This window comes from Melitaea cinxia, chromosome 24, assembly GCF_905220565.1.
Source record: "Melitaea cinxia chromosome 24, ilMelCinx1.1, whole genome shotgun sequence".
In the NCBI taxonomy this organism is placed as follows: domain Eukaryota; kingdom Metazoa; phylum Arthropoda; class Insecta; order Lepidoptera; family Nymphalidae; genus Melitaea; species Melitaea cinxia.
The window spans coordinates 5616465-5858657 of record NC_059417.1 but is presented as its reverse complement, the minus strand read 5'-3'; the positions used below and the strand labels follow the sequence as shown (position 1 = coordinate 5858657).

General features: G+C 31.6%; 5 protein-coding genes and 1 long non-coding RNA gene across 7 annotated transcripts; 2 read left to right on the top strand and 4 right to left on the bottom strand.

Moving 5' to 3' along the window:
- The first annotated feature begins 30489 nt into the window (after positions 1–30489).
- On the top strand, positions 30490–200755 carry LOC123665557. The gene is made up of 17 exons (XM_045599845.1): positions 30490–30724; positions 92108–92204; positions 134382–134921; positions 154735–154830; positions 162162–162291; positions 164844–164951; positions 188198–188333; positions 189170–189299; positions 194338–194480; positions 195507–195562; positions 197210–197336; positions 197563–197727; positions 198282–198398; positions 198669–198783; positions 199115–199230; positions 199454–200065; positions 200551–200755. The coding sequence occupies exons 2-16, from the start codon at positions 92115–92117 to the stop codon at positions 200043–200045; spliced, it is 2661 nt and encodes an 886-aa protein (XP_045455801.1). The 5' UTR covers positions 30490–30724; positions 92108–92114; the 3' UTR covers positions 200046–200065; positions 200551–200755.
- LOC123665556 lies at positions 145861–146407 on the bottom strand. The gene is made up of 2 exons (XM_045599844.1): positions 146329–146407; positions 145861–146234 (listed from the first exon to the last, which is right to left on the bottom strand). Exons 1-2 carry the CDS (start codon positions 146403–146405, stop codon positions 146006–146008), a joined length of 306 nt encoding a protein of 101 aa, XP_045455800.1. The 5' UTR covers positions 146406–146407; the 3' UTR covers positions 145861–146005.
- Positions 164629–180038, bottom strand: LOC123665558. The gene is made up of 3 exons (XR_006745068.1): positions 180029–180038; positions 179895–179898; positions 164629–164717 (listed from the first exon to the last, which is right to left on the bottom strand). It is a non-coding gene; the product is annotated as an uncharacterized LOC123665558 (long non-coding RNA).
- LOC123665554 (homologous-pairing protein 2 homolog) lies at positions 189870–191213 on the bottom strand. The gene is made up of 3 exons (XM_045599841.1): positions 190930–191213; positions 190381–190639; positions 189870–190154 (listed from the first exon to the last, which is right to left on the bottom strand). The coding sequence occupies exons 1-3, from the start codon at positions 191147–191149 to the stop codon at positions 190019–190021; spliced, it is 615 nt and encodes a 204-aa protein (XP_045455797.1). The 5' UTR covers positions 191150–191213; the 3' UTR covers positions 189870–190018.
- A 964-nt stretch (positions 200756–201719) lies between the features above and the next one.
- LOC123665555 (transmembrane protein 14C) lies at positions 201720–206456 on the bottom strand. The gene is made up of 4 exons (XM_045599843.1): positions 206239–206456; positions 205102–205149; positions 204625–204715; positions 201720–202269 (listed from the first exon to the last, which is right to left on the bottom strand). The coding sequence occupies exons 1-4, from the start codon at positions 206312–206314 to the stop codon at positions 202149–202151; spliced, it is 336 nt and encodes a 111-aa protein (XP_045455799.1). The 5' UTR covers positions 206315–206456; the 3' UTR covers positions 201720–202148.
- A 1887-nt stretch (positions 206457–208343) lies between these two features.
- LOC123665553 (glutamate--cysteine ligase regulatory subunit) lies at positions 208344–224935 on the top strand. 2 transcript variants are annotated; one of them, XM_045599840.1, is made up of 7 exons: positions 208354–208391; positions 208744–208881; positions 215272–215548; positions 219819–219965; positions 220911–221027; positions 222234–222419; positions 223140–224935. In XM_045599840.1, the coding sequence occupies exons 2-7, from the start codon at positions 208786–208788 to the stop codon at positions 223298–223300; spliced, it is 984 nt and encodes a 327-aa protein (XP_045455796.1). In that variant the 5' UTR covers positions 208354–208391; positions 208744–208785; the 3' UTR covers positions 223301–224935. The 2 variants fall into 2 exon arrangements, with proteins under 2 accessions (XP_045455795.1, XP_045455796.1); XM_045599839.1 differs by having other exon boundaries at positions 208344–208881.
- The last annotated feature ends 17258 nt before the right edge of the window (positions 224936–242193 follow it).

Below are 242193 nucleotides of genomic sequence, written 5' to 3'. Positions count from 1 at the left end.
TATGTGTTGTTGCATTTTGTTCTTGGTATTGTCAGTTATATAAAAAAAATATGTTGTGTAATGTAATAATAATATTTACAGGAAATTTTGTATTTATTAAAAATAAATCTTTGCTTGCTATAAACAATGTATATTCTGTGTTTTGTTTTCTTACACCAACACTGTCTGCGCCCTGTATCTGGATACCGTTGGCACCTCCCTAGCTACGAGACTATTAATATATAGGTACTAGGTGTGAATATTTAGTTTGAAGTCTGGAAAAGAAAATCAAACGCGAATTTTTTATTTTTACTATTTTTGTATAGTAAAACGATTCGTTTAACTCACGAACAGTCGATTCTGAATACAACTTGTTCAAATATACCAACATAATCCTAAAAAAAACTGTTGAATTAAAAATAGTTAAAGTAAAATAGCAGAAAATTTTGAGATTTAGTGCAATCACGAAAAAATAGGGTGAAATATTTCGGATTTTAGTAATAGATCGATAATACCTTGACGTCGCGTTGGCGCAACGGTGACAGCCATGTATTGTGCCTGTTGCGCAGGCGGTTGCGGGTTCGATCCCCGCACATGACAAACATTTGTATTGGCCATATAGGTTTTTGCCATGGTTTGGGTGTTTGTGCACCGGGATATTACAGGCTGAAACGAATACTTAGAAAAATAAAGTTTAATTAAGTTTTGTAGTCAACTTTAAAATGATTAATTTTTAAAATATGTTCCGTCACAGATAAAAATACTTTATATTTTTATCTCGATTGTTTTGGTTGCTCTTAGCTTTGTAAAGTGTGAAGGAAAAATAAATCTTATTATTTTTAAACGACCCACTGAACAATGAGTATGTGCGCCTACATATGTTACGCTAGCAATTGCGAAGAACGTCCACACTAACTGAGATTTAAGATTAATTTTTTTAGGTATGTATAAGTATTATTTTCGTGTTTTTACATAATTTGGACTTAAAAACGTAATATTTAATTTTATAATGTATAACAGTGACGTGCAAGGTTAACTTGTGCTATTTAGACATCTCTAACTTACTTGATGTAAGTTTTGTAGCGTTTGCTTAGTCACTGTCTTGGATAACTGATTTTATGTTTGTCTACTGTATTGTTTAATTATACGCATGTGGTGTTTACCTACATGAGTCGTGCACTGAGATTAAGCATAATGTATGTTCCGTTTTGTAATAAATGCTTTAGTGTAATAACTACTGGTAATTGGTATCATTAAATGATTAGAAAAAAGTAGAACGCTAATAAATTATCAAAATGTATTACCTTAATAAGAAAATAAATAACCTGCTTTAAAATGTTTTTTAACTGCTAAAAAAATGAATGTAATATACAATTATTTAATTAATTTATCAGTTATATCAGCGCTTCGATCTGGTAGTGGGAGAACGAATAAGTCTTTAATAGCACGTGCCTCAGTCGCGTAATAAGAAGCAATACAAAAAAACGACGCGTTGGCGCAGTGGTCATAGCAATGGCTGTTGCGCTGGGGGTCGCGGGTTCGATTCCCGCTCACGACAGACATTTGTATCGGCCATACAGAAGTTTGTCGTGATCTGGGCGTTGTACTTGTGTATTATGTGTGTTTCCGGACCCACGATACAGGAGAAAATCCTACTGGGGGCTGTTGAGTGTGAAGTGTTAATTTTATTTGTTTAAAAAGTACAAAGTTACGTTACACAAATATTAAGCTTACATAAAAACCTAGATTTACTATCGTCCAATCTAAACCGTGAGCAGGCGTTTTAGGAAGAGATTTATGCATCTTGAAAGATAAGTGGTTTACTTAAGCGGTGCGTTTTGAAAGCGACGGGTTGAGGGTATGTCGTATTAGTCCAGTCATTACGTCGGAAAAATCGGGTTAGAAATGCAAATGATCCGAGAAAGCCAAATTTTGGATATTACGTGGGGGATGGCTAGAAAAGCTTAAGTTCAAATTGTCGACCAAAATAACCTTGTGGGTTTTCCGCCATCTTGGAAAAGGGTTAAACTCAGTTTTTTTATCATAACTCGGTTCTCCGTTGAGATACGAAAATTTTTATAGAATACTTTTTTGTTGCTCTTTTTACGATCTACAATTAAGGTCCTATACATTTTTCACGTATCGATCATCGTTATCGAGATATCGTTAAAAAAAGCCACAAATTTTGGGAGAAAAAATTGTTTTTCGCTATTTCCTTTTTTCTAGTGAAAAATATCGAAAAATGTTTGAAATAAAACTTGTAGAGCCTGCTTAGACCTACAAATTTGTTTTTTAATTTTTCGTGTTCGAGAAAAATTACGACCTCTAGCGCACCGCAAAGTGAGTAAGACTGTGCCCGGTGTCGATTTAGCCGCTCGCACGGTTGTATACACAACGTAAAAATGAATGAATTATTTGCTTAAGGGAATTATTTTTAAGGGAATTATTGGTTAAGGGAATTATTGCTATACGAAATAAATGAATAAACCAGCCAAATTATAAATCAAAAACATGAAATTTGTTAATCAAAATTTTTTTATGCAGCAAAAATAATAATTACACGTAGTCATTATTGTCACACGTATTTCTCCGTTTTGATGGTCCTGGCTGGTGTTGAAGTTCCTCCTCGGAACACTCTTCGAGTCGTGTAAATTCTTCAATCGCAGAAATGATGCTGTGACGGTCCAAAATTCGTAATCTTCATCTTCGTACCTAATCGTCGTTGAATAATATCTCGACTTGGGCGACATTTTCGCATGTCTGTCCACTGCAGTGCAGGCAAATAACCGAGCAACTAATTCCTTCTTTCCTGCACCCACAAGCAGCCCCACACTTTCCTTTACATTTGCACGAAATTAGTTTTAAAAGTTCAGGTGGAGCGGGTGCGGCTGTGGTGCAAATTGGCTCAAGCCCGTAATTCGTCTGTCGCCAACCCCATTCCTGAGGACCTTTAAAAATTTCATGTTTTTGATTGATAATTTGGCTGGTTTATTCATTTATTTCGTATGGCAATAATTCCCTTAACCAATAATTCCCTTAAAAATAATTCCCTTAAGCAAATAATTCATTCATTTTTACGTTGTGTATACAACCGTGCGAGCGGCTAAATCGACACCGGGCACAGTCTTACTCACTTTGCGGTGCGCTAGAGGTCGTAATTTTTCTCGAACACGAAAAATTAAAAAACAAATTGTAGGTCTAAACAGGCTCTACAAGTTTTATTTCAAACATTTTTCGATATTTTTCACTAGAAAAAAGGAAATAGCGAAAAACAATTTTTTCTCCCAAAATTTGTGGCTTTTTTTAACGATATCTCGATAACGATGATCGATACGTGAAAAATGTATAGGACCTTAATTGTAGATCGTAAAAAGAGCAACAAAAAAGTATTCTATAAAAATTTTCGTATCTCAACGGGGAACCGAGTTATGATAAAAAAACTGAGTTTAACCCTTTTTTCAAGATGGCGGAAAACCCACAAGGTTATTTTGGTCGACAATTTGAACTTAAGCTTTTTTAGCCATCCCCCACGTAATATCCAAAATTTGGCTTTCTCGGTTCATTTGCATTTCCAAATGTATATAATGACTGGACTATATGGCCCAATTGTTAAATTGCACGTAAAATTAAACAATCACGATAGGACCTCTACAAAACGACTAAAATTGCATTAAATGTGAGTTAACAGTAAAGGGTTTGGAAAAATGCGCGGTAAAAGCGTTCCTAATTCATTTCTAATAAGTTATTCTACACAAGAGTATACCTATATAATATTTAAAATTATGACAGCATTTTGCGACGAACGAAAAAACAATGAGGATCTCAATAAGTCCCTGTCAAGTACCCTGTCAATGTGCAATACAGTTTTACTAATTTTTTGTTAATAAATGGCGTAAACAATACTATAAATAACTATAATAATACCTACTACTAAAAAATAAAAAAAAATGTTTGTAAAACGTTATGTTGTAATCTGAAAATGTCCACCTTCTGAGCAACTTCTGATAAAGATTTGCTGATTTACGTATAAAAGCAAGAGTTTTCTACTTAATCATACTCACTGTCCCGATGAGGCTTAGCAAATATTCTCATAATTCTTTATTCAATCATCATTACATGAGCTTTGAAGACAAATTTATTATTTGAAAGCGGTACTAAATGCTATTAACTTATTTCCGTTTGGCATTGATTAAAGTGCCCTATTCAAAGGCTTATCTTGGCTCGGTGTAAATAGTAAAAAAAAAAAAAACATTGACACCATAAAATTATAATAATCACGTTTAAGGTATAAAAAATAATCATATTTCAGATTGACCGATTGCAACGGATTCGGGAATGAAATTAGACCTTGAATCGCTTCGCAACAAAGACATCGTAAAAGTTTCAGTAATAATTGACTCTTTATGACATTTGCTCTGCGACGATAAATAAAAAAGCTTGCTTCTCGATTTGAATCTTTATTACCATCGAATAGAGTGTTAGTGGCTTAGATTGAATTTGTAGGACGACAAGGGTTCAAGCAAACGTTCAGTTGACCTCTCAATAGATTTCACTATTTTCGTATTTAGCAATACAAAAATAATTATATGACCTACATTTTTTCTATTAGTTTTAATACAACAAATTCCTTAGATTACAATTGAAATTGGAATCTTTTTTTTAATTAAAAAAAAGAGCAGTTCCAAGGGATAGATAATTAGACAGGTACCTATATATTATAAATACTTAGTATATTTAAATTTATACCACAGCAGCACTGCAATAGTTGCAGAAGATGTTGATGTAGAAGCTACTCAAAGTAATTTAAAAAAAAATAGAAACAAATAAACAAATATATTATCTATGTGTTCGTAGATCGCAATAAGTGGATGGTGGAGCAGCTGATATGACGGTCGCATGTGAAAGCAAATCAATTACTCAGTAACAATTTACTCATGATGTAATACGTCCAACTCTTATTTAAACTGCTGTTAAAAGCTCACATTAAAATACGTTATGTAATCCCCTTAATTATTAATTTCAACGGATAATGCAAATTACTTAGAAATGTATAGATTGCTTAGATGGCTTACTTCATTTGTTTCACAGTAATTATTTACCTAGAGTCGTTGTGTAACTTATGAGTTGTTTATCTGATACTCTCCAATAGGATTCTTTAAAATAAGTAATGTTAATAAGTAAGGTTTTGTAAATTATGTCTTAAGATTCAACGCTTGGTTAGATATCGGTATAAAAACAACTGCAGCAGGTTTCGCGTTGAATGAGTGAGTATGTGTGTCAACTAAAATATTAATTAATAACATTTTATCCGATTTATTTTTGAACATAACAATAACGCACTCACATCATGTCTTAAATTTTAATCTTTTACGGCAAATCGTGTCTGCTGTGCCATTGTATCCATTGTCCGCTCTAATTCTTGCACTTTCGTTTTTTTTTTTCTGCGACATCCATTATTATTGTATTGGGAACGAGGTTATGCAACCACTGCCTTTGAAGTTTTGATATAATTTTTGCTGCATTGTGTCGTAACAAGTTTATAATGATCGTGATAAAATGCTTTACTTTCAATGTAATCTTTATGTCAGAGGCGTAGAGTTCAAGTTTCTTTGTTTTCCTTGTATCAACAGTAAAATAATATTGGTGGAACAATTTGATCGTGACTACAGAAGCGACTGGGGGTTATGCAAGTCAAGTTATAATTATCCACGTTGAAAGTACGAAATTAGCGGGTTCACTTGATGTACGGTGGGCGAAGAATCAGAAATAGTTTTTAATGCAAAATGGTCTTTATGCTATATTACAATAAGAGTCAAAAATTTAAGGGTGGTTACAAATGAAATAACTCGATTAAAAACAGGTTTCATCAATGTAAAGTTCGTAAATATACAAATTGATACATAATTAGTTCAAGTATTTATTTGGTCGTTGTAATTGATCGGTAGCAATCCATTGTAATGAAATATTTTGTAAATGAAATTACGATTATCAATGGTATTAATTAGTAAGAGTCTAAATATTGTTTTAGATAAATATAGTTTTATTTTAGTTTTAGACTGTAGATGAGTCAATTTATATTTATGGAAAATATTATGCTGTGGTGGAAGGTATTGAGAAGTACTTGTATTTATGTTTTGATTAAACTAACATTTTTAATACACAGAGAAAACGTTATTGAGATGTGAATGTTTAATATTTTGTATTTTTTAATTAGTATAAAGAAAGGGAAAATAAATGATTTAATGTTAATAATCATTTATTTTATTATCTTTCCATTTAAGTATTTTTAATCACCTGAATATTTTTAAAGTTGTATTGTAAAGATATAAAAAGTTTGGATTGTCACGTACTAGAATTCGTAACGCCCGAGAAAAAGATAAAACATGAGTTGAGTAAACGTTGACATTAATTATTTTTGTGACTTAATATTGGTTCTTTATGTTATTATATTATTTTAATAAGTTTTTATATTTCCAATTGAATTTATAGTATTGCGAAAATTTTCATTCCTAGTTTTACTCTCAATTCCAATGGTGTATCCAAAAATACTAAAATAAATTACAATATGATTTATTTCTTATTAAAAATATAGAAAAAAAGTGCGTGTATACTTATGTACGCACGTAAGAAGTTATACTTCAATGGCTAGCTAACTTCACGTTGCTAACTTCTTCTTCGTTGACTAGCTAACTTCAGGATATCGGTTTTGTTCGTGACGGCGTGCGCGTGCACCATAAATATTTACTCTCATAATTCTTCCCTAATGCGCCAAACGAAGTACCTATAACTTCAAAAGTTATAAGACTTAAATACATTATTCAACCCCTTAGAAATAAAAATATTCAAGTTCTTATTTTGAGGAACGTAGCAGTTAAATTATGAATATCACTTTCTCAATACAATAAAGTTGTTATGGTTATAATTTTTTATAACTGTACAGCGCCAATAAGTCAAGCTTGGCGTAGACAAATCATTCAGCAAGAAATTATATTCTATATGTAATGACCTAGTGAAAACACAATTTAACCGCGTTAATTGTACTGTATAATTTATGTATTACATAAATAAAAGTAAATGATTAATGGTGTTACAAATGAATAAGTGAACAATATTCCACAGTCTTTTTAAAGCAACATAACTTTTATTTCAACTCATTGGTATGTGTTACACCAGTAACCAAGTTTGAAAAATCTTTTCATATTTTAAACGATGCTATTGTATTAAAAGTTCGCATTGAATCGGAAGAACAATACCTATAATGTATCTGTCGTCGCTTGGACACTTGTAGAATACCTACTCATCGTAAGGTTTTAAAAGTATTATCGTAAGGTGAATGTGTTTAATTTTTATGATCTATCCTTCGCTATAAGGTCCACTAGATTGTTAATCTACGTCAAGAGAAGAAGTAGGTCCTCAATTCGACTGTATGTTTATATGTTTTACATTATACCTTTTTACTAGGTGTATTTATTCTGATGGTTCTTTTTTTATTTTAAAGCTAGTGCTGGTCATGTTTTCCCATTTACATTTGAGCGAAAACTGATAAAGTAGTTTGTGACCATGGATAACTTTTTACAGAGTAGTCCGATTTTAGTATTTCTTTTTTTATTGGGTAGGGGTATACCTTCGCGGTAGGTCCCAAATTTAAAAATTAAAAAACTCCCTAAAGGTGAAAAAATAGGGATGACATTTATTTTCTCAACGATTTAAGCGTTGTCTAAATGACTTTTTTCATTCAGCATTTTTTGTAGGCCTACAAGTAATAATAATAATAATAAAAGTAGGATTATATAACAGTTAATAAGTAGTTAAAGTAGCCACAAAAATTTATAAAACTAAAACTTGTTAACAAAAAAAAAACTAAACTACCGAAAAACTGAAAAGCAAAGAAAAAAAACCTTTTTATTTAACCTTAATAACTAAACTTCTTAACGAAAATCACTAAATTACCTTAAATTTAAATAATCATCCTAAAAAGCGCTCTCCGCACAACCACTCGCATCAATATCTACCAATATCTACCCTTACGTTTGTGCCCGTTCGGGTTGCTGTCTCCTTCGCATTAACTTCGTAAACGCTCGGCATTTTCCGGCCGCCGCGCATAAAGCTACGTAGGTAATTAATTTATTTGCTTCTTTGGCGCCGACTCAAAAAAATACTTTAATTAGGTTAAGGTTAAATAAAAAGGTTTTATATTTTTTGTTGTTCAGTTTTTTCGGCGGTTAAAGTTTTTTGTTAAAACGATTTTATACACAAATAAATGTTAAGGAAGTGCAACGAGATTATTACAAACCTGTAAACCCTGTGCAAACTACAAATTAATTCTTGCATCGATGTACCTTATACCGGTTAAATGTTCGTTTGACCGGTCAAAGATTATCTGCGATTTAGATGTTTATTTCATTTATTAACACACAGTACCTGGGTGACCGAACTTACGAGTAGCTCGGTATTTTTAGTAAATCGTGTTTTTAATAAAGTGTTTTTAAGAAATCATATTTAAATACGAATTACATATTGATAAAATATGAATAATATTTTTCGATTTTACTGAAAAAATTTGAACTGGTTATTTAAATAAAAAAAATCATGAGTGCAATTAGAGAAAAAAGGAAAAACTAATCGATCTAGAGACATTTGGATTTGAACCGTGGTCTTCTCGGTCAATCCAGACCCTTATTACTATACTTTATTAATGTTCGCGAAATTTACCGATATTTTAGCCATTTTTCATTGCCTAAAAACCGGGATAAAACGACATTTTCTAAAAATGAATCCTAACTATATCGATTTATCGCCCCCGAAATCCCCTGCATACTAAATTTCATGAAAATCGCTGGAGCCGTTTCCGAGATTAAGTTTATATAATATATATATAAGAATTGCTCGTTTAATAGTATAAGATCTCTGAATATAAAATTGCTGTGCGCAGTAAGAAAGTTCTTTTATTATTTTGTACTTCATTCTGTTAAATTTTAGATAAAAATGATTTTTAAGACAAATCATTTAACATATAATTTAATAGTATCGATAGCGGCCAATATAATAGTTATAGAACGTCACCATTCAGCTTGTAACATACCACTGCTGGGCAGAGGCCTCTTTCTCCATGTAGGGAGAGAGATCGGAGCTTAATCCATTCGCTGCTACAATGCAGGTTGGCGGATATATTCCCTACTATGAGTAACGATCGCCATCAGGTGTACATTATAACAACCAGGAGCGACGGCTTAACGTGCTCTCCAAGGCAAGGTAGACCTACAAGAGCTGCACAAACACCCAGACCACGGCAAACATCTGCATGGCCAATACATGTTTGTTATGTGCGGGGATCGAAACCACAACCTCCAGCGCAATAGTCAAAAATTTACATCCACGGGCTCAAAATGCCCGTTCCTTTTGTTAAACATGCATTATAATTTATTAATACTACATGCGATTTGATATACAAATTACAGATCGACAGTCCTGTGACTGCTTAATAAAACTAGGTCGTGGTCCGACGCTGACGGTTTTTTTTCCTTACAAATACTCTTTGATCACTCATTATTCATACATTCATAATTTCTGAAAATTTTATTCATTTTCTTATTTATGTCTATATCTACACTTATTTGCTAGTCATCATATATATACACTTATTTCCTAGTTACCATATATTTACACTTATGTTCTACTTACAACACTACACACTAAGCCTATGTTACTGTTAGTGAGGGTTCTTATATATATATGTATATATAATTATTAATATTTTTTTTTTACATTATTACAGCCTATACAGTCCACTGCTGGACATAGGCCTCCACAAGTTTACGCCAAAAATAACGTGAACTCATGTGTTTTGCCCATAGTCACCACGCTGGGCAGGCGGGTTGGTGACCGCAGTACTGGCTTTGTCGCACCGAAGACGCTGCTGCCCGTCTTCGGCCTGTGTATTTCGAAGCCAGCAGGTGGATGGTTATCCCGCCATCGGTCGGTTTTTTAAGCTCCAAGGTAGTAGTGGAACTGTGTTATCCCTTAGTCGCCTCTTACGACACCCACGGGAAGAGAGGGGGTGGCTAAATTCTTTAGTGCCGTAGCCACACAGCATTAATATTTATTTATTTATTATTTATTTATTTCTGCTATTTACTTACATTCCGCTACATTAAATACACCTATATAATTATATATCTATATCTACTTTATTAATTTGTACATCAAACGCCGCACTGTGTCACTAATTCGCAGACGCGGACCCTACGCCTGCCCCCAGCATCTTAAGCAGAGCCCTTGCCAGCGACATATCACGCTTGTAGATAGTTCTTTTAGATGCTGTGACCGTTGCGCCAACGCATCGTCGTTGTATACATAAGCAAAACCAATGTTCCTTTTAACATAAACTGGGCTTCCAATAATTACTTATTGCGTCATTCACGTCTTTCGTATCGGGTATAAAAAACTATATCTGCCTGGGTGGAAATTCAAACCGTAACCGTAGGTGTTAACGGATAACTTTAAGCAACAGAAGAGTAAGTAGCTGAAAATTTATAAGATGTGATTTTTTTTTTTTTTATTTATTTATAAATTTTGATCCACGGGCTCAAAATGCCCGTGCCTTTGTTTATCATGCATGCATTATAATACTACAGGCGATTTTTCTACTTATTATACTACAGATCGACAGTCCTGTGACTGCCTAGTAAAACTAGGACGTGGTCCGACGCTGACGGTTTTTTTTTATTTTTTTTTTTATCCTTACTAAATACTGTTTATGCAGAAGTATACACATAATTGCTTTCTAATTTCTAACATTATTATTTTTCTTATCTATGTCTATATTTACACTTATTTGCCTAGTTATCGTATATGTACACTTATTTCCTAGTTACCATATATGTACACTTATGTTCTACTTACAATTTACACTTAAGCTATGTTACTGTTAGTAAGGTTCTTTTTTTTTTTTTTTTTTTTTTTCTTATATATATTTATATATATTATTTTTTATATAGTTATTATTTGTTTATCTATGTATAAGTTATCTATTTCTGTTATTTACTTAAATTTCACTACATAATTATTTATTTATCTATTTATTTATTTTATTTTATAGGTACATCCACAAAATACATATGGAACATTATATATTATTCACTATTACATTATTATCTAATATGTATCCCATGACGGGGTACACAACATTCCACAATATATAAGATGTGATTGGCATCGATAAATTATATATTAATAACTAGCTGTGCCCGCGGCTTCGCCCGCGTTGAAATCAGTGTGCCACAAAGTTTTCCCGACAAACTTCCAGTGAAACTCTCATTAAAATCGGCTTAGCCGTTCCGTAAACCTTCCTCTTGAACCGCATGAAAATCCGTTCAGTAGATTTTGAGGAAATCGATCATATACACTTTTGGGGACTTTGTTTTATAATACACTAACTGTTGCCCGCGACTACATCCGCGTGGTTATGAAGATATGCATTGCTATTAAGACGTTTAACGCATTTTTTTTATTTCAGTCACTTGAAATGCTTATCACACTGAGTAACTTTTTAAAAGGCATAATTTAGTATAATTTAATACTTGTTTTTATAAAACCACTCTATATACCACATTTTTAATTTTAATTTCAGGCTGCAGTATAAATAACCTATCGACGAACTTATAACTGCTGTATATGTTTCATACAAACTATCAACCCCTCTTGAACCCCCTTAGCGGTGGAATATCGCAAAATCTCTACTCTACTACTATTATCTACTAACTATAATCTACCTCTCTGTCAAATTTCATCTTTATCCATCCTAGATGGATGGACCTTCCAGCTGTTTTTGGGTTCTCGTGATGAGTGAGTCAGTGACCTTTCTCTTTTATATATATAGATTACGATGCATTATTTAGACACCTCCTCACCATCTATAGAGCATATATTTTAAATTTCATGTCTCTTACTTCAAAAACATAGGACTTTCATACAAATTTCCAACCCCTGTTTTATCCCCTTAGGGGTCGAGTTTCGTAAAATTTGTTCTTAGCGGATGTTTACGCCCTATAAGGAACCTACCTATCAAATGTCAAATTTGTAGCTGTTATAGTTTCGGAGATTTCGTGATGAATGAGTCAATCTACCATCCCCCGTTTTAACCCCAAAAGGGAGTTGATTTCTAAAGATACATTATTTGAACGCCTCCTCACTATCTATAGAGTATACGTTTTAAATTTCAAGTCTCTTACTTCAAAAACATAGGACTTTCGTACAAACTTCCAACCCCCGTTTTACCCCCTTAGGGATCGATGTTCGTAAAATCCGTTCTTAGCGGATGCCTACGTCTTATAAGGAGCCTACTTGCCAAATTTTAAGTCTGTAGGTCTTATAGTTTCGGAGATTTCGTGATGAGTGACCTTTCGCTTTTATATATGTATAGATTACTTTAGGTGAAATTATGTTAATAGAAAATATAGTTCATTATCGATTTTCTTATATGTCGATTTCTGAATGACGAAAGGAATAAAAGATGTAGTGTCCGATCCTACGAACCTATTCAATGCTATTGTCAGTATTGTATTGATGATATAACAATTAAAACAACTATTTAGTATCCAGAATTTCTCGTTACATGTGTCCAAATGGAGCGTGATGTTTAGGTAATAGACCGGAATGCATTAATAGCTGTCCATAACTTGCGTAAGTTATTATGTAGCTTATAGTGATTCAGCGAATCAATTTCAGACGCACCCTAATCATTTAAATACCTGGTTGATAAAACTGTAACAAGATACTCGTAAATATATTAAAAATTATACTCAATGGCCCACAGTAAAAAGAACGCGTTGGGTGTCAAACAAACAACAAAAATATAAATGTCAAGGCCACGAAAAACTTCTTTGATGCTTATATGAATATTGATACACTAAGTAGAGGGAAAAGCAATTTAGTGTGGGGTCAGCCGAGAAGGATGATTTTTATGTAGAAACTAAACACACACACACACACACACGCGAGCACTTACTCAAAATATATTTACATTGTTATTATTTTTTTAGGAAATTAATTAGTAATTCACTACATTTCAACATATTATTTTAGTAAAGAAGAAACGTGTGGCATATTGTTTTGTTCTTAAGAGCCATTTCACAATTTTACGCTCTGCAAGTTTAGGTAAATTTGGTCGCATCGCGCGAGTCGTACGAGCCGCGCGATCTTTGTGCTAGTACGTATAGTGTGACAACCAAAAGACCATCGTGATCATTTTCTGATGTATAATAAAAATTATAACTATGGTATAAAATGTTTTTTACATAATTAATTTGTTAAAAATTTCAAGTATGTTATATAACAACAGTCAATAAATTTAAAATAAAATTAAAAAAATCAATTTTATGAAACAATTTTTTTAAATTGGTTTAGTTTTTTCAGTTTACGAATGAATCTAATATTTACGATATGAATAAAAAAGCATTTAATGACATCGACACCGACAAACATATTAATTAACAAATAACAAGACAAACAGATTGAAATGCCTATTTGTATTGATAGTGTGAGAAAAGAAAATTAAATTATACATTTGTTTACAGAAATTATCATTATATTATTTTACAGTCATTTTCGTAATATGTTTATTTTATTTATATTTTATTATGAAAGTATCAAATGCGTTTTATCCGCTATAACAACAGGCGCTTGGCGCGTGTGAGCGAAAGAGACGGCTGCGCAGAATTTGGCGTGGACCTTACCTCGAGGGAGCGCTAGCGCTCGACTGATTTACCGGGCTTGATGCGTGGCAATATATACTATCTTTTTATTATTTAATATAAAATGTATTAAAAATAATTACATCTTTTAATTATTTTTTTTGTATTCCTTAATGATGTAAGTTTACTTTAATGAAGATAGTTCGTTAAAATTTCTTAGTTTTCTAAGAGAAATATCGCTTTTAAAATTGTACTTATTTGGAAAATATTCGTAACTTTAAATTTTTTTATCGTTTAATAGAGATACAAATGGAATAAAAATCTATGATAGTGGACAACAAAATTATGTTCCACATATTATGATATTTTTTTAAAATGGTTTCAACGTAGAGGTTATTGAAAAGTAAGACTTCAAAGTATACATTGCGACCGTTTACCCAGGGAGGAGGCTGATGAAAAGGTTAATAATTTTATACACATAATATAAATCAAAATTCTGATCTGACTATGGACTACAACAAAGGTTGCTCTATTATATTTCAAGACTATAAATTACATTATTGCATCCAACACTGAGATTAACGACGTCAAAATATTACAATAACGACGTCAAAATATTACAATTTCGCGGATTGTTACCGATTTTTGTGAAATGGCTCTTAAGAAACACTGAATATACATTTATATTATCATGATACTTATATATAAATTAAACCTATCCAAAGTCGGGCAAATATAAAGTTAGTTAATAGTTCCTAGCACCTTTGATTAATCTTACATTATGTATTACAGGATGACTTTAATGTGCTGTAAAGGTCAGATGTCAATCGGATTATATCGAAACTGGTAATCTATAAATTATGTGAAGTTCATTAGATTCGCGTCAAGATTGTCATAATTATATTGGTTATGGGTAACTCATATGCTTACAAATTACATTACGGTATTAACTAACAGAAGTGACCCTATATTTATAATTCCATGGTTTTCAATATTTAAATTAGTTTAGTTGTATTGGTATCTTGCAGCTGGAAGCAATATTGATGCTCGTAATTAAACGACCTTACGAAATACTCTATTCAGCATGTGATAACTATTACATGATATTGATTTTTTAAACCAAATTTTTCATCGTCTTTTCTCATGATGTTGAAAATGTTGTTTGTTTTTTATAATTTTTTATTATATTCTGTATTACAAAATTATTTTTTACTCTCACATTAAAAAAAATCACTATTATATATATATATATATATATATATATATATATATATATATATATATATATATATCAAAATCAATCATTTGAAAAATTAATTAATCTTACAAGACAATTAATCTTCTTTACTCACAATTAGCACTATCAACCCATTATACTGACTAGTGACTAACTGAGGTAGGGCACAGCAGGAATTTCCTGCTCAAAATATGGAGCAGCCCGACTGGGGTAGTACCTCGACCTTACAGAAGATCACAGCAAAATAATACTGTTGAGTAAGGTAACCAGAGCTCCTGGGGGGATTGGGGATGGGGTCGGCAACGCGCTTGCGATGCTTCTGGTGTTGCAGGTGTCTATAAGCTACGGTAATCGCTTACCATCAGGTGAGCCGTACGCTTGTTTGCCGACCTAGTGACATAAAAAAAAGTACATTGGCTGGATAATGGAGGTTCGTATATGACACTATTTAGATTATGAGACTTGAATTGTAACTCGTTTTAAGCTGCTACCAGCCACTTTGAATATGTCAAGTTATCGATAGTCTACTTTGTAAAGATTTTGGGAGGAAGAAGGATAGTTCTATTTAAAATCTAAAACTGCTTGAAGCTTGTTTCACTCTAAGCAAGTCTGACACAAAAATTATATCAGTTCTGCGGAAGATTTACCTGATGACTTATACAGGAGTTTGTTTTTTTTCGGCTATATCCGATCAGCTTTATAGTTCGGATCCTCTCAGGAAATTCCTTTTCATAGGGAGACATCCATTAATTACGTGAGCTATTTTTCGATTAGTTTAGACCCCTCCCCCCTTAGGTGAGATTTAGTGTGATTTGCCTGGACCCCCCTCGCCTTACGTGAGATTGACGCAGAATATAGTAGAGATTGACAGGAAATAATAAACTGTTCAAGTATACTATAGTTAACTTAGGTATTTAAATTAAATAAAATTCAAAGCACAAACTAAATGAGTTTAATAGCCATGAGATTTATTTTAATGGGCGAAATGAACACTCATAATATTTTTTTTTCTATAATATTTTATAGTTTTTGAGGTTTAAATGAGCTTTGGTGAGATTTTATAGGACCCCTCCTCTCCCATTCTGAGCTCACGTAATCCATGGATGTCCCCAAGTTTAGATGCAATGTTTTTAATTATTATTGTAGAAACTGTCATTTTTTATGTATGTTTTCGTTTCGTTTTGTCGCCAATGCTACGTATTGGTGTGTGCTATTTAAATTGGTAGCATTAATTACTTCATGTAGTCTATTTTTTTCCTCTTTAAAAAAAATATTAAAAAATATACATCAAGATATTTATTTACTAATATTTCTGTTTTTTTTTCCAGTCTAAATTCATCAAGGTCTCATTTCAATTTTTTGGTAACCCTATTTTTGTAATAAAAAAAGTAACACTAATGTAATGCAAAATAATAATTCTATTAAAGTCAGTTGATGGTAATAGATGCTATTTTCAATTTGAATACAATTTCATTGTCCACTAGCTTTGCCCGCATCTTCGTCCGCGTGGAATTAAAAAAAAATGTGAGGTTATAAAATAAATACATTTCTAAAATAAAAGTAGCCTAAGTTACTCCTTATTACATCAGCTACCTGCCAGTGAAAGTCCCGTCAAAATCAGTCCAGCTGTTTCAGATATTAGCCGGAACAAACAGACAGACAGATAGATAAAAATTGTAAAAAATGTTAGTTTAGTAAAAAGCGGTTATTTTAATGTTACAAACAAACACTTCAATTTTATTAATTTGTATAGATTTTATAAAGACAGGTTCTAAGAAACAATTAAATAAGTTGTATAATATTATTATGCAGTATTACAAAAACTATTATGCATTTCTTTGTGTTCTTGATACTGAAAATTAATAAATTTTAAACTGTTTTGTAATTTGTGCCTGATTTAAAATGACTGATGTAAGTCACCCCACCGTAGAACGTCTAATGAAATAGTCTTTAGTATTTGGATTTTAGGTATTTTATAATTTGTATGGTTAATTAGTGATGTTTTTTCATTATATTTTTAAGGAATTTCTTCGTGCACGTTATTGGTGATTGGACTGTATCTATTTGATTGCTTTGATTAGTCGGCTTAATTGTGACGCGTCTAAACCATTAACAATAAGTATTAATTCAAGATTCAAATTTCATATCACCAGCCAGCATTAAATTCAATTCTATTATTAATAATATTTCTAAGATATATGACCTTCTTATAATAATTAATCAATTACAATAACTTACCGATGAATCGTGTGTATAATTAACAAATTGTTAATATCAAGTGATCTTTAAAGTTGCTTCATATAAATCCGTGTAACAAAGATCCGTTAAGAGGACGCATCAATTACATCATCGGGATCGGTGGTAAACGTGATATATGTTGACATTTTTATGCCTAGTGATTCTCTTTAATCGCTATAATCTCATTCTCGGTACTGACCATTAATAATCTGTACATACTGGCTGACATTTTACACAACTTTTTTTAAATCTTATTAAACCTCTATGGTGGATGAGTTATAATTATTTAAATATTTGTTCAGAAGATTATTTCAAGGATTAAAAATGATAATTGAATACAGTAAAAATTGTTTATTGTAATAATCCCGCCACTTTTTAATAGTGATGGAATTTATTTATTATTTTTTTTTTCATATAATTAAAGTAGGTAGCATCTTGAAGTAATTTAAGTAAAGTATGCATGACGGTAAGCTTCAAATATTTAATATTTCTTTATTGATGCAATGCAATATTTTTGAAGTTGTAAATATTTTTGTTATAAACATGTATAATAGTCTATACACTATTTAACCCGTAGATTTAGTCATAGATTATATAAATAAAATTAGATAGATCAGTTAATATAATTTTTTTACTTATGCCGTAATGTTGTCTTTTGATACCTGAAACCCAAGGAGAGTCTCAAACTACTTTTCTAACCCAGAAGAGTTTCTCAAATGTAACATATTCTTTTGTTAAGCATTGTTATATATTAATTATTTAGTTATGCGTGAAAGACTAAGTAACGAAAAACTATCCAAACTTCATATAATTGCTATGAATCACAGGTGCGAAATCTTAATTTATCTTATTTGTATACAAAATTATACTACAATACAAACAGGCTAAAGAGAGTTAAGTAATTCTTTTAAGACAAGCTGAAAAACATTAAATCGATTTATAAGTAAAAAAAATTACGTAGGGAAGACTAAGAGGGGTGTATAACGTTTTTAAATCTTACCCCAACCTTCCCCAGCAGCTCTGACAACTTTACTCACAATCGGAACACAACACTGCTTAAGAGCAGTATTGAAAGTATTTGGCTTGCATCTTCTGTAGGCTTGACGTACTCCTCAGTCAGTCTGCTCTAGACTCAGAGCGAGACATTTCCTGCTGAGCCTTACCTTAATAAATTAAAAAAAATATATTACTTATACGTGCTGTGTGGCTACGGCACTAAAGAATTTAGCCACCCCCTCTCTTCCCGTGGGTGTCGTAAGAGGCGACTAAGGGATAACAAGGTTCCACAACCACCTTGGAACTTAAAAAGCCGACCGATGGCGGGATAACCATCCAACTGCTGGCTTTGAAATACACAGGCCGAAGAAGGGCAGCAGCGTCTTCGGTGCGACAAAGCCCGTACTGCGGTCACCAACTCGCCTGCCCAGCGCGGTGACTATGGGCAAAACACATAAGTTCACGTTATTTTTGGCGTAAACTTGTGGAGGCCTATGTCCAGCAGTGGACTGTATAGGCTGTAATGATAATGATGATATTACTTATAAACCAAATAACCACCTAGTTCACTTGATTTAACATTTCTTCGTTTTATATAAAAATATTATTAATAAACAAAGATATTTAGCCCTGATAACGTTTAATTGAAATACTTCTAATAATTACAATGTTAATATTCATATCGTTTATGTGTCCGAGTACCAAACGCCCTTAGCCTAGACTGCAGATACATTTGAGGTGTGTAAATTGTTATATTTATTGAAGTTTGTTTACAATACTATGGAGTACGTGCATCGAAAGGAAACATTAATAATTATGTCATTTTAAGTTTTTATACTTTGAACGTAACTTTGTACATTTTCCTATTATCTCGTCTAATAGAAAACTTGTAAACGAATTTTAGTACTATCTATGTGTGGAAATAAAAGATTAGTTTTTTTTTTTGCTATGATCGTACTTCTTAGGACGATGATTAAGGAATATGTAGTGTTAATTTTATTCTTTAATTTTTTTACTCGTGTTGCTTTCGTAAAACTATACTATTTTGAAAATCCAAAGGTATTAATTTACGTATGTATCCGTACAAAAATTATTCAAATGATATTACATAATTGTGTTTGCTGGCAAACGAAAAAAAAATCGTACTTCAATTACGTCGACAAGTAATACAATGTACGTAGATGAAAAAATAGTAAAGTAAATACGCATTATCAAAGATTATTCCAAAAGTGTAATCAGATCTCGATGAAATTAAAATATGATCACATGATAAACATCGGCTTTCGATTAAATTAAAAATCATCTAAATCGGTATACCCAGTAAAAAGTTATGCAGATTTTCGAGGGTTTCCCTCGCTCGATTTCTCTGGGATCCCATCATCAAATCCTGGTTTCCTTATCATGGTACCACACTTAGGATATCTCCTTTCCAACACAAAAGAATTGTCAAAACCGGGTCATAAACGACGGAGTTATTGCCGAACATTTATCATGTGGTCACATTTAAATTTCATCGAGATCTAATTACAAATTTTGGAGTAATTTTTGATAATGTGTATTTACTTGACTATTTTTTCATCTACCTACGTTGTATTACTTGTCGATATAATTGAAGTCGGTTTTTCTTCGTTTGCCTGCAAACACAATTATTAATATAGCTTACTGACATATTAATAAAATACTGTCGACGTCCTCGTCTCTTTAAGTCGTTTTAAAAGTTAAAAGCGTAAATTAGACTTTATTCTGAGAAAAAATAAAGTAAACCAAGTCTTCGAAAATATTTATTTCAAACCAAAGAGTGGAAGTAAATATTTATAAGTTAATATTAATCAAAACAAGGATATTGAAGATGTGTTTGTCAATTATTTTATATACACGTATTTTTGATATACCGTTATTCCTGACAATAAATTACAGTAAAATGATCCTTTAGAGACGCCATCTTTGTCGCGTATCTTAATGATGATTAAACTCTAAGGAAGTGTCATTCAACAGTCGAACAATGAAATATTAACATCGTCAAAGAATAAAAAGTGACATAAAAATGGCATTACATAGTAGTTAATATACAGTTAATATTTTGTTTTTGAGATTCTGTATATTTATAAACACAATAATTAACGGTATAAATTTTGCTCCAATTTTACGACAACGTTATTCGCTTTATTTTTACACTATGTATGTATGTATGTAATGTGCTTAATTTTAAATTTTAATCTTAATCTTGGAAACATAAACTATGAGATGACATAAAAGATTGAGAAACACCTTAAATTATTACCTTTATAAACTTAAGTCTATATTCGTCGTTTAAGCCGATGTAATTCCACAGTTATTCCTGCTCTGAGGTCACCTCAGTAACGATCAAGCTGTGCGGAAGTAGTCTTTTACAGCGAGTTTATGATGCGAATAATTTAGGCTTTTAATACACGATTATTTTTATTCCTTTTTTGTAATTTCTTTAATAAGCCATACTATAATTTTGATAATGTTTTAAGAATAGTCTGAAAAATCACAATAAAATATTTATATTAAGATATAACGAATGTAATATTATATTTTTTAGTACCTGGGTGACCGAGCCTAGCTCGGTATTTTTAGTAAATCGTGTTTTTTGGAATTCATATTTAAATTCGAATTACATATTTATAAAATATGAATAATATTTTTTTTAAAATAACGATTGCAATTAAAAAAAAGGAAAAAAATAATTGATCAGAGACATTGGGATTTGAACCATGATCTCCTCGGTTGATCCCGACCGGCCGATTTCCCACCGAGCTATTACAACTTTAATGACAGTTGCGAAATTTACCTTCGTATTCTAACGATATTGTAGCTATTTTTTCACTCCCTAAAAACAGGGATAAAACGTCATTTTCTAAAAATGAATCCTAGTTAGATGGATTTATCTCCCCCGAAACCTCCTATATACTAAATTTTATGGAAATCGTTGGAGCCGTTTCCGAGATTCAGATTATATATATATATATATATATACAAGAATTGCTCGTTTAATAGTATAAGATTCATTCCTCATATTATTATTTTTCTTCGCTAAGTGAGCAGTAAAATAAAATCCCATGTCGGTGGTTCGGACATTACAAACACAAACGATTAGATAAAGACAAAACTTGTAAAGCCTCTACAAACATTTGTCTACACAAACATCAATTTACCGCTTTGATCACCGCTCTAACTTACCGTCTTATAACCATTACCTATGTAAACAGATATACAGAGTAATGAGTAGGTATTTAAGGACACTATAAGAATATTGTAAAAGAGTTAACGTTGATGAAATATCACTTTAAGTTATATATTAATTAGTTCATAAAATTTCAATGCTATAAATCTCATAACAAATATGTTTATTCATACGTTCATGTAATCTTGGCCTAAACCACGCTCTGATAATCATTTGTGACAGAACGCACCAAGGTATACTAATATCCATCTAAATCAAATGTCAATGATATGTGAGGTAGGTTAAAGTACTAAGGTTTTGTAGTTACGATGTTCTTGAAGTAAAACTTTTTTAGTCACGATTGACTTTGGATAGTAAGCTGGTGAATGCGTGGCGAGAGCGTTATGAAAAGTGTGATCGGATGAGGCGAACGGAAGTTGAGAGGGAAATGAATAATGGAGCTAAAGAAGTTTCACTTCAGTCGTATAGACTAAAGCACACTCCTTTTTACTTTAATCGCTTCAGCCTGTAATTTCCCACTGTTGGGCATAGGTTTCTTTCCCCATGTAGGAGAAGGATCCGAGCTTAATCCACCACGCTGCTCCAATGCGGGTTGGCGGATATATTCCCCACTCTGAGTAACGATCGCTATCAGGTGTATATGATAACAACCGGGACCGACGGCTTAACGTGCTCTCCGAAGCACGGTGGGGAAACCCACAAGGACTGCACAAACACCCAGTCTACGGCAAACACCTGTACAGCCAATACAAATGTTTGTCATGTGCGGGGATCGAACCCGCAACCGCCAGCATAACGGATACAATCCATGGCTGTGACCGTTGCGCCAACGCGGCGTCGTTTTTACTTTAATATTACATGGCAATAGATTTGCGCTACGATAAAATAAATCATAGGTACTTAGATATTACAAGCTTTTTTAAGCTTTATTTTATGGGAATTGTGGGAAAGACATAGGAGAAACGAATTCAATAATAGTGTTCACTATTGGGCAAAGGCCTCTTATCTTTTTTTTTAAAACCATATCTTGATTTTTTTTACTAAACGTAATTAGTGGTCAGTGAGTGAATAGGTTAGAAGACCTTACTGAGCTAAATTGGCTCTAGTAAAGAAATATCGGATGATATTTCTTAGCTTCTTATTACCCGACTGCCAAGGAAGGGTTATGTTTTTCGCGCGTATCTTGTATGTATGTATATTTGTATGTAATATTCTTTACTACCTCATATTTCCAGAACCACTGAACGGATTTACATAATTGAGGTATCGTTAGGTTCGTCTTAGCTGCCCAAGTGTTCTTAGATAGGTGACATTAAAAAAAAATCAAACATGGCGGCTGCGCGAAGCCATTGTAGTTAATGAAAAAAAATTTTTTTTCTCGAATACTACAATATGGGTATCAAATTGAAGGGCATAATACAAGGATTTTAAAAAGGTATATCATGATTATTATTACCGTAATACTAATAAAGAAATACAATATTAAAGTTTAAAAAATGTGGACTTTGCTCTTTCCCACGTCTATGCCATGCCAAACTCGCCTCCTAGGCGACGATCAACTTCGGGGTGTAGCCTTTCTAATAAAATACAATGGTTAAAAAAACATACAATTAAAATTACAAATAAAAATTATAAATGTCACACCAATTTACAATTACATTAATAAAATCAATAACAAATACATAATACCAAATACAAACAAATAATTTTAATAATAATTTCATTATATTAAAACTAATAGTTGTTGACTTAAGCAGTCACCTATTGCTAAAGGTCAGGCTTACGTTGCTTTGAGCAGAGTGAGATCTTTCTCCGGGCTTGCTATCAGTTCTCTTGACCCTAAAAAATTACTTAATCAAGCACATGATGTAAACTGTTTTAATGAATTTAACCGATTACGTAATTTGTCTGACTAAAAAGACATAAATAAAATAATAATTTAAAAAAAAAACAAAAAACCCGCCTGCGTGAAGAACAACTAATAGAAAATCAACTGAAAAAGCTGGAACAAGATAAAAATTCAATATGCACACAAAGTCAGCGAAATAAATAGAAACAATATCAAACATTTTGTGCTGTACATTTAAAATATATTAATACGGTAGTCCTTCGAAACTTTATGCAACGTCGTAGATAATATGCAGTCGGAGGCATGAAATTGCAGGATAAGTCAAATCATTCTCTCTTTGTGCATGTCTCCGACTACACAAGCATACATGTCCAGACCACGAAAAATACAAACAATGTTATGTCATATAAATCAACTTAAATGAAGAAACACTTGAAAATATACAATTAAATTGTATATAAAAAGTTATACAATTTAAAATCTCATTGTTTCCAGTCTTGTGAAATGTATATTTTTAATTTCTATAGATAAACCGGTTGCTTGGTTATCTTATGAAATGATACTTAAACTAATTAATTAAATTGTTTTGGAATAATTACAAAATATAACAAAATTATCTGCACCATTAATTGCAAAACTAATTGCAGTCTAAGTTATGAACGCCTTCTATTGACAAATTTATGAAAAAAAAAAAACTTTCAGAAATACTAAAAATAAGTTGACCGGAACCTACGACTTGTTGCCTAAATCTCGGTACCTATATTTAAAAAAAAGCTATTTGTTTCATTTCCGAATAGTCTTTAGGACTTAGATCGGTTCCATTTCGAACACGGCCATTAAAACAAATACAATTTACATACAATAGTAGTAGTAGTAGTAGTAGTTTTTGTCTAGATTTATTGATGATGTTTTAAAGCATATCTTTACTCTCATGAACTAAGGTGGATGGATTATAACGGTGTCAATTTTTACCAACTCAACACTACAACAGTTTTTTTCCCATAATCATTCATTTCCTTTTAATGAAAATTAATCCCACAAAAAACTGTCATTTTTAAGAAACAACAAAGAAAATCATAAAATTGTTTGTAACTTTTTTGTCCATATTTCAAATGGCTTAAGATTTCAATATACAGTGTCAGTCATAAAAGATATACTGGATAATGTACAGGCAATTTAGTTCAACAACCATTAATATTAATACTCTCAAAACAATCGAGAGAAGTGGCAATCGTAAGAAATATACATTCACCTTAAGATCGCATAAGCATAGAGAAATTGTTAATTATCTGTAGGAAGTATTACTGGTTCACAAGTGAACAAAAAGTTATACAATTGCTTCCGAGATAATAAATAATAGGAGCTTGGTAAAGTTATGGTGTAGCAATTGACAATTTTGAACTGTATGTTTATGTATGTTACTTCATATTAGTTACTGGTTGTACGATTTTGATAATTTTATTTTTAATCGCAAGCTGGTAGAGGATTTCTTGAGTTATCCCTAATAATGAGTATATAATTGACTGTTGTATACCAACTACCTATGTCGTATTATTATTTTGTTGATGTAATTAAAGAGCTTTTTTCCGTTTGGAACCAAATACAATTAGTTTTATTTTTCGATTGTATTTTAATTTATGAGTATATTAATTATGTCTTTTTTTATATTCTCAGCTCCTTTGTTACGACTTTTTTATTACAAGAAAGTATACTCCTAAAAATAACTTTTGATTAAAAGACGTGTTATCCATATAACGTTGCGTTTGTTTATTTTTAATACAAATTGTTATCAGACATGCATATTACATTACAAAACTGTAACATTTTTATATCAGGCCTTTCAACACATAAGTTGCGAGTATTTTATTGAATTCAAACTTTTATGGCAATAAAAACTAAAGATATAAAAAATACTATGTTGGTACGACTTTTTAGGGTACAAATGGTGTCGCTCAGTATCAATGTTAGGTTAATTAAAGGCTAATTGAAGTAAGCTGGACGTTATATAATAAACATATCATATATGTCAGAATATTGTTAAAAACGTTAAAAGTTTATAACCTATCTTGTGAGATTATAAGCTAACAAATATAATACGGTAATACACATTGTTTTTACCTGTTTTGCGGTATTTTGAAATGTCAAGACCACTTAAGACAACAGAAAAGATTTGATATTTCGCGAGAATAAGCTGTAACAATATTTAATTTTCAGCAATAATTTTTTGTCATGTTTTGTGGTCGTAGATTTATGATATTATTTTCGTATCTTCATTGTTGTGTTGTGTTTAATATAAACCTTTGGAAAATTTATCTGGGGGCACGGTAGTGCCCCCGCCAAGACGAGCCAAAAAAAAAACGAAAAGCACTACCTATGAGATCTGATAACTTTTTGACAGTGCGAGCCATATGATCTCGTCTTGGCAACATTTTACATGAAAATGTTTTTGGTGGGATTTATTTATTCAGAAATCACCAGCTTATACAGACTATATTTATCAATATGTATATAGATTTTATAGAATTTAGAATACCCAAAAAAAAGAATGTTGTAGAGAATTTATCATTTATTTTGTTTTTCTTATAACCACGATGTATCCAATGGATAAAATCTCATAAGTCCTATGATATGTAATGTTATATTATATTATTTGTTTGTTTTTTTTTAACTGTACATCGACACACTATACTTTCTTGCACAAGGTTGGCTGGTAGAAAATGCATTAGCGTTAAGCCCGCCTTTTGTACATACTTGTATTAGTGTATTTATTGTATAATAAAAAATTTAAATAAATAAAAATAAATAAGTGTCAGAAAAACATTGACAGTTGCAGACCAAACTCATATAGATTTCATAGCCCTAACGATTTCAAAAATGGTCGGCACAGCTTTTTATGGTCAAAAATACCTTTCAATACCTAAAAATTCGGTCTGTTTAAAAGTCAATTGACGTGTGTATAAATTTCATAGTTTGGCCAATATCTAGGTTTCGCGTGTTACAAACGTATGTAGAACCTAAATTATTTCGACTGACCGATCGTGTCGACCCAGTTCTATGCGATTATGGTCACGCCCGCCGGTTCACGCGAAACACGTAATCTTTCATCTGTTGCATTGTGTGATTACGTTTTCATTGATTTATCTTCGACATATTTAATTAGTGAAACATTTAGTAAACGTAGTAGAGTACAGCAGGAAATATCCCAGCCGGACTGGGGACGTACCTCGTACCTTATAGTAGATTAAATAATACTGCTTTCAAGTAATGTCGTGTTCCTGCGGTTAGTAAGATGACCACTTTGACTGACTCCGTTGGGGGTTGCGAGTATGGTCACAACGCGCTTGTGATGCTTCTTGTGCTATAGGTGTCTATAAACTACCGTAATCGCTTACGGTAGTCGACCTAGTTGTACAAAAATTAGCTAAGTATAATTAAAAGTAAGAATCCGTTTTTATACTTGCATTTGATTCGTACATATAAGCAGCATAGAGTTCAGAAGAACTTAAGGACTTTTAGTTATCCATAATCAAAATCGAAATCAAAAATTACTTTATCGAAGAAAATTTATTATTCGAAGTACTTTTGAATCGTCATTTTACAAATTAAAATTATATTTGTTAAAAAAAATATGCTTTTATTTTAAAATTAGTAATATTTTGCACAAAATACAGTGCCGCTAAATCCACACATTTTTATATATAAATAATATAATAATTTATTTCATAATTTTAATATTTATTTTTATTATATAATATAATATTTAATTTACACAATATATCAATTTTTATAATTATAATTAAATTTTTATTTGTTTCAAGATTATACTCGTATATATAAAAATCTAATATTGAACCGAATATGCTTTAGCTATTAAATTATTTTTGATATAAACTTTACTTAATAGGTATAACAAGGCATTGCAGTTGCGTCAGTCCAGCAATATTTGCTGAAAATAAAAGTACATCCAAACTTTCACATTTATTACATTAGTACGATTAAATGTGATTGTATATAAGTTTCAATTAAAATCGATGCATTATTAATTAATAGGAATATTATTGTGAGCGCATGATGCGTTCTTCGAGTGTGTGAAACGCGCAAAACTGTGTGTTTTTTAATTTCTTTGATTTTTATTATATGATTTAAACAATAAGTACGTATATATATATGAGTATAGAATGTGTTAAAAGAACACCAACCAAAACACTAATTAAACACTTCAAATAATATGAAAAATATTCAAAGTGGTCTCAAGCATATATGTACATTAGAACCCGTTGATGTCTTTTCGATACCACGGATGTTTGTTGTTGATTTCAACCTCCTTCGTTGATTATTATCCACTCTACGTGGCATTGGCGGAATCAACCATTCTCCATTAGCACAACTGATAGCCAATAAACCTTTTAATCAATCAATTGTTCAATCAAAAAGTATTGTAATTGTTATTCCTTTTTTGTAATGTGTTGTCTTATTTATAGCCTAAATCAACATTTATTTGTGTAGGTTCACATTAACATACTCGTAAGTACATTCATTACTGGGGCTGATTATAAGCTATTTTTTTTGGCTATTTAGGTAATAGAAAAAAGGATACCTTATGTTTCAGTACGTTTTTATAGCTCAGTATAGTCTCTCTATACCAATGACACACAACTTGAAGCATACATTACTTATATCTAACTTTAACCACAAAATTAATAAAATATTTTTACGTTACCTTAGAATATTTGCATATTAGATGAAAGCTGGCATTCAAAATGTAAACATATTTATCAACAAGTTATCTCATGACGAAGATCAAAGACACTTAATAGCCTGTCCATGACGTGCGTCATAGATGTAGCTGTTAGGATGGCTCTACTTCTTGGAAAGGAGTTAGAAATTATAAATATCTTTTTGTAAACACATAAGTGTTTTAAAGGAAAAGGCCAGCTAATGGTTAATCTTGTGGTGTTAGAGCCTCAAAGGTTTTATTGGCCAAAGGGTTCAAGAAATAAGAGAGCTGAGCTCAAAATTGTAGAGTTAAGAAAGAGAAAATTTTGGTTTTCGGTTCTCTTATGTTGAAAATATAAATATTTTCGATGATAGTAATATTTTTTCTTGCATCTTAATTGTTTAAAAGAAATGGTTGTCTTTAAAGTTGGTTTACGGACGATAGCTTAACATGACGACGTGATAAAAAAACATCTCCTCGAACGCATAGGCCAATCGAGTGGAGAGAGATAGATGCAACGCAAGCTTACAATAATCGTAACGGGACAATGAGTCATCCTTTTTCGTGCATGTAGCCGGCGATCATCGATTTATTAGACGTTGTCACGTCAAAATGAAAATAGTTAATTATAAGAGGAGTTACAAATAACCCGCAAGGGAGTTTGTACTGGATGGTGTGCGGTGATACTAGACAGCCTTTTTATCAATTGAGATAAATGAATTTTATGATTTTAATGTGAATAGTATTCATAACGCATCCGTTTTGTTTATGTAAAAATATATTTTTTTTTATATCACTTGTTCGGTAAACAAGCGTATGGCTCACCAGATGGTAAGAGATTACCGTAGCTTATAGACGCCTGCAACACCAAAAGTATCACAAGCGCGTTGCCGACCCAATCCCTAATCTGAGCTCTGGTCACCTTACTCACCAACAGAAACATAATAATGCTTGAAAACACTATTATTTAGCTGAGATCTTCTGTACTGTGGTCGAGGTACTACCCCAGTCAGGCTACTCCATATTTTGAGCAGAAAATTCCTACTGTGCCCTACCTCAGTCAAAATATAAGTCCCTAGAATAAAAACAAAATATACTTAAAAAATTCGGTTTATGACGTCGGTAGTATATTCGCTACCTAACATACTCAACGAAATGCGTGGACGTGGGAAATATTCACTTACTTATTTCTTCTTGAAAATTTAATTTCTATAGAGATTTGCGTAAAATATAAATTTATTTTAGAAGTAAAAAATAAAAAACGGGAACATTAAAAAGGGATGAGTACATTACATAATAAGTCACTCTATTACTATATATGTTTGATAATAAGGAAATTCTGTTTTTTAAAAGTGCCAATAAACCCACGAAATTTTATTTGAAAATGTCTCATTCTCTGTTCCTTATTTATAAAGCAATGATAGTTTAGTAAAGTTAAATAATCAATTTGATTCGCCCATTCTAAGCAGGTTTTATAATCCAACTAATAAAATATGACAGATTATATAAAAATTCGTTACAATGTCATAAAATGTGTCATTCTGTAAAATTAACGGTGACGAACAGAGACAATGACCCGTAGATTTATACATATGTTTATTTTCTTATCTTCTCGAATCTTTAAAAAAAAATACGAATACAACACGTAACTGTATTTGAGTATTTTTAATTTTTTTATTGTGATTAAAGAGTACTAGATGTCACTCGTTAACTTGCGTTTGCGTCCTGCGAGGTGACACTTGTAGTTTATAGTTTTTTTTTTAAATATATTATTAGTAAAACCGAAATAAATATGGCTTCAGTGTGTCAGAAAACTTTTCTTGCGATAAAACTTGGTAGGTTTACAAAAAAAAATATTTTGAGTAAGTACTTTTATTGTCTGGAGGATTACCCTTATACTCTTTTTCACAGCCATTTAATTCCAGGTCTTACTTTATTCTAGGGGACAAGAGGGCACTCTGCTTTCTCTATACTCCAGAAAGTCTTTTTCAGTAGCCATTTTTTTAACGAAAAACATGACTAAAGCACTATCGCTTCAACTCGCTGAATTTAAGGGAAATATCGATTATTTTCGGGGACTTGCGGAAAGTCTTATTTCTGTTTTATACTTGAGAGAGATTAATGTATACGATATATGGTAAGTTCTGATGATCTGAATTGATTAACGTGTTAAATAGTTTTTCCTACGTCATTTTTTTGTGACCTTGGTATCAATGGGTTTCCCCGATACGCCGCCGGAATTTTTTATTAAAGATAAGATAATAATAACATAATTATTACACTTAACGTGATGAATTTTATTTAAAATATATTATTCGTAATAAAGAACTCATTGTTATATTCAAAACAGTCTCCAATATGCAAAGAATAGTGCAAAGAGAAAAAACAATGGATGATTAAATTTGAGTAAAATCGAAATAATCAATATTTTCATATACCTAAATAATCATAAACGAAACAGGAAAAACTGAATAAGTACGGTTTTCAAAAAATAAAAAAAAAATGTACATGTATACGCCCCACTCTTGAAAAGCGAATGTTTATTCCGTGGGGAAGCGTGCGCGCGCCTCAGTCGCCCATTCGCCGCCGCTTGCGCAGTCCGCGTCGCGCGGCAAGAGTTTTCCTACGGAAAAATTGTGTCGCGAGTGTGGGACACAACGCACAAACGTCCTTCACCTTACCTGTGATCGACTGTGTCCCGCTGACTGTGCTAATATGGATTGTGTGTATGGCTTTTAAGTGTAAAAGTAGTGATTTTCTTTACGGCAGCGCCCCAGGTCCACCCTTTTGCTGCTAACTTCCTTAACACGTAAGTAACAAATTAAAAATGAAAGGAACTCTATGATAGACAGCCTTTACAATTATGATATCCTTTTTTAAAATCGATCGATTTAACTTTAAATTCCAACTTTCGTCATTTTGGTAATTCGCACGTTACATAGTGGTATTATCTTCATACTCTTAATGTCATGTAATATAATTCTCATCAAAACAATGTTAGTATTGTATTGTGTAATAGTATTTTGTAAGAATGTTTTGAAACTGAAAGTATTGCGTAAAGACGAAAACGCCGAAATGTCCGACGATCGTCAGAGGCGCTAATAGGCAGTTTATTAGAATATTGGCAAACTTATATTTAAAGGATTTGTCGCCAATATAAAATATGATTATATAATACCTTATTGCTATCTCTAAATAAATAATTTTCTTCTTTTATTAATTTATAAAAAAATCAATAAAGTATTCAATTTAAACAGCTTAGTTCGTTTTTATTTTATACACATGAATGAAGAATCAATAAAAAAAACTTTATTTAAATAATTTATAAAATCTGTTACATAATTACGTATAATTTTAAAATACGATAAATTCTTTTATATGAAATCCTCTATTACAACATCAGAACGAAGAATTTATAAAAAAATAACTATATTTAAATTATTTATGAAATCTGTTATATAATTGCGTATAATTTTTAAAATATGATAAATCTCTATTTATATTAATTAAAAAGAAAAAAAAACCTAGTAAATTATTTTACCTTCATTTATCCCCTATTATTTCTCAAATTTATTTATTTAATAAATATCCTAAAGTGATTGCAGTTATCGTGCAGTTCTCATAACAATAGAAAAATATAATATTATAATTGTGACTGGTTTGGTAAAAAATCTTCTCATAATTTATTTAAGTACCTGGGTGACCGAGCTTAGTTCGCTATTTTTAGTAAATCGTGTATTTTGGAAATCATATTTAAATACGAATTACATATTGATAGAAAATATTAATAATATTTTCCGATTTTACCGACATAATAATAAAAAATATGAACTGATTATTTAAATAAAAAATTATCATTGTAATTAGACAAAAAGGAAAATGATACCGATCTTGAGACATGGGGATTTGAACCGTGGTCTTCTCGATCGATCCCGACCGGCCGATTTCTCACCTGAGCTTTAACAACTTTATTGACAAGGGCGAAATTTACCTTCCTATTCTAACGATATTGTAGTCATTTTTTATTGCTTAAAAATAAAAACAGAGATAAAACGATATTTTCTAAAAATGAATCCTAGCTATATCGATTTATCGTCTCCGAAATCCCCTGCATACTTTTTCATGAAAGTCGTTGGAGCTGTTTTTGAGATTCAGATTATATATATATATATATATATATATATATATATATATATATATATATATATATATAAACTCACACAAGAATTGCTCGTTTAATATTGTTAGATAGGTTTTTAAATATACAGAATTCTCTTTTTTCGAGATGATTTGTATATTAATGTGTATACGAGTTGTCGTCGATAGTTATAATATCGATTTGCGACTCGACAAACCAGAAAGACAACCTTTGAACTATAAAGGTCTACATAAACTCTACGGTTTGTTTTTTTATCTCTGTGAAATATAACAAGACAATTGTTATTTATGTTGAAAAGAGTTTTTATACATAAAAATATACTTATTATTATTTTTTTAATCCGTGTTTGTGTTTTTAATCTTTTTATGAAATGTTATTTTTTAATTTCGTGTTTCAACTTAAGAGTTAAATAAAACGTATTAAAATCATAGTGGTAAAAGGTTTTAGTGCAATCTATCGAACGCGGAAAACATTATGATAACTATTAAATTAAAAGTTGTCTGTTTGACAAGATCAAGTGTTAAAACGAGTTTTTTTGTTATTTCATCTCTGATATTTGCAAGTTTGCGTTGAACTAAAGTTTGGTAATTGTAATATTTTTGTGATTTTTGTTTATAATGACATTTCAACTGATATTTAACTGAGGTAGGGCACAGCATGAATTTCCTGCTCAAAATACGGAGCAGCCCGACTGGGGTAGTACCTCGACCTTACAGAAGATCACATCTAAATAATACTGTTTTCAAGCAGTATTGTATTCCTGTTGGTGAGTAAGGTGACTAGAGCTCCTGGGGGGGATTGGGGATATGGTCGGCAACGCGTATAACTGATTTTAGAACTTTGAATAAGGTTTTCTACAAAAAAAGTTGTACCGTAAATAAAAATTATTCCACAATTTTAAGATTTCACAACTTATAATGACAATTTTTAATGATTTTTTAAACTTTACTATTTTTGCATTATATTTGTAGTAACAATTTTTGGACTGTAGACTTTATGCCAATATGGTTCTTTTATCTAATTCAATGCAAATTAAAAATCTAACTTTATATTGCTACAGCGACCCTAAAACGAAAATGCTTTTTTTTCTGACGTTATATCCTTAGATAAATATTTGAGAGCGTCGCCGGGCGTCAAGCGGATTTTACTTGTTTGGTTTCTGCTGTTACATCATCCTTAATGGGGTACAAATAATATTTTTAATCACTCATCTCTCACGTAGTTAAAAAATCTGTTGCAGCGTTCAGATCTAAGCCTAATTTATGCAGCCTTTTGATGCAGTAATTTAAAAAAAAGTATACATATATAATTCGGTTTATTTTACACATAAAATAGAATAATACCCACGTAAACAATCCGACTAATATTTTTCTATTGTCCCATATTTTTTAGTACATTAGTGTAAAATTTTTGATACACAAACCATAAAAGAGGTTTGAAGCAAAAGACTTAACATTTATTTATAAGGAAATATGCAATTAATCTTTTCTTTTGTGAGTGGCCAATCTTAGCTCTCGCGTCTTTTTTGTACTCATTCATGATTTTTTTGTCTCTATAAATAAATATTATTTTTTTTACTGATTATTATATTATTATAACACCAAGCTTGAAAATTCGTAATTTAACTTTATACAATTATATGTTTTGTATATAGGTATGATGTGTATGTTATTTTTGTCACCATTTATTTTGCTTTGCGTATTTTTTACATGTATGTATTATATATTTATTTGTTAAATTAAAGTTTTTATAAAGCTTTACAACCAAAATGGATTGTCAGCAAAAAACTTTACCCTGTGACACAGTTTTCGTGTTTTTTATCTCGAACGTTACGAAAATAATATTTTAAACGTAATCATAGATTTTCAAAGGTTGAGTCTTTGTATACCTATTTCGTGTGATGATTCATATAATATAACTTATAGTTAAATGAAATAAATATGAATATGGTTTCATTAAAATAATTTGATAAAATGTTTTAAATTTTTAATAATATAAGAAAGTCACAGTGTTTGTTTGAACCGCTTCTTGGCACGAATCTAGAGAAAAAAAAATCTTAAGTAAGCATTGTAATTCGACTAATATGAGCGCTAAAATCAACAAAAAATAAAGAGAAATGAAGCAAAAAAAATACAAATCGAATGAAACCGAAATTACAACTTCATATTTTTCAATTATGGGATATTATTAACAAGATAATAAGAAAAAGGGGTTAAAAATAACAAAGACAATAAATAATATAAAATAGAAAGGCTAAAATATTTATTCAAACTGCACTTTATCTATATTAATATTATTAAGCTGACGATTACAAGTCTCCTGGCACGAATTCGAAAATTATCTTTGTGTTCATTTACCGAGAGAGGCATATAGGCCATTATAGTATTTTAGTTGGATTATTTCCTTAAATTATTGCGGGGATCCCCCGAATGACAGACACGACTAAGCATGGGACACAGCTAGTAATATTATAAACTGTTTACGATTTGTATCATTAGTATACATTAGTAGTTTATGCAACTGTCATATAATGAAGGGTAGATATTAAAACACGAGTGTGAGTTTATGAAACGAGCGCAGCGAGTTTCATAATAGTAACGAGTGTTTTAATACCCGTGTTATATGCAGTTGCATACACTACTTTATCTTCACTAATGCAATTAATCAAACAACAAGAGTAAAAGCTGACAATAGTTTATTTATAATAATTGTTCAAAGGACAATGCCCATTTTCTATGAAGCCGTGCTCCGGTACGTGCTTTGACGTGTTCAGACAATTCATATATTTAAGTATCCTTTATTAATTGAAAATATATTTTTAATAATATTCTAAAATTGATTAAATCCGTAGTTTATACTTTAATTAAAAAAGATATTTTATTTGTATTCCGGGCTTGTGCTGTCAAAACATATTAAATATAAATACCAAGTCGGAAACGCAACTATAGAAATAAACGCTTTTTTTAATTAAATTATAAACCCCAACACGACCAGAAAATTGACATATTAAAGTTTTCTTTATTAATTAAAACTAGATTTTTAATAATAGTCTAAAAGTGATCAAAGCCGTGTTTTATAGTTTCATTAAAAAAAGCATTTGTTTGTATGGTTGCTATGACGACTTGCTATTTATAATTAATCTATTTTGACATAAGAAACGCGGAATACAAATAAAATATTAAATTAAATTCACGCGTACGTGTATTGTCACAGTGATTTTGCCGCCATTAAAATATAACCAATGAGAGCGCAGCTGCGCGCATGCGCGCGATGTTATAATGAGATTTTACGATATCGATGTGGATATTATACCATCATGTGAAATTGCTTAAATTGAGTGTTTTGTTGTCTGCGCTATAACAGTAGTAATTATAAGTCAAGTATCGGAAACATAAGTAGAATGTTACAACATTAGTGTAGATAAAATCATTTACATTTATTATGTTAGAATTATTTATATTAAATATTTATTGTTTATTTCTGTACAAATAAAATACGTGAATAACTAAATAAAATAAACATATATGACATATTTTGTTCGTTTATATTATTATAAATACGACAAAAAACAACAGTTAGCAATACTAATTTTGAAAAACATGTTTTTACCTACAAAAACTAGTGTACCTTCAAAATTCCCGACATATCTTATTTGGTAAATTTATTGAATATTTAGTTATTTTTATCTAACAACTAGCCTAGCTAGCTGTACCCTGCGCGCGTTGCTACGCTTTTCTTAAAAGCGTAGCAACACGCGCTATTTTAATTTTTTTATTTAATTTTTTTGATCGTACCAATTCCGAAACCCTTGTGGGCTCATGCACAATACTTTGCTGAAGATAATGACATGATCAAATGCATAGTTTACGATTCTATAAAGGACATACAGACAAACATTCATTTATATATATACATATATGTGTATGTGTGTAGATAAAATACAAAATATTAACTCTTATAATCTGTAGACAAAATAATAAAAATCATAAAATAATGATTAAATTAATAATTAAATTAAGTACAATAAAATTTGTAGAGAATTTGTTATACACTTTTATTCTTGCTTTTTAAAAACCTTTCATACACAATTAAGTACATAAATATTAATTAATTGTAACGGAGAAAAAAGTCTTGTTTGTTAAATGATTTTACTGTTACTTCTTAATTTTGCTCTTACAGTATTTTTTATAATTTTAGCAATCATTAAGTTAATTTAGTTTTTGTTTTTGACTAAAGTGGCAATTAGCAATGTCAGTTATAATTTTAAGTTTATGTTAATGCTTGCTTATTAAGGACTAATTTTTTAGCGGAATAATGTTAACTAGATGTGTAATTCTTAAGTTTATTTGTCATTTTTAATTAGATGTGTTTATATATTTTTTAATTAAAAACAAACCGAAACTAAAAAGTTTTTATGTCGAATTTTTATTTATCTGTTTCTTTAATATCTTCTTTCCCTTTTAAATTTTAACAAATTTACGTTTAATGTACTTCAAGTAAAGTAACACCTGCTTTTAAACTTCTCACAACTGATCCATAACATTCTTTCTTAAAAACCATTAATCAATTGATTAATTAAAATACGAAAAAAAAAAACAACATGAAAATAACACTTAAACCGGTGTCATAAAATCCGAATGAGTATGCAAAATATTTTAATGTTTTACACTTCACTGTATTGAAAACAAATTAAATATATTTTTAAATTTTTTTGTCCTTTATGAGATTAACAATAAGAGCTATTTATGTATGTATCTTTTTGTTACTAAGACCGGTCATGATATACTGTGATGCAATTTGAAAGCAACTTTTAAATGTTTACTTTCGTTTTCGCGTACGAAATAATGCTGTAAGAGAAACAATATCCTTCTCATACCATTTCATACAAGAAATGTATGTTTGTTTGTATGTCTTAAAACAATTTTATTTATTTTTTAAAATAAATTAACTTTTCACAATAGAATAATCATAATAGTCTAATTTTTATATTCGACTTTAAATGCTCGTACATAATAAAATAATAAAACTATTTGGAGGAGGTAATTTCAAGATGGTTTGGTAAGACTAAAATAACAAGTTTGGGAGTTCAAAATGTATTATTGAAATGTTACAGACTATAACTACGACTCCGTGGATGAGAACTGACGTCGAACATCAATGCCTTTTGTTGTGAATCAATTTTTTAGACATTAAATTAAAATACTTGACGATTCAATAAAATTAAAATTGATTGAGGTAAAATTATAAGTTAAAATGTTTATTATATATATTTCAATAATGCAATAGTTGAACAAAAAAAAAAAAACCGTGTGGTGTCGTAGGACACCAGATAGGAACGAAGTTCCTTATTATAGAATATTAATTTCTAGTTCTATTCGAGGTACAAAAAAACATATAATTATCCGGGTATGCATTTTATTATGATCATTTTATCGATAAAAAAAAACTACTTGATAAAATTATCTTAACACCTCTATTTTATTTACAATGTTTTATAAAAATATATAATAACTATCGAATGATACAATAATAATAGCAAACTGCAATAATAATAACAGTCATCACGTAGACTGTACATTAGACACTGTATAGCCGTCATACATAGACTATATATATAATGTTACGCTTTTTTTTAACGTTATGGATGTTTTTTGCCGGGACCCCCCCCCCCCCCCCCGCAACGCCCCATAAGGAACTTAGTTCCAATAATAATACTTATAAACTAGGAATTTTCATATGTTGTCTGTTTAATATGTCATTACAATGATATCCTGAAATAAAAGATGGCGAATTTTATTCGATAATGACTCAATGATCTGTTCTTAAAAAAATGCCATATAATCGTACGTGCTATTTACTACTTAAATTATCTCGTATGATATAGTTGTGTTATCTGTGACACAGTTATCATAACACAGCCGTGATTAATCACGTAAACACGATACACGGTAATTAAGAGGGCATTTTTATTTAGAATTGTATTCCTAGATTACTACTTACTTTTCTTATTATTTATTAAGGGCCGTTTTAAATTATCTATCTCTGAATTTGCGTACTAGTCTTTAGCATTTTTGACATAATTTGTATGGAGCTTACGTCAAAATGATATATCTAGGAAGCAAATTGAGAGACAGATAACATATTGAAACTGGCTATTAGTCGATTGTGATATAGACGCCCCGGGCGGTTTCACCTGTGTTCACATTTGTGGCCAGGTTCACATGTTCCTAACAAGTATGGATTATTCTGTATTTTAATAAAATAAAAAAAAATCGATATATTCACAATAAAAAATATAACTGTACAAATTTCACTGGGTCAGATAGTTTAATTTAAAGACTGAAAAAATGTGTTTCAAGTTTTCTTAAGCACTTTTATTTTACAGTTGAGCACTTAATGAATTTTAAAGACAAATTAGTTTAATAAGTTTTGTATAAACAAGTATATATTGCCTGATAATTATTTTATTTTGCTTACAAAAATTTTACTAGATTAAATAAACTATTAATTTTTTCAACGTGTTTTTTAGGTTTTGATAATATTCTTTACGCTCTTTTAAAAAATCTAAAAATCTAACGCAAAATAAAAATACATCGAATACCCCATGATATCCTAAATTCCTAACATTACTGTAAACAACCTCAGTAGTTTTCCTATATTTTATACATATTTTTTTTATAGAACCAATACGAATCAGTTGTAAAACTTGCCAATTCAGTATTACTCGGAAAAGACTATTTAAATACGAATAATTTGAATTTTAAATAAAGGATATATAAAAGTGAGAATTTTTTAAATTTACATACACTTTATAATTATCGTTTAACTCGTATTGAACGTAGAATTGAATTTTGCAATAAAATCCGTAACTAATTAACAATGACAGGAAGCTGCGTGTTCGCAGGATACGTGAAGCCTTATTATAATTGAACACAAGGAAAAATAAGTAATTATAATGTTTGCAGGAGTGATTTATGTGTTTTGTTTATAATATAATTTCTTATTTAATAATAATAATAATTAATACTCTTTATTGTAGACCATAAAGAAATATTACAAAAAAGTGATACATAATAATAACACAGTAATACACAATAAAATATTATTACAAAGATTTCTTTAAGGCTTAAACTGAGGTGTCTTTTTTGTGTACGTGAAAACTTGTAGTTGTTTTTTCTATTTATATTTTTTAAAGTTAGTTTTAAGTTTATTGAAAAAAAAAAAAAAAATAGATATTTTGTTTCTATATTTGTTTTTTGTTATTGGCGCCGGGTTGGCGTAACGGTCACAGCCATGGATTGTGCCTATTGCGCTGGCGGTTGCGGGTTCGATCCCCGCACATGACAAACATTTGTATTGGCCATACAGATGTTTGCCGTGGTCTGGGTGTTTGTGCAGTCCTTGTGGGTCTACCGTGCCTCGGAGAGCACGTTAAGCCGTCGGTTCCCGGTTTTTATCATGTACACTTGATAGCGATCGTTACTCATAGTAGGAAATATATCCGCCAATCCGCATTGGAGTGCGTGGTGGATTAAGGTCTGATCCTTCTCCTACATGGGGAAAGAGGCCTATGCCTAGTAGTGGGATATTACAGGTAGAAGCGACACATATCTGTATTAAACTATTATTTTTTGTTAAGAAATTTGAAAAATGTACAAAATTAAAGTAATCTATATTGATATTATGATTTCATTTAATTTTACAAATCAGTCACAAATAAATATAAGTATGCTATACGTATATAATGTATATATATATATATATATTATATATATATATATATATATTATATATATATATATATACATTATTATATATATATTATATATATATATATATATACATATATATATATATACATTAGCTGACCCCGCAAACGTTCTTTTGCCATAAATGTTATTAACTCTCTTAATCCCCCCCCCTTTTAACTTAGGGGTATGATAAATAGACGTTGTTCGATTCTCAGACCTACCCAATATGCACACAAAATTTCATGAGAATCGATCAAGCCGTTTCGGAGGAGTTTAACTACAAACGCCGCGACACGAGAATTTTATATATTAGATATTTAAACAAACTGAAATTCTACTAATAATAATAAATACATACAGACCTATCATATAGACGAAGCTAGAAGCTTGTCTTACAAATTAATCTCAAAATTTATAATACAATAAACGGCGTGTCATGAAAACCGGCCGGCAAATGTCACGTTATGAAATATAATGTTTCGATGATATTAGAATGTATTAGAAGGTGCACCGATGCAACACGTCCGAGAGGTGAAGGTCGGTGGTCATCTTTATATGTTATTATAGTAACAAGTGTGCAATTATAATAAAAAAAATAGGATATTTATATTAAGACTTTCAAGATGTTTTTCTTGGTCTTTTTTTTTGTTTTTCAATTTTTTTTTATTTTTAATTTTAGCTTTAAGCTCTAAGTAATTAAGGCTTACAAAAGCTATAAAAAGTCAACATATCAAGTATGATCTAATTTATAATGTTTTAATATTTTAATTATATTAACATGCAAGTTAAACTCGCTATTTCATTACAAATTGTGATTTTTTATCTACAATGAGATCCCACTCTGACCCACACCGAGACTACCCAGTCTGAAGAGATCCCTTCTGAATTTCAGGGTATAAAAGTTATCCGATATTCTAGCTGGTAATACGGACTCAAGCTATGCTAAGATTCATTCAGATTCAGAAAAGATACAGACAGACAAACAGACAGAAAATAATAACAATTATTAAAAGATTTTTACCTCAGTATCTATTAAAGAATAAATTTGTTTTAAACATCTTCAATATATAAAATTAGTTTCCTTAAAGTTTTGCTAGAGTTTCTAGTGAGATTTACAATGAAGTACTAAAAAAATGCGATAAAAATAATATGTTTTAGTCTTTGAATGTATATTAATATATTATTTGTCATATTCACTTATTACAATGATGAGGCTCTAGAAGCCATTAAGACAAGAGTATATTGAAATCATTTTGAAACGCTCTATCAGACCTTTGAACTAAAACTTGATATCAGTATTTATTAGCATAAGCATGGCATATTGCAAGGCTTGTTAAAATTGTTTGTTAAATTTTGTTGATGTCACATTGGCATTAGTTAATGACGAAGTAAGTTTATATCAGTAGTATCAGTTCAGTTAACGTTTTGACAAGATAAAATAGTAATAATAGTGTTGCTTTAAAGTGATTATTCCTTTCACACGTAGGCATCACTCACATCACATCACTTCAGCCTATCGCCGTTAACTGCTGGACATAGGCATCCCCAAGTTCGTGCCAGACATCCCGGTTTTCCGCAATTCTCATCCAGTCTACACCGTTAATCTTACGTACACATATTGAATTATTCATGACACTTCCAAAACCAATGAGTGTTTGTTGTGTACCGTGAAACGTTGCCATTTACAAAATGAGGATTCTCTGTCGTCACAATATAGATATTATATAAAATAACCACAGATCTATGTAAGTTTAGAGCTTACATAATGTGACCTTTAAGTACCCTCGAGTTTTGTAATAGGTAGCATCTGTAATGGATGCTGCATTACTTTCGCTTTATGCATCGTGACCTCTCACTTCTATGTGTTTATTTACTCTATGTCTTATTTCGAAAATCACTTACAGTTTCAATATTATATGCTACGAGTATTTCTGTTTGATTCGCGATACAAGGTAATATTTAATGCATACAAATACAATTATAGACTAATATCATAAATCTTAAGAGTTTGTCTAACTAAATGAGCTAATTTCAGGACCCATTGGTTCGAATTAAAAACAAAAATCAACCATATTACCTCACGCTATGACCAGTAGGAACGGAGCATAAATGGAAATAGTGTTGCAATGTTGAGGCAGCGATGCGGGACGGTAGTGTTACAATTATTCAAATAATGTGTAACCTGATTTCGTGCGGAAAACGCGGGACCCTAAGAAAAACTAGTAGTTAAAGCAACAACGATATATATTAAGATATATTATTATTTGTTTCTATTTTTTGTGTATAGATGCAATGGGATAGAAAAAAAAGGAGGAATAGACATAGGTCTCTTTCTCCATGTAGGAGAAAGATTGGAGCTTAATCCACCACGTTGCTCTACTGCAAATTGGTGGATATGTTTTCTACTATGAGTAACAATCGCTATCAGGTATTTATAATAGCAACCAGGAGCAACGTCTTAACGTTTTCCAAGGTACGGTGGGGAGATCTACAAGGACAGATATCCAAACAGGAAAGAAATATTTGTACAAATACAAACTTCCATCGCGAGCGAGAATCGAACCCGCAAACCGTCGTTGTTTAAGGTGACTACTCGCACTACTACACCAGAGCGGTTGTTTACATCATACAAAAGAACCTTGTACTGAATAAAATTAAGCATCATCATCATTCCAGCCTATTGCAGTCCACTGCTGGACACAGGCCTACACAAGTTCGCGTAAAAAATACGTGAACTCATGTGTGTTGCCCATAGTCACCACGCTGGGCAGGCGGGTTGGTGACCGCAGGGCTGGCTTTGTCGCACCTAAGACGCTGCTGCCCGTCTTCGGCCTGTGTTTCAAAGCCAGCGGTTAGATGGTTATCTCGCCATCGGTCGGCTTCTTAAGTTCCAAGGTGGTAGTGGAAATTTGTTATCCCTCAGTCGCCTCTTACGACACCCACGGGAAGAGAGGGGGTGGCTATATTCTTTGGTGCCGTAGCCACACAACACATATAAAAAAATTAAACATATGTGTTGCTATATTATTTAAGACGAAAATAAAGGAAGGAAGGACATCTAAGATGAGCAGAAAGTATAGTTTCGTTTTATTGATTTTCTAGCATTAACTATTTATAGAAACTTACGTCAGCTAAGCTAGCGGCTTAAAATTGAACTGTAAAAATTTTGAAGATTTTATGTGAATAATTTATACTTACAAAATATAACACATGAACAGGGCTTATCTCTAAAAGTATTAAGAAATGTATAAATGTAATGTTGCTTCATAAAGCACATCATTTACATATAAAGGAGATGGATGTGTCTATGGAAAATGATAATCATTATATCGCAAACATAAGAGAAGAAAAAATTTAAATTGATCCATAGATCCTTATATTAAAATGTCTCAATGGTCACAATTCACCAGTGCAAAAACTACCCATGCCAGTTCTCAATACTTCAATACAACATAGAATCGAAAGTATATAATAAAAAAAAAAGAGTTGCATGAAGTATGCGCATAAAATTTGTCTAAAGTACATCAAACACTAACAAACCAAATGTGCGAATAACAAACAGACGAGCATCAACCAACGGTATGTATTCCGTTAAATATATCGAAGTTAAATACTTGGTACGTCAATGTACTTTCAAGTACTTTATGAATACTTTAAAAATAATTAATCATGGATTATGCAAGCCACCGCTCGAGTGTTAGTCGCTTACAGTATAAGAGTAATAGAAAAATACTTGAAGATGGCTTAGAGAAAACAAACAAGAGGCCGTAGACAAATACTTTTCTGTGAAGTATTTGTTGTTGCTATCATGAGATCTATTTAAGAAATATAACGCAGATTAACTGGAGTTAAAAAGTAAATCTTATACAAAAAATGAGTAAGTTAATACGGTCCAAATATTATGGACATATTTATAATGTTTAACGATAGTTTTTTATTATTTTTACCACTCTGGTGCTAAACAAGCGTAGCCTGTGGTCGCCCACTACACTAAAAGCATCACAAGTATGGGTTGAAGGTACTGAACCAATCCCAGCTGTCAATACAGCGCAGGACTCCTGGCTACCTTACTGACCACAAACAAACTTTACTACTACGAGTTATTAAGAGCTAATTATTTCGCTGCGCTGTGATATTATACTCCAACTAATACTACTTAAGCGAAACAAGTAAACATCATGTTTAGTTATTAATTCTGAGTATTACTGCGTTAATAATTTTGATACTTTAAAATCGATACGAATTTTATATTAGATATTATTTTATTATTTTATATTACATTTTATACTATTAGATATTAGATACTTACCATTCCTACATAGTATTGACGTAATAAAAAAAAATGTAATTATATTGAAATTATTACTTTCTTAAGTAATACGACTATAATTAAAATAGTTAAAAACTTGAATTTCGTTTACGTTATATCACATACCACGTGCCTTAAAATATAACAAATTTATTACCAGACTAACAAGTCCGCTAAACACCTCATCTCAAATAATTAGTCAAATCAGGGACTACATATTTGCAAAAAATCGCGTAGCAAGCTGTTAGTAATTTTAAACATATATTAAAAGAAAAAGAGGGAGAGAGAGGACGAGGAAATAACAAACAAAATACAAATATTGAAATTATCACCTACAGATTTTCAAAAAGAGTATTGTACAGTTGTACAACACGGTAGAAGTCAGTTACACACTAACATTATCAATTGAATACTGCTAAGCGCCAACATGTGTCGAACCATTTTAAATTAAAAAGTTATCTTGATATAAGTATTATTTTGACAATTTTTCGCAACTCCTAATACGAAACTTATTTATTTTCACTATTTGGTTATATTAGGTTAATAAAAATACCGAAATTAATAGTATTATCTAATAGTTACAGAGTCATTATTACATTTGGCCCGTACATTGATCTTACATACGGGTATACCTATATTGGTGTAGGTCAATGCACTTTTCCCCACAGTTATTTCGTTTGCACAGAAATCTGGGTTTTGTGTGTACATCTTATAACGGTAGCCTCATTTCGAAACATCATATTGTTGTTGTATTTATTTTTGTTGCATCAATATTTAAAGGCAAATAAATTTGCCTACGACTCCTAAACTACTTAAACGATTTTAATAAAATTTGCATACGGTATGTAGTTTGATCCAACTTGAACGATTGGCTATATTTTATTTGATAAATGTAATTATTATATGTAAGAAAAAAATAAGGCGATACGTGGTTCGCCAGATCAGCTAGTAGTAATTATAAAAATATGTATGTTGTAATTGAAATATAAGATAAAAAAAACAATTAAACGTTACCTTTATTAATATCTCACTATACATCACACGTAAAAATGACAAACATTAATTCACAAGGGAAATGAGTTTCATGAAGTTAATATTCTAAGCCGTTTCTTCCTTAATGATGTTCTGTATGTCTTTTATTACATTCCGTTTCATTAAAATGCATGCATTCCAATTTTATCTTAATTAAAAATCGTATATCACTTTAAAATTTTGGCTGTCATTGTGACATTTAATATTTTCGGTGTTTAAGAAATATGAATTTATTTGTCAAATTTAAATATAATATAACATTGTTTTAAAAAAGCTATGTATATTTACACTAATGTGATAAATTGTTCTCAATTTGAACTTGTGTGTGTAAATATAAATCGTTTGGAAATAAGTTAAAAAAAAAACACCCTGAAGGCTAAACTCAACTGAACAAAAATCTACTGTAGCAAAAATGATTTCGCGACCGCAATAATAATATGTCCAATTCGAATAAGTAATATGAATTGTTTCTGGTCTCAGCGTATGTCTTAATGAGTCTTTCCGCGGTGGCTCAAAGAGCACGTAATGAAGGTCCCGGTTTGTTATCATAGACAAGTGATAACGATCGTCATATATCAGTCATAAAAAGGAGTATATTCGCCAACCCGTAGTTAAACAGGTGGATTAAGGAAAAGACGAGCAACAGCAGTGGAATGCTTACAGGCTATTTAGTATAAAATTACGCTAAACGGAAATTGAATGTGCGGTCATTAGCATTGAAGATAAATTCGTTGCACTGAGTCATGTAGCTATCAACGTAACACGATTTTCATATCGCCATAACTAACTTAGCATCTTTAATAACAATTTAATTTGTTTCATTAAAAAAGTTTTTTTCTGTACCCTTATTAAGAATTTCTTAGTCTTTTTCCTTGATTATAACTAAAACTTTAATACCAGCCTGCTCAGTACGGAGATAATATGACTACTTCTTTGAAAGATAATTACTGATGCAAATTTACTCAGTAAGTAGTGTTTTATGCTTTTTTATATATGTATGTACAGAGCACTTCTGTTACTTCTTCATAAAAAAAAATATATTCCCTCATTAAGTATGGGCGGTTTTGTCAGATGGACGATGCCTACCTCATAGGCATTACATTAATGTGTAATCATATTAAAAATAGGTACTTTAAAAATTTACTTTTACTTTTTTTTATTTTACACCATTCTAGCCTTCTCTGATAGAAAAATAAATAATAAGCAAATATTTAGGATATTATCATCCGCCAACCCACAACGAGCAGCGTGATGGATTAAGCTCTGATATTTCTCCTACATGGAGAAGAAGCCTATGCCCAGCAGTGGGATATTACAGGCTGAAGCGTAAGCGTATTTAAGATATTTGTTTTCAAGTAACAGCTGACTAATTTTTTATAATATTGCCCTTTAAATGATTATATATATATAGAAATATTACACTAATACTCGAGGCGACAATCAAATCTACGACCCTGGTTTGGAAAGCTATGTCACCGCCACCTGTGTCAATGGGCCAATTATGATACAGTGCATGATATTTCAGACACATAGACATAGAGACAGACTAAAAATATGATCTTGCTTTCTTAATATTTTATATTATAAGGCTGTCTGTAGGTTGTATGTTAAAAGTTAGAATTATGCGTTTTGCATTAATTACTTCATCTTCATAAACTCGTTTCTGTTGACATGTTTGGAATTTCCGTTTGACTGGATCCTGTTGTGACTTGTTTGATTTTGTTACCTACAGCTGGATATAATTCTCCAATATAGAGAACTCTCTGAACTTTTCTTTTATTAATTTTTCATTTATTGACTCTTAATAACTTCTGTAATTTATAAAAAAAATTGAAGAAAAAGAGCTTTCCCATTTAAATGAGACACGTATAAGGTGTTACGGTACTGAGTAAAATAATACATTATTTGAAAATTATATTTTGTACACTATTTAAGCTGGCATAGTACTGAAGACTGATTAAAATTAATATTTAATGTAGATCCCTCAACTGAGAAAATGCAATTTTTTTCGATTAGTGAAATAATAAGATCTTAATTCTCAATGCTTCTCATTGTAAGTTCATATAATCTTTCTCATGAGGTTGATTACTCGTCTTTGATTTTACTTCTCTTCTTTTTTGATCATTCTTCTTTTTTTTAACAATAATAGTATATTTTCGTCAAGTATTTAAGTTTTGAAAGGTTATATGTATATGTCTATACTACTTCGGACTTAAATTTTTAAATATAATTACACGTGTTCATAATGTGTTCTTTCCACTGAGACATTTATATTTACATAATATTACACTTAATGTTCAAATATTAAAGTTATATTAATTTAAATAATAAAATTTTCATAATACTATGTCAACAACAAGATATTAACAAATAAGACTTCAACGCGAGTGAAGCTGTGTTCGTTTGATGAGATTTTTGTTATTATGTAATTTATTTTGACGATTCAAAAAGGTGTAAGCGCAATAGTTGGATATGATGAATACAATTCGTTGCTAAATCGATGCTTAAGAAACTTAAAATGGCACTTTTAAAACCGCTCTCAAATTCTTTGTTTCTATTATGGTAGAAACTCCCGTGACCATGTTTGCTGAAAAGTATTAGTAGTCATTAAAGAAAGTAGTCATTTAAGAAACTTAATAAACCGCGATAAAATCCGAAAAAGTTGTTCCATTATAATTATAATTACTATCTGTTAAAGTAATCTTAGTTATTTAGAATTCTTCTGTTATTAGTTATCAATCAAGCCATGTATTACTCAAATGCAGTATTTTCTAAGTTCTGGATTTTATATAATAAGCGACTCTTAATTCACATTTAAACTATCGTTAATTCTGTGTTTTTAGTTAAAAAGATCGAGTACACCACAATAATAATTTAGCGCTTAAAAGCTTTTGGTTTACACTTTAATTTGAAGGGTGGTGTATATAAAATTTTATATGAACTTTATAACTCATATGCGAGTTCTTTGGCCGAAGGGATCTTGAGATTAATCGTCAAAATGAATGTTTTATTTTGCTGTTTATTTCCGAGTAAGGTAAATGAACCGGCGTAGTTAACAACACTATTGTTGTTTAGGTTTTGTTCCCTGCATTGTAACATAGTGGTCTTTATAGTATAAGTGATAAGGTTAAACAACAATTAATAATATTCTGCTTTACCAAAGTTCCGTTGCACTACTGGGGAGATGTCTATTCTTCTCTTTTCTCTATCACGTGGTTCCTCTACTAGTAGGATATGTATATATATACTGATGTATATATGTTTCCCAGAAATTATGACAGAATTGTATAATTATACGTAACATAAATACATTGTAGGCGATTTTAAACCTAATACATTTGCGGTAAAATTCATATTTGCTTATCACGGACAATATATCTGAAAAACTGGTTATACAGCTATAATGAAACCAATCGTTTACGGAATAAGGTTGATATTCCGGTGTCATTATGAAGGTTCGTGTCTGAAAAGTGGGCCGCAGTTCAGCACACGTAATTGCATAATATTTCAAATACTTTTTTGGCATTATAACACTAATATTTGAAACCGGAACGGAACTATTTAAATCGATATTTCGAAGTAACCTTCACAAATTGGTCATACGATATGGACTTATCGGTACTGTTACAACGAAGTAAATTTGATTTTATATGTAATGTGTATTATATTCGCTCTTAGATTGTGAGGCTGTGGTTCTGGCAATTGGTTTCTGTTTTTAATAGCGGCTTTGAGGCCCGCTATAAAAATCAAAAATGTCCAGAATGTGTGTACCGAATCAGATGACGCTTTTTTTGTTCCTTGTTGTCAGGACATGATTTGTATATAAAAAAAGTCGATATATTCAACATATTTACAGAAAACATATTCACAAATAAAGGCTCTATTACATAATACTACGACGAGAGATTTTTTTAAAATATTTAACTGGGTCGGCTAATAAGCGTACGGCTCACCTGCACCACCAGAAGCATTGCTAACGCGTTGCCTAACCTACCCCCAATCCCCCCAGGAGCTCTGGTCACCTTACTCATCAACAGGAATACAATACTACTTGAAAACAGTATTATTTAGCTATGATCTTCTGTACGGGCGAGGTACAACCCCACTGTCGGGCTGCTCCATATTTTGAACAGGAAATTTCCTGCTGTGCCCTACTTCAGTTAAAACTAAATGGTTAATATGGTTAATGGTACAGTAACTATAGACATCAAACAATCTGACCTAGTATCGTAGTCCTAGGTTCACTCGTATACAACTTTACAAATGTAGAGTACATTGAACTTTGTTCTTAGACTTTTTGTTTTAACTAGTATGTACTTTTTACATGTGTTTAGTGTACGGTGTAGTATAAGCAAAAAACGGCAAAGAACATTTAAATCATATCCGTTTTTATTAGTTTTTGCTTGATTTGCAATGTTCATATGTATTTTATTTTTTCATAAATAGCCTTGCTGGTTTCCGAATATTCTTCGAATGAAGTTGCATTTCAATAAATAAAAAAGAACTGCCGATATGTACTTGTATTTTACACGCATAAATTCCTAATAACTGCGCCAAATTGTATTGTTTTTCGTATAACAGAAAATTAAAAAAAAAAAAAAAAAACGACAAAATATATGGTGGTATAAAGATCGATAAGTACGAAGTTTGATGTGTTAGCTAGCTTGAAATATTTATGCGTGTACACTGACAATCGAATATTTTAATACTCTGTTGTGGTCTTAGCACAGATATTGATTGAAACATCGAATTTTATAAAACATTTTATATTACCAGTTTGTTTTTTAATTTGATTAGTTTTAAGTAATCATTTATTACAAATACAAATTTTTTTCTTCATATTATTTAAGAATTAAGCAAAGATTTTTTTTTTGGATATTTCAATACACGTATTTTTTGTTTGAAAAACGAACAATCTATTATTATATATAGAATTATAAAATACACAAATCAATCACAAAACGGACTTCAACACCTACATACAAAGTTAACACAATAATTATAAGTATTTCCAATGTATATGTTAAAACACACGATTGTCATCTTTATTACATACACGTAATAAGAACGAAAATCCCTTGTATAATTTATTCATCGGCGTCTAAGCAACATCTACGGAAGTAGAGCTGTTACGTCACTGGCCAACTTTCGTTCGATTGCGCTTGCGTCGGCCCGTGAACATATTGAATATTGCAATATATCGAATGTAATCGGCTGTTTGTTCAATTTTTTTTTAAATATTATTAAAGAGGTTTTAGAAAAAAACTTTCCTAATGTTACGTACTTTTTTATTAAGTAATATAATATCCATTTCTTACTTGCCAGCCTTTTAAAACATAATGCAATTTATATTGCATTTATGTGCTCTTCAATTGACTATGTACTAAGTATACATAGTTGTATGTGTGTATGTGTAAAATATGTAGGTTTAGTATTACTATATTTTTGAATTCCAATTCGACAACTGGAGAATTTCTTGGATATTTTTATCTACAGAATCTACATTCCAAATAGGCGATAGATTTTTCAGTACATAATTATTTGCTCTTGAGGCCTATTTGAAATAAGATTATTTTGACTTTAATATATTATTTTTATATGTATATACTATTAGCCCATTCCTGTATTTATGTTATAAAATTTTAGTCAGTAGTTCTTGTGTAAGCATATACTTGTTAAGTATGTATTAAAACATTTATATTGTATTTTCTGTTGGTTGTCCTTAATAAATTGAATTAAATATATATATTTATATAAGTTGACAAGCATTATTAAAATTATGCTTTTTAATAGTTATATTATATAAAAGAGCTCTACTTCCTATTATTTCTAATTAGTTAAAATAAACCGTATTTTCATTTCGAACTCAAGGAATACAACTTTGAAACCGTACCTCATTTCGTATACTTAGTAATAACTTATTTATATAAATATGTTTCGAGAAAAATATTTAACATATTTATTTATTTCTTTCTTTTATAATTTGATGACTGTTAATAGAGAAGAGGTAGCACAGATGATGTTGCCTACCTCACGTATGATAGAAAATATAAGATATTGATTTTGATTATTTTTTTTGTAATTTAGAAGTAATTAATGTTTCAGTTATTATTGTTGGTGTTATGTGTGTAAATAAAGATTCATATTTTTTTTAATGAAACTTTTTTTTAAATATTTCAAACATAGAAAATATTTGTCCTATACACAATTTTTATATATGTGTAATAAATATTTTTATTTGTGTTTTATGCAAATGTTGAATAAGGTTGTATATTTTACATAATATACATTAAACGTATGTAACGAAAAAGTCGTAAAGTTTGATTACGGTAGAGCTTATAATAAAATCTTACGACTGAAATAAAATTTCTAACAACAACTTTTACGATATTATTTAATCAAGATATGTAAGTTAGTACATAATATGTATGAGAATTGTTTTGAATTGTGTTTATGTGTTTGTGATAAATTTGCTAAAATCACATACATTTTTGTCAAACAATAAACATGGTGCATAGAGCTAGATTTAAAAATTAAACTCATAAGAGTTACTCTACTTGTTCTCGACTCAAAACGATCTTAAAAATTCGTATAATTTAGTTACATTTACCAACTCAAAGTAAATTTGCAAATTTACAATTGCTAGTGTAATTTTGGTTACAAAAGCATACGAACCAGACACCGTGTTTAAGCCTTTACTATTGTCACATAACGTTGAACAAACACACCAGGTGTAGCAATTTTATTAGGTAATTCGGACAACAAGCCGAGCCTCTAAATAGGACCGATTCTATATTTCAAAGCTACAATTTAAATAATGAGGCTCTCATTACAAAATTAAAAGAAAAATCAATAACTATTCAAACTTTCAACCTCCTTCCTTTTTGAAGTTGCTTAAATAAACTAACAAAAATGTATGAAAAATCCCATTTTATTTATAAAATAAAAGATTGTACTACATTTGCGACAAAGGCAAAGATTTTAAGTGAACAGTGACACCTGTTGCATATACTTTAAATTATAAAATTATTATGACATAAGTATTCAAAATTATAACTACAATTCTGACATAGATTTAAGCCTACATTCCACGGCGGCAAAGCTCGTTAATGAAAATGTTAATTAAGTAACGTAATATTATGAAATATACGATAAAATGTGTGATACTATTTTCTTTGTTGTTGTAATAATTTTTAAGTTGTGAAATAAATATGATAATAGCTCTGATTATAAATACAATAATAATAAATATTATATAATTACAACAATAATTATTGTTTGAATTATAATAATATATTATTTATATAATATATTATTTTGGATTTAATAATTCGGAAACATATTAAAAAAATACGTTAGAAAGTTTGTTTTGCCCTTTTAGGTTATAAACTGTAAAACAACGCGCTGTTTAATTGAAGTGAAATAACAACCATATATGTAGGTATATCGACCAACCTGACCCAAATATTGAAGGCTTGCAAAGTCGCAGGAAATATTTTGTGTTAATAAAAGTATTTTATTTTAACGATTTTATTAAATAAATATTTTACGATACAAGAAATAAAGCGATTTGATCCGACACGATTAGCATAAAGTGCAAATTTTACGTTACGTTTGATGTACTTTACGATTCAAAATCCTTTTGTATTTTCTTTTGTCACGAACTAAGATTTTCCTGACTTTTGATATTTTTTTACGAATATATCCTTTGATAAAGAATACACAACTTGGATATTTAGGTTTTTATTGACGTAAACAACAGCAACAACTTTGTTAAGCATGTTTACGATTTATAAAAATTATTAAAAAAAAAATTACTTCGATGATGTCAAATAGTACAATCAGTAAGAAATCTTGTTGTTTCGTTTAGTAATAAATAATATTTTTGGGTTATAAAAATTATTAGGCCTGTATGACATAGTTATTAGACACGGTAAACTTCACACCGCCATATGTTTCTTGCAAAACATTTTCGCAACAAATATTATTTATATTATTATTTTTTTATTTATTGATTTTGTAATGCTTGGCATGACAACCACGAATATACAAAAAATATTCAATTTGGTACACAAATATGAAGATTTGCGTTATTCTCACAATCTTTGTTAGTATCGCTACCTCCAAGAAAATAAATTTTCTATAGAAATCACTTTTCAACAGACTTGTACTCATATTATCTCATTATTTAAATAAAGAAACAGCTGTCTACGTTTCAAGACTACTTCCCGTGAATGTGATTACACAAATTAATTAACTTTTTCTTTTATATACAGATAGAATGTAATCATTGGATATGCCTATTCTATAATCGATTATATATTTGCACATCATTAAACTAGTAAAATAGTTCATGCTTAATTACTGGCTGTAGTTTAAAAAAAAAAACGTAATAAAGCTGTGCAAATAGATTTTATATCAATTTAAAATGTACTAGAATTGGCAGTTGTCAAATAAAAAATAAAAAATGAAGCTTTGACAGCTTCTCTTGCACATTTTTTTCTTATATATAATCATCCTCGTGATATACTCTATAAAATTGAAATGTTGATTAATGTCTGTATTGCTTAGTTTTATTTTTTTTTAATAAATATTATGAACGCAATAGAATTAAGCAGTAAATCATTCAATAGTTGGTTTTAGTAGATTGTTTATATCAATAAGACATTTTCATTTACAGTAAAGCCAATTTTATTTTTAAAATTTAATTTTCTAATCTATCTCTTACGTATCTTTTTATTTTTAAGGGACCTTATATAAATTAACTGTGCTTTGTTAGCTTGATTCATCATCATCATCATCATCATCATCATCATCATCATCATCATCATCATTATTTCAGCCTATTGCAGTCCACTGCTGGATAGGCTTCCACAAGTTCACGCCAAAAATGACGTGACCTCATGTGTGTTACCCATAGTCACCACGCTGGGCAGGCGGGTGGGTGACCGTTAGCTTGATTGAAAACCATTAAACTAAGCAACAAATATCTTTTCATATCCTAAAAATAAGAGATTCTCATAAAATTAGGACGTTTTAAAAAAGTTTTAGGGATAAGACTGGTATATAAATAGTAGAACTAAAGAAATGTATGAAAATAATTTAAGTTCACGAATTTTGATAGTTTAATGCTTAGTCATCATGCTCGTAGATTTACAAAACACAGACCTAAGATTTATTGTATACGCAAAAATTGTACAACAATGTTGCAAATAAAATAGGACACAGCTGCTTTTATTAAACTAAGATCGGGATTTCGGATAAGATCTTTACTTAGTGAAATGTAAGCGACTTAAGACTACTCAAGCCGTCTACATTTTTAACCAACTCCGAAGAATCGAGAAAGTTCTCAATTTGACTGTAGCTTTTTACTGGATATACCGATTTTGATGATTCTTTTTTTAATCAAAAGCTGGTACCTGTAAAGTGGTTCCATTTAAATTTGATAGCAACTTGACGAGTACTTTTTGAGTTATCCCTAATGATGCGAATTTTATTGAATGTTTCCCTACGTCTTATTACTTGTCGATGTAATTAAAGTTTTTTTTTTTTTTTCGTTTGTGAGCAAACAATTATAAACATTGTATCATTATCAAGTATTCTGCGATTATTGTTTTTACTGTCACGGATTTATATCAAAACAATATCCGGAACAGAAAATATGTCATTACGATTTTGTACCAAGATAATATAGTGCTGAATTCATTCGTTTGACATGTTTTATCTTAATATTAAGCCAAGTTATTGCAAGCTTTACCTTGGCAATAGGATATCCTTTAGCGGGTTCCATTAATTGATAAATGATAACAATCGTTTATTGTCTAACAGATAATGCAATTGTAAATGTAATACAGATTATAAAGTTCGTTAATTAAAGTTATATTATTGATATCAGAACTTTTTGCTTAGTTTTAGTTTTTTTAATATTTTTTTTTTATTGAATTAGTATAATAAATTCTGATATTAATTTTTATTGATACATTATTTAAATATGTTTATTAAATAATTTTGCAATTATCATCATATTGCAGCAATTAATTTGCAAATATTAATATAAATTAATATATTTATATGTAAAGTACAGGTTATTATTTCATAATCTCTCTTATCACAAATGTTTATCCTTTCAACTCAAAATGAGATAGAATTAAAAAAATAATTTTAAATCAATAAATTAATTATATTCTGTTTCTTTTCCTTATTTTTGTGATATTTTACTGTGTGATTTACGAATGAAGAATATCAGTAACAAATAACTAATAAGATAAAATGTAACAAATATATAAAGATGAAATATAATTTATTAGAAAATAGCTTACTTTTTTTTCGCTTTAATGATACTGTTACACTATTACTAGGAAAGAAGAAGTGCGCCTCTGTGTGCTAAGTTTACGTGTAATTACATATGCACATATTATATGAGTGTGCCTCAGAGTGTGCCTTATGTGTGCGTATAATAATTATTATGAGCATACTTATATGACCACAATATTTTTGTAATGTTCGGTTGTTAAGAAAAGGGTATAAAAGGCGGTTTCTAAGGTAAGGTAAAAGCGTAGGTAAACTTTATCCAACAAATAAGTTACGAAGAGATTTTACCAGTAGGAGATAGAATACGCCATTATAACCTGTTCCTTATAAATTAATAAACTACCACTTTAGATTCGTATTGATAGAAATATCTCATAAATATAATTGAATTGCATTTTAAAGAATAAAATATATTAAAACTTTTATCTGTTGGATACCGTTATCCGTCAAATAGTCTTATCCACAACCGCTGAAACACTTGTTTGGTTGATAAGAAAACGGTATAAAAGTTCGATGTCATAATTCTAACTTGAAGATTTTCACCTTAACCGGAGAGCCATGATAAATGTAGGTACTAGATACTTCATGTTTTACATTGATACTGTACATACTAGAAGGCTACTTATATATTAATTTGATAACTATAATTATTCCATTTTATATTATTTAGCTACATAATTAGTTGTGATAAAAGAACTTTTTCAGCAAATAGATGAGTAACTAAAAATAGATACTACACATTATTAACTCTTTGTTAGTTTTATCTTAAAATATTTGTCAGTATCTGCAGAAGTTATGTAATAAAGTTACATCGAATAAAAAATATAAATAATTAATATTAGATATTTATTAAGTTCAATATTCAAATACAACATAAACAATATTGATTAATGTTATTGCTTTATCGCTTGATTAAATAATTATTATAATATATAAATAAATATTAATAAATAGATATTATTAAACACAAAGATAAAATTCATATAAAAGTTATTTAAATAAATATTTACGAAATAAATTAGCAATTTAAAATGATTAGAAAAACTAGATCAGTTCAATTTATCGTTATCTCCATGTCGATCTGGTGGTATACATCGCTTCCTGGCTTGCGCGGGCGCAGTACTCACACATACATAGACACGTGCGTTTTAAATGACACGCCTGTGTTTGTGTGCGACACGTTCACTTTCGATCATTGATATAGCGCGAAATTTTATCATTGTTATGTTATTAAATTTATTGTAACTTATTTTATATTCAATAATCAATTATTTGATTCAATTTTAGGTCTCTAGCAAAATGGTTTAAGTTTTCGTGTAAACTTATTATGTGTTATTATGAATGCTTATTTTTATATTTTAATTGAATTTCGTCTGTTTTTTATTTTGATTTTTCTTATATCTATATTAAATTGTTATATTTAAACTTATTATGTGTTATTATGAATGCTTATTTTTATATTTTGATTGAATTTCGTCTGTTTTTTATTTTGATTTGAAAATGCACATAGTACATATGAGTTTAAGTGTTGGATTAAAGTGCTGAAGAGTAAGTATAGTAAACGCGAAAGTATTTTTTTAATTGAACTGGTAGCTTCGAATATTTGGACTTAATCAGCTTAAATACGATAAAAAGTGACAGGGACATTTAAATATTTAAGTATTTTAGAATTTATGAAAACAATCTAGTTTTGAGTGAAACGTGCAAGTCTTGCGTCTTCCAAGCGTTAAGATGTTAATAGTTTTTCACCTTTAAATGTTATGACGTAATAATTGTTTATTTACTAGTTTTTATTATTCTGTTAAATAGTTAAAAATATAATCTATTTAAAGAGATAGTAAGAATTATTTACTGATTATGAGTAAGTTTAGGCAAAACAGTCAGCATGGGTGTAAAAATATTTTATGTAAAATATTATGTAACAAATTATTCAGATCTACCTAAAAGATAAATAAAATGATTATTTAAGTTACAAAGCCTTATTTATTGAGAAAGTTATTAATTTATAGAAGCGCGGAAGAAAAAAAATGAACAATTTTTTGTTTCTATCTGTGACGATATGTTTAATAGAATCTTTCTCTGTATTAACCTTACATTTAAATACAAAAATTTATTTCTTAAATATAGTTTAAATGCAAAATACAATATACAGTTTCAGGAAACAGTAAAAGGTTTGAAAACACCTATTGTTGTTACCTCAGTATATTTCAATGTTCCGCTCGAGTTGATGCATTGTTTCTATATGTTTATCTTCTGTGTGATTGAAGTTGATTCTACAAATAGTTTAAATCATTATGTGAGTTTGATTGTTTTAACTTGCCGTTTTCTGTATAAAATATAATAATTTAAAAATATATTTTTCTGATGGAGATTTACGCCAGCTACGAGTCTCTCTCAAAACAATATGATTTGAATTGTACCCATGTATTATTTAGAAATGTCTACCACCATACTAAACGGTTTCGACAGTAAATCTGGCGTAACATGTAGAGACTAGAGACGTTCCTTAATATGTTCGCTGCAAGAAGAACTAATATAAAATTAAACATACATCTGTAGCATACACACACGTTCGTCTGCTCCTAGGGTAAGCAACTTAATACTTGTGTTATGTTAGTTTACTGATATAGCTACACATTTTTTTTTTCAATAAATAAATAAAATAATACTTATATAAATACATACATATATTACACTTAGATTCGAGGCGCGAATTGAATTCACAATTCTGAAGCAGAAAACTTGACACTGTAAACTGCGCTAATGAGATAATCAATACATATACGACTACAACAATAACATATAAATATGATAGGTTTTTTTTTATATAACTAGGTCGGCAAAAAAGCGCACGGTTTACCTGATAGTAAGTGATTACCGTAGCTTATAGACGCCTACAACACCAGAAGCATCGCCATCGCGTTGCTGACCCTACCTCTAATTCCCCCCAGGAGCGCTAGTCACCTTATTCACCACAGCAACACAACAAGTTTGAAAGTAGTATTATTTAGCTGTGATCTTCTGTCGTGGTACTTCCCCAGTCCTGATATTTCCAGTTGTACCCTACCTCAGTTAGTAGTGTTGTATTGAATTTATAAGAAGGGTATTAAGTAAGCCATAAAACATGGTGATTAGACGCATAAAGCGGAAGGTGGGTAATCTTCTATAATATAAAAATGAGTCGCTGAATGTGTTGCTAAGCGCAAAACTCGAGAACGGTTGGACCGATTTCGCTAATTCTTTTTTTAAAATATTCCTTGAAGTACGAGGATGGTTCTTACGGAGAGAAAAATTCAAAAAAAAAAAAAATTTAAAATTTCCTGAAAAAGTCTAAAAACAACACTTTTCTATACTCCCATACAAAAGATTTGTGATAATACTTAAAAGTCAATTTGAACTTTAATACCATACGATAAAGTTTGTGTTAGGCGATACGAAGTTCGCCGGGTCAGCTAGTTGTTAATAAATCTGGCAAGTATCGTAATATCGCGCGAGTGAAACCGCAAGGTAAACCTTGTTACGTATGTACTTAAATGACGGGATGTAAAACATCAAGCACAACGAGTTCTCCTATAGACTTACCACTTTAGTGTTTACAAATATATGTGCTAAAATATATTATATATATATGACGTTTCGGTTTATCTCTTTGTTATAAATGGCATAATAAATAAGTACAGTTTTAAGAAGCGTACAAACTCGACGAAACGAAATCGAAATATAGGGAGTTTAATAAAATAAGTAATACTAGCTGTGTCCGCGACTTTGTCCCGTGGAATGTAACAAAGAAGTTATTGTTTAGTTCGCAGAGCTATAAAATAAATTAATTTCTGAAATAAAAGTAAGCCTTAGTTATTCCTTACTATATAAGTTATCTGCCAGTGGAAGTCCTGTCAAGCCGTTTCAGAGATTAGCCGGAACAAACAGACAACAGACAGACAGACAAAAAAAGCGGTTATTTTAATATTACAAACAGACACTCCAATACTATTTATTTGTACAGATAACAACATTGTTATAATTCTATACGAATAATATTTTTAACGCGTAAATTTTTGTTTCTTTGAAAGTTCTAATATCAGAGTACTTATTACATATCCGACCCGGCAAACATCATTCTGCCATGTTTTATTTTTGGTAAATACTTGGAGTTTTTTTTAATTTATTTTTTACAAAACTAATTTTTTAACTATTCGTTTACTTAGTCACAAAAGCATTTGTATTTTTGCAATAAAGTACTTTTTTTTAATGGAATTCCTACTATACCTTATTAAAGCTATTATACTCATTATACGACAGGTTTTGTAAAATCATTTTTACAACTGAAAATTTTTACAGAAAATAACAAACACAAAATAAAGATTAATTAAATTTAAAAGATTACAGGTGTTTTTTATTTATACTTTATACTGTTTATTTCCATGAAAATAAATAAATAAATAAATACAAATACACCATCTTCACAGTTTCCTGTTTCTATTGCAGAAGTTATACATAATAATATGTCTGTGTGTCTTGCGTTATAACAGTGGAAGTGTGATTATATCTGTCCCTCACCTACATGCGCATGTTGCGACAATAGGAAACATGTCGTAGAGGAAATTACACTCTTGGGTAAATGAGCGACAAATGTCTTGTTGACAAGATTGTATGAATCTATCGTTTGGTAATCTTTGTGTATTGTGCTTGTAGCTGTTTATAGTGATTAGTGACAGCTAGTATTGTTAGTAAGACACAAATATGAATCATGATTACTTTATGTGGCATATGTATATATATGAAAATGTTTGTCTGTTTGTCTTTTATAGAATCGTAAACTATGCATTTGATCATGTCATCAAAGTGTTGTGCATGAGCTCACAAAGGTTTCTGAGTTGGTACGACCAAAAAAATAAAATAAAAAAAAGCGTAGCAACGCGCGCAGGGTACAGCTAGTATTTTGTAAATAAAATACTAAACATGTATAAATTAAGTATATTCAAGATTATTTGTATATTTTTTTACGAAAGAACAAAAGTAAGCTTAAGAAGGGCTAATTGGATAGTTTTGATAAGGGAACTATTGCATCTAATAATTTGAGTAATATACAAATTGAAATAAAATTTAATTAAGTATTAGAACATGTTTAGGATTAATATATACTACTTAAATTGAAATAAAATATTGTCATTTAGTAACAAAAAGAACAACTCAATAACACGACATAATTAATGCAGAACATTTACCTTTTAATAATACTTAGAAATAATATTACAAAGATCGAAATTTAACGCTATCAAACCTCCACCGCGACACCTGGTTTTTAAATAATAGTTTTACAGTTAAGAAACTGTTTATCGAAGGGTTTATTTCCCTTATCCTAGACAACTTAAAGATAAAGGACCGAACTGATTTACTATCAGCGGATTGCGCAAGGAAATGCAGTTTTGAAATGTAAAATTACTCTTGAAACGTAAGGTGTAATAATAGCTCAACATTGATAACTGATAATCATGAATTTGATATATTTTGAGTAATTTAAAAATTGCCTGCGGCTTCGTTTGCGGCATTAGTAGAAAACGATTTAATCCGTACTTTTGATAAATACAGTCGTGTACTGGTCATACAGATGTTCGTAGTGCTCAGCATTTGTATTGTAAATTTCCTAGAGGCGACCGTTGAGTGTAGATCCTTCATTTATTGTACACAGCTTTAGTACCAATAGCTCTATTACTATGTCACATTCAATACAATAACACAGACTACATATATTATTTATAGACATTGTCATCAAAATTGACAAAAATTAATAATATGTCCCAATTCTCTTAAGTTTAATTTCACTAAATATTAACTATACTTTCTTAAAGTTATACTTATAAATAAGGCTCCACTCCTCCCCAGGTGTTCTTGAACACGATGACAAAGACGATGTAATGTATGCATGTACAGTCAGTCATAAAATACGAATACTTGTTAAATGCAAACAATGACAAGCATTTTCTTTGATTTTTTAAGATTAGTATATAATACATAATTACGTAATATTTGACACTCGTGAAAGTGTATGTTTATGATTTCCTAGTACCAACTGTTACCTGTTACACACTGTTACTTAGGTTATTGTCGATCTTACATATAAGATAGTTCTTTTAACAGGGTTAAAAAAGGGAGGTGTTCAATTCGGCATATTTTTTATGTATGTTACCTCATAAATTTTTATTGGGCGTACCGATTTTGATAATTCTTTTTTTATTCGAAAGCTGGCGCTTGTCATGTTCCATTTGATTGAGGTCTAACGAGTACTTTTGAGTAAACTTTAAAAATGCGTATTTAATTGATTGCTTTTTGACTACTTTTTTGACTACTTACCTTTTATAGTAATAAAATGTAATATAATGTCGATGTAAATTTTAGTAGTTTTTTTCGTATGCGAGCAAATACAATTATAATATATAAGTTCATCCATACCAGAGAAGGATAAGTTTTGAATTATTTAAATAATTTTTATTAATGACTGTAAAGTGTTAATGTAAACGAATAACAAAAACAGTAATTTTGTAGCAACTTTGTGATAGCGACTGTACTGATGAGGCTTGAACAATGATGCCCACGCTACTCAAGACGAATAACTAACTATTATAAGGCGTCTAAGGATACGTTTCAATTAGTTCTAAAATTATTACTTTATTTTGAAAACTTACAAGTTTCGGAAATTAAATTATTTTATTAATACATAGAAATTTAAAATTTACTTCCATCTTGAAACTTAGTGTTATATTTATGTATTAAATATATTTACTAAATTATACATTACGCATTTACGCTTTTTTCTTAAACACAATCATTAAGTTACATTCCTTAGGACTTGGCAACCGTGTACACGTGTATTTATATTTATAACTAGCTGCCCGGACAGATCTCGTTCTGTCAATAGTTAATAGTAAAATAAACGTAATTTTTTTCGAGTGATGACTTTAATTTTCTTATTTTTTTTTTTTTGTTTTAAATACCTTCTGTGGGCTTTCATTCTCGAGTTATGCGCTTAGCAACATTCATTTTTATTTATATAGATATAGATTAAAAGTAAAATTTTAACTAAAAACTTCGTTCCAATACTTAAATTTTAAAATCGTGACTTTTAAGTCACTTACTCATTCAATTAGAATACATTTTAAACGGCATTCTAGTTAAAATTTAAACCTAGGTCTTTATTATCGTTGCAAAAATCTAATGCAAATATTTAATGGTTGAGGGTGTTGAGTAATCGAACACGGTTGGTTCAATTCCGTTCTGAACTAACCAAGGAGGTCAAATGATAGATTATAAAACGTTTTAAGCCGAAAAGATTGCATGTTATATTAAAATAAAATAACCCAGTCATAGGGTCAATAATTTTTTAGAAGGATAAAACTTGAAGTTTACTTTGAATATCATTACAAAATATTTTACAAATGCTTAAGAATATTAGTTTTTTTGATACATTTTATGAGAAAAGTGACAAAATAATGCAACTATTATTAAGTTCATTTTTACTTAAGAAAAAAGAATGAGACTCATTACTAAAGTTTGGTGTTCTTAAAAATATTTTACAGTCATGTTACCAAATGTACTCAAATATCAACAATGTTCATATGTTGCATGGTATTTTTTTAGTACGTTCTTGTAATCTTTTTAAATTCTATTATTATCATAGAAATTATTATTTATTGGATTGAATTATTGAGCGCTAAGTGAAATGAACTCACGCCATCCTAGTCTATAGCATGCATAGCTTTCTATCAAGCACAATGGGGCAGACAATATGGAAAAAAATGTATGCAAGTATTGTACACGCTTTTACGGTTTAATTTCGATGTAATATAGCTTAAGTGTTTTCACTTTTGTAAATGTTTTATTAATGATTCATGTGCATGCTTTGTTAATTTTTAAAAGCATTTTTGTGTTGTTATTTATTTTTATATATTAAGGAAGATGAAATTCAAGGATTTCTATAAACATGTTTGAGATTTTTTTTGAAAGTGACTAGCCTTCCGCTCGCAGCTTCACCCGATTGAATTGCACAATTCTGCATTTATCGTTTACTCTATTAAAATGTATCCTGTCAGTGATAACGTAGAAATCTAGTAGGGAATAGTTTCTAAATCGGTATTTTTATTTTTTTTTTCCATTAAAATTAATTAAAATATGTGTTCTCCTCGCTCTGCTACTGTTAGCTGTTGTTTTTTGTACAAGAGTATAGTAAAAATACATCTATGTATTTAAAAAAACGAGTGTTGTGTAAAACTTACGAAACGTAACTCTCTCTCTCTCTTTCTATCTTCACTAACATACCTCCTTTTCAATTTCCGTTCGCCTCGCCCGATCACACTTTTCGTAACGCTTTCCATCACGCATTCACCAGCTTACTCCCCAAGTCAAGCGTGCGTAAAGAAGTTTTACTTCAATAAATTACCAATGAATTTATTTCAACGCCCTAACCTCAGTATGTACTGATGTTGATCTTTTGATTGATTGATTAAATATTTTATGTTGGTCTTTTGCTGACGTAAAGAAGTAACTTCAAACGTCAAGCTACGAAAAAGATGAATATTAAAATTCAACACGTGTGAAATGTGTGAACGGATAAATAATATTATACGATACGTATTCGATTATTATATATTTATTTTTTATTGACAGTTTCTATTAAAAATTAACACTTTATTTTTTTACTTTTCTGCGTGTTTCAACAATTTATTAATGTGTATCTACAGAGTTATTTAAAAATTAAAAAAATGTTTAATAATATACATAAATTCTAATATATTTTAGAATCCCAATATGTTACGAAAATTCATGATTAGGTAATTTTGACCATACTGACGGATGGACTGTGGTGGTAATTTGACACGTATACGATAAGTCACTCTTCTCCTATGGGCTTAAAATTTGAATGTCGCAAAAAACCTGGCCCAAGACAGAATTGTCGTTAGTCGCGTAGAATGCAGACTTTTAAACTTACAAAGTCACAGTGATTTTATATTAACATTTTATAACCATAGAACCTATAATTTTAAATTTAATAATAAAATGACAACATTATATGAACTCATTGAATTAATTTTCGTATATTTTAAACAACTATAAATTGTCACTGTTAAAATTGAGAAGTCATCAAGAAGTGAGGATTTACATAAATGTTTAAACATGGTGTTTTGTGTAAAAATACATTGAATCTCGTTTGTGATAAATTATTTTCGTGATATTTAAAAATTATATTCTGTCGAGTTATTTGTTTGTTTTGTAGAAAACGGAATGGGTTAGATTGTTTGTTGTTTCCATACATACACATGTATTTATACGCTTATATTTTTATTTATTGACGCTGACCGCATATTGGCTTGCGTTAAATCAAATAAAAAAAAGGCACTTTTTTACGTAAATTATGTACTAGACCGGTGTTATTTATGACGTTTTTCTCAGTAATAAATAATAAACCTCTAAGATATTAAGCTGAAACTTAGTATTAAGTGATTTTGACTATCATTTTGTGCTTACAAAAAGATTCCTAAAATTGTAATAAGAATAAAAATTGATTTAAGGGTAACCGTAAAAGAAATAAATAAATAAATAATCGAAATAATAACCGAAAACAACACAACAAACACGCCTCGACTACGACAAAACTTTGTATAACCTATACAAACTTTGTCATGTGTTTCCACAGTCCGAAAAGTAGAGTCAATTAGCTCCTGAGATGATTACGTTCGAAACTTCGAACATACATTAATTATATAGATTGAATTCTACTGGTAAGTTTATTTTATTAAAAGCACTAAATTAATAGTAGTGTACGAAAATAATATTTCACGGTAAGTGATTAACAATCTTTATTAGATATTTCGTTATGTTTTCATGTCAACTGGAGCCTTAAAATCCTACTGCGTTTATGCACATATTTATTTACATTTCTCATTTTTGGTTAAAGTTAAAAAAAATTGAAGAATAAATTATTCCCCATTTCTAAATTGGATTTGTTTTTGTAACTTGTATCAGAATAATAAGTTATAGAAAAAAAAAATCACTAAACAAGCCACTTATTTTTTTGTGTTTGCTGTTAAACTTATACGCGCAAGCAATATTGTAAATTGTTAAATAGCAAATTGAGCATTCAAGAGTCACTTCTTAATACCAGATATTGATTCATAGTTTCAAAAATATTGTACGTTAAGCCATTTATATTTATGTAATAATCTATATTATATAATATAAACTATGTATTAACTGACTCAGGTAGGGCACAGCCGGAATTATCCCGTCAAAATCTGGAAAATCTCGACTGAGGAAGTACCTCGATCTTACAGAAGATTACACCTAAATAATTCTGCTCTCAAGCAGTATTATGTTCTTATGGTAAGTAAGACGACCAGAGCTTGTGGGGGACGCTTTTTCGCCAACCTTGTAGTATAAAAAAAAACGAATGCAACCTAGTTCCAGCTTTCCTATTCATTGAATTATCACAGTCAATATTCCAAAATATATTAATTAACAAATAATTTATAAATGTATTAATGTTATATCATAAATTTTAATACCTGTTTATTTAAATAAATCTTCACAATCGCGTATAATGGAAAGTATTCTCTGTTGTCGAAGCGCTGTCTTATCGCCTGTAACCAAGATCGTGCGACCGCTTACAAAACTCATTGTTTGTCTCGTAATTACTTATTAGGCAAGAACGCATCGCCAGACCGACGTACTACACCGACCTTGCGCGGCTAAACGAATCATATATCTATTTTTTTGCACATTTACATTTATATTTTAGTAAAACTACTTAGCTGATTTTTGTTATTTTACATATATAGTGCCTAAAAGGCAGAGTTTAAAAATAGCTTTAAGACGTATTTATAGTTAAAAATTCTTGACCAGCCCGTTGGCGCAAGTTGGTAGTGGCCCTGCTTTCTTCTCGGCGAGTTGCGGATGCGTATCCCGCCTGAGTCTGAGTGTTAAATTTGTGTTTATGTATTTATTCATTTTATGTATATTTATCAAAAAAAATATAGCTATAACAGTCAGCTGTTATCTATAATACAAGCATTAAGTTAAGACTTATTATAGAAATAGACGACCGTGTGTATGTCATAAGTTATTTAGTTATATATAATATTTGCTAACACTTTTCTGCTATTTTGGGAGTCTTAAGAGCATAATTACAAAAAACCTTTCCCGTTTTAAGTATTACGTTTAAAAAAAAACACTAATTAATAAATGAGAATAATCTCTTGATTTATCATAACAATCTTTCAAAGTCATTGTTATATCATAACAATCATTCAAATTCATGTTATTGTATAAACAGTCAGTCAGTCAGTTCAGTCTATTGCAGTCCACTGCTGGACATAGTTCGCGCCCCAAGTTCGCGCCAGACATCCCGGTTTTCCGCAATTCTCATCCAGCTTACACCAGCAATCTTACGTAGATCGTCGGTCCAACGAACCGGAGATTGTTTAAACATTTGTAGAATATTAGTATCTTAAATATCTGGGTTAAAAAAGAAGTGTAAACAATATTTTTTACAATAATTTTGATTTAAGACTGTTCATAAATTTAAACTTTTGTGACAATGAGGACTATATAATTGTGGTATCTTTGACAACTAAGATTCGTTAATTTGAATACCAAAGAAACTGAATAATAACAAACACAAAAAATGTATTTATTTCTAAATTAAGTCAAAATCGGAAACGATTTTTAATTTACTACATATTATACGATATACGTCGTGTATTAGTTTGTAAAACGCGATATATCTTAATGGCTATTTCCTATTATGCCGTGTGAAATTATTTAATTTTGTGTATTTTTATTTTTGTTAGGAATTAAATTATTTAGAGGTTCTATTTGGGTACTATAAAGGCTTTAGCCTTGTATGTTATTATACGTCATTTTTGAAAGGAAATTTAATTTTTTTTTTTTTTGTTTGGTAACAATTTTTCACTGGATTTTAGAAAGTAAATTTAATATATTTATAATTTTGATTAAGAATAGTATTTATTCATATCATGACTGTGTTAAGAATAGTTTGTAAATGAGAAAAAATAGTTGCTTAAATATTACTTCGTGATCCTAACAAGAAGAAACAAATTCCGTACGAAATCAATCTGTAAGCGTCTTACTTGTAATACAAGGGCTAGCTCTCTATATGAGAATTTTTTTAACACACCACGCTCTTTCACTGCCTGTTGCCAAATAATTTCTTTACCATAAATTACAATTAGTATGAGGTGTGAATGATAAGAACCAAGCCCGAATAACGATTACTATCAAGTACCCGTAATAAGAACCAGGACCGACGCCTTTGTATATCTTCAGAGGAACCTCTATATTTTGAAAAAAAAAATCTTAGATATAAGATTTGAGAACTTTACTTGTTTGTGGGACAATCACAGTCTATTATATAATGTTGTTTTGTACGCAAATAAAAAAAATCAAAGATTAATTAAATGCAAGGGCGTGTCTTCACCCTGACGGATTGACATTGAATCTTTAAGCTTCCAAAAATAGTTCTATTGTTTGTGTAAACGCCTGTTAAGACAATAGAAGAAAATTCGACGCTCCATCGTTATTTCATTGAGAATATCATTAAACGTCACTCAAGGTTTATTTTTTATTCATAATGTTTAGATGAAAAAATCTGTGTATGGTGTAGTTTTGTAATTATATTTATGATTACATTCTTAAGATGTTTAGCTACTGATCCGTGATACTAGCCGTGATCAGTTCAACATACAGTGCTTAGAAGTAAATAATTAAAAGCTCTACCCCAAGCATGCTTCAAAGTGTGTGACTAAGGCACTGTCTTGGCCAATAATTTTTGATACTTTTAACCCTTTATAATCCTTTAAATATAATCCTTTAAATTATTGCGTTCGGTGTAATCAGAATCAATATAATACAATTTTCTATTTGAAGCAATGTAGAAACATAATAGTACGAAACTTTAAAATTTTGCAAAATGGGTAACGTTTTGTCTTTAAAGTTTATCAATATACGTAACTGCCTAACTTTCTTAACGAATATCAGCCGAGAAATTGTGCAGTACAATACAAAGTAGCTTAACTTATGCGAGGCCGTCGAGGATCTACTTGACAAAAGAATTATGTAAGTTTTGGCAGTTTTGTTGAACACGAGCTAAAACAAAACACGTTAAAACAAGTTACCAAAATAGTGCTAAATTTTCAGACATGCAAATTATTTACTCGGACTATTACTTAACAAATGTTCAGTGGTCGTGTGAGTCGTGTCCGTATGTTTGTACGTATGTACGGCTTTAAAGCCTAATTGCCAACAACTAAGTTTGTATATGTTTTTAATACATATTCTTATATTTCTATTTTTTTAGTGTTCCAAATGTTAATGAAGGTACACTTAACTTTACCCTTGAATTAGGTTTGTGGACAAAACCGCGTACACAGCGGAATAACAGCACAGAAACAAGTCATTACAAAATACGCAGTGGAACGAATTAATGAAGATTTTAAGTAGTTAAATTTTATACATAAAACTCAATCAAATGTTATGAAGAACAGAAACTAAATAACGATTATGACTTAGATTCTAAGCACTAGAATAATAGTTTAATACATTACCAAATTTATGTGAAACTGCCGAATGTCGAAAAGCGCTGTATTGCTCAAGATTTAACGTGAAACGAAATTACCTTGTAATTAGTTATTTTTCGCGCTTTCTAAACGGTGTTTCGAAAACTGTAGCGGAATAATATTTATAGAGCATTTTATACGATTAACCTAATTCTTATAATCGACTGTTGTTGCGTACAATTATAGGTCTTAGCTTTAAGGTTAGGTTCGATTGTGTCTATGTCACTGGTATTTTCTCATGTATTTAATCAATTACACTTATTGTAATATTATATATTTAAGTGTAAGTTATTTATATATTTAAATATATAGTTTTCTTGAGAAATAATTAGTAATTTTTTTATATAACTAAGTCTGCAAACAAGCGTACGGCACACTTTGGTAACCGACTACCGTAGCCTATAGACGCCTGCAACACCAGAAGCATCGCAAGCGCGTTGCCGACTTTATCCCCAATTCCCCCCAGGAGCTCTGGTTACCTTACCCACCAACAGGAACACAATACTGCTTGAAAACAGCTGTGATACGTGTTATTGTACAACATTATTTTAATAAAATAACTATCTATATTTTGGTCCAAAATATTTTTTCTTGATTACTTCTGATGATAATTAATTATGGTAACCTAAAAAAATGTAGCACACTGCCTCCAAATATTTCATTGCCTTTTCTGCTTTTATTTAATTTACGATAATGGTATATAACTATATAGTATTATGTAATACTTTTTAATATTAACATGATGATTATAATTTTTTTTACATTTTTATATGCAATTATTACACTAAGAAATATTTTTATTCGTCATTAATGTAATAGCTTAGTTTTGAAATGCAACATTGAAAAAAATACACAAATTTTATGATCACCCCTATATCTGTTTATATTATAATTCATATCATACTTTTTTCACACAGCATTCATTACCTAAGGATGTTTCTTTATTTTTAAATGTGATTTGAAAGTGTGTGATACTTACAGGTTTATTATATAAGTACTAATATAAATAAACAATTTATTTAACAATAAAACAACATATATTATATATGTATACGGTTCTCTAAATAACTAGCCAGTGGATTACACAACACATTGTCTTGTATAATACATAATACACAAGAGTATGACTATAATAATTAGTTTAGGAGAATTAGCGGGTTTGCGTCGTGAGAACTTGCTTTGCTCTATTTACTTTATACAAATATCACGTAACACAAATAATATTAATAATTTTTATGAATTTATAGTTAATAAGAATAATTATTAGCGTCTTCGGTACGATAAAACCAGCCCTGCGGTCAACCAACCCGTCTGCCCAGCGTGGTGACTATGGGAAAAAAGCTTGTGGAGGCGTATGTCCAGCAGTGAACTGGGATAGGCTTAAGTGATGCTGATGATTATATATAAATATACAATGACTTACCTATATGTATTAGTTTTTGTGTTTGATATTGTCAGGTGAATGTTTGTGTGAAAAAATCACGATTAAATCACAAAAATACGGCGGTACACATGTTCTCGGGTCAGCTCGTGTAATATAGTATGTATTCGTTTGAACTAGAACAGTTTATCTTTAAGATAATAAAAGCAATTTTCCGATAAATAATTATGAGATAATACTACATCTCTGTTTATATTATGTCTGTTTGTTTGCATGTCGATGTAGTGTATAATCATTACAAGTATAAAACAAAGTCGCATCCCGCTGTCTATATGCTTAGATCTTTAAAACTACCCAACGGATTTTGATGTGGTTTTCTTTAGTAAATAGAGTGATTCCAGAGGAAGGTTTATATGTATAATACATGCATAATTTAGTAGAGGAAGACTGATATTTTTTGCATCCGTGCGAAGTCCACTAGTTATATTTAAATTACCTTGCCATAGGTTGCTCGTTTTATGTAAATATATGTGTTTACCTCATTTATTAAGTCAAACATTGTGTTACTCAAAGGAATCGTAAAACATGTTAATTCTTAAAAAATGTGGGTAGTATACAGGATATTGTGGTGTTGATATTTCTTAGAAGATAAAGAATAAGTTGTTCGTAACGATCTGATGACGTCTCGGATGATATATTGTATATTACTTCATTTTCATAACATTTTGTAATTGCGTCATAGTTCCAAAGCTCCGAAATTCTCGGAGCTTACAAATTTCCTTGTAAAATTAGTTATAGGTGCTTGTTTATTTTAGTTAGACTTTATGTTAGTCTAGAATGAGGTCATAAATTGTCGTTAAATTATTTTATTTTCAACTAGATGTATCCGAGACATCGTCCGCGTGGAATTTAACAAAATAGTTATTGTTCTATTCGCAGTTTAAAAAAAACTATATTATAAAAAGAAATATATTATATATACAATATATACAATATATATTACAAAAAGAAACTCCAATTTTATTTATTTGTATATATTTTTAAAGTACCAGTAGACATTTATGGTTCTGCGTTACCCCAGTCGTACAATGAAGGTTTATAGCCGATAATATTACTCAATGAACTGATCGTGTAAAAATAATTGACAGGTTACACCAGTCAAGATACCCAAATTTTTGTAGTCAGCTGTGAACATATTTTTTTTTTTGTATTAATATAATTATTCTTTTTCAGGTAAGAGAATTCAATACCAAATAAACCGTCCCGCATCATCTAAGTTTTTAAGAAGGTATACAATTTATTTTAATTTACTTTTTTGTTACATATACAATTAATAAGCACTTTTTATTAAAAATGTTTACACAAAGGATGTGTAAAATATTAACTTCTTTCTTCTAAATCTTTCTTTCTCTTTACTTGTTTCTTCTTCATTGTTACATATGAGGTCATAAATCGATTATTAAAAGTATTTCAATATAAATGATTAACTGGAATTTAATATAAAGGTGTAAAGAACTCAGTACAGTAAAGGATAACAGATCACTTGCCAGACACACATATATAATTATGATAATGAACAGCGAACAAGTGAAACAGAGTGCGATCTATAGTTTTAAACTCAAAGATCACTGACCCCGAGCAATGTGCAGATCCTATCGATATTCATGTATCATGTACACAATGTTACAAATTACTGCGAAATTTCCAATTAGCAATTATCGGTTTCATTTTTAACCAAAGGCTAAAAAAAAAGGTAAAAAAAGTCGCTCTCAGTTGTTTTGATGGTAACTGATTAATGTTTCTCCGAAAACTTTTATCAAGCTCTGTTTTAAATTTTGTTGTATTTTTCTGTCAATAATTGATTGCCCCTTTAAGTTTTTAATGAGCAAGCGTAATTGCTAGTTATTTTTTTCTGCGATGCACGTCGGCAACGTTTTGCTTATGTAACTGAATAATTGAAAAAGAACTTTATATGCATGTTTCAACTTATAACAATAAAAGATTGTGCTTTAGACCACACGACAGAAGTAAAACTTCTTTAGCAATGTTTTAGATATACGAAACTGGTATGAGAGAAAGAGAGAAAGAAAATGTGTGTTCGCACCGCTCAAGCGTGTCAAAAAGCAGTCAAGCGTGTGTAAAGAAATTTTACTTCAAAAAGACGAATTCTATATCAAAATGACATAACATATTTTTATTTGTGATACTAATTTGTAGTATGTACTCATTACGCATTTTTTTTGAAAAAAAAAATATTCAAAGTGAAACTTAAAAAATCAACCTCCTTATATGATATTTCGATAATATTTTTCAACGAAAGCTACTGTAGCTTTCCTGGAACAGCACTTCGATTAATCAGCTCATTTACGTTATTTTCAAATTACCACATTTTTTACGCAAATAAAATGGACCGAATTAATTTGTAGATCCAATAATCACGGTAGCACAACACGGTTCTCTAGAATTTTACTTTCTTGAATTGAACTTAACAATAATATGGCATCGCGATCGAATATTCTGTGAGGGTTCTAAAACTTCCCAATAAGTAGTTCTATTACTTTAGGTAAATTTACCAGCTTCTGTGTAAAGCAAAGGCACGTCACCTGGATAATGATAATTTTATATATTTATACAAGGCTGATGTACTATATTCTTTTTATAAGATGTCGAAATGTGTGAGGACACCGGTATGTCTTCACCTTCTTGCTCTAAATTAATTTCATACCGACTATATTCGTTATTTTCTTCAATTTTGGAAATATTAATTGGTCACGATTTTCTAAAGGCAGTTAATCTTCTATTTGTTCTTAATTGAGAGTTAAATAAGACACCTTGTTGGTTGAAAGCAACGAAAGCGAAAAGTAGAATACCAAAAAGAATAAGCCATTAGTTGTTCATTTTCACAAGTTCGCGCCAAAAATGGCGTAAACTCGTGTGTGTTGCCGATAGTTACTACGCTGGGCAGGCGGGCTTTGTCGCACCGAAGACACTGCTGCCCTTCTTCGGCCTGGGTATTTGAGAGCCAGCAATTGGTTGGTTATCCCGCCAACGATCGGCTTTTTAAGTTCAAAGGTGGTAGTGGAACTGTGTTATCCTTTAGTCGCCTGTTACTGCCGTAACCACACAGCACTAGTCGTTACCGGGGTAAAAATACCCATTTGCGTCTAAAAGGTCTGTGATAAATACCGCAAAAACAGTGGTCAAGCATTCAAAATGGCGAACTATTGCACGTTCCACGAAAGGTACTCGGCGCAAAATTAAGCAGAAACCATAAATTTTATAAATTTATTTTATTTATTTATTTTATACTTTATTGTACACCACAAATATATTACAAACAAAGCATAAAGATAGTTACAGACAGTGAGGTACAATGGGTGGACTTATGGCTAATTAGCCATTTCTTCCAGGCAACCCAGAAAATTTAAATACTATGTGGTAGATTATACCCCGTAGCGCCTCTTGCTGGGTCAATAAAGAGGTTTCTATTAAAAAGTATTTTATCTTTATATCGGTTCCGTATCTTTTGAGATTGGTTTAAATTAAAAGCCAAATATCTTCTGTCTTGTTATATTAAAATCTAGATGACCTAGACAACTTTATTTCATTTAAAGCCTGAAGGCTTTCACTTTACTTTAGTTTTTTTTTTCCTAAATTATATTTGCATGTTCGAAATATGAATATAATTGAAAATGGGAATTCCTATTTTTATCAGTTGCTGTAAATAACGACACAGGTCAACATGTAAACTGGCCAGTAAAGGTCATGTTAACACAACCTTATGTTAAAGAGTAAAACGATTAAACTAATTTGCATTAATACACGAGCGTCTTCAAACGGATGTGAGTAATCCGCATTCTCGAAGGTTCCTAGGATTTGACATTAAGTATTGCAGTCTACACTAATATTATGAAAAGGAAAGATCAGTTTTTTATGTGTACTTGTTTATCTATGTTAAATTTATTTTATGTAGGTCTTTTACAATTTACTTTACTTTATAATTATATAAGTCTAACAGGCTAAAAATATAGTGCACTTGAATGTGATTTTTAAGTTACCGATGCAATAGTTGCTGCGTTATTCAGCCTAAAACTTTCATGTTTCATCGTTAGTTGATCAAAACGTAAGCTTTAATAATAATTGTGTTTCCTGGCAAACGAAAAAACCGACTTCAATTACATCGACAAGTGATACAACGTAGGTAGACGAAAAATAGTCAAGTAAATACGCATTATCAAAGATTACTCCAAAAATTGGTATTAGAATCTCGATGAAATTTAAATATGACCACATGATAAACATCGGCTTTCGATTAAATTAAAAATCATCAAAATCGGACCCAGTAAAAAGTTATGCGGATTTTCAAGGGTTTCCCCTCGATTTCTCTGGAATCCCATCACATCGCCTCCTCCTATTTTGAAGTCGGCTAAAAAGACCTAAGTTGGTTATGTGTTATGACATTTAAAAAAAAAATTGAACTTTAGAAATGTTGTATGTAACCTTACCGCTACAGTTATTTTTCAGCAGGTTCTAGGTCTATATACAACCTTTGTCGTTACCAAAAAAAGAAAAAACAAACGAAAGTGTTCTCTAATATATTAAAAAACGTGAAAGTGTAGGAATTGAAACATAAACCAAACACTCGATCACCGATTCAAACCACGGAATGTTTTCGCGCGGACAATATAATAGCCTTTCAAATACTGTGCTTCGAATCTAAAGCGAACTTTCTTCGCCTTATCTTACGAAAGTCGATGCTTAAATTATATTATACTTTTGTATTTTAGAGTAATACAGTTTTAGTTTTAGTCTAGACATCCTTTACGATTTATCTTGCATTGTGTTGTAGACTATCGTACGCTTACACATTTACAGTGATTATCATTTTGAAATTCCCGATATTTCGCCGACGCTGCAGACGCACTGCACGATGGCGGGTGCAATGGTGAGTTTTAAAATGACGGTACTGGTAAATCCTGTAATGTCCATGTAAAATATTGATAGTGACCGTGGAAGCTTAAAAACATATAATTTATATGTAAATCCGAATATTTACCATGTTGTAGTCGATTATTTTGAGTTCTTAATATTTCAATACTATTGCAAGCGTCATGGTCATGAATGCATTGTAGTAAACTCATATATGAATAATAATGTTAGTGATTATGATAGTTTAGGCTTTTCAGATTGTCGATGTTTGTGGTGACTCTTTCTCTATTGAGTTGTAAATTATCGCGTTATGTTTAATAACATTAACGACACGATTAATAGTTCTGCTTTAATTAAATAAATAAACGATTTAAATTTAACGAGTATTCTGCTTGAAGACGCCGCATTGGCGCAACGGTCACAGCCATGGATTGTACCTGTTGCGCTGGCGGTTGCCGGTTCGATCCCCGCACACGACAAACATTTGTATTGGCCATACAGGTGTTTGCCGTGGTCTGGGTGTTTGTGCAGTCCTTGTGGGTATCCCCACCGTGCCTCGGAGAGCACGTTAAGCCGTCGCGACGGCTTCGGTCCCGGTTGTTATCATGTACACCTGATAGCGATCGTTAATCATAGTAGGGAATATATCCGCCAACCCGCATTGGAGCAACGTGGTGGATTAAGCTCCGATCTTTTTCCTACATGGGGAAAGAGGCCTATGCCCAGTAGTGGGATATTACAGGTTGAAGCAGCAAGAGTATACTTCTACAAAAATCTGTATGTTCTACCTATCAGGAGTTTTCAAACTATTTCGGCCAAGAAGGGTATCTTGCTTTTCCAAAAGTAAACTATCATAACCAAATTACTTTGTATACCTATCTCTAGTTTTTTCCCATGGATACAAAATACTTAGGGGTTGTCTATTAATCGCGTGATAGTTTTTAGCAACTTTTTGCAAAAAAACAAGCAAAGCCACTACAAACTGCACCAACGGGCTAGTCACTTGGTTTTAAATTTGTAAAGAAAAAAACCCATTAAGCCTTGCGTCTTGTTATTTATTAACTCTTGTATATGAAACGATCTTTATAAAAAAAGCAATAAAAGTGCATTTTTTTTGTGTAGATGTACAAATTGATAACTTTAGCGGACTGCGATTGGACTGATAACGTACCGTGACCGGCATTAATTGGATCGGCTCTAAAAGTAACTATACTGGAAAGTTCGTACTAAAATATTTTCACACTGTTAGATTTGATTCATTTTTAAATACTACACCTTGGTTTTTTTAACCGATTTTAAAGTACATTTTCTTCCAAGTCTAATTACTATACTTGGAGATCATAGATAGATAGAAATTAATTTATTTTGTAACTCTGCGAACTGAACAATAACTTTTTTGTTAAATTCCACGCGGATGAAGTCGCGGGTACAGCTAGTAATTATAAAAGTCTTTGACAACAGAACCTTAATAATTTTCAAACTTATACTCGTAATTTAAATGAATTATGGTCGAATTTCGACCACAGGACGACCACTATATGAGTAAAATCCTCTATACGATTGACGCATCAATTTTTAAAACTTTCTTATTGCGACAGTGGGTGACGAACATAAATAGAATTCGTATCCTCCTTGGAGATATTGTATTGCAATACGTAATCGTGTAAACACATGGAAAACCTTTTTGCTAATTTAGCTATACATTTTTCCTCAATAGTGATAAAGACATTTCGATTTCTTAGAAAATGCTTTTACCCATTTTTATGTCACTGTCAAATATACCAGAATATCCATTTTTATGTAACTAGTGTGACAAATACTGGCCCCTTATAACAGATGACATACCTGTATGATATATGACATCCCTATGGACATCTGTAATGCCAGGAGCATCTCATCGCATTCGTAAAATTTGTGTGGATTCCTAAGTAATATTACGTGTTGCCGAGCCTTTCAGCTAGTGTAGATACAGTCTGCTGTTTCAGTTTGGAAACATATCATCATTTCAGCAGTCCACTACTGGACACAGGCCTCCACAAGTTGACGCCAAAAATAGCGCGAACTTATGTAGTTTGCGCATAGTCACCACGCTGGGCAGGCGGGTTGGTGACCGCAGGGCAGGCTTTGTCGCACCGAAGACGCTGCTGCCCGTCTTCGGCCTGTGTATTTCAAAGCCAGCAGTTGGATGGTTATCCCGCCATCGGTCGGCTTTATAAGTTCCAAGGTGGTAGTGGAACTGTGTTAACCCTTAGTCGCCTCTTATGACACCCACGGAAAGAGAGGGGGTGGCTATATTCTTTAATACCGCAGCCACACAGGGAAGAAACATATCAACACATTGTAATTCTATATTTTACCTTAATTTTCCTTTGACCTCCTCTCAGTTCTATTACATAGTTATTTCACTACGTGGAATATAACATTCTAACTTATCCGTCTCAAACCATTGACAATTACAAGTAACAATTAATTCTTTAAATATTTTCTCATTTATAATAACAATATTGAATGTCTATCTGTGCGTCATAATCATGTAACAGAGCAGTAATGTCGATCAATTTCATAATGGTCTTTAGCGGTTACGGTGCTGCCACCATTACAAAATAAACGATTTGATCATAAACAATAATGATGCATTTTAGTTGCATAAATTAATTGACCACATAATTATCTACTTTTGTCTAATATTGTGAAAATAAAAGTGGTCGGTTACCATAAAAACGTTTTCCTTATAAAATAATATGGACCATTGAACAGAACATAAAGTTGTTGTTATATAATGTGCAATATTTTATCCTTCCTAACTACATAATTGGCTTTCCGTTATCACAAAAGCGTATAGCTTATGTGGAGCCTGTTCATTTTACCCTTTTACCCTTGTTTAAGCTTTTTTACCCTTGTTTAAGCTTTTATTTCGTCTCCAAAATTTTGGTTGCTCTATAATCAAGTATTATAAGCTACGTAGTACGTAGTAGTTTTAGCATTCGACCAAATTCAATATTCACCGATTATTGCTAGGACTATAATCCACTAAAGTGTCCATCGGTATCTATGTCATCAGCTCGGGCCTAGTTTAATGAGATATTTTCAATTTTTTTTATCAAATCTTAAATAAAAAACAAAAAAGTGTGTTTGTACTTATGTACGCACGTAAGAAGTTATACTTCATTGGCTAGCTTACTTCACGATGCTAACTTATTCTGTTTACTAGCTAACTTCAGGGTGTCGGTTTTATGTGACGGTGTGCGCGTGCATCCTAAAAATTTACTCTCATCATTTTTCCCTAGCGCGCCAAAAGAAGTATAACTTCAAAAACATTTATTATAATAATAATGAATGGATACAACGGAAGAGTCACATCATTCTTAATTTAAAAATGCATGCATTATTGATTATTATGCCAGAATGCTTAAGAAAAGTACCATTTATCTATATTTGTACGAATGTTTGTACATTGTTCCTTTTTTGTGAGTTAACAAAGCTGCATGACTTATATAGGCTGTGGTAAAGTCATTATGCACGAGAATGCGCCTAATTTACGCCCTTGCGTGTTTAACTCGTGTTTACTCACATTCTCCCGAAACGCGTTTTTATGTGCGCTTAACTAGGTCAAGATTTTATCAATATGGTGATCGGATAAAGGTTAACTTTATTATAAAGAGTTAGTATAATAATATCAGTTAATTATTGGCTCTTTGTATGTTAATTGTGTTATTATAATTTATTCGAATATTTACATAAATGATATATTATGTAAGTTTGCGCTGTGTTGAGATGACCCAGTGAATAAAATACATACGTGAACATATAGATTGGCACTGTTGATATTTATAGTGTTCAATTTGTCTTAAAATTTCAACTCGCGCTTGACTTTATAATTAAATTTATTCTGAGAAAACCGCAATTGAGTCCACCCAGCAGTGTTTTTTTTTTTAATAAAAGGAAATGCATTCGTAGTAACACAATAAAGAGTAACACGAGATGTTCTAATGTGTAATTATAAAATAAAATAAATTACAAATATAAAGATGTATAATTGTATATTATAAATATATATATTTGGTAAAATTGATATTTTTTGTTACTGCTTTTATGTTTCTTAGTGTGTTATGTTACATATCTATATATGTTATTTCTATACAATTGTAACGCGTAACTGTCTGTAGTTTTCAAGTAAAAAATTACTGTTTTATGATTAGGAATATATATTTATTCAAAGGACTTAAGTATTGTTTGTGTAGGCTGTTGTGTACTGTTCTGTATCATAATACATATTATACTCTACGATTGAGTACACTTACTAACTAGATATACAAATGAGTCAACTTTATATGGAGTACCAAGTTCAATGACCTCAGGTGATATTCTCTGATAAAAATCGGCAAACGGTAAAATGTGTATTAACTTGGCGGCAATTTGTTGTTTGAAGACAAATAACGGAGTAAAGAAAGAAATGTCCTAATTGAAAGAGCTAACATTTCGTTATTTTTCAATACTATCTTAACATTTAAAGCGGATGGTGGAACTGAAGATGTGTTAGGATAATTAATTCAGAAAATGATACATCACGCCTCTTTTACTACACTCTCAGTTCTATCATCACCGCAGATTTTTATAGTTGTCGTCCAATTAGCAAAAATGTTAAATATTCCAGTCAATGGCGCATTTAAAGTTAAATCTTATGTTAATGTGAAAAGATTTAAATTAGGTTAACGAGTACATAAAATTAGCATAATATAGTCGGCGTTTCTGTTGTACTCCATATAAACCGAAGTTCGAATTTTGAAAAAAATTTGTGAATGAAATAAAAGAAATACAAATATGGAACGTGGGTCAAGGGTTTTTTTATGACGTTTATTTTATTATTATTTTCTTTACTCTCTGTGATCACCGCTTTAAATTTATTTTACATGGCTTCCGAAAAAAAAGAAAACAATTGAGTTGTTAGAACAGTTTTCTACTATCGTATATTAATGATCTCTGTGTCTTTTTTAGGAACGATATACTCATTTCGAAACATTTCCATTTGTCATTTGGCCTTTTCTATTGTGATCTCAGGTTACAAAGATACAGGCCGATACATGGACAGACTAACATTTTCAGTAATAGGGATTTTACAGGACTACGATAGGCTGAATCAGTAGTAAGTATTTTAGTGCACCCATTGATAATGAATCCTAAAACACGGTATAGTAGGTACGTAGTAGAAGTAGGTGAATATATTTGTAACACTTACGAATCTACTACTCAACCGATGACGATGAAATGTGATATATAGTTAGCTGATAACTAGATTAACATACGTTACACATTTCTTATTGAGAAATTTTCTTGGGTACTGCCCGAGCAAACCGCGTGACCGTTACTGATATGATACTATGAGTTATGAAAATGGACATTGTATACAATTTCTGGTTAAAAATTAATTCCCATCACTCCCTAGCGGGTAGAACCGAAAGGTCGTGTTATGATTTGTACAATGTGTGATTTGAAAAAAAAAAATCGACATATTCAGAAAAAAATATATAATGTTATGAAGTTTGCTGGTCAGCTAGTATATGTACAAATTTATAAACATTACACGTGAGAGATATCAATTCAAAAATATCGGAACTCGCTTGAACTCTGCAACTAATGTCAAATATTTCGTAGTCGGATACGCTTGCTTTTGCAACCGTCGCCCGCGCGGCTGGTCACTCGCAATATGTATTTTTGTAATATATGCTTTGTCTGATGCAACGGTTGAAATCCACAGCTCGATATTGTTGCTAAATTTATTTAGAGAATTTCCCAAATAAGGTTTGGTTGTTTGTTAAATGTCTATGGTGATTTATGGACAATTAAATGCTGTTAGTTTCGTTAAATTGCCTTTATTGACTAATAGGGTGTAAATTGTCCTTAATTATTTGTTGAGATTTAATTTTATGATTTAGGTATTAGTCAATATGATGGTTATCTTTTCAGCGCATATGCGTAAGTAAATCTTTTATACAATTATTCTAGTAGTGCGAAGGTGTTTCCCAAATTTGATTTAAGTAATTTGTTTACTTTCGAGGTTTGAAATTATCTATAAACTTTTTAACTGGCACAAATTTTCGAAATGGATAAAACTTCACTTATATTCTTCTCGTATGGGGATGCTTGTCGTATTAAGGGAAGAATATATTTTTAACAAGAAATTAAGAGGGACGACACAACTAATCTTATAATATATATAAATATATAATTCTCGTGTCACAATGTTAGTTACCATACTCCTTCGAAACGACTGAACCGATTTTTATAAAATTTTGTGTACATTTTTTTTATATCACTAGGTCGGCAAACAAGCGTACGGCTCACCTGATGGTAAGAGATTACCGTAGCTTATAGATGCCTGTAACACCAAGGCATCGCAAGCGCGTTGCCGACCCAATCCCCATCCAATGGGGGGGGATCCCCCTGGAGCTCTGGTCACCCTACTCACCAACAGGAACACAATACTGCTTGAAAACAGTATTATTTTACAGTGATCTTCTGTAAGGTCAAGGTACTACCCCAGTCGGGCTGCTCCATAATTTGAGCAGGAAATTCCTGCTGTAACCTTCCTCAGTTAAAGTACATATCGGGTTGGTCTGAGAGTCAGCTAACATTTATTTTTCATAAGGGATTAGGGATGTTAATAAAATATATGGCAAAACAACGTTTGCGGGGTAAACTAGTAGGTATATAATAAGTATTTTTTCTAGGTGCACTTAATATTTTAATGACATTTTTATATCCAAAATTTTTTTAACACTTTCGAATTCACTACTGATATAAAAAATATATATACAAATATTCATTCTGTGATAATAAAAAAGTCAAACTGTTCTTTTGAGCTCGCCGACAAGGTGTCTTATAAATATGGATTAAATCATTGAGATGATAATGAACTCTGGTTACGTAAAAATGTAAAAAATGAAATTAAATCATCTACTTTATGATAAAAGGTTGCAGTAATTGCATATTTCAATGTCTAGGCTTGCTTAAGTTCTGCACGCTCGTCTACAACCTCATAACTTGACCCTATGGCTGTCACTAGACAGTAGCAAATCTGGTAAGTGAGTAACACGTAAACCGGCTCTTTCAGGGCCGTTGTAATATAATTATATTTATCACTGCTTCTATAAATTATCTCAAATTTACCGGAACTATAAATGCTATACTTAATATTTAATAATATTAAAGGTTTGATACAACTGTGATCTTAATTTCGGCTAGTAATGATTATTAAAAACTAGCTGGCCCTGTGAATTTCGTACCACCACATTTTTTTATGAATACATTGATTTTTTTTTGTCTAAGCCTTATCCTGACAATAACGAATATACCCAAAAGAATTATCTAAGTTGGTGGAGTATTTCGGAAGCACATATATTTCGGAGATAAATTTGTATTTATGTAGATATCCGTGTTATTAACATTTTGCGTGGACCTTGAATCTCATACGTATAAAGTAGTAAAAGCTAAACTGAAGTATACAAAACAAATATTTGTCAAAACAAAACATTTATTTTGTGCATGACCAACACTAAACAAATGATTAATATTCATACCATATAAGCGACTACGATTATAAAAAATACATATGTAAACTTCACAAACATTACAATTTTAATTATAAACAAAATTTACATAAAATATAAGATTTATGTTTACATGTTCATACATGTATATACATTTGTATAATGCAACAAGTCAAAACAATTCCACTACTTTACAACGACGATAAATCAAAGGAACATCTCAATTCCCAAGTCAAGGTGATTCGGCTAATTAATATAAAGCTATTATTTATGTTGACGCTTCCTGTCGACCCTTCCGGGACGCGTCAGGAGATTTGCATCCGCGATCACATACAAATGTACTGGCTTTACTTGTATGTGAGTCATTCAAGGTGTTATTTTATCGATATTTTCAAGGCATACAGCGTTATCATTAGAATTTTCTCATCTTTAAACAGTTCGATTTATTTTAAAATTAATGTAATTGTGTTTTATTTATTTATTTATGTCCTATCAAGTAAAATAGACTTAAGGTACATATAGATAAAATATCACTCTAAGTCTTTTTAGTGATTTCTGTTATCAGTATGTTTATGTCAGCGCTTACCATATAAGAGTTTTTTTAATTAACTGAATAAGTTTGCGATATCTTTTCATTAGATTGCATGTAATTAGGTACATAATTCATCAGTCATCGATATTATTTGTCAATTGTTCTAAAATCAAAAGTCAATGAAAACTTATTCTGAATTTAATTATTAATAGGGTTTATAAATTTATATTGAAACAAAATATTTAAAATGAAAGCAAATTCATTTTTATTAAAATATTGGATTCAAAAAGTATTTAATTTCGATAATTAATATACATATAAAAATTCCCAAGAAAACTATAAAAAATATTTACATATTAAGTATACTATACCTACTTTATAATTATGAATATTAATTTTATAATTGTCAAATGCTATCTTACGGAAACCTTTATAGTCTAGGATTTTAATTATAACTTAAAAAGCAATCATTTATTAAATGTCAAACGATAATAATAAGTATTATGAACTTTTTTTGACCTTTATAATTTTTTCAAGGATATAAAAATCTGTTAATTAAGATTTTTTTATTTTATAGAAGTTATCAATCGCGGCTTAATAATTGATTTAGATACATAATTTATTCAATATTTGCTCAATTGTGTCGATTATTTTTTCAAATCGGTCCTTTAGATCGTCTGATAAGCGCAATCAAACTACCAATAAAACAAATAAAGTGATCTATTTCGTTATCTATTATATATGTATAAAGATAAAAATTCTTAAATGTATTGTTAAGCACTTAAATTCGAAAACGGCTTAATCAATTCGTATAATTTTTTTAAAGTCTTTGCAAACTTTGTACAATATTCTAACGTATAGAAAAATTTACAAAAAATTGGAAAACTTAAATAAAACACGATCATTTCAACTTGAAACGTTTGACTGTTTAAAATAAAGATAAACATAATCATAATGTGCCGAGAGATTAATTTACCGAGAATTAACGCAAAATTGTTTTAAGACGTTTTCATCCTTTGATCGATACTACGTTTTATTGTAATTGATGTTCTTAGAGTTAATTGAACATAAATTTTCTTCTGACCATTAAATAAGGAAATAAGTTTGATAGCGCTGGCGGAATACAAGTAAGAGGACGCGCGATAAATTGATAGAGTCTCGTAACACATATTGATTTAAGCGGATTTCGGATTGAAGATAATTTGGAAATTCGATGTGGTATAAAATTTCCCGAACATTATTTTTTACACTTATTCTTAAATTTGCTTAGTGTAAGTACGTTGTTGTTTTTTAATTAGCGCTAAATTAAGTATAAGGGATGTAAAATTTTCAATTCTGTTTGGACTAATAAGAACAAACGCTCTAGTATCAAATTACCGCGGACATTTTTATGGCAGCTGTCAATTAAAGTGATAAGTATGATAAATAAGTAGTATTTTATTAGTTTCTTGGTCTACCAAGGGTGACTAAAAGTTGGAAGTCTTGGTGATAAGGTCAATTACAGTTCACATTACAAGAATGCAATGTTTACGCATTGTTGTAATATCTGACTCAATCATTCATTCATCAGGATCATTACCCGTTATTGTTTGTAAATTTCATATTTTAAATATTCATAATTTCGTAGTCCTATTAAAATCCTTGGGGTGTGAACCCCTTCTATCTAATAATAATGCAGCTAGCTCTCTTGTCTTAATTTTATTGCCAAATTTTACGTACCTAGATGTAAATAAATATCGGTCCAGGCTCCATGATTCATAGCGTAATGTTATATAGCCCGTACCCTTTATTGACAAACAATAACAAATAAATAAACGAAAAAGTTTTATTTTGTACTAGCTGACCCCGCAAACGTTGTTTGCCATATATTGTTATTAACTCCCTTAATCCTTTATAAATTAGAGGTGTGAAAAATAGATGTTGGCCGATTCTCAGACCTACCCCATATGCACACACATTTTCATAAAAATCGGTCCGGCCGTTTCGAAGGAGTATTGTAACGAACATTGTGACACGAGAATTTTATATATAAGAAGATATACGTTTTATATTATATATATTTATATCATTATATATATTTATATCATTATATATATATGTTTTATATATATACTGTAATCGTTCGTCTGGTGCCTATATTAATGCGCAATGTAGCTTCTCAAGTCGTAAATCAAGCGCGTCCAATTATCAGGATAACAGCCGGTATAAATTATGTAACTTTTTATTTGCACAATCAATTTTATTATTATTAAGTTAATATATTTACGCGGCAATCGTGGATGTGAACGGTATTTATTATAATAAACTTTGTGTTACGTGTAAAAATGAATTATTAATTTTTATTTTTTATGATTGTCCTTTGTACAATTAGGTCGGCAAAGAGTTAGAGTTTGAGTAAGGCTCACCTGATAGTAAGCGATTATCGTAGCTTAACCCTACCCCTAATCTCCCCCTCCCCACAGGAACTCTGGTCGCATGGTGAGTTAGACAGGAACACAACACTGCGTGAAAGCATAATTATATAGATGTAATTTTCAATAAGGTCGAACTACCCCCTATTGAGCTGCTCCAAATTTTGAGCAGAATATTTCTGCTGTACTTTGCCGTATTTCTGTACTTTTGTGTAACCGTCTGTTGCTATAATAACGTAATTTGACTCAGTAGTTCAACGTATTACAGGTGTATAAATATAACATTTCTAATAAAAGAAAATAATCTAAAAACTGATAGAATTGATGTTTTTGCTTGTCAGTTCCGATATTTACGGACGCTAAAGAAAATATTGAAAATGGCTGTAAATATTTGTCCGTGAAATTTGAAAGTAGTCAAAAACTTTTAAGTTATTTTTATATGTGATCATCTTTAACTATTGAAAATAGTGTACATTATAATAATCTCTAGCGATAAAAAATACTCCAACTGTTGGTCGTATCAAAACTAAGCGAACGCAAAAAACCCATATCATTTATTTTAAAAAATTAAAAGAATCGTACCAGGAAAACTTTATCAAATAAACACTTTCGTGCTAAAATATAATTTGTATATTCGTCTTTAAAGCGTAACGAATGTTTCGCGAATGTAAATTAATTTAAGTGACACAAAACGATGTCGTTACGGTAAAATGATGTACGTCGGTCACAATCGGAATATTCCACGTACAGTTGGTGGAAAAATTGATATCAAATGATTATTTAAGATATTTTTGAAGTCGAATCAAATAAAGTATAAACACAAATTCAGACTGTTTCAAACTTACCTTTAATAGAAAAGGAACCACAAGATTTGGTAACTATATGAATAAACGCACGAGTGAGTATAGTAAAGAAATCTAAAACTCAATAAAAAAAATTTTAACAAAAAAAAAAACCGACTTCAAAAAGGAAACTAAAAAGTGAAAAATAAATTTACTTAGTACAAAGTAATTCGTATTTTGATTTAGTTAATCAGAAATGACTAAATAAATATTTTATAATTTTGAAGTCGGTGCCAAGTAAAACAATAATTACTCTAGTATCTACTGATAAGTTGTATTCAGTTTTCTTTCATAATTTGTTTCATTGACTATTAGGTTGAATACTGTTATTATTCTGTTATTGTTTTGACATATCTAATAATATTTTTTGTACTTGTTTGTTGTGTGTGTGTTGTTTGTCTTTGTTATTGTAGCTAGGCTGTTGTAGTATTTACTTGGCACCAACTTCAAAATTATAAAATATTTATTTAATCATTTCTGATTAACTAAATCAAAATACGAATTACTTTGTACTAAGTAAATTTATTTTTCACTTTTTAGTTTCCTTTTTGAAGTCGGTTTTTTTTTTGTTAAAAATTATTTTATTTTACAATTTTTAGTGATGGGTAGACCTAATAAGGATGCTTTTTCTCTTATGTCGGGGTTTCGGAAACATACACAATACACAAGCACAAACACCCAGATCATGACAAACATCTATATGGCCAATACAAATGTCTCTCTTGCGTGGGGATTGAACCCACTAACGCCAGCGCAACAGCCGGTACTGTGACCGCTGCGCTAACGCGTCGATATACTATGAGTAAAGTTCGCTATCAGGTGTACGTAATAACAACCGGGACTGAGAGCCTAGCGTGTTCTCCGAGGCTAGGTTGGGAGAACCACAAGGATTAACAACTAGACCAAAAATAAATGTTTATATAAACATAAATATCCACTCCGAGCTGGAATAGAACCCGCGACCGTCAGTGTTTAGGCGCCGCCGACACGGCACATGCACCATTATATCAAAGCGGTCGTCAAACAGCAAAAGGTATAACTGCTGTGAATTGTTGAGAAATTCCCTCGAGTGTTTATGGGCTCCATCATCAAACCTGGTCCTGCGACACAGATGATCACACAGCAGGTAATTGGTATAAATCGTTGAAAAGTTCCCTCGACTATCTTTCGTCTCCATCATCAGACTGTAATGGCACTTGTAACTCATATGGGTGCAAAGTTCTCATCAATAGAAACGAATTAAGTTCAAACAGCAGGTAATTTCTATAAGTCGTTGAAGAGTTCCCTCGACTATTTTTCGTCTCCATCATCAGACTGAAATGGCACTTATAACTCACACAAATGCAAAGTTCTCATCAATAGAAATGAATTAAGTTCAAACAGCTGGTAATTGCTATAAATCGTTAAAGATTTCCCTCGACTATCTTTTGTCTCCATCATCAGACTGTAATGGCACTTATAACTCATACAGGTGCAATGTTCTTATCAATAGAAACGAATTAAGATCAAAAAGCAGGTAATTGATATAAATTGTTGAAGAGTTCCCTCGACTATCTTTCTTCTCCATCATCAGATCGACTCCAGAACTTTATTAAATAGTAGTACTTTATCGTACTTAATGAAAACATGATTAAATTTACTAGTCACCCTTGCGATTTTTTAAAGTTTCCCTCGATTTCTCTGGGATCCCATCATCAGATCCTGGTTTCCTTATCATGGTACCAAACTATGAATATCTACTTTCCAACAAAAAAAGAATTATCAAAATCGGTTCATAAACGAAGAAGTTATCTCCGAACATACATAAAAAAAAATATATATATATACGGTCGAATTGAGTAACCTCCTTCTTTTTTTGAAGTCGGTTAATAAAATAGTCTCAATTTGTAAATAAACTTAATCCATCTGCTTATGCAAGAGTGGTAATTGTTTACTGCGCATCTCTGCAAAACATTAATGATAGCTTGCTTTTAGCATTAAGCCCGCCTTTTGTACAATTCTTTAATGTATTGTGCAATAAGGTATTAATAAATAAATAAATAAATGTAAAACGTAGAAAATTTATTTATACAATAATAAGAAAAAAACAGTTCATTAAACTATACACATATAAAAAAAAGAAAAAAATGTATACAAAAATCTATCATGTCATACAACATAATTCATGCATGTTCGGTCAATGGTGTGATGACCGAAGGCGAAATGACCTTTGTATTGATTTCCAAGCCTTTGCAGGATTCATTAAGCTGTCATTCCTACTTATCATTGCAAATCTGACGATAATATATTAGTTTATTGTACCTTAATGTTTTAGGCTTCCGTGTTCTTTGCTAAACATCATTCTGACGTTGGAACTGCTAAAAATATAGTTAAAATATTTTATTTGCATATCTTATTTGAAAATAAATAAAAAAACTTTTTTCTTTCCAGCGACTGAGAAAAGCTGCTGGCAAGCAAAAATTTCTTTATGACTGAGCTGAATATTCCTCATGAGAGTAAAAAGCACGGAACATCTAGTATTACTCGTATAAACTCATATTATTACAATTTTTTTTTATTATTTTAAACTGAGGACCATATTGAAATTATTTGAAACATTTTACTAAGTAAATGGTAATCATGTTTAAGCGTTCAGGTCTTTAATACCTGCGAATATAATATATTTAGTACAGTTAAATATTAAAGTCATCGAGTTCAGTTACCTTCCGTGATAAATAAGGTTTATAATAAAAGTAAACAGATACTTTTCCTTGATTTTACACTTCGCTCTTCGCTTTTTAAACTCTTCTAATAATAATGAGTGAAATAATAAGATGGAGGAAATATTTATTGTGCAACTCTTAGCATACACACACGGCCGCCTGCTCCTAAGACAGGCCACTTATTGCATTTAACTCTGGTTAGGAGTCAAATTCTCAACCCCATGCATGGTTATTGTAAGTTCCACTAACAGCAAAGTGAAATCTATACAAATCTATACAAATAAATAAAATTGGAGTGTCTGTTTGTAATTTTAAAATAACCGCTTTTTATTTAGTGCATATGCATGTTTACATATATCAAAATAATTTTTTTTACAGTTTTTGTCTGTCTGTCTGTTTGTCTGTTTGTTCCAGCTAATCTCTGAAACGGCTGGACTGATTTTGACGGGACTTTAACTGGCAGATAGCTGATGTAATAAGGAGTAACTTAGGCTACATTTATTTTAGAAATTTATTTATTTTGTTATTTACTTACGAACTGAAGAATATTTTTTTTAATTCCACGCGGATGAAGTCGCGGGCACAGCTAGTAAATAATATAACTTAAAGGCACGAAAAACAATTTGCAAAATCCAATGCATGTATACACATAAAATTTCATCTTGCAACACCGATGTTTACTGCAGACTTTCTGAGAATGTACGCCTTCACATAATACTGAAGTTTCGTATGATTTGTGTTCATGTGCACGTTTTGAGTAAAGAATAAACGATTTAAATCATTCGTCTTTGTTACTTTGAGAGATATTTATCGATATTTATCTCGTAATCGAAAATATGAGCAAAGATATCGAAACATCGAGATCACATTAATAATTTTAAACTGACAAATGATTTGATCTTCTTTTAAATATTGAGTGACTAAAATAAAAAGAAACAAAAAACAATTAGGTGTAGTGTGACATTGAAATGAAGAAAATCTAAGTAACGGTGTTTCACTTTCATATGAGATTTAAAAGGATTTTTGTTTGATGATTTGAACTTGGCAATCTCGAGATACGTATGTTATGAGTTTCAGTACAAAAAGTGTAAGATAAAGATACCTTTAAAAGATAGATTTAATCTACGTAGCAATGGTAGCGGTATTTGGATACGTTGCTAGAAAGACATAATACTAATAATTAGTCCGTTAAAGTTATCGCAAATATTTTTTTACGTTTTTACGTTTCTGTACGTAAACAAGTATTAACTAATTTTTTTTTTATTAATATTTGAGCCCAACTTCTGAGAAAAGACAGTGTCCTTTTGTGCAACGTTCATCGACCTCACGATGTTTTATTTGTTTTTGTCCGGATCGGACGTTATTAATCTATGCTTCTTTTTTAATTTTTTTATTTCAGGGTTACCACGATTAATTAGATAAATTAGTCAGTTTTAGTATTTCTTTAATGTGCACTTTTGTTTAATTGAATGTAATGGTGATTATTAGTAAAGATTTTTTTATTGTTAGGAAAAATATATACCGTGTTATACTATACATTTATTATATATAAAGTTATTATTGTTATATTTGGTCAACAATGTTGAAACTTTTGTTTGATATTTTTCCACTGGTTAACTTCTTGCACCACCCATAGGGGATGATAGTTTTGAAAAGACTTTCTTTCCTTTAAGTTCCAATTATTGCCTAACATTTTGATTGAAATCGATTCAAAAGTTTGGCTGTGAAATTTTTATAAGTAATAAAATATTCAACCCAATTTCAATTTGAAATTATATATCAGCCTTTCATAAGACTTTTTCTCCATACAAGAAAAGGGGAATTGGCTATTTATTCAAAATAAACTATATCGATAACCCTAAACTGACTCGTATACTGTATAGGACTCGGTTTGCGAAATATAAAATATTTTTTCAAGTCGACGGACCACCCGTTCATCGTGGCCTACGGCGAGGATCGCGTGTATGATGCCATTTTTGTTATTTGTCAATTCAATTTGATATGTCTTAACCAATAAAGCTTTGATTTGTGCTCCGATAAGGTTAAATTATATACATTTTGAGGATACTACTGATGCGTTGTCTTGCTGATGATGGATGGCAGTATATAGTCCTCGAACAAGGCAAATATTTGTGTTATTCATACAGATGTTGGTCGTGGTCTGGGCGTTTGTTATGTGTGGACCCTGACACAACAGTAAATCCTAGTAGGGGGCGTTGAGTGTGAAACGTTTGTTTATTTATAGTTGACTGGCGTTAGACAACCGTAAATTAAATACAAATATTATTGAAAATTAGTATTATGTATCCGATTATACTATTTTATGAACTGTTGCACAGTCCTAGTAAATATTTAATATGGCATCTGTACTCTGTTTTAACTTGGTGTATTTCTATAAGTTCTTTTTTTAAAATGTTCTTTATTAACGATTTCACAAAAAGTTTTCAATCAGTTTTTATGTATTTCTTTTTTTTCAGTCTCTCAAATCCTTTTGAGAAACCACTCACTCAATCCTTTCGACCTCTTTGTATATTTGTAAGATAGATAGCATCTCACCAATTCCTATTGTAGCATTTATTTATATAACTTTTTAAGTGCAACAAAAAATAATACATTTGAAAATAAGCTTATGAAGATGTATTAACTTTTTTTTGTTTTCAGTTTCATAATGGACGCGGCACGACAAGTGTCGGCTCACTGGCTGTCTGCAATAGTTCTTCTGTGTTCATTCTTCTCAACTCACTCGCTCAACACTAAGGTAAGGCGAATTATTTGTTTGTATCTAGTATATAATTAATAGAAATAATATTAGATATTATTTTAATTGGACAAATAATTTAGATTTTTATTTGATTGACTGATTAGATTAATATTTTTTTTTAAATTGTATTAATAGCTTTTACCTTTGCCAAGAAAGCACTAATAGATACGCTTACGTATATCATATTACGTAGAATTAAGAAGCATTGCGATGTCTGATCTGCTATTATTTTATTAATAAACAAAACTAAAGAAAAAAAAACCTAAATTTCGGATGACAGTTAGTCAGTCTGAAATTTTATCCTCACAACAGTTTTAGACGAAACAAAGCAGGTTTTTATATTGTGAAATTATCGTCTAAAGTACATACTATACTCTGCCTAGATTTAATCACATAATTTAGCTATTTTATTCTCACTTATAGGTATAATAACATTAAGGTTAACGTTCTTCATGAGATATAATGAATTATGTAAATCAAGTTTGAGGCTTCATTTTGATGATATGTCAGTCATTAATGATGCTTTAATTAGAGCGACGAGCACACCTGAGACCATAGACAAATATGACATTAATGATCTATTTTATAGATGAGTCAAATTATGTTGAAATGTCAAAAGATTACGTGGAAAATTGAGTTGCTAATGGCTTGTTCGTTTTAAACTAGTAATTTAGCCGAGTGGCGAGTAATTTTGAAGCAAAACGTGACTAAAGACTATAAATTTAAACTAAGTCAAATTAGAATAATTTACTAATATGAGTACATTTAAAAGTGATTTAGTTTAGAATAATTTGATTTATTATACGTCACTGGTTTGGACTTTCAAACAAATTGTAACACTTAAAAAATAAGTTTTGCAGAATTGCAGTTTAATCAATTGAAACCTTGTAGACTGTGCCAAAATACACAGCATTAGTAATTTCGTCAATTTCAAGCAAGACGTGTTTGAAATTTAACTATTCGTGAGCAAAGCGAAGCGTTTTCTGAAAATAGAAACTGGGCCTGAGACACCTCTTTCATTACATCATATTAGCTATGTAGGATGTTAGGTTAAATAATACTGGGATCTTAGGGTAATAATAGGGTAAATAATTATAGAAATATTAAGACGTTTCTTTATTGAATTTTAAATCTATACCTACGTGGAAGAGACTACCGAAAGAATAATCCAGATCTTTTGACAAAATTTGCCAATTGTCAAGTAGTTCGCCCTTGTTGTGACAAGGGTTAGTTTCTTGACTAGCCCGTATTCGCGTTCAATATTCTATTTTCAAATAATTATTTTTTGTTCAAGTATGTAATTGACAATTCTAAAAAGCCACAGATAATTCAAGAAGCTAAATATCATTTAATTGTCAATCGCCTAACGTACTAATGATTTTTGTTTGAAAATATTAATGTCATTATATTACTTGACAGTCAACTACTACCCTAGATTAAACTAGCTGTATGTCATTTTATATCTTTTGACGCTTGACTATTTCACTCAATTGTTGTATGTAATCTGTAAACTAAAGAATTTAAACAAATCAAAGTGCTACGATGCGTATAATTTCTTAAGCTCCAGATTTCTGTCTAATTTAATTAAGCGAGTTGATAAAAACGAGATGTTCTATATATTTATATTTTATTTATTAGATTATCAAAACATAATTATATAAGAAGAATGAAGATAATTTACTGAAGAGTTTAATACGACATAATTTTTCTCAAACAGATAACCTTAAATATTGAAAATATTGTTTATTTAGCTTAGAACTAAGAAGTAATCACGTGCTTTACAGAACAAATATTTGAATATATTGAAAATAAGTACATTTGCTAAACTGGAGCTTCTTACCATTGCCATTTGATAAGCAAATGAAATTCTTACACAACAACTCTTATCCTAATTGTGTGGACATAGTTTTTTGTGAGTCACACAAGTTTGTTTGATACTTTAATTAAGTTCATTGGATTAAAGTTGATATATTAGTTTATTTATAATTTTCCGGTAAGGAGCATACAAAAAAAAAAAAATTAGCCGAATTGGTCGAGTCGCTTAGCAACATTAATTTTTACTTATATAAAAGATTATTAAACAAAGCAACGCCGTATTTATTACTCGTCTTATTTTCAATGTTGATAGATTAGATATAAAGGAATGATAAAATTTTAACTCACAGTCTCACTCTGAGTAAATGATCCTATTCTAGACCATAGCATTCGCATGTTTTTTTTTATACAACCAGGTGATTACCGTAACTCATAGACGTCTGCAACACCAGAAGCACTTTAAGCGCGCTGTTGATCTGACCCTACTATTTGGGGAAATCCCCCCTAGGAGCTCTGGTCTGGAGCACCTTACTCAGCACAGGAACACAACACTGTTTGGAATCAGTATTATTTAGCTGTGACCTTCTGTAAGGTCGAGGTACTTCCTTAGTCGGACTGCTTCAGATTTTGAGCAGGATATTTCTTCCTGTGCCCTACCTCAGTTAAAAGGCAAAAGCTTATGCTATATGAGATAGTTTGTTTTTAAAAATTTCGAATTGTATTTAAAATATGAATCGAAATACGACAACATAGCCACTGTCACTGATTATATTCAGAGCAAGTAAGACCACCTGGCAACAACACGCCCGATTTCATAATAAACCAGTTGGGTTCAACTGTTCGGTGGTAATTCCATAATGTGTAACGTCATAACCTGTCTACATGACAACAGGTCACAAATTAAAATAGTCGATCGTTAGATGATTTATGTAGTTTTACTTGCGCGGACAATATTGCAATGCGAGCGAAGCCGCGGGTAAAACAGAAATTTTCTGTAGTACGAGTATACAGATTTCAATTAAATGTTTAATGTTAAACAAAAATTGCACTTTTACTATGATTGCACTACTCGTAAGGAAATTTGTCGAGTTTCTATAAATTTCCTAAAGTATTATTTTAAGTAAACTTTTTGTTGTCTGGCAATTGTTTGGCAATTCGATGATCCGAGAAGTTTGTAAAACGTCTACCTTTACATGTTTTTTTAATCTTTAAGAACGTCCTTTAACCTGGGGATTTTAAGTCGCGAGTGAATAGGTTACTTCTAGGTAAGCGTGCTCCATCTTAGACCGCATTTTCAATTATCACTAGATGAAATAGTGATCAAACGCAAGCCTATCACTGTATTTAAAAAAATAACGTCATTAGTATAGATTAGCTATATCTGATATTCGTATATGTTGCAAGGTATTACTTGAAAACTGATGAGCTTTTATATTAATTTTTTATAAATAATATCGGGGCATTCGCGTAGCGTTTTTCAATAATTTCCGTTATGAAGTTGTTGTATTTCTCATGAACCAAATCGCAAAATATAGCTCATCTCTTCTTTCCATTAAGCAAAACTTCGGCTAAGCGCAAGCCACAGAGAAACAAGGAAGCATGTACAAACGCGTAATTTAAATGTCCTTAGGAGACAACACTTAGTGTAACAACAGTGTTGTCTTGTTTCGATTCTTAGACACTCCATTTGGTTACACAACATGTATCGAGGCCATTACTGTTCACTCATTTAATGTCTTAAATGTCTAATTTCGAAGCGTTACACCATGATATGTTACAATGTTTGACACACTTTATGTAGCTGATGGTGTTTTGTTACTTTAATATATTCTTTAATGTGAAATCATAAAATGTCACAGTCGCTGTTGTAATTTTGATTTTAATTTATTAACTGAAATTTTTAGGTTTACTTGTTGCCTTTTTTCACTATCAAATTTATTCACTATCAAACCGCCTTATTTGTATAAATGCTACTTGGTGAACGTGGTAAGTGATCACGAGACACTATTTTTTTTTAATGTTAAATAATCGACATCTACGATTTCTCAATAGCCAGTGTTTTCTTTCAAAGGTCATACATTCATTATGCTTATCTTACGGGGGATTGTATTTTTAACGATAGATTGTCAGTCCTGTGACAGCCTAGTGAAGCTAGTTAAACCGACACTATCGATATTATCTGTTCCTACTTTTTTCTTGTTATGCTTACTATTTGCAATTGTATTTTGGCATAGCCTAGGCCTCTAGCATATACGGTTTTCTTTTTTTTTTTTTTTCCAGCCATTAAAACTATGTCTGTTTAACAAAAATAAAAAAATAATAATAAATATCAAATATTAGGTATTTATGACGTAAATAGCTTTCACGGTAAACATAAAATGTTACAATACACTAAAATTATTTTTAACAAATCGTGACTCAAATGTTCATTTGTAAAAAGGAATCCCAGACTATGCGATGAATATTAAATATTATGCATATGTATTGTACCCGTGAAAATAGTTCGATCACCTCTCGTCATACCATAGACCACAGACTAATATATACGATTTTTTGTATATTTTAATTTAGAATTTATACTTCATGAACATTAATATGTGGTTCGAAGATATAGGCATATTGGAGGTTATGAATTCGATTATGAATAGATAAAAATGTAAGTTAATTACGTGGTTGCCAAGCTGATTTAAATGGTAACCTCACTTGGCGACAATATAAATTAATTTATATATGTAATTTATATACATATCACAGCTAAAGAACTGGTTTGATTATATTTTTATTAATTAACATTTATATTGATTTACTAATAAATCTTATTGAATAGCAATTACTAGACTTTTGAAGTAAAACGTCTTTCCGCACGCTTGACTTGGGTAAGAAGCTGGTGAATGCGTGATGAAAAGTGTGATTGGGTGAGGCGAACGGAAGTTGAGAGGAAGATATAAGTTAGTGAAGATAGAAAGAGAGATAGATACGTTTCGTAAGTTTTACTTCAGTCGGGTGGTCTAAAGCACACTCATTTTTTTTTAATAACTTGATAATCGCAACTGAAATTATAAAGATGGTTATACCTAACTATTTTTCAAAGAATACTTTTTTTTGTAATGTATTTTAGGATTACGCAACGAATGCCGAGAAAACGTTTTTTTTTTATGATGTAAACTCTTAAATTTTGACAATACAAATACTTGACAAACTATTATACAATTGATATCTATACTAATATTAAAAAGCTGAAGAGGTTGTTTGTTTGTTTGTTTGTTTGTTTGAACGTGTTAATCTCAGGAGCTACCGGTCCGATTTGGAAAGTACAGTTTTAGATATCCCCTTTATCGAGGAAGGGTATAGGCTATATATCATTACGCTGAGACCATTAGAAAAAAAATAGAATTAAGAATGTTTCAAAATCGTTTTTTTTCCTTTTGAGAGCTTCCGCTGCGTGCGCTGTGAAACTGTTAAAGTTTCGCAAAAATTATGTATATCAGAATTGTTTTCCTTTAAAAATTCTACACAGACGAAGTCGTGCGTAGAAGCTAGTATGTGATAAAAACGAAAAAGCGTTAAATATTTTTTTTTGGTTTTAAGCTAAATTGCTATTATTATTTATTTTTGGTGTAGTTTAAGAGACGTCTTCGTCTGCGATTTTGTTTTACATTTGAGTGTTATGTTTTGCGTGTAACTGATAAGGCACTCGTAATATTCTCTTAGCCTCAGTACTCTGTGGTAATCAAAACTATTGTCCGTTGTCTATTGTTACGCAACAGAATGCCAATCAACACAGCGGTTACGTGCGAATAGTTTATTTTCCTCGTGAGTACATTGCTTCGGGTTGAAAGTTTAAATTCTTCGTAATTCTAACGGTACATCTCGCCTAACCCTATGTATTCCTCGCGATTTTACTGAGGTTGGTGCTCTCAAACAGACTGGGATTTTATCATCTGTTTTACATTACTCATTTACATCAGCCTATCTCAGTCTATTGCTTGACAAAACCCTCCTCAAGGTGGCGCAAACATCCCGGTTTTCTGCAACCCTCATCCAGCTTCTGTCGGCAATTTTACCTACGCATTATATAAAGGTTATGTACACGTTTAAAGTTTTTTCCTGTAATCATATTTCACATATTCTTTATTTCGTAGCCATAAAATTTCCAGATATATTAGAATCGGCTTTACCATTCCGAGCTGATACTTTACCCGAGTTTTCGACAACCCCTATCGTATCCTTTAGTTCCCTCAAAGCCATATATATAAATACCGGCAAAATATAACACTCTTACTTCTTCTATTGGTATTCTAGCAAAACCATAACAGAGTGCGTGGGATATCGAGTAACCAACAATCCTGTAAACATATCCCATATTCAGATTTCTAGTTTCATTCACTTAACATCAAATGCCCGCACTCCGACTGGCTATTTCCATAAAATAAATCAAAACAATCAGAGCTTCGTTTAGTAAAAAAACAGCAATTGTGTTCAATATATCAATGTCAATAGAGACAGGAAGTTGTGATCAGTAAGCCATTTTGTAAGGTTACCGAACTTTATAGTGTTTACAATGAAATTAGTTTTTGTGCGAATTTTTAAGAATGACCGTAAATTATAATACGATTTTGGTGTATTCGAATGATAACTCTATCTTGTATTTTGAGCTGACTAGGTTACATGCAAATCATCAGATCAGAATACGTAAAAGATGTGATGTCTTTGACTTTTTTCTAATGCGAAAGTCTTTAAAAAAAAAAGTAAAAAATCTTAAAATTTTTTATAATTAACTGTGTGCAAACTTTGATTTTAGACACAGAAATTATGGTAAAATAGATATATAGACGTTAAATTTATATAGTCTACGAAAAAAGTGTAAACATACTTGAGTTTTGTTTTTCACAATTATTAAGTGCTTAAATTATGTGATAAATGGTACTTGTACAGTTGTATCATTTTACGCCTATTACTTGTTTTCGATGATCTTAACGGAATTTTCCGCAAAAAAAAGTTAGACATATAACCATTGAGAGTTTTTTTTTTGTTATTTTATTTTTTTTTTTTTTTATGTCACTAGGTCAACAAACAAGCGTACGGCTCACCTGATGGTAAGCGATTACCGTAGCTTATAGACACCTGCAACACCAGAAGCATCGCAAGCGCGTTGCCGACCCAATCCCCGATCCCCCCAGGAGCTCTGGTCACCTTACTCACCAACAGGAACACAATACTGCTTGAAAACAGTATTATTTAGCTGTGATCTTCTGTAAGGTCGAGGTACTACCCCAGTCGGGCTGCTCCATATTTTGAGCAGGAAATTCCTGCTGTGCCCTACCTCAGGCACATAATTACTTGGATTTTTACCAATTCACGAAAATTTTAGGTTCAAAAGGATATAACTCTAGATAACTCAGTGTTAACGAAAAATGCATTGAAAATTAAATGTTAAATTCAATAAAATCGCACTTAAATCACAAATTACAAAAATTTGTGTTGAATAATTCCAGTGATTTCAGTGATGTGAAAAGGGGGTAAAACTTGACACACACACACACACACACACACACATATATATATATATATATATATACGCGTTGGCGCAACGGTCACAGCCATGGACTGTACCTGTTGCGCTGGCGGTTGCGGGTTCGATCCCCACACATGACAAACATTTGTATTGGCCATACAGGTGTTTGCCGTGGTCTGGGTGTTTGTGCAGTCCTTGTGGGTCTCCCCACCGTGCCTCGGAGAGCACGTTAAGCCGTCGGTCCCGGTTGTTATCATATACACCTGATAGCGATCGTTACTCATAGCAAGGAATATATCCGCCAACCCGCATTGGAGCAGCGTGGTGGATTAAGCTCTGATCCTTCTCCTACATGGGGAAAGAGGCCTATGCCCAGTAGTGGGATATTACAGGCTGAAGCGTAATATATATATATATATTCACGAATTTTTCAACAGAGTTATATCACTTTGCAAAACATTTATTTCCGTAACTATAGCAGACAGAAGAAGATGAATTAGATTAGAAATTAGTTTTTTTTTTTTCGATAATGCCTATGTTAAAATTACAAAAAGGGTATATATAACTCACGTTATATCACTCATCAAAGGAGGCACAGATTATATAGTTACATACTAATGATATACGTATAAATATTTCTGTAATTATATAAATCAATTTGTTTTAATTTAAGCTCTACATTCTGATATAAGGGTAAATAATTTTCGTTCCAATACTTTTAAGTCTTCGGAAACCTTTTTTATGAATTGTTACATGATTTTTCATATTCTTCTTTATTTATTAATTAGTTATACTATTTCCATTGGTCTAAAAGGGATGTGATGTGTTTTTCGGATGTGTGTGGCGCCCTAGAATCAGAATATATTTCATTAAAAAAAAACTTTTTTTTTCTGGTTCTAGGCCACCACACACCTTTCTATTTATAGTCAAATTTATATAAATATATATATATTTAATTATATATTTATAATGTTAAATTGTTCATCAGTAAAATATAATATAAAAGAATAAACATAATTGAAACCACATTACTATTTATTATATCAAAACGAATGAAAAGAATTTCGCTTATAATTTCCGCGCCGGTTGAAATGAAAATGAAATGATGGCAATTTCACGTAGTTATAAAGCAAAATTAGAATGAAACCGAAACAAATGTTATATTACACATTTGTATGATGTATGATGATGACAAAAATATGTGTTAAATTAATAATTATATTTTTTTTTTATTAGCGGAGACTGAGACTCGAGTCATTTATCCAAATCTTTTGATAAAAAGCCGTAGACCAATTTTATTGACGTGAACATTATAATTTTGTTGCTATATTTTTAGCATAAATTTAGTGCTTTTAAAAGTGATGAATATTCAAAAGAGGGTAGGAAAATATTTCGTTCGATCATCTCTAGTAGGTAGTGCATATAAAATGAATCATGCAGTTAAACATAACTTTTCTATTTCTCTTCCGTTCCTCTATTCACGGTTGCGTAACATTTTATTAATAATTGTGTTTGCTCGCAAACAAGTAACTCACAATGAAAGTGTTCGAAAAATTGTCAATTAAATACGCATTATTAGGCATAGTTCAAAAAGTACTCGTCAAACATGATCATGAATCAACGACAAGCACTAGCTTTTGATTTAAAAAAAAAGAATCATCAAATAAAAAGTTATGGGGTCAATAATATATATACATTCAAAATACAGTTGAATTTGGAACCTGCTTCTTTTTTTTTTTGAAGTCACATAAAAATAATAAATACATTAAATTTGAAAACCAGTAAGTATAATTATAAAGATTAGATTCATATAAACGAAAAAACATCACCTAGTTGAGTGTCTAGTAGTAATTATATCACGTGTTTTCCTAATAAAATGGGAAATTCTGAATTAAATAAAAATATTTAAATAAATAATTCAATGTGACATTTTACAAAACGTTTCTGACATTTAATGTCTATTTATAATGTCCATTTAGTAGTCTAGTGTGTGTTAGCTATAATATCCATTTGTTGTCTATAGCGGCCTATTTTTAGGGTTCCGTACCTCAAAAAGAAAAAACGGAACCCTTATTCTTGTTCCTTATTATGGATCACTTTGTTATCCGTCTTTCTGACAAGATCCTTTTTCTCTGGAACGCGTGGAGGTATCAAGCTAAACTTTGTACCAAATACTCAAATCTACTGTCCCTCAGAACTGTGAAAAAAATCGAACTTCTAAGCCAACGCATTCAAAATATACAGCCGTTTATGCTGCAAATTTTTGACACTTGCGAGGGAATCAAAACCTACTTCCCGTGAACTCAGAATCTTGAAATTTGATATGAAGCAACGTCTTATAGCACAGATAAAGGAAAATTTCGAAAAGCATAAATTTTTAGCTATATCATATAATAACAATATTTTTTAATATTTTTTTGTACGGAGTCCTCTGTGCGCGAGTCCGACTCGCACTTGGCCGGTTTCTATTTTATTTGCTCTAGTCCGTATAGGGCAGTGACTTATAATTTAGAGCAAAATTTAACGATAAATGATAAGATTAAAGTCTGAAGAAACGACGTTTAGTCTATAAAATTTTATTATTTTTTAAATACCTATAATGTTTTTTTTCAATGCTTAAAATTAAATTAACACAAAACGGAGAAATGGAATATTAACATAATCAAATTACTAATAGTAGCGGAGCATCAATAAATAATTGGTTGTTCTCAAACAGAAAAAAACGACTTCAAGTCAAACCCATTAAAGGTCTAATGATATTGTTACTGTTGAAATAAAATATTATATATATTCTAGCTGACCCCGCAAACTTTGTTTTGCCATATATGCTATTAATCCCCTTATTCCCCCCCCCCCTATAACTTAGAGGTATGAAAAATAGATGTTGTTCGATTCTCAGACCTACCCAATATGCACACAAAATTTCATGAGAATCGGTCAAGCCGTTTCGGAGGAGTTTAACTACAAACAACGCGACACGAGAATTTTATACATTAGATAAATAAATAAAATAAATAATTAAATAAAAACTAAAAAATATACATGCATCGCCTATAATAGTACAATGCATATTATTAGGGCTAACTCTAAAACTACTCGTCACATCTCAATCACATTTAAATGAGACAGTCAGAAAGAAACAGACATATTTCGAATACATAAAGAAATCACCAGAATCCGAACACTCAGTAAAAAGTAAACACAGGAATACCGTCGAATTGAGAACCTTTTCCTTTTGTTGAAGTTGGTCAATAATGTTGCTTAAACGGAGAAAATTTATACCTATTGATAGCATAACGTATGGCATAATGTAAATATTTTCTATGAATGTAGTAAGGGGCAATAGCCAGTGATATATATTTCTGCTTGATGTCACTTTTAAATTGTCTATGCTCAGTCATGGTCAGAGTATTGACCGATCAGTACCGTTATTCATAGTATCAGTAATCAAGATCCTATTGTGATATATCACTATCATGATTAATTGATGATTACCATTTTAATGACATTTAAATAAATTAAACTAAATTATACGTGTTTTTAATGGAGGCTCCTAATGAGTCTGTTATTGTGAAATTCTTGAAGTTTATGTAGCCTCTGTTTAGGGAAATAAAACTAGAATGTTTTAAACTATTTCTATTAATTAATTATAAGCCTAAGCAACAAAAAGTTTTAAATATCTCACTGACAATTTTAATCTTTTAATTTGTTGAACAGACATTGGAGGGGTTCGTTTAAACTTTAAATAAAACGTGAAATTTTTTTAGAGAACACTATATCACTTTTTTTTCTTTTGTATTATTTTTTTGATAGTCAGCATTGACAATTCAAAGTGTATAGCTATCTAATGTACATATAAGTAAAAAAAAAACGTTCTTTATCAATTGCTAAATTAATTGCTACCATTAATTTATACAAAGCTTTAAGCATTTTATTTCTTAATTATACAACACGTTTGTCATCTAGATTATAGTGTCTATAGCCATTAAGAACAGTTCAAACTATATATCAATTCTATTTATCAGTATTTCCTTTTTTTATATATGTCTTTTATCCATGTAAGGGTAGAACATCATTGGTGATTCAATTTTTTTAAACGTGTTATAGTTTTGACTAATGGAATAGCTTTCATTTGGATTAATGGTTGCAATAAAAAGGATGGATGATTTCGTGAATGTTATGTAGAATGGAAAAAACACGAATGAGATTAATTGGTGCGGTCGAGATACCAATCCAAATAAAATTTTGAAGACCATTGAAATACCTAAATATATTTTAGAGTTTACCAATAGCTTAAAGTATCGCATACAGTAAAAATACGATAACCACACACAAAGAATGTTGATAAACTATTGATGCTGTGTGGTTACGGCAGTAAAGAAAATAGCCACACCCTCTCTTCCCGTGGGTGTCGTAAGAGGCGACTAAGCGATAACACAGTTCCATTACCACCTTGGAATTTAAAAGGCCGACCGATGGTGGGTTAATCATCCAACTGCTGGCTTTGAAATATTCAGGCGAAGACGGGCAGCAACGTCTTCGGTGCGACAAAGCCAGCCTGCGGTCACCAACCCGCCTGCACAGCGTGGTGACTATGGGCAACCCACACGAGTTCACGTCATTTGGCGCGAACTTATGGAGGCCTATGTCCAACAGTGGACTGCTATAGGTTGAAGTTATGATGAGTGATGAAAATATTGATACATTTTTTATGGCTTGCATACTGCAGCATACATAAATTTATACAATAAAATAAAATTGGAGTGTCTGTTTGTAATATTAAAATAACCGCTTTTTACTAAATGCATATGGATGTATACATATTACATATACCAAAATAACATTTTTACAATTTTCGTCTGTCTGTCTATTTGTTCTGGTGAATCTCTAAAATGACTGGACCGATTTTGACGGGACTTTTACTGCCAGATATAAGATGTAAGTTATTCTAGAAATTTATTTATTTCATAACTCTGCGAACTGAATAGTAACTTTTTTGTTAAATTCCACGAGGATGAAGTCGCGGGCAAAGCTAAAACACATAAATGTTAGAACAACCACATCTGCGGTTTTTATATTTCGTCAATAACATGTAGCTAAAATGTCATTGTCATATTGACATATCCTGTATAATAAAATAAATAAAAATATTAAAGATAATTGGTTGGTTTATACCAAGGAAGGAAATAGCCAAAATAAATTCTCCGAACCCAGCTCATGATGACAATGATGAATCAACTACAGACAACATATCAGCAATAAATCATGTGTGCATGAAAAAAATGTTAAAAATTTATATATACGACGATATATTATATACGACAATAAATAAATAATTTGAAATTGGGAGAATAATTTTTTTTTTATTTGAAAATAAATTTAATTGAAATAGAAGGATTTATGGATTATATTTATATTTTTTTGCTACGATTACGTGTAGTACACAAAAACAAAAAAATTAAAACATATTTTTATTACCTTTTCGTTTGTACGAATATTGCTCCTAGTAATTTATTTTTCTCGAATCTTTCGTGCCAAATTTTGGCAAAATGTCATAGAGATACTAGTCATTTGTGTTTCGTATGTTTCCAGAATACCAACATAGGCTATATAGCTCGCAAAAGTAGTGTGAAAAATTAAAAACAGCAACTTTTTGACAATAAAATTAACTGAACAATAAACAAGTGTCATCTTTCTCGGAACATAGGTATACTCATTTTAATTAAAATGCTGTGAAGCGGTGATATCATTTTTATAATTTCCTTATATATTAATACACTAAGGTTAATGTTTGCCTCCCTTTTTAGAAAAAAAAAACCTCACAATTACTTCACATACATTATATATGATTTTATAGATTATTGCTTGTTCTACCGGCATCCATAATTGAAAAATTTATTATTGCTTTTGTTTTTGTAAATTGATTAATTATTAGAACTCCATACATGACGATTTTAATTCTGAAACAACGTCAACATGATTGACGGGCGGTAATTTTTTATTATTTAAACTTATTTAGCGCGATTTATTTGCGGGTATTGCTAGTTAATAATTATTTATTTTATTTTAATTTTTTTATTTAAATCAAATGAGCAAAATTAAAAGGACAACATTTTTTAAATTAATGTTAAATTTGTAAATGAATGAAATATATCTTTTTTGTATACCAGAAATAAATATATGATTAAAAATAAAAAGTTAATAAATATAAAAAATAAACTGCAACGGCAATAGCAAAACAGTAACGGCTGACTTATAACATGAACTCAAATTGTGCCTTGTTGAATCCGTGCAGTAGGTTTTTTACTAGTTTTAGACATACAGACATACTAATTGACAGCTAAAAATGAAAAAAAAAATGTTTCAATATTATTTGTTGGTTTTAGAGTGTCTTTTGAAAATAATTAATAATTTAAAAAATAATTGTGTTTGACATTGACAAGTAATAAAATGAGATCAGCATCAACATCCATTCGATAAAATCATTAATTAAGTATGCATTGTAAGGGATACCTCAAAAATATTTGTCAAATCTCGCTTGAATTTAAATAAAACGACAAATGTCACCTTTTGAATTAAAAAAAGAATCATCAAAACCGGTACACCCAGTAAAATGTTATTAGGTAAAACACCTAAAAAAATCCAGTTAATTCGAGAAACTACTCATTTTATTGAAGTCAGTTAAAAATGACTTCTGTCGCCTCAAATCGAACGTCAAATCTTCTGTCACACATATCGTTATTAATCTTAACGAGTAGATCACAATTATAAAGCGATTGTATTTCACAAGAAACCGAGTTATCGTAAATTAATTCTATATTTCATCTGTCGAGACCTACTTAACTATTTGTAACACAATATTCATTACCTCAGATAACTTACACAACTAGTTTCTGATTATTTTCATATATCAATTGTAGATTTAAATCTTTTAATTTGATCTTTTTAAGATAATTTCGTAGCACCCGTTGTAGAAGTGGTGATGCAAGTTACCGACATGAATTGTGCTTGTGATGATGTTTGTATGAACTCTTTGTGTTTTTTGCTCCCCACTATGCCTCGGATGCCTAAGATCTGTGGCTACGGCATTAAAGAATATAGCCACCCCCTCTCTTCCGTGGGTGTCGTAAGAGGCGACACGAGGGATAACACAGTTCCACTACCACCTTGGAACTTAAAAAGTCGATGGATGGCGGGATAACCATGTAATGATTTACTCTGTCAAGTAAAAGACCAACATGATTACAATTAAATTTGGTATGATTGTAATTAAATATTTTATGTAGAAAAATGGAGAATTTAGCGATCAAAGCAACGAGACGCTACTATTATAATATTTTGTTCTACATTTTTCAATTCTTGCAGTGTTTCTGTACGTCAGAACTTAAAAGCATAAAAATTATAACTATGGCGTAACTATAACAGAAATAATTCAATGAATTCTCGAGTATATAAATTAAAATTTGTAAGTAATCAATCTTCCGATCGAACTGAAACTGATTGTTCTAATCGAGAATCGAACCCTGACCCGAGTCCTAGTTCGGTTTCCGTCTCGCTCCGCAACCTGCCCTTGCGCTAAGGTCGTTTATAAGATTATGACAGATTTTGCGGTAACTTTTTCTTTTATTAAATTTGATATTAAGCCATTCGACTGCGGTGGGTATAATGAAACGCAAATGAATTCGTGTTTATTGTCCAGTTTTGTGGGAAATTACTTTTTTAGTAGATTACAGGTGGTTCAGATTATGTAAAACTGAGAAAGTTGTAGGCTTTAGGTTTGAATTGAGTTTTAACAAAAGAAAAATGTTATACGTATGTAAAAACGACAAATTTTTTGTATTGTTTTATTTCGTTGTTGTGGCCAGTGTTACACTCAGATTAAAAAAAAAAAGAAATTATGTGGGTAATATAAAATAAGATCATAAAATACCGGTTTGTTAATTCAGGCAATTGGGTACGCGAAATCGAAGTAGACCGTAAATTATTTCCTAAGTTTTGTGACAAGTAAACGTGTAGATTTATAATGGTAGAAAGTATTTTATTTTATTTTACAATTATCTTATTATTACATATTATTTTATTTTATATTACTATTTACTTCTTACAAATCATAATTTAGCGTCAATGTCATGAAATTTGAAGTAATATCTTGAGTAATTAACCAAAATACAACGCAGACTCTTAAATGCTATCACATAAGTAATATCTTCAATCAATATCTTTCTGTTGTAAGGTAGAACGCAGACGCGACGCGACATTTTGGCTCAAGAATCAATTCAAAAGCACATACAATTGACTTGGAAATAAACAAAAACATGTCGTAAACGACCATTATAGTAATTACTAAAAAGTTACAAACCTTCGTATTTGATCTTGGACTGGATTAGCAACGTTTGTTATTCAGAAAAGCCATCGATCTATTTAATTACAATCACATCGGGGCTTGAACGTTATCGCGTTACAATAAGAGTGATAATGACTTAGCATGTGCTGTTGTAGTCGTATAAATTGTCACTTTATTGTCTTTACACGAGTTGCGTAAATTTTAACACTTGCAACAATGGCTTTTACGTTGAATTTATATAATACCTCTGTAGTCTTATATGGTGTTAGGAATCAGACATATTAAGGTATTTTCATTGTCTTTTTTATTTATTTAAGTTATGTAATCTGGCCAAAAGGTTTTTTTTTCAACAATATTGTTGCTAAGTTATCGCACTGGATGGTTTCTAATAAGGTTATCTTTGATTTGTCTTTAATATTGTTTGTACTATAAATTTACTTCAAATAATTGTGTTTGCTCGCAAACGAAAAAAAAAAACCGACTTCAATTACATCGACGAGTAATACAACGTAGATCGACGAAAAAATAGTCAAGTAACTACGCGTTATCAAAGATTACTCAAAAAGTAGTTATCAGATCTCGATAAAATTTATGTGACTACATGATAAACATCAGCTTTCGATTAAATCAAAAATTATCAAAATCGGTATACCCAGTAAAAGGTTATTGCGGATTTTCGAGAGTTTCCCTCGATTTCTCTGGGATCCCATCATCAGATCCTGGTTTCCTTATCATGGTACCAAACTAGGGATATCCTCTTTCCAACAAAAAAAGAATTATCAAAATCGGTACATCTTGTAGAAAGTTATGCGGTATAATACAACGTAGGTCGACGAAAAATGCGTCAAGTAAAAACGCATTATTAGATATAACTCGAAAAGTAGTTGTTAGATCTCAAATAAATTTAAATGGGACCAATTGGCACACACCACCTTTCGATTAAAACAAAATTTGTCGAAATCGGTCCACCCGGTCAAAAGTTCTGATGTAACATACATTAAAAAAAAAAAAATACAGTCGAATTGAGAACCTCCTCCTTTTTTGGAAGTCGGTTAAAAATTAAAAACTAACATCCCACTACAAAAAAAAGAAACTGAAAATATTTAATAAGCCAATTTCATAAAGTCAATGTTGAGCCAGGTAAAAAACTTTTTTTGGCCGCGTCTTTGTATCGGAATTATATTCATATTCGCTAAAATAACCAGACACGTCAAACAAAAAATGCCACCTACGGTTTTACGATTGAGGTTACTTAATTTACGATAAATTTACTTTTTTAATAGTCTATAATAGATAAAATTTATATACTCAATATAACACGCATTTCATTTATATACTATATTTCATGATCATTATCGTAAAAATAAATTAAATCTAAAACGCTTTTTTCAACCGCCTTCAAAAAAGAAGGAGGTTACTCAATTCGACCGTATATATATATTTTGTTATGTATGTTCGGGCTTAACTTCGTCGTTTATGAACTGATTTTGATAATTCTTTTTTGTGGAAAAGGAGATATCGCAAGGGTGGTACCATGATAAGGAAACCAGGATGTGATGATCGAACCCCAAATAAATCAAGGGGAATCCTCAAAAATCGCAGTAACGACTAGTGCGTTTGTTAATTTTTTTCGTTAACATACGTTGTATTACTTGTCTATTTAATTGAAGTCGTTTTTTTTTTTGGCAAAACAACGTCTGCGGGTTCAGCTAGTTATTTGTTTACTTTCTTTAATAGGCTCTTTTTCATTTAGTTTAATTATTTACAATGATTTGTATTTGAATTTGTTCTAATTTTTTTTTACATAAATAAGTATAAAATATAACTAGACGTAGCTCTCAGTAATCGTAGAGATTAAAATGAAAATTTTGTACTTAACAATAATACATACGTGTGCACATACAAAGGCAGACTGCTAAGTTCATTAGAAACCCCTCTCTTTGTTGAGTTGTATTTGGGTAAAATGAAGTAAAAAATTTATGAGATAATTGATAATAAGTAATATTAGCTGTGATTGTAATAATAATTAGCAAATAGATATGACACTATTTTTATTGATTTATAAAACCACTCTGATGTAGTAGTGCGTGTGTCATATACACTTTAACAATCGGCAGTTTGCGGGTTCGATTCCCACTTGGGATGGATATTCGTTATTGTAATTTTTAGTCGAACGTCATTACTTCTAACTTTTTACTGAGATTTTGATGATTATATATCCATATATATAGATAATATAATCGAAAGCTAGTGATTGTGAAATTGTTCCATTTACATTTGGATGAGGTCTAAGTAGTACTTTTGCTATCTCAAATAATGCGTATTTACTTGACTTTTTTTTTCGTTTACCTACGTTGTATTATATAATACTGTTCGATGTATTTGAAGTTGGTTCTTTTGCTGTTGCGTGCAAACACATTTTTTTGTTAATATCAAGCCACAATACACACACATGTAAACCGTCTTGAACTAATATTTAATTGTATCTTTTTTTTTAATAAAGGAGGGGTATCGATAAGCTAAGAAAATCGGCCCCTATTTTGACAAAAACTGACTTCTGTTGTTTTCCAAAATTTTGTCTCTTTCTAAATACTAGAGGACCCATATTTAATGGTGCGTATAAATATGATTATATATAGTCCCATTTTCTAGGGAAACTTATACCGTAAAGTGAAGTCTAAACGTCGTTTTTCAAGAAAAATCGCTTTTTTGGGGCATTCTCGTGATCATTGTATACAGAGCGCATTTTTTTAGCACTTTTATTGTTGCGTCTACACGTTACCCGACAGCCAAGGCACAATATATAAAAAAACTGATTTGCTAAAAAAATGCGCTCATGGTGTAATAAAACTTTTTTGAATTATAGTACGTTAGGTCAAGTTTCCATACTCACATTATCAATGTTTATTTTATCTTAATTGCGTTCGCTGGGTAGGCGGTGTTTATAATAAAATACTTCTACAAGTACCCTCTCAACGGTTTAAGCCTGCTACACACTATTCGCAACGTTTTCGCGTTTCACGACTTTTACGTCTGTTTCGCGTTACATGGTTAAGGTGGCTACACACTATTCATTTTTTCGTAATTTTTTCGCGTTTCGTGAGTTTTCTTACTTTTTCGTGAATAGTGTGTAGGCCTTTTTCGTAATTTTTTCGCATTTCGTGATTCGCGTATCGTGTTTCGTAGTGTTTCGCCCCTTCAAGCGGCTTTTTCACGAAATCAAAGGGGACACAAAAGAACATTTAGATGCTGAGGGACTTTATACAATCTTTGTGCATCGGGAAAATGACAATATAATAAGAATTAAGATACAGTCGCGACATATCTCTTCTAAAGTATACAATCTATGGCTACAATCTATGGCTACAATATAATGCCACCACCATAGAAGCGTGGTATTGTCAGTGCAAAGTAGTTGGCTGTTGTGCTCACATAGCATCAGTTATATGGTATTTATCGTATGAAAGATACGAACGCCGAACACAACGAGTTGTGGACTTCAGCAGTTGTATACAAGATGCTGCTGCTGATACGCAGTGTGGATGGTCAGACGATTCAGAGTAGGCCTAGAATAGGATTTTTAATAAAAAATAATGTCATATAATGAATGTTGTTTCGTTCGTAGGTTATTATATCTGAAATAAAAATATTTTTATCTTATACTACTTTTATTCCACACATATATAGAGTGCTTCAATTAAAGTTAAATAACAGGACCTCCACGAAATAATCTATATATTTTTTTAATATGAGTCATACACTAACCAAAAAATATAAAAGAATTTTTTTTTAAAGGGGCCGATTTTCTTACCTTATCGATACCCCTCCTTTTTCGAACCAGGTTCATGATTTTTCGATTACATATTTTATCAAAAAAAAAAATGTTATAATGTAAGATAAATAACAAAATATTTCTTGTGTTTAGCTTTGACTAAAAATTAAAACCACAAAAACTTTATCGTTGAATAATATGACAATATTGTACAGAGTTGTATATTTAGTAACATCCTGTATGAATAAGAAAGTTGTCAGTTAGGTTCAACAGGACGCTCGGAGCTAGAAAATCAACAATTAACGTTATGATATGACACGACGTTCCTTCCAACAATGTCGGTCTGTGTGCAATTATAATATTGAATTATGTAATTAACTTGTCTGGGTTGTTTATGTTTGAAATTTGAAGCAAAAAAATATATTTTTTTAAGTTAATTTTTCTTATTTAAGACAATTATTATCAATATAATCCATTTTTTTTTTCGATTTTAGCAATTTTACTAATACTTAAAATTCAATTAGTTTCAAGTGTTACGAAGTATTATTTCGCCGTTTAGCTATTAAAATATTCATAAAATACCTCAGTAAAAATACCACTTTGTAAATTTAATTTATTAAACGAGGGGTCATTTAAAAAGTCAACAGAAAAGGGTTTTTACTTTATTTAAAGTACACGAGAAAAATAAAGCTTAAGCAAATCGCTCACCAATACCACAAGACCTCAGTCGAGTCTAAGTGGGTAAAAAAAATTGTAAGGTTAAAAGTCCTTGAAAGAGTTCGTTTTGAACTGGAATATATTACAATGAAATGTCCATACCTCTGTGAAAAATATCGAAAGGCGAATGACCTTTACTTTTTTTTGATTTGTACAATTTTATTTTTGTGTTACCCACACATTAGGATTTTTTTTGTTTTAAATGTAAACAGCGCGACGTTTTCGCGAGTAAGTGTAAATTTGTGGTCAGTAAAGGAAAACTCAAATATAGCCGAGACTTTGAAATATAATTGACAGTTCATGACATCTCGATATGAGCCTGTATCAGTGGCAAGATTGCTAACTTAATTAATACCAACTGACATATATACTAATAAATGGAGAGCCGGTTTTGTTGTTCGGTTGTTACTGCGAAAACTACTGAACCGATCGGAATAATAATTATACCATAAGATGCAGCGTGTTTCGGAGAAGGTTTTAGTATATGATATATTGATTATTATTTATTGTGTAAAAAAATAAGAACGGTCAGAGGTCGCTAGTATAAAATAAATAAACAGCTCACAATCAACGGTCCCCACTAGGATTATCTTCTGTGTCGGGGGTCCGGAAACACACAATACACAAATACTAACGCTCTAACCACACCAAACATCTGTATGGCCAATACAAATGTTTGCCATGTGCAGGGATCAAACAAACACAAACTAGTGCTGTGACCGTTGCGCCAACGCATCGTACGAGGCGCGTCCAACGCGCGTATAATATACTCGTAATGTTTTTAATTCAATTCTTGTTTTTATAACACAAAGATAAAAGAGAAAAAATGAGACTAGTTAAACCTCTTAAAAACTATTTCTAAGTTATTTGAAAAAATATGAGTCGTACTGTATAGGTATCGGCACAGATATTAAGCGCTCGGCAAGAGAGTGGGAATGGCTTGACGCATCGAGTAGGAGTCGTCGAACATCGAGGAATCAGGGGTCAAACGGAACATACGAGTATGTAGAAAATAGTTCAGTAAAAAATAAAAATAATAAAATGTGAAAATATTTAGTACTAATATCTAAATCTATATCAACAAAATGTTGTGGTAACGTCGAAGGTCAGAGCTCAATATCCGTGCCGATAACTATATCACGGCTATGATACAAACCTAACGATGTTTTAAGCCCTTACTTCTAACCTCTGTAAAGATATAGCGATTTCATATTACATTGCAATGACTGATCATATTATGACTGACCACATCACATTAGCGGTTTTAGAAAAGCAAGGGAATATGAATTGATGTGGAAACAAAATTACTCAAATAATGTTGATATTAAGGGAAGTTACTTTCAAATTTCAATCGAAATTAAATTATTTATTAGTCTTATGGTATGAACACACTGCTAAAACTGAATCGATCAAAACCTATACTTAACCAAAATGGTTTAAAAGTTTATACGATTTCATCTCGTGATCTGTCATTATGCCTGGATTTCCCAAAAAATTCAGCAAAAGAAACGTGGAGTACTAGGAGAACATATCTCAGCAGTTGTCCATTTGTACACTCTAACAGTATCATGTATTGTTAGTTCTGAGTATCATTAATACCAGGTATTGTTTTGATGTGGTATTTTGTTCTACTGTTCTTTGTCTATCGACCTCGGTTAAATCTTGCACGTCCGACCGTGTCACTGATAACAACTCCTTTGATATTATATCAGCCACCTTGACACCAATAGCACCGGAAGAACAAACAATGGACTTCCTCTTCCTTTGTTTGTAACTGTCAATAACTTTCTTCGTGTCATGTGATAACAGATCGAGATCGTACAAATCTTAGCCTTGTACATATAAAAGTGCTAGTCAACGAACGAAGTACAATTTCTTAATGATATTTAGCCGTACCAAAAGCCACTAAGCCGGTGAGTGTGTATTAAAATTCAATTCGCATATTGTCTCAACGTTTACGCCCAATGTCAAATCTAAACAGTGTTTGACGCATGCGCCGCTATCGCACAATCGAAATTGCGTTCTGTCAGCTTTGCTAATAACTCGTTTTCCTTTATCGGATTTTCCTATCGTTTTTGCACTCGCGTCTTTATTTGTGTTACTGGGTAAAGGGCAAACGTGCAAAGCTAAAACGTCTTTATGTACTGTGGTGTCGTTATGTGCCGGATTGATCGGCTAGTGTCACGGTTGGTAATCATTAGCTTTTTTTATTAATTACGTAATAAATATCTGAGGTTGTCCTGATTGAGTGATGTCTTCGTGTAGACAATGCATCTTTCCAAATTTATCTTTATCAAATTATTAAAAATGTCGCTAATCAACATTGGAATTAATTATATTGTTACTAAATATTATAAATGCAAGTTTAGGTTAATATTAATTGTTCGATCACGAATAAATGGCTCAACAGTTCTACCCTATAATATTATGAATTAATCTATTATTTTTGTCCCTGAAAACATGGTCTCCTTGGGACAGATTCCCACGCGCAAAACTTGCCAGTTATGGCAATTTAAAAAAAATATTAATGTTATTTTTAATATTACGTTTTATGTGTTACCGATTCATATCTGGGTACCGGTTTATATCCCACTGCTGGCTGGGCGTAGGTATTTTTCTCCGTGTAGGAGACGGGTCGGAGCTTAATCCACCACGCTGCTCTATTGCGGTTTGGCGGATATATTCACTGCTATGAGTAACGATCGCTATGATAACAATAGGGACCGACTGCTTAACGTGCTCTCTGAGACACGCTGAGGAGACCCACAAGGACAGACAACCAGACTGGAAATAAATATTTGTATAAATATAAATATCCTTCCCGAGCAGGAATTAAACCCACATACACCGTCGGGTGTTGGTGCACCCACCACTACACCAGAGCGATGAGCTGATTGGTAATTTTTTTTTTGAAAAGGGTTTTTAGTGTTAAGGAGTAAATTACATTGTAAGCTTATGTGAAAGTGTCAGATCTCAAAAACCGTTACGTTTATACGTTGCAAAATTACATACAAGTTTTATTTCATGTCTTCGTTTGTCAAAAATGTTTCCTTGTTGCTATTTTTTAATTTTTCAAAAGTGGTGAATTAATGAATCCATTGACCCTCAGCAGAATATATCAAAAAAGATTATGAAGATGATTAAAAGATTTATGTTTTTTATAACAATTATTTTTTTTTCTATTTATTGTACAATGAAAGAAAAAAGTGGTTAACTATTTGACAATATTATAATTTGTGTTCTGTTTCTGAAGTCGAGCGACAGACAACAAATTATTATTTGTGTTTGTAACATTCCTAAGGCATGGTACGAACTTTTCTGATTATACAAAACACCGTTGAAATCTAAATGACGTGAGATATGACATATAAAATTAAGTTGAGCGGGACTTTGGTCGTTTAAAATAAACTGGTATAAATTTTATACGAGAAGTAATGATTCCTTACTGTATTTATAGTAGCAAATTTTATAAATGGCATTAAGTTAGTAACCTACTAATGGAATTTTTACTTTTGCGTCCTTCTCAAGCATTTGTTCTTTGATTACTTCATGCAAAGGTTAAGCAAGAACTTTTTATTTTTATTATTAGCGATAACATAACATAACACACTTTATTGTACACCAATACAGAAATAATACATATCAGAATGATTTTAACAGAGTATCATAAGGTACAAAGGGCGGCCTTATCGCTGAAAAACGTTCTCTTCCAGGCAACCTAGGGGCAGAGGAGATGGTATTATGTCAGTGTAGGTGTACAAATTGAGACATAAACGTTTAAATATATTTACTTAAACACATATACATATAGGTACATACATACATACATACACACATTCATACATACATAAATACAATTCGATAACTTGTACTGAAGTACGGCACAGTAGGAAATTTCCTACTTGAAATCTTTAGCAGCTCGACTGGAGAAGTAACTCAATCTCACAGAAGATGAGATCAAAATAATAGGTACTACTCTCAAGTATTGTTGTGTTCTTGTGGTGAGTAAGGTAGCCAGAGCTTCTGGGTAGGCAACCCGTTTACGATCCCTTTGATCCACGCTACAGTATCCGCTTACTATTAGTTGAGCCGTACTTGTTTGCTTGTTACTCTTGGAGCATAACAAAAAAACTCGAACGAAAAATTCAATAACAAATTAACACGAATATATTCAGCGTATGGAATTATTGACACAATATACGGAACTCCAATAACAACAGTTTTAAAAAAAATTCTGATGTGTCAATTTGTTGTCCCTTACTTTTTGAATGTCCGCTTATCTTGTAGAATCGATGTTTCTTAATCCGGAAACCAATAAAGTCGATATTTTATATAAGTAATTTTATTTTAAAGGCTTAATGTAAAAATGCCACAATATTTATTAGGTACTAATAATACTTATGAAGAATCAATTTGCTAACCGAAAAATCGTAAAGAGATAATTGTTTGTTAACTATTATCTATAATAATTAAGAATGAATACTTAAGAATATAAACGCTTCACACTCAATGGATCCCCCAGTAGTATTTTCTCCTGTTTTGGAGGTCCAGAAACACACACAAGTAAAGAATGTTTCAAAACCGGAGTTTTTTTCTTTTCTTTTTTAGAGATTTCTCAGCTAGCCCAAAGAAATTATTAGACGCGGACGAAGTCACGGGCAGAAGCTAGTTAATAATATATAGAAGTGTACAATTTATGTGTTCAAGTTTTAAGCGACTCTACTAACAAATATTATATACTTGCAAGAATTATTACTATATATTTCTTGCGTATGCGACACTTACGTTATTCAATAATACATATTTAAAGACCGATTTTTAAATTTATCAGTAAATTGTATCATAGTCATCGTGCCATCAAAGTAATATCATAAAAAAAATTAAAAATAAGTAGTTAAATTTTTGTAATAAAAAGATATATAAAAAAAAAAAAATAACAATTTATGTCAATTAAATCAATATAACTTAAAGCATCAAAACATTTTGCCCACTATAGTGTTCCTTAAATTTAAAACTCAAGTTATAAAATGTTAATATTTCTTCTATTGTTAAGTCATTAATCAAATTTGCACTTTGTTTACTTACAATATTATTATTTTCTTGAATGTAATGTATGTAACTTGAATGTAACTTAATATGCAGAGTTAAATAAATAAATAAAATTGCTACAGAGTACATTTATTCCGACGACGTACATGTAATCTTATATCGTAGTAAAGTTGACTTGTCTGTATTCTCCCTTATCGTATCACGCAACGAGTGACATAACATTCCTTCCCGCTTCCGAGACCGCCATATTGCGTCATTTGTTGCAAAACTCGCACGGATTACAAATTTGTGCAGATAATTAATATACTTGATTCTTCCATTATAATAATATTTAATAATAATTAATATTTAACACAACAGTAACAGTTATAAATATTTATTTATTTTTTAAATTTCAAATAAATTAAAATTTTATTAGTGATAGCGTTAGTTTCTGTTTAATCTAAACTATATCCAAAAAAAAATAGACCAAGATTAGACGTAGAAATTGAAGGATAGAGCTATGTCACCAACGAGTTGGACCTACGCCTCAAGAGTAGTTTTGCTATTTTAATCAATCAAAATAACTGTGTTTACTGGCAAAAGAAAAAAACCGACTTCAATTACATCGACAAGTAATACCACGTAGGTAGACGAAAAAATAATCAAGTAAATACGCTTTACCAAAGATTACTCCAAAAGTTGTAATCAGATCTCGATGAAATTTAAATGTAACCACATGATAAACATTGGCTTTCGATTAAATTAAAAATCATCAAAATCGATACACCCAGTAAAAAGTTATACGGATTTTCTAGGGTTTCCTTCGATTTCTTTGGGATCCCATCATCAGATCCTGGTTTCCTTATGGTACCACACTTAGGATATTTCCTTTTCAACAAAAAGAGAATTATCAAAAGAATTCTTTTGAAGTCGGTTAAAAAGTATTGCATTGTTTAATCAGTTTTATTATATGCGAACTTTATATAAGTTCAAAATTTTTAGTTTCATTGCTACAACATTCCAAAGTTTTAAGATATTCGCTTCAGCCTGTAATATCCCACTGCTAGGCCTCTTTTGCCAAGTAAGAGAAGAATTCACCACGCTACTCCAATGCGTGTTCTAAATATGAGGGATTTAAAATATTATAATGACGATATTATAGTATGGCACGATACTGTTTATAGAATAAGAATACTACACTTGTCAAAAAATCACAATTTTAAGTAATTGATGAACGCTCCTTTACTATTGTGACATTGTAAAAAAAGAATTGCACCCAAAAAAGACTATAGTATAAAAAAAGATACATATTTTAAGGACGTGGTTGACTAATGCGATTAGGTAATCAGTACACTCATAACTATTCCATCATCTTTTTCCTGAAATACTCATCATATTAACTATAAATAAGTGGTTTTGACATAACACCTCAATGCATTTCTATATATGGAACATAAAAGGCGTTTAATAAACGAAAATATGAAACTTGTTCGTACGCACGTACTTGGTATCGGAAGTCCGGTAACAATACCATAGACACATCAATCAATATCGAACCCGTGACCTTTGACTTCAGACTACAATAGTGGGTTGAGTGAATTGAATTTAATTGTCTTTAACGTGTTTTGAGATGTGTCTAGATTTATGGTTGGTCTGAATATCGTCAGGCAAAGGGACAAAATTGTTCGTTTTCACGATTATCCAAATGCATCATAATCAATATACAGATAAATTTAAAATAGTCTTGTGTATAGTAGTCAAATAATTGAAACTTAGTCTATGAACAGTACGGTGCCATTGAACACCACACCTTATGTGTTTTCTATACCTTAAGGATTATTATACTTGTCTTCTTATTTGTCGATTTATTTAACAACACATTTCCAAATAAAACCTTTTTATTTCCTTAATCTAATTTATTTAAAAAAGTACGATTTAAACTAAATATTTTTTATTGTAACTCGTGCCTTAAAATATGAAAACTTTTAACGAAAATAATCTCATGAAAGTAACTCATATTTCAGTTTCTTATATTCATTATTCCCGTTCGCATATACCCTTCGTATTGTTCTATTGACAATAAAAATTATAATACAAATATTTGTGGGCAATGATTAATACCTTATTGTCAATTTTATTGATAAGACTGCCCTTTGATGAATATTTCCATAAAAATAATATTAAAAAAAAAATATTATTGTAATTTTATTTCTCCTAAGACCGGTCACTTGTTTATCGTAAATTTATTACGCACGTACAAAAATAAAACGACAATAGTAATGTTGTCATATTTTTATTGTTGTGTTAAAACACAAGTTGTGTTGTTGTCGCTTCCTACTTCGTTATTTTATTAATAAGTCGGTATTAATTTTAGTCAATAATGATGAATATATTAATGTTGTGACGAGGTTTGCAACATCTTCCTGTTTATATTTGCGACGTTGCCGTATATAAAGCTTGTGAAATTGCATTTTTTTCTTTCTTAAGGTTTTTTTATACGGCTAGGTCCGCAAACAAGCGTATGGACCATATGATGTTGAGCGGTTACCGTAGGCTACAGATACCTCTACTAACATTTCTTGCAAAAAATCTGTCAAGATTTGGATAATTTTGTTTTTTGTGCCAGCGAACTTATAAATCTTTTCAGGACAAAATTTGTGCAAAAGGAAATTTAAAAAAAATATATATATATTCACGAAAAATTACAGCGATACGAACTTCGCCGGGTCAGCTAGGTTTTTGTATAAACATATTATTACCAAACATAAAATACTAACCGTAGATTCTATTAACTTTAATAAAGGCATTTTTCTATTACACTTAAATATACTTCGGTGAACATTAGCTAAATCTAAAAATAAATTAATATATAATTCCGTAACAAATCTTACCCCAGTCACCCATCTATTCACTGACTGCGCTTTAAATTACTTAACCTATGTAACTAGACCTCAAAAAGTGTAACGCGAATTAAAATAAACTCATTAAGACGGCTCCCACAACCGGTTCTAATTGCACAATAATTTTAATACGGGTTACGTCCATGACACCGCGGCTGTGGTGAAAACGAAAGTAATTTATAGAAAACGAAAGCGTTCGTAGAGCAGCACTGTGCTGGACTGTACTACAATAAAAACTGCAATACTTTTATTAATATATGACCTAAATGCTTATTAAAAATCGACAGTTATTGAAAAGAGTGTGCTTTTTGGTATTTTAATCTATGTAAATAAAAAATAACAACGTAATACAGGCACGTAACTTCCGAACTACTACAACATGGATAATTCTTTTTTTTTCACTTTGTATGATAAAAAATTAAAAAAAAAGATACTGTTGAATAAGTAAATAATATTAACTTATAATAAAATTTCTAAATTATTCGATAAATAAAAAGTAACATAGCTTATAACATATCAGGATACGAATACATATTACTTACTAGCAAAACAGTAGCCATAAACGTCAACCCTTAGAAAAGAAAATGTTATCAAAGTCTAGGCGCTATGTAATTATATTTTTTATTGTATTAACATAGTATAGGAGATCAACAACAGGAGAATAGTTCGCCGGGTGGTAAGTGGAACATGCGCGTTGCTAACCCTTTACCACACCTACCTCCGGAGTTCTGGATACCTTACTCATTCACAGAAACATAACACTTATTGAGAGCAATGTTATTTAGATGTGGTCTTCTGTAAGATTGAGGTACTTTCCAAACCTTAACCAAGACATTTCATGTTGTGTTCCACTTCAATGAAATTGGGTACTCCTCATGTTTCGTAACCTCATACAATGCTTCAATAGCATCACACCTTTGAATTGTTCCGAATGACATTTGAACCGCAACAGACTCATCGATCTTCGGGGTATTTCAATTATTTTTACATAAGTAACTTTCTATTGTTTATTGTTTATAAATAATAATCTGCAACTTATTGAAGATTGTAAGGATTTATTCATAATGGTGATAAAAAAATATGAAACTAAAATTTTTTAAGCCGTTATTGATGTAACTAGGAAATCCACTGGGTATTGGCTGCTTTGTTGTTAATGTTACTGTTCTTCATCAAAAGATATTTTAAAGCAAAGATTTTTCAAAATTTAAAAGCAGTATTTTAATAGATTATATTTTGAATTCTTATGACAATTCTTTTTGTACACTTCCTAATCCTCTTTTAAGTGCCATTTTCTATGCCCAAAGATTGTCTGGAAGAAATTTGTTATCTACCTATATCACCGCCTCGGTATATTTTTCTTTTTTATAAGCTTATATAAACCAAAACAAAATTATTGTAAATTATTTGAATAATGTTTTCAAGTTAAGTATAAAATCACACAGCTTTTTTATTCTCCTGAGTAATTAAAAGCGTTTAATAGTTCTTTTAATGCGCGTTCACTTTTTTTTAATAAAAAGTAAATAATGACGTACAAGTTTACCTTACTTTCAGTCCTAAGTTCAAGATCTAATTAATTGAATACCTATTTCTCAATAATACAATCACCACCACAAAGATACTTAAACTTAAAACAGTTAAACTTTGTCTTAAACTAGGTTTATTTCGCTTTAGAAGTATGTAGATGATGTCATAACTTATGAAATTTATTTAAATATTCAATTTAACAACCGGACGTACGTACATAGCGTTTTCAGACCAAGAATAACTAACCTACATTAAAATAACAATGAAAATTATACATTTTTTTTGGCGTGTGCACGTGTTAGACTTATAAATATTAATGATTATTTTACTCTGTCTTATAAACAAAATATCTGATGTTTTTTTTATTAGTGTTACTGTATAAAAGTTTTTCATTTAGTTCCTTGACAGCAATTAAGAAATTCTAGAAAATTCGTCAAGCATAAAATATTACGTTCAAACACATATACACAATTTTATTTTTATACATTATAGTTAGTTTTATTTTAAGTCATTACAGAAGAAACAAATGCCAAAAAAAAACACAGATAAGAAAAATGTATTTATTATGATTGCAGCCCTACAATCTTACAGACCATGTGCTGTCAAAATGTCAGTTAGCGAACGAACATCATAATTTCGTTTTTGATTAAAATTATACTTGACATAATAATGATGCTTCGAGAAAGGCTTTATAAAGACTTTATTAAACCGTATCATCAATATGGAAAATTGCTGAACATGTTCGTCTGTTAAAAAAAATTTTCTTAGCTTGTTTAATGGGGATGGCTCTTATAACTCTTATAAGTCTTATGTTCTATGTTTATTTTTTAGTTTTTTATCTATATTTCAAGTATTTTTTTATGGATTTTCTTGAAACAGCAATGAAGCTTATTAATATTATGCAACGTTTCATAGCAGAGAAAGAAAACAAAACTTTAATAGGTAATGAATTGCCAATGAAAATGATAATTTTAACAAAACAAACAGTACCTATTTGAACCTACCTAATTAAAAAAAAATTGCTAATTCTCTTATTAGGCGCAAAACTTGTAACTTATCAGTTCGGCTACTTTTTTTACTTTAGAGTTTTCTAGTACTCCGTGAAAGGTTTTTATAGCATGATAAACTAAAGAATTTGATTAAAGAGTTAGAAAATTTCAGAAAACTTAACATATAAATTCCACGCGTTTGAAATTTTTGCAAGACAGGAAAACGTCTGTAGAGGTCAGCTACAAATAATTGTTAACATTTTTAAATAAATTTCTATTACAAATAAAATATAATAATAATTGTCGTTTACAATATTTGTGGTTTGAGAAATGTGCAAATTCAAATACCAAAGCCAACTTAACCGTTACCTGCGCGTGCGCATATAATACACATTGCAAACGTTTTAACATTCTTGAGCTAAAATGTATTGAAGTACTTAGTTTATTACTTGGTATTCGCATAATTCTGAGTAGTATCTATACTAATATATAAACATACAGTGTTTGTCTGTTTGTTTGTATGAAGGACTTTATCTCATCAAATAACCAAGCACTAGCCGAGTTGATCAAATAGACATTTTGGTTTCTGTAATCCAAATTTGACTTCAATAAAAATGTTATTTACAAATAGGTACTGTATTTCCCCATATAAACCGATAAATTGATCTCAATTTTTCTCTTACCTTTTCGATGATGTTCACGATTCAGCCTATAAATGTCACTGTTGCCCAGCCGCTGGATGTTATACGCCTCTTTTTCCATATACAAGAAGAACTTTTCCCCTCCTCCTTCTCCGAATCCTTTATGCTTTATGTATCCTTATCCTTAATTTAGTTTTTTATAAGAGACATATGTGTCCCGTCGATTTCAGTAAAATATTACACAACTGTGGTACTTTCTCATAAATTAAAATAATTTATAATTAAAATTTAAAAAAAAAAAACTAGATGTTATTTATATTTTGTGTTGATTTACGAATTTTCTAAAATTGGCTTGAAGGAAGTTGTTTTTTATGTGGTGTGGTTATGGTCTTGTACAAGAAAACCTGTGTATGTCCGGTCTTAGAAACTTTTTGTGTAAGCTGCATAGGGTTGTCTATACATAAGGTGCGCATATTAATTTTGTGCATTTTAAATCGAAAATAGTAAAAATATTGATGCGAAAGTCGAAAGCCAAAAATAAATTTTTAAAAAACTTACTTTATTACAATTTATAATTAAACCTTTTTACTTTTACACTACTCTAATAATAATGTTTTTACGCAGTGTTGTGTTCCTGTGGTGAGTAAGGTAGAGAGCTCCTGGGGAGGATTGACGTTAGGGTCGCCGAAGCGCTTGCCATGCTTCTGGTATTGCAGGCGTCTATAAGCTACGGTAGTCGCTTAGCATCAGATGAGCCGCACGCTTGTTTGTCGACCGAACCCTACATAAAAAAAATTTCTACGATTTGATGTTGAAAAATAAGAATTTATCAACCCTTAATGACATAAGGTATTTATCAGATCTATGTGTACCTACTTAAATTCATAAATTACTTGACTGTAAACAACAACCGCCAAAGAGTTTTATGGGAAAAGGATAACTTAAGACAACTTTTTTTTTCAACCCACATTTTCAGTTAAAATATTTTGTCAGGAATTACAATTAACTTTGTGTCGCATGGCATCAGCCTATCGCAGTCCACTGCTGGACATAGACCTCCACAAGTTCAAGCCAAAAATGGTGTGAACTCATGTGTTTTGCCCATAGTCACCACGCTGGGTAGGCGGGTTGGTGACCGCAGGGCCTATCTACGGCCTGTGTATTTCAAAGCCAGTAGTTGGATGGTTATCCCGCCATCGCTCGGCTTTTTAAGTTCCAAGGTTGTAGTGGAACTGTGTTATCCCTTAGTCGCCTCTTACGACACCCACGGGAAGAGAGGGGGTTGTGTAAATATGACTTAAAATCAACTTGTATTTTCTCGCGGTATCATCCGTGTTTTAAATTCTATAGATATTATTTAAATACTCTGTTGTACAACATAAAAATATTATATTATTACACTAAGCGTAATTATGTATAATATAATGTTTAGTACAAAATCTTAATAAATAGGTGACTGTGCCAAAATATTTGTATATATTTATCAATAAGGGTTTCCAACAGTTATACATAGGTACTCGTACCTACAAACTAAAACTTGGAAAAATCATGCTTAGTGTACTACAAATTTACGCTATCAGTTTCATTGCAGTAAATTCAAATTAATGGAGGTATTCGAATTTGAATTTAATCTTTTTTTTTAAATTTTTTTTTGTAATGTTTGTATGTAATGTATGTATGAATGCGTGTTTGTTCGGATAGAATCTTGCAACCGAATTTTGAAGTATGCCTATATTTCCAATCCAGGTACTATGTATTTCTTGAAAACTTAAAATATATTCATTGCTTTATAGAAAGTTCCCCCTGTCACGCTACAAAGCATGAGTGCATTTTTGTGCTTCGTGACTCAGTCGTCGAAGCCTTCACATTGTGAAAGGCTCTTTTGAATAATTCCTAAATAGCTGGTCGCATTATAATACTGTCAAAATGTGTATTTTTATTCCTTTCAATTTTTTCTTGTTGCAAATTCAAAGGTTTTGTTAAATATGCCTAAATTTTTGTCTAGCCTGGACCCAAAATTAAAATATTTACATACAAATAAAAATATACATACAAATAAAAATATCTTATTGAATTGAAATAGTTCATTAAATTTTACTTTTACGCATTTACACGTTTGTTCTACTTCGGTTGATTAATATTTCTTACAACAAGAAAAGTAAATAAATACGATAATAAATAGGACTTTCTGAAGAACTATGTTTTTATCCATACCCATTAAGTTCTGTCTATCTATATAAAAGCATTAATCCTCTCTGAGCAACAAGAAATCAAACCCGTTACTTCCAGCTTCAATAGAATTTTCGTCACCGCTCTTTTACATGCTACAATAGAACGGCTATACTTAAGCTATTTCTAAATATATATAAATATATATATATTTATATAATATATATCTTTATATAATATATATCTTTAAGATATTTCTAAATATATAAAATTTAATATATAGAACTCGGTTATAAGGTTAGCATGCTCAAATATTGTCACAAGAAAAATGGATATATAAATGGTAATCCCAAAACACATAAATCATAATAAGCCATAATGCAAAAATAATGATAACATAATAACCGATAGACGAAATTTTCTCACCGACGCGTTACGACACGAACCGGTGGGTTTCTGGAGCAAGGTCGTGTAAAAATGGCCGCCAACTTAAGATGGAAGCGCATCGAATGTCAGATGAGACGCAGTCGCGCCAATTTTGCTGTCAATATTTTTCTTTTTTTTTTAATAAATCAACTCCAATTGAAAATAATCAGCCAAGCTGAAGTTAATTTTTTTTGCAGCGGTGCTAAAGTTTTGTAATATTGCAAGGCTGTTAGTAGAATGGCGGACGTTCAAATTATTGGGTTTGTGTGAAAATATTAAATTTCATCGATATGTTTTAATAGGAAACGGCGGAATATTTGTTATTATTATTATTCATTCAGATTAATAGCGGAATATTTGGCATTCTTTATTTAAAAATAGTTTGACGTCCAGTCATCAACATGGTAGCGAACTTGACATTAAATGTGAGCTAGTTTTATGTTACATATTCATATTGAATCCTTCAAATAAGTTTACAAAAATATGCTTAAATTAATAACAAAATAACAACAAAATTGCACTTGTTTTTTTTGTAACATCATTTATAAACTTCAATCTTTTATATCAAGGACTTTTCATTGTCAAATCCTTAGTGAATACAATAATTAAATGTTGCACTATGAATTCGAAGAATGCATGCTTTTAAAGAAATTTCGAAATATAACTATGCACCATCAAGTATTATTTGACGTTAGTGCAGCGATCTTAGCACTAGCTGTTGCGCTAACTAACACATAACAAATGTTTTTATTGGCCACTAGCTGACCCGGCGAATTCTTTAATTTTATTAATTTTTTTTTTGAATTTTTCTCTCCGTAAGAACCATCCTCGTACTTCAAGGAATATTTTAAAAAAAGAATTAGCGAAATCGGTCCAACCGTTCTCGAGTTTTGCGCTTAGCAACGGATTCAGCGACTCATTTTTATATTATAGTTGGCCATATAGATATTTTTCATAGTCTGGACATTGGTTCTTGTCTATTGTGTTTTTCCGGGCCCCCGACACAGGAGAAAATCCAAATGGGTGGTGGTTGAGTGTGAAGCGTCTTTTTATCAATAAACCACATTAGTGATTTTATAAGATAACTAGCTGACCCGGCGAACTTCGTATCGCCTAACACAAACTTTATCGTATGGTATTAAAGTTCAAATTGACTTAAGTATTATCACAAATCTTTTGTATGGGAGTATAGAAAAGTGTTGTTTTTAGACTTTTTCAGGAAATTTAATTTTTTTTTTGAATTTTTCTCTCCGTAAGAACCATCCTCGTACTTCAAGGAATATTTTAAAAAAAGAATTAGCGAAATCGGTCCAACCGTTCTCGAGTTTTGCGCTTAGCAACACATTTAGCGACTCATTTTTATATTATAGATAGGAAATTATGATCTTTTAAAGTTAACGTTAAAAAAATATAATTACCTATTTCTGCAATCCTATACCTATTCGTCCTTATGTGATTTTGCACTCAAAGTACAGAGGGGTTTATTTATATATCTACTAGTAACATACCTATCTTGTTTCTTTCTTTTGTAATAAATTCTAATTGATCATTTACTTACGTGACATCTAAAAAAAATCATAGATTAAATCTGCGTAAAAATAAATTGAACTTAAAAAATGCCTAGTTTAATTATATCTAAATAACTGTAGATGCGAAGGAAAAATATCAACATTGTTGTTACCATTCCACGCGGAAATGATTTTTTCTGTAATTATCTGTAAATGTTTAAATATGTTGTACTACGATATTGTTATTTTTGATTTCTATGTAAAGAATGTATAGACCAATAAATTCTATATTTCATTTTTTTTATAATTAAAAAATTCTGACATATGAAAAAGAGAAGCAATAAAACGATTGTATTGTGCAATAATGTAACTTTTATGTTGTATGTAATCGATATGTTAACTAATAAATTACATTATTTTACTTTAACTATAAATATGCTAAAAATCTGACATATAAATCCATCGAGCCTTTTTACGAAAGTCAGTAACGCAATATTTAACAATAAAAAGGTTTTATTGCAATTTTGAAATTTTAAGCTGTATGTTAATAATGTAACAACTAATAAATAATATATTATATATAACAAGACCTTCTGACGAGAGACTGTTCAAAATATTTAAAAAATAAAACGAAACGTAACAATTCAATGTATAAAAACCGTTTATTGTTCAATAGCAACAATATCATGATTTATTTTAACTTTCGTTTCGGCAAACGGATTAATTTATTAACACCAAGGTCTTTTTTAAAGAAACTATCGACACAATGTTTCAATTACGCGTAAGTTTTGTTATAATGCAATTTTAACCGCATTTTATTATTTTACGATCGGTTATAAATTTATTTTTTATTTCCCTTCTCCTTTATTATATTAAATTTTTGTTTCGTGAATAATGACAATATAAAACGTTTAAATTTTTTATTTGTGCTGGTAATGTATAAGCAATAAGAACACTTAACCGAACTCAATCAACATCTTTGCCATCAAATAAATTAAGTGTACCAGCTTTTAAACGTCCCATATCTAGACAAAGGCATCATTTATGTATAGGAGAAGGTATAGAGCTTAATCTACGACGCTGCTCTATTGCTGGTTGACAGATAATTTCCCAATACTTAATAATTATTGCTTTACTTGCTCTCCGACACAATTACGCACACCCAAAGCAGAAATAAACATTTATACAAGTACGAATATCGGTCAAACGCATTGATTGATGAGTTAAATGGCTTTCAGTTATGCCAGTGGAGTATGGTTGATTCCGCAAATGACACGTAAAGAACGGTTGAGATTAGTCTCGATTTAATTTTGAAAACAGTAAAATAGTAAGTGTTACATTGTTACACCTTAACCTAAAACAACCCAAAAATTTTATGGTAAACTAAAACTGCAGTAACTAGTAACTAAACTATTACTAACTAACTGTACTTGTCAAATGCGTGTAGTGACTTAGGCTATAAAAGTCATGGTAATTCGTTGAAGTCCGGTGAAAATATTCGCATACCCACGCGAAAATCTCTACCCAACGCCGCCGCCGTGACAAATGTAACACATAAAAATATTACGTTAGAATTCGTTCGTTTGTACACGTTCTAAGAGTAATGTGTTGGTTGTAGAAGGTTATCTTAGCTGTTATATAAAAGAAAAAAAACTATTTTTTTCATTATTCGAAAAACGAAATGATATTATTTTAAATAATGTCACTTTGTTTTTTGAATAATATTATATTAAAATTGTAATATATTACATTTAAATTAGATAAAAAATTGAAGGAAAATGTGGTAATAAAAATAACTTTACACCAATTCAAATTACCTATAACCTTAATTCATTAAAAACCAAGTGGTCTACCTACACGACAGAAATAAAACTTCTTTAGCTCCATTTAACTTATATCTTCCTCTCAACTTCCGTTCGCATCGCCCGATCACACTTTTCGTAATGCTCTCGTCACGCATTCACCATCTTACTCCCCCAGTCAAGAATCCGTAAAGAAGTTTTACTTCCACAATATTAACCTATATAGCGACTCATTTTACGCAAATAAATATAAATGAATAAATAAATAAAACATTTAAAACCACGTACGTTAACGATATATCTTTACACTGCGTTTAATATAACATCTGTCAAGTACATACAGTTTAGTTTAGTTATTATTTACTTAAGGTCTTTACTTTGTTTCATCGCAAATCATTAGACGATAAGTTAATACTATTTACATAATATCTCTTCACTTCAAGCTATTTTATTTAATATTAAGATTGTTACACTCATATTAAAAACATTTTTCGTGGTGTTAAAATTAAAAAAAAATTACAATGAAGTAAAAATATGAAGAAATTATTAATGTCAGTACGATGTTTTCATTAATGATTGTATAGATCCGAGTAAACACACTAAAGATCATCATTATATTGTTGTAAATATTAAGAATCTTATGTCAACAACACGGACATTGTACACTTGAAACTTAAATCATTTCTCATTACCTTCCCAACTTCCTGTGGCACAAAAACTATCGACTTCTCATAATTTGTCACGATAATAATTAAGGTCATAACAATTTCCTAGATCTCTAGGCATTGTCTATTATATTCGGTTCCTTTACACGGGGTCACGTAATTATAATGAGCTTTAACGATATTCATCTTTATATTTAGGTTATAAGGTCTAAAATCTGTTTCAATGTGCTAAACCTTACCCAGATTACCTAACTGGTTTCCTATTCGAACTAGTATTACGTTACATTGATTTGTTTCAGATATTCTTGGCGTGCAAATAAGAAAGTAAGCTTACGTAAAGCATTGTCTTGTGTCATTATTAATCCGACTTATCTTAAGTTTAAACAGAATTTATAAGAGAGGACGGATGTAAAATTTAGCTGAAACACGTGTGTCTAGGAGATATTTCGTAAATTTTGTATAGATACTAAATGACTCGGCAAACGTTGTCTTGCCGCTAAACGCTATTTAAAAATAGGGGTTGGTGGCAGAAGAGTGAAAATTTTGGGTTGTATGTATTTTTCAACGCCAAATCATAATAAAATAAAAAATAAATAATTTATCTAAAAATAAAAAAATAAAGAATAGAAGCGTAGTCCACTACGCTTAACATTTAGAGGGATGAAAAATAGATGTTGTTTGATTCTCAGATCTACCCAATATGCACACAAAATTTCATGAGAATCGGTCGAGTCGTTTCGTAGGAGTTTAACTACAAACACCGCGACACGAGAATTTTATATATTAGATTAAATTAAAATGTCTTGTTGTACTCGATAGAAAACTGTAACAATAGATGCATTTGGATCCTGCGCCTTGTACGAAATAATGATTTGGTTCTGAATACATAAGTTTTATACCGTGATTTAGTTTTTAAAATATTTCGCATGTTTATTTTTCGCTTCAGCTTTCTAGACACGACCTACCCACTGGTTCCAATGTATGACTTTTCGTGACTCGTAATCAACGAAATCTTAATTTGCCTTTGCTTGTAATGTAAAGCACTTATTGTAAAAGTTAGGTAAGACATAACAAAGCATTTTAATCCCTGTTACTACTAACATATAGGTCAGAATTCCTTGCTTAGATGCTACATTTCTGACATATCTGTGAAGCAAGAATGGTTCTAAGATTCAAGTTTAAGGTAATACGACCTTGTGTTTTAGGTGATAAAGTTTAGAATTCATTGTTTTGCAAAGTTTGAATTGTACGGCATTTGTATCATAGGTCACAAATAATACATTCGCCTGATAACAAGTAAATGCAAGAATTTAATATACAAGTACACATTACAAAGTACAAGTAAGTATACATTACAAAGTAACTATAGCTTAGCTATTTTAGTTTGTAGTAAAATTTTATTACCTAGAACTTAAGTTATAGGGTGATCTTTGTGCGCTTTTGGTAACGACAACCCTACTACTTTTTCCCTACTATTCCCGTGATTACTATTAAAGTCTGTGACTTAAATTCGCGTGCTATGTGTGCGTTTAGGAATTTGACCGTGAGAACAACATAATTGAAAATAGCTAGCCAATTCTCGAATATAGCCTTTCTCAACGATCAGGCTATTTATCGCAAAACAAAAATGAATATGGACCAACTAGAACATTCCTTGTCCTACATGAAGAAAAATACCTTTGCCCAGCAGAGCGATATTGCAGGTTACAATCAACTAGAAAATTATAAATAGTTCATTCTAATTTAGGAATCAGGAAATTAATTAACATCCATATGAATATATTATTCGGAAGAGGACAAAACTTGTACTGCATATCCTTGTAATATTATTTGTCTGTCGACAACTTTCTGAGTTATGACAGTGTCACTAAATAAATAAGGAAGTCATTTAATTAAATTTTACTTGTCACCCACGAATAATCACATCATGACAATAAGTAGGCGATATTAGCTTTCTTTAGAACATTTTTAGCATGGAAAGAACTCGTTCTAATCATATTACATAACATAACTGGATCACAATCGAGGCCAGCGACTCTTAACACTATATAATTAGTTCGTCTATTGTAAAATATAAAATGCTATTATCACTTCTAAATAAATAATATAAGAGCTATAATTCTGTAACCAAAACTACTGTGTGAAAAATATTCTGTACAGACATCGTAGCAATTGTGTCTCTATTAGAAATATATTGCAAAAGATTTAGAAACTCATACCTTAGTAAATAGAAGCGATATTTGCTTGTTTATATAACATTATCTTATTTGTTTTGTGTTTACAATACTATGTTATTAAAGTCATGTTGATCTAAAAAACCTGTCATCCTTAGACGACTTCCGGTCACAAAGGCATTCCAATTATGTGTATCAATGTAACAGTCAATGAAATCAATTTTTTTTTTGCATATATTTGCACCTAACTACAAATTTAATTTAGTAAACTCCGTATAATCTCCTATATTATTATTAGATAAGTTGACGTCTATAATAAACACATCCCGACTCGGAAAAAGGTCAGGCTTAACCAGATCATGTATCTGGACCGGATCAGGATAGAATGAGGCATGCCAGATACGGCAAGCTCTATCAGAACCAGGTCTGGTCCAGACAAGGATAGCCTGATGTAAAATATAATCAAGTATAGTAAGGCATACCGGATCAGGACCCGGTTCGGTTCAGATCATGATCATCATTACAGTCTCTACAGTCCACTGCTGGACATAGGCCTTCACAAGTTTATGCCAAAAACTCATGTGTTTTGCCTATTGTCACCACGCTGGGCAGGCGGGTTGGTGACCGCAGGGCTGGCTTTGTCGCACCGAAGACGCTGCTGCCCGTCTTCGGCCTGTGTATTTCAAAGCCAGCAGTTGGATGGATATTCCGCCACCGGTCGGTTTTTTAAGTTCCAAAGTGGTAGTGGAACTGTGTTATCCCTTAGTCGCCTCTTACGACACCCACGGGAAGAGAGGGGGTGGCTATATTCTTTAGTACCGTAGCCACACAGTACGCCAGTTTTTCAAGAATATACATTCGTGTTTTTTAAAAGGGCCGGACCGAACCGGCTTCGGAGGTCCAGACAAATCATCTGCGTTACATGCCTTATCTAGTCCTGATCAGGCATGCCTGGTCCAGTCCTTATAAGGAAGACGAAAAAATTTCTACTCGGGATAATCTACGGAATTCCAGATTTTGAAAGAACAATTTCCAATTTTTTATTTTTATTACTACCTAAAAAGTTATACTTAATAAACTGAGTTATAAAATAAATTATTGGAAGAATTAATCTAGAATTACCATTTATGAATATTCAACAAAAGTAATCAAATCAAAATTAGAGTTTACAAAACGCTTTTTCGCTTAAATTAAATGTTATTTATAGTTTTATATATACAAGATTTGAGATGCATTACAATTCAACTTTTATTTTATTTTTCCTTAGGTATCCGTTTATTTATTAAGCTTTTAAAGGAACAGTGTTTATATATATATATATATATATATATATATATATATATATATATATGCATTTACGGAACTTAATCCACCACGCTGCTCCACTGTGGATATTATATTTTGTTACTATCAGGGCAAGGAAAGACATTTTTAAGCTAATTAATCTTATCACGAAATAGAAAATGGCTTTACAAAGTTTGCCATATTAATGAATTCGAAGAGATTGCGAATATAAATGAATACTACATTAATATAATCGAAATCAGTCACAAGTATACCCGCACAGCTCGATTGGTATTATTAATAAGGATCAGTAGAAACGATATTCTTATAAATATGTTAATAACGAGAAAGACTGTAAGGTACTGTTGACCGCGACCAAGGTTTTCGAGTTGGACCGGTGACATTCGAACGAAATCACACCGATACGGATGTAGCGTTAACCGATATTGTACTAAACTAGTTTTAAAACGCATAAAATATTGTAAACATCAAAAAATAGTATAAAAAACTGACAGCTATTTTTATCGTTGTGTCGTAGCCTACCGCACAAATGTGTTTTAAATTGAACGACTTTTTATAAATGACTCGAAGGTGTTGTGCTATTTGATTTAAATTTTTTAAATATATGGTTGGTTGGCATATAAATATAATTAACTACGTAGTAGTCGAGGAAACTTTTTTAAAAGTGTTCATTTATATACGTTACACAGAAATACATTAATACAGTTTGAGTTTTCAAAAATAAATAGGTGTAATTAGCCATAAGTACAGCCTTTGTACTAGACAATCTCTACCTGTTTTAGAAGTATGATAAGTAGATATAAATTATTTTATTTTATGTGTACAATTACCTAAGTATAAATAAAGTAATAAAAAAGAAATGTTTTTATTGTTACAGATTCATGAACACATGACGACAGACGAGCTCAGAAATGTCTTCCATGTGGACCACCACAGTCACGTCCCACAGTACCATTTAGTACACCTAACGCACCACCTTTCAAGGCGGAATATCCCAACTTCACACTCATCAAATTCCCACTCACCGAACACAGGCAAAGTGCCTCACGAGAAGATCTCAAAATCTACCAAATCTGATAATCCACCGTCTCTTCTTAATGACGAAATGTTCGTCAAAGCGAAGGAGTACATAAAAGACATTGATATAATTGGAGATTTGAATAAAACAGTGAGCGTGCAGTTCAATGTGTCGAATTCTAGTGAAGTTAATGATAGTGTTAGTGTTGGTGATACAGAACATCCCGTGGACGATCAGGGAGACGATGTGCATAAGATTGAGCTGGAGGCGTTTGGGAGACTTTTGAAGCTGGTGTTGAAGAAACAAGAAGGATTAGTGAAGAAGGATGGACTGAAGATGTGGCGAGTACTTACAAATGATTCGCAACCCCATGGAGTGGATTATGAGGAGATGAATGCGGTGAGTAACCAAAACAGCTCATATTTCTTGTAATTTTACCTAAGCTATTATTTTTGAATAGGTAGAATGGTGATTCATTTGAAAGCCAGATATTATAATCAGCCTGTTAAATTTATATTCCATTCTTGAAAATTCTTAAAATGACCATATTTTATGAGAATTAGTGAAGATAAATAACATATATTATTTGAACATATAAAATGAAAAACTCTCTTGAAAAGCTTTCTAACAATGAAAACACATGTCAGTAATAAAAAATCATTTTACTTTTAATTGCTTTGGAAACTTGCCTTTCCCTATGCTAATAATTCACCTATATTTTACATCAATAGAGAAAAGGGAAACCATGCATGAAAAACTAGAAACGACAACACTATTGAACATTATACAACTGATCCGGGAAAGATACAGAGAGCAAATCTTAGCAACTTACACGAACGAGTATTCAACTTTCTTGCTTAAATCTTGAGATATAAAAGTTAAATTCGCTTATATGTATTATGCTACGTTGCAATGTTCCTTTTGTTCTTGTGGAACGCAAAAAATATGTACTCATCTAACGTAAGGTGAAAGCATTTAAGCTTCCCACGAAGGCTTATCTAACGCAGTTAATGCAAAGTGATAACTTCGAGAAATTAAAACAAGTGCATTGTGTAACTACGGAGCAGTTATTACGTTCTTGATATAATAATAGATGATTTCTAGCTGACACGGTAAACGTTGTATCGCTATATGCACGGAGACACCATTATCCCATAGGTTTATATAAAATAGCCTACAACCATTCTTAAACTTATCAAATATACACACAAAAGTTCATAAAAATCGGTCAAGCCATTTCGGCGGCGTTCGGTAACAAACACTGTGGCACAAGATCTTTATATATTAGATTTATTTATGAGTTAATTTTTATTTAGTATTTAGTTTTTAATAATTATTGACACCGTGATTGCGATAGTTGATTAATCTGGAAAGATAAAGCAATAATATTTAATGGCAAAATGTAAACATGATTAGAATACACAATTTCAATACAGCAAGTACTTTAATGTTTTATTAATGAGAATTGAGATAAGAGATTACATAACGAATTTTGTGTATATCTATAGTACTTTATTATTTAAATAGGTCAGGTTTGAATGAATGTCACAGTAATTCTACGAGTTACTCCCTAAGTAGCAAATACTTCCAAAGGTTGTATTTATGATGTCTATTTCTTCACAATACATCACAACAATGCATATAATACAAACTATGTATATACATCAGTCAGTCAGTTCAGCCTATTGCAGTCCACAGCTGGACATAGGCCTCCCTAAGTTCGCGCCAGATATCTCGGTTTTCCGCCATCCTCATCCAGCCTACACCGCCAATCTTACGTAGATCGTCGGCCTCGGTCCAAAGGACCGTAGGACGTCCCACACTGCATTTGCTAAGACGCAGTCTCCACTCCAGGACACGTCTTCTCCAACGTACATTAGTATACTTACAAATACACACCGGTATTATTTGGGGGTACATAAATGAATATGTTGAAAGATTTTTATTATTATAGAAAACTAAAACTACTGAACAAAATTTGGTATATTTACGTTTGGTACTCGAAAGCTCTCATTTTGCAACCTCAATTTTATTATTATCATCATCATCATTTCAGCCTATTGCAGTCCACAGTGGATATAGGCCTCCACAAGTTCGCGCCTAAAAATGGCTTGAGCTCATGTGTGTTGCCCATAGTCACCACGCTGGGCAGGCGGGTTGGTGACCGCAGGGCTGGCTTTGTCGCACCTAAGACGTTGCTGCCCGTCTTCGGCCTGTGTATTTCAAAGCCAGCAGTTGGATGGTTATCCAAAAATCGGTCGGCTTTATAAGTTCCAAGGTGGTAGCGGAACTGTGTTATCCCTTAGTCGCCTCTTACGACACCCACGGGAAGAGATGGGGTGAATATATTATTTAATACCGTAGCCACACAGCACCTCAAATTTAAGATTTACCTAATTATTTTTTTTTTTTTTATACTTAAATTTAACTCTGTCGATTCAAAGTTTAATAAATCACAACTTGCCATTACTGCTTTCCATAGTGACTATATAAGAATATATGTATAGGTACAACAATCTCTGATGTCGTGACTTTGATACGAATATGTCATGATTATATTCGTCCAGAAACTTACTTAAAGACTGATGTGACTCTACCTAAAGGAGTTTATTTTATAGAAGTGTTTATAAAAGGCAAAACGTTTTAGAGTCTTCGAGTCGAGTCTTCCCATAGTTTTATGTGACTGACAAATACGGTAACACAACACGATGAAACACGTTACTAAAACCCTTCTTCTGAATGAAGTGTAGGCACCTAAAGTTCAAGTGTTTGTTTTAGTCCAGTTTCAGAAGTATAAGTCTCGCCATGTCGCATCTCAAACATCATCTTGGTTGTATGTGGGCTAAATAAAATCTGAGCGAAGTCAGTACATTATTAAATAAAAGTTTTAGTGTTACAGTTATCGGCAAGAGTATTGAGAACTGACCTTCAGCTTTATACTCAACTAGCTGTGTCCTACGGCTTCAGTCTCGTTAATTTGAAGGAAAAAATAGGCTATAGCCTTCTTCGGTAAATGGGCTACACAACACGAAAATAATTTTTCAATTCAAATCAGTAGTTTCTGAGATTAGCGCGCTTAAAGAAACAAACAAACTTTTATGTGTTATAATTAGTATAGATATCCACGCCTTCGTACCGATATCTGTAGAAACATAAACCTTTTAAAAGAAAATTTTATTTCTCGAAATTTAAGTTACTAAACAAATATATCCTGGGGGGATTGGGGATTGGGTCGGCAACGCGCTTGCGATGCTTCTGGTGTTGCAGGCGTCTATAAGCTACGGTAATCGCTTACCATCAGGTGAGCCGTACGCTTGTTTGCCGACCTAGTGGTGACATAAAAAAAAAATATATATATAGGACATTCGCGTACAATTTTGATTCAATGAAAAGATTCTAAGAACAACTTTAACTTATAGGTGAGTTTATAGACTATGTTTAAAACTCTCAGTTTTAATTAAAATAATTTAACGAGATACAACAATCGTAAAATTACTCTGCAATTCCTGTTGTGATTAAAACATTTTAATTATAAACATTTAATGGAATTACGACTAAAATGCCGCTTCAACACCCTTGTTGTCAATTATTGTGATGTCTATTGCTAAAATATTGACAGTTAAGCAATTACGCTTCGCTGTTTCGTTAGCTTTAAATTGCTTGTGTTGTCCTAAACGCCTGCTATTTCTACAGTCTTAAAAATTATATTAAGATTTTAATCTCGACCGTTCCAACAAACCTCCTTCGCGTATTCGCCATTCTACGTAACATTGGCGAAATCTGCAGTATTTTGTACAATTGAAAGCATTGAAACTAGTTAGATTTAAATTATTAATCAACTAATATATTTTTATGATATATGTTACATTTAATATAATTAATATTTTTGGGAGAGAGAGAGAAATTGAGTGAGTTTATTTAAATAAAGTTATCTCGGAACCTACAGATCCGACATTTGTTCTACAAGATAGACTTAGAAGAGAACTTGACATCTCCACAAGCACAAACGCTCAGACCACGGCAAATATTTGTTTGGCAAATACAAAATAAATGTACCTATGCTGTTTGCAGGGATCGATCACCAACCGCCTTATAACTTTAACAGTTGATAATTATATAAATACTTAGACACCGCAAACGTTGTTTTACCATATATGCTATAACCCCCTTAATCCCCCCCTATTACTTAGGAGTATGAAAAATAGATGTTGGCCGATTCTCAGACCTATATGCACACAAAATTTCATAAAAATCTGTCCACCCGTTTCGGAGGTGTATTTTTACTGACATTGTGACACGAGAATTTTATTATATAAATATGATTAGGACAGTGACTATTTACATCAACACAACGTACGTAAACTGTGGGTCATTTTGCTAGCTCTAAACGGCTTGTCATTTCGAATTCATCGTCTACTGACTGAATTATGTAATTTTATTTACATTGTAAATCTACGATTACTGTACGCAGATTAAAACACTGCTAGAATAGCCCATCTACAATTCTATATATATTTTTAACAGTCAATAATAGTACTTTAAAGTTAATAGTACATTTTAATGTTATAATTAACTTTTTTTAAGTAATTAGTATTTTAAAATGTGTAAGTTACCATAAATCTTAAAATCGAAGCTTGATATGGGTAAAACTGGGAGAGGTCGAAATGTATTCAAAATAAAAGATTCTACATATCTTTACAATCTTATAGTATAACCGCTTCAGAGTATGAATAAAACTATATTAAAAAAATTAGTTAATAGGTATAGATAGTCTAAAATATATATAAAAACTTGCGGCTAACAAAATCTCGTTTACTGACATTTATTTTTATTATAATGGTAAAATTTGGGTCTAAAGCTACGCGGAGCTATTGTTATAATCAATAATGTTTTAATGAAAGAGAATCACTAATGTGTACTGCTCCTTGGGTGTGAATTCGATTTTCGCCCCGGTTAATTGATAACCACTTAGCTTTTATTATTGAATCTTGATATTATGTAATTTTTTATAGGGCTTTGTAGGTTTAATTGAGGTAGGGCACAGCAGAATATATTTTTTGTGTCAGTAACGCACTTTAAATGTTCCTAGTCTTGCAGGCGTCCATAGGCTACGGTATACAGTTACCGTCAAGCGGATTTTACGCATTCTTGCCAACTTTACAGAATGAAAAATAATGTTGTGAAAAGTATTTAATTGTTATTCAAATATCGCCTTCGTTATTCGATCAGTTTGTGTCTTCATTTATTTCGCACATATTTACTGGCAACAGTTGCCTTTTACTTATCATCATATCTCCCACCTGCTTGTTTCTTGTCTATTAATAAAATCTCGTCAAACTTTTAGTGCATTGACCAGACTAGCCATTAAAAAAAAACTTCAGATTTGTGTTTCAGAATATTTATGTTCATCTGATTAATACGTCAATAAATTATAATTAACACGTTTTTGTCGATATCACGTGCTCTTTTATCGCTATTGACTTTTTTTATTATTTTTTATTTCATTAGATACATGTTCTATTAATTAACTTTATTGCGGAAAAGTTTCTATTTTATTGAAAACAAATTTTATTAATATAAATTAATATTGTTGTTTTATTATCTAGGATGTTTAATGATGATCTCTATTACCTAAATTCTTGGAAATGCCAAAGTTCTTAACCGCTTTGTTTTTGAAAGCTCATACTTGTAATTAATGTAGCATTTACGTCTATACTTTTCGAAATGTCAGGTTCTTATAGCTTTTTAATTCTACTAATGGCCGCCAAGTGGTCAAAATTCGACCATAATTAAAAGTTTGTACATTACTGAGGTTCTGTTGTCAAAGACTATCTAATACTATTAAACGAGCAATTCTTGTATATATATATATATAAACTGAATCTCGGAAACGGTTCCAATGATTTTCATGAAATTTAGTATGCAAGGGATTTCGGGGGCGATAAATCGATATAGCTAGGATTCATTTTTAGAAGATATCGTTTTATCTCTGGTTTTAGGCAATGAAAAAATGGTTGCAATATCGTCAGTAGAATACGAAGGTAAATTTCGCTAATGTCAATAGAATTAAAATAGCTCAGGTGAGAAATCGGCCGGTCGGGATCGATTGAGATTACCATAATTCAAATCCGCATGTCTTCAGATCGATTATTTTTTCCTTTTTTTTCTAATTGCACTCATGATTTTTTATTTAAATAACCAGTTCATATTTTTTATTATTCTGTCGGTAAAATCGAAAAATATTATTCATATTTTATCAATATGTAATTCGTATTTAAATATGATGTCCAAAAAACACGATTTACTAAAAAAAAAACCGAGCTAAGCTTGGTCACCCAGACTACTACTTCTATAATAATAAACAAAAGAGTATATATGCGTGTGTGTGTGTGCCAAATACATGGTAGTGTGTGTAATGTTTTTTTTTTATTGATTTAATGTATTTTTATGCATAATTGAAAAAAAATGCATTCTGCAATCCTTCTCTATATGGAGTATAAGTGTGCGAAATTTCATACTCCTCCGTCCGCGCAATTTCCGTAAAAAGGGGTGCAAAATTTTTGCTTCACCTATTAATTACAGATTATTGTGCGCTTAATTGGTAACTTATTATCAAAATAATTAATATATTTGTTAATTGTCTATTTTTATCAGTTTATTCATGTTTGGCTTGTTTTGATGCGAGTTCGTTAAACGTATTTATTTATTTATACTTCACAATGTTATACTTTCTACTTTTTTTTGTAATAAATAAAACCAATTATTACACCTAGTACGCTTTCTTTGCGTTCTGAATCAGTGTATGGTTTTTTTTACATTTAATTGGCATCCATTTGTGCATCCTCAGCTTCTCGTTATTATCTTTAGCTAAAAGGAAAAAATAAGTCTGTCGATTTGTAATATTGTGATTCTAGTTAGTGAACTAATTTGGTTGCTTAAAGACATTTGTTATTCGATTAAATAATGTTAATTTGCATTCTTGGTGACGAAATGCGTAGTTTGTCTTGCTATGCTCGGAATTATGACTCTGTTAAATATATATTTAAAGGACACTATGTTGTTATTTGGTTTACTCTTGTAACTATTTATATAATATTTATAGCAAGGTCGTTTGTAGCTAAGAATTCAATAACAAATATTAATATTAATAAAATACATACCTACAATATAACTTCTAATAACCACAATTATTTCCCTATGAATATATCAAACTGTCTGACGTAAATTATATCAGACTAGCGACCCGCTCCGGCTTCGCACGGGTAAAAATATAATTATAGCCTATGTCATTCACTGAAAAAATGATTAAAATCGATCCAGTAGTTTTGTTTTATTCATTACTGCCCGTGGCCCGTACGCGTTAACTTAGAGTAAAAGCCGGCCGGAACCGCCGCAAACGCTACGTACCGCGATTTTTAAATCTGTAATATCTTCGAAAATATTCATTTAAATAATATGCTGTAAAGGGCCATATAGATCTATATTAAATAAAAAATATATTTAATGTATTTAATTGGATAAGGATTAATGCTGTATTGGTTAAAATCGCTTCGAAAATTAGCCATTATTTGTCGTAAAAAGTAAATGACAAAAAAATGTTATTGTGGGATATCCATAAGAGATAGGTATATACCATCGCGGAGTTTTCTGTAGACCTTTTCAATGTGTACAATAATTAGTACATTATTTTGATAAATCTCGTAGGGTTCGGCCTGCGTTTGCAATTTAAGCGAAAAAAAAAAATAATTATTTACGACATAACATTAGAGAACTCAAAAATAACAGTATTTCTCCACTATTTAATGGATATTATTATACATATAAACCTTCCTCTTGAATCAATCTATCTATTAAAAAGAACCGTATCAAAATCCGTTGCGTAGTTTTAAAGATTTAAGCGTACATACATGTGCAGGGACAGAAAAAGCGACTTTGTTTTATACTATGTAGTGATAATAGATTATGGTGTATTTTTCTTTATCACGATCTAACTCTGCTTTATTTGGCAGACATTTCTATTTGCATTTGATAAGTTGTAATACTTTGTAATTATTGTAATTTATTTGTAAATTCGGCTGAACGGACTGTTTTTGCACACACGCATGCACGTACGCCCAGCATGCATGCACGCCCGCACGCACCCACACATTTATGCATACATATAAACGAACAACAAAATAAACACAATATATTGTATGTAGATATTGACACACATTTTAATATGTTCAAGTAAATACTCACAAGTAACACATATGCAACATTTCCGTGGGTCAATATGGGTTTACCTATACTTGACAATAATTAAGATTCAAAGATAAAATTAAATAATTATGCAATGACGATTTATTCTAAGTATGTTATAACACAAGGAAGTTATATTCATTTATCATTCGTTATCTAACAATACAAATGTTTAATTTTGTGGATGAATATTTTATTATCCTATTCAATTCTATAAATCTGGTTTTCTAATTACTTGACTAGATAAAAAAATGACTTTTCGGTCATGAATGATTATATATTAGGTGACACAACCTTGAACTCGTTGAATTAATAAAATATTTTTATATATATTTAAAATACATTATCAAAATATATCGTTTCCGAATCTATTTTTTTATAAAATACTAGCCTTTCCCGCGACTTCGTCTTCGTGGCATTAAAAAAATGATTGGTCAGTTCACAGAGTTACAAAATAAATAAATTTCTAAAATTAAAGTAGCCTAAGTTACTTCTTATTACATCAGCTATCTGCCAGTGAAAGTCCCGTCAAAATCGGTCTAGTCGTTTCAGAGATTTGCCTCAACAAGCAGACAGACAGACAGACAGATCTATATGCATTTAGTAAAAAGCTGTTATTTTAATATTACAAACAGACACTCCAATTTTATTTATTTGTATAGATGTAATATACGGTTGCATCGGTAACTAAAACTAAAAAATATCTTCTGTGCTTTAATATAAGTTGCTCAAAGCTTGTCACATTAGTTTAAAATTTAAATTACTCTATTTCTTTTAGATCTGTATAAAAATATATATAGAAAATAAAAATTACAGTTTTTCGGTAAGAAATATTCATATCTAGCAGAAAATAATATTTTAATCGATCCTAAAATTCGTTAAATTAATGCATTCAAACAAATTAATTACATAACTCTTTTGTCTTATTATGTTATGTTAGTGTATATTTTATAGTTACGCGAGATATAATGTCACTATCAGTTTTTTCATATTTTATTTTAAAACAAGTTATTTAAAACTTTAGGAACGCTTTGATGTCATGTTTATTTATGTAAAATAGCAACACTATTATTGTATATTTCTCTAAAGCTTAAACCGATGCCATTAATATTGTAATCACAGAGCTCCACCTCTGTAAGCGCTTAAGAAACACGTACTTTGGTTCTTCGCCTTAAGAAAGGCACAACAATACTAAGTTATTTAAAATTATTTATTGAAATGAAAATGGAACACATTTTTTGCTATCTGATGTTATAGTAACTGACTAATTGTCATCCCAACTCTACGGTATGAAACTCCTTCCTAGTATTATCCGCCATTCTATAGCTGGGATGCTAGACAGAAGAAGAATAACTGGAATATTTTAAGCAAGAATACGTCTACGTGTCTTTTACACTCTACTATCCTCAAACAACGTCCTCATTTCTGTAAAATATATCATCATGCTTTAAGTATTTGTGGCAAGGGAAAAAAACACTTTTTTGAACTATCTTGTAGCATAAAAGTGAATACATGTTTAAAATAATAATAAATGATTGCGTATTTAAGTACGTTTCATTCGTAATTTGATAGCCTCAACTTTTTAAGCGTGCAGATATTTTTACGCCATTGTAACCTTTACTATCAAGGTTATAAAAAGTTTTTTTCTTGTGAACATTTTATTGCGTACATTTTAAGTAATAGCTGAATTATATGCATAATATATATATATATATATATATATATATATATATATATATATATATATATATACGACTATACTGCATTTATTTTATTATTTAAACTCGTTTGACATAAAATAATTGTGTTTGCTCGCAAACGAAAAAAAACCGACTTCAGTTACATCGACGAGTAATAAAACGTAGATCGACGAAAAAATAGTCAAGTAACTACGCGTTATCAAAGATTACTTAAAAAGTGGTTATCAGATTTCAATAAAATTTATATGTGACCACATGACAAACATCAGCTTTCGATTAAATTAAAAATTATTAAAATCGGTACACCCAGTAAAAATTTATTGCAGATTTTCAAGAGTTTCCCTCGATTTCTCTGGGATCCCATCATCAGATCCTGGTTTCCTTATCATGTTACTAAACTAGGGATATCTTCTTTCCAACAAAAAAGAATTATCAAAATCGGTACACCCAGTAAAAAGTTATTGCGGATTTTCAAGAGTTTCCCTCGATTTCTCTGGGATCCCATCATCAGATCCTGGTTTCTTTATCATGGTACCAAACTAGGGATATCCCCTTTCCAACAAAAAAAAGAATTATCAAAGTCGGTACATCCAGTAGAAAGTTATGCGGTATAATACAACGTAGGTCGACGAAAAAAGCGGCAAGTAAAAACGCATTATTAGATATAACTCGAAAAGCAGTTGTTAGATCTCAAATAAATTTAAATGGGACCAATTGACACACACCACCTTTCGATTAAAAAAAAATGTCGAAATCGGTCCACACGGGCAAAAGTTCTGATGTAACACACATAAAAAAAAAATACAGTCGAATGGAGAACCTCCTCCTTTTTTGGAAGTCGGTTAAAAAATTACAGTAATACACCTCAAAAATCGCAGAGATTTCTCCGGAGTGTTAAGTTTGAATACAGTTCATTTAGGCAATCAAAACTAAGGTGGGTAGTTCTACAAACTAAAGTAGGTATCTTTTAATTCGGTGTAAATGCGTACGCAGGGAAGGCGATCGAGACGCAAAACCGGTTTGTTAGAAACAGTTACAGGTGTTCAGATAATACGACTTAAATTCATTTCTCATACTTATATATGTTACCGGCCAAACCCGATTTCAGGACAAACTAGTTTTGCCTAGGCTAAACTAGTTCTTCCTATACGTGTTAGGATTAACTAGTATAGCCTAGGCAAAACTAGTTTGTCCTTAACCCGATAGGATAAACCAGTATAGGCTAGTCCAAACTAATTTGTCCTAAGCCCAATAGGATAGACCAGTTTAGGCCAGGCCAAACTAGTTGATCCTGATATAAATACGCACACCTTAGGATAAACTGGTATGGCCTAGTCTAAACATTATAGTATATCAAGAAAGTCAAAATAAATGGATAAAGTGAATAAAATACTCTGTAATTGAAAAAAAATCATTTTTATTAAAACCATAATGATTCGTCGTTAAAAATTATGGATAATTGGTAATACAAACAATCATACTTTAACAAATAATAAGTGTTTTTTAATAGAAGCAATAATCATATCTCAATTATTAAAATTGTTATTTATTTTTACATGGTTTACTTTGGTGGCACTTAGAATTGCAGAGTATGAGTGCCTTCTTGCACTGGCATCTGTTTGTGGAACAGTTTTTGTAGCAGCTGCATCTCACAAAACCTTGGCCTGATCCAACTGAATGTTTCGTAGCTGCAGTCCTTAACGATATTTCAGAGCCTTGGTTTACATCTGCTACCTCTAAAAAAGTTTGATTGCAAATGCCGAATTCTGATCTGAAAAAATAAAGTAAAAACATATTAGGTACTTTAAAATATCATCAATGCTTCAGAAAGATAGATGAGTAATTAAGTAACAAAAAAATAAAACCTGCAATATTGATTCGTCATTTTTCTGAAGAATAACTCCAATAATGTTTCTGAGATCACCTTTGCCTTTGTCAACATCTGGAATCGGTATAGTTACATTATCTCCAATGTTGGCAGGTGGATGAGACTTGTCAGAAGTAGTTTTCATTTTCTTAGTGTGTTTCACAAGATTTTCTGCTGCAGTTGTTCTAGCTTTATGAATGCCATTTTCAGATGAAGAAACTTTTTCTCGATTACTAACTTCGACAACGTTACCATTTCTATCTTCTGTTAGGTTAACATTACGATCATCTTTTATTACCTTCTTTAAATCATCTTCATTCTGAATATCATTTATGATTTCTTGCGGCAAAGAGGAAGTCGAAAGTCCTACTCTGGGTTCTATTCCAAATAATGCCTTGTATGGTGATTATTTTATTCCTGAATGGTAGGCGCGGTTTTTCATGAATTGAACGTATCTCAAACCTTCTGACCATTTCGTTGAAACGTTGTCATTCATCCAAGACCCTATCATATTCTCAATATCTTGATTGGCACGTTCAACTGAGCCCTGGCTTTGACTGTGTCTGGCAAGCTCACTTATAACATTATTTACAAATTCCCTACCGTTATCAGATTGAAGAATGCACGGCGCTCCTATAGTTAGAAATATATCATTCAAATAGTAAGCCACCTCTACCGCCCTCTTACATTGTAGAGCGCGAAGCAGAACAAATTTTGTTAGATGGTCTTGATAAACCATAATAAATTTAAAATTTCCATCTGGTTGTGTCTGAAAATCGATCAGATCTACCTGGCACCTACTATTCATTTCCGAATGAAGAATGGGCTTAGAGACTAATCCTCTTTTCTTCTTTGTTTTATTTTGATGACAGACACTACACATAGATAAATACAAGCTTATCATTTCTTTTGTGATATTGGCATATTTTTTTGATGTTTCGGCTAACATCCTGTCCCGAATTTTTTTTTTAAACTGTTTAGACTAGGCCATACCAGTTTATCCTAAAGTGTGCCTATTTATATCAGGGTCAACTAGTTTGGCCTGGCCTAAACTGGTCTATCCTATCGGGCTTAGGACAAATTAGTTTGGACTAGCCTATACTGGTTTATCCTATCGGGTTAAGGACAAACTAGTTTTGCCTAGGCTATACTAGTTAATCCTAACACGTATAGGAAGAACTAGTTTAGCCTAGGCAAAACTAGTTTGTCCTGAAATCGGGTTTGGCCGGTAACATATATAAATATGTATATACATACCTATACTATTCTTATGATTTTGGTTAATGACTGTTCATTTTGGGGAAATGTGAAATCTACCGTAACATCACGCTTTGCTTCAGTCTGTAATTTTCACCCACTGGGCATAGGCCTCTTTCCCCATGTAGGAGAAGGATCAGAGCTTAATCCACTACGCTGCTCCAATTCGGGTTGAGGATGTATTCCCTAATATGAGTAACGATCGCTATCAAGTGTACATGATAAAAACCGGGACCGACAGCTTAGCGTGCTCTCCGAGGCACGGTTGAGAGCCCCACAAAGACCCACACCGGAAATAACGCACACGCATCCACGCTGTCGTACCGTAACATTTCTAGTCTGAAATATCCATAAAGACCCAATCGTAAATCACTCAGGGTGTCTTTATGAATACTTACTGGTCTTTACTCATTAATTTTAATTATTTTTCTTTTTTAACTAATTTAAAAAAAGGAGGGGATCCTCAATTCGAATGTATTTTAAGTATGTTTTCTTTTATAATACGAATTTACTTGACTATGTTTTCGTTTACCAACGTTGTATTACCAGTCGAAGTAATCTTCGCTTGCAAATACACACAATATTTTAACAATACAATTATTTCGTTTTTTGAAATTATTCCGGTTATTTAAAAATTATAACATTAAATGAAAATTATACTTTTAATTTTTGATTAAGATTGAAAGTTTTATCATCTTTAGATGTTGATTGATTGGCTTTCAGTTGTGCCAGCTGAGCACCTTAGATATTATGTCACGAAGTTATAATTGATTCATTGATAGGTTTAATGCGCCCTCAGCCATGTTAATGACACTTTAGTGACATGCACATTTGATGACATAAAACAAATGCAAATAAATTGTTGTTATATTAGTTATCATGGTAACACACATTATCGTTTTCCTGTACACGTGGATATTTAATAATATTTCTATAATATTAACATTTTATATTGCAACGTGACTCTAACTGGTTGATTTCTTTATGAATGACGGAATATACAAAACCGCAAATGATTGAATCTTATTAATTTATGCAAAATTATTGCGTTCTAACATAGAGAATACGAATTATGTTTTACAATAGCTATATTTTACCTTTTTTTCTATAAATAAGCGTGATCTTTGTTTTTTTTTTATTATAAGCGAATATTAAGAAATTAATTGAAACAATTTTAATTTTCTAAATCACACGCTATTTAAATATTTATAATTTGTAGTCATCTTGAATTAGTTATCTTAATACGTAGTCGTTTCGCGTTTTCCTCCAGGTAACATTACGCTTCACCCTATAATACCCCACAGCTGGGCGTAGGTCTCTTTCCCCATGTAGAAGAAGGATCAGAGCTTAATCCACCATGCTGCTCTAATGCGAATTGGCGGAATATTCCTTAGAATATTAGAAACTAGAAATTTAATTTTTTTTTAACTAAGTTTTAAACAAATTTTTGTAATAAAATTAAATTTTATGTCAAAATCAATGGATATGTACGTTAAGCGCAAATTATTTATTAGAGGAACCTGAAGCTGCGTACAGAATTCAAATTGTGGGTATTACAATGGTTCTTCGAAATCAATAATATTATAATAGAATTAATAACATTCAATACAGCAATAAAATATCGTGTAGACTTTGGACCTTTTGGACGTTTAGACCTTGTGAAAACTGATTTTCAACCACAGTACAATATAAATATGTATACAGTATTTTTAAATGAAAAGAAAACATCTTATATATAAAATTCTCGTGTCACAATGTTAGTTACAATACCTACTCCTCCGAAACGGCTGGACCGATTTTTATAAACTTTTGTGTGCATATCGGGTAGGTCTGATAATCGGCCAACATTTATTTTTCATACATCAAGTTATAGGGGAGAGGGATGAAGGGGGTTAATAACATATATGGCAAAACTAGAAAAACGTTTGCGGGGTCAGCTAGTTTTATATAGAAATAAAATATATATAAGTATAAAATATATGTCTCATCGTTTAAAGAGCGATTTTTTTGAGAAAGCCTTTAGAAAATGACATTACAGAGAATAAAGCTGCACAGAACAGAAAATCATTTATAGTTCGATCGAAATTCAAAAATGCTTTGCATCAATCAAATTTTTTTATTAATCTTATCGCATGCAATCGCTTCCTGTTTCAATAAGTAAGTCAAAACCACTCCATCGAGCTCATTAGTAGAACATTTGCAAAATACCACTCACTTTGTAGTATACTCTATACTTTCGTACAGTAGCAAGTTGTTACTTAACTAAATTACTAGCCTTTTGAGCATAAATATTAACAATTTAATAATACCAAGAGGTGATGAGTTTTATCTTTTTTAATATTTACGACTGTAAAAAATCTTTTTATATACACAGTCATAAATGAAACAAATCATAAATAAATAAACGCCTTACACTTAACGGCTCCCAGTAGGCTTTTTTGCTATTTCAGGACTCCGGGCACACAACACACAAGCACAAACGTACAAACTACGACAAACATCTATATGGCCGATACAAATGTTTGTCATGAGCGGGGATCAAACCCACTACAGACACGACTAGCGTAACAGCCAGAACTGTGACCGCTGCGACAACATGTCGTCAACATACAAATAATAATTGTAGAAATTTGATGATGGATGAATGTTTGTCACAGTTTCATACTACTGAACTGATGTATTAACAAATGTTAGTAGTATGTAGTCGATAAAAAGATAGCCGGAAATCCAATTAAAAATACATAGGCTATATTTTATACCAACATTCCCACGGGATCGGAACGTACGCTGGCGAAATCGCAAGACGTACACGGTACTTAAAAATCTCTAAAATAAAGTGACAACAAACATCATTATTACTTATCAAAGTAGTCGAATAGCTATTATGAAACGTTACAAGTTCCCACGACATGATTCATACCGCGACTGCGCTCGATTTCGGGAAAGGTGTCGACAGCCTTCGGAAACCGGTGTTGCAATCCTTATTTCCGTGAACGAAATAACTTTTAATTATTTTTAATTTAACTCATTGAATTATATGAGATCTTGATTTTATCTGTGTCTTATTGACGTTTTCTTTTATCATTAAAAATGAATGAATCTGTTCAGTTCCGGATTGTTTGTTAAATGAAATTATGATTGACGTTAATATGGTTGCATATTATTTATTATTGTAATACTACCTAACACTGATCCTAATAACAATTTAGTCGATTTTATAAAACTAGAAAAAGCTAGGAATTATGTATTATTTTTCTTTTAATATAAAGGCGCGAATTTTTGCAACATTGCTTAATCCGTTTTTTATTAACTAATAAGGCAACAGATAAAAGTTAGGAATGCGGCTAACGGTCAACCAAAATTCGCATATTTTAATAATAATATCTACCTCAACAAGAATAAAATTATAATAAAAAATATTTACTTTTTTCGTATAATTTTATAATGACCAGTTGCAACAGATAATGAAACATGATAATTATACCTTTAACAACATAGAGTAAAAAATCAGCAACGAATTTCTTTAAGGACATTTTGGACGACCTTTTAAAATAAAATGATTCATTGATGGATACAACGAATTTTTATAAGGTTATTTTCTTTCAATGTTAATAATATGAGAGAGGCACTTGACTTGTGAGTTAGTGCATAGATGGTTAGGTCAGTATTTATTTATTATTTTTATCTTTTGAAAAGCTATATATATCACGTGGAGTTTTGTATATTTGTAAAAGTTAGATGATAATTGTACCTTAGTCAAGTCGGACGCTAATCTAGTCTGGAGTAAAGTTATGAAATCATTAAAATATTTATTATTACGTAATTGATAGCAGCCAGACGAATAATAAGTTTATACAAAAATAAAAAAGACTAACCAAATCACATATTCACTAAAATTTATTTCGTCTTTTTATAAACATGGGTCAAACTCAACTCAGTGATGTTTTGTGAATACCAAATACGATCATTAAATGTGTATTGTCGAATAAATGTTTATTGCAATTAATTGCAACTTCACGACATGAATACTAAGCAGATATTTCACAAAAGGTGACGAAGTAACATGACAGAAGTGACCATAATAACCTTATGGAGTTTTCGCTTTTATTAGGACAATAATTAGTTGGTTACTGCTCTATAAATTTAGTCTTGGCAAACGCAGTGTGGGACGTCCTCCGACCTGCTGGAACGACGATCTACGTAAGATTGCCGGTGTAGGCTAGATGAAAATTGCGGAAAACCGGGATGTCTGAGTCTGGCGCGAACTTGGGGAGTCCTATGTCCAGCAGTGACTATATGTTGTTGTCTATATTTGTCTTCATTTAGATTTATTTTCCTAAGTTTTATATCCACTCTTGAAGTTATTATGGATAAGTGTCTGAAGCACAGCGCCCTCTACGTTTTTTGCGTAATTGTAAAACACTTATCGTATCGTTAAAACGATAAATGTTCAATTAAATATACTTGAAAAAACCTCACAGCATCAGTCCAGTCTCAACTTTTGTATAGCGACATTCCTGACTCAAGATTGGGTGACCTTCTCACAATTAATTAATCATCAGTCGTCAAGCCAATGACAAGTTGTTGACAATTGTCTTCTTGACGCGAATGGGACCTTTAATACTAAAAAAGATGCATTTTCAATCATTCAAAAACTTTTCCTCAATAATCCATGTAAGGTCTGGTGCATCGCATCGCATACAATCAAATTTAATTGCATTTCTTCATTGAAACAATGCAGCCTTCGTATGTCGCTTCCGTTCATTGTGAGTGCTGAGGTATGCGCGTATATCGTTGACCTCGCGTTCCTTTATTCAGTTCATAGGTTAAGTATGACCCGGAGTAGTAATTTCGCTCTAAATACTTACCGGACTTAATTACTGTTAAAAGAAAAGACACATCGAGGGTACATACTCAACAATAAGTTCCTTAATTCATTATGCTTAATGGCTTTCACTAGTTTCTAAATGACACTGATGTATAACACAAAATGTGATATTATTAATAAATAATTTAAATTTGGAATTGCTACTTTTTACACTACATGGCAACAAGAGGACGAGCCGCCTGATGGTAAGCGTACTACCGTGCACGCGTATACCGTAGTCTGGACGCAGCAACAACAGGAGCATTTGAATGCGCATTATTGACACTAGCCCCGACTCATTGGAGGTGTTCTGACTTCTTTACTCACACAGTATCACAGCACTAATTTAGATAAGTATTATTAAGCTGTAATTTTCTTTAAGGTTGAGGTACTAATGTGTAAGTACTGTTGTGTTCCTGTTGTGAGTAAAGGAGCCCAAACTTCTGGGGATAGGAATAGCAATGTGCTTCTAATTTATCTGCTATTCAAAAGTTTAATAGCAGGTAACTGTAACCTCTAACCGTCGGGTGGACCGTAAGTTGGTTAGCGGTCCTAATTGTGTAAAAAAGTATTTAATATTTAGTAACTTTTACACACGAACAATCGTCTGGTCAATCGAGATTCACGTCACACCCTCCTTGCGGTACAATTAGCGATGTAAGTGGAGCAAAATAACAATGGATACCCGCGAGACTTTATTACTGTAGGTTTCTCAGCCTTGACCAGGTGTTCGGTTTTATTGAGTACGGTTTTAAGTAACGGTTAAATTTAAATATTTTTAAAATTGGACTTTGTAATTCCTTAGACGTTCCATGAGGTTTTACATTCAATTGATGATATGACTATTGTTTCTCTACAATGGGTCGTAACGTGGTGTTTAATAGTATATATTTCTTTTGAATAACGTATCTGATGGTAATTGAAATGTGACGAAATAAATGTTAAAACAAACTTATAAATCTTTCCTTTTAATAATATTCGTAGTGTCTTGAGTTATTGATATACAAAAATAGCGTAACCATCGAGTCAATCCATTCTATTCCTGTAACTGAAGCTAATAAATGAATTTATTATTAAAACGAAATCAGTTTAAAATCAAATAAGTTTTGTACATCATAGCATTTAAATGGATTTTTTCTTGTAATGTAAGAGAGGTAAAAATTATAAAAAAATTATTTTACTTTTTCTGTGATTTTTTACAAAACACGTAGTTTGTTTCTGTTTACTTAATGTTAATATTTCTGTTAATTAATTCACTTCTCAGTAGAAGTAACATTCTGTAATGGAACACAATAAGATGACTGTTAATTACAGCACACCTGATACTCTTGCCAGACTACAATGCTCCATATACCGAAGGTCACTTTTCGAAGTTTTGGAACGTTATGATTTCATTATTACACACAAGTAGATGAGCAAAAGGAACACATAATCGCTGATAACACATATGCAATTTATTTATTTTATTTATTTATTTATTTACACTTTATTGTACACCAAACAAATAAAATAAACAAGCAACATTAGCAATAATTTGTTGAAAAAAAAAATGTACAAAAGGCGGCCTTATTGCTTAAGGAGATGATATATTGACGGTGTAGGTGTACAGTTTAATTTTATAAAAAATAATAGGAAACAACTCAATAAATAGACAATTGCATTATTTATTTCATGATATAAATTTAATACATAATCATTTGTGCTGAATCCCTCTCACGACAAATATTTGTATTGGCTATACAGATGTTTGGCGTGGTCTGGGCGTTTGTGATTATGAGATGTGTATGTTTCCGAACCCCGACAAAGTATTCAAATCCTGTTTGGTACTTTGAGCGTAATGCATTTACTGATTATATATTTATTTAACATTCTATTGCACATTTGAAATTAGATAAAGAAAGTAACAATTTAACTAATAGTGGTGGGACCACAGACAAACTACAAAAATTATTAAAATTATTATTTATTATTTTCTTTTATTCAACATATTTCCTTATGATTACATTTTTTAAATATGTTTATAAAAAAAGACAAATAAAAATATTTAAAAATAGTAGTCCTCCCGTGGCAGGTTGAGGCCCGGGCCGCCGGTAGTTAAGGTTCCAGGCTGAGGAACCTCCGTAATTATTATATTATCATTATTTTATTTATGATTTTATTTAATAAGTTATTTATTTATTTGAAGTATAATTTTTGTACCTGGGATCATTCTATGTGAATTTCAAGCATGACAGTAAAATATATACCTAGACACTTTTTCACTTGATTTTATTATTACAGGAAGGTGAAGAAGATATCGGAGATCTCTACCAAGACGACGAAAATGGCGCTGCTCTTTTGATCAGAAGGCATCCGAATCATGGAAAACTTGTTGTGGTGAGTAATATGAATATTTCTAATTTAAATAAGTGCATATAATTAATTACTATACAAACCAATTAATTACATATATTTACTGGTAAGCTTTATTTTAAATTATAATAGCTAAAACAAGAACAGTCAAATTGAGCTATTTTACAACTGTTAATTTGTTGTATTTAAAAAAGTATTTCAAAATTTCAGCTTTAATTATTCTATTTCGAATGTTTACAGTAAGAATTGCCATTACAAGTAATAGCGTTATTGTCAATTACGCTTATTTTTAACAATATTCAAATGACAATAAGATAAATTTTCTTGATTATTTTCTATTTAACCACCTCATATTTAGTATTCATATTACAATGTTGTACAATCTCATGTTGTATTAAAATGTTATGTAAACAAGATGTTATGTACATATATACGTATTCTTACTAAATAGTGGCAATATGTAATTAATCATAAACATAATTTGCAAGTGTTTCTTACTTCTACAGCTATAAATTATATTATTCTGACATATTAAGGGCTCGTACAGCTGAACGGTACTTTTCTTGCGACCAAATTGTCGTTAACGTGTTGACATTCAGCAAAGCTCTCATGTCACGTGCGTAATTTTTGTCCATGTTTGTTTTGTTTCATTTGTCACGATTTTTTCACAGTTAAACAGATTGTGTAAAACGGGCAATGTTTCATTACACTATTATATTTTTTATTTATACATGAAAATGTTTTTTATGTCACCATAACAAATAAGGTATCAAAAAAGTTAAAGATATTTAATAAGACACTGTATGACATATAGTAGATATGTATAAGGACTGCTTGATATTTTAGCCTATCGAAGTCTATTGCTGGACATAGGCCTCCCCAAGATTTCGCCAAACATCATAGCGCAAATTCATTTGTTTTGCTCATTGTCACCACGCTGGGCAAGCAGGTTTGTGACCGCAGGGCTGGCTTTGTCGCACTGAATTAGCTGCTGCCAGCCTTTGGTCTGTATTTGGAAACCAACAGTTGAATGTTTATCCCGCCATCGATCGGCTTTCTAAGTTCCAAGGTGGTAGTGAAACTATGTTATCCCTTAGTCGCCTCTTACGACACCCACGGGAAGAGAGGGTGAAGGCTGTATTCTTTACTATCATAACCACACAGCATTGATGTGTTAGTCGCTAGAAAAACTTGTCATATGTATGTATGTAGGAGCCCCAACTTCACAACAAAACAATTGCGACCGTAGTCTAACTAACACAAGTAACATCACGTAATATAATATTAGGTATGAGCGATATGTGTGAAATCTTACCATGACGATCATTTTTACGATACGATACGACGTTGTGAATAGATTTGTATACGATAACCTGAACTAAACCACTACAAGTGATTGACTTTATAACTGGACGTTTAAAAATAATTGAACATATGATGAAATAAAATATTGTTTTCTAAGGTTTACGCGACTTTCATTCATTATAATGAAACAACTATTTGGGATTTTATCGCGGTCAGGTTTGTAAAAAATTTAATAAATTACGATAATTATCCGAAAAAGTTGCCTCATTACAAATAAAATATTGTAAGAAATCCAGTACCTTTGTCCCGGGAGAAAATCTGAGACTCTTATATGTATAAATCTTAGTATCGTGGTGGATTCCGTTTTCATTTCTTAGTAAAATAGAAAATAATCTTTTTTTAGCAATTAGATATGTAAAAACTATTACAAATCTGTAAAGTTACAAATTAGTTTCGTACATAGCACAGGTTATTTTGCAAGACAACTAAGTTAATTAAAGCATTAAGGATTAATATGTTATTTATTGTGTATGTACACAGAGGTACTTCCTCTATACCAATACAAATGAAACTGATTAAAATTTGAAATATTATTAGTTAATAGTACATTAATTTAAGCGGGAGTTACCAGGATTATTATTATCAAATTCCCGATACTTCGGCAACGTTACAGACACCATAGCTAAAATACGATTTCGTCCCTCAAAAATCGGGGGAAGCCCCTCTAAGTAAATTTAAATAAAAGTTTATTATGACCGTGAAGGTTTAAAACTTATATTAAATATACATAAGTATAAAGTAAAAAATACATATCGTATCGAACCATATGAAGTCATTGAAAATTCACATGGATGCGCGATTTAATTGGAAATGTTCTAACGTAACTGCACGTACCTACGTAACTATTCGAAGGGAAATACCCATTTTAATGACATCTGGCCACAATTGATATTTACTTATTATTTATTTGTTTTTTTTTTTGAATTTTTTTATCAGATATGTAGTCCAGTTTGTTTGCAATTTTTTTCTAAAAACCTTAAATTGAATTTTGTTATATGTATATTAATAACTGAGGTAGGGCAAAATATGGAGCAACCCGACTGGGGTAGTACTTCAACCTAACAGAAGACCAAGCAGTATTGTGTTCCTGTTGGTGAGTGAGGTGACCAGAGCTCCTGGGGGGGGGGGGGGGGGATTGGGGGTAGGGTCGGCAACACACTTACGATGTTTCTTCTGTTGCAGGCGTCTATAAGCTTCGCTACGCTGTACGCTTGTTTGCTTATCCAGTTATATATATATATAACCTAATTGCTTTAGACTTAATTCTATAGATCATTTCGCTACGATGCATTCAAATAAACCCATCAAACTCATATAACATTACTACTACTTTAAAAAATGTATACATGTTATATATAGTATGTCTTTATATCTTTAGGGCCGAACTTTTGACGAATGACGGTCTCCAACAGATAAAGATTTTTAATGTATCATTATTTTTCACTATCGAATTCCACTGTATTTATGAGATATTTTAATTCACAAATATGAATCTAAAACTTGAAGTTCATTAATTAATGCAAAACAGGTACTATTGGCCTATTCTACCTCCTGCTGTTAAAATTTAATTGTAACTTATTTGCAGGATAAACTTTATCCACTATTGGTGAAACCGGCCCTTTTTGTTTTAAAAAGATTTGGAAGAGATTTAGGTAAAATAACCTTGGAACTTAAGAAGCCGACCGATGGCGGGATAACCATCCAACTGCTGGCTTTGAAATACACAGGCCGAAGACGGGCAGCAGCGTCTTCGGTGCGACAAAGCCAGTACTGCGGTCACCAACCCGCCTGCCCAGCGTGGTGACTATGGCAAAACACATAAGTTCACGTTATTTTTGGCGTAAACTTGTGGAGGCCTATGTCCAGCAGTGGACTGTATAGGCTGTAATGTATGTGTGTGTTAGGTAAAATACACTATTAATGTTATACTATAAAATATAATATAAAATAAATAAAGTATAAAAATCCATTTAAATAATAAATAATAAAAAGGTGAAACAGTCGGAATAACATGGACATGAAAAAGTTTGGTTTTCGAAATCAGTTTTAAAAAGGTCTATATTTATTTGTGTAACGAAAAACAAATTAAATTTACGCAAACAGCTCAACAGTTTGTCAACACGTCGTTTGGACAGGACGCTCTAATATTTATTGCTGTCATAAAGTTAACGGTTAATTTAAAGACAATTTACGATAATTCGATTTGAGACAGTTCTGTTAGTTTATTATTTTAAATAAGAAATAAACAAAAAGGGTTTTATATTTTAAAAAGAGAGAGGTTTTTCTATTTTGTGTTTTATTTTGTACATATTAAATAGATAAATATAAATCACAAAATTTCAAATATACTATAAACATTGGTAACCTCTTTTTTGCACTATAATTTTAAGAATGTACCTTTATGATTAGATTAATCATTACTAACTGAAATAGTCAGCTTATGGGTGAATTGTAACTATACAAAAATCGCCAGTTGTTATCGAAGTAGCTCTATGACTTAAATGTTTACCTATAATAAATTCAATTTATCGACACTATCGGACCCTTATTGCTTCACATACAAAACTCAAACACTAACATCTAGCTCAAAATCTTAGGCAAACCGTAATGGGGAAAGTACCCCCGGTCTTAAAGAAGATCATTGCCACATAGTTCTGTTCTTAATTAGTGTTGTGTCCCTGTTCTTAATGAGTTAGCTACAGTTCATTAGCATGCGTTTTATTGACAACGGGCGTAGGGTCGACAGCGCGTTTTGACGCTACTGGTGTTGTTGGCTACGGCAATCGCTTTCCATCAGGCAAACTGTACTTTTATTCGCCACGGTAATTGTAAAAAAAATATTGAAATAAATAAATACTGTATGATATAATACTATCTAGAATATTTGGCTCGTAGTATCATGATTAATATTTAAACAGGATAAGCTTAGTCGACATTTTGAACACGTACCAATGTCATTATCACGAACATGTTAGATTATTCGAGTCATACATTTACATACACATGTGCGGGTTATCCCTATATATCTGGACGATAATTCGTTTTTTGTATGACTTAAAATAACTAAGTCATGACGGGATTATATTAACTAATCCTGGTAGCGGATGCGTAGGGACTGAAGTTGTTATGTCACGTATGGATTTACATAATCATTTTGTCTTCTATTTTTAATTCGATATGAATAATTGTAACGAGAATAATCGCTGACGAAATATTTTATATATTTATTTATACATTTTTCTTTTGCATTCTCTGCCTACACCACAAAAATATTATGAAATAAGTTTAAAGTTGTAATTCATTTAAACAACCCGATCGGAAAAGGAAAAATTTAATATGGCGACCAGTTTTTGTTATAGTCATATGATATACTTACAAACAAATGTCTTTATTCTAATACTCACACAGAATAGGTACAGATAGAAATGAAAAGTGATTTTATTTCTACTAAACATAATTTTTTTATAAAATAAAACAATTGGAATAAAAGAGAAAATAAAATGCCCCATTGTCGATGTGTTATTTACACACAATAATAAGTTACTGATATGGTACTTTATCAGAAGGTTACACATGACACACACTTACAAACTCTACACACTCTTACACATTTACACACACTTACGATCTGTTCTATCTTAATTATAATAAAACACAAAAATATACTGATTAAAATAAGAACAACTCTTTTTTCAGTTAATAATAATAATTAATATTTATTTCGGGAGTTATCGGGACAAGCCCAGCTAAAAATATATGTTCACAATATATTATTTTGACTTACAACGTACAACAATTTTTTATTATAATATTGTTGGTCATCATAATTATATGAAGGAGATTTTTTTGAAAAGTCTTTATAATATAACTACAGTTTGTTCCCAGTAATTGATATAAATTTCATAAACATTCATCTATTTTGTCAGTAAAAGAGTTTCGAATTTTCGATAAATAAATTATTTAGATTTTTCTCTTTAAAAATAAATAAAAAATAAAATGATAAAATAAAATGTTGCAAAAAGGGGGCTTTTTCGTTGATATTTTTCGTATATATTAATTAATTGCAATTGTTTAGCGTCACTTACAGAAAACACTTATTGTTATTACGACTTCAAAGTAATAGTATTATTTCAGATAAAGATCGTTAATATAACATATTTTCAATAACTTGTTCGTCAAAACAAAAACCCCACAAATCATATTTCGAGGTTACAGAATCTTAAACAGTGTTTATTTGAAAACATCAAACCAAGAAGACAATAGAAAAGCAAGTAGTCTAAGGCCGATTGCGGCAACCGCTAACAATTGACGGGAAAATGTTACAAGCATGTTATACCTGTACTGTGTACTTGTTATAGGCGAACGTACTTTGTTTGTATGCATACAGTCGTTACTAAGCGGTTTATAGACATTTTTAAAATGATTTTAAAGAACGAGGGATTCTATTTTCCACAACTTACTGTTTTTTATTTGTTCAAAAATTCAAAAACACATAATTAACGCTTATTCATAAGTTGCCGCGAAAACTCACAAGAGTTTATCTGGACAAGCTGCCGCGTCCCATACCCCTCTAATACTGATTAGTAAATACATATAAGTTTTCTTAAAAAATATAAGTTTTCTATTGTTTAGGTTCTATGTCGTGTTTGATTTGTATTAACGAGACTGGGTTTCCACAGTGGAAGGTATATTCTAATAAATTTAAAAATATGGAGGTGCTTTTACCTTTCCATTGTAGCGTTAATAACTCGTTTATCTTTTTTTTGCCTATGAAAGAGATTTTTACCACTTATGCGAACATACACATAAAAAGAAATATACTAGAAGTGTCAAAATAACAATAGCGTTAAGCCCGAAAGTAACGTGTGTTAGTGGCCGTGATAGCTTAAAAACGTTTACGAAGAAAAACATACAAAAATCAAGGTTTTTGTCAAAGGTGAAAGATTCGTAGAGTAATTCGTCACTTTGTTTCGTTTACCATTGAAATTGTCAGCTTTTTTAAGGATATAAGAGCCTTCTTATTTCTTAAATCGTTTTCCTTCCACGTCGCTTAACGCGAGATGAGTACAGAATACAAAAATGACTACAATTTTAAAACAGATTTATCAATAATATAGAATATAGAAAAATAGTATAGAAAGATTTGATATTTTATTTTAAAGACTCAATAAAAAATATTTGTGATTACGAGTCATTTTGACTTTTTTTTTTTAATATTTAGCAACATGCTCTTTATAGCTTATAACATTAAATTATAAGTTATAAGTAAAGTTGAGAGGTATGTATAAAACTATAATATTATTTTATACAACATTGTACATTGTATTATGTATTTTAATCACAGTAAACGTCAAAAGCCACTAAAAAAACTAAACACGAAATTATATTTTAGTCATCGTCTCATCGATATTAACATAATTTTAAAATCACGAAATCATTGGTTACATCAGACACATATTAACATTTTATGTAAATGTTCTAAGACGCTTTAAAATATAGTGGTACTGCACTTTATTTAATAATTTATAATATAAATATATTGAGAAAAACATTAAATGAAAAAATGGAAGCATTAAGTAATTACCATAGAATCTATTTTATTTACACAAAAATAAAAAATTTATCCATTTTTGTATACTAAGTTAGCTGCGCTTCGCGGTTTCAAGCACGTAATTTGCAATTTCATAGGAATGTCGGAATGAAAAGTAGCTTATGTGTTCTGGATATTCAACTGTCTACGTACCAAGTTTCATTAAATCAGTTCAGTAGTTTTTTCGTGAAAATTGCTCTTTCAACCATCCGCAAAAACTTTTGTATTTATGTAGTAGGGTATTTAACTAATTAAAACAATTAAAAACCTGGTGCTTGACGCGTAGATTTAAAAAAAAAACGGTGCAGTTTTTACATATTTTGAAATAATCAATAAAAATATAAAAACTTTTTTTGTAATTTTAATTCTTGACATTGACGTTTAATTTTTTTTTCAACAGGAGGGCTCGATAGGGCACGATCTAGTGATACGTCCGATTCCAGACTCCATGATGGCTCCAGATGACGAGATGTTCATGGACCCCACCAGCATGAGAGATATGGTATCGATTGATACTGGACTTCCTATTGGTGAGTTTGATGCTTTATTTGTATCTCAATTTTAGTAGATTTTCATTATCAACATCACAGCAGCCTTTCGCAGTCCACTACTGGATATAGGCCTCCACAAGTTCACGCCAAAAATGGCGTGAACTCATGTGTTTTGCCCATAGTCACCACGCTGGGCAGGTGGGTTGGTGACCGCAGGGCTGGCTTTGTCGCACCGAAGATTAGTAGATTTTACATGTAATCACACTCAACGGCCCCACTAGGATTTACTCCTATGTCGGGGTTCAGTAATACACAAGCATAAATACCCAGATCATGGCAACATCTGAATGGTCAATACAAATGTATGCCATGTGCGAGGTTCAAACCCGCGACTGCAAGTACAACAGTCATAATAAGCCATTAGTCAGAAATGTAGGTAACCGTTGCACTAACTTGTCGTCATCGCAGACAGAAGGATATAGTTCCAACTGAACCTATATATAACAGTTACATAATTACGTTTATATCAATATAAGTACAACACTTAAAGATTCTAGAACACGGCTTTTTGTTATTTTATTTAATAAGGCCAGTTCACATTTTTGTGACTCTACAAGCCGCTCGCGATGTTATCCTTGTATAGGCTGAGTTTTTTTATTATCTTTTGCTTAAATAAACGGCTTGAAAACAAAAATGATATAATTTTTACTTTTCCTGCCAAACTACGCATAATCATTATAGAATATAAAAATCAAAAAGCTTGTTTAAATATACGCCGTTGTCCCAAATATTCTCTTTTATATTATAGAATAGAATAGGCTTATGCCTGCCGTGGGACGTTTACGAGTTAAAGTAGAATACATTCATCTAATATATGTATAGATGACCTATGGTAGTTATTCTAGTATACCTACTTTCTTTTTGACTAGCCCGTTGGTGCAATTTGCAGTGAAAAACCGTGCAGAGCTCTAGGACCTATTTCACCAGATTTGAATAACTTTATTTGACGGATGATGATATTCAACAGATAACACTTTTTGATGTATTACTCTTTTTCATCATCAAATTCCACTGTATTTATGAGGTATTTCTTTTCGTAAAAATTAATTTAGAAGCGGTAGCTTATTATTTGAGGTGAAAGGGCAAGCAATACTAATGGCTTATTCTATCTTCTGCTGTTAAAGTCTAATCGTAACTTATTTGCTGGATAAACTTTATCCACAACATTTGAAACAGTTACTGTAATAACTACTACTTTAACAGACGCATCAAATTGTCTACTTTAGGAACAGACGATCGTATGTATTTTAACAAAAATTAGATAAAATTAGAGATCAGTAGTGTATAGTAAAAATATGTTGTTTAATCATCATTACAGCCTATACAGTCCACTGCTGGACATAGGCCTCCACAAGTTTACGCCAAAAATAACGTGAACTCATGTGTTGTTTAATCTATTCTCCTAATTATAATAATAAAAAGACACTTTATTTAAACTGTCGACACGACATTAAAACAGGTAGTTTCTCATTCACAATATTGTTTTATTACAATCAGGTGTAGAACTGGTTTTTGCATATATTTTTATATTTTTAACATTTAATAATTACGAATTTGTCTTATGAATATTATCTTACTATTGGTTTTTTTCGTTTCTTCCGTGATTTAATATGACTTTAACTTGATTGGTTTCCTATTAAATGAAGCTCACTACTGGCTTAAAATACGCAATGAAATTGGTATAATGGCAATGCATTTTTTGTCATAGTGGTCATCCGTAAATAAGATAAACAGTGGATCTACGGTAGTAAAAAAAATATTAAAATACTGCTTATATTAAATTCTGAAACACTCGTATGTGAGTTTAGATATTGTAAATTCGTTAAATAAGTTTCGTATGTTTCAAGAAATGGCGCGTTGGATGTATGTGTCAAACTTATACAGATATAGGAACAGCGTATGCGTCAAGAGTTACAGTCAAAGGCATTTTTATAGATAAAAAAGTATGTTCTATATGCCGATTTCTAAATTTTTCAACTTTAAATTATTTGCATTAAAAAAAAACAAACATTATTTTACTGTGTATCTGTGCGCGATGATGTACGCGGCCTGTGTATTTATTAGTAACTAGTAGTCGGACAGGGGTCGAATTCGACCGTAATTAATTTAAATTATAAGTTTGAACATTATTAAGGTTCGTTTGTCAAAGTTTATACTTCTTCTATAAACAAAAGAATATATATGCGTGTGTGTGTCAAATACATGGTCGTGTGTGTGTCAAATACATGGTAGTGTGTGTACTGTCTTTTTTATTGATTAAATGTATTTTTATGGATAATTTAAAAAAATATTGATATTCTGCACTCCATATATAAGCTATAAGTGTGTGAAATTTCATACTCCGTTCGCGCAATTTTCCTAAAAAGTGGTACAAAGCTTTTGCTTCGCGTAATAATATATAGATACTGAGTACTGTAAAAGACAGACATACAGCACAGCTAAGAGGAGCAGAATAATTGAACTTTTTAAAAACTTATTATAATTTATTTTTGCAATGTATATATAATATCTTTTTTTTTTTTTTGTTTCAGTAAAAAGAAAAAAGGTTGAACGAGAAGAAATTAAAAGGGCGCTACAGGGTGCAGGACACGTCATCATAAAAAGGGATCCGGCACAGGGCGACCACTTGAGTGATTACGGTACGCTTATTTACTATTTCTTCTGTACTGCTAATATACACTTCGTTCATATATATACACCTATTGTTTTCTATCACTCTTCCTATGTTATATCACTTTCGTTCATATATATACACCTATTGTTTTTGTTCAAAGTGGAGATCAGTCTCCTACGTAACTATTAATAATAAGTACAATGTAAATTATGATTAACAGGCGCTCTGGTGTAGTGGTGCGTGTGCCATGTTGGCGCACACACCGGCGGTTTGCAGGTTCGATTCCCGCTCGGGGTGGATATTTGTATTTACAAATATTACTTTCCGATTTCGATGTCTCACACCATGCCTCGGAGAGCATTTTAAGCTGTTGGTGCCGGTTTTTTTATCATAAACACCATAACTATTTTTTTTTTTTTTTTTTTTGTTTAACGAAACAATAGTACAATAAATGTATAACAATAAAAGTCAAACATTTAAATCACTGATACATACACTTTATGAGGCTAGCAATCACCTATCAAAGTTTACAAAATGTTTACTATTACTCGTAACAACATAAAATACTAAATATGACAAGATAAATGCACATAATTATGTTTTACTGTGATCTATTAATAGTAGTATCACTTTTGACAAGAAGGTAGATTTAAAATTAAAAGAAAATATCAAACAGGCACTGCATAATATTAAGCGAACTTATCGACCAGTATGATTTACGCGATGCGAGCTACCTCGCCGCCCGCTCCCTCTTACTGTACAGACACTTGCGGGGATGTCGATACGGCGTTTGAGGCTCACTCAATTGGTCATGCGCGTGCTCATAGCAACTACTGCTATTGGATGGCGGAAACAATAGGTAGTGATGAGGCAAACGATACGTGCCGTATTTGTCGATATAAGGCAAATCTGATATTTTTGTTTTACATATATTTGAAATTAATGGATTCTTATGATTCTGAATTTTATTGTAAAATTTGTGAGTAATTTTGAGAATGAAGTTTAGGAGTAACGGAAAATTGATTTTCAAATGTAATTTTATTAGATTTGTTTTGTAAGGGGTATTAAATGAAATTTTTAAACATTTATTTTGAATGACTTGAAGTATTTGGTGGTTACTTATACATGTACTACTCCAAACGGGACAAGCATAGGTTAAGCAAGGCCTAATTAGGGTGCTGTAAATTCTAAGTTTGGTTAGTGGAGAAAGAATACTATTTCTATTGAAAATCGGGCTTAAGCACTTAACTGCCTGAGCTCCTTTAATACGTAAAGTTGAAATATGTTTTGACCAATTAAGTTTACTGTCCATAGTAATCCCTAGATAACGAACCGAACTACTCCATGGTATATTATGCCCTGCAATCGACAGTGTCCTGGTAGGAACCTTTCGTTGCCGAGTAAATAAAATGGCTTCGGTTTTCGCCTCGTTTAACTTTAGCCTCCATTTGGAGAAATAGCTATGAAGTCGATCAATGGATAATTGCAAACGCCCAATAATTAAATCAATATCATTTGAAGATGTGTATGAAGCTGTATCGTCGGCAAAGCACGCCAGACTGGTTTTAGGTTGAATAGGTATATCGTTTAGGTAAAGGAGAAACAGGAAAGGTCCTAGGATAGATCCTTGAGGAACTCCGGCCGGAATAATTTGAGGAGAAGAAGCGCAATTACCAATACAGACAAAGAATGAACGATCTCTTAGGTACGACTCAATAATTTTTACTAAATTTAAGGAAATATTTAAGTTTATTAATTTATGTAACAATCCCTCATGCCAAACGCTGTCGAAAGCTTTTTCAATATCGAGGAGAAACATACCCGTTGACTGCCCCAAGTTAAGATGATGGGATATGTGCTCGGAAACTCTGGCAAGTTGCTGTACAGTAGAATAAGCGGCACGGAAGCCAAATTGTTCATTTATAATTAAGTTATTGGATTCTCCTAAGAGTCTGTTGTAAATTATTTTCTCAAATAGCTTACCAAGAGATGGTAGCAAACTAATGGGACGGTAACTTGTCGGTAGTTTATGGTCTTTTCCTGATTTCTTTATAGGGATCACTTTAGCCGATTTCCACATCTTAGGGAAATAACCCAGAAAAAGGCAGCCGTTAAATATTCTAGTTAAAAACACGATCGACTTTTGAGAGAGATTTTTAAGCAATATATTATGTATACCATCACTACCTGGTGATTTACGATTTTTAAAAGTTTTTAAGATTTTCTTTATTTCCAATGGCCTAACAGGTTTGCTAATATCGTTGATACGGTGTTTACTGAGTACTGATAAAGACTTTTGGACTTCTTCATCAGTATCAGATGTATCCCAATTCAAAGTAAGGCATAGGTTGTCGAGAAATGCCCGTGCAAGTGTATCGCACTGATCAGCAGTCGTTGAAGTAATTGTACTATCCGGTCGGGTGAGAGGAGGCAGGACAACAGTGCCACTCCGCTTAAGAGAATTCGACAGACGCCAAATATCGGTACTAGGGTTGTCTACCTTTGAAAGTTTGTCGTTCCATACCTTATCTGAATGTTGTTTAATGAAGGATCGAACAATATTTTGTATGCTGTGAATACTACGGCGAACAGATTTTTTGAGGGGTCCTTGTGATAAGAGATTATCCAAACGACGAAGAGAATTTTTAAACCTTATTAACCTCTTAATACGACTTGGTAATTTGAAAACACCTTCCTGTATCTTTTTTGTTGGAACAGATAAATTTCTTGCCTTGATTATAATAGAATGTAGATTTTCAACAGCTATATCAATCTCTTCTTGAGATTTAAAAGAGAGAGCAGTAAGGTTGATATTATCGTCAAGAATAGAGTGAAAAGTAGTCCAATCAGCATTTCTATAGCGAAATGTCTGTATATGTTTCTTCCAATCCTTTGTACCCCTAACACTAAAGAATATAGGGTAGTGGTTGGAAGAAAGAGCAACCAAGGTTTCAACGTCACTAATGTTGTACACATTTTGAGCTAAAACAAGATCAGGTGTAGTTGATCTAAGACTAGAAGAGTAGTTAATTTGGGTTGGTAAATTAGGTGCATGAATTATAAAGTCTTTTTGGAACATACTGCGAAAGAGTACACGTCCACGCGTGTTAGTATAGCTACTATTCCAATGTCCATGGTTGGCATTGAAATCGCCAGCTAATACAACTCGCGAGCCAATATTCAGCAGCAAGTCCAGATCATGTTGGAGCAAAGGCAAGTTAGGCGACTGGTAAACTGATACTATGGTATGTTCCACTCCTGATAGTTTTATGTTAATAGCGATAGCTTCAATGTTAACAGTTGCGGGCATAACGACAATAGAGTGTTCTAAATTATTTCGGACTAGAATAGCGACACCTTGACCACGACCATTCGGTAATTTATCTTGTCTGTAACAAGTAAATCCCGGCGTGGCTAATGGTATCGATTGAGTGAGACGAGTCTCACATAATAATATTATATCGACAGATACGTCATGTTGAGAAAAATCAAGTAATTCAGAGATCTTACCACGCACACCATCGGCGTTCCAGGAGAGGATACGTAGTTCATTTCTTTTAGACATATTGACTAAGGTGATTGAGCACGAGCATGACCTTTTCAATAGGTGATGAGCATGCTACATATTCTGACTTTAAACTACGGATTTTTAATAAAATTTGGTACATCTCTATGATAGTGGGATCTTCAGATGACGACCATAACTATTGTTACTTATGATAGATAATATATCCGCCAATCCGCAGTAGTGACGCGTGGTGGAGTAAGCTCCAATCTTACTCCTACATGAAAAAGAAACTTATATCCAGCAGTGGGATGTTACAGACTTAATCGCGAAATTATGGTTATGAAATTAATAAATTAATAAAAATACTTATATACAATGTTCTTCGTTTTAAAGTAATCAAAAAATATATTTATAAAAAATTAAATACTCAAGTAATAAATTTAACTACAGTACACTCGTAAATCATTTCAATAATTGCCATTAATATAATAAAATACAGAATGTAACAATTGTTTTTTAATTTAAAAAAAGTTATAATTAACATATTTAAATTATCTATGTCATTAATAAACATATATGTTTTATTAATAATGACTTTGCACGCGGATAGCCAATCAACAAGTTTATTGTTAATAATATACTAGTTAGTATACATTATTATAAAATCATGTTTCTCTTCATTCACGTGTATTCGTTTAAAATACACGTTATTTATTAGATAATTGACATTAACGCCATCTAGAGATGATTCAAATTTTAAATTAATGATATTATATTTATTTTAATTTATAATATTCAACTTAATAATTTTCGTAGCAAAGTAAATATTTGTTAATGTTTCGTTCATATTTAAATGTTTTGTCGACTTTTTTCAACCATCTAACTGCGGGTCTCAAATCTCTATAAAAAATAAAATAAAAAATGAACTCTATGGTCTCAACTCGTCGGAGCTCATTTCAAATTATTTTTACTTGCGAAAATGATTTGTGATATACGACACAGTGACCAACGTCTTGTTTAAAATAAAAGCGCTTTCCCAGTAGGAATGATACAACAGTCCCACTGGGATAGTGTCCCAACCTTATAGAAGATTGCAGATAAATAATGCTGTTCTTAAGTAGCGTAGCGTTCTTCTACTAAGAATTTGCTGTATTGACAGCGCAGCGGAGATACATTTGACAAAGCCCTTATGCTTGCACACATATAAAGTGTCAGTAATAAATATAAAAACACTTTATTATTTTATTTTAAATAAGAAATTGCTTATTAATCACAAACTTCCTCCATTCCCTTCAAGTATTAATCATACAATAATAGTAGGTGCCAAGCAATAGAATATAAAACCTTATATATTTTACTGTTAAACTTAAATAACAAAGAACGAGATATTTCAAGAAAAGTAGTTTGTGTAAACGATATCTGTGATAATTCAATTAAAATTTATTTAATTTTCAATGAGTATTCATTATGTAATAGAAGTGGTTGTAAGGATATGAGGAAATTAAATCAATTTTGACGACTTTTGGAATAAATCTTCAAGATACAAGAAAGTACTCTTTTATTCCAAAATGAACGTTATCTATAAAAATTAACATGCAATTCATTTGAATTTTAATACGTTTTAAATCATAATACTGATTAATATATAATTACATTATAAAAAATTCATATTTTATACAAACTTTGAAATATTGCGACGTAATTAAATATTTTGTGATAATTTTGTTTGTTATATCATTTAATATTGAACATTTACACTTTTTTGTAATTGGTGATTCATAAGAGTTTTCTAGAAACATTAATATTGATATTATTTGTTGCGATTCAAGTTACGATCTGTTTTTGTTTTTTTCTTTTCAATTTAATTTCATAATTTTATTAATATTAGAATTTAAATATTTGGCATTATTGAGGTTACTATAGTAAAGTTGGCGAAAAGAATTATTGAAAGTTCATAAATAATTGTTACGCCGAAGGTTGATAAGAGTTTTGTATGAGTACCGTACGTACTTTTCTGAGCCTTACTAATTTATCCTACGACGCAAGGCATGCCCTATAAGTACACGATTACACTTTAGGTCTAACGATAAGTTTAAATTGCGAGCAAAGAGATTGTTCGAGCATGCAAATTTAATGTTGAACTTGACATAAGCCAAATTGATCATAAATATGAATCTGCCTCACGAATATTGGAGTATTAGACAGGAAAACTGAAAAGGACAAACAGTTTTTAACCGACTTCACAAAAAAAAAAAGAAGGAGGCCCTGATGTGATTGCATTTTTATGTGCTTTTTTTTATTCGAAAGCTTTTGCTTATCACGTAGACCTATTTCAATTTGACCGAGATCCGACAAATATTTTTAGTATCCATATTACTTTTTAGGTATCTATATTATATATATATATATATATATATATATATATATATATATATATATATATATATATATATGTAAGTAAATTAAATTGATGTCTGTTTTTATCGTTTGTGACCAAAGACAATTAAATAGGTTATGTTCATATGCTACAGATAATAATAAAACGTTAACCTTTGTACGTTTTATATTCTGTATCCTTATTTGAGAAATTCGTGACTGTTGCGTTGCGGTTTTACGACAGACCTTTATTTTTGATTCGGTTCAGATATTCACGAGACGTGATAGGCTGTAAGTTAAAATGAAGGCAAATGATAAATTACTAAACATTGTATTGTTTTGTAGAATTACATATCATTCCGTTTATAATTTGAATAGGTATTAAAAATATATATTGAGTTAGAGCACAATGTCGGGCATCTTGACGTTTTGTTTCTGTGGTAATTTAAGGTGGCCAGAGCTCCCGGGGAGGTTCGAGGCTACCGCCACTTGTGATTATTATGAGATTGCGAAGCTTGCGATGCTTCTGGTGTTGCAGGCATCCACAGGTTATGGAAACCGTTTGCCACCAGGCCTAACCATTTAAGTATAAAATAGATTAATTTTCAACAGTACATTACCGTGGAGAAAAAACCGTACGCCCAGAATTGTATATTAGATATTTTAATGAAAAATGGATTAAAATGATTATACTTTTGGAGTCATTTATGATTTTGAAACAGTATAACTTAATATGTACGATTTTTATTTTTGTGTTACCCACACATTAGGAATTTTAAACATTTTTGAATATCATATCAAAAATTGACCGCTCCAGCGGGATTCGAACCCGCGTCTCCGACTGACCGTGTCGGCGCTCTAGCCAATTAAGCTATGGAACGATGTACCCGCTCGAGCGAAATTTTCGATATAATGATTTTTATTTTCGGTTTAAGCGAACCGTGGCGTCGTCTATAGTGAGTTCGTTACAGAGACCCGTAACTATTCAAAGTTTCATATTACAATGAAAATCTTTGACAAGAGACGACACCATGCTATTTTTAATATGTACGATTTTTATTTTTGTGTTACCCACACATTAGGAATTCTAAACATTTTTGAATATCATATCAAAAATTGACCGCTCCAGCGGGATTCGAACCCGCGTCTCCGACTGACCGTGTCGGCGCTCTAGCCAATTAAGCTATGGAACGATGTACCCGCTCGAGCGAAATTTTCGATATGATGATTTTTATTTTCGGTTTAAGCGAACCGTGGCGCCGTCTATAGTGAGTTCTTTACAGAGACCCGTAACTATTCAAAGTTTCATATTACAATGAAAATCTTTGACAAGAGACGACACCATGCTATTTTTAATATGTACGATTTTTATTTTTGTGTTACCCACACATTAGGAATTCTAAACATTTTTGAATATCATATCAAAAATTGACCGCTCCAGCGGGATTCGAACCCGCGTCTCCGACTGACCGTGTCGGCGCTCTAGCCAATTAAGCTATGGAACGATGTAATAAAAATCATCATATCGAAAATTTCGCTCGAGCGGGCACAGAAAGCAGGGTCACTACAAATTGCGTCAACGGGCTTGTCAATATAAAATTTATGTTTTAATGTTCAAATATAATAAATACCTACATCTTTATTACCTCTCAAATGCAAAAGAGGTCGCAGCTCAAAAGATGAATACTTATTGTCTGTTTCAATTATTTAATTTATTTATTACTTTAATGCAGAGATATATTAAAATACATTCACCTAGTATATATAGTAGTACAAAAATCAAACAAAAGGTAGAAAGAAACACCGGCATCATGAAAAGGCGGTCTTATTGTTTTAAGCAATCTCTCCCAGACAAACCCAGGTAAAAGGACATTATTAATAATAAAATTGTTTAAAGTAGCTAAAAATAAATAAATTATATATGTAGATATAAAATAAAGACACAAAATCATGTGAATAAACACGTAAACGTTACATAAGAATAAACATTAAATACTTACGACATACACCTACATACATACGCATATACATGCATAAATACATACATACATATACAAGATAAGTACACTAAGTACTTAGTTTGGAAGTCTTAAAAATTAAAATCAATCGCTTCAGCCTGTAGTATCCCACTGCTGGGCATAGGCCTCTTTCCCCGCGTCGAAGGATCAGAGCTTAATCCACCATGCTGCTCCAATGCGGGTTGGCGGAGTAACGATCTGTTATAACCCTGATTAGTTACCCTTATTCCCTATTGAGCACTCCTATTCTGCCTATTCAGCATTTCTATCCTTTAGCAGGTGTTATTACTTATCCGCCACAGTCAGTCTCATTCCCATCTTCCATCCGCGCTAGACGTGTGCTTTAAAAATTAATTTTGTTTCCTTTTTTTTAAAAAGACTCTCGCCTTGAGGCTCCTAACATTGGTGGCAGCGGAAAAGGGATCTGAAAGGTCCCAGGAAAAACGTCTCTCCATTTTAAAGTTTAAATAAAATTCAATATTGAATTCATATCTCAAAAGTGCGCGAGTTGAACGAGTTCCAAGGACGCTAAAATTGTGTGACAACCCCGATTTTGTGAAGTTTAACCCCTGTCATAAATATAAATCATCAGTGTACACCTTATGCAAAAAAAACGCATGCAACAAGAACCTGTGACCTATCGACGCAATAACTGATAACCGGTCGACGCAACGCTCGGAAGAAATACGATACGCAAGACGACGCGTGGGACGAACGGAAATGAATCGCATCGCTATCGCTCTAGCTGCATTACTGTAAGTCGAATTCATTTTTGTAATTTGGTCATTGCGAGTCATTTTAATCATCAACTGCTTATAATAATTATTGTTAATTATAATATAAGGACATTTCTGTACATATTATAAAAATAAAAATGGCAACCAGCAGAGCTCCGAGCCCAAAATTAGAAAATCCAGATATATACTTAACAACTGAACAGGACGGTGCTACTTGTACTCCTCCTTTAGAATCACTTCCATCTGGACCTATTACTAGGTCCAAGAAAAAAATTGCTACCGGAACTAAGATAGAATTAGATCTTTCAACTTTATTAAAATTCATAAAACCATACGATGGTTCCAGGGAAACCTTAAACGCGTTTCTGGTAAACTGTAGTAACGCCTATGACCTAGCCACAGAACCCCAAAAAGATATATTATTTAAATATATACTTTGCCAATTACAAGGTAAAGCCCAAGTAGCTTGTTCGATTAAAGAATTTTTAAATTGGCCACAACTCAAAGAATTCTTAAAAACACAATTCAGCGAGCGGAAACATTACGCTCATTTATTGACAGACCTTCAAGAGTGCAAACAGCACCCAAATGAACCTGTTAGCCAGTACGCGTTGAGGGTTGAAACTTGTTTATCGCAACTCCTCACCGAAATATCAATTAGTCACGGTCACAAAAGTAGAGAAATGATAGGGAGAACAGCAGCCATGGAAGAATTGGCACTTCATCTTTTTCAAATGGGATTAACACCACGTATCTCAAACATAATCCGGTGCAAATCCCCAAAAACTCTTAATGAGGCTGTTAATATAGCAATTTCAGAGGAAAAAATTCAACAGTTTCTTTACAAGAATTCTCAGTCTAGCGCGAGATTAGAAAAACCAAGAATTATTAAGTCTAATTTTAATCAAAATTCGAATAACCAACAAAATTATAAATTCAATCGCAACTTTCCAAGCCAATCAATTTCAAAATCACCTAATAATTATTATAATAATCCTAATCAAGCCCCGATCAATGGCCCAGAAATATTCTGTAGATACTGCAAGACACCCGGTCATATCCTAGAACAATGTCGCAAACGACAATATAACAATGAACGGTCTAAATTCAATTCCAATAATTCTAGGACACAACACCGTGTCCATTTACTGACTGATAACCCCGATGAGGGTACAAGTCATCCAACAGGTCCAGCTAGTCCCACAGAGGGCTACGACACCGTAGATTTTAACTCAAAAAACGAGTAAATGTCTCGTCCCGGTATCGTGCGGGACCTAGTCGAACACAAACCGATACCCCCATTCATAATACTAACTCTAAATCGAATAATTATAATTACCAATCCCTGACTCCGATACATGGAAGTCAAATTTCTCAAATCCAACATAATTCTAAGCCCGCGTCGTTACATGACCAACAGGCTAATATCATTTCCGAGCCCAATCACAAACAGGGTAACCAGCCCCAACCTTATAGTGGCTATAATAATACTAAATCCAATATTTTTGAAATCACTAATGACCCAAGCATTATGCTCCTACCACATGTAATCGTGGAATCCTTAGTATCCGACATTCCTCTTTCCCTACTTGTCGACTCAGGATCTTCTGTAAGCTTAATTAAACATTCATGTCTGCGAAATCATCCTAAACTTATAAAAGAAACTATCCAACTTAAAGGAATCGACTCATCAGGAAATCCTATCCTGACACGAGGTCATTTTCAGTTAAAATTAAAAATAGCTAAATCAAACGTTTCTTACAAATTTCATGTTATTGATAAAATTCATTTACCCTATGATGGCATCATTGGTTCTGACATGCTCAACGCGCTTAATTGTAATATAGATTATAATAAAGATATACTCAAAATCGGGAAGGCGGCGTTAAAATTACATTTCAATGATCCTGCCTATGTCATCCCTCCTAGAACTGAGCAAATTATCGAATGCTCCGTTTCAAATCCGGAATTAAAGGAAGGATTAGTCCTTGATCAAAAAATCTCCGATTCATTATTAATAGCCAATTGCGTAGTTCGGGTTAAAGAAAATAATAGAATAAATTTATCCGTAGTTAACACCTCCGAGAAAGAAATTACCTTAAAGTCTAATTTAAATCTGAAATTGATCCCTATTGAGCCTTACGAATCCAACGGGTATCAATCCGCGACCGTTAACCATATAAATGCTTATTCTAATGCTACTAAACGTACAGAAGAAGTTCTAAAACAGCTTCGCGTCTCTCACCTTAATGAAGAAGAAAAGGGTGCCCTTATGCAACTATGTTCCGATTATTCCGACATTTTCCATTTACCGGGCGAAAACCTAACATATACAAATGCATTAAAACATGATATAAAAACAACCACAGACGTCCCAATTCATACCAAAACTTACCGGTTTCCTGAAGTGCATAAAACTGAAGTCCGTGATCAAATTAATAAAATGTTAGATCAAAATATCATTGAACCATCGAACTCACCCTGGTCTTCCCCAATATGGGTTGTACCCAAAAAGTTAGATGCGTCTAATATCCAAAAATGGAGAGTTGTTATAGACTATAGGAAATTAAACGATATAACAATTGGCGACACTTATCCAATTCCCCAAATTACAGAAATCCTTGATCAATTAGGCCAGAGTACTTACTTCTCTACATTAGACCTCGCATCCGGCTTTCATCAGATCCTATTAAATGAAGACGACAAATCCAAAACAGCATTCACTGTCCCAGAAGGCCACTTTCAATTTCTCCGTATGCCGTTTGGCTTAAAAAATGCACCCTCAACTTTTCAGAGGTTTCTGCTCTCTCCGGACTACAAGGTATACGTTGCTTTATATACCTTGATGACGTCATTTGCTATTCTCACGACATAAGAACACATATACAAAATTTGGAATTGATCTTCCAGAGAATGCGAAAATTTAACCTTAAGTTGCAACCCGACAAGTGCGAGTTCTTACGTCGAGAAGTCGCCTATCTTGGCCATGTCATTTCTGCCGACGGCGTCAGGCCGAACCCAGATAAAATCAAGGCCGTCCTCCAATTCCCCACTCCACAGAATCCTAAGGATATTAAATCGTTTCTCGGACTAGTATCTTACTATAGACGGTTCATACCCGATTTCTCGAAAACCGCTAAATCTTTAACCAGTCTCCTGAAGAAAGATCAACCTTTTGTTTGGCAAAACCAACAGCAAATGGCATTAGAAACCCTAAAAAATAAACTCATTTCAGCTCCTGTTCTTTGTTACCCTGATTTCACTAAACCTTTTACAGTCACAACGGATGCATCAAACTATGCCCTCGGAGCTGTTCTTTCCCAGGGTCCCTATGGTCAAGAACGGCCAATCGCCTACGCTTCCCGAACTCTAAATAAAAGTGAAAGCAACTACAGCACCACAGAGAAAGAATTACTGGCTATTTTATTCGGATGCAAAACTTTCAGACCGTACCTCTACGGTCAAAGATTTAAAATTGTTACCGATCATCGCCCTTTAAAATGGCTTTTTAATCATAAAGACCCCTCAAGTAAATTACAAAGATGGCGTCTCAAGCTCGAAGAGTTTGACTACGAAATAGTTTATAGGAAGGGCAAGCTTAATTCAGCAGCAGACGCTTTATCTCGCTATCCCGTTAATCCTATATATCCAGAAATCGAGAACCCATTACCATTAAATAGCGATCCAACACTTCTACCAGAACTTTCTATTGGCGATAACGAACTAAATGAATGGGCCAACGAGAATCCGTTGCCATTAATTAATGACCCTACACCTTTACCAGAACCACCCATGGGCAATAATGACCTTGCTGAATGGGCTGAAGTAACATTTAGCCCTTTAGATGAAAGAAATTTGGATTTCGTACCATTAACTCCTCCTATTGCTATTGAAAAAGCAACCACGCCCATTAAACCGAATCCAAACCCGATTATTGATCCCCAACCGTCGACCAGCTGGCAGGCACCATCTATACCTAATATTTCTAATCTTGAACCAGATTATCAAATACCGGAAATGTTGTCAATACCAACCAACGAAACAAATCTTGAATTAAATCCAGAACCTCAATCTTTAATCACGGAGGAAGTATCTCTTCCCATGGCCGAAAACCTCGGACCTTCTTTAACCCATGAAACCTTACCAATACCTTCGAATGAGGCAGGAAGTTCTGTCGCACCACAAGCATCTCTACACCTACCTGATGAAACATATAACAATTTCTTAAAATCACCGACGAAATCCTTTAACACACAAATAATAGAACACAATAATAGCCTGCTTAAGAGCACCCAAAAATTGATTATAATACCTACCTCAGTAGACATGGATGAGTCTATGCCCTACGTCCAAGAAATAATTAATAACTGTCCAGAACCTGCCCGCAGCGAATTTTTGAAATTAGAAAGAAGTCCCTTTACCTGCTTACCTTTAGAATACGAAACTAAAACTTACCTCTTCGCGTTTACGAAAGTTCACTATTTCGATGATCATTCATACCCAGATATATTTAAAACCTTGAAATATTTACGAGATGAGATAATGATAACGTATCCAACTGAAAATGACATATGTATATCTGACTTCAAAAATCCCTTTGATAGACATTCCTTCGTAAAAATTTATAACATGTTAGGCTACCTGTTTGATGGAACTAATATTAGAATTCACATATATCATGATCAAATAATATATCCAACCTTGAACGAAATTCCGAAAATCCTTAAGGAGAACCACGACATACCTATTGCCGGTCATCTTGGAACCAACAGGATGCTTAACCGCATTAAAGAGCGATATTTCTGGAAAAACATGCGAACCGACATTGAATCCTATATCAAAAAATGCCAATCTTGTCAATCTAATAAAGCCCTGCGCAAGATAAATCGAGCACCGATGGTTATAACATCCACCTCAACTTCCCCATTCGAAAGATTATCCATAGACATTGTGGGACCTCTTCCTGAATCCGGAACAGCTAAATTAAAATTCATCTTAACTATGCAGGACGACCTAACAAAATTTAGTTTAGCATACCCAATCCGCAGTATCACCGCCGAAGAGACAAGCGAGTGCCTTTTACACTTTGTGTCTCTGTGTGGCATACCTAAACACATACTTACTGATCAAGGGACAAATTTCACTGCAGAGTTATTCCAAACAACGTGTCAATTTCTGAAAATCAAACACTTATTTTCCTCACCATATCATCCACAAACCCAAGGTGCGTTAGAAAGATCGCATTCTACCCTAAAGGAGTACCTCAAATCGTATATAAATGACAACCAGGACAACTGGCCTCGGTATGTTTACACAGCCATGTTAGCATATAATACAGCCGTCCATTCAACTACTCATTACTCCCCATACGAATTATTGTTCGGACATAAACCGCATATTCCAACATCCGTCTACGAGGAATCATCTACAGCTACATACCCCGAATACGTTAGAATGCTACAACATCGCCTAAAATTCACCCGCGACAAAGCATTAGAGTTTATACACAAATCCAAAACGACATCTAAAGAATACTACGACACTCGCACTCGCCCTGTAGAATATAAAGTTGGCGATTACGTTTTACTCAAAAATCATCTAAGGCTACGTAAAGCCTTATCTCCAGTATGGAAAGGGCCATTCAAAGTAGTAAAAATACATGGTGACCACACGCTTTCACTACTCATTAACAGACGCCATGTCAAACACCATTATGATGAAGTTAAACACGCTGAAATCGAGGATACATCTCATTCTGGAAAATAAAATATTATAATTAAGACCATTTTATTCTATAACATAATATTTACAAATTTATCTTTCCTTACAGCACGACGGCTAATGCTCTTCAAGAGTATACCCGTCCAATCAAGTCTGGACCAGGCATTTACTTTGATCCAATCGGGAAACTTAAGATTAACTTCGGTCATCTAGATATCGTTACCGCTTACGATATGTCTTATATTGAACCGCATATGGAAAATATCAATTCTATCTTAGGTACGGTACGATTTTTATGTAGTCAGATCCAGATGGAAACAATAACAAACCTAGAATGTCATAACACCTTAGAACCACTAACTGTAAAATACAACGATATTGTATCAGCATATTCCTCTATTTCACATTTAATTGGTAGTAAAAGATTTAAGAGAGCCTGGATAGGTGCCGTAGGAACTTTATCAAAAACTATATTTGGCACTTTGAACGAAGATGACGCAATAAAATATGATAACGCAATACAAAATGTCCAAGATAACGAAAAAAGACTAAGTTCATTGATAAAAGAAAGTATCTTGGTCACAACTACAACCTTGTCCAAATTTAACGATACTCTCCATAAAATAAAAATCAATGAAGCTAGCCTTGATGAAGCCGTTAACAACCTCTCTTTAAAACTTAAAAATATCTCCAAAATTTCTGTTGAATTAAATTACAAATCGAATATAGATTCAATCTTGACTAGTTTAGAAGCATCCTTGCTTACATTGTCGTTTCAAATGGAGGATATAACAAACGCTATCTTGTTCAGCAGTCACAATACTTTGCATCCCGCTATATTACCTCCGAAACAACTATATAAAGAGCTTGTCGACAACTATAGATACTTACCAACTAATGTTAAACTACCAATAAGTTTAGAATTAAGGAATATCCATATACTATTAAGTGTATCTAGTATAGCTTGCTATAGTCTAAATAATAAGATAATATTTGTATTAAGATTACCATTAGTTTCCCCAAGGGAATACGAATTATTTCATAGTATAGCGTTACCCACTCCACACGATTATGTAAACCCTAATACTTTTAGTCTTATAAGACCTAGTAATAAGTTTATCGCAATGACCAAAGATAAGACAGAATACTGTAATCTGGAATCGCTTACGGATTGCCAAGCAGTTAGCGCAAATGAGTACATCTGCTATATAATGAGTGTTTATCCCACAAGTGCTCATCCGAATTGTGAAAGTGAATTATTGTCAAAAGTGATCAATGTTCTACCCGTGCAGTGCAAAACCGATTTTCTTAGTGGGATATTAGACATTTGGATGCCCATTTCAGACGATAACTGGATATACATACAATCCCAGAACAATAAAGTGTATATGGACTGTATTAATCAGAAAATTTTGGAATTAGATGTAGTCGGTACTGGTGTTTTGAAGGTACCACAAAATTGTGTCGCGTCTTGTAAAACTACAAAATTAGTTCCTAGATTTAGTGGTTTAAGATTAAATATAAGTGTTCCTCGTCCTAATTTTAATTTAATAAAAGATCCTTGTTGTATTTTAGATAAGTTCCAAAATGAGATAAGTAATGAGCCCCCTATTCAACTTCAAAATATTAATTTGGATATCTTTACTTCAGAAACTAGCTTAAGGTTAAAATCTATGTCGAAGGAAGCTGATAAAATCATTAACCAGCACCAAATTATAAAATACGGGACTCACTACTCAATAGCTTTAATGTTAATATTTTCCTTAATTTGTATTTACTGTATGTTCAAAATTTTTATATGTATTAAATCGCAACGTCTTTCCTATCGCTTCCCTAACGTCTCGCAACCAACCCAAGAACAAGACATAACCCCTAATCCCGTTAATCCTGATAGGAATCCCAAATCCTCGGTAGAAGATCCTTCCCCTATTAAACCTGTCAAACTCTCTTCGGTTGAAATTCCTTCACCAAGCATTAGAGTCAAGGTGTGACCTTGTATCTCCTAAACTTCAGGCCCCTGAAGTTTATTCTACCCCGGGGAGGTGTTATAACCCTGATTAGTTACCCTTATTCCCTATTGAGCACTCCTATTCTGCCTATTCGGCATTTCTATCCTTTAGCAGGTGTTATTACTTATCCGCCACAGTCAGTCTCATTCCCATCTTCCATCCGCGCTAGACGTGTGCTTTAAAAATTAATTTTGTTTCCTTTTTTTTAAAAAGACTCTCGCCTTGAGGCTCCTAACAGATCGCTTTTAGGAAAATATAAAATCAATCAGATTAACTTATTTAATTTCCCTGTTTTTATACCTAGGTAAATCTCGCGACAAGCTTTTAACGTTTAAAGATATAAATAATGTTTGTATGAACGATTCTTAAAAATTGTCAATGAAACAGAATGGCGAACTTTTCCAGGTAGGCTATTTCATAGTTTCACAGCCATATGTAAATGAATTGCTGTACGCTTGTGATTACAAAACAAACATCTTTAGCTGATTGTCACTACGTGATCGAAGGTTCAGGGAAATATATATATATATATTTAAATCTAACAAGAATAGCTACGGTGACTGTTATTTACTGTCGTCAAAATGTTTACTCATTATTATAACACTGTTAAGAAACTATTTTAACAGTGTTAATCTTATAATGTCGGCACTTGCGTTGCCGTAGGGCAATTAGCAAGGAGTTTATAAACAACAGATGCACTGATCACGCCACTTTGCGCATCGTTTCATAGTCACCTACCCTCACTCATTTCTATTACTCTTGTCATTCTGACGTGTATAAAACGACGGGTGCAACCGCAGCTAAGGCAGTCTTGGCTCTGGCTTGGCACGGTGCACTAGTTGTATCCTGCTAGTAGTTTAACCTAGACTCTTTCAATAATTAGTTTGTGTAAACGAACTAACTGTTACATATAATATTATGATCTATAATTTGGCTAGGCAGGGCGAACAACTCGAGCAGTGACGGTGAGCATTGATGTACATCTTAAAGGGGGCCTCCTTAAACCTACACCTAGGTCGCAAGTCCTAGGAACTGATCTGAGTTTCTCCCTCTGCCACACGATGAACCCAGCACCCACACCGTTAATCCGTCGAATGCTTAGTAGTTCGACTCCCCCCCCCCCCCCCGTTAACTAATAACTATCTCATGTTATGTTACATTGTTATCAACCAATCTGACCTCTTACTTCCTACATATATAAAATTCTCGTGTGTCGATTTTTATAAAATTTTGTGTGCATTTCGAGTAGGTCTGAGAATCGGCCAACATCTATTTTTCATACCCCGAGGGGGAGAGGGGTATTAAAGGGGTTAATAACATATATGGCAAAACTACGTTTGCGGGGACAGGTAGTAATGATTATAAATATAACTGTCGTTAGGTCTACGAAAACTGGATAATTTAATTTTGTCGAGCTACAGCGACACAAACAGCCCGAAAACAAAATAATCTCATTATAATGAAACAACTTTTTTGATTTTATCTCGGTTTATTAAGTTTATTATTATTAATAATAATAATAATTCTTTATTTCAGGCAACAATTTGACCCATAAAACAATTTGACTGTCTTCAATTCTTATAATCAAAAACAACTTTAAAAAAAATATTAGATACCCAACGCCGACGTTTCGGATACTTAACAGCCACCATGGTCATTTAAGGACCCCCATTCAAATAATAACCTATCCTATTAAATAAAATTCGAAAAAGTTATTTCATTATAATGAGTGAATTTCGCGTAAACATTAGAAAACAAAATAGTCTCACCTAAATATGGACGTATGGTTACTTCAACCATGACTAATACATATATATTTCGCAGTAATTTTATCAAAGTAGCAATAAACGCCGAAATGATTTCTTTGAAATGTTTTATTGCCCTCGATATGTAAATCAGTCTCTATCATTATCAAAGTCACTTAATGATTAATTTAATTCATCTGTGGTAGGTTATTAATGGTGGTCCATAAAATTGGCATAAATAATTGACTCGTTTATACTTAAACCGATCTATAAGTATTTAATTTAATCATTTTGGTTACTTTTTTATATATAACTAGGCTGGCAAACAAGCGTACGGCTCACCTGATGGTAAGCGATTACCGTAGCTTATAGACGCCTGCGACACCAGAAGCATTGCAAGCACGTTACCGACCCTATCTCCAATTTCCCCCAGGAGCTCTGGTCACGTTACTCAACAACAGGAACACAACACTGCTTGAAAATAGTATTATTTACCTGTAATCTACTGCAAGGTCGACGTACTATCTCAGTCAGGCTGTGCCATATTTTGAGCAGGAAAATTCCTGCTGTGCCCGTATCTCAGTTAAAATTGTAGATATGTTCTTTGTTTAATGAACTGCCAGTCGGCTTAAACATATATTTTTCACTATAAAGAATATATAGTGACTCAACCATGCCCCTTGACTAAGAAAGTCATAGTAATTTAGAAGGTCTGTTTGAAGGGCTTACTTGAACGGGTCAATTTGACCACATGGCGTTCTTATAACACGAAAAGACTACAGAAAGTATGTTTATATCATCATCATTTCAGCCTATTGCAGTTCACTTTTTATATAGACCTCCACAAGCTCGCGCCAAAAAATGGCGTGAACTCATGTGTATTGCCCATAGTCACCACGCTGGGCAGGCGGATTGGTGACCGCCGGGCTGGCTTTGTCGCACCGAAGTCTTTGACCTGTGCATTTCAAAGCCAGCAGTTGGATGGTTATCCCGCCATTGGTCGGCTTTATAAGTTCCAAGCTGATAGTGGAACTGTGTTATCCTGTAGTCGGCTCTTACGACACCCACGGAAAGAGAGGGGGTGGTTATATTCAATACTGCCGTAGCCACACAGCAATGATGTTTATATAAAAACTGTGAATAGTTGAAAAAAAAAAATATAAGTCAAACCACGATAACCGCGCGCGATAAAAATCTTATTTAAAACTTATCTCAAATAGCGTCTAAGTTCTTAGTAAGAACTCTTAAATATCGATGAATGAACAACTATTTTACAAGTTTATCTTATCTCTGCAGAATCTACATTCCGAATCGGTAGTAGCTTTACTTCTACAAATATAATAACTTATTTTTAAAGTTTTAATTTGGACAATGACGATTCGAAGGTGCTCTTGGGGCCTATTTGAATAAAGCTGTTTTTGATTTTGATTTTATTTGAATTTCAATGTAAGTATCGAATGTAGGAAGATATTGTATATATTAAAATAAATACAATTTCTTCATATATTAGGTATACACATTGATGATATGTTTATATCTAGTTATGTATTTTAAAAATTGAATATATAAATAATTATAATCTTACAATTTAAATTGTGCTCAAAATTCAACGTGAATGACGAAGCTATTATTGTCGTAGAGTTCATAAGATAATAATGATTTATAAGTTATTTTTCTTGTCACAATGGAAAACTTTTGTAGAAATTAATTTGTCTCTGACATACATTGTAGTTGACCGAAAAATCAGAATAAATATATATATGATTTTAAAATTATTAAATTACTGCTTTATTACTAGTGATCCGCCCCGGCTTCGCACGGTACGGTGCAATGCTGATACTATCAACAACAAAAGATACGTTAGAAACCTTTAAAATTATCAGTGTTTCTCTTACTATATTATGCATGTATTATACATATAAACCTTTCTCTTGAATCACTCTATCTATTTAAAAAAAAAACCGCAACAAAATTCGTTGCGTAGTTTTAAAGATCTAAGCATACATAGGGACAGACAGCGGGAAGCGACTTTGTTTTATACTATGTAGTGGTTGATTATTACATTTATACTTTAAAATTTTATCACAAATTATTTAGCAATCAATGCTGATTGTAGTTACGAGGAAATAAAAAAAAAATATTCCGAAAAAAGTTAGTGGCATTTGAAGCTTTATCAAATATTTTTGTTTCTTTTTAGTTGTTAATTAATTTACCAGTTATTAAAGACAACAAATTAATCAAAATATTAAGAATTTGATCAAGATGTGTTGCCAGTTTTTGAACCACTAGTTCAAAATTATATAACCAATAAAATATTGTGTTACAAATATTGTTTACAAGGCACCACTTCATTACATTTGTACTATGTCATCTACAGTAAAATTCGGAAAATAAATTTGACAAAACTGCCATTTTGTTTTTTAGACAAGTCGAATACTCGTTTACGTCTAAACCAAATAAGCTAATAAAAACGTAAGAAATGTTATCTTTATGACCGGTATCACGGAGAGGTCGTAAGGTCACTTACCTATATTACATCACCCTATAATATATTCGCGTTATTATAATATCATTCATTAATCTTTTATTCGACAACAGTCGTGTTCGGAAAAACCGCAAATTATTATTTTATAGGTATCAAACGCGATTTTAAAAACGCTTAAAAGTTAGACCACTTGTTACTATATGTTGCATTTTGCTTATACAAGTAATATAACAGAGGTAACTTAAAATAACTAGCAACGAACATTGTTACAGAACATAACTATACTCATAAGGGTATCGAGGTAAAATTAGATCGCATTTCGTTAGAGATATTATCATTTTTTGCTTTTATTTGGCAGTATTTTAAATTTCAATACACTTTTAATACAAGCTGAACTCACAAATTCTGAGTTAGCAATTTTGACTATTATCTCACAACTCAAGTGAAACATACTAAATTTTAGAATAAACGGTCCCAGCTTGAAACTTTTGCGTGATCCGTGGCCAAGACACATGTAGAGAAACGGACAAAAATGTAGTTTTTTTTTTTATGTCACTAGGTCGGCAAACAAGCGTACGGCTCACCTGATGGTAAGCGATTACCGTAGCTTATAGACACCTGCAACACCAGAAGCATCGCAAGCGCGTTGCCGACCAAATCCCCAATCCCCCCAGGAGCTCTGGTCACCTTACTCACCAACAGGAACACAATACTGCTTGAAAACAGTATTATTTTGCTGTGATCTTCTGTAAGTTCGAGGTACTACCCCAGTCGGCCTGCTCCATATTTAGAGCAGGAAATTCCTGCCTCAGTTAGTTGGTTTCAGTAACAATTTCAGTATACCCTGAAAAAAAATTAGGTACAGGGTTGTTTCCGTTACGTTTTTGTTATTCCTCGGGCTCGTGCTTCCTTTTTTTTGAATCTAGCTTTTTTTGTCATATTTTACTTTTTGTTATAAGTTTAGACAATAAATAAAGAGTTATATTGAATATCCATCTCTCCGTACCAACTCCGTATTCATCATTACAATAAGTTCAGTAGTTTTTATGTGAAAGAGCAACAAAAATCCATTCCGTCCATCCTCACAAGATGTCACCTTTATAATATTAGTAGGATATTAAGAAACATGTATACAATATATCAGATAGTAATTACGTAAGTTTATTTTTAAAAATGTAGGTTATAAAATAAATTACAGTAATTTATTCGTTCAAAATATTAAATTATGTTCTTCATTAATATTTTTGTTTTATTGATCTTAATTTAAGTTTATATGGAAACAAATTAAAGCCATTTTGACAAAACATTTCTTTTGCAAGATAAATGAGCTAATAATAACAAAATTTCAACAATATCGATAACTAACTAAATTAGCCTCAATTTTTTTAATTATATAAAACCTTTTTTTATAACATCGTATTTCTCACTTTTATGAATAAGGCAGTAGTAGTAAATTTCAACGTAACAGCAGTAACATAAAATGATCACGTGTTACTTTCCATATATTATAAAAATCGTGGGCAGATTGACAACATAATTATTTAAAATGCTTTCAAATAAAACGTGTTAGTATATTATATAAATGAAAATATTATTATAATCACGCGAGACTTGTAGCTTTAACTGAACTACCCGACTGTTCTATGACGACGGGAACGATTTTTTTCGCATATGCGTATGTATAAATATTAATAAATATCGTATAATATCCACACAGGGTCGTCTGAGTTATAAATAACAGCCGACTAATATAACTAGATGTTTTTTATAATTATACCTATATACAAATAATTCATATTACACTCAGACTTACAGTAAACTATAAAACCTATTCCCTAATTAACAACAAAAAAAACATTCGTTTTGTTACCGTTGCACTGTTTGTAAGCAAACCCATTTGTTGTTTGTATAAAAAAATCATGTTTAAGTTTTCTATTAATATGACAAATTTTATGATAAGAACGAAGGGACGTGTATTATATATAATCAAAGAACGAAGGTTAACCTTTATTCTAGAATAGAAGAAGTATATTTATTTAAACATAATTTGTTAAAATGTTACGATATTAAATGTTTTTCGGTAATTAATTATTAAAATTTATTAAAATGACACCTAGTTAATGTATTTGACCATAAACAAGAGATTATGCGACATTTAAGACTTAAAAAATTCGCTAATTCTCCATGGAATGCAGGCGCCATATAATGTTAATTTATTAAAAATTTATTGTCTGTAATATTCACCTTACAAACGATAAATTTACACGTTAATTTGAATTGATAAATTTTGCTTTGTATGTTAATGTCATGCATACTAATTTAATAAAATAAAATTATAATCTATTCACCAAAAATGTGATGTGTACGCGTGAAAACTGTCTGTCTAAATCTACAAAAAAAGTTATAAACTTACTAGCTTTCCGTCGTGACTTCGCCTGCTTGGGCAACACGATTTTAAGTGTTGTTCCGTTTTCTCCCGTTAAAATATAACCTTAGTGATACTTAGTTACAACGTAGAATTTTACTGGTTAAAGGATTAAAAAATCCGTGCAGTTTTTTTTATTATTTATAAATTATAAATTAAAAATAAAATAATAACAGAAAATCAAATCTTTCCTCATTATAATATTGGTATAAATTTAGTATTCATACGTTTTGTACATTATTTGCAGCTTTCATGGAACCTGACCGCCTGGCTAAACGCTTCAGAAGGAAAAGATCGACGGAATCGCTGAGCAGGCGGAAACGGGACGCACCATATGTTATATATCCAGAAATCTTAGTTATCGTTGACTATGATGGCTACAGGTATGCTAGCGTTAAATACTAATTGATACACATGACAAATGTGTGTATAGGCCATACAAACCGAGGAATTTGTGTGTGTGTGAAGCATGTGTATTTAGTAATATTTTTTTTACGATCCAGTGCCGAATACGAAGAAGTCAAGTTAAATTAGACTAAATTATTCTATACATTTAATTAAATAAGTGCTTGATTATCTAGCTTTTAACGAGAATTTTTATTTCTGATTTTAAAATTGTTTTTTTTTTTTGGCGTTGGACAACCGTTTTATTTCGTGCGTTTCATGGGAGACTAAGTAATACTAAAAATGTTCACTCACTTCAGCCTATCACAGTTCACTGCTGAACATAGGCCTCTACAAGTTCGCGCCAAAAGTGGCGTGAACTCATGTGTGTTGCCCATAGTCACTAGTCACCATGATGGGCAGGCGGGTTGGTGACCGCAGGGCTGGCTTTGTCGCACCGAAGACGCTACTGCCCGTCTTCGGCCTGTGTATTTCAAAGCCAGCAGTTGGATGGTTATCCCGCCATCGGTCGGCTTTATAAGTTCCAAGCTGGTAGTGGAACTGTGTTATCCCTTAGTCGCCTCTTACGACACCCACGAGAAGAGAGGGGGTGGCTATATTCTTCACAACCGTAGTCACACAGCTTTGCAACTAAAAATGGTAATCAATTTAAAAAGCCTCGAAACTATGTTCTTTCAAAATCAAGTTGTTTTCCATGTAAAAATACATTTACCATTATTAATAAATAAAAATACAATAAAAATTTAGAAATGTGATACGTTGAAAAAAAACAATGACTTATGGCTATTATTGATTTCATGATGTTTTTTCTCAGGTTACACGGAGGTGATAACTTGCAGATAAAAAGATACTTCGTATCCTTCTGGAATGGCGTCGATCTGAGGTACAAACTGCTCAAGGGGCCAAGAATAAGAATATCAATTGCTGGCATTATCATATCTCGGGTAAGTTTTTTATTTTTTATTTTAACCGACTCCAAAAAATAGACCGCTCTCAATTCGACTGCATTTTTTTTTACTTGTTCTAACATTTTACTGGGTGCGCGATTTTAATGTTTCTTGAAAAGTCCCAAAATTTCTACAGCATGGGAATCCTGTGAACCTACGAGATGGCGGCAAGTTATTATAATTTATTTAAATAAAATTTGTTAAATCTTATAATTTCTATATAAAATACGAAGATACTTTTTCCCCGACCTATTCAAAAGTTTTTTTTTTTTTTTTTTTTTTTAATGTAAAATGAACCTTTTTGTTATTATGTTTAAGTTTCGTTTTCTGCTGTTTAAATAATTTATTATGGCTAAACCCTGAATTAATTTGTTTTGTGCTTACAAATACATACCAATTAGCATTTTTATGTCAAGCCAACAATTATGGAGCAATATAAGAATATTTTTTTTGGATTCGTGTTAAATTATAATAATTAAAAAATTGCGGAACTTTTGTAAGCTTCTCATTAAAACACAAGAAATATTCATGCGTCATATATTTTTAATCTCTACGTAATGACGAATCTGTGTTGAAGACAAATTTATTTGTGCAAAACATAATAAAATTCACAAATCAATCTCAGATATTCGTATTTTTAATATTTGATCATAAAATTTACGATTTAATTCTTTTTTTATTCTTTTATTATAAATCAACGTTTTATTCCATTGTTTTTATTGTTTCGAAACCAGTTTGAAGTTAACAGTCTCGTCGGTTTCTATACACAGTTCGTCTAGAAATGTCTTCTTTGATTTTGGGTAACCTTCGAGAACGGCTTCAATCATTTCCGAACAGATTCTCTTTCGCTTTCTAGAAAAAAAAAGTTATCACAGAAAAAAAAATTATAACTTTATGCTAGCACAAGCTGTGCCCGCGGTTTCGCCAGCGTTAAATATTATACAGCCTATGGCCTTTTTCGGTAAATGGACTATCCAATACAAAAATAATTTTTCACTTCGAGTCGCTAGTTCCTGAGATGAACGCGTTCAAACAAACAAACAAACTCTTCAGCTTTATGTATACGTTAAGAAATTACCTGTATTCCTTATAATAATATTCATGTTCATTCAATATATGTTTTTTCTCGTCGACGCTAACGACTTGGGTGGTGTTACGTAAATCGGATAACTTGTTTTCTAATTTTACTATATTATTTTTAATTTCCTCGACCTGCGACTTGGCGCGTTCGTTTGTTGGCGCGGATAGGAGGCTTTTGAGGTTATTCTCGGAGGTTTTTAGTGATGATTTTGTCTCTTCGAGTTTTTTCGTCAGATTTGCGATTTGGGAGTCGTAGTCTGATAAATAAAATAATACTAAATTATAAAAATAAAAAATTAAGTCAACAAACTAAACATTTTTTTTCTAACAGCATAGGTACCTTAGTTTTTTTTTTTTTTTGTAAACTGAATTTCTATTCCCACTTAAAAACTTATTTTATCAAAGTAAGAATGTTTGTAATTTTACTTTTTATTAAAATCGGCTTCAAAATCCTTACATAATTTTAACTTCAGTGTTACATCATATTATAAGACATTAAATTTAAAATTTCATACTTTACAATAAATAATAACCCATAATAATTTACCTTCCGTATCACTAACTTTTTCACTGTCCGTTTGTATGGCTACATATACCTTCTGTTTTCCATATAACTTACAACGTATTTTACCTAATTCACTCAAACTATCAAGAGCTTTTTGTACTACGGTTTTCGAATAAGTACCTCGTAAATTAACTGTTATGTCTGCACAAGAATACGGTCTGTTCGTATCAGTTAAATATTTAAAAACTGCGTCGCTAGCCATTTTGTGTAATTAAATAAATAAAGCAACAATTAAAACACTTGCTTGTCAAGATGATTACAAAATTTACCGCGTAATTTTTTCTTTCTTTTTTTTTTTTAATTTACATTCAATGAGTGTTGCAATTGATAAACTTTATTCAGCCTATTAGTATTGTAATTTTATAAACCTATTAAATTTGTTTCATTTAAAACAAAAAAAAAATATGTTATAAAAATATCATTACTAATCTTTTTGAAAAAGATTTTTTATTGATATTAAAAAAAAATAAGTTCAATGCACACTGTGTACAAACATCATAACCTAATTTAATTAAAAAAAATAATTATTTCAATTAATAGTGCCAAAGCCGACTTAACCTTATATAGATGTTTGGCTTTTTAAGTAAAGAATTAAAAATAATAATAATATTAGTACCTATAGACTAAGTTTTACATGTATTATAATAAAAATATTTACCCACTTCCGAAAATTTTACTACAATTTAAATTCTAATTTTTTAGATAAAAAAAAATATATAAGATTATTGTGTACTTCACAAATACATTCATGGCATAACAGTAACTAATAGATACATGAACAATAAAAATATTTTGTTCATTTTCATGGTTTAACATGATACTTGGCTTTAGCGTCATGTACAGATGAAATGGAAAAGGATATGAACGAAAAACGATAAGGCTGTTAGCAAAAATGTTGAATTAATTTAAATTAATTAGCAACACCTGCAACATCATTCCTGAGAAATTTTTTTGTGCTATTATCGTTGGGTTAAAGCATAAAATTTTGTTAAAAGTTTTATTTTTAATCAACTTAATACTATACTTTAAGAAATATAAAAAAAAATGTGTATTTATGTTGAATAAATTATTTTAAGTAAAATATATATTATATACAAAAGTTAAACTAAAGTTAGTTAAAAAACTTACTAGTGGCAAAATTATTTTAATCAACTTTATTGAGATTTACCGGTTATTGAAATTCAATGACGACCGCTCTGGTGTAATGGTGTGTGTGCCGTGTCGGTGGCGCTTAAACACCGACGGTCGCGAGTTCGATTCCCGCTTAGAGTGGATATTTGTATTTTAAATATTTATTTTCGGTCTGGTTGTCAGTCCTTGTGGGTTTCACCATCGCTCCTCTGAGAAAACATTAAGCTGTCGGTTCCGATTGTTATCATGTACACCTAATAGCGATCGTTACTAATAGTTGGGAATATGTCCCTCATTGGATTACCGTGGTGGATTAAGCTCTGATCCTTCTCCTATATAGGGAAAGAGGCTTATGCCCAGCAGTGGGATATTAAAGGGTGAAGCGTATTGAAATTCAAAATAGCTGTAAATAAATGCTAGATTATAATTTTGTAAAAATCAAATAAAAATATTAACTTATTCATACATTTTAATGTCTTTCAATTGTGAAAAAAAAAGCACAAATAATTTCACCAATGTTACGTAGGATAAAGAAACACGAAGAAAATTGGTGTGGTCGAAATGATAATTTTTGTTAATTTTTTTGATATAAAAGTAATAATAGTTATTTAATTAATGACATTTTACATAAAGCTACGCGAAGTTTGAACTGTAAAATATATTACGTTTAACTATATTCTAATAACTATACTAAAATCATCGCTAGTTTATATTTACAATTAAAATCTATTATATGCAATTAATTTTCTTTTTTTTTTCTTAGTTTTATACTATATCTTAATATATATAAATTACGCGTCACGTTGTTTGTTCGCAATGGACTCCTAAACTACTAAACCGATTTTAATTAAATTTGCACAATGCGTGCAGTTTGATCGAACATGAAAGATACGCTATATTTTATTTCGATATATTATATATAATTATTATATTCTTGAAAAAAAAAAATAAGGCGCTACGAAGTTCGCCGGGTCGGCTAGTAGCATATAAATTAAAATACAGATATATTTTGAAATAAAAGTACAAGCCTAAAATTCATCGCGTGTTTAATTGTACTTATTATTTTTTTTATGTCCCGAAATTTCAGAACGCTTTCAATGTTTGCCACAAGTTTAGGATTAAAACAGTATTCCGCTTCTTATAAATCATTTCTATAGTTCAAGGTTATGAACCTTTTAATTTAATTCCTCGTAGAAACATCGATCGATTTCGGATACTTAAACTAAATATATCAGAACGTATATGTATTTTCATCCAATTATGTTAATTATTCTTGATTTTTATTTATCTGTTATGTATTAATATTTGATTGGTCAGAGATAATTTCGAAATGTCACCTGTTTAACGACTTTCAATCGAATTTGTTTTGATAATTTTGTATCGGAATGGATTTATGTGTTAAATAATACTAAGAACTTTCTTGATAATATGTAAAATAATGTAATTATAGATAGTAAACATTAAAATTTAGATCGAAATCAGTTATAATCAGCGGTAAATGACTTATTTATTGTGTTTACTTGTAAATAATAAGATCCGACTTATTTACTGCTTAATTTATCGTTGCCGAATGCCGACTACCCATCATTATTCTTTGTATCTTCTATACTATGTGACATTGGCTACACCGACTGAGCTACAATTGTACAACTGAAAACCTTTAAGCCCGAAAATTAATTAATAAAACTATTGGAGCTTAACTAATGAAATTAAGCTTTAAGTCTTCTTTTACAATGAACCGAATAAAAGGGAGTTTTGTAAATTAAGTAGAATGAATAAACCTAATTTCGAATGAGGTTCACTTAAAAAGTCCGTTATTTTGTATTTTAAGCATGACGTTTATTTTCGAGCTGTTCATTAGATGTAAATAAATACATTTAAAGTGAAAAATTTACTATTTAAAAATCAACAGAAGGTACCCTACCTCATTCAAAAAAGAAAGAGATATATATATATATATATATATATATATTTTATGTATGTTCGGGGAATAACTTCGTCGTTTATGAACCGATTTTAATAATTCTTGTTTGTTGGAAAGGAGATATCCCAAGTGTAGTACCATGATAAGGAAACCAGTTTCTGATGATGGATTCCCAGAGAAATCGAGGGGAACCCTCGAAAATCGTAGTGACAACTGGTGCGTTTGTTAATTTTTTTCGCCTACTTACGTTGTATTACTTGTCGATGTAATTTAAGTCAGTTTTTTTCATTTGCGAGCAAACGCAACTGTCTCTAAAAAACATTTTATGAATTCAGGGTCGGGACGCCACGCCGTATCTGGAGAGGAACCGCGTTGGACGTGATGCTATTGACTCAGCTGCTGCTCTCACGGATATGGGTAAATACCTCTTTAGAGAGAGGAGATTACCAGTCTACGACATAGCTGTGGCTATCACTAAGTAAGTGGGAAAAAGGAAATGGTAGTCGATTGAATTTTTAGATGTTTTTTTTTTTTTGAGTAAGAGAATATGTCTAGAGCATTTTAGTTTTTTTTTTATATTTTGTTATTTGTTATGAATTTTGAGCTGCATATTTCAAAATTATAAATATAACCAAAATACATTTCATACAGAATATCTACATACCTGTTGAAACATATTAATTATGTGTGTGTTAATCTATTGCGTAATTTATAGACTACAATGGCAGCACCAATGCGTCAATTTCATTATATTTAAATCATATAAGTTTGTTCGTATGACTGTACCTACTATTATTATGCCAATTGTGACGTATGAATTTATTAAGATTATCCTAAATAAAATTGTTAACTTAATATTCAGTACGTAGCATTAGATTTAAATATCTCGTATTATATAATTATGTATTATGTAAATGGCAGTATTTACTTTAGTACTTCCTTTATAAGGATGGCAACATTGGTGAGTATGAAATTTAATATAATACCTACCTATTTATTCTTAATTTGGCGCCATTATTCCAAGTTTGACATGTCAAAGATTAAAAAGCTTAATAAATCAAATAGAGTAATGAATGAAGACGCAAAAAACTGATTTTACCAACAGGTATGACATGTGCCGACGACGCAAGGGTGGTCGCTGTACAAAAGGCACCGCTGGTAATTCAATTTTAAACAAAAACCTTTAAAAGGTCGCGACTGGTGTTGACATACTCGGCATTAACAGAGGCTTACGAGTGAAATAATTCGGCTTGATAATTTTATTTTAATGTTTGCGGTAAAGGATTTGGTAATGGCGCTGAATATTGTCATAAGCAGTGTTTTTTTTTAATAGTCTATAAAACTTGGTTTTGGTAACGGGCGAACTGAACATAGCTGACGAAAGACTAGTTGGTCGCACTTTTATAGATCAGGCCGTTATTTGAAACGAAGCGTTTGTGGTCGAATAGTCGAAGAAATATGTATTTAAGCAACTTACTCAGCAATTTATTTCCGTGACTTTCAGACTAGACATGTGCAGAAGACAATATGCGAACGATGCGTGCAATAGAGGGACTGCAGGTAGGCGTGTGCCGAAAATTAACTGTTTTCCCCCCTGAGCACGCCTTTTCTCACCAGTTCCTTTACCCCCTCGTGCGCGACGTTTCACTGGAATCATATTCCTGTTACCTATCCCCCAAAATCCGTGATTTCATTAGCACTCTGTGAATAATCTTTCTAAGCATATGTCTCTTTCTACACCATGCAATTCTTCATGTATATAGTACAATAAATATTTCCTATACGTAGTGTAGCCATAGATTTACTCTATCATGTCACGTATCATAAACCCTTAAATATATTCCAAATGACCTTCTTCTGTAAATGAGTCATGTGTCGAACAATTACTGGTCCTTTCGTTACAGCATGCAATGACTTTTTATCCATCAACATAAAACAGATCGTTGTATTTAAAGTGATGCTTTAATTTATCGCTGTTCATATTTTATTGTGTACGGTAAGTCAGAGATCGCCCACATCAATTTCAACATAATGATTGGCTTCTCGCGTCAAACCTTTCAAAAGGCCTCCAGTACATCTCCTTACTTTAACAAGAAAGTTGCGTAAGGTCAGAGGGACCAGTCGGCCCTACCTTACATAAATGAGACGAGGACATCGTAAAATATACTAACCTGTCTATTACGTATTTACCAAACTGTACTCGCTATTAATGACGATATAAATATTCTGTTTATTACAATCGATTAAGCCATTAAATATGCATGTTTTATGGTTAAGCACGAAAAGAATAAATCACCTATAAAGTTCAAGAGATGCAATTAATTACTCGAGAGTATGTGTGTATGCACCTTGACATATCAAGTGAATTTTTAACACTTATTTGTATTTTGGTGTTGGTTCATATTTTTAATCCTTAAATTATGCAGTGCTGTAGCGTGGATGAGGTACTAGGGGTGACCAGCTCCAGGCGTGCAATTTTAGAGAACTTTTATTTTTGCAACAAATAATGAAAATATCAATTTTAACCTGATGAGTAGAAAGTTTATAGTGAGCAACTTAACGAGTAGATTGCTAGAACTGTATTAGATTACCAAAGCTCTTAAAATAACAATTTTATAAGATCAATGGTCTCGGTGGCAAAACATAGGTCATATAAGTTAGGCTTTTACAATCATGACTAATATAGTCATGAATAATATAGCAGATATATATTTAAACAGTATTTACCGGTATTATAATTTTGAGATTTACAATATTACTATTATTACTATATTATTATACAACATGGTCCAATCGTCCCGTAAAAGAGATACCCGTAAAATATAGATAATAAAAAAGAGGTTATACATTTATATGCTCGGGCAGCTGGACACCACGCTACACGTCATTAAACCTTGCATATGCAGTTGATAATAAATATTATACATGGACTTTCTTAACTTTCTAACATATACAAAATCGCTTTGCATGCGCTCTTCTATTGCAAATTATCTTAGTCTTCGCATCTTCTACGTCTCTTTGTAAGTACGGTTCATTATATCCTATTATCACTGATCATCGCAATATGTCTTCATCCAACACCTTATCAATGTAAGTACATAGTTCACTATCATGTAAAACCTCGACCTTATTCTACCTATCCTTTAAATTGTATTTTTTTATCTTTTTTCCACAAAAATCAGATAGTTATACGGTATTTCTGAATAGGATTCGCGTACGTTGGAGGCGCGTGCGTGGTGAATAAGCGACTTGAAAAGGTCAACTCTGTTGCTATCATCGAAGACACAGGTGGCTTCTCCGGTATCATTGTTGCCGCCCACGAAGTTGGACATTTGTAAGTTTTGGAAACTTTCTTGGTGCAAATTGAAAAATAAGAACGTACATACATTGGTATTGGTATAACAGTATATTCTACTCATGTGATACGAAAATTCTAAGACTACGAGCAGTCATGGTTTTTTCTTCTATGAACAGTCAAATCCGATAAAAATTTAATTCGCAATTTAAATCAAAAATTTTAAGCAATGTATATTGCTCATCCTGACCTTATTAATTTTCAGACTAGGAGCAGTTCACGACGGAAGTCCACCACCGTCATACTTAGGAGGCCCAGGAGCTGAGAAGTGCAGATGGGAAGATGGATTCATTATGTCTGATCTCAGGCACACGGAGAAAGGTTTCCGTTGGTCCCCTTGCAGTGTTCAGAGTTTCCATCATTTCTTAAAGTTGGTTTATTTCTATATATTTATTATACGCATAACCATCAGAGTTACAGATCGAATTAAAACTGTTGTTGTAGTTTTATTGTGTCCCACATTGGGTGCCAACATTTTAACGCGTACAAATTTTTTGTTATAATTCGTATAAGGTAATGATTGCTACAGATTTTTTTAAGTCATCTTTGCGTTTGCTATATATTTATTTGATAATTTTTCGTCTATCTTTTATAAATTAAATGGTTGCATAATATACAAATTATAAAACATAATTCAGAGCGCTTATACATTAATTTAAAATCATACAAAATTTATTAACTAAATGTAGATAAATTTGATTGAACGTACCATAAACCAACATAAAACACGTGTTATCTAAACAACGACTGCCGCGTCACTATCACACTTACAAAAATTAATTTTCACACAGGTTAAAACACGCACACATAAAACAGTGCGTTAATGGATTGGAACATTCTTTAAGTACAGTCATTTAGATTTGTATGTCCAAATATAGAAGTCCACTTTCAAACTTTATACATTAAAAAGTGAATACGTTTCAGCGGAGACACTGCGACTTGTTTGTATAATTCCCCGCATGAAGATGACTCACTGCCCAGGGTACTTCCCGGACGCTTACTTACTTTAGATGCTCAGTGTCGAAAGGACAGAGGAACTAGGTAATTATTACTTTTAATAACGATAATATTATTTCATCTATAGTGAATAAGAAAAAATAATAATTACGAAAAAAAAAAAAATACCCACTGCTTTCAAGTTTTGCTAAAACTAAAACTATTCATGTTAATTCTAAAATCTTTGCTAAAACTGTATCGGATTAAACATTAGGTTTAAAAGTGTCAATTTTTGGAATTAAATAATAATAGTCTAAATTTTATCGTTTCCAATTTTTTTTTTATTTTTTTATTTTATTTTTTTTTGTATTTCAGTGCATGTTTTAAGGATGAGCGTGTCTGTGCGCAACTTTTCTGCTTCGACGCAGCAAGCGGATACTGCGTTGCGTACAGACCCGCCGCTGAGGGTTCTCCGTGTGGTGATGGGCAGGTAAGCAGTCAATATTAAAAAAGGGAAAAAACCACTATAAAAATGGCCATAAATGTTTTTAAATACTTGCTATTTAGTTAAAAAAGGGACTTTAACTAACTCAATATTTTTCGAGACTTCATGATATAATTTCGAATTTGGTTATTGATATCTGAAAAATATCTTTTTCGATGTGGTTAGTTTTTAATACGAATTTTTAAGTTTTGAAATAATTGGCCCAATTTAAGAGATTTTAAAGTGTCAACTTTACCATAAATCCATCCTGCCTAACAGCAACTAAGATTATTTTTAACCGTATCAAGTATTAATAATAACTAATTATACATTTCAGTACTGTATAAATGGTCGGTGTATAACTGAGCACGAGAACATAATACCGGACTATTCGCAACACACGCCGAGCTACATTCGACCTGAGACTAGTCCCTTCTACGGAAATATCACGAGGTCTGTATTGTTTGTATAATAAAAATATTTATTGTTTTTATTATTTATAACTTACCTTATACACTTCAATGTTAATTATACATCAAGTAATACTGGTTTTATAATTGATGAAACATCACAATACTGTCACGAACAACGAGATAGCACATGATCTCGGGGTAGTCAGTTTGTGTAGATACCGATCAGGATATATATTAACGTATTGTTTTGAACACATATACAGTACCGAAGCGACAACACAGCCATACGTAGCTAGCACGTCAGGGCCAGAACTGTACAAGCCAAACTATTACCAATATTACCAAAAGAAAACAAGTCCCGAACAATCGTCGACAACAACAGCGACGACAATGAGGACGACAACCACAACTACGACAGTTAGAACAACAACAAATCCATTCAAATATTACTTCTTTACAACAAGACGACCGATCACAGAAAAAACAACAGAAGCACCACATCTGTCCAGTACACAAACGCCTGTAAAAATTAACTCAATATCGACAACTAAAAACCCATACGATTTTACCAACTTTACGAATAAAGCCGCAAAATCTGAAGGCGACGATCCGAAACGCGGTTTCTTCAAAAAAGAGGAGTTAGACAATTACTTCGGGAGGGGTACGACCAAAAGTCCTTTCTCAAATAAGGTTATAAAATCACTATTCAAGATAGGAACATATTACTCACAAGCAAAATCATCAGACAACTCAATAAGACCAGACGCTAATTCTCAGCAAGTTCAAATCGAGCCAGCAAGATTAGTCTACTCATATCAGAGGAATCTGACGTCCGGAGAAATTATAAGAACATAGAATTGCCAAATTAATTATTGGTAAGACACGAACATTGGACCATATCGATGTCATTCTGTCTATCGCCAAATCATGGTCTTCCGCATCTTAAATATATATCACAACTACTATTATATCATATGCATTCCTTACAGCCATATACGTCGAAACGAAAAGATTACAAACTGTCGCAATGTGGACTTCATAAATGGACAGATTGTAATCAATATTTGACTATACAACATATTTATGTGTACATACTCTTAGTCATATCCATATTTAATACATTCTTTATCCTTCATATTCTAAACATTACTAGTTTCTGTACAATCATATAATATGCCATTTAATAATACCTACTTTTAGAATTCTCTTTGAAAGTTCAAATCGACTGTAACCTATTATTTTGCTTTTTAGTCTATGTAGTTCCTTTGTAGTTTACTATCGACTATTATTCCTTATTTTTAATACATCAAAGAATTTTAACATTATACACATGGTAATTTTTATTATTTTTATGTTACAGTAGCCGCCATTAGCAAAATGAGCGGGAAAAATATTGAAGACTGCTTGCTGGACTAGAGATGGTACCTAGGTACCACTAAAGCCTGGATAGTATACCAGGCAGTTGGTCTCCAGCCTTTATATACATTTCAGATTGTGAAACGTGCGCACATACCTTATGTGAATATTACTTCCATAATAAAGACTCTTAATCTGCATACTCCAAACAAAAATTTTATTTAAATACTCGTACATAAACAGTTGTAACTATTTAATTTTTTCTATTGTATCGTTATTTAGTTCGAAATAATTTTGATTACTGTAGTAATATTTATAAACGAGGTAATATACAGCGGGTAATCATAGGGATGTGATGCACGAGATTGTGTGTATAAGAATGTGTCTGAAGACAGTTAGTGTCAGACATAGTTCTGTGAGTGATATTACAATGTGATTGTGTTACAATTAATGAACTCTTAAGTACACTAGTTATGTAACCTGTATATTGCGAACAAAGCTGATATGACAGGAGATTGACAGATATCAGGTTTTGGAATTATTGTAATTTTTTCTTAGTCTATATTTCTTTAAGTGGTTGTAAAAATAGTATCGTTTTAAGATTACGGAAAGAAACTGCCACAAAGTGCCTTTTTAATAATTAATTAAGCGAAGTATAAATAGGGCTTACGAATTGCACACAATAATGTATTTTTCATATTTTTTAATTTGATTTTTTTTAATTCACTACTTGAATTTTTTTCAAAATACTCGCTCGGGATTGTAAATTATTTCTTAACGAAAAATGCATAATAATTAAATTAAATACATTTTAAAAATCTTTTTGTATGTATTTTTTTAATACAGCGACTGGTTCGCTTATCTTCTAACTGATTAAGTTTTATAGTTTAAGTCACTCTTTTTATGTCTTGTTGTTATTGTAAGTCTTTTTTTTATTTTCTAAATTTATTTATGTGACATAGATCATTAACTTTTAAAGTTACCATAGATTAAAAAATTGTAATAAGTTTTCGGCAGTTTAGTTTTTTTATTAGGGAAGGACACTGAACTTCCCATTTTGACATCACTTGCCTTTGTATAACTATTTATTATATGCCAATTATTTATGTATGAACAAAATATTTTTTCCTAAATTGTCTATATTTTAAGAAAAAAAATATAAACAAAGAGAAATATAATTTTTATCGTTTTATTTTCCCACATTTAAATATAACATAAATAAAGCAATCTCCAACACCATAGTTACACATCATTTCCTAAATCAAAAAACAGAACACTAGGATTAAAATAAATATTTAATGATTGATAATTTGATGTTTTAAACTAAATTTTATACAAAGAAGTTAGACCTTCTTATACAAAACATACACAGAATATAAACAGACATATTAACAAAATCATGTTAACAAATTGCAATAACACAATTAATAAAGAGTATTTCTAATAACCCGTACATATATATTCCTTGAAATGCTTAAAACATGAAAATTTTTTAAAACATTAAGTTTTTAATAGGTACATTTTTTCTATTTGTATGGTAGGTGTATGAAAAAAACAGAACTGTCATCTATTAATAATAAACACTTTCACTTGAGCACTAAGTTAATTAGACTTTACTGACATAGGACTTGCACTAACATTTTTGACTATTAACTTCGCTAGCATTCCGACCGACAATGCGAATATTAGACCTGCTGGCATAAACTTTTTGCTGTTATAATATCTGAAAAAGAAGAAATATTTCCATTACATTTTTATAAATTAGAAACAAATATAAAAAATAGAGTTAAACAATACAATAGAAATAATATAATATGTACTAATGGACTATGAGTACAATCATATTAGCTTTCATGCAACATTATTGTAAGAATAATTGTTTGCCCGCAAACGAAAAAAAAAACAGCTGTCAATTACGTCGACACATGGTAATTCAACGGTCGACGAAAAAATTGTCAAGTACATAAATACGAGTGATTAGATATACCTAACTCGAAAAGTACTTGTCAGATCTCGATGAAATTTAAAAAAGACCACATGACAACCTGTCTAGATAAACAAGTAAATTAAATAATTTAATGTTATTGATTTTAACTATTAAAATTTTCAAACTAAGGAAATACAAGTACTCAAATATTGCGACAAACTTTTATATCATATAAATTATGTAATGACTTTATAACTAGACATTAAAAGTTATAAAGTAAAAAAAAAAATTTTTTTTTTTTTCGTTTTAGCGCATTCAAATAAATGCTTGTTTTTTTCTAAAGGCTTTTACTTTTTATTTATTTGTTATTTATCAAATATATAAAGAACAACCCTAAATAACATAACAAATTGAAAAATTGTTAAAAACATATACAAGTTATCCATAATCCGCATATTTAATACCAGTTTTGTGATAATAGCGAAATAACCTGTTTTTTATTGTTGCTAAACTTAGATAGCTGATATCTTTAATTTTAATTGTTTGAATAAAAAATAAAAAAATAAAACACCATTCAAATATATCTAATTGCAAGATTAGAATTGACTTAGGTGTTACAGACAGCCCCCTATGCAGAGCGTGCATGGAGGCAAAAGAAACAGCCTCACACATCTTGCTGGAATGCGGTAGTGTGGCGAATTACAGGGCGCTACACCTCGGGACACCGAGGTCGCTCCGGGAAGTTGTCGGCAACACAAGGGGTCTGCTAGGCTTCCTCAAGGAGCTAGGCTGGCATGAATGAGGCCTCCAGCCTACCACGCAAAATAGGCGCACTGAGACGTCGAGTTGCGGAGAATAGCCCGTGGAAAATCAAGATTAGAATTCGAAAACGAATTCCAGACATTTCAAATTTTTTGTCACATTACTAAACTATTTATAAACTTTGACTTGATCTCTTTTTCACAGAGATGTATCAAGTGGAATCAGTTCACACATAATCAGTAAGGTCGCCTCAGATCTGATTGCCTGATTTGGGTTGTTTACAGATTTAGATGATTCTCGAAGATGATATAATCATTATTACAAATTAGATTGAATAGTATGTTCAATGCTGATATTTTTTTCTGGTTGCATTAGCGATTTAAAATGGTAAGTTATCAGGATGTCATTATAGCACCCACTTCTGTTTTTAACCGACTTCCAAAAAAGGAGGAGGTTCTCAATTCGACTGTTTTTTTTTTAATGTATGTTACATCGGTACTTTTGCCCGTGTGGACCGATTTCGACAAATTTTCTTTTAATCGAAAGGTGGTGTGTGCCAATTGGTCCCAAAAATTTATTTGAGATCTAACAACTACTTTTCGAGCTATATCTAACGATGCGTTTTTACTTGACGCTTTTTTCGTCGACCTACGTTGTATTATACCGCATAACTTTCTACTGGATGTACCGATTTTGATAATTCTTTTTTTGTTGGAAAGGAGATATCCCAAGTTTAGTACGATGATAAGGAAACCAGGATCTGATGATGGGATCCTAGAGAAATAGAGGGAAACTCTTGAAAATCCGCAATAACCTTTTACTAGGTGTACCAATTTTGATAATTCTTTTTTTGTTGGAAAGAAGATATCCCTAGTTTAGTACCATGATAAGGAAACCAGGATCTGATGATGGGATCCCAAAGAAATCGAGGGAACTTCTTGAAAATCCGCAATAACTTTTTATTAGGTGTACCGATTTTAATGATTTTTAATTTAATCGAAAGCCGATGTTTATCATGTGGTCAAATTTAAATTTCATCGAGATCTGATAACTACTTTTTGAGTAATCTTTGATAATGCGTTGTTACTTGACTATTTTTTCGTCGATCTACGTTGTATTACTCGCCGATGTAATTGAAGTCGGTTTTTTTTTTCGTTTGCGAGCAAACACAATTATTTAAAGAGTTTTTATTATTTGCTTCTTACAGAGGTTGGAGGTCATTGGTCAAAAAACAAAAAAAAAAAACAAAATTATGAAAAACCGCATACTTGTATTTATCAAAGTTGCTTGAAAACTAAACTGTCAGAGATCAGTTTGATTATATTTAAATTTATAAATAAGTGCAAACAACAAGTTTGTCATAATAATGTAAATGAAAGGAATTCTTACCTGTAGCCCATGAGACCTCCAAGAGTTGTTGTGGTTCCAAGCATAAGGGTGTAATTTGATGGATCCTGGCTAAGTTGATATGCTCCAACACCTTGAAATACAAAAAAAAAGAATATATATTTAGTAAACAAATTTTCAAGTTTTAAGGCTACAATGGGTCATATTTTAATAGTAATTAATATAAGACTTTGGTCTTATGAATATTTTATTTTACTTTACACAATAAAATTTGAGATGAGAGATAAAATGAAGTGACTGAAACACAAAATATACATTAAAAAAAAACATTTATTAAAAAACGATAACTATCCCTTGATAATCATAATTTATCGTGATTTCATATACATACTGAACGAGTGATTAACTTTAAAGTAAAATTAAAATCAGACAAATTAACACTGAATTATTACTAGTACAATAAAAAAACAAAATAGTAGGTGATACAAGATTATAAAGTAGTGGTTTATTTTTTCTTACCTAAAATAGATCCAAAAATAATACCAGCACTAAGTGATGGTATTGAGCCTGTAAAATAATAATAAATATAATTGAAACCTTTCACATCAACATTAGTTATAACAATGATATTTACTAAATAGGCTGAATTCCTTAATGTTTGTAAACATTGCTAATAACTATTAATATTGGATTTCTTTTTATTTTTATATGTTTAACTAACCTACTTTGTGATGTCTTAGCTGACATAATTGACGTAGGCGATTAGGTGCAAACTATTATTGAATATACAACAAATAAACTATTAATTTTATTTATTTTTTTTGTTCTATATTCTTATTAAGTCAGACAATGTTCCCTTCTGTTTTTACTACATCTACCAAGCATCAGTTGATAAGTAAGATTTATTTCTATATTACTATAATTAATAAGTTGGTAATAGTGGTGAGCATAGGCACCTTAAAAATGACTGATTACCATTTTGATACAATATTGCTAGTCTCCGGGTCTTGGAGAGCATATAATGTCATTGATCCAAGTTTTCCCAGGCTATATGGAAAAAAATGTTCTGCGCTTCAAGGGAATGTTTAGACTGATTCAATATTTAAAAAAAAAAATCTGTGTTACAGTATTTCCTGCAGGTCATATAAATCATCATTCTACTAGTAACATTAACATACATACACTGTAAATAAATTGAATTTACCTATATACATGTGGTGTTTACCTACATGAGTTGTGCACTGAGATTAAGCATAATGTATGTTCCGTTTTGTAATAAATGTTTTAGTGTAATAACTACTGGTAAACCAATAAATAAATAAATCCTCTCAGTTGACATAAGTTATATGGGTTATACGTTTTTATTAAGTAAATTTAGCTAACGCGTATAATACGCGTTAAAATTCTCACTTTTTTTATTATTACGGAAAGTAAAAGAAATTTCTGGAATGCTTGACTTAAAAAAACTACTATGATATACTATCTTATCTTAAAAACATAAAAATAAAAACTATATCTAAGAAATTATGCAAGAAAACTTTGTTTTGGAATTTAAATTTTTATTATAAGAGTAACTTCGATAAATTTAGTGATACATTTTATTTATGTAAGGTTCAAATACGTACTTTTGAATTTTAATTAAAGTATACACTTTACCTGCTTTAGCATATCCCATAATACCACCCGCGGCTACAGTAGCGGCATAAGCGAAACTCAAAATGTCGACACCCATTTTTAATTTATAATATAAAAGGTATATTCAGTTTTTATTTATATAAAATAATTAATAAACAAACGACCTAACTCCACAAAAAGAATCTTAAAAATATGAATTTGTGAAATGACAATTTTGACTACAGAGTACAGATTACTTAGGATCACAGAGTACCAAAGCAGAGTACTATGATATAAACAGGAACTTAGGATCAAAGAGTACATAAAGCTTAGTGCTCCCGCACACATATAATTAAGTTGGCCGACTACCGAACAACTAAATTGCGTACGTGTGGGTACGTTTACAATTTAGTTGATCAGCTTTAAGGGGCCTACTCAAAGCACTGTCTGCAGGGCCCTGCTTGCAGTGCCACTGCCGATCGTATTGTATGTATGCATGCAGGGCCGATATTTTAATTGTTCACCCTGTCGCAGGGCCGCAGTGTCGTTCTGCCAGCCCGACACACGATCTCCCCACTCCGTAAACTGCAATCAGGGACATGTGTAGCTCGGTCGGGCCGATTTAGACCACCATTTTGTTTACGTCGGTACATTGCGACGTTTGTCTACTTAATTTGACCTGGGGTTTGTCTTGTCAGTGGTTGTCATTTAGCAATTAATCAGTTAGTTGGTGGTTAGTTGGTTTGGTTTTATTATATTATTTGTTTGGCTCTGTTTTCTTCAAGAAAAATGAGCCAGCGAGAAAAAGACGTGTGGAGGGACGTAATCTAATTGTATAGGGATTTGCCATGTCTTTGGAAAACTAACCACGATCATTATCATAACAAAGATATGCGGTCGCAGGCTATGTCGCTTTTACATGAAAAATATAAAACTTTTTTACACCAGTGCTTCCTTTTTTTCTTTTGAACGCTACAAGTACTCAATACAGTCAAACCCAATGCTATTTTTTGGTGTTTGAATAATGTAGGAGCCATTTATAAAAATTGACGAATTTAGGCAAGGACAAAGAGAACACAAGCGAACACGACAACGTATGCCGCGTAAATGATTTGCAGTGCTTTGTGGAGCAACATCCTCTGCGGCAGTAACTGCAAGCAGGCCCTGCAGGCAGTGCTTTGAGTAGGCCCCTTTATACCTACCCCACCCCAGCCTGCAAAATAATGATATTTGTAATAAAAAAAATACTAATCGATAGATTTTCAATAGCTCAATTCAACTACGTTGCCCTTTTAAATTGCTCACCTTAAATTATTTAATTAAAAATCAAAAAAGTCGTTGAAAAATATTCATTTATCAATAAATTTAAACTCCTATATCTTTTGATGTATACAATATTTGAAATTGCTCAAAGTGTTAGGAAACTGCTCAAGTTGCATTTATAATTGCTCAAGTATAATTTGGAACAGATCTACTTTCCTTAATTTTTAAATAAATATAAATAATTTGAACAAATTTAACGTTTATATCATAAGACAGGTGAGCGCTGCGGATGCTCATAGACAATGATGGGAAGCCAAAAAAAATTGCGTATATCTATAATATAAAAATGAGTCGCTGAATGTGTCAAAACTCGAGAACGGTTAGACCGATTTCGCTAATTCTTTTTTTAAAATATTCCTTGAAGTACGAGGATGGTTCTTACAGAGAGAAAAATTCTAAAAAAAAAATTTTAAAATTTCCTGAAAAAGTCTAAAAACAACACTTTTCTATACTCCCATACCAAAGATTTGTGATAATACTTAAAAGTCAATTTGAACTTTAATACCATACGATAAAGTTTGTGTTAGGCGATACGAAGTTCGCCGGGTCAGCTAGTTCGTAATAAAAAAGATACTAATTGTTAGATTTTCAATAGCTCAATTCAACTACGTTGTCCTTTTAAATTGCTCACCTTAAACTATTTAATTAAAAATCATTAAGGTCGTTGAAAAAAATTCATTTATTAATATTTTCAAACTCCTATATCTTTGGATCATATCTTTGGATGTATACAATGTTTTATTGTATTATTTATGTATACAATATTTTATTTGTGGGGTAGGTAGTGGAACGCGCAATAAATTTTTGACAAGTTGTTCATTTGACACAAGATTCTTGTGACAAGAACTCTGTCCTCAATCCTGAAGTTTGCAGTTGGTTTGCAGATAAAATTTTATGTTATCAATTTAAATTCTAAGTCAAATTGGCTGTTTGAGACTTTGAGCTATCTAAATGATAAAAATAAATAGTGACTAGTCAACCGTTCAACGTCAGTGTTAATATATGATTATGTAGGCTGCCCGTACATACTATATCATAACAAATCACAATAGTTAGTCATGCTTTTTCACGCAGCTGATATGGTATAACAACTATAAATATGAGTTTCACCACTCAAGGCTATGGAATTTAGTTTGTCGTTATTACTTAAAGCAATCATACGCTTCTCTCCGATCGCTTAAAACGGGCAGCATTTTTTTAAACTTAATAACGCAATACCTTTAGGTACCGGTAACCTTGACTTAAAATTAAAAAAAAAAAAACACGATGTTAAAGAGTGCCTCAAAAGTGACGATAAATACAGGAAATGTGCTAAACCTTATTGATATAAAGAAAAAGGCTGGACAAAATGTGACTGAGGAGGTTAGTTTTATATTATTAAGTTTTTCCTATTACCTAATTACTGTACAATTCTGATTCCATTTACGCCTCATTTTTTATAATACGATTTTATATTGACTTCCATATTATAATTACTTATTAAATATTTTAAAATGTTATCTTTTTTTTGAGTAGAAATGCTCTTTAGTAAAAAAATAAATAAATGTAATTTTATTGTCGGAGTATTATCAGTAGTACTTTAGAAATGTTTTGAATTTGAGTTGCTATGGTTAATTTTTTTTTTTCATTAATCACCTTAAAATTCAAGAAAGCTCATTTTAATTTCATTTAATTTAATTTTAAGTAAGCATGTCTGTAGTAAAAAAACAAATCCAATTTAAAATAAACAGGAGTTTTTCAATTAAATTTTTGTTTCAAAAGTAAATTATCAAAAAATTCTGTTCCAAAATAATATATTGGAATTTATGATTTCGGTTCCATGATTTTTAATGTGCTTGTGTTTTAATTTAATGTTTCATAGCCTATTTTATTGTAGGGTAGCAAATAACTTTAAATATGGTCATATGTTTAGTAAATTAGCTTTTTATCTTTTCTGTGGACAATGTATTCATATTGTAGATTGTTTTTTATACATATCAATGAAATAATTTACTTAGTAATGATTTTCAACTTATACCGTATTGTGCCGTATGCCTTATTGTTATATTTCACAATGTAGAGAAGTCATTATGATCAGTATTTATTCTGACCTTGACATCTTTTCTAAATTTTAACATTGATAAAAGTTTATAGTAAATAAGTTATTAGTAGAATCAATTTTAGAATAAAATAATTTAAAATTAAATCATATATTTTCTAGAATCTATTTTGAGAAAAAAATAATTTTAAATTAAATCATATATTTTCTAAAAATAGTGTTGATCTCAAACAAAAAAAAAAAACTTGAATTTTTATCCACAAGAATAGTACAAAACACATTAGAGATAATTAAAAACTCCTCGTCAGATCTTGCTTAAAATGGAAACTATTGAATAAAAAAGTAATCATCAAAATTGGTATATTCAGTCAGAAGTTATTAGGTAACATCCCCCTTTTTTAAGTAAGTTAGAAATAATCTTTTTTGGTATTAAATTACAACATAGAATCATTTCAGAGCTTACCCTTTAAAAAATGATACAATGCCCATGATAAAAAAAATATGGGGAGTGAAATTGTGTATAATGGAAAACAAAGGGCCTGTTTCATCGGTTGCTATTAACACTATTTGGCAGACTTTTTTTTTATATAACTTGGTCGGCAAACAAGCGTACACCTTACTTGATGGTCAGCGATTACCGTAGCTTATAGATGCCTGCAACAACAGAAGCATTTCAAACGAGTTGTTGATCCTATTCCCAATTTTCCCAGAAGCTCTGGTCACCTTAATCACCATCAGAAACACAATACTGCTTGAAAACAGTATTATTTAGCTGCTGTGATCTTCTGTAAGCTCCTGGTACTACCCCAGTCGGGCTGCTCCATATTTTGAGCAGGAAGTTTCCTGCTCTGCCCTACCTCAGATTAAGATTGTATCCAATGGACAAAAATAGATGATATTTTATTCTTCTTCGACATCCAATTCACTATATTTATGGTATTTTTCTATTCAATATTGTGAATTTAAAAGTTGTAGTTTCTTAATTATGGTGAAACTATTCTACCTCCTGCTGTTTAAGTCTATTAGTAACGCATGTGCAGGATAAACTATCCATAATTTGTGAAACAGTCTTTAAGAGTAATGTTTTACTGCTCAACATCACCTGTGGGAAAGAGATAAATATATTTTTAAATATCAAACAAACAACATATTAGTAGCTTCTATAATTCTTGGGTCTATCTATCTGTTGATTAAAATTTAAACGAGTGAGTTTAAATCATATCTCCAAGAGCATTAATTTGGTTGATACTGTAATTTTATTTATAGTAGAGTGATTCATGCTTTCAGTATTGATTGATTCAGGTTGCAACATTTCACTGCCGAGCATAGACCTCTCTATCCACAAAGAAAGGTTCACTATTGTTTTTCCTGTTATTTCTAAAAAAAAACTTATTTTACTGTAACTATTATTTACTATTTATTCTGTAATTGAAGAGGCAAAGGTTTTAAACCAAACAGCCTTTATAATTCAGTGTTGTGTTTCTGATATAAAATTTTATATTATGATATGTTATCTATTTCTTGCTTACTAGTCCTCATGGCTAAAGATTACTTATATTATTATATCTGTTAATCTTTATTACGAAGTGCATGAAAAGTGTACATTAGGTACTGTAGACAGGAAAAAATTGTCTCTTTCCTTGTCAAACATAAAACTATGAACCAATATTTACAATTCTTTTTAAACGACTTCCAAAAAAGGAGGAGGTTCTCGAGGATTCGACTGTATTTTTTATTAAATGTATATTCCTTCAGAACTTTTGACTGGGTGGACCGATTTCGACGATTTTTTTTAATCGAAAGGTGGTGTGTGTCATTTGGTCCCATTTAAATTTATTTGAGATCTAACAACTACTTTTCGAGTTATATCTAATAATGCGTTTTTACTTGACAATTTTTTCGTCGACCTACGTTGTATTATACCGCATAACTTTTTACTTTAGTTTGGTAACATGATAAGGAAACCAGGATCTGATGATGGGATCCTAGAGAAATCGAGGGAAACTCGAAAATCCGCATAACTTTTTACTGGGTGTACCGATTTTGATAATTTTTAATTTAATCGAAAGCTGATATTTATCATGTGGTCACATTGAAATTTTATCGAGATCTGATAACTACTTTTTGAGTAATCTTTGATAACGCGTAGTTACTTGACAATTTTTTCGTCGATCTACGTTGTATTACTTGTCGATGTAATTGAAGTCGGTTTTTTTTTCGTTTGCGAGCAAATACAATTATAACATTAGAAAAACTCCCGTGACTATGGTTGCTGTAAAGTATCTGAAACGTTGATAACGAAACCGCGATATAGTCCGAAAAAGTTATTTCATTGTAATGAGTGAAATTCGCGTAAACATTAGAAAACAATATTAGAAAACTGATAACATAGGCTATAAAATATCCTGCTTGCACTTATAACCCAAGTAAAAACTATATGTAAAATATATGTCAAACTTTAAAGCATTCTACATGAAACAGGAAAACGGTTGTCTATTACAAAATATTGATAAAAGGCGGGACTAAAGGTGAAAATACACGGTTCAACCAAATTGAATCACTTTGGTTGAATGGAGCAGAAATGAAAGGAATGCTGTTTACACGGTATCTGGAAAATGAACTGTTCAACACATATTCTTCGAAAGATGTCGTCGAATGAGGTCGTACGTTTAGGAGTTGCAATAATATGTGATCATTTAATAAAAGAATTATCGAAAAAGAAGCTAAGGAAACGCCGTCGTTGGTGGGTGCGATCATGGGTATTAAGAAGGCAAGCCTTAGGAGCGTCAAACCGTCTATTGAGAGAAATGGCAGAAGAGGATCCACATGCATACCTCAATCATCTTCGCATGAATGAAGCAAAATTTGATGAACTTTCTACAATGGTTCACCGTTAATTCAGAAAGAAATACTATGATGAGGGATGCTTTGCCCGCAAGAATGAAATTGCAAATCGTGTTCAATTCTTGTGTTTACACATTCATTTCTCATTCATCCGCGTTGAAGATTGAACGCTAAAAGTGAAAATATTGAGCATGTTCAATTCTTTCAACGCCGTAGAACGACAACATTCAATGACATTGAATGATTCACTTATAAGTTTACATGGATCAATTTGGTTGCTTCATCCAAATTGAAAGACAAAAGTGAACCGTGTAATTTCACCTTAAGGCATATCGATTTTATGCATAGTCATACTCAGTAATACAAATAAAAAAAAATTATGCATACTTGCTAAAGAAAATGACGAATAAAGCAATGACGATAAAAAAGGAATGACGCCATCGTTTGGTAAAATAGCTAAATAACTTTATATTGTATCTATGACTTGTTTTGTAACGCAATTTCGTATGAGTGAATAGTAGTTTATGCGACTGTCATATAATGAAGGGTATTAAAACACACGAGTGTGAGTTTATGAAACGAGCGCAGCGAGTTTCATAATAGTAACGAGTGTTTTAATACCCGTGTTATATGCAGTTGCATACACTACTTTATCTTCACTAATGCAATTAATCAAACAACAAGCGTAAAAGCTGACAATAGTTAATTTTCATATAATTTTCTAGATTTTTCTGGCAAAAGATTGTGAGTTAATTTTGTTGCCAATTCTAGAATATCCGGAGGCGTACAAATATCATCGTCGCTATCCATTTTTAACTTTTAATTTATTAAATTAAATTCACGCCTACGTGTATTGTCACAGTGATTTTGCCGCCATTAAAATCTAACCAATGAAAGCGCAGCTGCGCGCATGCGCGCGATGTTATAATGAGATTTTACGATATCGATGTGGATATTATACCATCATGTGAAATTGCTTAAATTGAGTGTTTTGTTGTCTGTGCTATAACAGTAGTAATTATAAGTCAAGTATTGGAAACATAAGTAGAATGTTACAACATTAGTGTAGATAAAATATATTATAATATCAATATTATAATAATTAGTATTTATTTATTTATCTATTATCTGTCAAACGCAAGAACTGTCATCATACGCGTGAACATCGCGTAAAGTTAAAATAATCGTTAATTTGTAATTTTCGTATTTATGAGCGATTTTCTTAAATTTTCAATTCGTCAAAACCTATTTTTTTTTAAAAGATAAAGGTAAGATATCTGATGTAATAAAGGGATATATACATATAATCTGAATCTCGGAAACTGCTCCAATGATTTTCATGAAATTTTATAACTAGGATTAATTTTTAGAAAATGCCGTTTTATCCCTGTTTTTGGCGATGAAAAAATGGCTACAATATCGTTAGAATGCGAAGGTAAATTTCGCAATTATCAATATACCTTGTTGTCATAGCTCAGATGGGAAATCCGAGAAGACCACGATTCAATTTTTTTATTTAAATAACCAGTTCATATTTTTTATTATTACGTCGGTAAAATTAGAAAATATTATTCATATGTATCAATGTGTAATTCGTATTTAAATATGATTTCCAAAAAAAAAAACGATTACTAAAAATACTGAGCTAAGCTCGGTCACTCACAGCCACAGGTACTAATATTATAGATGATATAACACTTAATGATAAATTACGCTTAAAATACTTTGTTAAATCCTTAGGATGATTATACGTTGAAGAAGTAAAATAACTGCTAACATGGGAAAAAAATGCCTTTTTTATGATTATACATATAAAGTATAAGAGCATTTGTTTCAAAATTTATGATTTTATGCAGTCTACTTGAAAAAAAATACTCGTGTATTGATTTGTGGTCTTTGATTATATAATTATTACTAGCTAACCCCGCAAACGTTGTTTTGCAATATATGTTATTCACCCCCTTAATCCCTCCCCCTTATAACTTAGGGGTATGAAAAATAATGTTGTCTGATTCTCAGACCTACCCAATATGCACACAAAATTTCATAAAATCATTCTAAAATTCAATCAATCATTTCAATCAATCATTCAATTCATAAAATCGGTCTAGCCGTTTCGAAGGAGTATTGTAACTAACATTGTGACATGAGAATTTTATATATAAGATTACTTAATAATATATAAATATAGGATGTAGTATAAATAGTAAAATATTTGTATTCATTATTATTGACTGCTTTGGCTTATCGAGGTGATTAACATCGATTCGAACGAATTCTAGAACAGCCTGAAAACAAGTTTACTTTATAGCGAAACGAACCGCCGATGTTTTCATAACATTTCAGAGGCTTAGTCGCGGGGAATGTTTATGTGAATAATATTTTATGATTTTCTACTGAATTATTTATGAGAATTGATGTACTTTATTTGAAGAGCTATATATGTATTTTCTATATGGGCTAAATGGTTTTTCAATATATATTTTTCAAGTGTCTAACCAGTACATCGACCCTATTCTAAATGCCTTTTAAATTTTGGGTTGGAGTAAATGATAAATGGAATTTAAATTCTTTAAACTAAAGTTACTTAGAAGGTGAGAACTCGAAGTGGGCTTGTGTCAATGTCCGATTCTCAATACCCTTTGTTAGAAAATAATGATAAGAAAGAAATAAAGGAAAAAAAAACTTATTTATGCTCATCCTTGTCTTTTAATTATACTTACCACAGTCAGAAAAGTTGAGCAGGAGAGATATTAAATATGAGACTGTCAGATAGCATAGCCAGTATTCTTTGAAAACATCAGTAGAAATAACGTTTTTGTCTCATCAATCATAAAACTTTAAATAAATGTATCGTTTTCAATTTTCAGTTATCAGAAAGCATTAAACTAACCTTATCAGAATGGGGTACACAAAATGGACATCACCTCCAAAATGGCACATCCCACTCGGATAACTCACAAGATTCAGACTACATGGTGGTATCCACATCCGCAACCAACAATGAGGCAGTTGTGAACATAACAAGGCCACACGATGATGTCCACAATAAAATGGCAGAAGAGGAACGGAAGAATCTTAAGATTGGTGTGAAGATATTTATAAATGAAGACAGTACGACAGCACTGACGGAATGTATGGAAAATGGTAAGTAAAATATTAGTAACGAAACTTCCAAGGAGTACCTAATACTCGAATTGAATATTTTTTATTGTCTATTTTTGAGGGAAAACTGCTTATAAATTTCGTCAATCATTCGTTGTCGTTTCAAATAATAATAATAATAATAATAAAAAACAATTAAACTAGGCTGCGAAAGCATTTTTGAATCGTTGTTATCCAATTATTATCATTTAAAAATTCGATTTATTTAAAATGAACCTGCCACCGATTCATAATGTAGATTCTGCAGAGATTAATCGGAAAGTGACTCCACAGTTACTCTTAAAAAAAAATTGTCTATAATTATTTACTTTGTCATGTCTTGCACGAAATACAACGCCACTTAACCGACACACCTTTGTCATAGCCTTGAATCGAATAATACGATTCAGCCCTTGACATCCTACTGTTGACCATAGGCCTCTTTCTCCATGTAGGTGAAGGAGGAAGGATCGAATAATATGCTTATGCTATTAATATTTCTTAATATAATAAATTAATATAGACAAAAATGGTTGACATTTGAAGATTTATTCAAACTCAAAAAAAAAAAAAATACAATAACGTTTTTATATGCTGTTAAATATCAAAAAAAAAAAAAAAAATAGAAACTATTTTTAGAGCTTTGAAACGTAATAGATTATGTCAATGCTACAACTAAACAATATTACGTTTTTTATCAGCAGAATGATAAGTACAGACAAATCAGTGCTACCAACTTAGAAACAATTATTGACTTACATATCTGAACCACGCCCTAATTTATTGCTCAAAGATTGACGGTGATACAGATTAATATGTTTATTAATCGATTCAAATTAGATAAGCTGAAATGAAGGCTATCGGAAGGTCATTTTCAAACTAGTCAAGTCCATTTTTCCGAAATCCTAACTACGATGATATTGAAAGGGGTATTTTTAAAAATAGGGAATCGTTTAAAATCATGTGAGAATGCTATTTTAACACCATTATTTATTATTCATTATTAATTATTATTATCCGTAACAGGTTCGGGTCATACTTTAATTTAAAAAAAAATGCTTAGTCATCTTACGGAAGTTAACTTATCATTTATTAGCTATGATAAGATAATTTGTAATAAACTATTATCGAGTATTTATTTCAATGTCAAGCAATGTAATAATAGACCTCAATCTTTCTTTAGTAGTACTATTTTTTTAATCAGCGAATAATACCCAGTTTTTATTTGATTCAGTATATTTTAAACGCGTAACTTTCGTCCATTTTCGTTTTCGTTTTCGTTGAATGTCGGGTAAAAAAGTATCCTCTAGTTTATATATATATCTCCAGCTATAACATACCAGGCTGTATGCATTATTGTCCGTTGCCTTTCCCAATTGGGGATAAATTTTAAAACAACGACATATAACATACCATCACATAAAATATTCGCATTTATAATATTATTGGATTTTAGCAAAAATACCAAATCATCGTGATGATCAATACATATAATACAAATGCAACGGATCGCTATCTGTACATGAGCAAAGATGTATGAGAAAATTTTTTATTGGAATTTTTATCAACGCAAGTAGCACCCAAAAGAATGATTGTTAGAATTTTTGTCTGTTTTTCTGTTTGTCTGTTTTGCTGTTGCGCGTTTGTAAACGCTAATCTCAGAAACGGCTTATCCGATTTAGATTTGATTTTCACTAATATATTGTGGTAAGCTTCACTCAATATTTAGTGTTTGTTTCATGTCAATCGGTTCATAAATAAAAAAGCTATGCCAATTTAAAGAATCACGTTGAACATGTGAATACCCAAAGGACGGTTTTTATAATCCAAAACAAACAAAAAGATATATTCAAAAAATGCTGTCCAAAGTCACCATACCACGCGGTTGAAGTCGTGACCACAGCTAGTGATAAAATATAATTGTGTAATTTTGATTCTAGACCATGTTAGTAAGTCACAAGTCACAAAAATTGCCAAGTCATGCATATATAAATAATAGTGAGCTCATACTACACGATACATAAATAAACCTGTTAAAACTTTTAACAGAAATGATACTGAACTGCTGAATATATAAACGTAAGTTACTTGCTTTCCGCCGCTGCTGCACCCACGGCTTTTAGTTTCGAGGTTTTCTTCGTTAAAATGTGGCCTGTATCGTTCAGTGCTAATTATATAATTCTCCTGATAAAATGATTTTTAAAATAATTCTAGTAGTTTTTGAGTGAGTTACAAAAAAAATGTGTGAGTTTCGATACACTACTGGAGTTTACTCTTTAAGAAGCGAGAAGAATTCTAGAGTGATGTTTTGTGTACCCTGACATAATTGAGTGCATGTAAGAATTAATTATAAATAAAACGCATTAACATGAATGAAAATACTATACACATAATGTATATATCTATATACAATAAATACTTAGATTATAATTAACTAGAAACATTTAAAACTGAACCTAACGTCATATACATACAGTTTAAATTGCCTTATTGTCAATTATTATGAGGTAATATACTGACGCGATTTTACATAGACATTCATTTTTATACCTTTGTTTATAAATTAATAATAGGATTAATTATTGAATATTATAGCTGTATAAAACTTTCGATTCTTTAATTGTTATGTAGATAAAAAATATGTAATTGATGATAATTTCGTTGATATCATAGCTGTATAAAACTTTCGATTCTTTAATTGTTATGGAGATAAAAAATATGTAATTGATGATAATTTCGTTGATACTAAGTTACTAACCATAATAAATATGTAGAAATATGTAGATTTATACATATTTATTATTTATTGTATGTTGTATAATAACTACATTGTTTGTTTTATTATTATTTTTTTCTATATATTTCCTTATACGTATAAGGAAAAATAATAATAATTAACTACGTCAACAGAACTCAGTTAACTTGCTATTATGTCATGATCCAAAAATAATTATTGTGAAGTTACAGAAATCAAATTAAACCACATTTTTTATATCATTAGGTTGTTGTACACAGGACCACAGGACTTCTGGTTACCTTACCACAGGAACACAACACTGCTTAGCAGTATTGGTCGGTGGTTGAAGGTCGAGGTACTTCCGCAGTCGGACTGCTCCAGATTTTGAGCAGATTGAACAGTTAAATAAAACTTGAAATTTTTGTCTACCTAATAATTTAATAAGAAGTTTGATAGTGAAACCGAAATAAAATGTTATCCGTTGGATACTGCAATGATTTGGGTAACAAATCATAGCGTTTATCAACAAATGGTAAAGCAGTTAATTAGTAACAGTAGTTACTATTATGACAGGCAAGGTTTATCAATCAATTTTATCTAGTCTTGTGTTTTGAAACCATTCATTTGCTTATTTATTATTGAGAATATGATATTAAAATTGATAAATGCAATGTTTTACAATTCCCCCCAGGAGCTCTGGTCACCTTACTCACCAACAGGAACACAACACTGCTTGAAAACAGTATTATTTAGTAGTAATCTTCTGTAAGGTCATGGTACTACCCCAGTCGGGCCGCTCCATATTTTAAGTGGGAAATTTCCTGCTGTACCTCAGTTAAATTTTGATTTAAAAGCCATTAATTTCTTCTCTCTATCGCCGATATTTTAATAACTGACTTCAAAGGAGGAGGAGGAGGTTCCTCAACTCATTTTTTTGTATGTTACCTCGTAACTTTTTACTGGGCGGACCGATTTCGTTGATTTTTAATCGAAAGGTGGTGCGTGTCATGTGTTCCCATTTGAATTTGATTTGATTTTTTAGCATAGCTTATCGTAGCTTTTTACTGGGTGTACTGATTTTAATGATTTTTAATTTAATCGAAAACCGATGTTTATCATGTGGTCACATTTAAAGTTAATCGAGATCTAATTACAACTTTTGGAGTAATCTTTGATAACGCGTATTTACTTGACTATTTTTTCGTCTAAATACGTTGTATTATATACCTCATAAATATTTACTGAGGTGCTTGAAACTTGATGTATACTTTGTTGGTGTTCTATAAATAAATAAATAAATTAATTGAATAATTTTTTGTATATAGATAATAATTATTTATTTGGAAAAAAATAATATTCTGAATAATGACAATTCAAAAGTGTTTTTGGCTTCCGTGAATTAAGAAAAATGTTTATTTTGAAACAATTCGTACATTATACGAATTCAATGATTTAAATTTTGATTTTGAAACAATTCGTACATTTTAAGAATTCAAAGGATTAATAGTTACAACAATTATTTATATTTCTTTTCAGTATTCACAGCCCTGCACACAGAGCGCATAGAAAACGTAATACTGGCCTACAATCCAGATATTATAACACGCGGTGAAAATAGAGATGAAAATAATGCAAAGAGTACTTTTACAAAAGCCTCTCCCATGTCTTTGGGTAGTAATGTTGGTGAGTAACTTATGCATATGACTTTTATCTATATACTTTGTGAAATCTCGAGCATTATTTTGTGGTTGTTATCCAACACATAATGATGTCTGGAATTCCAAATCAACTTCCGCTTTCCTTGCCTAATGGGTATGGGCAACTTCAAAAGCAGAATGAATCGGAATATTCTTGACGCCTGTATATAAAAATGTCGAATTCTCTCCAAGCTGTTCTATCATTTAACTCATTTTTTGGTATCGTCATGAGAAAATTGCATTTTACAAAACAAGTATACTGCATTCTTCAAGTTAGATCTTGTCTGCATTTTATCAGGCACGCCTATAATCGTCTGTTAGCTTATGTCACAAAAACCAAATTTGGAATGTCAATAATGTATCCAAATGTAACTTGGTATTCGTCAGTGTGTTGGACATTTATTATATTTGTACACTGAAATATTAGTTATTGATTTTAGAACAACGTAAACTTTGTTATCTAAGCAAAAGGTAGTTAAATTACGACTCGTCCATCCGCTCTAGATTAGGTAGAACAGGAAACAAGAGACGCAAACTCAGCGTCTGGTCGGTCCCCTCCCCCTGACGTCCGTTGGGCCGAGACTGTATCGGTAAAATAGAGACATTAAAGCCTCCAAATCGGTTACATGTCTTTCATTTTATTTTATTTAAATTAAGTTAGTTAATAGTAAATTAATATAAATTGTTTCCAAACGCTCGAAACCAAAAGTAGGTACTCTTTTAACATTTTTATAATTTACATAATGATATATTATTTATTATTGATATTTTTATCGGCATTGTCTCACAAGGCATATATCAATCATATTACAAAGTTAATTATTATTGTTTATATACATATATTCTCTTTTTCAGATTTATTATTGTAAGAAATAGTCGATTTTTTATTTTTATTTTGTAATGGAATTTTTTTTTTCTAATATTAATCCAGGACGTGTGTCCAGCACAGAAATAGAAGCGGACAACGAGGCAGATGCAAGAAAATGCGAAGCTATTCTACCCGGTATTAAAATTTTATGGGCGGTGCTTGAAGATTATGTCAAAGAAGGTACGTACATGAATAAATGAGTAAATAAATATTTATTTATTGAAGCAAAACTTCCTTTCGCACGCTTGACTTGGGAGCTGGTGAATGCGTGACGAGAGTGTTACGAAAAGTATTATCGGGTGAGGCGAACGGAAATTGAGAGAGAAATATAAGGTAATGAAGATAGAAAGAGAGAGAGTTACGACGGTTAAATTTGATTTCAGTCGTGTGGTGTAACGGTCACACGTTCTTTAATTTAACTATAACAACCAGTAGCTAATACAGTAAAACTAACTAATACTAAATATGAAATGAAGTATCTGGATAGATTATGCAAGTAAATTGTTATATATGTTTTAAATTAACCTCATTACCTACCTACATACTTGGTCATTAGTTCATAAGATCTGGGCATAAGGGATTGTATGTTTCTGGCTCTTATACACAGGATTGTGTCATATTCTACTGGAGACCGGTAACCGTGACGTGCTTATGTATTTGTTTGCTATTTATTTAATTTTGCTGTAAAAGACCATTAGGTTTATACTGCAAGCAAAGAACTTTTTACTAAAAATCTCTTTAAATCTGGTTTAGTCTAACCACCACAGTTCTACAGTCGGTAAAGGTTATTGAGGGAATTGGAGGAAATACCGTGTTCAAAATTTGGAATAGCTGCAATGGGAAAAAATTCCATAAGATTACAGCTTGAAGTAACGTTGTGTTCCTATGGTGAGTAAGTTAGTAGAGCTGGTTAGGTTCAGGGTCGACAACACGCTTGCGGTGCTTCTGGTATTTCAGGCGTCTATAGACTACGGTAATAATTATAATGATAAATACTCTTTGTTGTACACCACAAAGAAAAATTACAAAAAAAGTGATAAAAACAATGAAAGATATACAAAGGCGGTCGCTGCGTGGAAAAAATCGCTAAGAGCGATTTCTTCCAGACAACTTTTGGGCATAGGACATTGCGAAAAAACAAAAGCGGTAGGGAAAGGTACAACGGTATTCGATTACCATCAGGTGGATTGTGCAATTGTTTGCCAACTTTGTAACAAAATAGATGTCTCAGAATGTCTTCCAAAACATGCTGTTATAAATTATATTTTCTGTAAAAGAGGTAAAATTTACGCTGCCGCTTTTAAATATTAAATGAATTTAAACACAGCTAGCTGTTCTACTGGTTGTTTAATTTTTGCCATATTTAACAAAATGTGTTTATCTCAGGTCGCGTCCAACAGCTCGGTGTGGCAGATGTGGGTGGTGGTTGTCTACGGAAGCTCCACGCGTGGGCAAGAGTGAAGCCCACCATCGCGCAGATCAACCTCGCCTCCTGCTGTGTGGTTCCACCCTCCCTACACGCCTTTTGCAAGGCCAATGACGTCCAGCTCTTGACGCATGCTGACCCACCAGGTATTATTACTCTTTAAATATCTTGCATATCACTCACTTACTATATGTGTGAAAGAGACGCGGCTACGAAGATTGAACATTGTGCTGCCTTTTTCCCATCTTCAAAATATTGTACACATATTTTTCTATTTTTTTTTAAGATGTTTTGGATTTTTTTTGTAGGACTATTGTGGAAAACAAGCGTATTAGTAGCGTGTTGTAGCATTAGGTGGGCAGGAAAAAAAATTGTACAAAAGGCGATCATTATTAATAGTGCGACCTAATCCAGATTTCTTTTTTTTATGTAACTATTTCGACAAACACGATTGTAAGCGATTACCGTAGCTTATAGCCGTCTGCAACACTAGATCGCATTTATAGCATCGCAAGTGCGTTGCCGACTCCATTCCCATTTCCCTTCAGGAAATCTGGTCACCTTACTCACCAACAGGAACACAGCAGTGCTTGAAAACAGTGCTAATGAGCTGCGATTTTTTGTAAGGTCGAGGTTCTACGTTCTAAGTCGGGCTGCTCCATATTTTGACCAAGAAATTTCCTGATGTGCCCTACCTCGGTAAAAATATGTATATGTACATCCAATAAGGACATTTTATACATAGGAAAAAGTATACAAAAGATATATCTTAATGTCTTGTTCCCAATAGTGCACTATCATCCAAATAATATTTAAGGAAAAGGCAAAAGACACGAAATTAATAATTTTCTTTATATTTCTTTCAGATCTTCTATCCCTAGCAGCAGTAAAAACCCTTTCCGATGCAGGCATAGGGTGCAATAACCTGGACTGGTGTGCAAGATACCAAGTACATATAAAATGTAGGGGAGTACTCGCCCTCAAGGGCTACGTATGTAAAGCTACACTGCAAAATAAAAATAAATAATACTGTGTTAATTTAATTATTTAATATTATATAAATAAATTATTAATCGTGATTATTGTATTACTTTCTTGTATAAATTTTTAAGCTTTTAACGTAACTGCAACATTTTTACTTATACCGTGATTGAGACGTTTGCAACGTTGCAAAATACTAGAAGATTTAAAATGATAATTAAGGTAAGTCCCGTATAAGTAACAATGTTGTTTTCTTATAGGTAAGTTTGATACTTTCATGGTGTTGCCATGCAATAATATATAACGTCAAATATTCTAAATTGATGAAAATTGATTTATTTATATTTTTTAAATTTTAATGAAACTTAAAACTATGATTTATATGTAAAAATACCGTGAATATGGCACTTTTAATAGAACTATGATAAATATCCTATTTTATATACGTATAAAATTATAGTGATTTGTATAAACCTTAATGCTTGAAGATCCATGAAATTTGTTAGGTGACAAGAAAGAACAGTGAGTGATAATTATGTAAATATATTGATTATATGAAGTTTTAAAATGAAGTATTGACAACTAGTGTTAACAAAACACGGCGTTGGAAAACCTGTTAATCGGTTATTATATTATAAATTTTAATGTTGTGTAAAACTAAAAACGAAAAAAAAAGTAAAAAAAAGTTTTAAATAGTACTTAAAACATTCGCATTTAAAAATATATAAATGACTTGTGTTAAAAAATTGATGCGTCGAATTTAGAAATTTACTATATATATGGTTAATTGTATTACATTTACATTAGACTATTTTTGCTTGTGTATTGTATAAAATGTTGCCATAACACAAAATAAGTAAGAATAATTTAGCTCTTATACTACAGCTGACCGTCATTATGTTTCGATTTTATTTTATTATAAAGGAATGGTCTATGGTACGAATATCAAAAGTATTTTACTTAATGCTGTTACTTATTTTTATAGATGTAAAATAAAACATTGCTTTGCACAATTCATTATTTTTTTCTCGTAATCTCACTTTAGTGCATATTAATTAAAATTATCGCCATAGATATTGAGTCCTGAACTTTAACCTACGCTGAAACGAATTTGGTTTTTTTTTTGGTTGGAAGTATGGGAAAATGTTACGGTAATCATATTATCGTTCAATGATTGTTCAGTTGCACTTAGCGATGTTAATATGACTCGTGTGCCTTTCGTGATCCTTTTACTTACTGGGGTGCTAAACCTTTGGTTATATTTAGTGCCTCTATTAATAACTTATAGTTTTACTTATTGTTTTTACTAATGACGAAATACCTACCAATAATATTAAAATAATTCGAAATAATATATTTATATAATGAGCACTAAATACTTTTTATTTATTTTAATAAAGAACAACTATTTTCTATTTGTGTCTACTGCACGATGCGCATACTGTCCTCATTGTCACCGAAGGATCAATATCCGTGCCGATACCTATGCAATGAAATATGTAATTATGCTAACAATTTACTTTTTTTGTATAATGAACACTTAAATGTTTTGACATGGTGCTTGTTTTAAAACTATAAAATGAACTACAGTGCTAATTTAAAATTGATATGTGATAAATATTAATTCACTAGGTGTTTGAGTGTAACTAAACTTTCATAAATAAATAGTATTATATTTTTATTATTTTTTCCTTCCCTTTCAGGTACATAATTAATTTTTTCATTTTTTTGAAAATTATAATTCATAATATTAAGTTAAAAATTAAATAAGTGTATATTACATTACATTCCTTAAACTGTTATGTACACAACTAAAAACTAACAATAACTACAAACTGTGTAGTCGACCCAGTTTTTAGTTCTTGTTACAGTTTAATTAAATCTATACTAACATTATGAAGCTGAAGAGTTTGTTTGTTTGTTTGAACGCGCGAATCTCATGAACCACTGGTCCTATTTGAAAAATTCTTTCAGTGTCACAAAGCCCATTTATCGAGAAATGCTATAGGCTATATAACATCGCGCTAAGACCAATAGGAGCGGAGCACCGATGGATAATGTTTCAAAATCGGGGGTATTTTCCCTATTCCACGTGGACGAAGTCGCGGGCAGAAGCTAGTAATAACTATAACTAAACAGCGAAGCAAAATTCATCTTTTTATTTCTATGAGTGAAGTGAAATACAAGGCTATTTAATATTGCAAATTACACATAGAAAAAGTCATGTGCTAACAACGACATATAAAGAGCATTATATCATAACAACAAGTTTAATTAATATTTACCAAAGGTTAAAACCCGCAGAACAAAATGCAACCAACATGGTTGCAGATTTTGGCATGTCTAGTTTATTCTACGTAGCAGGCGAAATAAACTTCGTAATATACTGCTTCTAAAATTGGAAGCCAATTTACTGATAAACGAATTTTACAACAGTGTTCATTATGTATGAAATTATTTTTATACAAAAACGACTGATTCACGTCGACAAATAATAAAATGAGAAAATCGTTAACGTCACTACGTTCGTCGAAAAAATAGTTATTTAAATATGCATTATTAGGAGTAACTGAAAATTTTATGTTGTGAATGTCAAAATGTCGTCAGATCTCGTTCAAATTTAAATGGGACCGTATTGCAAACGGCAGCCTTGATTTAAAAAAGTACAGTCTAATTGAGATCCCCCTCCTTTTTTGAAGTCGGCTAAAAGTATTGCTTATCTGTAATATTGTGGCAATTCTAAACAAAGGGAACAGTAGTAACATTTGTTATGTTAATTATAAGCTGTAAGTTTTTTTAGTTTAGTTAAATATGCCTATAATAATTGTGTTTGCTCGCAAACGAAAAAAAAAACCGACTTCAATTACATCGACAAGTAATACAACGTAGATCGACGAAAAAATAGTTAAGCAACTACGCGTTATCAAAGATTACTCAAAAAGTAGTTATCAGATCTCGATAAAATTTATATGTGACCACATGATAAACATCAGCTTTCGATTAAATTAAAAATTACCAAAAAATTACCCGGTCAAAAGTTCTGATGTAACATACATAAAAAAAAAAAAAAAAAAATACAGTCGAATTGAAAACCTCCTCCTTTTTTGGAAGTCGGTTAAAAAGTTAAATGTAACCTTCAGGTTAAAACAAATATTGATAAAAATTATAACACAACACACAAACTGCTGCAAAATTTCTGAAAAATTATACCGTATTTAATTGTGTTGTAGGTACTGTTACTGTATTATTTTTAAGGAATGTTGTTGATTACCTTTCGAGGGCTTGTTGTTTAAATACATCAGGTGTCAAGGTTAAAATAAACAAATAAATAATAAATATCTTATAACACACATGGTCATCTGTTCCTAAGGTAAGCAACTTAATGCTTGTGTTATAGGTAACAACCGACTGATATAACTAAATATTTTTTTGATAAATATGCATAAAAATAATACCTAATGTAAACACAAATATTACACCCAGACTCAGGCGGGAATCGAACTCGCAACCCGCGGAACAGCAAGCAGGGCCACTTCAAACTGCGCCAACGGGCTAGTTAAAATCAGTTATTGAGACAAGTATTTATTTGTGGTAAGATACCAAGGATTGAAATAAAACCCTATCATATATTGTTTTCTAATGTTTACGCGAATTTCACTCTATAATGAAATAACTTTTTAACCGACTTCCAAAAAAGGAGGAGGTTCTCAATTCGACTGTATTTTTTTTTTTTAATGTATGTTACATCAAAACTTTTGACCGTGTGGACCGATTTCGACAATTTTTTTTTAATCGAAAGGTGGTGTTTGTCAATTGGTCCCATTTAAATTTATTTGAGATCTAACAACTACTTTTCGAGTTATATCTAATAATGCGTTTTTACTCGACTATGTTTTCGTCGACCTACGTTGTATTATACCGCATAACTTTCTACTGAATGTACCGATTTTGATAATCCCTTTTTTGTTGGAAAGGAGATATCTCTAGTTTAGTACCATGATAAGGAAACCAGGATCTGATGATGGGATCCCACAGAAATCGAGGGAAACTCTTGAAAATCCGCAATAACTTTTTACTGGGTGTACCGATTTTAATAATTTTTAATTTAATCGAAAGCTGATGTTTGTCATGTGGTCACATATAAATTTTATTGAGATCTGATAACTACTTTTTGAGTAATCTTTGATAACGCGTAGTTACTTGACTATTTTTTTCGTCGATCTACGTTGCATTACTCGTCGATGTAATTGAAGTCGGTTTTTTTTTTTCGTTTGCGAGCAAACACAATTATTCAGATTATTATTATTATCGCACTCTTAAAAAACGATGTAAGTAGCGAAATTTAATAATAGATAATAAACGATTATTAACTATTATTAAACTACTAATAGGGACAAAGTTTTACGTGTATGGCGTTTTAGAAAGTAACTAACTATTAACAGCCACACACAGTCAAGCAATAAATCTTTGTTACATTTAAAATTAAGATTTTAGCAACCTTTCGTAATCAATGGAAATTAGTTTTTTTCGAATAGATGAAATTTTTTATCTGTGGGTACACTACAGTTTAAATACTTTTTTCCACTAGTCTGGATGTTTTGAATAAAAATACCATTGAGATCTTTAAGTTTTTTAGATTTCCTTATTTTTCAGCTATGAAATGCTTAAAATAACATTACTTATACACATCAAGTTGTAGATTTAAATAATAAGCCCAGTGATAAACTTTAAAAACAAAAAATAGTATTATGATAATACAAAGCAGGTGTGTCACATCTAATTAATACAAGACAGTTAATTCAACTGTTTAGATGCACGCCGCTAAGATCATATAAAATTTTATTTAAGAAGCTTGAATAAAAATAATTGTTTTTTCTTCTTCTGGAAATGGAAAAATACCAACATCAATTACATCGATAAGTAATGCATCATATATAGTGAAAGAATAGTCAAGTAAATACGCGTTATCAATGATTACTCAAAAAGTACTTGTCAGATGTCACTCAAATTTAAATGGGACTGTAAACAAGCACCACCTTTCACCCCTTAAAATGAATAATCGAAATCGATCCACCCAGTGAAAACTTCTTATGTAACATAGGTACGTAAAAAATAGTCGAATTGAGAACCTCCTCCTTGTTTTACGTCGTTTAAAAACAAAGTTCAGAAAACATTCATTGGAATTATATAATTTTCATCCGTTATGAATTTTAATACTAAAAAATTCAATAAAAATGTTTTAAGGATCAATACTTTTACCGTTAAATCTAATTCAAAAACAATTAGCTTAAGACCTACTCAATTTCACTTTGGTAAATGTGTGTTCGCGTAAAATTAGTACAATAGGAGATGCTAAATATTGAATAACTAGCTGGAGGTACCCTGCGCGCATTGCTATGTTTTTTTTTTTTTTTAATATTTAATTTTTGTTTGTACCAACTCAGAAACCTTTGTGAGCTCATGCACAACACTGCTGAATATCATTTACGATTCTATAAAGTACATACAGACAAATATTCATTTTTACATATAGATAATATATAAATACTAAGTTTGTTTTAGTGTCACATATATACTAATATTATGAAGCTGAAAATATTGTTTCTTTGTGTTTGTGCTAATCTCAGGGACTACTTGATTAGAATTTAAAAAAAAATCCTTTACTGAGAAAGGCTATAGCCATTTTTTTCACATATTAACGCGAACGAAATCGCAAAGCGCTGTTAGAAATAAATATAAAAACACTTAACACACTAACACACACACAACATTTGTCAAAAATTTCTAAAGGCCTTATTAAGATTTTAGCTTAAATGATGTATTTTCAAAAGTATAGTTATGGAAGATTAAATTTAATATTTGATTGTTAAATTGTTAATATGCATAGGGTTACGGAACCATAAAATTGGATATCCTAATATTGTATAAAACCAATAAATTGCATAAACATCTACAGAGCTACAGACCACCCTTGAAATGTGAATTAAACGTCAATTTATATTCGTAAGCGGCGACGAGAAGCGACGAAATAAAGCGAATAACTTTATAATAGTATAAAATAAAAAGGGGTTAGCAGTAACCGGATATTGCCTTCCGTGGCGACCCTTGGCTTCCGGTGAGTTTTTTTATGATAGCAATTGTGGATTCTGTCATCGCTTTTATTGCATTCGAGTTGGATCAGGTGCAAGATATATGGTTTTTGCTTGATACGTTTTACGTTTAGAGTCAATTTTACTTTCTATGAAGGGAATAAGGTAGAGTGTTAGAACGTTTTATATTTCCAGATGATACGGTATTTCGGTCGGAATTTGGTCGTTCAAATTTGAAATCGTTCTTTTTTCTAACAATACATGTACATTGTAAGCGTAATATTACTTGCCATATTATATATCATATTAAACTTTACGCGTCGTAAAATAGTTTATTAAAATTTTAAACATTAAAAATATTTATTAGGAACGTATTATAAATACATGTAAATGGTTATTACCCATATTTTTAACATTTTGGCTGTTTTTGTGGTGTAGTATACTTGTACGTACTGTTTTCGTTTATTGAACACAAATGTTCAAAACACAACAAAACATTTCTTTAGCTTTTATTACCATATCCATTCTTCACCCCTTATATTCTCGCTATATTTACGGATACAGAAAAAAACATTCGGCGTCTTCATCAGTAGGACGTGCAGTCTCATTTGTCGTTTTTACAGCGTCGGACGAGTCTGTATTGCTTCCAGCCGGCCTAGCATGCATACAACGAGATATCTCTTGACGAGAGAGAGAGATTATGTCTACATCGAGTATTTTCTCGATTACCCTAACATGCGCACTACGAGAGACAAAATTCTCTTCCGAAGACTTCGCCTTGTCGAGTAGAGAAACATTATCAACCATAATCACAACTGAATATCATTCTTATTTCTTATGTCGTAAAGTTGAATTTACAAGGTTATTGACCAATCGTGCCAAACCGGGATGAGCCAACGTTTGTATAATTTCAAACGAGTGACACATGTTTTATTTAACAATGTTCTCGGCCTTTTGGCTAAGATAAAAAGTGTATATATCTAATTTAAAAAATCTAATATGGAAAATAAAACGGCGTAAGTAAATGAATTTAATTATATATGTAAAACAATATGCTCGTGTTGTGCTTTATATCTTGTCGCACATTAGATAATTGTAATTCTATCACGCATTGTTTTTTTTTTTTTTAATTTTTAAAATATTTTGAATTTTTGAATTTTTTTTTTTTTTTGATTATTGATTTTACTTTTATTCTATTTAATTTTATTTTTAGTTATTGATTTTTTTAATATAATTTTGTTTTGTTTTTTATTCTGAATGTTGTCTTGTCTTGTTGTACTAACCCAATATGGACTTATACTTTGGTCTGAAATAAAGTATTATTATTATTATTATTATTTAGAATAAGAAGCAACAGGGCGCAAATACGTTTTTTGTGTCATTATATAGCACACTTCACTCGACTTTTCGCATTTCCCGCTCTTCGTATACCGAAATTATATAATTATAATAGGGAAACGCCATGGTATACAAAAAATAGGCACCCGGTTTTATTTATTTTTTATTTATCGTCTTTCTCGTCGATAATATTGAAGACGAGAAGTTTCTCTTCCTAAAACGACAAAATTCGACAAAATTACGATGTCATGTTAGCTTCCGTAGAGATAAATATCACAGATCACTAAAATTTAATGATTATCTCTTCTATGACGTAACGAGAAGAGTATCGCGTGCACGCATGTTAGCTACTGTAGACATAGAGAGATAATACGAGAAAAGGGGTAGACAAAATTTTGTCGTGACGCGCATGCTAGGCCTGCAGATATACAGACTCGGATGAGTCACTGCCGGTCATATCTCTCTTGTTTGTCTTTTATTTTCTTCTATAAGATACACAATATATGGGCGGAGTAGATCGTCGAGATCAAAGTATAGGCTGCTACCGCATTAGCATAAATAAAAAAAATGGTATTATTTTGATGTGTGGATGTTGGTGGTGTATATATGTTCTTTAGATGTAATAAAAATTTCTTTACAACCTCTGTAACAGTTATTTTATTAATATTACCCTTTAAATTAATTGCAATTTAAAAAACCCCCTTAATGTGTATACATTTTCGAATATTCCAAATTCTCCCATTCAATGTTCCTAATTAACAACCCAATGGTCTTACCTAAAATTCTATGTCAAACAAACTCAAACTAACTCTATAAAACAATAAGATAATATATTGCTTAACTGTTTGCAATAAACATTTTATTTTATTTATCACAGAAAATAAATAGCTACCTATTTATTGATCGAAACCTTTATATAGAAAATAGTTTAGGTTTTCCACCTATTTGGTCAATTATTTCTTAAATCAAATACCTAGGAAATAATTTGTACTGGCCAAATAGAAGTTTGCCGCGGTCTGGGCTTTGTATTTGAATATTTTGTGTTTCCGGACCCCCGAGACAGGACTCAATCCTATAAGGGGCCGTAGAGCGCGAGGCGTTTATTTATTAAATGATTTATTTGAATATCAAAATACATGCACATGAGGTAATCGAATTATCGAACGTTGCACAATAGAGAGTTGTTTTGAAAGCGGGAAATTGCTCGGAGACAATTTCGGCGAGATCTGCGCGCACGCTTCACTGTCGCCGGTAGCGTCACCATAAACATTATGCAAACTTATATAATAAAAAAGTTGTTAGCTACTCTCTTTATTTTGAATTAAAAATATAAAAAAACCTAAAACATTTATTCTGTTCCATTTTTCCGTATTGTGCGAGCATCAATTGTTTTATTTATATGACATTTCAGAATAGTCACAAACTTTTGGAGTTTCTACACGACATTTTTCTTCGCATCTCTGTGCGAGTAAAAGAGAAAAAAAGAGATTTTAAACAGATTCCTGGTACTGCTATTTATTTAAAAAAAAAGAAAAAACTAAAAAAGCACATTCTTACCATTTAGATAAGTTTTTACTTTTGTCTTTTATTACAGTTTTACGTCCATAATCCTTATTCAATACTAGTTTTGCGAGCATTATTATTATTATTATTATTATTATTAAACGGATCTGGAATTTCCTTACATTAGTAAGTACGTTAGAAACAAATAAACTGTTCAACGGAGGTTTCACATAATATTTATGAAAACATAGCGTAAATATAATTAGTTACTTGATATTTGAATAACTAATTAAATAGTCATAAACCCTTCCACTATTCCTCGCAACCTGTAACTATCTTTAAACATTACTTAAATTATATTTGTGGTAACAATAAAGTGTAACTAATAAGAAGTGCGTGTGACAGCTCCAACTTGCGACTGGAGTTTACTCCTTAAGGACCTGACCGTGATATTTAAAAATATGTTTATCTCTTCCTCGTAAGACAATAATCAATCTGAGGGACTGTCAGCGTCACTACTTCACAGGATCTCACCCCGCAGTATTTTTATACTACGGGCCATTTATCGTTTCTTAATGAGTAAACTTCAATAATACTTTCAAGCCTATATTTTGCTGACGGTACACACCCTGCGCCCGCGCATCAGAGCTTTAGTTCAGCGCGTGCGTTTGTCACCGTGAAATTGTCGCACTCTTGCTTTCTCGTGACGTGACGTCCTTTCGCTTTAATTGTCATGATCATTATTGTCATTGCGGAGGTGACTGACCTAGGCAATGTCATTAATGCATTCCGCTATGATATGAGACAGATAGCCATTTGAATAGCGTTTTGAATTGCAATTGAATTATTGAAGTTAATCCAAATAATACAGGCCAAATCATTGATGTAGATTATTCTAGATCTTAGACAAGGATTTAGAATAATTGTTTTTAAAATGAAAAATATAAATTGTAAGCTCCGTCTTCAAATTTATCACAATGCTTATTTACTTTAATAACCTCTTGAAGAATTTCAAGCTTGAATAAACAAGTATAAATATTATTTAGCATTATTATTAAGTAAGGGTATTATTTAGCTGTTTAAATGAAACATAACATTTTCATCATTTCAGCCTATTACAGTCCACTGCTGGACATAGGCCTCCACAAGTTCGCGCCAAAAATGGAGTGAACTCATGTGTTTTGCCCATAGTCACCATGTATATTTCAAAGCCAGCAGTGGGATGGCTATCCCGCCATCGGTCAGCTTTTTAAGTTCCAAGGTGGTAGTGGAACTGTGTTATCCCTTAGTTGCCTCTTACGACACCCACAGGAAGAGAAGGGGTGGCTATATTCTTTACCATAACAATACCATAACCAACATTTTATGTAATGGTAAGAATCGAAAAGAGTCAGGTCTCAGTCAATAATGTTTTCCCGACTGTCAGTAGAATCTGTAATCTTGAAAACGACCCGGAACATATGTCTTGACGATTTACTAGTAAATGTAGCACCTGTGTGACAGACCTTGGCTTGGTATTTTTAGTAAATCGTGTTTTTTATAATCATATTTAAATACGAATTACATATTGATAAAATGTAAATAATATTTTCCAATTTTACCTACATATATCTAATAAAAAATATGGACTGGTTATTTAGATAAAAAATCATGAGTGCAATCAGAAAAAACAGGAAAAAAATAATCGATCTGGAGACATGGGGATTTGAACCGTGGTCTTCTCGGTCGATCCCGACCGGCCGATTTTCCACTTGAGCTATTACAGCTTTATTATATTATAATTGCGAAATTTACCTTCGTATTCTAACGATATAGTAGCAATTTTTTATTGCCTAAAAACAGGGATAAAACGACATTTTCTAAAAATGAATTCCTAGCTATATCGATTTATCGCCCCCGAAATCCCCTGCATACTAAATTTCATGAAAACTGTTGGAGCCGTTTTCGAGATTTAGATTGAAGAATTGCTCGTTTAATAGTATTAGATTTATACAGGCTTCTTTTAATAAAGTGTATTTTGATTTAATCTACATTTTTCCAAGATCCATTTTTTTCTAAGATCTCAAAAAAAACCTATAATATTTAGCATTATTTATTAAAGAAATGTCTCCATATTCTCGGTAGCACAGCTAGTTATTTGTACCCTACGTTTGCCATAATTGGTATTATATACAGATTCTCATAAAAGTAAATGACTTTACCATAAATTAATTTTAAGTAGCAAACTTTAAACAGTTGAACCATTAACCTTCAAATGTCGGTAATATTCGATATGAGTCGCATTATTATCGCATCGCATTCAGCCTTTACGTGCTGTTACCATCCCACTGCTGGGCATAAGCCTTAAGGAATGGAGCTTAATCCACGACGCTGCTTTACAGCGGGTTGGCGGATATGTTCCCCACTATGAATAACGATCGCTATCAGGTAATTATGACCAGGACCGACGGCTTAACGCGCTCTTCGAGGCACAGTGGGGAGACCTACAAGGACAAACATCCAAACTGGAAAAACATATTTGTACAAATACAACTATCCACCGTGAGCGGGAATCGAATCGTATTTTAGGTGACTACTCCCACCATTACACCAGAGGGGTTGTTCGATATGAGTATCTATTACGAATTTAATCACTAAAATAAATCTTTTCTAACTTAAAATTAGAATATTGTAAACGCAAACGGTAGTTCGAAACTATTAGAAGTACTAAATCAACAATTATACATTTCAATACGCTGCCATTGAAACCATTCTGCTGCCACACAGCTTAACAGCTAATAATATTGATAACTCTACCAATACATAATTCATTCGGAAGTGGAACATTGAACAAAGAGACAAAATATTTGATTTAGTTTGGGCCAAACTAGGGTTGTGATATTTTAATGTAACATTCTAAAATGCTATGAAATTTTAAAAATGAAAAGGATTAAGCAATCTATCTGTTTTAATTGTTTCCTAATTAAACTGAACCCAATAACCATTATGGTTATTTATACCTTATGGTTATTTTTTGAAGAACAATTGTGTAGGTTCGTTTTGATTCTTTGCAAAATTTACATCCCAAATCGATCGAATCCAAATCAGTAGCTTCCGTATTAAATGTACGAAAAACTTAATAAGTATAATTATAATCTATACCTACTAATATTATAAAGCTGAAGAGTTTGTTTGTTTGAACGCGCTAATCTTAGGAACTACTGGTCCGATTTTAAAAAATCTTTCAGTGTTAAATAGTCCATTTATCAACGTAGGCTATAGGCTATATATCATCACGTTAAGACCAATCGGAGCGGAGTACCAATGAAGAATGTTTCATAATCGGGTTTTTTTAGAGCTTTCCTAGCTAGCCCAAAGTAACTATTCCACGCGGACGAAGTCGCGGGCAGAAGCTAGTTTGTAATAAACGACGAAAAGAAGTGCTTTCCAAGTCTACTCGAATAAAGAAATTTTTGATTTTTATAGGCTGATGATAATTTTTTTATTTTATACTCAACTCGTTTCGTGGCTTCGTTTGCGTTAATTTTTATGATCGTTGTTTTGTTTGGACTGTTTATAGTTTTAACATTGTAGAGTCAATGTTATTGGCGTAATGTAACATGTTTTGTTCACATAATTACAATCGACAGAATTTTCTGAGTTTATCAACAACAAATTAAGAACTAAGTCTTCCATTCTACAAGCTCAAAACATTGTTATTGGTCATGAAGACACGAGGAAGAACAACTAACACTACATAGAAACAATCATAGAGAATTATTCAAAATACTTTATTTTGAACGTCGATCGGTTGCGCAAAGTGTATCATCAGTTAACGCTATATTTTTATTCTTTGGTAAATATTGTTATACTTGTTTATCGTTGAAAAAACCCTTCAGTATAACATGGTGGCACTAAGAGTTAGAACAATAACGATACAGGACAAATAACAACAACGCAGGACAAACAACAACAACAATAATAACAGAGGACAAAAAACAACAAGCTGTTACATTAAGACACGTTTTTGTTGGTTTATTTCGAATGGGTCTTCATACGCACATTTTAAACCTCTATCAAGATGATATCTGGGGCGTGTTCGTTTCACACTCGTCTCCATCCAGCGCGTCTGATTGTTGAAAGGTTGCGAAAGTAACATTACTGTGATATTGTCAATGGAATTTCTTCTCTTTCTAGAAACAAGTGTCTTAGTTACGTCTGTACGGACTAATGAATCTATAATATTATATAAATTAAAATTAAACAATGAAATGTTTTAACTCACATTATTCCGAACGACTCCACCAATTAGATAATTCTTTTTTTTTTTAACCGACTTGGAAAAACGAGGTTACTCAATTCGATCGTATATATATGTATATATTTTTTTATGTAAGGTCGGGGATAACTTCATCGTTTATGAACCGATTTTGATAATTTTTTTTGTTGGAAAGTAAATATCCCAGGTGTGGTACTATGATAAGGAAACCAGGATCTGATGATGGCATCCCAGAGAAATCGAGGGGAAACCCTTGATAATCCGCATAACTTTTTACTGGGTGTACCGATTTTAATGATTTTTAATTTAATTGAAAGCCGATGTTTATCATGTGGTCACATTTAAATTTCATCGAGATTTGATTACAACTTTTGGAGTAATCTTTGATAATGCGTATTTACTTGACTATTTTTTCGTCTGCCTACGTTGTATTACTTGTCGATGTAATTGAAGTCGGTTTCTTTTTGATTTATCTTTAATGATGTGGTTTTACTTGACTACTTTTTCGTCTATTTAAGTTGTATTAATTGTCGATATAATTAAATTTATTAGTCGGTTTTTTTTTGTTTGCGAGCAAACACAATAATTATTAATTCCTAAAACTTCGGTGACGTTGCAGACGCCATGGTTATGGTCAGTTAAGATCGGTCGGTTGATGGTTGTAATTGTAAAAAAAACTCAGTCATACTGACTATACGGGAATAAGAAGTTTATCAATAGTTGATTATACTTAACTGTTGATCGATTTAAACATACTTATACACATATACTATATATTTTATGCCGGTTTATATTAATGATGAAGATGTGTGGATTTAGTGATGCTGTATTTCATGCAAGATATTAACAATATTATATTAAATAAGGTTTTTGTTAAGAGTAACTGCGGACTTTCTTTCCGATTAGGTACTCTCTGCAGAATCTATATTCCGACTCGGTGGTAGAATCACTTTTAACCATAGTAAATAATTTAATTTGTAAAATGACGATTCAAAGGTGCTTTTGAAGCCTGTTTCAATAAAGTTATTTTTGATTTTGATTTTGAAATATATTTGTGTTGAGTAATCAACAGTCTAGAAAACATAATTTCTTTAATTTTAAATAATAACGTTATTGATTTTAAGTCCTCATAAAATTACTCAACTTTTGACAAAAAAAAATATTAATCCATTGAAACTCTTTAAACACATTGTGTTTCCGGAAAACTATAACCTGGGAACTGCTGAACTGAAGATGCTGTGTGGCTACGGCACTAAAGAATTTAGCCACCCCCTCTCTTCCCGTGGGTGTCGTAAGAGGCGACTAAGGGATAACAAGGTTCCACAACCATCTTGGAACTTAAGAAGCCGACCGATGGCGGGATAACCATCCAACTGCTGGCTTTGAAATACCCAGGCCGAAGACGGGCAGCAGCGTCTTCGGTGCGACAAAGCCAATACTGCAGTCACCAACCCGCCTGCCCAGCGTGGTGACTATGGGCAAAACACATGAGTTCACGTTATTTTTGGCGTAAACTTGTGGAGGCCTATGTCCAGCAGTGGAGTGTATAGGCTGTAATGATGATGATGATAACCTGGGAATCTTTAAGTCTCGAGTGAACAGGTTATTGCTAGGTAAGCGTGATCCATCTTAGACCGCATTTTCACTTATCATCAGGTGAAATAGTGGTCAAACGCAAGCGGTATATAAAAAAAAAAAACATTAAAATTTTTAAGATCTAGAGGAAGACGAAAGAAACGCCGCTCTGGTGTAGTTTTCGATTTCCGTTCGAGATGGATATTTGTATTTGTACTTTTTCTTTCCGGTGTGGCTGTCTGTCCTAGTGGGTCAGAGTGGGTTCACTGTGCCTTTGAGATCCCGTTAAGCTTGATATTCCCCTTGCTATTGTAAACACCCGATAGTGATCGTTACTCATAGTAGGAAACATCCAACCCGCAGTAGAGCAGCGTGGTGGACTAAGCTTCAATTCTTCTCCTACATGGAGAAAGAGACCTATGGCCAGCAGTGGAATGTTACAGGATGAATCGTAAGATCCAAACACGCATGCATACACAAACATAGATCCATACACATACAAACACATATACACACACAGATGCATATTTCCGTGTTTATAAACACTGTCCTGTCTCCATAACACAAATTTCACTGTAAGTAATTGTCTTAAACTCTACTGATTCAATTTCCTTATAAAACATCGTTCCGCGAACTGAGAAACTGGTACTACGTAATACTGGTAAACGGATAATAGAAATCAACTTCGACAAACGCAAACAATTAAAATAAATATTTCATTATTACTTCATTCTTTATTTGCTTATATTTTAACCACAAAACATTTATATATTCAACAAAACATTTTGAATACTGTCAGCTTTCCTGTAGAACACCTATGTAATTAAAAATATGTAGTTTGACAAAATTGTCCAAAGGTTAACTACTGATTTACTTGCTGCATTTTCTCTTACTGATTAAGTTGCGTTGCGAATCCAGCAATAGCTGTACATTTTCTGTATGAATGTTCACTAACTATTTTAAAGAGTTCTTAACGTTTCTTGAATCTATAATATATATAAACGCGAAAGGTCATTCATCACGAAATCTCCGAAACTATAACATCTACAAACTTGAAATTTGGCAGGTAGGCTCCTTATAGGAAGCAGACATCCGCTAAGAACGGATTTTACGAAACTCAACCCCTAAGGGGGTAAAATGGGGGTTGGAAGTTTGTATGAGAGTCCCCTATTTTTTTTACGTAAGAGACTTGAAATTTAAAATGTATGCTCTATAGATGGTAACAAGTTGTTCAAATAATGTATCTTTAGAAATCAACTCCCTTTTGGGGTTGAAACGGGGGATGTTACGTTGACTCACTAATCACGAAATCTCCGAAACTATAATGCTTACAAATTTGAAATTTAGCAGGTAGGCTCCTTATAGAGCTTAATCTATTGCTAAGAATGGATTTCACGAAACTCGACCCCTAAGGGGGTAAAACGGGGGCTGGAAGTTTGTATGAAAGTCCCATGTTTTTGAAGTAAGAGACTTGAAATTTAAAATGTATGCTCTATAGATGATGAGAAGGTGTCCGAATGATATATCTTTAGAAATCAACTCCCTTTTGGGGTCGAATCGGGGGATGGTAGGTTGACTCACTCATCACGAAATCTCCGAAACTATAACACCTAGAAACTTGAAATTTGGCAAGTAGGTTTCTTATAGAGCATAGACATCCGCTAAGAACGGATTTTACGAAACTCAACCCTTAAGGGGGTAAAGCGGGGGTTAGAAGTTTGTATGAAAGTTCTATGTTTTTGAAGTAAGATGCTTGATATTTAAAATGTATGCTCTATAAACGATGAGAAGGTGTTCAAATAATGTATATTTAAAAATCAACTCCCTTTTTGGGTTAAAGCGGGGGATGGTAGGTTGACTCACTCATCACGAAATCTCCGAAACTATAACACCTAGAAACTTGAAATTTGGCAAGTAGGTTTCTTATAGAGCGTAGACATCCGCTAAGAACTGATTTTACGAAACTCGACCCTCAAGGGGATAAACGGGGGTTGGCAGTTTGTATGAAAGTCCTATGTTTTTGAAGTAAGAGACTTGAAATTTTAAATATATATGCTCTATAGATGGTGAGAAGGTGTTCAAATAATGTATCTTTAGAAATCAACTATCTTTTGGGGTTAAAACGGGGGATGGTAGGTTGACGCACTCATCACGAAATCTCCGAAACTATAACAGCTACAAACTTGAAATTTGGCAGGTAGGTTCCTTATAAGGCGTATTTTACGAAACTTGACCCCTAAGGGGTAAAATGGGGGTTGAAAGTTTGTATGAAAGTCCTATGTTTTTGAAGTAAGAGACTTGAAATTTAAAATGTATGCTCTATAGATAGTGGAGGAGGTGTCCAAATAATGCATCGTAATCTATATATATATATATATATATATATATATATATATATATATATATATATATATATATATATATATATATATAAGAGGAAGGTCACTGACTCACTCATCACGAGAACTCAAAAACCGCTGGGTGGTTTCTATCCAGCATGGACAAAGATAAAATTTGGCAGGGAGGTAGATTACCTATAGTTAGTAGACGTCCGCTAAGAACGAATTTTGCGATATTCCACCGCTAAGGGGGTTTGATTGAGGTTGATAGTTTGTATGAAATATATGCAGCAGCTATAACTTCGCCTGATAGGTTGTTATTTATACTGCAGCTTGAAAATAAAACTAAAAATGTGATGTATAGAGGTTTTATAAAAATAACTATTAAATTATACTATATTGTGCTTTTGAAAAAGTTACTCAGAGTGATAAGCATTTCAAGTGAATGAAATAATAAAAATAATTTGCGTTAAGCATCTTAATAGTAATGCATATCTTCATAATCACGCGGACGTAGTCGCGGGCAACAGTTAGTGTAGTATTATAAAACAAAGTTCCCAAAAGCGTATGTGATCGATTCCCTCAAAATCTACTGAACGGATTTTCATACGGTTTCACCAATGAAGGGCTTCAAGAGGAAGGTTTACGGAACGGCTAAGCCGATTTTGATGAGCGTTTCACTGGAAGTTTGCCGGGAAAACTGGAGACAAACTGATTTCAACGCGGGCGAAGCCGCGGGCACAGCTAGTAGATATATATAGGTATAGTAAAGTTTGGGTTCCATTTTAATACTTTGCATAATACATTATTATATTGTACATAATGCGGTCTTAATGCTAAAATCCATATCTGCTGTCCAATATTAAGACTTTGGTAGGTACCTTCAAGAGATTAATGTCACAGACTTACATAAAATACCTAACATTCAAAATAACTTAGTATTTTTCAAGTTTTGGCTACAAAAAATCAAGGTCGTAGCGAACTGAACGCGTACTGACAACGTAAACGTGTAACTTTTGAATATTAATTATTGCAGCGATTAATAAATTCAGCGAAAAAATGTAAGTAGCATTAATACCTATTTCATTACAAATTTTACTATGACACTCGTTTGTGCTCGCCGTTTCAAATGTACTTTATATCATTTTTAATATAGACAAGTCAAAGATATATACTAACCTAACCTAACCTACCTTTAAATACGTATAATTGAGTACTGCACCCACTCTAGGTTATTTCGTAACAACTACATTTTTAAACGACAAAATAATTATGATAATTTTTATAATTCTCACCTAGCGAGATTAATATATTCAATTTTTTGTAAGTTTTTTTTTAATATTTAATAAAATACAAAGCTTTTAAGTACCTAATTAATGAGTTCTAATCTTTTTACGCATTAGGACTTTTTTGCACTAAACGGTCGTCTTTGATATCTTTTCGTGAGTTGCATTTGACAGGACGCCATTGTGGATATTTTTATTTTATTTTCGCTCGGGTTAGGCTTCGATGTACGACTAGGTACATTTAAAAGCTATTAACATTTTACGGCTATTATATGTACATAAGTTGTAAAATAGTAATTATAATTATTTATTACTCAATTTGTATTGCAATTATGTATAATAACTTAGATATTATTTAAAATAAATGTATATCTAAATTCAGACGTAAAATATATTGTTTGCATTTCAAGCCATGTTATTGTAAAGCGTCTTTGATCATACTGGCTAAAAATTCATTTGAAATGAATTACAGTAGTAGAGTAACTACAGAACGATATTAGAATTTATTTAAAACACAGCTTAAATTTATTATTATAGAATTGTTATACATA

What these genes read in the sequence shown, in the direction of transcription:
- LOC123665557 (XM_045599845.1), top strand. Translation starts at nt 92,115, where the DNA reads ATGGACGCGGCACGACAAGTGTCGGCTCACTGGCTGTCTGCAATAGTT. An exon ending in GTTGACTATGATGGCTACAG is followed by an intron (nt 188,334 to 189,169) that starts GTATGCTAGCGT and finishes GTTTTTTCTCAG; the next exon opens with GTTACACGGAGGTGATAACT. An exon ending in GCCCACGAAGTTGGACATTT is followed by an intron (nt 197,337 to 197,562) that starts GTAAGTTTTGGA and finishes ATTAATTTTCAG; the next exon opens with ACTAGGAGCAGTTCACGACG.
- LOC123665556 (XM_045599844.1), bottom strand. Translation starts at nt 146,405, where the DNA reads ATGTTGACAAAGGCAAAGGTGATCTCAGAAACATTATTGGAGTTATTC. An exon ending in ATGACGAATCAATATTGCAG is followed by an intron (nt 146,235 to 146,328) that starts GTTTTATTTTTT and finishes TTATTTTTTCAG; the next exon opens with ATCAGAATTCGGCATTTGCA.
- LOC123665554 (XM_045599841.1), bottom strand. Translation starts at nt 191,149, where the DNA reads ATGGCTAGCGACGCAGTTTTTAAATATTTAACTGATACGAACAGACCG. An exon ending in AAAAGTTAGTGATACGGAAG is followed by an intron (nt 190,640 to 190,929) that starts GTAAATTATTAT and finishes TTTATTTATCAG; the next exon opens with ACTACGACTCCCAAATCGCA. An exon ending in TATTATTATAAGGAATACAG is followed by an intron (nt 190,155 to 190,380) that starts GTAATTTCTTAA and finishes TTTTTTTTCTAG; the next exon opens with AAAGCGAAAGAGAATCTGTT.
- LOC123665555 (XM_045599843.1), bottom strand. Translation starts at nt 206,314, where the DNA reads ATGGGTGTCGACATTTTGAGTTTCGCTTATGCCGCTACTGTAGCCGCG. An exon ending in TATTTTTGGATCTATTTTAG is followed by an intron (nt 204,716 to 205,101) that starts GTAAGAAAAAAT and finishes TTGTATTTCAAG; the next exon opens with GTGTTGGAGCATATCAACTT. An exon ending in GGAGGTCTCATGGGCTACAG is followed by an intron (nt 202,270 to 204,624) that starts GTAAGAATTCCT and finishes CTTCTTTTTCAG; the next exon opens with ATATTATAACAGCAAAAAGT.
- LOC123665553 (XM_045599839.1), top strand. Translation starts at nt 208,786, where the DNA reads ATGTTAAAGAGTGCCTCAAAAGTGACGATAAATACAGGAAATGTGCTA. An exon ending in GACGGAATGTATGGAAAATG is followed by an intron (nt 215,549 to 219,818) that starts GTAAGTAAAATA and finishes ATTTCTTTTCAG; the next exon opens with TATTCACAGCCCTGCACACA. An exon ending in GTCTTTGGGTAGTAATGTTG is followed by an intron (nt 219,966 to 220,910) that starts GTGAGTAACTTA and finishes ATATTAATCCAG; the next exon opens with GACGTGTGTCCAGCACAGAA.